The sequence below is a fragment of the Ranitomeya imitator genome, chromosome 1, assembly GCF_032444005.1.
Source record: "Ranitomeya imitator isolate aRanImi1 chromosome 1, aRanImi1.pri, whole genome shotgun sequence".
Classification (NCBI taxonomy): domain Eukaryota; kingdom Metazoa; phylum Chordata; class Amphibia; order Anura; family Dendrobatidae; genus Ranitomeya; species Ranitomeya imitator.
The window spans coordinates 606,476,223-606,764,580 of record NC_091282.1 but is presented as its reverse complement, the minus strand read 5'-3'; the positions used below and the strand labels follow the sequence as shown (position 1 = coordinate 606,764,580).

At 46.5% G+C, this 288,358-nt stretch overlaps 1 protein-coding gene across 1 annotated transcript; it reads left to right on the top strand.

Moving 5' to 3' along the window:
- The first annotated feature begins 155,069 nt into the window (after positions 1 to 155,069).
- EFNA3 (ephrin A3) lies at positions 155,070 to 277,539 on the top strand. Its single transcript, XM_069769059.1, has 5 exons — positions 155,070 to 155,214; positions 272,413 to 272,702; positions 274,175 to 274,240; positions 274,327 to 274,404; positions 276,050 to 277,539. The coding sequence occupies exons 1-5, from the start codon at positions 155,120 to 155,122 to the stop codon at positions 276,169 to 276,171; spliced, it is 651 nt and encodes a 216-aa protein (XP_069625160.1). The 5' UTR covers positions 155,070 to 155,119; the 3' UTR covers positions 276,172 to 277,539.
- The last annotated feature ends 10,819 nt before the right edge of the window (positions 277,540 to 288,358 follow it).

Here is a 288,358-nt window from a genome sequence, read left to right as displayed (position 1 = left end):
TATCAGTAATCCAATGGCTGGTCTCATGGCTGCATGGGAAAGACTAGAGAAAAACTTTGGCAGTCCAGAAGCCATAGAGGATGCACTGTTCAAGCGATTACAGAATTTTCCAAAGATATCAAGCAAAGACAGTTCAAAGTTCCTAGAGCTCAGTGACTTGCTGTTAGAGCTCCAGCTGGCCAAGGCAGACACCCACCTACCTGGCCTCAGCTACCTGGACACTGCTCGTGGAGTAAATCCCATTATCTCCAAGCTACCGTACAACGTACAAGAAAAGTGGACTACACTAGGGTCAAAATACAAGAAAGACCATCAAGTATCATTTCCTCCATTCTCCTACTTCTGTGAGTTTATAAAAGACGTGGCAGAGCGTAAGAACGACCCAAGCTTTTCCTACGAAGAATCCAGTGGCCCAGCTTCACCTCCTTCTAAGTACGTCAGCGCACGCTCGAATGACAGAAACCGCAGGGGTCCAGTGTCAGTGAAGAAGACGGATATTCTTCCCTTACCAACATCAGCCCCAGGCAACAGTAACAAGGGTGAAAAGATAGAGAACCCAAATCGTGAATGTCCCATCCACAAGAAGCCACATCCCTTAAAAAAGTGCATCGGCTTCAGGAAGAAACCGCTCCAAGAACGTAAGGAGCTTCTAAAGAAGTTCGGGGTATGCTACAGATGTTGTGCTTCTACTGAACACCTTGCTAAAGACTGTAAAACTACAATTAAGTGCATGGAGTGTGACAGTGAGGACCACGTACAAGCACTCCACCCATTCCGTCCTGACTCTACACTTACTCCTTCCCCCACCATGAGCCATGGCGGGGAGGACGCAGCTCAAACTGCAAGCCATACCACAATATCTTCTTCATGCACAGAAGTCTGCGGAGAAGACCTCTGGGACAAGTCCTGTGCGAAGATTTGCCTGGTGAACGTGTATCCCAACGGTCACCCAGAGAAAGCCGTGAAGGTGTATGTCCTCCTGGATGATCAGAGTAACCGATCACTTGCAAGGTCAGAACTCTTTGATATGTTTAACTTAAAGGGAAATGCTTACCCTTACACCTTAGGTACCTGCAGTGGTGTTACAGAGGTTTCTGGGAGAAGGGCCAGTGGTCTTACAGCGACATCTCTCGAGAACACCATCGAGATACCGTTACCTACACTGGTCGAGTGCAACCAGATTCCATCCAATCGAGAAGAGATCCCAACGCCAGAGGCTGCTCTTAATCATCAACATCTCAAGAGGATAGCAAACAAGATACCAGCCCTCAATAACAATGCAGATATCCTGATTCTGCTGGGCAGAGACATTCTCCGGCTGCACAAGGTACGCCAGCAAATTAACGGACCACACGATGCACCATTTGCCCAACGCTTAGATCTAGGCTGGGTAATCGTAGGCAACGTTTGCATACACAAGATGAAGAGACCTAACAACATCTCCTCTTACAAAACACACATCTTGTCAAATGGTCGCAGCACCCATTTCCAACCATGCCCACATCACTACTGGGTGAAAGAGAAAGTGAGCAACACCAACTGGCAACAGGAATCCTTCAACAACATGAACACGCACCAGCCCTGGGATGAAAACCTCGGGTCATCAGTGTTCGACTCTACAAGTAGTGACAACAAGTTGGCACCCACAAGGGAAGATAAAGAATTCATAAAGGTTATGAATAAAGAATTTGCTCAAGATGACTCCAACAGTTGGGTAGCTCCTTTACCCTTTCGTTTCCCAAGAGTGAGGTTGCCGAACAACCTGCAGCAAGCAACTGCAAGGTTCTCATCCTTAAAGCGTACCCTAAAGAGGAAACCAGAGATGGAGAAGCACTTCATTGACTTTATGCAGAACATCTTTGACAGAGATCATGCTGAACCTGCGCCACCACTGAGGGAGGGAGAAGAATGTTGGTATCTTCCATCCTTTGGTGTCTATCACCCTCGCAAACCTAATCAGATCAGAGTCGTGTTTGACTCCAGCGCTCAGTTTGAAGGCCTCTCTCTCAATAACCTGCTCCTAACTGGGCCCAACCTGAACAATAGCCTCCTTGGAGTATTGATCCACTTCAGACAAGAACCTGTCGCCATAATGGCCGACATTCAGCAGATGTTTCATTGCTTCATCGTGAAAGAAGACAACAGAAATTATCTTAGGTTCCTATGGCACAAAGACAACAATGTCAACAATCCGGTCATAGACTACCGGATGAAGGTCCATGTCTTCGGGAATAGTCCCTCACCTGCTGTGGTGATCTATGGTCTGAGACGGACAGCCCAGGAAGGTGAGAGAGAGTACGGATCCGATGCTCGGCAATTTGTAGAGAAGAACTTCTACGTGGACGATGGGCTCAAGTCCTTACCCACAAGTGAAGATGCTATTGACCTACTCTCCAGGACACAGGAAATGCTATCCACATCAAACCTCAGACTCCACAAGATTATCTCTAACAGTCAAGAGGTAATGAACGCGTTTCCATCTGAGGACCATGCCACAAACCTAAAAGACCTCGACTTGGGTTCTGATGTTCCTCCAACACAGCGCAGCCTTGGTCTACTGTGGGATATCAAGCGGGACACCTTCACCTTCCAAGTGTCACCCTATGACAAACCCTTTACAAAACGAGGAGTCCTATCTGTCATAAATAGCATCTATGATCCTCTCGGGTTTGTAGCACCCGTCACTATTCAAGGCAAGATACTGTTAAGACAGCTTACGGCCGAGAACACGGATTGGGACACCCCGCTTCCAACTCAGAAACAGCAAAGGTGGGAAGCATGGAAGAAGTCTCTGGAGTTCTTACAGCAACTCCAAGTTCCACGTTGTTATTCTCCAAGACCACCTATGACTGCAATCAGAAGAGAAGTCCATATTTTCTCTGATGCATCTACTGAAGCCATAGCCGCAGTAGCTTATCTGATGACCTTAGGAGCCAATAAGGTGCATTGTGGTTTCATCCTGGGTAAGACCAAATTAACTCCAAAGCCTGCACACTCTGTACCCAGACTCGAGCTTTGTGCTGCGGTATTGGCAGTAGAAATTGCTGAAGTTGTACGAGACGAAATGGACATTACAATTGATTCCTTTACCTTCTACACTGACAGCAGGGTGGTACTCGGGTTCATACACAACCAATCGAAGCAGTTCTATACATATGTGAGCAACAGAGTAGAGCGTATCAGAAGTTTTTCTACCCCTGAGCAGTGACATCACATGAACTGAACATGCTCCTGGACGTTGCTCACGGCGGGGAGCATTCCTCCTCGTCTCCCAGTTTTATTGAATATTGACATTTTCCATTGGATTGAACTGTTAACATTCCCATTGGATTCTGGGTTGGTGGAAGAGTTGGCATGTTTGTGGCTTCCCCAATCTGAAGATGGGTTTAATATATTTGGACTTATCTTTCGGTTTGATCTACGGGTCGACAACAACGAGTTTGGACTTTAAAATCTTTGATGTTTATTATTGCATGCATGTTTTCTTTCCTCTTGTTTTTTTATAGGTTCGAACGAATTCAAAGAATTACGGATATCGTGAAATCCAAGGATTTCAGACGGGGAGTGTCATGTCTCACGACTTAGGAAATCATTCAATGTTTGCATTGCTTGTGTTCGATCCATCTTTCTAGGCAGAAGTTTGCCTTTCCCTGTATTTTGTCCCAACTCTCTCACTGTAGTCTTGTGATGTATGTTTGTTCACGCCCTTATTCTCCATTTTGTCATCATTCCTCCATCTGTATGCATCCTACTACATGTCCTCTGTTGAATATTCTTTTTTACCTGCTACTTTCATCATAATACAAGAATTTCAGTTAAAGCAACCCTCTTTTCCTGGAGTCTTCTTACATGAGATCGTGGCTGAGTTAAGCTGTCTGATTAATCGGTATGAACGTGAGTACAGGTGAATATGGAAGCGCCTAAAAAGAAAGGTCTATCCAGACACCACTACGTTCTACATATCCATGAGTCAGAATATTCCCCATTTATCGTGTATCTCCTCCATACCGGTTAGTACTTAGTCTCAAGTAGTCTCTGCCCATCCGGTGTTTCTTCTGATCTGGTTGCCTCAGTAGCACCATCTCTTTTCTGTCCTGTGACCCATCTTTGGTCCTATCTTCAGTCGTCCCTTTGGCTCCGGCAATTGCGGCTTCACCCTCCTTGGGCCTGTCCAAAACACTCCCTATACAGGGGGTGGCTCCACCTGGTCCGCTCGCCTTCGGGGGCTCTGAAGTCGTGACCCAGAGGGTCCACTTCTCAGGTCCTAATAGTATGCAAAGGCCATGGATCCCGCTGCGGCCGCTCAGAAGGAACTAGTTTTCCTGCGGGAGAATCAGAGTTGGATGATGTCCTTCATGAAATCCATGGACTCCCGACTTTCTGCCCTCCAGACCTCTGACCCGGGGAATGCCTCCCAGTTGGCCAGTTTGCAACAAGAGCTGGTACAGCAGCGGGACACCCAGTCCCATATTATGGGTTATATGGCATCTGTTGATACCCGACTTCTTTCTTTGCAGACTGCGGTGTCTGTTCCTGCACCTACTCCCGCTCCTCATCCCTCTCCCCGTTTGGCTAAACCTCCCTGTTTCAAAGGAGATCCCAAACTATTCCGGGGATTTCTAAATCGGTGCCGTCTTCATTTTGAGCTCCTTCCCCTGCTATACCCTACAGATCGGGCCAAAATAGCCTTTATTATTTCTCATCTGGAGGGTGATGCGTTAGCATGGGTTAACCCTCTCTGGGAGCGGGATGATCCTATGGTCAATCAGTTGACTCCATTTTTGGAGACGTTTCGTCGAGTGTTCGATGAACCAGGTCGCTTGGTTTCCACCACTGAGGCCCTGTTTAATTTACAGCAGGGGTCTCTAACTGTAGGGCAATATGCAATTCAGTTTCGGACTTTATCTTCTGACTTGGGTTGGAATAATGAGGTGTTGGTCGGGGCTTTCTGGCGGGGACTATCCAGTCGTATCAAGGATGAATTAGCTGGTCGGGATACTCCAACTATTTTGAAGGATTTGATTGCCCTAACAACGTGAATAGATCTTCGCTTTCAGGAGCGAGCTCGGGAGACAAAATTTCCTCGTTCTTCCATGACTTCCCGCAGGCCTCCCAGTCCACGTCCCAGGGTCTCTGCTTCAGTTCCTGCTCCTGAGCCGATGCAAGTTGATCGTGTTAAAGTCTCCGAACAACGTCGCAAGGAAAGGCACACCCAGGGTCTCTGTTTTTACTGTGGAAGTCCCTCACATCTCATCCGAACCTGCCCAGATCAGGCCGGAAAACTCCTCCGCCTAGGTCAGGTAAGTGAGGCCTCCCTAGGTGCATGTGAAACCTCTCAACCCCTCACTCTGCCCATTTTGTTGCATATTCATGATAAATGTTTCTCTCTTGAGGCTTATCTGGATTCGGGTGCAACGGGAAATTTTATTAGGTTAGAGGAGGTAATTAAATTCTCAGTCCCTGTTAGGTCTTTAGAGAATCCTCTTCTTCTCGCTTCCGTCGACGGGAGACCCCTGCAAGAAACCATAACTCAAGTCACGCACTTGGTAGAGCTTCAATTATGGGCTCTTCATAGGGAGAAAATTTCGTTTTTTGTTTTAGCCAATATCTCTCATCCTTTTCTCCTCGGCCTTCCGTGGTTGCGACTCCACGAACCTTTCTTAGATTGGCATAAGGGCAACATTCTTCATTGGGGAGATTCCTGTTGGTCTCGTTGTCTGCTGCCGGTGCGACCTGTTGGTGTTCCTTGTCCCTCTCCCATTCCCTCCGGGTTGCCTTCTGCTTATTCTTCTTTTTCGGATGTTTTTGACAAAAAGGAGGCAGAGTCTCTTCCGCCAACCCGACCCTACGACTGTCCTATAGACCTCGTTCCTGGTACCACGTCTCCTAGGGGAAGAATCTATCCTCTCTCGCCTGCAGAAGCACAAGCAATGTCGGACTATGTTCAGGAGAACCTTGCTAGAGGCTTTATTCGGAAATCTTCTTCTCCAGCTGGGGCAGGTTTCCTTTTTGTGAAAAAGAAGGATGGTACAAGACGTGGAAAGCCCCTTTTATCTCGTGGATAGGAAGGAAAAATCTGTTAAAAGGTTATATACTTCCCAAGTTCAGCTATGTTTCAAGAATGCTCCCAATAGCCGTCCCCAATGCTTTCTTCTCCAGGGTCCGTTCAATCTCTGGGAAATACATTTGGAGAGACTCCAGGCCTAGACTCAACTATACGACACTATCACTCCCCAAATCCAGGGGGGGCATGGGAGCTCCAGATCCTCAGAAATACCACACTGCGGTGACACTATCTCTAATAATCGACTGGTGGAGGGGTAACTCTCGTAAGCTTTGGTCGCAAATCGCAGATACCTCAATCCCAGTACCTATATACACTATACTCCATGCCCCTAAGGAGTTCATTCACGATCTAAAAATCCCAAATGCTATTTCCAAGAACTTATTACGGACGGGGTCAAAATACTCCCATCTGCTGATGCCCCTACAGTCTCCCTTAGTCAGAGTGATGGACCGGCCGGAACTCTACCTTGATCACACCACAACCACAGTCATTGACCCCCTACACAAGATCAGTGACAACCTAGAGTGTTTAATGACAGATGGTACTCTCCCTCCATTGATTGAGTTACAAACAAAATTTCCTCAATATCATCTAAACTTTCTCCACTACAATAAACTTAAAATTGCAATAAAATCTTATCTCAGTGAAGGTCTCTTCCATAGGGAACTAAAACTTTTTGAGAAACTTCTAGTCCTACATAAACCACCGAAAGGAGTTCTGACTAAACTCTATCAGGAAATTTTAATCAATTCATCCCCTGTCAAATGAGCCTTCATTTCTAACTGGGAGAAAGACTTGGGCATTGAACTATAAGACTGGGAGGTTTACCAAATATATAAAAACTCACATGGCCCATCGAGTTTTATTAGAGTACAAGAAAACTCATACAAAATCATCACCAGATGGTATACTACCCCGATCTTATCTCACCTATGGTATCCTAATGCTACATCAACCTGCTGAAGATGCTCCAATGATACAGGGACATTCCTACACATGTGGTGGTCTTGTGACAAAATCCAAGCCTTTTGGAAGGAGGTACTGAAACACATAACAAAAGTCTGTAAATTATTACAGCCTCCGTCATTGACACTCATCTTCCTAAACTGGGCGGGTAATAACTCAAAATATAAAAATAAGTCTCTATTATTGTTCTTGATAGCGGCGGCTAAACTTCTAATCCCTTCCACTGGCTCGCTCAAAGTTGCACGAGCCTCTCGGATTGGGTTCATAAGGTAGACCAACTTTATTACATTGAGGAAATCACAGCATACACCTATTTTTCGCAAGATAGATTCCATGTAACATGGGCCCCCTGGAAATCTTTCAGAGTTAGTGACGAGTATCTTGCCATCATAAATGATTAAGGATACTCTTGGATTTGCGAGTAGTCATAACAATTAACTATTTATCTAAATAAAAGCATCTCGATAGGTCTCCTGTATATAACCACTCATTTTACAATATGCCGGACAGAAATCTCCTCTGAGAGGAGAGAATCTCCTACCCCTCTATCGCTACATCCCTCACTCTTTTCTATTTTTCCTTCTATCCTATCTTAATCCTATATTAATACAGGCTAACTATGTCTGACTGATCTATTTCCTTCTCGACCAATGACAATCATACAGTGTACCTTGATACTGGTCGACTTCTTTCATAAGCAATAATTTTAGCACATTAAATACGTTAACAATCAGTCTTATTGTTGTAATTAATCAGAAATCAGGTCGAGATTTCACCAACTATTATGCCTGATATCCCTTCTGTATGTATTTTGTTTTGCTATGTCCTTATGTCTTAAACTCAATAAAAAGATGTTTAAAATATAAAAAAGAAGGATGGTACCCTTCGCCCGTGTATTGATTATGGATTAAATAACATCACTGTGAAGAACAAATATCCTTTACCTCTTATCTCTGAACTTTTCGACCGTCTGAGAGGAGCACAAATTTTTACCAAGCTTGATCTTCGAGGAGCCTACAACTTGGTTCGTATCCGTGCGGGAGACGAGTGGAAGACCGCATTCAACACTCGGGACGGTCACTACGATTATTTGGTAATGCCTTTTTGGCTTTGTAATGCTCCTGCGGTGTTCCAAGAGTTCGTCAATGACATCTTTCGAGACTGCCTCTATACCAGTGTTCTAGTCTACTTGGATGACATCCTTGTCTTCTCTCCCGATCTATCCACCCATTGATGAGACCTTCGCCGAGTCATACTTCGTCTAAGGGAGAATCATCTCTTCGCAAAGATTAAAAAATGTGTCTTTGAACAGTCTTCTGTGCCTTTCCTGGGTTATATCGTTTCCGAGGATGGCCTAAAGATGGATCCTGAAAAGGTGTCCGCCATTTTGAATTGGCCCCATCTATCAGGAGTAAAAGCTATACAGCGATTGCTTGGCTTTGCCAACTACTACAATTTATTCCCCACTTCTCCTCTTTGTCTAAACCAATCTCCGCTCTGGTCCGCAAGGGGGTCGATCCTAATCTTTGGCTTCCGGAGGCGGAAACAGCCTTCCAAACCCTGAAGCGAGAATTTGCTTCTGCACCCATGCTTCATCGACCGGATACCAATAGGCCATTTATTCTTGAAGTGGATGCGTCTTCTATCGGAGCCGGAGCTGCACTTTTACAGAGGTCTAACTCGGGTCGGTTAGTCTCCTGTGCTTTTTTCCAAAGCATTTTCTCCTCCTGAGCGTAATTATTCCATCGGTGACAAAGAATTGTTAGCCGTTAAATTGGCCTTGGAGGAGTGACGGTATCTTCTTGAAGGGGCTGTTCATCCTTTCGTAATTTTTACGGATCACAAGAATCTAGCCTATGTCCAGTCTGCCCAAAGGCTGAATCCTCGATAAGCTAGATGGTCCTTGTTCTTCGGACATTTCGACTTCGAATTACATTTCCGACCTGGAAATAAGAACATCAAAGCTGACGCCCTATCTCGGTGTTTTCAACCGTTGGATGAAGAGGAGAGACCTACGCATATTCTTGATCCAGCTAAGATTGTTTCCTTGGCTCCTCTAGATATGATCTCTCCTCCTCTGGGAAAAACCTTCGTATCAAATCGTGACAAGTTGAAGGTCTTACGTTGGGGTCATTCCTCCCAGTTTGCTGGACATGTTGGAGGTAAGAAGACTCTTTCCTTGATTTCTCGTCATTATTGGTGGCCTTCTCTTCGGCAAGATGTGCTGGATTTCGTTGCTTCCTGTTCCTCGTGTGCTCAGAATAAGGTTCCTTGACAGCTTCCTTCAGGTTCTCTGCTTCCACTTCCTGTGCCATCTGTTCCCTGGAGTCATATTGCCATGGACTTTGTCACCGACTTACCAAAGTCTTCTAATTGCACTGCAATCTGTGTGGTGGTAGACAGATTTTCCAAGATGGCCCACTTCATCTCTGCCTGGTCTACCATCTGCTCCTGACCTAGCGAAGATCTTTTTACTTCAAGTTTTTCGACTCCAGGGATTCCCTCAGCATATCGTGTCCGACCGAGGAGTCCAGTTTACCTCCCGTTTTTGGAGAGCCCTTTGTGGTCTTATGAAGGTATCGCTAGATTTTTCTTCTGCTTACCATCCCCAGTCCAACGGTCAGGTGGAGCGTGTAAATCAAATCCTTATATATTATCTTCGTCATTTTACCAGTGCTCACCATGATGACTGGGTGTCTCTCCTTCCCTGGGCAGAATTCGCCTACAATAACCACACTAGCGAATCTTCATCTAAGTCTCCTTTGTTTATTGTTTTTGGGCAACATTCCGGCATTCCTCTCCCTGTTCTCCCCACCTCAGGTGTACAGGCGGCGGATTCCTTGTCCCAGGAGTTTTCCAAGATTTGGCAGGAGACTAAGGAGGCGCTAGAAAAGGCTAGTAGCAGAATGAAAAGGTTTGCTGACAAAAGGCATTTGGATGTCCCTCCTTATCGACCTGGCGATAAGGTCTGGCTTTCCTCTCGCTACATCAGACTCAAGATTCCCTCTCAGAAGTTAGGTCCTCGTTACACCGGTCCCTTTGAGGTTTCCAGTTGAATTAATAACGTTGCGTACAAACTGAAGTTGCCCGCTTCCCTTCGCATCCCTAATGCTTTCCATGTATCACTCCTCAAACCCGCAATTTTTAATCATTTTCATTCTGTTTCATCACGTTCTCACCAACATATTTCTTCCGATGCCTCTTTTGAAGTTAAGAATATTCTCGCTAAGAAATCTGTCAGGGGCAGGACGTTTTATTTGATTGATTGGAAAGGGTTTGGACCCGAGGAAAGGTCTTGGGAGCCTCTGGAGAATATCAATGCTCCTCTAGTCTTGAAGAGGTTCCTTTCCAGTTCTAAAGGGAGGGGGGGTAAGAGAGGGTGTACTGTTACTCTGCCTAATACTCACCTTTCTGGCCGGCGCGCTCCCAACGCTCCTCCTCGTTCCTCACCGTCTGGATTCCCTGGTGCTCGTCCCTTCGGCGGTCCGCGCATGCGCAGACATGCCCCTCTCACCGCTGGGGCTTCTGGGAGGTCGTGACCCATTGGCTCCGCCCCCAATATGGCGGCGCCCATCGGGTATTTCTCTCCTGCATCCATCCAGGTAAGACGCTTTTGCGTCTATTGTGTTTGTCGGCTTCTAGCCGGCGTCCCTTTAGCTTCTTTGGCTCCACTATCATTTACCCTGTCTAGGCTCGTGTCTCATTCTCGTCTTCTGCCTTCCCTGCCAGTCCTGTGTTCCTGTCGTCTCATCCAGTCCAGTGTTCCTGCCGTCTCATCCAGTCCTGTGTTCCTGCCATCTTGCCAGTCCAGTGTTCCTGCCGTCTCATCCAGTCCAGTGTTCCTGCCGTCTCATCCAGTCCTGTGTTCCTGCCGTCCCCGCCAGTCCAGTGTGCCAGTCGTTCCTGCCATCTCATCCAGTCCTGTGTTCCTGCCGTCTCATCCAGTCCTGTGTTCCTGCCATCTCACTCAGTCCTGTGTTCCTGATGTTCCCCATTTATCGTGTATCTTCTCCATACCGGTTAGTACTTAGTCTCTAGTAGTCTCTGCCCATCCGGTGTTTCTTCTGTTCTGGTTGCCTCAGTAGCTCCATCTCTTTTCTGTCCTGTGACCCATCTTTGGTCCTATCTTCAGTCGTCCCTTTGGCTCCAGCATTTGCGGCTTCACCCTCCTTGGGCCTGTCCCAAACACTCCCTGTACAGGGGTGGTTCCACCTGGTCCACTCGCCTTCTGGGGCTCTGAAGCCGTGACCCAGAGGGTCCACTTCTCAGGTCCTAACAAAGAGGCGATAAGAGGGGAGTAGAGAAGAAGATCTTGTGAGGATCGGAGGTTGCGTGCAGGAAAGTACCAGGAGACGAGGTCACAGATGTATGGAGGAGACAGGTTGTGGATGGCTTTGTATGTCATGGTTAGGCTTTTGTACTGGAGTCTCTGGGTAATGGGGAGCCAGTGAAGGGATTGACAGAGGGGAGAGGCCGGGGAATAGCGGGGGGACAGGTGGATTAGTCGGGCAGCAGAGTTTAGAATAGATTGGAGGGGTGCGAGAGTGTTAGAGGGGAGGCCACAGAGCAGGAGGTTACAGTAGTCGAGGCGGGAGATGATGAGGGCATGGACTAGGGTTTTTGCAGATTCTTGGTTGAGGAATGTACGGATCCGTGAAATATTTTTGAGTTGAAGGTGGCAGGAAGTGGAAAGGGCTTGGATATGCGGTTTGAAGGAGAGATCAGTGTCAAGGATTACCCCGAGACAGCGAGCTTGTGGGCCTGGGGATAGTGGGCAGCCATTTACTGTAATGGATATCCATTCTCTCTGTGTGCACACCCTCAGTCCCTGCCTCACTGCCTGTGCTGCACTGTGCACAGACATCCCTTCACTGGATCCGGTAATCACCCCTCGCAGTAGCATACCGTAAAGTTCATGATGGGCCCCATAAGATACTCCATACAAAAATATGCCCCATTGAATGCTGCACAAAGGTTAATAATGGCCCCATAAGATACTCCATATTAAAATATGCCCCATATAATGCTGCATAAAAGCTTAATGATGGCCCCATAAGATGCTCCATAGAATAATATGCCCCATATAATACTCCATAAAAGTTGATGGCTGACCCCGGAACTTAAAAACAAAAACTTGCTGACGTGCCGCCCCCTGCTGTGTCCTGGCGCCCTAGGCACATGCCCTCAAGTGCCTAGTGGCAAATACGGCCCTGAAACCACTTACAATCCTTTCATGGATTATTCTTGAACCTCACATCTGATGCGACAACCCAGTCTGTGTGAACTTACTGTCATACAACTCTTCAAAAGGGTAACTTTACACATCAAATCCTATCCAAAGTCCACAGTAAAATCTCCCCAGAAATCCTTCTGACTTGGGGACAGGTTGAGTTGTTGATCATTTCTGGTGGATTTAGAATAGGATAATCATCTTTTGCTGAGATAATGCCCGCCGCCTCTGTATCTTCTGCAGCCATGTCTCCTAATATGTGTCCGCACAACACGTCTTCCTCAATGTGACAAGTCAGCGGCCAATCTTCGTCAGATTAAAGCAAACAGGTCACAGACAGGACTGGAGATTTAAGGTCAGCCAAAAAGTTGTGGCTGCAACATTTACTTTAAAACATGGCTGATATACATCCAGAAGAAGAAACCGTAGAGCCGTCAGCCATGAAGGAAGCATGAATTCCAGTGTCGGGGAGATGGAGCAAGAAATCCTACAATGCAAAATTCAACATGAAAAACAAAATGTAATCACAGCAGCGGTAAGAAAAAATGGATATAACCATGGCGTCATCAGCTGGCGGCAAGTCATGGCCCTTTGCCGCAGCTACAAGGCTGTCACACACTTCATATCGGACTTCTAGAGTGACAGCAGACCCTTCACTCTGCTAGTTTTCGTCAAGAAACTGAACAGAAGTGAAGTGTGAACCTTTCAGACAACTCAGGTCAATGCGAAAAAAGAAGAGAAAGCCTTCAATTTCCATCTGTGCAAGGAAAGCAGAAAAGTGTCACCGGATTCGCACCTTTTCTCCATATTGGGGGGATGACATGGAGCAGAACTTCTGACACATGACCACGTCTCACATTAGACCCCATGTACTCATATCTGTAAATGTGGCACCGTCTGGACTTTTTATGACTGCTCTTTGTTTTCCTCATCCTGCATCTAAATGTTTAATTACCATGAAACTCTTGTCTGTCTCCTGTTTTTTTTCTTACCATCCATTAATAATACGACTAATCTCCGACATGAACTTTTCGGTTAATGACAGAGTGTTAGCAAGTTGCTTAGTGACATGAGACAATGCCAGGACCATTATGTCAGATTAAGATGATCCGTTTCGTAGATCATATTTTCTCTGTTCTCCGAGTCCTGCCTGGGAAAGTGCCGAGAAAGTGCTGCGAAGGCGGAACAGGAAACATAGTCTCCAAATGTGAATTGTGCTCTAATAATGACAACCCCCAAACACGTCACGAACGATCTGACATCAATGATTGTCAATCAAACCTAAAAACAAGAAATCATCCTCAAGCAAGCCAAAACCTGACCCAATAGGTGTGTGGAGTGCTCACTGTTGCAGCCCAGAAATTTATGGGTGTTGAAACTGATTCTGGGGAATTTCAGGATAAACACAGGTTGTGCATTAATAGGTTTACACAAGGTCATAAAACAAAAGGTCCCTCTTATTTTATTTGCTCTGCCAATCCATTATCGAGAAGTCACCAAACAAATGTCTGCCATCACTCATCAAACCTGAGAAATTTGTCCGTGCAGATTGGATCATCTCGTGAACGGTGCGAAGAGCAGACGACAGGTCCAAAGCCAAAGTCGGCGCAGCTGAAATACGCACCTCCGAATTTTTATTGCTCCATCATGAGCAGACTGGAAAACACTCTCCTAAATAAAGCAGGCGATGTTTCGGAATGGAACCTGAAAGCAGATAAAGCCAGCACAATCTGCCGCCGCATTCTCATTCACACACGTGTCCACATTTTACTTTTCATTTCCAATCCCTGGAATATGTGAATGAGCCAGAAACAAATATTGTGGGGTGAGAATATATTCAATTTGCTCACTAATCCCTTCCTTTTCTCAAGTTGCAGTATAAAATGCTGAAGGGCGAGAAACAAACCCAGAACAAGAAATTGCTACCAGGAACTACACAAGCCCCACATTACCAGTATTGGCCATGATTTATAGCTAAAATCGGAGTAAAAGTGGCCAAACAAAATGGGGCACCTGAAGCTCTCATTTGGCGAGTGCTTCTCCGATCACGTCATTTCTCAGGCACAGTATGTGTATCTTCTCGGTCTTTCCCACTGATGGAACATTAAAGGGACACTGTCACCTGAATTTGGAGGGAACAATCTTCAGCCATGGAGGCGGGGTTTTTGGGTGTTTGATTCACCCTTTCCTTACCCGCTGGCTGCATGCTGGCTGCAATATTGGATTGAAGTTCATTCTCTGTCCTCCGTAGTACATGCCTGCACAAGGCAATCTTGGGTTGTGCAGGCATGTACTATGGAGGACAGAGAATGAACTTCAATCCAATATTGCAGTCAGCATGCAGCCAGCGGGTAAGGAAAGGGTGAATCAAACACCCAAAAACCCCGCCTCCATGGCTGAAGATTGTTCCCTCCAAATTCAGGTGACAGTGTCCCTTTAATCTGGTGTCTTTCTACCTTACCATTTATTGCCGTTTTCTGCCCTCTACATTAGTTCTGGCAGATGTAGGCCGGCACATAGCGCTTGCTTCTAATTCTTGTAAACACGTGAAGATTTAATAAATCCAGATACAAGTCTATATGATACAAGTCCTACCATCTGCAGTGTGTGAGCCGGGCAGTATGGCTCCCAACAGCTTTACTGGTTAGAGGACCTGCTTCTGAAGATACACAGGATGTGAGCTGCAGATGATATCTAGCACTTCATTCCTCCGGAGGGAGCCGAAATTGTTTTCTAGACTTTGCATACATGAAGAAAATTGAGAATTGGAAAACAGAAAAGCAAATATTCACACAAAGGATTGTGGAAATGAAGGACAAGGAATGCTTCATTGATTGCAAATATGGGTTCTGAAGGAGCTTTTGTGCAGTGAAGACCCCTCTAATTTGCAGGGCCCCTCCTAATGTCAGGCCATTAAGAGACCATTAGGAAGCTGCAGGCTAGGGCCTTATCTTATTACTTTAATGCTCTCCACTGCAAGCCATAAATCTGGGACACATTTCCTGATTCCCTCACAGTCCTGACTCCAGGTCCACTTTACTCCCTGCTGTAAGTCATGATCCACAGACAGTTAAAGAGAATCTGTCCCCCCTCCCTCCTCCCGGGAAGTGAATGACCTATGGGCATACAGGTAATAGAAATATTACACCAGTTCTAACTGTATGCCTCATATTAATGGTTTTGTTGTGGAGAAGTGTTATATTCTTTCTTTATGTTAATGATTTCTTCCAGGCTTCGGGGCACGCGGTGCCGTAAGAAATCCCTGCCCCCTGTCTTCATTACAATACTACCCCCCTCCCATGAGCATCAGTTATGGCCCCGGAATCCCATGCCTGCGCCCTGCACTCCCTCAGGAATACATACCTCATAATCCCTTATGTGGGTGCTGCAATCAGGGATCTTCTGCGCAGGCGTCGGCGAGTCACTGTGACCTCCGGTGTGTGCGCCGATAAGGTGCTCTCCTTACTTCATCCCTGCATAGTCATCGCTAGGAACCATGTGTACATGGCACTGACTATGAAGGTCACTGGAATGGAAGTGACCGGTGCCTGCGCAGAAGATCCCTGAATGCAGTGCCCACAAATGGGAGGATGAGATATGTATTCCTGGGGAAGTGCAGGGCGCAGGATTCCAGGGCAATAAATGATGTTAATGGGAGGTGGTAAGTATTACAATGAACACGGGGAGCAGGGATTTCTCACAGCACTGCATGCCCCCGGGGCCTGGAATAAATCATTAAGAAAAAGAAAGAATATAACATTTCTCAGCAACAAGATGATTAATATGAGGCAGACAGGTAGGATCGGTGTAACATTTCTATCACTTGTATGCCCATATTAATAGGTCATACACATCCCAGGGGACAGAATGTAACAAGACCATTAACATGAGGCAAACATTTAGGACCGTTGTAACATTTCTATTACCTGTATGCCCATATACTGTATGGTTATATATGTCTCGGGGGGGACAGAATGTAACAAGACCATTAACATGAGGCAGACAGGTAGGACTGGTGTAACATTTCTATCACCTGTATGACCACATTAATAGGTCATACACGTCCCCGGGGACAGAATATAACAAGACCATTAATATGAGGCAGTCAGGTAGGACTAGTGTAACATTTCTATCACCTGTATACCCATATTAATAGTCCAGAGTAGAGAAGCAGCTTCCACAATGTGATGGCTCATCTTCAGGTTGTGCTTAGTTCAAGGTGGCCACTTGGATTTTTTCTCTCTTCGTCCTGACAGCACGTCATATAGTAACATTACGATGTTCTCAGTGTCGGGCTCAGCGGCTGCTCGACCTGGTATTATTCCCGAAGGCCGTTTAAATCATTGCTTCTCATTCTACATTGTCTCTCGGTTTGTCGTAAATTACTATGGAGAGAAGTATATCCAATTTATGGAATAAATGCAGCAGCTGCAGAGACGTCAGCGAACAAGGAACATGTTTAAGAAAACCAGTGAACAGCACTAAAGGACTAATCATGAACAGTACACGGGGCGCCGCTGATCAGTCCGATGCTACATGTGCATCTAAAACAGCAAAACATTGCATGTGCCAGCGATTTCCCATCAGTTATGACATCTCCTGATACATCCATGTGTTGATCCTGCCATCCCTCCATGTGTTATATATCTTCTGCAAATAAAGCCCACAGAGCTTTGTCACATTTGGTAGAATTAACTTGCTCAGAACCTCATTGGTGTTTTTACATCCACAGAGGCAGAAGCCCCACTGCATAGTTGCCAGGCTTTCATCAATCCACATTTCTTCATATGTTCTTCAGGTGAGTTTCCTCCTGCCGTTCACTCACTTGCTGCTAGGCCTGAGCTTGGGATCAGATATTCTGGATAATATAGACTTTAGTAGAGCCGTGAAGAAACAGTTATGTATGCAATGTAACTGTCAGCAGGATTGAACCAACTCTCAGGCATTCCTTATAAATGCAATGCTCCAATATCAATCAAGATCATGGTGTCACCAGGCCAGCGCCTGTTTGTCTTCCCCTGTTATCTCAGCTGCTCCTAAGGGCTGTGGTTTGACTGGGAAATAATATGTCTTCTTCTGGGCAGGTGGGTTACTCATTTAACCCTCTAATGGCAAAACACATCTATTGTCAAACACACTTCATAGTTTGGTGTCTGCAGCAGTCCTCCGCCTCAGTAGCGTAGCTATCGGGGAGGGCAGAGGGGGCCCCGCGCTCTGAGGGGGCCCACCCAGAGCTATGCACTGTAACTGTATCGGCGTGCACATCACGCCGATGCAGTTACATTCTGCGGCAGAGCAGGGAGAATCGATCTCTCTGCTCTGCCACCCAGCTGCAATGGGGCCCCTGAGCAGGCGGTGGGGGCCCAGTGCCAGCAGTGGGCCCCGCCCATCATCGCAGGTTCAACTGTATTGGTATCTAGCCGATACAGCTCACCACAATGATGAGAGAAGGAGCGTTATGCTCCCTCTCCCATCATCCCCCTGTCGGCGTCTGTCGTTACCGACACTGGCAGTGGGCGCTATGACGTCACTACTCAGAGCCTGTGGTCCGGAGATATGTGGGTGCTCAGAGCAGCGGAGAAACCAGGAGGAAGAGAGGTATTTATTTTTTCTATGAGGCTGCATTATACTATATAGGCTGCCTATGGTTGTGCATTACACTATAGATGCTGCCTATGGGGGTGCATTATGCTATAGAGGCTGCCTATGGGGGTGCATTACACTATAGAGGCTGCTTATGGGGCTGCATTACACTATAAAGGCTGCATATGGGGGTGCATTACACTATAGAGGCTGCCTATGAAGGTGCATTACACTATAGAGTCTGCCTATGGGGGTGCATTATGCCATAGCTATAGAGGCTGCCTATGTCGGTGCATTACACTATAGAGTCTGCCTATGGGGGTGCATTACACTATAATAGCTGCCTATGGGGGTTCATTACACTATAGAGGCTGCCTATGTTGTACATTATACTATATGGAGGCCTATGGGGTTGCATTACACTATAGAGACTGCCTATGGGGGTGCATTATAATATATGGAGACCTATGGGCCTGCATTACACTATAGAGGCTGCCTATGGGGGCACATTATACCAGGGGTGTCAAACTGCATTCCTCGAGGGCCGCAAACCGTGCATGTCTTCAAGATTTCCTTAGCATTGCACAAGGTGCTCGAATCATTCTCTGTGCATGTGATTAAATTATCACCTGTGCAATACAAGGAAATCCGGAAAACATGACCTGTTTGCAGCCCTTGAGGAATGCAGTTTGACACCCCTGCATTATACTATAGAGTGTGCCTATGGGGAGTGCATTATACAATATAGAGTCTGCCTTTGAGGAATGCATTATACAATATAGAGTGTGCCTATGAGGAGTGCATTATACAATATAGAGTCTGCCTTTGAGGAATGCATTATACAATATAGAATCTGCCTATAGGGAGTGCATTAAACTATATAGAGGCCTATGGGAAATGCATTATACAATACAGAGTCTGCCTATAGGGAGTGCATTATACTATATAGAGTCTGCCTATGGCGAGTGCATTATACTATATAGAGGACTATGGGGAATGCATTATACAATATAGAGTCTGCCAATGGGGAGTGCATGATACTATATAGAGTCTGCATTTGGGGAGTGCATTATACTATGTGGAGTCCTATGGGGAGACCATTATACTATATGGAGACCTATGGGGAGTGCATTATACTATATTGAGGACTATCTGGTGTATTATGCTATATGGAGGCTATCTAGGGGGCCATCATACAGTGTTGAGATTATAGTAAAGGGCCATCATATAGTGTTGGAGCCATTAAATAGTTTGGGGGATGTTAAGGGGTCAATATATATATATAGTGAAGGAGCATTAGAGCATTATACTGTGTACAGGGGAGATGTACAGGGAGGAGACTCGGGACATTAATAAATATGTAAAGTGGGCACTTATTGTTATAGTAACTCAGGTTACTGTGACTGTCAAAGGGGCACACAGGGCATTATTACTTTTTAGGGGACAAAATGTGGGCACTGTTTTCTAGGGCACTTGCACCCGGCATTACTGTATTCTAGAGAGTTGCTTTAGAATTTAGAGGGCACAGAGAGCCACATAGCAGGTGCAGTAATAGGGTCACATACGGCAGCAGAGGCTCATTTTTGGGGTATCAGCAGGATGAGGAGTTTGTGCAGGTTGGGAATAGTCCTATTGGGGACAGTGCTGAAAATGTGAGAAGTGAAATGTGTCTTTGTTGTATTCTCTGCAGACGAGTCCCGGCTGGAAGAAGTTGTCATGTCTGTCTGGGCCAGATGGAAAAGACGGAAAAAGTTAACGACTCCATCAGAAAGAACATCAGCGGTAAGTCATCTGTAACTGTGCTGTGATCTCTTACATGTTCTGTAGGACTGGTATCTACCACTGACCATATGGCTGTAATATCAGGCTGGTCTTTATATAGAGATTATTTTCAGGAACAGCGCGGTCATCTGCTGAGGCTCTCCTCCTCTATTAGGGTGCATCACCCAGTTGTAATCAAGGTTACCTGGTTAGGGGCCAACTGAGAAGTTTCGCCCCCCTGAACCAAAACCCTAGCTACACCTCTGCTCCACCTGACATTAATGTAGACAGATCACATTCCTCCCACAGCAAAAATTAAATTCCCTTTCATCCCTGGGATTGTGTAAGCGGAGAAGTGTGGGGCCTTGTGGAGCTTCAGCATCTGCACCTAATGAGTCAATGTGCTGGTCAGCAGGTTCCTTAGCACACATCAATGGCTTGTACTCAGATGATCATCTTCTTTGCACTGGTCTCTATGTTGTAGCAGACAGTAGATCCACACTGCCCACCATCATTGTATACAAGGAAGAAAATGCCACCATTTTCTGAAATTATTTTCCTCTCTGCACCACAATCTTATCACCTTTCTCTCCTTTGCGCAGCGCTGTAAATTTATGATGTCATGGATGGAATGCAACAATGGCCGACTTTAGTATGGTATACTTGAGTGACATGGTATGTGATTGAGGCCTGCTCACACACAATCTATCATCCCGTGTAACGCAGATTGTTTCCTTTTACACGGTGAGACCCGCTCTTATGGCCCCTTTGTTATCCGCTGCAATTTGTCGTCTAATCCAGGGGTCCCCAACTCCAGTCCTCAAGGCCCACCAACATGTCATGTTTTCAGGATTTCCTTAGTCTTGCCCAGGTAATAATTGCATCACCTGTGCAATGCAAAGGAAATCCTGAAAACATGACCTGTTGGTGGGCCTTGAGGACTGGAGTTGGGGACCCCTGGTCTAATCCATCCGATTTCTAGCCATCTAGTGTGCAGAATCTGGTTGCTCCATTTCCATAGGCTATCAGCCACACGACAACAAAAAAAGCCAGCGAGTCGTGTCACACTTGAATGGTATGTGTTTCCAGTCACTGGTCTGTAAATGACAATAACGCCCAATTAGTGACGGACACTTCTCCAGCCCTGACGGTCCAGATTTCCGAGGTGCTGCTGGGCCGACCTGCTCTATATTTTTTTCCTTTCTATTTGACTGTATGGTGTTCGTAGATTCTCCTACAATGGAGCACAATTCCCGGACCATGAACGGATCTTATATTACACAGCTCTCCTCCTAGCGAGCTCACACAGTGTTATTAGAGTAAGTATGTGGATCTCCGTCGGGCTCGCTCTTTCCTAGGTTTCTGGACGCTTCTCTTATTCTGGATGTGTAATTTGCAGGATTGTCTCTGGTTCCTGACCTTTCTGTCCCATTATGAGTCAGTAGACAAAACTCTTTGAGTCACCTGTAATGTATAATATTCCATCTCAGCGTGAGAGCGATTCTCATCAGCATATAAATAGCCGCTGTCTTAATCGTGTTTTCTCCTGAAAGATGCACGCTCCACTCAGACGCTCTGCTTTATTCCTGTAATGTGCATTTCAAGCCTCCTTAAGTCTGCCGTCAGGGTTTTCCATGCCTTTATATCACCGGTCTTACAACATTCTATCTAGATTCATCGCTCGCACTAGCAAAATGCTCCCTCCTGGTATGAGCATCTGCATCATATACATTGTGTGAAATCAGATTGTACAAGAAAGCCAGGAGACAGAGAGAATTACCAATTATCTTTATTAATTTAAAAAGCGATCCTTTGCTATGTTAAATTTAGCATTCTTCTGGTTGGTGGTTTCATTTTTCCACTTTATCAGTTGAAAGAATTGGACTTTTAGTAATAATCAGAATGTAAATATGCCTGGGCTGATCCCAAGGAAACATCTGTCTGTCACACTAGAGACACAATGGTGTAAATCTTGGAAGTATACTATCAGAGAGTAGTCACAGGGAAGGAAAATCAGATGTTTGTCCAACTTTTCCAACATATGCAAATTGCCTCTTCAGAGAAAAAGAGGACTTGAACTCTATAGCGCCACCTGTTGGAAGTAGCGATCCTACAAGTCACAATCAACCCTTTAACGAGTTATGCAATATGACTTAGGATAAAAGCCAAATCAGTATCTCAATTCACAGACACGGTGTTTCGGGCTGTTGGCCATTGTCAGTGTGAAGCATGATGTTACTTCCAACAGGTGGCGCTATAGAGTTCAAGTCCTCTTTTTCTCTGAAGAGGCAATTTGCATATTAAATTTCCCAGAGGAGCATTGCATGGCGAATAAGCCTCCTTACCTTGACAAGCCAGAGATGGTATGTCACTCTCCACAAGGAGAAACCTTACCCCTTACACCTCAGTCCAGAGCCTCTCATCTAGCCAAATCAGTTCTCATGCTTCTCACTGACGAGGGCCAACAGCCGGAAACACCGTGTCTGTGAATTGAGATACTGATTTGGCTTTTATCCTGTGATATTGCAAGACTCGTTAAAGGGTTGATTGTGAGTTGTAGGATCGCTACTTCCAACAGGTGGCGCTATAGAATTCAAGTCCTTTTTTTCTCTGAAGAGGCAATTTGCATATTACATTTCCCTGAGGAGCATTGCATTGCGAATAAGCCTCCCTACCTTGACAAGCCAGAGCTGGTATGTCACTCTCCACAAGGAGAAACCTTTCCAACTTCAATCACTTTTGAGAAGGCTTGTCTTTTCTCAAGTTACACACACACACACACACACACACACACGACACTGGACAACTTTTACTTGATAGTATGATCATTTATGTGATAATTGGCCTTAAGGCCTCAGGCACTCAGCTGTTCTACCGTGTGTGACATAATGGATGAGGCACATAGAAGAACACCGCGGACATCATAACCATCCTCACACAACACAGTATTCACAGGCAACTTCTTTCCCCAAGTAATTGATGAAAATGTCACCTAAACCTCTACACATGTCACCAGTGTATGTAGTAGGAGTACTCCCGATGGATGTGGAGCGCCCCAAGACGCAGGGCCGCTGGGTACTCGGTACCGGTCCTCTCTGTCTCGGTCCTGGGGTTGTCACGGTGGCTAGACCCGGTCCGTGACCCTGCTAAGGGGCGTCCAATGAAAGGTGATGAAAGTCTATCAAGGGTTCGTGACGCCACCTGTGGTGTTCGGTCAGGGTGACCGACGCTGCTTGGGGTCCACTGGGGTGGTGTTATAGCAGCTAGATGGTATACCTTCCCACAGGTGAAGTGCTTCCCCAGGGCTTCCCAGTAGTGTAGGTGGTGATGATGTGAGGAGCGGTTAATAACGAGGACACAGGGATGCAGTCTCTTTACCTTTTTACTGAAGACTTCAGGATCCGCAATCCAGAGCACTGCTAATAGGGCTGGCTGAGACCGGCCGGTCCGAAGGCACATCCAGAGTTCCCTTTGCAGGTGGAAATCAGTGCCTACCATCTAGCGCCTGTGTGTTGTAGTCCTTCCCTGCTGAGCACCACGGGATAGTCCTCACAACTTTCGTATTCGTTCGTTCTCTCTCTCTCTCCATCCCCCAGTTTATCTGGCTAGGATGCACCCATTTGACGGGAAGGCCTGGAGTTATTCTGGGACCCTAGAGACACCCCTCTCCCACAATTGCCCCCTATGTCTGCTTAGGTGATTTAAGGTAGACAGCCAACCTATAATCAACTGTCCTGCCGCTGTTTGAAGTAATGCTTGAAGTCTGTTACCTCCTCGGCGTTTCGGCCACCGGCTACGCGCCTCAGTAGGATGTTGCCGATCTCGGGGCACGACTCCTACTGGTTCTATCTCCTTTGTGCTGCGATCTCGTTTCTCACTTCTCCACAAAATACTTCGCTTTGTGTCCTTCCTTAGGATGCCGCCGCAAGGTAGTACAAGTGCGGCTCCGTAACGATCTGTCCTTTCTGCTAGGTACCTGCCAGGAACCCACCCCTGACAGGTTCTCCCTGGAGCTCTCCCAGGCTGCTTTCTGTCCTAACTTCCTATCCAACCCCCAGTTTAAGGAGTGGCCTAATACATAGTGCCTTTTGTTCCCCCTGGTGGCCGGAGTGTGAAGTGTAATGTGTGACTGTGATACCTGGTCAGGTGAACTCCTTTAGTGCAATCAGACAGAACATCACTCCCCTTAGTGGCAGAGCGACATTACTGCAACGACCAGGACTCTGGGACGCTGCAGATGCCTCCATTTACTGTGTGTTTTGTTTTTTTTTACAAAGATTCAATTATTGAGATTCAACACCCCATCAACAGATGTCACACAGCTTTACAAAATTACAGCTTTGCAAAAGTATTCACCCCAGACCTTGATGGATGCACCTGATACCTCAGCAGGTCAGTTGGGGCAAGTTTTCCACCCTGGGATAATGTCTTCCATCTCCTCAGTTTGGTAGGATGACGATTACAACCACAGAATCTTCCTGGCTTGGTGTGTCATTTGGTGATTTTGAGAAAGGCCCCCAGTTCTTCATTGCTGGTGTCACGGCTCACAGGTATTAATGCTGTGGGGAGAGCTGCACACAGCAACAAAGGAGCTGAGCTAAACGCTGGGCTACTAACCTGGTAACCAACAGGACCTTAGACATGTGACAGAGTGGGAGGAGGTCGGAGGTCAGTGTGCTGAGCCAGACGCCAGGGAACAGAGAAGGGATAAACACTAGAGAGTTACCAAACAAGCAAAGATTGGAGCCAGGAGATAACGATGTACCAAAAGGGAGAGACAGGGGATAGTCAGAAGCAAAGCCAGAGGTCAGAAACCCAGAAGAACAAACAGAGAAACGCACGGAGAGCAAGATAAACACAATGGAAACTGGGCACACACTCCAGGGGTCAAGCACACAGACTAAAGCAGAACAAATAGCTGACAGAGAAACCCAGCTAGGAGTGAGTATAAATACCCCTCCCATCTTGAAAGAGAGGCCAACAACATTAACCCTGAGAGAACAGGACATTGACCATGTCCTTACCATGACAGCTGGGGTCTCTACATGTCCTATATGTTAATATTAATGTTATATATGTTAATAATAATATACTGAAATATTGTACACACTTCTGTAAAAACAAAAGGGTGACACCACTATGGCAACAAACCAGTCATATTAACTGAGGAAGGAATGTGTGGGCACCGACCAGCAGGGCAGTGGTGTGAACCATCACACTATGCCACGTTATACTCACACACAATACAACCATCCTCCACAGAGAATCATCGACTGACAGGAAGGAGACGATAGCCTCAGTCATTTCTCACACAGCTGAGGTAAAATGTGACACCACTACGGCAACAAACCAGATATATTGCCTATGACTGAGGAGGAAAGGTGCGGGCACCGACCAGCAGGACAGTGGTGTGAACCATCACACTACGCCATGTTATACTCACACACAATACGACCACCCTCCACAGAGAATCATCGACTGACAGAAAGGAGACGATAGCCTCAGTCATTTCTCACACAGCTGAGGTAAAATTTGACACCACTACGGCAACAAACCAGGTATATTGCCTATGACTGAGGAGGGAAGGTGCAGGCACCGACCAGCAGGACAGTGGTGTGAGCCATCATACTACACCATGTTATACTCACACACAATATGACCACACTCCGCAGAGAATTTTTGACTGACAAGAAAGAGACAATAGCCTCAGTCATTTCTCACACAGCTGTGGTAAAATGAAAGCTCAGCTCAGAATCAGTTGCTTTGTCAATGAAACCCGCATTTTGGTTGGTTGTTGTCAGAAACAGACAGTTTTGCTGTCAGATATTATCTTGTACTAAATACATGCAGGGGCTCAGTATTGGGGATCACACTCGGAGTAAGGTACACTCGTCTCACGAGATCTCGATCTGCCCATGCGCTGCCTCAGGCGACCACCGCAATGAAAACCATGGAAAGTGCGGAGGCTCAGGGCTGTTACTGCCGAACACCCCCTCCTGCCAGTCTGGTACCCACAGCATTGCCACACTCCTGCCGCAATCTTCCTGCAGCAGCGACCCTGGGACCTCGCTACACCGCAGCCAGTAAGCTATATTAGGACTATAAAATGCATCCCACCCCAAAAAATTTTGGGGGAAAAAGTGCGTCTTATAATCTGAAAAATACCGTACCTACTGTATACACAGGCAAGCAAAAGGGTAACAATGTTTTGACCTTCTGACTCTCAGGCTCCGTATCTCACCATCCACTACTGTTGATCGTGAGACCACCATCATTTTGTAAACAATCATCTCGGCTATCTCATACAGAAATGTGGCTTGCAGCTATTTAGCATGTGATTCATAAAATTATTACCCTTTTGCTCGTCAGTGTATACGAGGCACATATTTATTTAACTCACTTATATAGCGCTAATAATTCCACATCACTTTACAGTCATTATCATCACTGCCCCCATTGGGACTCACAATCTACATTCCTTATCAGTATGTCTTTGGAGTGTGGGAGAAAACCGGAGGAAACCCACACAAACACAGGGAGGACTTACAAACACTATGCAGTTTTTAGGCTTCTGTGTATGAAAGCTATACATGAGGTATATATCTTATGTATGAGGTATACATGGTATACAGGGTCGGACTGGCCTGGAGGGGTATCTGGGAAATCCCCAGTGGGCCCATGCAGTGGATCAGGGAGATGGCGGTGGGAAGAAGAAAAAAAAGTCTGCGTTTTTTAGGGGCACGGGACTTTTCAAAGCGCAGGCAAAGTATGTGCAGGGGCGTGCGCACACAGTGTTCATTACCTAAACCACCGCCTCGCACGTCCCGACCAACACTGACGAGTGTGCGCTTGTCGTCACCTGTGTCTGACGTCAGTGTCAGGCGCCGCATGTGATAGCGCACACATACAGCCTCCGGCCTCTTCTAGGTCGGGGCCCATTTTAGTACGAGCTCGCTGGACCTGTAAACAAGTATGCTGCCCGCTGCTTGGAGCGCAGACAGGTAAGAGGAAATTTTTTCTCTGATCGCTCAGTGCTTGCAACCTGGGCAAGGGAGCAGGATGGATATATGAGGGGCCAGGATGGATATATGGTGGAGATCAGGATGGATATATGGGTGGCCAGGATGAATATATGGGCGTGGAGGCAGGATTGATACATGGGGGAGGCGAGGATGGATATATGAGGGGCCAGAAAGGATATATGGGGGGCAGGATGGATATATGGGGAAGGTGGGAAGGCCAGGATGGATATATGGGGGGCCAGGATGGATATATGGGCGTGGGGGCAGGATGGATTTATGGGGGGCCAGGATGAATATAAGGGGGAGCCAGACTGGGTATATGATGGAGGCAGGCTGCATATTTGGGGGGCAAGGATGGATATATGGGGGAGCCAGGATCGATATATGAGGGAGCCAGGATGGATATATGGGGGCCAGGATGGATTAATGGGGGGGACAGGATGTATATATGGGGAGCCATGATGGATATATTGGGGAGCCAGGATGGATATATGGGGAGCCGGGACGGATATACGGGGGGCCAGGATGGATATGTGATGGAGCCAGGATGGATACATGGGAGGCAGCAGGATGGAATAATGGGGGGGCAGGATGGATATATGGGGGAGCCAAGATGGATCACTGGAAGGGTTACGGTCCAGAGGAAAGGAAGTGGGTCTCGGCATCAGAGGTGAATGCACTCAGGCTGATTAGTTCATTTCACATCTCTTATCCGGAGAAAGCTGGTCCTGAGTGTCTGGAGGCCACTCATAGAAGGCTTGTGGTGGGGGGGGGGTACTCTCACAGGTATGTCAGAAGCTGCAGACAGTGGCACTGCATCCGAATGCAGAAGTTCTCTGCGTTTGGCCTTGAAGACGCCCTCTTAACCCTTCTGACTCTTTAACCCAGTGGCAACCTTTCTCCAGCTCTAATTGACACAACTGAACCTGGGTGTTTATACACTCCCGGCCTGCTGCTGGGAATCGCCAGTGATATTTTCATTTCCGCATGTTGAGGCTTGGAGCTATAGCAGTCGGCTATTTTCCTCTTTGGTGTTGCTGGAGAATGTCTGTGTTACATCTCTGAGTCTACTCAAGATAAGTGTTCCCCTTGTTTGTCTATCCCAGCTGTCTTTAGTGGTAGTGGGAATTGACTAGTGCTTATCCAGTCCTTCCCTAAGCAGGGCTTATTGCCAGGGTCAGGCAGGGATTAGGTTCCTGCTCGGCGATAGGTGCAGAACTTACAGTGGGTACAGAAAGTATTCAGACCCCTTTAAAGTTTTCACTCTTTGTTTCATTGCAGCCATTTGGTAAATTCAAAAAAGTTCATTTTTTCTCATTAATGTACAGTCTGCACCCCATCTTGACTGAAAAAAACAGAAATGTAGAAATTTTTGGTAATTTATTAAAATACAAAAACTGAAATATCACATATATATGAGGTATACACAGTATATTTGATGCATATATATGAGGTATACTCTATATATGAGGCATAAACTGTATATATGAAATATATCTGAGGCATACACTGCATATGAGGTATATATGTGGTATACACTGTATATATGATTTATACATAGTTTATATGATGTATTTATGAGACATACACTGAATATATGAAGTATACACTGTGCATATGAGGTATACATGAAGTATATATAAGGCATGCACTGTATATATGATGTATATATTAGGCATACACTCTATATACAGTATGAGGTATACGCTATTTATATGATGTATATATGAGGCATACACTGTATATATGAGGTATCTATGAGGCTTACAATATATACAGTTGTGCTCAAAAGTTTACATGCCCCAGGCAGAATTGTTGCTTTCTTGGGCTTTTCAGAGATTATGAATGATAGCACCAAAACGTTTTCTCCACTCATGGTTAGTGGTTGGATGAAGCCATTTATTGTCAAACTACTGTGTTTTCTCTTTTTAAATCATATTTACAACCCAAAACATCCAAATGACCCTGATCAAAAATTTACATACCTGTTGTGAATTCTGTGGCTGAATTCACTCCTGTGGTCACAAGTGGTACTGCAGCTTCTGAGCTTCCTCCCTCAGGTGTTCTGGTGAGCTCGTTAACTGCTTCATTACTTAACTCCGCCTGATGCTGCTATCCTTGCTCCTTGTCAATGTTTCAGTGTTGGATCTGAGCTTCTCCTGATTGTTCCTGTGACCTGCTGCTCTGTATAGCTAAGTGCTTTTTGCTTTTTTGTTGCTTTTTTTCTGTCCAGCTTGTCTTTTGTTTTGCTGGAAGCTCTGAGACGCAAAGGGTGTACCGCCGTGCCGTTAGTTCGGCACGGTGGGTTTTTTTTTGCCCCCTTTGCGTGGTTTTGCTTTAGGGTTTTTTGTAGACTGCAAAGTTCGCTTTACTGTCCTCGCTCTGTCCTAGAATATCGGGCCCCACTTTGCTGAATCTATTTCATCCCTACGTTTTGTCTTTTCATCTTACTCACAGTCATTATATGTGGGGGGCTGCCTTTTCCTTTGGGGAATTTCTCTGGGGCAAGTCAGGCCTATTTTTCTATCTTCAGGCTAGCTAGTTTCTTAGGCTGTGCCGAGTTGCCTAGGTAGTTGTTAGGCGCAATCCACAGCCGCTTTCAGTTGTGTTTAGGATAGGATCAGGTGTGCAGTCTACAGAGTTTCCACGTCTCAGAGCTCGTTCTTGTATTTTTGGGTATTTGTCAGATCACTGTGTGCGCTCTGATCGCTAAGCACACTGTGTTTCTGGATTGCCTTCATAACACCTGTCATTAGCAAACATAACAGTACAAGGAGCCAAACTAATGATTCTCAATAGAGAGAAAGAAAAAGTTCTGACATCATTTTTTTTTTTTTTCTGCTCTGTGTTCACTTTTTTTTTTCCCCTAGACATTTGGGTGATTCTGGACACAGGTGTGGACATGGATATTCAGGGTCTGTGCTCTTCAATGGATAATCTCGTTATAAATGTACAAAAAATTCAAGATACTATTGATCAGAAATCTATGTTAGAACCAAGAATTCCTATTCCTGATTTGTTTTTTGGAGATAGAACTAAGTTTCTAAGTTTCAAAAATAATTGTAAGCTATTTCTGGCCTTGAAACCTCATTCTTCTGGTAATCCTATTTAACAGGTTTTGATTATTATTTCTTTTTTGTGCGGCGACCCTCAAGACTGGGCATTTTCTCTTGCGCCAGGAGACCCTGCATTGAGTAGTGTCGATGCGTTTTTCCTGGCGCTCGGATTGCTGTACGATGAGCCTAATTCAGTGGATCAGGCTGAGAAAAATTTGCTGGCTTTGTGCCAGGGTCAGGAGGATATAGAAGTATATTGTCAGAAATTTAGGAAATGGTCAGTACTCACTCAGTGGAATGAATCTGCGCTGGCAGCTTTGTTCAGAAAGGGTCTCTCTGAGGCTCTTAAGGATGTCATGGTGGGATTTCCTATGCCTGCTGGTTTGAATGAGTCTTTGTCTTTGGCCATTCAGATCGGTCGACGCTTGCGCGAGCGTAAATCTGTGCACCATTTGGCGGTACTGCCTGAGGTTAAACCTGAGCCTATGCAGTGCGATAGGACTATGACTAGAGTTGAACGGCAGGAATACAGACGTCTGAATGGTCTGTGTTTCTACTGTGGTGATTCCACTCATGCTATTTCTGATTGTCTTAAGCGCACTAAGCGGTCCGCTAGGTCTGCCGTCATTGGTACTGTACAGTCCAAATTCCTTCTGTCCATTACCTTGATATGCTCTTTGTCGTCGTTTTCTGTCATGGCGTTTGTGGATTCGGGCGCTGCCCTGAATCTGATGGATTTGGATTATGCTAAACGTTGTGGGTTTTTCTTGGAGCCTTTGCGGTGTCCTATTCCATTGAGAGGAATTGATGCTACACCTTTGGCCAAGAATAAACCTCAATACTGGGCCCAGCTGACCATGTGCATGGCTCCTGCACATCAGGAAGTTATTCGCTTTCTGGTGTTGCATAATCTGCATGATGTGGTCGTGTTGGGGTTGCCATGGCTACAAACCCATAATCCAGTATTGGATTGGAATTCCATGTCGGTATCCAGCTGGGGTTGTCAGGGGGTACATGGTGATGTTCCATTTTTGTCGATTTCGTCATCCACCCCTTCTGAGGTCCAAGAGTTCTTGTCTGATTATCAGGATGTATTTGAAGAGCCCAAGTCCGATGCTCTACCTCCGCATAGGGATTGTGATTGTGCTATCAATTTGATTCCTGGTAGTAAATTCCCTAAAGGTCGATTATTTAATTTATCCGTGCCCGAACACGCCGCTATGCGCAGTTATGTGAGGAATCCCTGGAGAAGGGACATATTCGCCCATCGTCATCACCACTGGGAACAGGGTTCTTCTTTGTAGCCAAGAAGGATGGTTCGCTGAGACCGTGTATTGATTACCGCCTTCTTAATAAGATCACTGTTAAATTTCAGTATCCCTTGCCATTGTTATCTGACTTGTTTGCTCGGATTAAGGGGGCTAGTTGGTTCACTAAGATAGATCTTCGTGGTGCGTATAATCTGGTGAGAATCAGGCAAGGAGATGAATGGAAAACTGCATTCAATACGCCCGAGGGTCATTTTGAGTATCTAGTGATGCCGTTCGGACTTGCCAATGCTCCATCTGTGTTTCAGTCTTTTATGCATGACATCTTCCGTGAGTATCTGGATAAATTCCTGATTGTTTACTTGGATGACATTTTGATCTTCTCAGATGATTGGGAGTCTCATGTGAAGCAGGTCAGAATGGTTTTTCAGGTCCTGCGTGCTAACTCTTTGTTTGTGAAGGGATCAAAGTGTCTCTTCGGTGTGCAGAAAGTTTCATTTTTGGGGTTCATCTTTACCCCTTCTACTATCGAGATGGATCCAGTTAAGGTCCAAGCCATCCAGGATTGGATTCAGCCGACATCTCTGAAAAGTCTGCAAAAGTTCCTGGGCTTTGCTAATTTTTATCGTCGCTTCATCTGTAATTTTTCTAGCATTGCCAAACCATTGACCGATTTGACCAAGAAGGGTGCTGATTTGGTTAATTGGTCTTCTGCTGCTGTGGAAGCTTTTCAGGAGTTGAAGCGTCGTTATTGTTCTGCCCCTGTGTTGTGTCAGCCAGATGTTTCTCTTCCGTTCCAGGTCGAGGTTGATGCTTCTGAGATTGGAGCAGGGGCGGTTTTGTCACAGAGAGGTTCTGATTGCTCAGTGATGAAACCATGTGCTTTCTTTTCCAGGAAGTTTTCGCCCGCTGAGCGTAATTATGATGTGGGCAATCGAGAGTTGCTGGCCATGAAGTGGGCATTCGAGGAGTGGCGTCATTGGCTTGAAGGAGCTAAGCATCGCGTGGTGGTATTGACTGATCATAAGAACTTGACTTATCTCGAGTCTGCCAAGCGCTTGAATCCTAGACAGGCCCGTTGGTCGTTATTTTTTGCCCGCTTCGACTTTGTGATTTCGTACCTTCCGGGCTCTAAAAATGTGAAGGCGGATGCTCTGTCTAGGAGTTTTGTGCCCGACTCTCCGGGTTTATCTGAGCCAGCGGGTATCCTCAAGGAAGGAGTCATTGTGTCTGCCATCTCCCCTGATTTTCGGCGGGTGCTGCAAAAAATTTCAGGCGAATAAACCTGATCGTTGTCCAGCAGAGAAACTGTTCGTCCCTGATAGGTGGACTAATAAACTTATCTATGAACTTCATTGTTCGGTGTTGGCTGGTCATCCTGGAATCTTTGGTACCAGAGAGTTAGTGGCTAGATCCTTCTGGTGGCCATCTCTGTCACGGGATGTACGTACTTTTGTGCAGTCCTGTGGGATTTGTGCTAGGGCTAAGCCCTGCTGTTCTCGTGCCAGTGGGTTGCTTTTGCCCTTGCCGGTCCCAAAGAGGCCTTGGACACATATTTCGATGGATTTCATTTCTGACCTTCCCGTTTCTCAAAAGATGTCAGTCATTTGGGTGGTCTGTGATCGCTTTTCTAAAATGGTCCATCTGGTGCCCTTGGCTAAATTGCCTTCCTCCTCTGATTTGGTACCTTTGTTCTTTCAGCATGTGGTTCGGTTGCATGGCATTCCTGAGAATATTGTTTCTGACAGAGGTTCCCAGTTTGTTTCAAGGTTTTGGCGAGCCTTTTGTGGTAGGATGGGCATTGACCTATCCTTTTCCTCGGCTTTCCATCCTCAGACTAATGGCCAGACCGAACGAACCAATCAGACCTTGGAAACATATCTGAGATGTTTTGTTTCTGCAGACCAGGATGATTGGGTGTCCTTTTTGCCGTTGGCTGAGTTCGCCCTTAATAATCGGGCCAGCTCGGCTACCTTGGTTTCTCCATTTTTTTGCAATTCTGGGTTCCATCCTCGTTTCTCTTCAGGACAGGTTGAGTCTTCGGACTGTCCTGGTGTGGATTCTGTGGTGGATAGGTTGCAGCAGATCTGGACTCAGGTAGTGGACAATTTGATCTTGTCCCAGGAGAAAGCTCAACTTTTCGCTAATCGCAGACGCCGTGTGGGTCCCCGACTTCGTGTTGGGGATCTGGTTTGGTTATCTTCTCGTCATATTCCTATGAAGGTTTCCTCTCCTAAATTTAAACCTCATTTTATTGGTCCGTATAGGATTTCTGAGGTTCTCAATCCTGTGTCTTTTCGTTTGACCCTCCCAGACTCCTTTTCCATACATAATGTATGCCATAGGTCGTTGTTGCGGAGATACGTGGCACCTATGGTTCCATCTGTTGAGCCTCCTGCCCCGGTTTTGGTGGAGGGGGAATTGGAGTATATTGTGGAGAAGATTTTGGATTCTCGTGTTTCTAGACGGAAACTCCAGTATCTGGTTAAATGGAAGGGTTATGCTCAGGAAGATAATTCCTGGGTTTTTGCCTCTGATGTTCATGCTTCCGATCTTGTTCGTGCCTTTCATGCGGCTCATCCTGGTCGGCCTGGGGGCTCTGGTGAGGGTTTGGTGACCCCTCCTCAAGGGGGGGGTACTGTTGTGAATTCTGTGGCTGAATTCACTCCTGTGGTCACAAGTGGTACTGCAGCTTCTGAGCTTCCTCCATCAGGTGTTCTGGTGAGCTCGTTAACTGCTTCATTACTTAACTCCGCCTGATGCTGCTATCCTTGCTCCTTGTCAATGTTTCAGTGTTGGATCTGAGCTTCTCCTGATTGTTCCTGTGACCTGCTGCTCTGTATAGCTAAGTGCTTTTTGCTTTTTTGTTGCTTTTTTTCTGTCCAGCTTGTCTTTTGTTTTGCTGGAAGCTCTGAGACGCAAAGGGTGTACCGCCGTGCCGTTAGTTCGGCACGGTGGGGTTTTTTTTGCCCCCTTTGCGTGGTTTTGCTTTAGGGTTTTTTGTAGACTGCAAAGTTCGCTTTACTGTCCTCGCTCTGTCCTAGAATATCGGGCCCCACTTTGCTGAATCTATTTCATCCCTACGTTTTGTCTTTTCATCTTACTCACAGTCATTATATGTGGGGGGCTGCCTTTTCCTTTGGGGAATTTCTCTGGGGCAAGTCAGGCCTATTTTTCTATCTTCAGGCTAGCTAGTTTCTTAGGCTGTGCCGAGTTGCCTAGGTAGTTGTTAGGCGCAATCCACAGCCGCTTTTAGTTGTGTTTAGGATAGGATCAGGTGTGCAGTCTACAGAGTTTCCACGTCTCAGAGCTCGTTCTTGTATTTTTGGGTATTTGTCAGATCACTGTGTGCGCTCTGATCGCTAAGCACACTGTGTTTCTGGATTGCCTTCATAACACCTGTCATTAGCAAACATAACACATACCCTGGTGATTCTGGCCTCATAACATGCAAAAAGTTGACACAAATGGGTTTGAACAGATATTGAATGGATACTTAAGGCAACATCCTCACCTATGACCTGTTTGCTTGTAATCAGTGCGTGTGCATAAAAGCTGAGGGAGTTTCTGGGATCCAGACAGCCTCTTGCATCTTTCATCCAACCACTGACATTTCTGGATTGTGAGTAATGGGGAAAGCAAAAGAACTGTCAATGGATCTACGGGAAAAGGTAGTTGAACAGAAAAGGGATGCAAAAAGATATCCAAGGAATTGATAATGCCAGTCAGCAGCGTTCAAACTGCGATTAACAAATGGAAAATCAGGGTCTCTATAAAAACAAAACCATGGTCAGGTAGACCAACAAAAGTTTTATCCACAACTGCCAGGAAAATAGTTTGGGACGCAAATAAAAACCCACAAATAACATCAGCTGAAATACTGGACTCTCTGAAAACTAGTGGTGTGGCTGTTTCAAGATGCACAATAAGGAGGCACTTGAAGAAAAATGGGCTGCATGGTCGAGTCACCAGAAGAAAGCCATAACTGCGCAAATGCCACAAAGTATCTCACCTACAATACACAAAACAGCACAGAGACAAGCCTCAAAACTTCTGGAATGAGGTAATTTGGAGTGACGAGTAGTGATGGGTGAGCACTAAAATGCTCATTTGCTCGTTGCTCGCGTCGAGCAAATTGGAATGCTCAGGTGCTCGACCCGAGAAACGAGCCCAATGTATTGTATGTCTATGGGAAACTCGAGGATTTTTCCGGTGGCCCCCCCGGCAGTCTGCAGACGGACTAGAAATTGTGGAAATCGATGGTAACAGTGCTCAGATGACATGGGAACAGCATGGGGAAGACCCCTGGAAGCATTTCTTACTCCCAGGTCACTGCTGTGAACAATGTTGTCAGAGTCTTACGCCACTTTTACAGACTCACAATAAAACATACAAAAAAGTAACCAAAATGGATTTTCCTGGGAAATATGTTATGGAACCTCCTTTCCAGGGTAATGACTTGTATATAAGTCAAAATAAATAACCAAAAACAAAAACGTTCCTCCACACCTTGGGCTATGTTCACACGTAGCATTTTTGAACCTTAGCATTGCTTTCAACCAAGACAAATTCATTCACTGGGAAATGTAATTTTAACATTTTACAACCTTATTTGGCCATGTGGTGTGTGACACATCATCAGACACATCCTGTTTCATTTATGAAGGAGGGACTCCGAATGTCACAAAGGCTATTTTTTATAGGTCAATTAGGCAACCTTTACTATTCTTAAAGGGCCAGCAGTTGACCCTCACTATTCTTAGAGATCCATCAGCCGGCTATGCTTTGTTGTTCCCATTATTAACCCCTTCATGACCCAGCCTATTTTGACCTTAAAGGGAACCTGTCACCTGAATTTGGCGGGACTGGTTTTGGGTCATATGGGCGGGGTTTTCGGGTGTTTGATTCACCCTTTCCTTACCCGCTGGCTGCATGCTGGCTGCAATATTGGATTGAAGTTCATTCTCTGTCCTCTGTAGTACACACCTGCGCAAAGTAATCTTACCTTGCGCAGGCATGTACTACGGAGGACATAGAATGAACTTCAATCCAATATTTCGGCCAGCATGCAGCCAGCGGGTAAAGAAAGGGTGAATCAAACACCTGAAAACTCCGCCCATATGACCCAAAACCAGTCCCGCCAAATTAAGGTGACAGGTTCCCTTTAAAGACCTTGCCGTTTTTTGCAATTCTGACCAGTGTCCCTTTATGAGGTAATAACTCAGGAACGCTTCAACGGATCCTAGCGGTTCTGAGATTGTTTTTTCATGACATATTGGGCTTCATGTTAGTGGTAAATTTAGGTCAATAAATTCTGCGTTTATTTGTGATAAAAATGGAAATTTGGCGAAAATTTTGAAAATTTCGCAATTTTCACATTTTGAATTTTTATTCTGTTAAACCAGAGAGTTATGTGACACAAAATAGTTAATAAATAACATTTCCCACATGTATACTTTACATCAGCACAATTTTGGTAACAAAATTTTTTTTTGCTAGGAAGTTATAAGGGTTAAAATTTGACCAGCGATTTCTCATTTTTACAACGAAATTTACAAAACCATTTTTTTTAGGGACCACCTCACATTTGAAGTCAGTTTGAGGGGTCTATATGGCTGAAAATACCCAAAAGTGACACCATTCTAAAAACTGCACCCCTCAAGGTACTCAAAACCACATTCAAGAAGTTTATTAACCCTTCAGGTGCTTCACAGCAGCAGAAGCAACATGGAAGGAAAAAATGAACATTTAACTTTTTAGTCACAAAAATTATCTTTTAGCAACAATTTTTTTATTTTCCCAATGGTAAAAGGAGAAACTGAACCACGAAAGTTGTTGTCCAATTTGTCCTGAGTACGCTGATACCTCATATGTGGGGGTAAACCACTGTTTGGGTGCACGGCAGGGCTTGGAAGGGAAGGAGCGCCATTTGACTTTTTGAATGAAAAATTGGCTCCACTCTTTAGCGGACACCATGTCACGTTTGGAGAGCCCCCGTGTGCCTAAAAATTGGAGCTCCCCCACAAGTGACCCCATTTTGGAAACTAGACGCCCCAAGGAACTTATCTAGATGCATAGTGGGCACTTTGAATCCCCAGGTGCTTCACAAATTGATCCGTAAAAATGAAAAAGTACTTTTTTTCACAAAAAAATTCTTTTAGCCTCAATTTTTTCATTTTCACATGGGCAACAGGATAAAATGGATCCTAAAATTTGTTGGGCAATTTCTCCTGAGTACACCAATACCTCACATGTGGGGGTAAACCACTGTTTGGGCACATGGTAAGGCTCGGAAGTGAAGGAGCGCCATTTGACTTTTTGAATGAAAAATTATCTCCATCGTTAGCGGACACCATGTCGCGTTTGGAGAGACCCTGTGTGCCTAAACATTGGCGCTCCCCCACAAGTGACCCCATTTTGGAAACTAGACCCCCCAAGGAACTTATCTAGATGCCTAGTGAGCACTTTAAACCCTAAGGTGCTTCACAAATTGATCTGTAAAAATGAAAAAGTACTTTTTTTTCACAAAAAAATATTTTCGCCTCAATTTTTTCATTTTCACATGGGCAATAGGATAAAATGGATCATAAAATTTGTTGGGCAATTTCTCCCGAGTACGCCGATACCTCATATGTGGGGGTAAACCACTGTTTGGGCACTCGGCAGGGCTCGGAAGGGAAGGCGCGCCATTTGACTTTTTGAATGGAAAATTAGCTCCAATTGTTAGCGGACACCATGTCGCGTTTGGAGAGCCCCTGTGTGCCTAAACATTGGAGCTCCCCCACAAGTGACCCCATTTTGGAAACTAGACCCCCCAAGGAACTTATCTAGATGCATATTGAGCACTTTAAACCCCCAGGTGCTTCACAGAAGTTTATAACGCAGAGCCATGAAAATAAAAAATAATTTTTCTTTCCTCAAAAATGATTTTTTTAGCCTGGAATTTCCTATTTTGCCAAGGATAATAAGAGAAATTGGACCCCAAATGTTGTTGTCCAGTTTGTCCTGAGTACGCTGATACCCCATATGTGGGGGTAAACCACTGTTTGGGCGCACTGCAGGGCTCGGAAGGGAAGGCACGCCATTTGGCTTTTTAAATGGAAAATTAGCTCCAATCATTAGCGGACACCATGTCACGTTTGGAGAGCCCCTGTGTGCCTAAACATTGGAGATCCCCCAGAAATGACCCCATTTTGGAAACTAGACCCCCAAAGGAGCTAATCTAGATGTGTGGTGAGGACTTTGAACCCCCAAGTGCTTCACAGAAGGTTATAACGCAGAGCCATGAAAAAAAAAAAATTATTTTCTCAAAAATGATCTTTTAGCCTGCAATTTTTTATTTTCCCAAGGGTAACAGGAGAAATTTGACCCCAAAAGTTGTTGTCCAGTTTCTCCTGAGTACGCTGATACCCCATATGTGGGAGTAAACCACTGTTTGGGCACATGTCGGGGCTCGGAAGTGAAGTAGTGACGTTTTGAAATGCAGACTTTGATGGAATGCTCTGTGGGCGTCACGTTGCGTTTGCAGAGCCCCTGATGTGGCTTAACAGTAGAAACCCCCCACAAGTGACCCCATTTTGGAAACTAGACCCTGAAAGGAACTTATCTAGATGTGTGTTGAGCACTTTGAACCCCCAAGTGCTTCAGAGAAGTTTATAAAGCAGAGCCGTGAAAATAATAAATACGTTTTCTTTCCTCAAAAATAATTATTTAGCCCAGAATTTTTTAATTTTCCCAAGGGTAACAGGAGAAATTTGACCCCAATATTTGTTGTCCAGTTTCTCCTGAGTACGGTGATACCCCATATGTGGGGGTAAACTACTGTTTGGGCACATGCCGGGGCTCGGAATTGAAGTAGTGACGTTTTGAAATGCAGACTTTGATGGACTGCTCTGTGGGCGTCACATTGCGTTTGCAGAGCCCCTGGTGTGCCTAAACAGTAGAAACCCCCCACAAGTGACCCCATTTTAGAAACTAGACCCCCCAAGGAACTTATCTAGATATGTGGTGAGCACTTTGAACCCCCAAGTGCTTCACAGACGTTTACAACGCAGAGCCGTGAAAATAAAAAATCATTTTTCTTTCCTCAAAAATGATGTTTTAGCAAGCATTTTTTTATTTTCACAAGGGTAACAGGAGAAATTGGACCCCAGTAATTGTTGCGCAGTTTATCCTGAGTATGATGGTACCCCATATGTGGGGGTAAACCACTGTTTGGGCACACGTCGGGGCTCGGAAGTGAGGGAGCACCATTTGACTTTTTGAATACGAGATTGGCTGGAATCAATGGTGGCGCCATGTTGCGTTTGGAGACATCTGATGTGCCTAAACAGTGGTAACCCCTCAATTCTATCTCCAACACTAACCCCAACACACCCCTAACCCTAATCCCAACTGTAGCCATAACCCTAATTACACCCCTAACCACAACCCTAATTCCAACCCTAACCCTAAGGCTATGTGCCCACGTTGCAGATTCGTGTGAGATTTTTCAGCATCATTTTTGAAAAATCCGCGGGTAAAAGGCACTGCGTTTTACCTGCGGATTTACCGCGGATTTCCAGTGTTTTTTTGTGCGGATTTCACCTCTGGATTCCTATTGAGGAACAGGTGTAAAACGCTGCCGAATCCGCACAAAGAATTGACATGCTGCGGAAAATACAACGCAGCGTTTCCGCGCGGTATTTTCCGCACCATGGGCACAGCGGATTTGGTTTTCCATAGGTTTACATGGTACTGTAAACTTGATGGAACACTGCTGCGAATCCGCAGCGGTCAATCCGCTGCGGATCCGCAGCCAAATTCGCACCGTGTGCACATAGGCTAATTCTAAAGGTATGTGCACACGCTGCGGAAAACGCTGCGGATCCGCAGCAGTTTCCCATGAGTTTACAGTTCAATGTAAACCTATGGGAAACAAAAATCGCTGTACACATGCTGCAGAAAAACTGCACGGAAACGCAGCGGTTTACATTCCGCAGCATGTCACTTCTTTCTGCGGATTCCGCAGCGGTTTTACAACTGCTCCAATAGAAAATCGCAGTTGTAAAACTGCAGTGAAATGCTCAGAAAAACCGCGGTAAATCCGCCATAAATCCGCAGCGGTTTAGCACTGCGGATTTATCAAATCAAAATCCGCAGAGGACCAGAATACGTGTGCACATACCGAAACCGTAACCCTAACCCTAGCCCTAACCCTAGCCCTAACCCTAGCCCTAACCCTAACCCTACCCCTAACCCTACCCCTAACCCTAGCCCTAACCCTATTCTAACATTAGTGGGAAAAAAAAAATTCTTTATTTTTTTATTGTCCCTACCTATGGGGGTGACAAAGGGGGGGGGGGTCAGATTCGGCGGGCGCACTGAGCATGCGCCCACCATTTTGGAAGATGGCGGCGCCCAGGGAGAAGACGGACGGACCCCAGCAGGATCGGTAAGTATGATGGGGTGGGGGGGAGCACGGGGGGGATCGGAGCATGGGGGGGTGGATCGAAGCACGGGAGGGGTGGAACGGAGCACGGGGGGTGGACCGGAGCACGGGGGGTGGAACGGAGCACGGGGGGTTGGAACGGAGCACAGGGGGGGTGGATCGGAGTGCGGGGGGGTGATTGGAGCACGGGGAGGGTGATTGGAGCACGGGGGGAGCGGACAAGAGCACGGGGGGAGCGGAGCACAGGACGGAGGGGAGCCGGAGCAGTGTACCGGACAGATCGGGGGGCTGGGGGGGCAATCAGTGGGGTGGGGTGGGGGCACATTAGTGTTTCCAGCCATGGCCGATGATATTGCAGCATCGGCCATGGCTGGATTGTAATATTTCACCAGTTATAATAGGTGAAATATTACAAATCGCTCTGATTGGCAGTTTCACTTTCAACAGCCAATCAGAGCGATCGTAGCCACGGGGGGTCAAGCCACCCCCCCTGGGCTGTACTACCACTCCCCCTGCCCCTGCAGATCGGGTGAAATGGGAGTTAACCCTTTCACCCGATCTGCAGGGACGCAATCTTTCCATGACGCCACATAGGCGTCATGGGTCGGATTGGCACCGACTTTCATGACGCCTACGTGGCGTCATGGGTCGGGAAGGGGTTAAACAGTGGGTCTCCTGTAATTTGTATGCAGTGAGTGGCAGGGCTGTCAAAAATTAGGATGCACTCCAATACCCCTTTGACAAAACGTACAGGAGGGCCTTAGGAAAAAATGTTCCCATTATTAGGAAGTGGGTCTCCCATAGTGTTTGCCTATGCAATGAGTGGCAGGGCTGCCTTTAAAGAGACCTACAGGAGGGCCTCCTGAAAACTAATGTTCCCATTATTAGTAATTGCGTCTCCCATAGTGTTTTCCTATGCTGTGAATGCAAGGGCTGCCAAAAATTTGGAGGCACTCCAATGCCCCTTGGAAGAGACGTGGAGGAGGGCCTCATAAAAAAAAAGTTCCTGTTAGAAAGGAGCTGGTATTCTATACTTGTAATGCCCATGCACTAAGTGTATGGGCTGACAAACATTTACCACTGGGGGTATACATGAACACACTATCTAACAAATTGTTTTTGTAGGCATCATAAGCACCCTTTAAAAAAATGATGTGGGTGTTGCATCATGGACCAGAGTCACCCTGTCAGCATTTTCAGTTGACAGGCGGATGCGCTTATCAGTTATAATTCCACCAGCTGCACTAAAAACCCACTCTGACAAAACGCTAGTGGCAGGGCAGGACAGGACCTCCAAGGCATAGAGAGCCAGTTCATGCCACGTGTCCAGGTTGGATACCCAATAATTATAAGACACGGAATCACGGAGGACGTTGGTATGGTTAGCAAGGTACTCCCTCAACATCTTCCCAAACTTTGCACTCCTTGTGAGAGTACCCCACGCCTCAGGGCCTGTGCGATGGGAGGGTCTGAGAAAACTCTGCCAGAACTTTCACAGTGTTCCCCTGCCTAGATTGGAGTTGTGTCTCTCTCGCCTGTACTCCTTGGTTGTCCAACGAACTGTGACCTCTGCCACCAATGTTTTCAGATGGGAATTTTTTTAATAATTCCACAAGAAGGGCCCTCTGGTACTGCCCCATTTTAGTAGACCTGTCTGCCTTGGGAATAAGAGATAGAAAGTTCTCCTTGTAGCGTGTAGCGAGAAGTGTCAACAACCAGTAATATCTGTCACCCAAAATTTTGAGAACACGAGGGTCATGGGAAAGGCAGTGTAACATAAATTTAGCCATGTGTGCCAGACTGTTAACAGGCAAGACTTCCGTGTCTTCACCAAGAGGACAACTGACCATGCTCTCCTCCTCCTCCTCCCTATCCTTAGGCCATCCACGCTTAACGGTATGACAGTTGTGCAGGTAGTACTGTCTATAGTGCATGAAACTACCTCCTGTTCTTCCTCCTCCTTTTCCTCATTGTCACCCAATCCACATTGAGGTGAGATGAGGCTGGGCTGTGTGTAATCACCCTGTATGGTTCCTTGCTCCAGCTCATTGTGCTCTCCCTGCAATGCATCCTCTTTGATTGTGAGCAGAGAGGGTTTCAGAACCCAGAGAGGCGGGATGGTGACGCTACTTATGGCGTCATCGCCGCTCACCGTCTTGGTGGAGTCAAGATGGGACGGGGGAGCCATGCATACAAGGATGGGAGGGGGGGAGCTGAGCCATGCATACAAGATAGGACCGGAAGAGCCATGCATACAACAGGGGGAGCCACACAGAGCAGGACAGGACGGGGGGAACCACACGTACCGAGATAGGAATGAGGGGACAATACATACCTGGCTTATACTTGAATCAATAAGCTTACCCAGTTTTCCATGGCAAAATTAGGTGCCTCGGCTTATACTCGAGTATATAAGGTAACTATTTTTACCAGCAAACTGGTGTCAATAACATTGCTAAGACACTGCAACAAAATAAAGAGAGGCCAGAAATGGCAGAATTTTGAATGCAATTTTTACCTCTGATCCGTGTGACAGACAAACCACAGTTGTAAATAGCTGGCCTGTAAAAACATTATTCCGGCCCAGAACTGGCATGGGCCCTCTTGCTATTTGCACTGCAGTCTGCCGCATACACTGCCTGCCTGCCTAGCACTGATATCTGTGCAGCTTTATTAGTCCAGAAGAACTGTTAGTTGAGATGGATATGTGTATTATATATGGTATACCCACACTAAGTAAGAACCAGGCAAATCTCTCCCTGTCTCAGCAGCAACTATCTCTACACTGCCTGATTCCAGAGCAGACTGTGATGAGCATGACGGTGCCAGGTCTGATATAGACCTGATGACACTGTGCGGCCAGCCAATCACTGTAATGCCACAACCAGCATGGCTGCGGCATTGCAGTGTGTGGCAGACAATCCCTGCATGTTCATTGGCTCTCTAAAGAGCGCCAAACAACAGGGCAGGGACCCGAGCTCCTGCCGAGCAACCCCGAAAATACTCGGCGAGCTCTGAGCATCTCAAGCAGTGAGATGGTCGGGCGAGTACTGAGTAGTGGCATGCTCGCTCATCACTAGTGATGAGACCAAAATTGAACTTTTTGGCCACAACCATAAATGTTACATTTGGAGAGAGGTCAACAAGGCCTATGATGAAAGGAACACCATTCCTACTGTAAAGCACGGAGGTGGATCGCTGATGTTTTGGGGATGTGTGAGCTACAAAGGCACAGGAAACTTGGTCAAAGTTGGAAGATGAATGCAGCATGTTATCAGCAAATACTGCTGGGTATAGGACGTACTTGGACGTTCCAACATGACAACGATTCAAAACACAAGGCCAAGTCGACCTGTTATTGGCTATAATTGAGTTTTGCTGTTATTGTGGTGTTATAAAAAGTGGCAGCAGCATCTGTGTCATGAAGGGAGGCTATGTCTGTAAGAGGAAGAAGGGACTCAGAGAGTAAAGTTACTGTCACACTGAACGATATCGTTGACGATATCGTTGCTTTTTGTGACATAGCAACGATATCGTTAACTAAATCGTTATGTGTGACAGCGACCAACGATCAGGCCCCTGCTGGGAGATCGTTGGTCGCTGGGGAAAGTCCAGCACTTTATTTTGTCGCTGGATCTCCCGCTGACATTGCTGAATCGGCGTGTGTGACGCCGATTCAGCAATGTCGTCACTGGTAACCAGAGTAAACATAGGGTTACTAAGCGCAGGGCCGCGCTTAGTAACCCGATGTTTACCCTGGTTACCATTGTAAATGTAAAAAAACAAACACTACATACTTACATTCCCGGTGTCTGGTCAGGTCCCTTGCCTTCAGCTTCCTGCACTGACTGGTGAGCGCCGGCCAGCCGTAAAGCAAAGAACAGCGGTGACGTCACCGCTGTACTTTACGGCCGGCGCTCAGTCAGTGCTGGAAGCTGAAGGCGAGGGACATGACCAGACACCGGGAATGTAAGTATGTAGTGTTTGTTTTTTTACAATTACAACTGTAACCAGGGTAAACATCAGGTTACTAAGCGCGGCCCTGCGCTTAGTAACCCGATGTTTACCCTGGTTACCAGGGGACCGGCATCATTGGTCGCTGGAGAGCTGTCTGTGTGACAGCTCTCCAACGACCAAACAGCGATGCTGCAGCGATCGACATCGTTGTCGGTATCGCTGTAGCATCGCTTAGTGTAAGTTGAGATGTTAATTGTAAGTTGAGATGTTTGAGATTTCTGCAAGGGTGAATGAGTTTGTGGAGTGGGGGTTGCACACTAGGTGAGGAGAGGGAAGAGAATGTCAGTAGGTTGTGGTCAGACAGGGGGAGGGGTGTGTTAATGAGATTAGTAAGGGAGCAGAGGCAGGCGAAGATGAGGTCCAGCGTGTGGCCATCTTTGTGAGTGACCTCAGAGGACAATTATATATGAGGTATATATGAGGTATACACTGTATGTATGAGGCATATACTGTATATATCAGGTATATTTGAGGTATACACTGTATATATAAGGTATATATGAGGTATACACTATACATGAGGTATATATGAGGTACACAGTGTATATGAGGTATATACAGTATGAGGCATATACTGTATATATGAGGTATATATGAGGTATACACTGGGTACGGAAAGTATTCAGACCACTTTAAATTTTCCACTCTGTTTCATTGCAGCCATTTGGTAAATTCAAAAAAGTTATTTTTTTTCTCATTAATGTACACTCTGCACCCCATCTTGACTGAGAAAAACAGAAATGTAGTAATTTTTTGCAAATTTATTAAAAAAGAAAAACTGAAATATCACGTCATAAGTATGCAGACACTTTGCTCAGTATTGAGCAGAAGCACACTTTTAAGCTAGTACAGCCATGAGTCTTCTTGGGAATGATGAAACAAGTTTTTCACACCTGGATTTGGGATCCTCTGCCATTCTTCCTTGCAGGTCCTTTCCAGTTTCGGGAGGTTGGATGGTGAACGTTGGTGGACAGCCATTTTCAGGTCTCTCCAGAGATGCTCATTTGGGTTTAGGACAGGGCTCTGGGTTGACCAGTCAAGAATAGTCACAGAGTTGTTCTGAAGCCACTCCTTTGTTATTTTAGCTGTGTGCTTAGGGTCATTATCTTGTTGTAAGGTGAACCTTCGGCCAGGTCTGAGGTCCAGAGCACTCTGGAAGAGGTTTTCATCCAGGATATCTCTGTACTAGGCCGCATTCATGTTTCTTTCAATGACAACCAGTCGTCCTGTCCCTGAAGCTGAAAAACACCCCCAATAGCATTTTTGCCACATTTTTCAACCAGAAGATTGAGAACATCAGAGGCAGTTTTAGTGAACAACCCCCAAAGCCCTTCCTCCCAACTACCCAGCCCTTTACCTCCAAAACCACCTTCTCCACCATTACAGAAGATCAACTCTCCACTCTACTCTCAAGATCGCATCTCACCACCTGTGCACTTGACCCGATCCCATCCCACTTCATCCCAAACCTCGCCACAGTCTTTATCCCAAACCTAACCCATCTCTTCAGCCTATTACTAACAATTGTTTTCCCCTCAAGCTTTAAACATGCCTCAATCACACCTATCCTCAAAAAGCCTTCTCTTGACTCATCCTCTGTATCTAGCTATCGCCCAATATCACTTAATAATAATAATAATAATAATTTTATTTATATAGCGCCAACATATTCCGCAGCGCTTTACAAATTATAGAGGGGACTTGTACAGACAATAGACATTACAGCATAACAGAAATCACAGTTCAAAATAGATACCAAGAGGAATGAGGGCCCTGATCGCAAGCTTACCAACTATGAGGAAAAGGGGAGACACGAGAGGTGGATGGTAACAATTGCTTTAGTTAGTCAGACCAGCCATAGTGTAAGGCTCAGGTGTTCATGTAAAGCTGCATGAACCAGTTAACTGCCTAAGTATGTAGCAGTATAGACAAAGAGGGCTATTAACTGCATAAAGTGTATGAGAACATGATGTGAGGAACCCAATTATGTTGTTTTTTTTTTTTAATGGGCCACACAGGGATAGTTAGGTTAATGCGTTGAGGCGGTAGGCCAATCTGAACAAATGAGTTTTTAGGGCACGCTTAAAACTGTGGGGATTGGGGATTAATCGTATTAATCTAGGTAGTGCATTCCAAAGAATCGGCGCAGCACGTGGAGACGGGAGTGGGAGGTTCTGATTATTGAGGATGCTAACCTGAGGTCATTAGCGGAGCGGAGGGCACGGGTAGGGTGGTAGACTGAGACCAGAGAGGATATGTAGGGTGGTGCTGAGCCATGGAGTACTTTGTGGATGAGGGTAGTAGTTTTGTACTGGATTCTTGAGTGGATGGGTAACCAGTGTAATGACTGGCACAAGGTAGAGGCATCGGTGTAACGGTTGGTGAGGAATATGATCCTGGCTGCAGCATTCAGGACAGATTGGAGCGGGGAGAGTTTGGTAAGTGGGAGGCCGATTAGTAGAGAGTCACAATAGTCCAGACGAGAATGAATAAGTGAAACAGTAAGAGTTTTTGCAGAGTCGAAAGTAAGAAAAGGGCGAATTCTAGAAATGTTTTTGAGATGCAGATAAGAAGAGGGGCCAGTGATCGGATGTGGGGGGGGGGGGGTGAATGAAAGCTCGGAATCAAGTATGACCCCAAGGCAGCCGGCATGTTGCTTTGGAGTAATGGTGGAACCGCACACGGAGATGGCAATGTCAGGCTAAGGTAGGTTAATAGAGGGAGAAAACACGAGGAGTTCAGTTTTTGGCTGCCTTTAAAGAGACCTACAGGAGGGCCTCCTGAAAACTAATGTTCCCATTATTAGTAATTGCGTCTCCCATAGTGTTTTCCTATGCTGTGAATGCAAGGGCTGCCAAAAATTTGGAGGCACTCCAATGCCCCTTGGAAGAGACGTGGAGGAGGGCCTCATAAAAAAAAAGTTCCTGTTAGAAAGGAGCTGGTATTCTATACTTGTAATGCCCATGCACTAAGTGTATGGGCTGACAAACATTTACCACTGGGGGTATACATGAACACACTATCTAACAAATTGTTTTTGTAGGCATCATAAGCACCCTTTAAAAAAATGATGTGGGTGTTGCATCATGGACCAGAGTCACCCTGTCAGCATTTTCAGTTGACAGGCGGATGCGCTTATCAGTTATAATTCCACCAGCTGCACTAAAAACCCACTCTGACAAAACGCTAGTGGCAGGGCAGGACAGGACCTCCAAGGCATAGAGAGCCAGTTCATGCCACGTGTCCAGGTTGGATACCCAATAATTATAAGACACGGAATCACGGAGGACGTTGGTATGGTTAGCAAGGTACTCCCTCAACATCTTCCCAAACTTTGCACTCCTTGTGAGAGTACCCCACGCCTCAGGGCCTGTGCGATGGGAGGGTCTGAGAAAACTCTGCCAGAACTTTCACAGTGTTCCCCTGCCTAGATTGGAGTTGTGTCTCTCTCGCCTGTACTCCTTGGTTGTCCAACGAACTGTGACCTCTGCCACCAATGTTTTCAGATGGGAATTTTTTTAATAATTCCACAAGAAGGGCCCTCTGGTACTGCCCCATTTTAGTAGACCTGTCTGCCTTGGGAATAAGAGATAGAAAGTTCTCCTTGTAGCGTGTAGCGAGAAGTGTCAACAACCAGTAATATCTGTCACCCAAAATTTTGAGAACACGAGGGTCATGGGAAAGGCAGTGTAACATAAATTTAGCCATGTGTGCCAGACTGTTAACAGGCAAGACTTCCGTGTCTTCACCAAGAGGACAACTGACCATGCTCTCCTCCTCCTCCTCCCTATCCTTAGGCCATCCACGCTTAACGGTATGACAGTTGTGCAGGTAGTACTGTCTATAGTGCATGAAACTACCTCCTGTTCTTCCTCCTCCTTTTCCTCATTGTCACCCAATCCACATTGAGGTGAGATGAGGCTGGGCTGTGTGTAATCACCCTGTATGGTTCCTTGCTCCAGCTCATTGTGCTCTCCCTGCAATGCATCCTCTTTGATTGTGAGCAGAGAGGGTTTCAGAACCCAGAGAGGCGGGATGGTGACGCTACTTATGGCGTCATCGCCGCTCACCGTCTTGGTGGAGTCAAGATGGGACGGGGGAGCCATGCATACAAGGATGGGAGGGGGGGAGCTGAGCCATGCATACAAGATAGGACCGGAAGAGCCATGCATACAACAGGGGGAGCCACACAGAGCAGGACAGGACGGGGGGAACCACACGTACCGAGATAGGAATGAGGGGACAATACATACCTGGCTTATACTTGAATCAATAAGCTTACCCAGTTTTCCATGGCAAAATTAGGTGCCTCGGCTTATACTCGAGTATATAAGGTAACTATTTTTACCAGCAAACTGGTGTCAATAACATTGCTAAGACACTGCAACAAAATAAAGAGAGGCCAGAAATGGCAGAATTTTGAATGCAATTTTTATCTCTGATCCGTGTGACAGACAAACCACAGTTGTAAATAGCTGGCCTGTAAAAACATTATTCCGGCCCAGAACTGGCATGGGCCCTCTTGCTATTTGCACTGCAGTCTGCCGCATACACTGCCTGCCTGCCTAGCACTGATATCTGTGCAGCTTTATTAGTCCAGAAGAACTGTTAGTTGAGATGGATATGTGTATTATATATGGTATACCCACACTAAGTAAGAACCAGGCAAATCTCTCCCTGTCTCAGCAGCAACTATCTCTACACTGCCTGATTCCAGAGCAGACTGTGATGAGCATGACGGTGCCAGGTCTGATATAGACCTGATGACACTGTGCGGCCAGCCAATCACTGTAATGCCACAACCAGCATGGCTGCGGCATTGCAGTGTGTGGCAGACAATCCCTGCATGTTCATTGGCTCTCTAAAGAGCGCCAAACAACAGGGCAGGGACCCGAGCTCCTGCCGAGCAACCCCGAAAATACTCGGCGAGCTCTGAGCATCTCAAGCAGTGAGATGGTCGGGCGAGTACTGAGTAGTGGCATGCTCGCTCATCACTAGTGATGAGACCAAAATTGAACTTTTTGGCCACAACCATAAATGTTACATTTGGAGAGAGGTCAACAAGGCCTATGATGAAAGGAACACCATTCCTACTGTAAAGCACGGAGGTGGATCGCTGATGTTTTGGGGATGTGTGAGCTACAAAGGCACAGGAAACTTGGTCAAAGTTGGAAGATGAATGCAGCATGTTATCAGCAAATACTGCTGGGTATAGGACGTACTTGGACGTTCCAACATGACAACGATTCAAAACACAAGGCCAAGTCGACCTGTTATTGGCTATAGCAGAACAAAGTGAAGGTTCTGGAGTATCATTGAGCCACTCTGGGGAGATCTCAAGCACGCAGTTCATGCTAGACAGCTCAGGAATTTACAGGAACTGGAGACTTTTTGCCAAGAAGAGTGGGCAGCTTTACCGTCTGAGAAAATAACCTCATCCACAACTACCACTAAAGACCTCAAGCTTTCATTGATGTTAGAGAGGGGCAATATATGATATTAAGAAATGGGGTATGTAAACTTTTGATCAGGGTCATTTGGATGTTTTGGGTTGTCATTATGATTTAAAAAGAGAAAACACAGAAGTCAATAAATGACTTTACCCAACCACTAACCATGAGTAGAGAAAAAGTTTTGGTGTTATAAAATTGTCTGAAAAAAGGCCATGTATATGAGGTATATATGAGGTACATATGAGGCATACACTTTATATATGAGGTATATACTGTTAATATGAGGTACACACTGTGCATTTGAGGTATATATGTGGCATACACTGTATATATGAGGTATACACTGTGCATATGAGGTATATATGAGGCATGCACTGTATATATGAAGTATACATTGTATTTATGAGGCATACATGAAGAATACACTATATATGAGGTATAGATGAGACATAAAATGTATATATGAGATATATGAGGCATACACTGTACATATGAGGTATATATGAGGCATACACTGTATATATGAGGTATATATGAGGTATACACTGTATATATGAGGCATACACTATATATATGAGTCATACACCCTATATATTATTATTATATTATTATAATTATACATTTTTATAGCGCCATTTAATCCATGGCGCCTTACATGTGAATATGGGGCAAATATAGACAAATACATTAAACATGAGCAAAAAACAAGGCACACAGGTACATAAGGTGCGAGGACCCTGCCCACGAGGGCTCACAGTCTGCAAGGGATGGGTGAGGATACACTAGGAGAGGGTAGAGCAGGTTGTGCGGCGGTTCAGTAGGTTGAGGATCACTGCAGGTTGTAGGCTTGTCGGAAGAGGTGAGTCTTCAGGTTCTTTTTGAAGGTTTCTATGGTAGGCGAGAGTCTGATGTGTTGGGGTAGAGAGTTCCAGAGTATGGGGGAAGCACGGGAGAAGTCTTGAATGCGGATGTGGGAAGAAGAGATGAGAGGGGAATAGAGAAGGAGGTCTTAAGAGGATCGGAGGTTGCGTGTAGGTAGGTACCGGGAGACCATGTCACAGATGTATGGAGGAGATAGGTTGTGGATGGCTTTGTATGTCATTGTGAGGGTTTTGAACTGGAGTCTCTGGGCGATAGGAAGCCAGTGAAGGACTTGGCATAGGGGAGAGGCTGGGGAATAGCGGGGAATCAGGTAGGTTAGTCAGGCAGCAGAGTGTAGGAAGGATTGGAGGGGTGCCAGAATGCTAGAGGGGAGTAGGAGGTTGCAATAGTCAAGGCGGGAGATGATAAGGGCACGCAATAGTGTTTTTGTGGTGTCGCAGTTAAGGACTGCGCGGATCCGGGAAATATTTTTGAGTTTGAGACGGAAGGAGGAGGCAAGGGCTTGGATATGTGGCTTGAAAGAGAGGGTAGAGTCGAGGATCACCCCGAGGCACCGGGCGTGTCTGACTGGGGAAAGTGAGCAGCCATTGACATTGATGGATAGGTCTGGAGGAGGGGTAGAGTGAGATGGGGAAAGATGATGAATTCTGTTTGGTTCATGTTCAGTTGTAGAAAGCGAGCAGAAAGGAAGGCTGAAATAGCAGACAAACAGTGCGGGATTTTGGTAAGTAAGGAGGTGAGGTAAGGTCCGGATAGGTAGATCTGCGTGTCATTGGCGTAGAGATGGTACTGCATACCGTAAGATTCTATGAGCTGTCCAAGGCCAAAGGTGTAGATGGAGAAAAGTAGGGGTCCTAGAACAGAGCCTTGAGGAACACTGACTGACAAGGGGCAAAGTGAGGAGGTGGTATTGGGGAGGGAGATACTGAATGTTCTGGCTGTCAGATATGACAAGATCCAGGATAGGGCCAAGTCTGTGATGCCAAGAGATGAGAGGATCTGTAGCAGAAGGGACTGGTCCACAGTATTGAAGGCAGAAGACAGGTCCAGGAGAAGGAGGACAGAGTAGTGTCGCTTGCTACTGGCAGATAGTAGGTCATTGATGACTTTAGTTAGGGCAGTTTCAGTTGAGTGATGGGAAAGGAAGCCAGATTGTAACCGATAAAAGAGGGAGTAGGAGGAAACGTGGGAGCACAGTTCAAGATGGACGAGTTGCTCCAGTAATTTGGAAGCATAAGGGAGACGAGATATCGGGCGATAGCTAGACACAGAGGATGGGATTGAGGGAGGGCTTTTTGAGGATGGGTGTGATCTTCACATGCTTGAAGGATGAGGGGAAGACACCTGTTGTGAGTGAGAGGTTGAAGAGGTGTATTAGGGTTGGGATGAAGACCGTGGAAAGGTTAGGGATGAGGTGGGATGGGAGCAGGTCGAGCGTGCAGGTGGTGAGGTGTGATCTTGACAGGAGGGTGGAGAGCTGATCTGTCATGGTGGAGAAGCTGGTTTTGGAGGAGCAAGGTTGAGCAGCTAAGAAGGGCAGTGGGCGCTGTGGGCCAAAGCTTTCTCTGATCGTATCGATCTTCTGCTTAAAGAAAGAGGCAAAGTCTTCAGCAGAAATGAGAGGGGAGGGAGGGGGTGCAGGGGGACGGAGTAGAGAATTGAAGGTGTTGAAAAGCTGTATAGGGTTGTGAGACAGGGAGGATATGAGAGATGAGAAGTAAGTTTGTTTTGTGGCAGTGAGCTTGGACTTGAAGATTGCGAGGGACTACTTGTATGCAGTGAAGTGGTCAGCAGAGCCGGATCACTTCCATCTCCGCTCAGCGATCCTGGAAGCCGGTCTCAGTTCTTTGGTCAGGGCTGCCTGTTGAGTGTACGAGTTTTGCTATGCATGAGCGGGGTGGCTGAATTGAGTTTTGCTGTTATTGTGGTGTTATAAAAAGTGGCAGCAGCGTCTGTGTCATGAAGGGAGGCTATGTCTGTAAGAGGAAGAAGGGACTCAGAGAGTAAAGTTACTGTCACACTGAACGATATCGTTGACGATATCGTTGCTTTTTGTGACATAGCAACGATATCGTTAACTAAATCGTTATGTGTGACAGCGACCAACGATCAGGCCCCTGCTGGGAGATCGTTGGTCGCTGGGGAAAGTCCAGCACTTTATTTTGTCGCTGGATCTCCCGCTGACATTGCTGAATCGGCGTGTGTGACGCCGATTCAGCAATGTCGTCACTGGTAACCAGAGTAAACATAGGGTTACTAAGCGCAGGGCCGCGCTTAGTAACCCGATGTTTACCCTGGTTACCATTGTAAATGTAAAAAAACAAACACTACATACTTACATTCCCGGTGTCTGGTCAGGTCCCTTGCCTTCAGCTTCCTGCACTGACTGGTGAGCGCCGGCCAGCCGTAAAGCAAAGAACAGCGGTGACGTCACCGCTGTACTTTACGGCCGGCGCTCAGTCAGTGCTGGAAGCTGAAGGCGAGGGACATGACCAGACACCGGGAATGTAAGTATGTAGTGTTTGTTTTTTTACAATTACAACGGTAACCAGGGTAAACATCAGGTTACTAAGCGCGGCCCTGCGCTTAGTAACCCGATGTTTACCCTGGTTACCAGGGGACCGGCATCATTGGTCGCTGGAGAGCTGTCTGTGTGACAGCTCTCCAACGACCAAACAGCGATGCTGCAGCGATCGACATCGTTGTCGGTATCGCTGTAGCATCGCTTAGTGTAAGTTGAGATGTTAATTGTAAGTTGAGATGTTTGAGATTTCTGCAAGGGTGAATGAGTTTGTGGAGTGGGGGTTGCACACTAGGTGAGGAGAGGGGAGAGAATGTCAGTAGGTTGTGGTCAGACAGGGGGAGGGGTGTGTTAATGAGATTAGTAAGGGAGCAGAGGCAGGCGAAGATGAGGTCCAGCGTGTGGCCATCTTTGTGAGTGACCTCAGAGGACAATTATATATGAGGTATATATGAGGTATACACTGTATGTATGAGGCATATACTGTATATATCAGGTATATTTGAGGTATACACTGTATATATAAGGTATATATGAGGTATACACTATACATGAGGTATATATGAGGTACACAGTGTATATGAGGTATATACAGTATGAGGCATATACTGTATATATGAGGTATATATGAGGTATACACTGGGTACGGAAAGTATTCAGACCACTTTAAATTTTCCACTCTGTTTCATTGCAGCCATTTGGTAAATTCAAAAAAGTTATTTTTTTTCTCATTAATGTACACTCTGCACCCCATCTTGACTGAGAAAAACAGAAATGTAGTAATTTTTTGCAAATTTATTAAAAAAGAAAAACTGAAATATCACGTCATAAGTATGCAGACACTTTGCTCAGTATTGAGCAGAAGCACACTTTTAAGCTAGTACAGCCATGAGTCTTCTTGGGAATGATGAAACAAGTTTTTCACACCTGGATTTGGGATCCTCTGCCATTCTTCCTTGCAGGTCCTTTCCAGTTTCGGGAGGTTGGATGGTGAACGTTGGTGGACAGCCATTTTCAGGTCTCTCCAGAGATGCTCATTTGGGTTTAGGACAGGGCTCTGGGTTGACCAGTCAAGAATAGTCACAGAGTTGTTCTGAAGCCACTCCTTTGTTATTTTAGCTGTGTGCTTAGGGTCATTATCTTGTTGTAAGGTGAACCTTCGGCCAGGTCTGAGGTCCAGAGCACTCTGGAAGAGGTTTTCATCCAGGATATCTCTGTACTAGGCCGCATTCATGTTTCTTTCAATGACAACCAGTCGTCCTGTCCCTGAAGCTGAAAAACACCCCCAATAGCATTTTTGCCACATTTTTCAACCAGAAGATTGAGAACATCAGAGGCAGTTTTAGTGAACAACCCCCAAAGCCCTTCCTCCCAACTACCCAGCCCTTTACCTCCAAAACCACCTTCTCCACCATTACAGAAGATCAACTCTCCACTCTACTCTCAAGATCGCATCTCACCACCTGTGCACTTGACCCGATCCCATCCCACTTCATCCCAAACCTCGCCACAGTCTTTATCCCAAACCTAACCCATCTCTTCAGCCTATTACTAACAATTGTTTTCCCCTCAAGCTTTAAACATGCCTCAATCACACCTATCCTCAAAAAGCCTTCTCTTGACTCATCCTCTGTATCTAGCTATCGCCCAATATCACTTAATAATAATAATAATAATAATTTTATTTATATAGCGCCAACATATTCCGCAGCGCTTTACAAATTATAGAGGGGACTTGTACAGACAATAGACATTACAGCATAACAGAAATCACAGTTCAAAATAGATACCAAGAGGAATGAGGGCCCTGATCGCAAGCTTACCAACTATGAGGAAAAGGGGAGACACGAGAGGTGGATGGTAACAATTGCTTTAGTTAGTCAGACCAGCCATAGTGTAAGGCTCAGGTGTTCATGTAAAGCTGCATGAACCAGTTAACTGCCTAAGTATGTAGCAGTATAGACAAAGAGGGCTATTAACTGCATAAAGTGTATGAGAACATGATGTGAGGAACCCAATTATGTTGTTTTTTTTTTTTAATGGGCCACACAGGGATAGTTAGGTTAATGCGTTGAGGCGGTAGGCCAATCTGAACAAATGAGTTTTTAGGGCACGCTTAAAACTGTGGGGATTGGGGATTAATCGTATTAATCTAGGTAGTGCATTCCAAAGAATCGGCGCAGCACGTGGAGACAGGAGTGGGAGGTTCTGATTATTGAGGATGCTAACCTGAGGTCATTAGCGGAGCGGAGGGCACGGGTAGGGTGGTAGACTGAGACCAGAGAGGCTATGTAGGGTGGTGCTGAGCCATGGAGTACTTTGTGGATGAGGGTAGTAGTTTTGTACTGGATTCTTGAGTGGATGGGTAACCAGTGTAATGACTGGCACAAGGTAGAGGCATCGGTGTAACGGTTGGTCAGGAATATGATCCTGGCTGCAGCATTCAGGACAGATTGGAGCGGGGAGAGTTTGGTAAGTGGGAGGCCGATTAGTAGAGAGTCACAATAGTCCAGACGAGAATGAATAAGTGAAACAGTAAGAGTTTTTGCAGAGTCGAAAGTAAGAAAAGGGCGAATTCTAGAAATGTTTTTGAGATGCAGATAAGAAGAGGGGCCAGTGATCGGATGTGGGGGGGGGGGGGGGGGGGGGCGGTGAATGAAAGCTCGGAATCAAGTATGACCCCAAGGCAGCCGGCATGTTGCTTTGGAGTAATGGTGGAACCGCACACGGAGATGGCAATGTCAGGCAAAGGTAGGTTAATAGAGGGAGAAAACACGAGGAGTTCAGTTTTTGACAGGTTCAGTTTTAGATAGAGGGAGGACATGATGTTAGAGACAGCAGTAAGACAATCACTGGTGTTTACTAAAAAGGTCGGCGAGATAACAGGAGAAGAAGTGTATAATTGGGTGTCATGTTGTGAATTCTGTGGTCAAGCTCCCTCCTGTGGTCATGAGTGGTACTTCGGCTGGTTCTGTCTATGAGCTTCCTCTGGTGGATGTGAGTGGGGCTGCGGCTTCTGAGTTTCCTTTCTCAGGTGACGAGGTTAAGTCGTTAGGTGCTGCTCTATTTAACTCCACCTAGTTCTTTGTTCCTGGCCTCCAGTCAATGTTCCAGTATTGGTCTTGCTTTCTCCTGGATCTTTCTTGTGGCCTGTCTGCCCTGCATAAGCTAAGTTTTGCTTGTGTTACTTTTTGTTTGCTATATTTTCTGTCCAGCTTGCTATATTGGGTTTACTTGCTTGCTGGAAGCTCTGAGACGCAGATGGAGCACCTCCGTACCGTTAGTCGGTGCGGAGGGTCTTTTTGCCCCCTCTGCGTGGTTGTTTGTAGGTTTTTGTGCTTACCGCAAAGCTATCTTTCCTATCCTCGGTCTATTCAGTAAGTCGGGCCTCACTTTGCTAAAATCTATTTCATCTCTGTGTTTGTATTTTCATCTTAACTCACAGGTATTATATGTGGGGGGCTGCCTTTTCCTTTGGGGAATTTCTCTGAGGCAAGGTAGGCTGATTTTTCTATCTTCAGGGTTAGCTAGTTTCTCAGGCTGTGCCGAGGCGCCTAGGTTTTGGTCAGGAGCGCTCCACGGCTACCTTTAGTGTGGTATAATAGGATTAGGGATTGCGGTCAGCAGAGTTCCCACGTCTCAGAGCTCGTCCTATGTTAGTAACTATCAGGTCACTTTGTGTGCTCTTAACCACTAGGTCCATTGTGGTTCTGAATCACCTGTTCATAACAGTACTGGAGGCCCAAAGTACTAATGCTTCTCAATAGAGGGAAAAGAGAAGTCCTGAGACCATTTTTTTTTCTCTGTACTGTGTTTTGTCTTTCTTTTCCCCTAGACATTTGGGTGGTTCAGGACACAGGTGTAGTGATGGACATTAAAGATCTGTCTTCTTGTATGGATCATCTCACTGCAAGAGTACAAAATATTCAAGACTTTGTGGTTCAGAATTCTATGTTAGAACCAAGAATTCCTATTCCTGATTCGTTTTCTGGAGATAGAGCTAAGTTTCTGAGCTTTAAGAATAATTGTAAACTGTTTCTGGCTTTGAAACCCCGCTCCTCTGGTGACCCAGTTCAACAAGTTAAGATCATTATTTCTTTATTACGTGGCGACCCTCAAGACTGGGCATTTTCCCTTGCGCCAGGAGATCCTGCATTATGTAATATTGATGCGTTTTTTCTGGCGCTCGGATTGCTGTATGATGAACCTAATTCAGTGGATCAGGCAGAGAAAAATTTGCTGGCTCTGTGTCAGGGTCAGGATGAGGTAGAGATATATTGTCAGAAGTTTAGGAAGTGGTCTGTGCTCACTCAATGGAATGAATGTGCGCTGGCAGCAATTTTCAGAAAAGGTCTCTCTGAAGCCCTTAAGGATGTCATGGTGGGATTTCCTATGCCTGCTGGTCTGAATGAGTCTATGTCTTTGGCCATTCAGATCGGTCGACGCTTGCGTGAGCGTAAAACTGTGCACCATTTGGCGGTATTATCTGAGCATGGACCTGAGCCTATGCAGTACGATAGGACTTTGACCAGAGCTGAACGGCAAGAACACAGACGTCAGAATGGGCTGTGTTTTTACTGTGGTGATTCCACTCATGCTATCTCCGATTGTCCTAAGCGCACTAAGCGGTTCGCTAGGTCTGCCACCATTGGTACAGTACAGTCGAAAATTCTTTTGTCCGTTACTTTGATCTGCTCTTTGTCATCCTATTCTGTCATGGCATTTGTGGATTCAGGCGCTGCCCTGAATTTGATGGACTTGGAGTATGCTAGGCGCTTTGGGTTTTTCTTGGAGCCCTTGCAGTATCCTATTCCATTGAGAGGAATTGATGCTACGCCTTTGGCCAAGAATAAGCCTCAGTACTGGACCCAGCTGACCATGTGCATGGCTCCTGCGCATCAGGAGGATATTCGCTTTTTGGTGTTGCATAATCTGCATGATGTGGTCGTGTTGGGGTTGCCATGGCTACAAGTCCATAACCCAGTATTGGATTGGAAATCAATGTCTGTGTCCAGCTGGGGTTGTCAGGGGGTACATGGTGATGTTCCATTTCTGTCTATTTCATTATCCACACCTTCTGAGGTCCCAGAGTTCTTGTCGGATTACCGGGATGTATTTGATGAGCCCAAGTCCAGTGCCCTACCTCCGCATAGGGATTGTGATTGTGCTATCGATTTGATTCCTGGTAGTAAGTTTCCTAAAGGTCGACTGTTTTATTTGTCTGTGCCTGAGCACGCAGCTATGCGGAGTTACATAAAGGAATCCTTGGAGAAAGGTCATATTCGCCCGTCGTCGTCGCCATTGGGAGCAGGGTTCTTTTTTGTGGCCAAGAAGGATGGTTCGTTGAGACCTTGTATTGATTACCGCCTTCTAAATAAAATCACGGTCAAATTTCAGTACCCCTTGCCGCTGCTGTCTGATTTGTTTGCTCGGATTAAGGGGGCTAGTTGGTTCACCAAGATAGATCTTCGTGGTGCGTATAATCTTGTGCATATTAAGCAGGGCGATGAATGGAAAACAGCATTTAATACGCCCGAGGGCCATTTTGAGTACCTGGTTATGCCATTCGGGCTTTCTAATGCTCCATCAGTGTTTCAGTCCTTTATGCATGACATCTTCCGAGAGTACCTGGATAAATTCCTGATTGTATACTTGGATGATATTTTGCTCTTCTCGGATGATTGGGAGTCTCACGTGAGGCAGGTCAGAATGGTGTTCCAGGTCCTGCGTGCGAATTCTTTGTTTGTGAAGGGGTCAAAGTGTCTCTTTGGTGTTCAGAAGGTTTCATTTTTGGGTTTCATTTTTTCCCCTTCTACTATCGAGATGGACCCTGTTAAAGTTCAGGCCATTTATGATTGGACTCAGCCGACATCTCTGAAGAGTCTGCAAAAGTTCCTGGGCTTTGCTAATTTTTATCGTCGCTTCATCAATAATTTTTCTAGTATTGCTATACCGTTGACCGATTTAACCAAGAAGGGTGCTGATGTGGTCAATTGGTCTTCTGCTGCTGTGGAAGCTTTTCAAGAGTTGAAGCGTCGTTTTTCTTCTGCCCCTGTGTTGTGCCAACCAGATGTTTCGCTCCCGTTCCAGGTCGAGGTTGATGCTTCTGAGATTGGAGCAGGGGCTGTTTTGTCACAAAGAAGTTCTGATGGTTCGGTGATGAAAAACACCAGTGATTGTCTTACCGCTGTCTCTAACATCATGTCCTCCCTCTATCTGAAACTAAACCTGTCAAAAACTGAACTCCTCGTGTTCTCTCCCTCTACTAACCTACCTTTGCCTGACATTGCCATCTCCGTGTGCGGTTCCACCATTACTCCAAAGCAACATGCCCGCTGCCTTGGGGTCATCCTTGATTCTGACCTTTCATTCACCCCCCACATCCGATCACTGGCTCGCTCTTCTTACCTGCATCTCAAAAACATTTCTAGAATTCGCCCTTTTCTTACTTTCGACTCTGCAAAAACTCTTACTGTTTCACTTATTCATTCTCGTCTGGACTATTGTAACTCTCTACTAATCGGCCTCCCTCTTACCAAACTTTCCCCGCTCCAATCTGTCCTGAATGCTGCTGCCAGGATCATATTCCTCACCAACCGTTACACCGATGCCTCTACCTTGTGCCAGTCATTACACTGGCTACCCATCCACTCCAGAATCCAGTACAAAACTACTACCCTCATCCACAAAGCACTCCATGGCTCAGCACCACCTTACATCTCCTCTCTGGTCTCAGTCTACCACCCTACCCGTGCCCTCCGCTCCGCTAATGACCTCAGGTTAGCATCCTCAATAATAAGAACCTCCCACTCCCGTCTCCAAGACTTTACACATGCTGCGCCGATTCTTTGGAATGCACTACCTAGGTTAATACGATTAATCCCCAATCCCCACAGTTTTAAGCGTACCCTAAAAACTCATTTGTTCAGACTGGCCTACCGCCTCAATGCATTAACCTAACGATCCCTGTGTGGCCTATAAAAAAAAATAAAAATCAGGTTCCTCGCATTATGTTCTCATTCATTTTATGCAGTTAATAGCCCTCTGTGTTGTTACTGCTACATACTTAGGCAATTAACTGGTTCATGCAGCTTTACATGAACACCCGAGCCTTACACTATGGCCGGTCCGAATAACTAAAGCAATTGTTACCATCCACCTCTCGTGTCTCCCCTTTTCCTCATAGTTTGTAAGCTTGCGAGCAGGGCCCTCATTCCTCCTGGTATCTGTTTTGAACTGTATTTCTGTTATGCTGTAATGTCTATTGTCTGTACAAGTCCCCTCTATAATTTGTAAAGCGCTGCGGAATATGTTGGCGCTATATAAATAAAAATTATTATTATTATTATTATATTCTTTTCCAGGAAGTTTTCGCCTGCTGAGCGTAATTATGATGTTGGCAATCGAGAGTTGCTGGCCATGAAGTGGGCATTCGAGGAGTGGTGTCATTGGCTTGAAGGAGCTAAGCATCGCGTGGTGGTCTTGACTGATCACAAGAACTTGACTTATCTCGAGTCTGCCAAACGGTTGAATCCTAGACAGGCTCGTTGGTCGCTGTTTTTCTCCCGTTTTGACTTTGTGGTTTCGTACCTTCCGGGCTCTAAAAATGTGAAGGCGGAAGCCCTGTCTAGGAGTTTTGTGCCCGACTCTCCGGGTTTGTCTGAGCCGGCGGGTATTCTCAAAGAGGGGGTAATTTTGTCTGCCATCTCCCTTGATTTGCGGCGGGTGCTGCAAAAATTTCAGGCTAATAGACCTGACCGTTGCCCAGCGGAGAAACTGTTTGTCCCAGATAAATGGACGAGTAGAGTTATCTCTGAGGTTCATTGTTCGGTGTTGGCTGGTCATCCTGGAATCTTTGGTACCAGAGATTTGGTGGCTAGATCCTTTTGGTGGCCGTCTCTGTCACGGGATGTGCGTTCGTTTGTGCAGTCCTGTGGGATTTGTGCTCGTGCTAAGCCCTGCTGTTCTCGTGCCAGTGGGTTGCTTTTGCCCTTGCCAGTCCCGAAGAGGCCATGGACACATATCTCTATGGATTTTATTTCGGATCTCCCCGTCTCTCAAAAAATGTCGGTCATTTGGGTTGTTTGTGATCGCTTCTCTAAGATGGTCCATTTGGTACCCTTGTCTAAATTGCCTTCCTCCTCTGATTTGGTGCCATTGTTCTTCCAGCTCGTGGTTCGTTTACATGGCATTCCGGAGAACATCGTTTCTGACAGAGGTTCCCAGTTTGTTTCGAGGTTTTGGCGAGCCTTTTGTGCTAGGATGGGCATTGATTTGTCTTTTTCCTCGGCTTTCCATCCTCAGACAAATGGCCAGACTGAACGAACCAATCAGACCTTGGAAACATATCTGAGATGTTTTGTTTCTGCCAATCAGGATGATTGGGTGTCCTTTTTGCCTTTGGCTGAGTTCGCCCTTAATAATCGGGCCAGCTCGGCTACTTTGGTTTCGCCGTTTTTCTGCAATTCTGGTTTCCATCCTCGTTTCTCTTCAGGACAGGTTGAGTCTTCTGACTGTCCTGGTGTGGATACTGTGGTGGATAGGTTGCAGCAGATTTGGGCTCATGTGGTGGACAATTTGACATTGTCTCAGGAGAAGGCTCAACGCTAACCGCAGGCGCTGTGTGGGTCCCCGACTTCGTGTTGGGGATTTGGTTTGGTTGTCATCTCGTTATATTCCTATGAAAGTTTCCTCTCCTAAGTTTAAGCCTTGTTTCATTGGTCCGTATAGGATTTCTGAGGTTCTTAATCCTGTGTCTTTTCATTTGACCCTTCCAGCTTCTTTTTCCATCCATAACATATTCCATAGGTCATTGTTGCGGAGATACGTGGCACCTGTGGTTCCATCCGTTGATCCTCCTGCCCCGGTTTTGGTTGAGGGGGAGTTGGAGTATATAGTGGAGAAGATTTTGGATTCTCGTATTTTAAGACGGAAACTCCAGTACCTGGTTAAGTGGAAGGGTTATGGTCAGGAAGATAATTCCTGGGTCTTTGCCTCTGATGTTCATGCTGCCGATCTGGTTCGTGCCTCTCATTTGGCTCTTCCTGGTCGGCCTGGGGGCTCTGGTGAGGGTTCGGTGACCCCTCCTCAAAGGGGGGTACTGTTGTGAATTCTGTGGTCAAGCTCCCTCCTGTGGTCATGAGTGGTACTTCGGCTGGTTCTGTCTATGAGCTTCCTCTGGTGGATGTGAGTGGGGCTGCGGCTTCTGAGTTTCCTTCCTCAGGTGACGAGGTTAAGTCGTTAGGTGCTGCTCTATTTAACTCCACCTAGTTCTTTGTTCCTGGCCTCCAGTCAATGTTCCAGTATTGGTCTTGCTTTCTCCTGGATCTTTCTTGTGGCCTGTCTGCCCTGCATAAGCTAAGTTTTGCTTGTGTTACTTTTTGTTTGCTATATTTTCTGTCCAGCTTGCTATATTGGTTTTACTAGCTTGCTGGAAGCTCTGAGACGCAGAGGGAGCACCTCCGTACCGTTAGTCGGTGCGGAGGGTCTTTTTGCCCCCTCTGCGTGGTTGTTTGTAGGTTTTTGTGCTGACCGCAAAGCTATCTTTCCTATCCTCGGTCTATTCAGTAATTCGGGCCTCACTTTGCTAAAATCTATTTCTTCTCTGTGTTTGTATTTTCATCTTAACTCAGTCATTATATGTGGGGGGCTGCCTTTTCCTTTGGGGAATTTCTCTGAGGCAAGGTAGGCTGATTTTTCTATCTTCAGGGTTAGCTAGTTTCTCAGGCTGTGCCGAGGCGCCTAGGTTTTGGTCAGGAGCGCTCCACGGCTACCTTTAGTGTGGTATGATAGGATTAGGGATTGCGGTCAGCAGAGTTCCCACGTCTCAGAGCTCGTCCTATGTTAGTAACTATCAGGTCACTTTGTGTGCTCTTAACCCCTTTCTGACATGGGACGTACTATCCCGTCGAGGTGGGGTGGGCCCCCATGACTACGGACGGGATAGTACGTCCAGCGCGATCGGCGGCGCTCACGGGGGGAGCGCCGCCGATCGCGGCCGGGTGTCAGCTGTTTATCGCAGCTGACATCCGGCACTATGTGCCAGGAGCGGTCACGGACCGCCCCCGGCACATTAACCCCTGGCACACCGCGATCAAAGATGATCGCGATGTGCCGGCGGTATAGGGAAGCTTCCCGCAGGGAGGGGGCTCCCTGCGGGCTTCCCTGAGCCCCCCGCAGCAACGCGATGTGATCGCGTTGCTGCGAGGGTCTCACCTCCCTCCCTGCTTCCTCCAGCCCAGGATCCAAGATGGCCGCGGATCCGGGTCCTGCAGGGAGGGAGGTGGCTTCACAGAGCCTGCTCAGAGCAGGCACTGTGAAGCCTGCAGTGCTGCATGTCAGATCAGTGATCTGACAGAGTGCTGTGCACACTGTCAGATCACTGATCTGTGATGTCCCCCCCTGGGACAATGTAAAAAAGTAAAAAAAAAAAATTCAAAATGTGTAAAAAAAAATAAAAAAAAATATTCCTAAATAATGAATAAAATTTTTTTTATATATTATTCCCCTAAATACATTTCTTTATCTAAATTAAAAAAAAAACAATAAAAGTACACATATTTAGTATCGCCGCGTCCGTAACGGCCCGACCTATAAAACTGGCCCACTAGTTAACCCCTTCAGTAAACACCGTAAGAAAAAAAAAAAAAAAAACGAGGCAAAAAACAATGCTTTATTATCATACCGCCGAACAAAAAGTATGATAACACGCAATCAAAAAGACAGATATAAATAACCATGATACCGCTAAAAGCGTCATCTTGTCCCGCAAAAAAGCAAGCCTCCACACAGCATCATCAGCAAAAAAAAAAAAAGTTATAGTCCTGAGAATAAAGCGATGCAAAAATAATTATTTTTTCTATAAAATAGTTTTTATCGTATAAAAGCGCCAAAATATAAAAAAATGATATAAATGAGGTGTCGCTGTAATCGTACTGACCCGAAGAATAAAACTGCTTTATCAATTTTACCAAACGCGGAACGGTATAAACGCCTCCCCCAAAAGAAATTCATGAATAGCTGGTTTTTGGTCATTCTGCCTCGCAAAAATCGGAATAAAAAGCGATCAAAAAATGTAACGTGCCCGAAAATGTTAGCAATAAAAACGTCAACTCGTCCCGCAAAAAACACGACCTCACATGACTCTGTGAACCAAAATATGGAAAAATTATAGCTCTCAAAATGTTGTAACGCAAAAAATATTTTTTGCAATAAAAAGCGTCTTTCAGTGTGTGACGGCTGCCAATCATAAAAATCCGCTAAAAAACCCGCTATAAAAGTAAATCAAACCCCCCTTCATCACCCCCTTAGTTAGGGAAAAATTAAAAAAATGTATTTATTTCCATTTTTCCATTAGGGCTAGGGTTAGGGCTAGGGCTAGAGTTAGGGCTAGGGTTAGGGTTTGGGCTAGGGTTAGGGCTAGGGTTAGGGCTAGGGTTAGGGCTAGGGTTAGGGTTAGGGTTAGGGCTAGGGTTAGGGCTAGGGTTAGGGATAGGGTTAGGGCTATGGTTAGGGCTAGGGTTAAGGCTACAGTTAGGGTTGGGGCTAAAGTTAGGGTTAGGGCTATGGTTAGGGCTAGGGTTAGGGCTACAGTTTGGGTTGGGGCTAAAGTTAGGGTTGGGGCTAGGGTTAAGGCTACAGTTAGGGTTGGGGCTAAAGTTACAGTTAGGGTTTAGATTACATTTACAGTTGGGAATAGGGTTGGGATTAGGGTTAGGTGTTTGTCAGGGTTAGAGGTGTGGTTAGGGTTACTGTTGGGATTAGGGTTAGGGGTGTGTTTGGATTAGGGTTTCAGTTATAATTGGGGGGTTTCCACTGTTTAGGCACATCAGGGGCTCTCCAAACGCGACATGGCGTCCGATCTCAATTCCAGCCAATTCTGCGTTGAAAAAGTAAAACAGTGCTCCTTCCCTTCCGAGCTCTCCCGTGTGCCCAAACAGGGGTTTACCCCAACATATGGGGTATCAGCGTACTCAGGACAAATAGGACAACTTTTGGGGTCCAATTTCTCCTGTTACCCTTGGGAAAATACAAAACTGGGGGCTAAAAAATAATTTTTGTGGGAAAAAAAAATATTTTTTATTTTCACGGCTCTGCGTTATAAACTGTAGTGAAACACTTGGAGGTTCAAAGTTCTCACAACACATCTAGATAAGTTCCATGGGGGTCTAGTTTCCAATATGGGGTCACTTGTGGGGGATTTCTACTGTTTAGGTACATTAGGGGTTCTGCAAACGCAATGTGACGCCTGCAGACCATTCCATCTAAGTCTGCATTCCAAATGGCACTCCTTCCCTTCCGAGCCCTCCCATGCGCCCAAACAGTGGTTTCCCCCCAACATATGGGGTATCAGCGTACTCAGGACAAATTGGACAACAACTTTTGGGGTCAAATTTCTCCTTTTACCCTCGGGAAAATACAAAACTGGGGGCTAAAAAATAATTTTTGGGGGAAAGATTTTTTTTTCAATTTTCACGGCTCTGCGTTACAAACTGTAGTGAAACACTTGGGGGTTCAAAGCTCTTACAACACATCTAGATGAGTTCCTTAGGGGGTCTAGTTTCCAAAATGGTGTCACTTGTGGGGGGTTTCTACTGTTTCGGTACATTAGAGGCTCTGCAAATGCAATGTGACACCTGCAGACCATTCCATCTAAGCCTGCATTCCAAATGGAGCACCTTCCCTTCCGAGCCTTCCCATGCGCCCAAACAGTGGTTCCCCCCCACATATGGGGTATCAGCGCACTCAGAACAAATTGGACAACAAATTTTGGGGTCCAATTTCTCCTGTTACCCTTGGGAAAATACAAAACTGGGGGCTAAAAAATAATTTTTGTGGGAAAAAATGTTTGTTTTATTTTTACGGCTCTCCATTATAAACTTCTGTGAAGCCCTTGGTGGGTCAAAGTGCTCAACACATATGTAGATAAGTTCCTTAGGGGGTCTACTTTCCAAAATGGTGTCACTTGTGGGGGGTTTCTACTGTTTAGGTACATTAGGGGCTCTGCAAACGCAATGTGACACCTGCAGACCATTCCATCTAAGTCTGCATTCAAATGGCACTCCTTCCCTTCCGAACCCTCCCATGCGCCCAAACAGTGGTTCTCCCCACATATGGTGTATCATCGCACTCAGGACAAATTGGGCAACAAATTTTGGGGTCCACTTTCTCCTGTTACCCTCGGGAAAATACAAAACTGGGGGCTAAAAAAATAATTTTTGTGGGAAAAATTTTTTGTTTTATTTTTACAGCTCTGCATTATAAACTTCTGTGAAGCACTTGGTGGGTCAAAGTGCTCACCACACATCTAGATAAGTTCCTTAGGGGGTCTACTTTCCAAAATGGTGTCACTTGTGGGGGGTTTCAATGTTTAGGCACATCGGGGGCTCTCCAAACGCAACATGGCGTCCCATCTCAATTCCTGTCAATTTTGCATTGAAAAGTCAAACGGCGCTCCTTCCCTTCCGAGCTCTCCCATCCGCCCAAACAGTGGTTTACCCCCACATATGGGGTATCAGCGTACTCAGGACAAATTGTATAACAAGTTTTGGGGTCCAATTTCTTCTCTTACCCTTGGGAAAATAAAAAATTGGGGGCGGAAAGTTAATTTTTGTGAAAAAATATGATTTTTTTATTTTTACGGTTCTACATTATAAACTTCTGTGAAGCACTTGGTGGGTCAAAGTGCTCACCACACATCTAGATAAGTTCCTTAAGGGGTCTACTTTACAAAATGGTGTCACTTGTGGGGGGTTTCAATGTTTAGGCACATCAGGGGCTCTCCAAACGAAACATGGCGTCCCATCTCAATTCCAGTCAATTTTGCATTGAAAAGTCAAATGGGGCTCCTTCGCTTCCAAGCTCTGCCATGTGCCCAAACAGTGGTTTACCCCCACATGTGGGGTATTGTCGTGCTCAGGACAAATTGTACAACAATGTTTGGGGTCTATTTTCTCCTGTTACCCTTGGTAAAATTAAACAAATTGGAGCTGAATTAAATTTTTTGTGAAAAAAAGTTAAATGTTTATTTTTATTTAAACATTCAAAAAATTCCTGTGAAGCACCAGAAGGGTTAATAAACTTCTTGAATATGGTTTTGAGCACCTTGAGGGGTGTAGATTTTAGAATGGTGTCACACTTGGGTATTTTCTATCATATAGACCCCTCAAAATGACTTCAAATGAGATGTGGTCCCTAAAATAAAATGGTGTTGTAGAAATGAGAAATTGCTGGTCAACTTTTAACCCTTATAACTCCCTAACAAAAAAAAATTTTGGTTCCAAAATTGTGCTGATGTAAAGTAGACATGTGGGAAATGTTACTTATTGAGTATTTTGTGTGACATATCTCTGTGATTTAATTGCATAAAAATTCAAAGTTGGAAAATTGCGAAATTTTCATAATTTTCGCCAAATTTCCGTTTTTTTCACAAATAAACGCAGGTACTATCAAAGAATTTTTACCATTGTCATGAAGTACAATATGTCACGAGAAAACAATGTCAGAATTACTCGGATCCGTTGAAGCGTTCCAGAGTTATAACCTCACAAAGGGACAGTGGTCAGAATTGTAAAAATTGGCCCGGTCATTAACGTGCAAACCACCCTTGGGGGTAAAGGGGTTAACCACTAGGTCCATTGTGGTTCTGAATCACCTGTTCATAACAGTGTAATCAGCATAGAGATGGTACTGGAAATCAAATCTACTGATTGTTTGTCCAATAGGGGCAGAATACAAAGAGAAGAGGAGGGGGCCTAGGACTGATCCTTGAGGAACCCCAACAGTAAGGGGAAGGTGAGAGGAGGAGGAACCAGCAAAAGATACAGTGAAGGAGCAGAGAGATAGGAGGAGAACCAGGAGAGAAAGGTGTCCTTGAGGCCGATGGAGCGGAGCATAGTGAGGAGGAGCTGTCGAATGCTGCAGAGAATTCCAGATTATTAGCACGGAGTAGTGACCATTAGATTTAGCTGTTAGTATGTCATTAGAGACTTTAGTGAGGGCAGTTTCAGTAGAGTGTAAAGAGCGGAAGCCATATTGAAGAGGGTCTAGAAGAGAGTTATCTGAGAGATAGCGGGTAAGACGGGAGTGGACTAGGCGCTCGAGGAGTTTAGAGATGAAGGGAAGATTAGAGACAGGTCTACAATTAGCGGCACAGTTTTGATCGAGGGACGGTTTTTTAAAGTAATGTATGTATGATGGCATGCTTAAATGAGGATGGAAAAATACCGGAAGTGAGAGAAAGGTTGTATATTTTTGTTAGGTGAGAGGTGACAGCCGGGGAGAGGGACTGGAGGAGATGTGACGGAATGGGGTCAATGATGCAAGTGGTTGGGTGAGAAGATGCAAGGAGCCTGATTACTTCTTCTTCTGTAACTGGTTCAAAGTCAGAGAGTGAACTAGATGCAGTGGGGGAGGGAGGACAGTGCATGGTATGAATGGATTGGGAGATGATTTCCTGTCAAATGTGGTCAATTTTTTCTTTGAAGTAATTGGCCAGATCGTCAGCGCGGAGATCTGTGGTTGAGGCCTGCACTCTTGGGTTGAGTAGGGACCGGAAAGTGTCAAAGAGACGTTTAGGGTTATTGGACAGCGAGGTGATGAGGGTGTTGAAATAGGTTTGTTTGGAGAGGTGAAGGGCAGAGTTGTATGTTTTTAGCATGAACTTATAATGGATGAAATCTTCTCCCCTATGCCTCAAAACTACTGGAACAACACATCTATCTTGAACTGTCCTCCCATCTATCTTTCTGCTCCCTTTTCGACAGCTTACAATCAGGCTTCCGGTCACACCACTCCACTGAAACTGCCTTAACCCCTTCATGACCCAGCCTATTTTGACCTTAAAGACATTGCCGTTTTTTGCAATTCTGACCAGTGTCCCTTTATGAGGTAATAACTCAGGAACGCTTCAACGGATCCTAGCGGTTCTGAGATTGTTTTTTCGTGACATATTGGGCTTCATGTTAGTGGTAAATTTAGGTCAATAAATTCTGCGTTTATTTGTGATAAAAATGGAAATTTGGCGAAAATTTGGAAAATTTCGCAATTTTCACATTTTGAATTTTTATTCTGTTAAACCAGAGAGTTATGTGACACAAAATAGTTAATAAATAACATTTCCCACATGTATACTTTACATGAGCACAATTTTGGAAACAAAATTTTTTTTTGCTAGGAAGTTATAAGGGTTAAAATTTGACCAGTGATTTTTCATTTTTACAACAAAATTTACAAAACCATTTTTTTTAGGGACCACCTCACATTTGAAGTCAGTTTGAGGGGTCTATATGGCTGAAAATACCCAAAAGTGACACCATTCTAAAAAATGCACCCTTCAAGGTACTCAAAACCACATTCAAGAAGTTTATTAACCCTTCAGGTACTTCACAGCATCAGAAGCAACATGGAAGGAAAAAATGAACATTTAACTTTTTAGTCACAAAAATTATCTTTTAGCAACAATTTTTTTTATTTTCCCAATGGTAAAAGGAGAAACTGAATCACGAAAGTTTTTGTCCAATTTGTCCTGAGTACGCTGATACCTCACATGTGGGGGTAAACCACTGTTTGGGCACATGGTAAGGCTTGGAAGGGAAGGAGCGCCATTTGACTTTTTGAATGAAAAATTGGCTCCACTCTTTAGCGGACACCAAGTCACGTTTGGAGAGCCCCCGTGTGCCTAAAAATTGGAGCTCCCCCACAAGTGACCCCATTTTGGAAACTAGACGCCCCAAGGAACTTATCTAGATGCATAGTGAGCACTTTGAACCCCCAGGTGCTTCACAAATAGATCCGTAAAAATGAAAAAGTACTTTTTTTTCACCAAAAAATTTTTTTGCCTCAATTTTTTCATTTTCACATGGGCAACAGGATAAAATGGATCCTAAACTTTGTTGGGCAATTTCTCCTGAGTACACCGATACCTCACATGTGGGGGTAAACCACTGTTTGGGCACATGGTAAGGCTCGGAAGGGAAGGAGCGCCATTTGACTTTTTGAATGAAAAATTATCTCCATCGTTAGCGGACACCATGTCGCGTTTGGAGAGCCCCTGTATGCCTAAACATTGGAGCTCCCCCACAAGTGACCCCATTTTGGAAACTAGACCCCACAAGGAACTTATCTAGATTCCTAGTGAGCACTTTAAACCCCCAGTTGCTTCACAGAAGTTTATAACGCAGAGCCTCAAAAATGATTTTTTTGCCTGGAATTTCCTATTTTGCCAAGGGTAATAGGAGAAATTGGACCCCAAATGTTGTTGTCCAGTTTGTCCTGAGTACGCTGATACCCCATATGTGGGGGTAAACCACTGTTTGGGCGCACGGCAGGGCTCGGAAGGGAAGGCATGCCATTTGGCTTTTTAAATGGAAAATTAGCTCCAATCATTAGCGGACACCATGTCACGTTTGGAGAGCCCCTGTGTGCCTAAACATTGGAGATCCCCCACAAATGACCCCATTTTGGAAACTAGACCCCCAAAGGAACTAATCTAGATGGGTGGTGAGGACTTTGAACCCCTAAGTGCTTCACAGAAGTTTATAACGCAGAGCCATGAAAATAAAAATAAAAAATTATTTTCTCAAAAATGATCTTTTAGCCTGCAATTTTTTATTTTCCCAAGGGTAACAGGAGAAATTTGACCCCAAAAGTTGTTGTCCAGTTTCTCCTGAGTACGCTGATACCCCATATGTGGGGGTAAACTACTGTTTGGGCACATGTCGGGGCTCGGAAGTGTAGTAGTGACGTTTTGAAAGGCAGACTTTGGTGGAATGCTCTGCGGGCGTCACGTTGCGTTTGCAGAGCCCCTGATGTGGCTAAACAGTAGAAACCCCCCACAAGTGACCCCATTTTGGAAACTAGACCCTGAAAGGAACTTATCTAGATGTGTGGTGAGCACTTTGAACCCCCAAGTGCATCACAGAAGTTTACAAATGCAGAGCCGTGAAAATAATAAATACGTTTTCTTTCCTCAAAAATAATTATTTAGCCCAGAATTTTTTATTTTCCCAAGGGTTACAGGAGAATTTGGACCCCAAAAGTTGTTGTCCAGTTTCTTCTGAGTACGCTGATACCCCATATGTGGGGGTAAACCACTGTTTGGGCACACGTCGGGGCTCAGAAGGGAAGTAGTGACTTTTGAAATGCAGACTTTGATGGAATGGTCTGCGGGCATCACGTTGCGTTTGCAGAGCCCCTGGTGTGCCTAAACAGTAGAAACCCCCCACAAGTGACCCCATTTTAGAAACTAGACCCCCCAAGGAACTTATCTAGATATGTGGTGAGCACTTTGAACCCCCAAGTGCTTCACAGACGTTTACAACGCAGAGCCGTGAAAATAAAAAATCATTTTTCTTTCCTCAAAAATGATGTTTTAGCAAGCATTTTTTTATTTTCACAAGGGTAACAGGAGAAATTGGACCCCAGTAATTGTTGCGCAGTTTATCCTGAGTATGCTGGTACCCCATATGTGGGGGTAAACCACTGTTTGGGCGCACGTCGGGGCTCGGAAGTGAGGGAGCACCGTTTGACTTTTTGGATAGAAGATTGGCTGGAATCAATGGTGGCGCCATGTTGCGTTTGGAGACCCCTGATGTGCCTAAATAGTGGAAACCCCTCAATTCTACCTCCAACGCTAACCCCAACACACCCCTAACCCTAATCCCAACTGTAGCCATAACCCTAATCACAACCCTAACCACAACCCTAATTCCAACCCTAACCCTAAGGCTATGTGCCCACGTTGCGGATTCGTGTGAGATTTTTCAGCATCATTTTTGAAAAATCCGCGGGTAAAAGGCACTGCGTTTTACCTGCAGATTTACCGCGGATTGCCAGTGTTTTTTGTGCGGATTTCATCTGTGGATTCCTATTGAGGAACAGGTGTAAAATGCTGCGGAATCTGCACAAAGAATTGACATGCTGCGGAAAATATAACGCAGCATTTCTGCGCGGTATTTTCCGCACCATGGGCACAGCGGATTTGGTTTTCCATAGGTTTACATGGTACTGTAAACCTGATGGAACACTGCTGCGAATCCGCAGCGGCCAATCTGCTGCGGATCCGCAGCCAAATCCGCACCGTGTGCACATAGCCTAATTCTAAAGGTATGTGCACACGCTGCGGAAAACGCTGCGGATCCGCAGCAGTTTCCCATGAGTTTACAGTTTAATGTAAACCTATGGGAAACAAAAATCGCTGTACACATGCTGCAGAAAAACTGCACGGAAACGCAGCGGTTTACATTCCGCAGCATGTCATTTCTTTCTGCGGATTCCGCAGCGGTTTTACAACTGCTCCAATAGAAAATCGCAGTTGTAAAACCGCAGTGAAATGCGCAGAAAAAACGCGGTAAATCCGCCATAAATCCGCAGCGGTTTAGCACTGCGGATTTATCAAATCCGCAGCGGAAAAATCCGTAGAGGAACAGAATACGTGTGCACATACCGAAACCCTAACCCTAACCCTAGCCCTAGCCCTAACCCTAGCCCTAACCCTAACCCTATTCTTACCTTAGTGGAAAAAAAAATTATTTATTTTTTTATTGTCCCTACCTATGGGGGTGACAAAGAAGGGGGGGGGGTCATTTATTATTTTTTTTATTTTGATCACTGTGATAGATTATATCTCAGTGATCAAAATGCACTTTTGAACGAATCTGCCGGCCGGCAGATTCGGCGGGCGCACTGCGCATGTGCCCGCCATTTTGGAAGATGGCGGCGCCCAGGGAGAAGACAGACGGACCCCGGCAGGATCGGTAAGTATGATGGGGTGGAGGGGAGCACTGGGGGGGATCGGAGCATGGGGGGGAGGATCGGAGTGCGGGGGGTGGATCGGAGCATGGGGGGTGGAACAGAGCATGGGGGGGTGGATCGGAGCACGGGGGGGTGGACCGGAGCACGGGGGGTGGATCTGAGTGCAGGGGGGTTGGATCGGAGCACGGGGGGGTGATTGGAGCATGGGGGGAGCGGACAAGAGCACAGGGGGAGCAGAGCACAGGACGGAGCGGTGCATAGGACTGATTGGAGGACTGGGGGTCGATCGGTGGGGTGGGGGCACATTAGTGTTTCCAGCCATGGCCGATGATATTGCAGCATCGGCCATGGCTGGATTGCAATATTTCACCAGTTTTAATAGGTGAAATATTACAAATCGCTCTGATTGGCAGTTTCACTTTCAACAGCCAATCAGAGCGATCGTAGCTACGGGGGGGTGAAGCCACCCCCCCTGGGCTAAACTACCACTCCCCCTGTCCCTGCAGATTGGGTGAAATGGGAGTTAACCCTTTCACCCGATCTGCAGGGACGCGATCTTTCCATGACGCCACATAGGCATCATAGGTCGGATTGGCATCGACTTTCATGACGCCTACGTGGCGTCATGGGTCGAGAAGGGGTTAACTAAGGTCACCAATGACCTATTAACCATCAAGAGCAAGAGACAATACTCTATCCTCCTCCTCCCGGACCTGTCCTCTGCCTTTGACACAGTGGACCATTCCCTGTTGCTGTGGACCCTCTCATCCCTTGGCATCACAGACTTGGCCCTATCCTGGATCTTGTCATACCTAACTGACCGGACATTCAGCATCTCCCACTCACACACCACTTCCTCACCTCACCTATCTGTTGGAGTCCCTCAAGGTTGAGTTCTAGGGCCCCTGCTCTTCTCCATCTACACCTTTGGCCTGGGACAGCTCATAGAATCTCACGATTTTCAGTATCATCTCTATGCTGACGACACACAGATTTACATCTCTGGACCAGATATCACCACCCTACTAACCAGAATCCCTCAATGTCTGTCTGCTATTTCATCTTTCTTCGCTAGATTTCTAAAACTTAACATGGACAAAACAGAATTCATCTTCTTTCCCCCATCTCACGCGACCCCCCCAATGAACCTATCCATTACAGTAAACGGCTGCCCACTCTCCCCAGTCCCACAAGCTCGCTCTCTTGGGGTAATCCTTGACACTGACCTCTTCTTCAAACCACATATCCAAGCCCTTTCCACTTCCTGACACCTTCAACTCAAAAATATTTCACGGATCCGTACATTCCTAAACCAAGAATCTGCGAAAACCCTAGTACATGCCCTCATCATCTCCCGCCTCGACAACTGTAACCTCCTGCTCTGTGGCCTCCCCTCTAACACTCTCGCACCCCTCCAATCTATTCTAAACTCTGCTGCCCGACTAATCCACCTGTCCCTCCGCTATTCCCCAGCCTCTCCCCTCTGTCAATCCCTTCAATGGCTCCCCAGTACAAAAGCCTAACCATGACATACAAAGCCATCCACAACCTGTCTCCTCCATACATCTGTGACCTCGTCTCCCAGTACTTTCCTGCACGCAACCTCCGATCCTCACAAGATCTCCTACTCTACTCCCCTCTTCTCTCCTCTTCCCACAATCGTATACAAGATTTCTCTCGCGTATCACCCCTACTCTGGAACCCTCTACCACAACACATCAGACTCTCGCCTACCATCGAAACCTTCAAAAAGAACCTGAAGACCCACCTCTTCTGACAAGCCTACAACCTGCAGTAACCACCGATCGACCAAACCGCTGCATGACCAGCTCTATCATCGCCTACTGTATCCTCACTCATCCCTTGTAGATTGTGAGCCTTCGCGGGCAGGGTCCTCACTCCTCCTGTACCAGTTATGACTTGTATTGTTTAAGATTATTGTACTTGTTTTTATTATATATACCCCTCCTCACATGTAAAGCGCCATGGAATAAATGGTGCTATAACAATAAATAATAATAATAATAATATATGAGGCATACACTGTACATATGAGGTATACAATGTATATATGAGGTATACAATGTATATATGAGTGCATACCTGTAGAATGTAAGCCCGCAAGGGTAGGGTCCTCGCCCCTCTGTATCAGTCCGTCATTGTTAGTTTGTTTACTGTATGTGATATCTGTAACTTGTATGTAACCCCTTCTCATGTACAGCACCATGGAATCAATGGTGCTATATAAATAAATAATAATAATAATACATATTAATCCAATTGACCTAAGCCAAACATAACTTGGTCACATTCCGTAAAGATACCTCAAAACTCAATACCATAAAAAACTTATGGCACAAGGAATGTAAAATCTGACAAATTTTATTAATCAACAATAAACAAATATCATAAATACCTAGGTACCTCAAACCACAACTAGAGGCCACTAAGAGTAAGACACAAATCACATTAGATGCCTATGCATGTATACAACAGGCAAAAAATACAATGTGGTATATCATACACATAATCCTCCCAGTACCGCACCTAATTGGAGCCACTGGCAAAGCCTAAGTGACAGAAAAGCTAAGGGAAAATACCTATGTGCTTGATTCACTACCTGGATGGTGCCTTAGCGTCCATATAACAAGCATTGTAACGGTATATTACCTGTGATGTGCCCACAGGGTGGTGGGTCGCGTACTAGGACGTGGGCACATAATAATTATCAACGCCGACGTCGCTACAACGACTCCCAAAAGTGCAGGACAAGGTATGCCACCACCAAATTCGATTAACGGGTCCGAAGCTAACCCAAAACAGTAGCGTAATTCCCTTCAGAAGACTTAGGGTATGTTTTAGAGCAGGAGAACGAAGCTTGTATTTTAAATTTTTTACTCCATAAAGATCAGGCAGTGTTTATAAAAAAAATATCAGACAAAGTATGTATGTACAAAGCAATTATAAAATAACATGGATTAAAGAAGAAAGATAAAACTCACATGTGCTCAGATCATCTCAGGCAAAACAATGGTGGTAGGTGGAGCCAAATATCCCAATTCATGAGAAGGTCTGGCAGTAACAACAACTCCTCAGGCAAGACTCAATGCTGGGTGAAGTGCAGAAACTTATAACTGCAGCCTTGTGACATCACTAAAGGGGTTGAGTTAACCTGGACCCTCCCCTCTCCTCAGACATACAGATTTCAACAGCAATTCTTATAATTCTCATATCTTCGCTCGAGAATCTGGCAGAGTCATAACACACACCTCATCCATCTTGTATTAAAATTAGCTTTCTATTGGTACCAAATTCATCCTAGTTGTTCCACACGGTTCTGGAGAAATCTGCACTTTGTACCTGTTGTGTTTAGCTGCTCGCACTTACAGTGTTGGACAGATCTACTGATGGAAATTAGCAATAGATACTTATTATTTTTCTAGCCCAAATCCGTGGCCCAATATCTTACTAAAATAGAACAAAGAACCTCATGTCTTGAGAGGGATATCAGACCAGTTTCAGCTGGAGAGAGATTTGTGCAGCTACAAGCGCAATAAACATTCCTGGCTTGGGGAAAGGGCAGAGCATAGAGAAGAATAGCTTCACACACACACACAGAAGCAAATAGAGAAGGGGGGTCAGAGCCCACATCGTGCATGAACATAGAAAATGAAAAATCCTACTCCATTTTATACATTATCGTGACTAGGGTTGAGCGAAACGGGTCGGTTATTTTCATAAGTCGCCGACTTTTGGCAAAGTCAGGTTTCATGAAACCCGACCCGATCCCTGTGTGGGGTCGGCCATGCGGTACGCGACTTTCGCGCCAAAAGCGCCATTTCTCAGCCAATGAAGGTGAACGCAGAGTGTGGGCAGCGTGATGACATAGGTCTCAGTCCCCACCATCTTAGAGAAGGGCATTGCAGTGATTGGCTTGCTTTCTGCGGCGTCACAGGGGCTATAAAGGGGCGTTCCCCCCGACCGCCATCTTACTGCTGCTGATCTGAGCATAGGGAGAGGTTGCTGCCGCTTCGTCAGAAGCAGGGATAGCGTTAGGCAGGGTACATTAACCCCCAAACCGCTTATGCTGTAGCAATTTCCACTGTCCAACACCACCTTTTCTTAGCAGGGACAGTGGAGGCTAGATTTTTTTTTTCCTCAGCGCTGTAGCTCATTGGGCTGCCCTAGAAGGCTCCCTGATAGCTGCATTGCTGTTTGTACACCGCTGTGCAAACCAACTGCTTTTTTCAAAGCACAAATCCTGTTGCTCCTTCCTCTCTGCACAGCTATCTTGTTTGTTTGCCCACACTTTTGACTTTTTTGTGCAGCAGTCCACTCCTTGTTATTGCTGCCTGCCATACTTTGCTGAGATTACTGCAGGGAGATAGTAATTTGAAGACACAAAAGAGAATAGTAAAACCAAAAACACTCAGTTTGAAAAAAATTTTTTTGCAGTAATCCGCAAGTGCTAGTAAAAGATGTAAATAACAGGGTATTTGGTTGATACGTTTTTTGCAAAAAATGTATACTAAGCTGCTCTACCAATCTTCACGGTATACCCATATCAGAGCAGTCCTAACTAATGTATGCAATCCCTATCTGATGTATTTAAAAACCTGATCATCTGTATATTACCTGTGTGAACAGGGTTCAGAGAGGAAAAATCCATGTGTGCATACAGGGTAGAACAGCTTTTGTGCAGATAGTCCAAGAGGAGTGGTGGAACTCCCCAGTCTTGTAGACACAAGAGAACAATTATGGAAACAGGAACACATGGGCTACTTGCACAGTGAACAAGTCTGTAAGAACATGTTCACACACCACCAAGAAACCTGAAGACACAAAAGAGAATAGTAAAACCAAAAACACTCAGTTTGAAAAATTTTTTTTTCAAATAGAGTGTTTTTGGTTTTACTATTCTCTTTTGTGTCTTCAGGTTTCTTGGTGGTGTGTGAACATGTTCTTACAGACTTGTTCACTGTGCAAGTAGCCCATGTGTTCCTGTTTCCATAATTGTTCTCTTGTGTCTACAAGACTGGGGAGTTCCACCACTCCTCTTGGACTATCTGCACAAAAGCTGTTCTACCCTGTATGCACACATGGATTTTTCCTCTCTGAACCCTGTTCACACAGGTAATATACAGATGATCAGGTTTTTAAATACATCAGATAGGGATTGCATACATTAGTTAGGACTGCTCTGATATGGGTATACCGTGAAGATTGGTAGAGCAGCTTAGTATACATTTTTTGCAAAAAACGTATCAACCAAATACCCTGTTATTTACATCTTTTACTAGCTCTTGCGGATTACTGCAAAAAATTTTTTTTCAAACTGAGTGTTTTTGGTTTTACTATTCTCTTTTGTGTCTTCAGGTTTCTTGGTGGTGTGTGAACATGTTCTTACAGACTTGTTCACTGTGCAAGTAGCCCATGTGTTCCTGTTTCCACAGGGAGATAGTAATTGTAGGACAGTCCCTTTTTTTTTTTTTTTGTTTCGTTATATCTCTTCAAACCACTTTCTGCCACAGAAAATATACTCTAATACAGTGGCCCAGATTTATTCACTAGTCTCTCCGAAGGAAAAAAAAAAAAAAAGGGTGCAGATTAAAATTGGCAAATCTGTATCAGTGGCAGTCCTGTGTGTGGCATCTGTGTCTCATTTTCTGGCAGAGAAAACAGTCTAACAGTGGGCCTGATTTCTTGCCAATTCTCCCATAAATAAAAAAAAAATAGTGGGAGATTAAGATTGGCAATTTTGCCTCAGTGCCAGTACTGTGTGTGGCATCTGTCTCTAATTTTGTGCCACATTAAACCTAGTGTGTAATACTGGGCCAGATTTCTTTTAAATTCTCCCTGACAAAAAAAAAAATAGTGGGAGATTAAGATTGGCATTTCTGCTTCAGTGCCAGTCCTGTGTGTGCCACCTGTCTCAAATTTTGTGCCACATTAAACCTAGTGTGTAATACTAGGCCAGATTTCTTTTAACCCCTTTCTGACATTAGACATACTATCCCGTCGAGGTGGGGTGGGCCCCTATGACCAGCGACGGGATAGTACGTCGCGGTGATCGCATTAAAATTCCGACGCCATCTTACCTTGGGGAAGATGGCCTCGGCATCCTGGGGTATGGCGTCCCCTCCCCCGCCTCCCGATCGCTGTGATTGGCTGTTCAATTCTGAACAGCCAATCACAGCCTTTCTCATTGTTTCAGCCAATCAGCTTGGCTGAAACAGTGAGGTCCCAGGCTAGGATCGAGTACCGATGTACTCGATCCTGGGGCCGGTGCCTGGCAACCCAGGCACCGGCCAAAACTCCCCCGGATTTGCGCGATCAACGATCACATCGATCGCGCCAATCGCAGGGCACAGCGGCGGTGTTACCGCGCTGTGCCCTGCCTGAAAATACCTGATCCGGAGCCTTCCTCAGCTGCCCTGTGGCTCCGGATCCTGCAGCTGTGATTGGCACGATCGATGTGATCGACGATCGCGCCAATCAGGAACAGACCCGCCGGATTGGCGCGATCGACGATCACATTGATCGCGCTGATCGCAGGGCATAGCGGCGGTGTTACCGCGCTGTGCCCTGCTTGGAAATCTATGTGCTGGGCCCTGCCTCATCTTCCTGCCGGGTCATTCCATGTCAAGTGAACCAATGATTTTTACCACTATATTTTTAATTCTTTTGAGATTTTGTTATTTGGTAATAGTGTGTCAGAGAATGCAAAATGTGAAAAAAAAAAATTTCTAGATTTTTTTTTTATTTTGTATTGATTTTCAAAGTTCGGAAAAAGTGCGAATTTCGGTGTTGCCTGCCTTTACATTTCTCCCCATAACTCAGGCTAAAAAAAAGATAGAGCAACAAAATAAACACTATTCTACTCAGAACTGTACAGGCTTTCACCAGATATGTCACAAGAGTATCTTTGATAATATTTTACCTATGCGAACGCAAGCGCAAAACTTTAAAACGCATTTCAGAAAAAAACGTTTAATTTAAAAATGTCAAAAACTGCACATGTGCCTGCTGTGCTCCTAGCCATATCTGTACCAAAATACAAGCTGGGATCATGATGGGATCATATTTTAAAAAATAAAACTATTACAGTGTCAATTCGAAAATCTCACATTCAGATCTGTTCAGCCTGTGGTCTAACAGTGTGGGGTCTGTATTTACCAAATAATCCATGATTTTTAGATATTACGGTATTATTTTATTATGTTACAGCTTAGAAGCAGGAGAGGACAGAGGAGAAAGCTTTGTTGGGGCTGAGAATGACCAGGGGTAGATGGTGACTGCAGAGCAGATGACAGGCAGCAGCTCCAGCCTCCAGAGGCCGTATTCACACCAAATCTTATCATCCAGGAAACTCCTCAAATGGAGGGAGAAAAATATTCTTATCATCCAGTTCATGTATTGTACAAACCAGGACTACGAAGAGGAGAAGGAGAGTTTGTGAAAACCTGGGTTACAGGAAGCAGAACCCATCACAGGGACTCAGCATTACCGCACTGTCATCCCATGTAGTGACACAAATAAAAACAAGGGTTTTTTCATTCAGCAAAGACAGTGACGTCCATGACGTGGTAGAAGGCGGCACAAGATCGGCAATGGATGACAACTGGTGATGTGACCTGTGAATATGATCAGCGCTGGTGGCGGCTACTAGACTCTCCAAAGATTGTGAAAATGAAGAAATAGAAGTGACTTTTTGCACCTTCTGGTCCAGCGCCGTCCTTTGTGTATCAAAGAAAACCAGACATTGTAAAAGTTAACAAAAATCCGATATAACTCAAGTGGAGCCGAGCACCATGACTGGCCGTACATACTGACACAAAAGGAAATGGCCATTGCTAGTAAACGCATATGACAAGATGACATTTCACCCACTAGAAGGGACACATTGATGATAGAAGGCCAGTGTAAAAACCTACTATTAATTGTTTGATTAGTTCATATTTTATAAAATGAGGATTTAACTACTGTACTATTATTAAACACTTCATAAATGACATGTTTAGTGATATAATAGAAAAAACATTGTTCCATGTATAAATAGGTGGTAAAAATATTGGTTCTTTTAATCTTATTTTTAACATATAATTAGGATCAGACTGTATTTATAAATCACTTGAGGATGTGATCACCTTTTTTCTTTTGGCTTGTTCAATGAATTTAGGTTGAACATGCTGAGCAAGTTGTGTTATGATGAATAAGATGTATTTATTCTGGCACTTCGGTATTTGCTTTTTTGTGTTTCTTTATTGTTACATATAAATGTTGAATTCAATAAGTTGTAATTTGAAAAGAAAAAGGTAAGAAACTCACACAAACAAATCAGATGATGCAAGGCTTAAAAAAAAAAAATACAAATTTGACAGGTCCCAAGTTGAATCCCTGTACAAATATAAACAAGAACACAAGTAATACACATGCATGTTTTCACAATTTTAAAACATACGTTTTTTTCACAATTGCGCATCAAAATTTTGAATTTGATTTCTCCAAAACAAAATATCAAGAAACATAGTCTTGTGACAAATGAAAGCCGGTACCGTTCTGAGAAAAATGATGCCTCTCCCACCTATTTATCTTAATTCTAGCCCGAGATATGATAAAAAATGTAAAGCCATACCAGGCCAAAATCCGCACTTTTTCAAAACTTTAAAAATCTGTAAAAAATTAACTGATGAAGAAAAAAATTCTAAACTTTTAATTTGTAATTAACTAAAGTTGTACTTCATAAAAACAAAAAATAAATAAAATCTAAAGACGTCAGGTAAAAAAAAAAATCATATTTGGATCACTTGATATGGAATGACCCCCCGCCACCTCCTGCAGCTCTGCCAATCAGAGCACAGCAGCGCTGTGACCTGCCTATGATCGGAGCTGTGAGCTCCGATCATAGGCTGGTGCCTAGCAACACCGGCGTCACCAGGGCATCCTCTGATTGGTGGGATCGATGTGATCATTCGATCCCACCAATGACAGGTCACAGCAGCACTTGGTGAGGATTCCTGCAGAGCGGTCACGCTGACAGATTCCCTCCTGTGCTGAGACTTGTGGTGCCACAGTAGCCTGTGACACCACAATTCTTGCTAAAGAAAAAAGAAAGAAGATAGAAGAAAGAAGACAGAAGAAAGAAGAGAGACTACAACCGTAAGTGTTCATCCCCGATCCCGGCCCGATCTTACTTCACCCCCCCTTCCTCTTCCCCCCCCCCTTCCCCCTCAACCCCCACTTTGCGCCGCATCTGTCCGTGCCCAATTTTAGCAGCCGCCGAGCGTTGATTGGTGACGCAGTTCACCGATCAACACTCGTGCTCGCTTTTCTTTTTCTCCCCCCTTAGCGCCGCCAAGCGTTGATTGGTGACGCAGTTCACCGATCAACACTCGTGCTTGCTTTTCTTTTTCTCCCCCCTTAGTGCCGCCGAGCGATGATTGGTGACGCAGTTCACCGATCAACACTCGTGCTCGCTTTTCTTTTTCACCCCCCTTAGCGCCGCCAAGCGTTGATTGGTGACGCAGTTCCACCGATCAACACTCGTGCTCGCTTTTCTTTCCCACATCCCCTTTTGCGCACCCAACCGCTGCGTCCAAACCCGTGCCTTTCATTTCTTTTTTTTTTTTACACATCCCCGTCCGCGCACCCAGCCGCTGCGTCCAAACCCGTGCCTTTCATTTTTTTTTTTTTTCCACATCCCCGTCCGCGCACCCAGCTGCTGCATCTGAACCCGTGCCTTTCATTTCTTTTTTTTTTTTTTACACATCCCCGTCTGTGCACCCAGCCGCTGCGTCTGAACCCGTGCCTTTCATTTCTTTTTTTTTTTCACATCCCCGTCCGCGCACCCAGCCGCTGCGTCCGAACCCGTGCCTTTCATTTCTTTTTTTTACACATCCCCGTCCGCGCACCCAGCCGCTGCATCCAAACCCGTGCCTTTCATTTCTTTTTTTTTTTTACACATCCCCGTCCGCGCACCCAGCCACTGCATCTGAACCCGTGCCTTTCATTTTTTTTTACACATCCCCGTCCGCGCACCCAGCCGCTGCGTCCAAACCCGTGCCTTTCATTTCTTTTTTTTTTTTACACATCCCCGTCCGCGCACCCAGCCGCTGCGTCCAAACCCGTGCCTTTCATTTCTTTTTTTTTTTCACACATCCCCGTCCGCGCACCCAGCCGCTGCATCTGAACCCGTGCCTTTCATTTCTTTTTTTTTACACATCCCCGTCCGCGCACCCAGCCGCTGCGTCTGAACCCGTGCCTTTCATTTCTTTTTTTTGCACATCCCGTCCGCGCACCCAGCAGCTGCGTCTGAACCCGTGCCTTTCATTTCTTTTTTTCTTTTTTACACATCCTCGTCCGCGCACCCAGCCGCTGCGTCTGAACCCATGCCTTTCATTTCTTTTTTTTTTACACATCCCCGTTCACACACCCAGCAGCCGCCGAACTTTGATAAGTGACGCAGTTCACTTATCAGAGCTAGGGCCTGCTGTTTTAGAATTTTCCTTTCACAGGTATTTTTTTTTCCCTATTTGCTTTTTTTTCCTTTAGCTTTTTCCTTTCAGAATAGTTTGCACCAAACACTATCCCCCCCACACGTACACAGTTACCAATAAATATTACACCCAAGCACCATACTCACAAAAAAAATGTCCCGTTCGTCCCAGCAGCGCTATTCATTGGAGGAGGCATATGCTTTCCTTGCCTCCGAGACTGATAGCGAGGGAGAGGATCCCACATTCCTTTATTCTTCATCCTCTTCCTCCTCCTCATCTTCCTCCTCGGGTCCTGCGGAACCGCCACGCAGACGCCCCAGGAGAGAAGATCAGGCAGCGCCCACTCCTGAAGATGAACCAGCGCGACCCTCTTCGGACCCCATATGGAACTCGCCCACCCCGAAAATGACGAGCCACTGATTCCTGATTTTGTGGCAGAATCAGGAATCAAGTTTGACACCAGCGGCCTCACAGAAATAGACTTTTTCAAAGACTTTTTCTCTGAGGCTTTCGTTAACCTCATGGTGGAGCAAACTAATTTGTATCAGTCCAAGAAGAAATGAAAATGCGGCACTCACCCCAAAATAGCTGTGCAGATCGTGAACGTCGTCCGTTGCTCCTTTACCGCACCCTCATGGTTTACCTGATGTCCTGACGGATGAATATTTCAGTTACTCTCCAATGTTTGCATCTCGGCTTTGGGAAAATGGCCGCCGCGATCTCTAATGCGCACGCGCGGCATCCCGCGGCCATTTTCCTGAAGCCCCGTGCAGCAGAGCACTCGATCTGCGCATGCGCGGCCCCAGGAAGATGGCCGCCCCCACCGACGAAAGGGATGACAGCGCAGATCGCGCGCTGCTTGTTCACGTGCCCACAGTGGATTAGTCACTTCAACAGGCGCACACCAATACGCCACCAACGTAAAGCTGAGGAAGAACCAGCGCTGTGAACACGCCCTCCCGACCTGACCAGCCTGATTGACAGGCGAAAACGGCGACTTTGGTAAGTTATTTCTCAGCATAGGTGGGGAATCGGGGTACACTACATACACTATAGTAACACACAGCGCAGGCCCTATTTAACAGTATTTATATCTCAATCTCAAAAAACGGGGTGACAGGTTCCCTTTAAGGCCCTGATATTTGGCACGAGGGAAGGAGAGGGCCCCAGTACTTCCGGAACTGAGGGTGCTCGTATCATACCAGGTCAGCATTTTCCGGGGGTGGTCCCGCCAACTGATAGAAAAAGTAAGCCGCAAAAAAGGTGCCGAGTGTGCTACAAAAGAGGAGTATGCAAGGACACCGTCTATCAATGCGACACCTGCCCCGACAAACCTGGCCTGTGTATGAAGGACTGCTTCAAATTGTACCACACCTCCATGCACTACTAATTTACTTAACAGGAACCAGTAGATTAGTTCCAAAGAGGGGGCACATCTAAGTAAGTTCCTTGGGGGTCTAGGTTCCAAAATGATGTCACTTGTGGTTTTTTTACTGTTTAGGCACATCAGGGGCTCTGCAAACGGAACATGATGCCCTCAGAACTAGTCCATCAAAGTCTGCATTCCAAATCGTCACTGCTTCCCTTCTGAGTCCCGAAGTGCCCAAACAGTTTTTTCCCACATATGGGGTACCAGCGTACTCAGAACAAATTGGACAGCAACTTTTGGGGTCCAATTTCTCCTGATACCCTTGGGAAAATAAAAAATTGGGGGCTGAAAGATCATTTTTGTGGGGAAAAAAATAGAATTTTTTATTTTCACGCCGGGCATCATAGACTTTAGTGAAGCACTTGGAAGTTCAAAATTCTCACGACACACTTAGATAAGTTCATTAGGGGGTCAAGTTTCCAAAATGGGGTCACTTGTGGGGAGTTTCTACTGTTTAGGCACATCAGGGGCTCACCAAATGGCACATGATGCCCGCAGACAATTCCATCAAAGTCTGCATTCCAAAACGTCACTACTTCCCTTCCGAGCCCCGAAGTGTGCCCAAACAGTAGTTTTCTCCCACATATGGGGTACCAGCATACTCAGGACAAATTGGACAACAACTTTTGGGGTCCAATTTCTCCTGTTGCCCTTGGGAAAATAAAAAATTGGGGGTTGAAAGATCATTTTTGTGGGGAAAAAAATAGAATTTTTTATTTTCACGCCGGGCATCATAGACTTTAGTGAAGCACTTGGAGGTTCAAAATTCTCACAACACACCTAGATAAGTTCCTTAGGGGGTCAAGTTTCCAAAATGGGGTCACTTGTGGGGAGTTTCTACTGTTTAGGCACATCCAGGGGTCACCAAATGGCACATGATGCCCGCAGACAATTCCATCAAAGTCTGCATTCCAAAACGTCACTACTTCCCTTCTGAGCCCCGAAGTGTGCCCAAACAGTAGTTTTCTCCCACATATGGGGTACCAGCGTACTCAGGACAAATTGGACAACAACTTTTGGGGTTCAATTTCTCCTTTTACCTTTGAGAAAATAAAAAATTGGGGACTAAACGATCATGTTTGTGGAAAAAATAGGATTTTTTATTTTCACGCCCAGGCGCTATAAACTTTCGTGAAGCACTTGGGGGATAAAAGTGCTCACCACACACCTAGCTAAGTTCCTTAGGGGGTCTAGTTTCCAAAATGGGGTCACTTGTGGGGGGTTTCCACTGTTTAGGCACATCAGGGGCTCTCCAAACGCAACATGGAGTCCGATCTCAATTCCAGCCAATTTTAGCTTGAAAATGTCAAATGGCACTCCTTTCCTTCTGAGCCCTGCCATGCGCCCAAACAGTGGTTCCACCCCACATATAGGGTATCAGCGTACTCAGGACAAATTGGACAATAACTTTTGGGGTCCAATTTCTCCTTTTACCTTTGAGAAAATAAAAAATTGGGGACTCAACAATCATGTTTGTGGAAAAAATAGGATTTTTTATTTTCATGCCCGGGCGTTATAAACTTTCGTGAAGCACTTGGGGGATAAAAGTGCTCACCACACACCTAGATAAGTTCCTTAGGGGGTCTAGTTTCCACAATGGGGTCACTTGTGGGGGGTTTCCACTGTTTAGGCACATCAGGGGCTCTCCAAACGCGACATGGCGTCCGATCTAAATTCCAGCCAATTTTAGCTTTAAAATGTCAAACGGCGCTCCTTTCCTTCTGAGCCCTGCCATGCGCCCAAACAGTGGTTCCCCCTCACATATGGGGTATCAGCGTACTCAGGACAAATTGGACAACTTTTGAGGTCCAATTTCTCCTTTTACCTTTGAGAAAATAAAAAATTGGGGACTAAACCATCATGTTTGTGGAAAAAATAGGATTTTTTATTTTCACGCCCGGGCGTTATAAATTTTCGTGAAGCACTGGGGGGATAAAAGTGCTCACCACACACCTAGAGAAGCTCCTTAGGGGGTCTAGTTTCCAAAATGGGGTCACTTGTGGGGGGTTTCCACTGTTTAGGCACATCAGGGGCTCTCCAAACGCGACATGGCGTCCGATCTCAATTCCAGCCAATTTTAGCTTGAAAATGTCAAACGGCGCTCCTTTCCTTCTGAGCCCTGCCATGCGCCCAAACAGTGGTTCCCCCCCACATATGGGGTATCAGCGTATTCAGGACAAATTGCACAACAACTTTTGCGGTCCAATTTCTCCTTTTACCTTTGAGAAAATAAAAAATTGGGGACTAAACCATCATGTTTGTGGAAAAAATAGGATTTTTTATTTTCACGCCCAGGCGCTATAAACTTTCGTGAAGCACTTGGGGGATAAAAGTGCTCACCACACACCTAGCTAAGTTCCTTAGGGGGTCTAGTTTCCAAAATGGGGTCACTTGTGGGGGGTTTCCACTGTTTAGGCACATCAGGGGCTCTCCAAACGCAACATGGAGTCCGATCTCAATTCCAGCCAATTTTAGCTTGAAAATGTCAAACGGCACTCCTTTCCTTCTGAGCCCTGCCATGCGCCCAAACAGTGGTTCCACCCCACATATAGGGTATCAGCGTACTCAGGACAAATTGGACAATAACTTTTGGGGTCCAATTTCTCCTTTTACCTTTGAGAAAATAAAAAATTGGGGACTAAACAATCATGTTTGTGGAAAAAATAGGATTTTTTATTTTCATGCCCGGGCGTTATAAACTTTCGTGAAGCACTTGGGGGATAAAAGTGCTCACCACACACCTAGATAAGTTCCTTAGGGGGTCTAGTTTCCACAATGGGGTCACTTGTGTGGGGTTTCCACTGTTTAGGCACATCAGGGGCTCTCCAAACGCGACATGGCGTCCGATCTAAATTCCAGCCAATTTTAGCTTTAAAATGTCAAACGGCGCTCCTTTCCTTCTGAGCCCTGCCATGCGCCCAAACAGTGGTTCCCCCTCACATATGGGGTATCAGCGTACTCAGGACAAATTGGACAACTTTTGAGGTCCAATTTCTCCTTTTACCTTTGAGAAAATAAAAAATTGGGGACTAAACCATCATGTTTGTGGAAAAAATAGGATTTTTTATTTTCACGCCCGGGCGTTATAAATTTTCGTGAAGCACTGGGGGGATAAAAGTGCTCACCACACACCTAGAGAAGCTCCTTAGGGGGTCGAATTTCCAAAATGGGGTCACTTGTGGGGGGTTTCCACTGTTTAGGCACATCAGGGGCTCTCCAAACGCGACATGGCGTCCGATCTCAATTCCAGCCAATTTTAGCTTGAAAATGTCAAACGGCACTCCTTTCCTTCTGAGCCCTGCCATGCGCCCAAACAGTGGTTCCCCCCCACATATGGGGTATCAGCGTATTCAGGACAAATTGCACAACAACTTTTGCGGTCCAATTTCTCCTTTTACCTTTGAGAAAATAAAAAATTGGGGACTAAACCATCATGTTTGTGGAAAAAATAGGATTTTTTATTTTCACGCCCAGGCGCTATAAACTTTCGTGAAGCACTTGGGGGATAAAAGTGCTCACCACACACCTAGCTAAGTTCCTTAGGGGGTCTAGTTTCCAAAATGGGGTCACTTGTGGGGGGTTTCCACTGTTTAGGCACATCAGGGGCTCTCCAAACGCAACATGGAGTCCGATCTCAATTCCAGCCAATTTTAGCTTGAAAATGTCAAACGGCACTCCTTTCCTTCTGAGCCCTGCCATGCGCCCAAACAGTGGTTCCACCCCACATATAGGGTATCAGCGTACTCAGGACAAATTGGACAATAACTTTTGGGGTCCAATTTCTCCTTTTACCTTTGAGAAAATAAAAAATTGGGGACTAAACAATCATGTTTGTGGAAAAAATAGGATTTTTTATTTTCATGCCCGGGCGTTATAAACTTTCGTGAAGCACTTGGGGGATAAAAGTGCTCACCACACACCTAGATAAGTTCCTTAGGGGGTCTAGTTTCCACAATGGGGTCACTTGTGGGGGGTTTCCACTGTTTAGGCACATCAGGGGCTCTCCAAACGCGACATGGCGTCCGATCTAAATTCCAGCCAATTTTAGCTTTAAAATGTCAAACGGCGCTCATTTCCTTCTGAGCCCTGCCATGCGCCCAAACAGTAGTTCCCCCCCACATATGGGGTATCAGCGTACTCAGGACAAATTGGACAACTTTTGAGGTCCAATTTCTCCTTTTACCTTTGAGAAAATAAAAAATTGGGGACTAAACCATCATGTTTGTGGAAAAAATAGGATTTTTTATTTTCACGCCCGGGCGTTATAAATTTTCGTGAAGCACTGGGGGGATAAAAGTGCTCACCACACACCTAGAGAAGCTCCTTAGGGGGTCTAGTTTCCAAAATGGGGTCACTTGTGGGGGGTTTCCACTGTTTAGGCACATCAGGGGCTCTCCAAACGCGACATGGCGTCCGATCTCAATTCCAGCCAATTTTAGCTTGAAAATGTCAAACGGCGCTCCTTTCCTTCTGAGCCCTGCCATGCGCCCAAACAGTGGTTCCCCCCCACATATGGGGTATCAGCGTATTCAGGACAAATTGCACAACAACTTTTGGGGTCCAATTTCTCCTTTTACCTTTGAGAAAATAAAAAATTGGGGACTAAACAATCATGTTTGTGGAAAAAATAGGATTTTTTATTTTCATGCCCGGGCGTTATAAACTTTCGTGAAGCACTTGGGGGATAAAAGTGCTCACCACACACCTAGATAAGTTCCTTAGGGGGTCTAGTTTCCACAATGGGGTCACTTGTGGGGGGTTTCCACTGTTTAGGCACATCAGGGGCTCTCCAAACGCGACATGGCGTCCGATCTAAATTCCAGCCAATTTTAGCTTTAAAATGTCAAACGGCGTTCCTTTCCTTCTGAGCCCTGCCATGCGCCCAAACAGTGGTTCCCCCTCACATATGGGGTATCAGCGTACTCAGGACAAATTGGACAACTTTTGAGGTCCAATTTCTCCTTTTACCTTTGAGAAAATAAAAAATTGGGGACTAAACCATCATGTTTGTGGAAAAAATAGGATTTTTTATTTTCACGCCCGGGCGTTATAAATTTTCGTGAAGCACTGGGGGGATAAAAGTGCTCACCACACACCTAGAGAAGCTCCTTAGGGGGTCTAGTTTCCAAAATGGGGTCACTTGTGGGGGGTTTCCACTGTTTAGGCACATCAGGGGCTCTCCAAACGCGACATGGCGTCCGATCTCAATTCCAGCCAATTTTAGCTTGAAAATGTCAAACGGCGCTCCTTTCCTTCTGAGCCCTGCCATGCGCCCAAACAGTGGTTCCCCCCCACATATGGGGTATCAGCATATTCAGTACAAATTGCACAACAACTTTTGAGGTCCAATTTCTCCTTTTACCTTTGAGAAAATAAAAAATTGGGGACTAAACCATCATGTTTGTGGAAAAAATAGGATTTTTTATTTTCACGCCCGGGCGTTATAAACTTTCGTGAAGCACTTGGGGGATAAAAGTGCTCACCACACACCTAGATAAGTTCCTTAGGGGGTCTAGTTTCCAAAATGGGGTCACTTGTGGGGGGTTTCCACTGTTTAGGCACATCAGGGGCTCTCCAAACGCGACATGGCGTCCGATCTCAATTCCAGCCAATTTTAGCTTGAAAATGTCAAACGGCGCTCCTTTCCTTCTGAGCCCTGCCATGCGCCCAAAAAGTGGTTCCCCCTCACATGTGGGGTATCAGCGTACTCAGGACAAATTGGTCAACAACTTTTGAGGTCCATTTTCTCTTTTTACCCTTGGGAAATTAAAAAATTATTGCTGAAAGAACATTTTTGTGACTAAAAAGTAAAATATTAATTTTTTCCTTCCATGTTGCTTCTGCTGCTGTGAAACACCTGAAGGGTTAATAAACTTCTTGAATGTGGTTTTGAGCACCTTGAGGGGTGCAGTTTTTAGAATGGTGTCACTTTTGGGTATGTTCTGCCATATAGGCCCCTCAAAATGACTTCAAATGTGAGGTGGTCCCTAAAAAAAATGGTTGTGTAAATTTTGTTGTAAAAATGAGAAATTGCTGGTCAAATTTTAACCCTTGTAACTTCCTAGAAAAAAAAAATTTTGTTTCCAAAATTGTGCTGATGTAAAGTACACATGTGGGAAATGTTATTTATTAACTATATTGTATCACTTAACTCTCTGGTTTAACAGAATAAAAATTCAAACTTGGAAAATTGCGAAATTTTCAAAATTGTCGCCAAATTTCTGTTTTTTTCACAAATAAACGCAAGTTATATCAAAGAAATTTTACCACTATCATGAAGTGCAATATGTTACAAGAAAACAATCTCAGAATCGTTAAGATCCGTTGAAGCATTTCGGAGTTATAACTTTATAAAGAGACAGTGGTCAGAAATGTAAAAATTGGCCCGGTCATTAACGTGCAAACCACTCTTGGGGGTAAATGGGTTAAATTCTCCCTGAAAAAAAAAAATTGTGGGAGATTAAGATTGGCATTTCTGCTTCAGTGCCAGTCCTGTGTGTGCCACCTGTCTCAAATTTCGTGCCACATTAAACCTAGTATGTAATACTGGGCCAGATTTCTTTTAAATTCTCCCTGAAAAAAAAAATAGTGGGAGATTAAGATTGGCATTTCTGCTTCGGTGCCAGTCCTGTGTGTGCCACCTGTCTCAAATTTTGTGCCACATTAAACCTAGTGTGTAATACTGGGCCAGATTTCTTTTAAATTCTCCCTGAAAAAAAAAATAGTGGGAGATTAAGATTGGCATTTCTGCTTCAGTGCCACTCCTGTGTGTGCCACCTGTCTCAAATTTTGTGCCACATAAAACCTAGTGTGTAATACTGGGCCAGATTTCTTTTAAATTCTCCCTGAAAAAATAAAAATAGTGGGAGATTAAGATTGGCATTTCTGCTTCAGTGCCAGTCCTGTGTGTGCCACCTGTCTCAAATTTTGTGCCACATTAAACCTAGTGTGTAATAATGGGCCAGATTTCTTTTAAATTCTCCCTGAAAAAATAAAAATAGTGGGAGATAAAGATTGGCATTTCTGCTTCAGTGCCACTCCTGTGTGTGCCATCTGTCTCAAATTTTGTGCCACATTAAAACTAGTGTGTAATACTGGGCCAGATTTCTTTTCAATTCTCCCTGTAAAAAAATAATGGGAGATTAAGATTGGCATTTCTGCTTCAGTGCCACTCCTGTGTGTGCCACCTGTCTCAAATTTTGTGCCACATTAAACCTAGTGTGTAATACTGGGTCAGATTTCTTTTAAATTCTCCCTGAAAAAAATAAAAATAGTGGGAGATTAAGATTGGCATTTCTGCTTCAGTGCCACTCCTGTGTGTGCCACCTGTCTCAAATTTTATGCCACATTAAACCTAGTGTGTAATACTGGGCCAGATTCCTTTTAAATTCTCCCTGAAAAAAAGATAGTGGGAGATTAAGATTGGCATTTCTGCTTCAGTGCCACTCCTGTGTGTGCCACCTGTCTCAAATTTTGTGCCACATTAAACCTAGTGTGTAATACTGGGCCAGATTTCTTTTAAATTCTCCCTGAAAAAATAAAAATAGTGGGAGATTAAGATTGGCATTTCTGCTTCAGTGCCAGTCCTGTGTGTGCCACCTGTCTCAAATTTTGTGCCACATTAAACCTAGTGTGTAATACTGGGCCAGATTTCTTTTAAATTCTCCCTGAAAAAATAAAAATAGTGGGAGATTAAGATTGGCAATTCTGCCTCATTGCCAGTGCTGTGTGTGCCACCTGTCTCAAATTTTGTGCCACATTAAACCTAGTGTGTAATACTGGGCCAGATTTCTTTTAAATTCTCCCTGTAAAAAAAAAATTGTGGGAGATTAAGATTGGCATTTCTGCTTCAGTGCCAGTCCTGTGTGTGCCATCTGTCTCAAATTTTGTGCGAAATTAAACTTAGTGTGTAATACTGGGCCAGATTTCTTTTAAATTCTCCCTGAAAAAAAAAATAGTGGGAGATTAAGATTGGCATTTCTGCTTCAGTGCCACTCCTGTGTGTGCTACCTGTCCCAAATTTTGTGCCACATTAAACCTAGTGTGTAATGCTGGGCCAGATTTCTTTTCAATTCTCCCTGAAAAAAAAATAATGGGAGATTAAGATTGGCATTTTATTCAGTGCCACTCCTGTGTGTTCCACCTGTCTCAAATTTTGTGCCACATTAAACCTAGTGTGTAATACTGGGCCAGATTTCTTTTAAATTCTCCCTGAAAAAAAAAATAGTGAGAGATTAAGATTGGCATTTCTGCTTCAGTGCCAGTCCTGTGTGTGCCACCTTTTCAAAAACCTGACCTGCACATCCAAACATAGACTGAGTGTGAACAGGTGCTGAACCCAGAGTCGCCAACTCGTATATAGCTCTCATTTTTCATATTTCTAGTGCAGTAATGCAGTTCAAATATCGTGTTTTCAAGTTTGCATGTTTTGGCGCTGCAGTGTGCTGCCCTATTTACTTAACTATATACGAGTTGGCGACTCTGGGTTCAGCACCTGTTCACACTCAGTCTATGTTTGGATGTGCAGGTCAGGTTTTTGAAATGTATTCTCTAGCCTTCTGATCGTGCACTCCCCGCCTCCTAGCTTCAGGTGTTTTAATTATAGTAGGTCCAATACCCCTCCACAGAGAGAGAGAATTTGAGTCCAAGAAGAGGTTTCACATGTACCCATTCAGATGGAGACGTTTATTCTCAGCGAGGTAGGTCACGCGTAGGACCTCGTATAAGAGAGATGCCGTAAAGTGGCTACGAGGTACACATAAAATTGGCCATTTTTATGCGCTAAAAGCTCTCATTTTTCATATTTCTAGTGCAGTAATGCAGTTCAAATTTCGTGTTTTCAAGTTTGCATGTTTTGGCGCTGCAGTGTGCTGCCCTATTTACTTAACTATATATGAGTTGGCGACTCTGGGTTCAGCACCTGTTTACACTCAGTCTATGTTTGGATGTGCAGGTCAGGTTTTTGAAATGTATTCTCTAGCCTTCTGATCGTGCACTCCCCGCCTCCTAGCTTCAGGTGTTTTAATTATAGTAGGTCCAATACCCCTCCACAGAGAGAGAGAATTTGAGTCCAAGAAGAGGTTTCACATGTACCCATTCAGATGGAGACGTTTATTCTCAGCGAGGTAGGTCAAGCGTAGGACCTCGTATAAGAGAGATGCCGTAAAGTGGCTACGAGGTACACATAAAATTGGCCATTTTTATGCGCTAAAAGCTCTCGTTTTTCATATTTCTAGTGCAGTAATGCAGTTCAAATTTCGTGTTTTCAAGTTTGCATGTTTTGGCGCTGCAGTGTGCTGCCCTATTTACTTAACTATATACGAGTTGGCGACTCTGGGTTCAGCACCTGTTCACACTCAGTCTATGTTTGGATGTGCAGGTCAGGTTTTTGAAATGTATTCTCTAGCCTTCTGATCGTGCACACCCCGCCTCCTAGCTTCAGGTGTTTTAATTATAGTAGGTCCAATACCCCTCCACAGAGAGAGAGAATTTGAGTCCAAGAAGAGGTTTCACATGTACCCATTCAGATGGAGACGTTTATTCTCAGCGAGGTAGGTCAAGCGTAGGACCTCGTATAAGAGAGATGCCGTAAAGTGGCTACGAGGTACACATAAAATTGGCCATTTTTATGCGCTAAAAGCTCTCATTTTTCATATTTCTAGTGCAGTAATGCAGTTCAAATTTCGTGTTTTCAAGTTTGCATGTTTTGGCCCTGCAGTGTGCTGCCCTATTTACTTAACTATATACGAGTTGGCGACTCTGGGTTCAGCACCTGTTCACACTCAGTCTATGTTTGGATGTGCAGGTCAGGTTTTTGAAATGTATTCTCTAGCCTTCTGATCGTGCACTCCCCGCCTCCTAGCTTCAGGTGTTTTAATTATAGTAGGTCCAATACCCCTCCACAGAGAGAGAGAATTTGAGTCCAAGAAGAGGTTTCACATGTACCCATTCAGATGGAGACGTTTATTCTCAGCGAGGTAGGTCAAGCGTAGGACCTCGTATAAGAGAGATGCCGTAAAGTGGCTATGAGGTACACATAAAATTGGCCATTTTTATGCGCTAAAAACTCTCATTTTCCATATTTCTAGTGCAGTAATGCAGTTCAAATTTCGTGTTTTCAAGTTTGCATGTTTTGGCGCTGCAGTGTGCTGCCCTATTTACTTAACTGTGTGTGCCACCTGTCTCAAATTTCGTGCCACATTAAACCTAGTATGTAATACTGGGCCAGATTTCTTTTAAATTCTCCCTGGAAAAAAAAATGTGGGAGATTAAGATTGGCATTTCTACTTCAGTGCCACTCCTGTGTGTGCCACCTGTCTCAAATTTTGTGCCACATTAAACCTACTGTGTAATACTGGGCCAGATTTCTTTTAAATTCTCCCTGAAAAAATAAAAATAGTGGGAGATTAAGATTGGCATTTCTGCTTCAGTGCCAGTCCTGTGTGTGCCACCTGTCTCAAGTTTTGTGCCACATTAAACCTAGTGTGTAATACTGGGCCAGATTTCTTTTAAATTCTCCCTGAAAAAATGAAAATAGTGGGAGATTAAGATTGGCAATTCTGCCTCATTGCCAGTGCTGTGTGTGCCACCTGTCTCAAATTTTGTGCCACATTAAACCTAGTGTGTAATACTGGGCCAGATTTCTTTTGAATTCTCTCTGAAAAAATAAAAATAGTGGGAGATTAAGATTGGCATTTCTGCTTCAGTGCCAGTCCTGTGTGTGCCACCTGTCTCAAATTTTGTGCCACATTAAACCTAGTGTGTAATACTGGGCTAGATTTCTTTTGAATTCTCCCTGAAAAAAAATAGTGGGAGATTAAGATTGGCATTTCTGCTTCAGTGCCACTCCTGTGTGTGCCACCTGTATCAAATTTTGTGCCACATTAAACCCAGTGTGTAATACTGAGCCACATTTCTTTTAAATTCTCCAAGAAAAAATAAAAATAGTGGGAGATTAAGATTGGCAATTCTGCCTCATTGCCAGTGCTGTGTGTGCCACCTGTCTCAAGTTTTGTGCCACATTAAACCTAGTGTGTAATACTGGGCCAGATTTCTTTTAAATTCTCCCTATAAAAAAAAATAGTGGGAGATTAAGATTGGCAATTCTGCCTCATTGCCAGTGCTGTGTGTGGCATCTGTCTCTAATTTTGTGCCACAGAACATATACTGTATAAGAGTGGGCCACATTTCTTCAATATTCTCCCAGAAAAAATAAAAAGGGGGAGATTTTTATTGGTAGTGTCTGCATCAGCGTCAGTCCTGTTAGTGGCATATCTGTCTGACACTGAAGCTGTGTACTGTTATACATTGGGCCTGATTTTCCCTGCAGTCTCACCCACCTATAAAGGGATATATAAATCCAACAGACGTTTGAGTGCACCTTGTAACTGGTTTTACAGTAACAAATACCATTAGTTTGGTTATGTTTTTCAAACAATGAGGAAGTCAGGTGGAAGAGGTCGTGGCCGTGGGCGGTCATTGCCAGCTGGTAATGATGGTAGTGGTGGTGGAGCATCAGGTGGTCGTGGGAAAAGCAATATAGCACCTAAGTCTCGAGTTGTTGAGCCAGGTTCGTCGTCTGGCTACACAAGGCCTCGAACGCTCCCTTTTCTGGGAGTAGGAAAACCGCTTTTAAAGCCGGAGCAGCAAGAACAAGTTTTGGCTTTCCTTGCTGACTCAGCCTCTAGCTCTTTTGCCTCCTCTTCTGAAACTGCTAAATGTAAAAGCAGCGCGTCGTTAGTGTATGTTCACGGTCAGGGACAAGTCGTTTCCTTGTCTTCTTCACCAACAACAACAGAGAAGGATGCGTCAGGTGACACAACGGGTTACTCCATGGAGCTCTTTACACATACCATTCCTGGGTTAGAAAGTGAAACAGTTAACAGGCCATGTCCATTACAAGTTGAATCGGCCAGCCACAGCCAGATTACTATGCTGTTCCTTTGACTCAGACCAGAACATTGCCCTCCCAGTGTACTGATCCAGAATCAGACCCTGATGCGACTATGGTGCCCCGTCACGAACGCTATACCACCGGCTTACACGGTGACACAGACGAAGTTGCACACGAGATAGAAGAGGAGGTCATAGATGACCCAGTTGTTGACCCCGATTGGCAGCCATTGGGGGAACAGGGTGCAGGCGGCAGTAGCTCTGAAGCGGAGGAGGAGGAACCGCAGAAGGCATCAACATCGCAACAGGTTCCATCTGCCAGGCCCATATCTGGCCAAAAACGCGTGGCAAAACCAAAACCAATTGTAGGACACCGTGGACATCCGGTTAAAAAAGGTCAGTCTGCAATGCCTAAAAAGGTATCCGATAGTAGAAAGAGTGCAGTCTGACATTTTTTTAAACAACATCCAAATGATCAGCGCAAAGTCATCTGTCAAAAATGTTCAACTACCTTAAGCAGAGGTCAGAATCTTAAAAGTCTAAATACAAGTTGCATGCGTAGACATTTAACCACCATGCATTTGCAAGCCTGGACTAACTACCAAACGCCCCTTAAGGTTGTAGCACCCTCGGCCAATGAAGCTAGTCAGCAACGCTACATCCCTTCCCTCACTGTAAGCCCACCATTTCCTGCACCACCTGCAGTAAATGTGCAGGTTTCGTCGCAAGGCCAAAGCAGTCAGGGAATCACCAGTTTCGTAGTAGGAAACACTGCATGTAGGGCACCAGCAAGAATACCATCTCCAACCCTCTCTCAGTCTGCCATGTCCACCGGCACCCCCGCTAGTTCCACGATCTGCAGCTCTCCAGTCCAGCTCACCCTACATGAGACTCTCGTTAGGAAAAGGAAGTACTCATCCTCGCATCCGTGTACACAGGGTTTGAACGCCCACATTGCTAGACTAATCTCATTAGAGATGATGCCCTACCGGTTAGTTGAAAGCGAAGCTTTCAAAGCCCTGATGGACTACGCTGAACCACGCTACGAGCTACCCAGTCGACACTTCTTTTCGAGAAAAGCCATCCCAGCCCTCCACCAGTGTTATGATCCGGTGACCTTGGAGCAGCATGAAAACTTTCACTTGAGTAGGTGGTAACTATACTGACCACAAATCCTGATCTTAACACCGCAACTAGAAGTAGCCGTGGGGTGTACCTAACAAACCCTAGACACCTCGTCACAGTCGGAGGACTAGATACCCCTATAGATGGAAATAGGAATACTACCTTGCCTCAGAGCAGAACCCCAAAGGATAGGCAGCCCCCCACAAATATTGGCTGTGAGTAGGAGAGGAAAGACAAACACAGGCAGAAAACAGGATTTAGCACAAGAGGCCGCTCTAGCTAAAATAGGAAAGGATAGAACAGAGTCCTGTGCGGTCAGTATTAAAACCCTTCCAAAAATATCCACAGCAGATTATACAAAAAATACCTCCATCTAACTAAAGACGTGGAACGTATATCTGCAACTCCAGAGACTCCAACACTCAGAGCAGGAATACAATCAAAAAACAAGCACACAGCTTGTGTGCCATAGAAAAAGAAACAGACACTTATCTTTGCTGACTTGGCAGCTAAGCAGGAGAAGCCGGACAGAGATCCAACACTTCCCAAGAAACATTGACAACTGGCAAGGACTAATGAGTCCTGCAAACCTAAATACCCCAGTCAGAATTGCAATCAGCAGATACACCTGTCCAGGACTGCAGGCCAGGGACAACTGCATTACCACCTACAACCACCGGAGCGAGCCCAAAAGCAGAATTCACAACAGTACCCTCCCCTTGAGGAGGGGTCACCGAACCCTCACCAGGGCCCCCAGGCCGATCAGGATGAGCCAGATGAAAGGCACGAACCAAATCAGCGGCATGGACTTCCGCCTCGAAAAACAGGAATCCAAAATCTTCTCAACAACATATTCCAACTCCCCATCAACCAACACAGGGGCCGGTGTTATGATCCGGTGACCTTGGAGCTGCATGAGAACTTTCATTGGAGAAGGTGGCCACTATACTGACCGCAATCCTGAACTTAACACCGCAACTAGAAGTAGCCGTGGAGTGTACCTAACACACCTAGACACCTCGTCACAGCCGGAGGACTAAATACCCCTAAAGATGGAATTTGGAATACTATCTTGCCTCAGAGAAAATCCCCAAAGGATAGACAGACCCCCACAAATATTGGCGGTGAGTCAGAGAGGAAAAAACATACACAGGCAGAAAAACAGGATTTAGCACAGGAGGCCACTCTAGCTAGATAGGACAGGATAGGACAGAGTTCTGTGCGGTCAGTATTTAAACCCTTCAAAACATCCACAGCAGAATATACAAAAAACTTCCTACATCTAACTAAGGCTACGTTCAGACTAGCGTTGTGCTAGTGTGCGTCGGGTTAGCGTCGGGCGACGCAGCGGCGACGCACGCGTCATGCGCCCCTATGTTTAACATGGGGGACGCATGCGTTTTTGTTTGTTGCGTTTTGCGAACCATGCGTCTTTTTTGCCGCAAGCGTCGGACCAAGAAAACGCGTTTTTCGGCAAAAAACGACGCACGCGTCGCAAAACGCAGCGTTTTTGCGTGCGTTGTGCGTTGCGTCGCCGACGCAGCGGCGCACAACGCTAGTCTGAACGTAGCCTAAAAGATGTAGGAGCGAAAATCTGCAACTCCAGTGAATCCTACAATCAAAGCAGGAATAAAACTGAAACAAGCACACAGCAGTGTGCCACAGATACAAAAACCAAACACTTATCTTTGCTGAATTTGGCAGCAAGCAGGAGAAGCCAGAAAGTGATCCAACACTTCACAAGGAACATTGACAACTGGCAAGGGCTAAAGGATCCTGCACACCTAAATATGCCAGTCAGAATTGTAATCATCCGATACACCTGGCCAGGACTGCGAGTCAGAAGCAACTGCATTCCCACCTACAACCACTGGAGGGAACCCAAGAGCAGAATTCACAACAGTACCCCCTCCTTGAGGAGGGGTCACCGAACCCTCACCAGGGCCCCCAGGACGATCAGGATGAGTCAGATGAAAGGCACGGACCAAATCAGCAGCATGGACATCAGAAGCAAAAACCCAAGAATTATCCTCCTGGCCATAACCCTTCCATTTGACCAGGTACTGAAGCTTCCGCCTCAAAAAACGGGAATCCAAAATCTTCTCAACAACATATTCCAACTCCCCATCAACCAACACAGGGGCCGGAGGATCAACAGAAGGAACAACGGGCTCCACATATTTCCGCAACAAAGATCTATGGAAGACATTATGGATAGCAAAAGAGGCCTGAAGCGCCAGTCGAAAAGACACCGGATTAATAATCTCAGAAATCCTATAAGGACCAATAAACCGAGGCTTAAACTTAGGAGAAGAAACCTTCATAGGAACATGATGGGAAGACAACCAGACCAGATCCCCAACCCGAAGCCGGGAACCAACACACCGATGACGATTAGCAAAACGTTGAGCCTCCTCTTGAGACAACACCAACTTGTCCACCACATGAGCCCAAATCTGTTGCAACCTGTCCACCACAGAATCCACACCAGGACAGTCAGAAGGCTCAACCTGCCCAGAAGAAAAACGAGGATGAAAACCAAAATTACAAAAGAAAGGCGAAACCAAGGTAGCAGAACTAGCCCGATTATTAAGGGCAAATTCGGCCAATGGCAAGAAGGCCACACAATCATCCTGATCAGCAGACACAAAGCATCTCAAACAAGTCTCCAAGGTCTGATTAGTTCGCTCGGTCTGGCCATTTGTCTGAGGATGAAATGCAGAAGAAAAAGACAAATCAATGCCCAGCCTAGCACAAAAGGCCCGCCAAAACCTAGAAACAAACTGGGAACCTCTGTCGGACACAATATTCTCCGGAATACCATGCAAACGAACCACATGCTGAAAGAACAACGTAATAAAACCAGAAGAGGAAGGCAATTTAGTTAAGGGCACCAAATAAACCATCTTAGAGAAGCGGTCACAAACAACCCAGATAACAGACATCTTCTGGGAGACCGGAAGATTAGAAATAAAATCCATCAAAATATGCGTCCAGGGACTCTCAGGGACTGGCAATGGCAAAAGCAACCCACTAGCACGGGAACAACAAGGCTTGGCCCGCGCACAAGTCCCACAGGACTGCACAAAAGAACGCACATCACGTGACAATGAAGGCCACCAAAAGGACCTACCAACCAAATCTCTGGTACCAAAAATCCCAGGATGACCAACCAACACGGAACAGTGAACCTCAGAAATCACTCTACTAGTCCATCTGTCAGGAACAAACAATTTCCCCACAGGACAGTGGTCAGGTTTGTCAGCCTGAAATTCCTGAAGAACCCGTCATAAATCAGGGGAAATGGCAGAAAGGACCACCCCCTCTTTCAGAATACCGACCGGCTCTAAGAACTCAGGAGAATCAGGCAAAAAACTCCTAGAGAGGGCATCAGCCTTAATATTCTTAGAACCCGGAAGGTACGAGACCACAAAATCAAAACGGGAAAAAAACAAGGACCATTGAGCCTGTCTAGGATTCAGCCGTTTGGCAGACTCGAGGTAAATCAAATTCTTATGATCTGTCAAGACCACAATACGGTGCTTAGCTCCCTCAAGCCAATGTTGCCACTCCTCAAACGCCCACTTCATAGCCAACAACTCCCGATTGCCGACATCATAATTGCGTTCAGCAGGCGAAAACTTACGGGAAAAGAAGGCACACGGTTTCATTAAGGAACCAACAGGATCCCTGTGAGACAAAACGGCCCCTGCCCCAATCTCAGAAGCATCAACCTCAACCTGAAACGGAAGAGAAACATCCGGTTGGCGCAACACTGGAGCAGAAGTAAATCGACGTTTAAGCTCCTGAAAGGCAGAGACAGCCGCAGAGGACCAATTCGCCACATCAGAGCCTTTCTTCGTCAAATCGGTCAAGGGTTTAACCACGCTGGAAAAATTAGCAATGAAACGGCGATAAGAATGTGCAAAACCCAAAAATTTCTGAAGGCTCTTCACGGATGTGGGCTGAATCAAATCATGAATGGCCTGAACCTTAACCGGATCCATCTCTATAGACGAAGGAGAAAAAATTAAGCCCAAAAAAGAGACTTTCTGCACCCCATAGAGACACTTAGACCCTTTCACAAACAAGGCATTGTCACGAAGGATCTGAAATACCATCCTGACCTGTTGCACATGAGACTCCCAATCATCGGAAAAAATCAAAATATCGTCCAAATATACAATCAAGAATTTATCAAGATAAGTCCGAAAGATATCATGCATGAAGGACTGAAAAACAGATGGAGCATTAGAGAGTCCGAATGGCATCACAAGGTATTCAAAATGGCCTTCTGGCGTGTTAAACGCAGATTTCCATTCATCACCCTGCTTAATACAAACAAGATTATATGCCCCTCGAAGGTCAATCTTGGTAAACCCTCTAGCTCCCTTAATCCTAGCAAACAAATCGGAAAGCAGAGGTAAAGGGTATTGAAACTTGACCGTGATTTTATTCAAGAGGCGATAATCTATACAGGGTCTCAAGGAACCATCTTTTTTAGCAACAAAAAAGAACCCTGCTCCCAACGGTGAAGAAGATGGCCGTATATGCCCTTTCTCCAAAGACACCTTAATATAGCTCCGCATGGCGGTATGTTCAGGCACAGATAGATTAAAAAGTCGACCCTTAGGAAACTTACAGCCTGGAATCAAGTCAATAGCACAATCGCAGTCCCTGTGCGGTGGAAGGAAACTGGACTTGGGCTCATCGAATACATCCTGAAAATCAGACAAAAACTCTGGAATTTCAGAAGGTGAAGAAGAGGAGATTGACATCAAAGGAACATCATTATGAACCCCCTGACAACCCCAACTAGTCACAGACATGGAATTCCAGTCCAACACAGGATTATGTACCTGAACCATGGAAAACCCAGCACGATAACATCATGCAAGTTATGCAACACCAGAAATCGACAATCTTCCTGATGGGCTGGCGCCATGCGCATGGTCACCTGTGTCCAAAACTGGGGCTTATTTTTAGCCAAGGGTGTAGCATCAATGCCCCTTAAAGGAATAGGGTTCTGCAAAGGCTGCAAGGGAAAACCACAACGCTTGGCAAACTCAAAATCCATTAAATTCAAGGCGGCGCCTGAATCCACAAACGCCATGACAGAAAATGATGACAATGAGCAGATCAAGCAGGGCCGGCGTCAGCACCCGGCACAGCGGGCAAATGCCGGGGCCCTGGGGAGAGGGGGGGGCCCACTCATGCTGTCATAGATACAGCTGGGAGAGCAGAGCAGGAGATAACATGCTCTCTCCGCCCACAAAGTCACTGCTGGCTGCGTTCTCTTAACCCCTATGTACCAGCTCTGACACAAGCATCTTCTCACTCAGTCAGTGCAGCCAGGCAGCCACACATAGGGGTTAACAGAAGGCAGCCAGTGTGACATTGTGGGCGGAGAGAGCACATTCTCTGCTCTCCCCCCTGGGTGGCTGCAGACAGTGCTGAAGTTTATCAGGCAGATTCCGGAGGAGCTCTGTCCTACTAGTGCCTGAGTGACTGCAAAGGTATCCAGCAGTGGTTGCAGTTGTGGCTCAGTCTGCTGCTGTCTCCGCTGCCTAAAAATGTGGGTGATGTCTGGAGGAGCAGCTGGTGGGGTGCAGCCTGTAGCCGCCCAGCTCACCCAGAATACATGCATGCTGCACCAAACCTGCACCAGTGGGGTAGGAATAAGCTTAACCCCTTCCCATCTGTGTGAAGGTTATTGCTAAACCTTAAAGATAACAATCCGACCCGCATAAATGGGGTTAACCAGATGCCAGGAGGAAGGGGAGCTGCTGCCATGGGTGGGCTGTACGTTGGGGCCCCGTGGCCCCAGGCTGGTGACTGGTGGGACTCTGCCCAGTGCTGGCATGTGGGTGATTTCTGCTCCGGAGTCTCAGCTTCTCTCCTCCAGGTCACACTGTGCAGTCACAGCAACATTGGTTGTGTCTGTCCAGGTCCCAGCAGCTGCCACTGCTCCCACCACGGACATGGCATCACTTAACCCTTCCCCTGCAGCCACCGGCAACAAATCCACATTATTCCTTGATTAAATCAGGTTCCAACCCAATAGAGGAGCAGACATTTCCTGCTGCCATTAGGGTCCGGGAGGGGGTGACATTGGCTGCCCTGCTACTCTGTAGTGGGGGGTGACAAGTGTAACATGGGGTAACGATGACAGAGAAATGCACAGGATAATAGTGAGAGCGACAGAGGGCAGTGTATGGTATGGAGCAGTCAGGGGGTGGGCTGCAGGATCCCCCATACTGTACATGACTACTCAGGACAGGGAGGCGTTTAATGAGCTTCTAATGACAGGGCACTAATTGGGTCATTAGGGTTTGTGGAAAGGATTCAGCATCAGGTCCCTCATTAATGCCCGAGCCGCCTGTTACTTTGTAGCACAGATCTGTTGGGGGCCGCAAAACCAAACAACGTTGTTTATGTAGAAAAGTCTTTGTTTCATAGAAAAACTCAAAACAGAAAAGCACCTCTCCTGTATATATACACTGCACAGCACCTTTCCTCCTGTATATATACACTGCAGAATTTACAATAGCTGTCACTCATGTAAGAAGTGAAATCTGGCATTGTACTATACATTTCTCTGCCGTATCTGTGCATCATAAATCGGGGTATGTGTTAAAGGGGGGGGCCCACTGAGACTCTTTTGCCCGGGGCCCTCGACAACCTGGAGCCGGCCCTGAGATCAAGGACACAGATAACAGAAATTTAGGTTGTACAGTACTGATGGTAATTGAACTGGCGATCCTCTTTGTCCGCTTAGGGCAGACAGAAATGACATGAGAAGCGTCGCCACAATAATAAAACAACCTATTTTGACGTCTGAAACCTTGTCATTCCGTTCTAGACAGATTTCTATCACATTGCATAGGCTCAGAAATTTGCTCTGAGGATAACGCCACAGCGCGCACAGTTCTGCGCTCCCGCAGGCGTCTGTCAATCTGAATGGCCAGAGACATAGAATCACTCAGACCGGAAGGCGTGGGAAACCCCACCATAACATCTTTAACGGATTCAGAAAACCCCCTTCTGAAAATTGCCACCAAAGCATCATTATTCCATTTAGTCAACACAGACCATTTTCTGAATTTCTGACAATACAATTCTGCCACCTCTTGACCCTGAGATAGGGCCAACAAGGTCTTCTCTGCTTGATCCACAGAATTAGGTTCATCATATAATAATCCTAAAGCCTGAAAAAAGGAGTCTACATTAAGCAAAGCCGGATTCCCAGATTCCAGGGAAAACGCCCAATCCTGCGGGTCGCCACGCAGCAGGGAGATGACGATTTTTACCTGCTGAATGGAATCACCGGAGGATCGAGGTCTCAAAGCAAAAACAGTTTACAGTTGTTTTTAAAACTCAAAAATTTGGACCTGTCACCAAAAAACAAATCAGGAGTAGGAATCTTCGGTTCTAAAACAGGAGTCTGAACAATATAATCAGAAATACCCTGTACCCTAGCAGCAAGCTGGTCTACACGAGAAGCTAATTCCTGAACATACATGCTAGCACTAGGCTCCTCAGCCACCCAGAGATAAAGAGGGAAGAGAAGATAAAGCAGAGTGAAGATAAAAAATGGCTCAACACCTTTCTTCCCTTCATCTGAGATGCATTTAACTCATTATGGGCCAGTTGTACTGTTATGATCCGGTGACCTTGGAGCAGCATGAAAACTTTCACTGGAGTAGGTGGTAACTATACTGACCGCAAATCCTGATCTTAACACCGCAACTAGAAGTAGCCGTGGGGTGTACCTAACAAACCCTAGACACCTCGTCACAGCCGGAGGACTAGATACCCCTATAGATGGAAATAGGAATACTACCTTGCCTCAGAGCAGAACCCTAAAGGATAGGCAGCCCCCCACAAATATTGGCTGTGAGTAGGAGAGGAAAGACAAACACAGGCAGAAAACAGGATTTAGCACAAGAGGCCACTCTAGCTAAAATAGGAAAGGATAGAACAGAGTCCTGCGGTCAGTATTAAAACCCTTCCAAAAATATCCACAGCAGATTACACAAAAAATTCCTCCATCTAACTAAAGACGTGGAACGTATATCTGCAACTCCAGAGACTCCAACACTCAAAGCAGGAATACAATAAAAAAACAAGCACATAGCTTGTGTGCCATAGAAAAAGAAACAGACACTTATCTTTGCTGAATTGGCAGCTAAGCAGGAGAAGCCAGACAGAGATCCAACACTTCCCAAGAAACATTGACAACTGGCAAGGACTAATGAGTCCTGCAAACCTAAATACCCCAGTCAGAATTGCAATCAGCAGATACACCTGTCCAGGACTGCAGGCCAGGGACAACTGCATTACCACTTACAACCACCGGAGGGAGCCCAAAAGCAGAATTCACAACACACCAGCATGTAAAAGACCGCATCGTCCATGCACTCAGGCAATCTGTGAGTACAAAGGTGCACCTGACAACAGATGCATGGACCAGTAGGTATGGCCAGGTACGTTACGTGTCCATCACGGCACACTGGGTTAATGTGGTGGATGCAGAGTCCACAGGGGACAGCAATATTGGGACAGTTCTGCCTAGCCCACGGTCTAGGAAACAGTTGGCTGTAGGCGTTCACCCACCCTCCTCCTCATCCTCCTGCAGAAGCGAGAGCTCGTCCACAGACCACAGTCGCACGAGCACTCCATCCGCAGCTGCCACTGTTGCACACGAGGTGTCCCATTATGGGACAGCTAGTGGCAAGCGTCAGCAGGCTGTATTGGCAATGAAGTGTTTGGGCGACAACAGACACACCGCGGAAGGTCTGTCCGAGTTCTTGCAGCAAGAAACTCAGTCATGGCTGGGCATTGTACATCTTGAGGCAAGCAAGGTAGTGAGTGATAACGGAAGGAATTTTATGGCTGCCATAGCCCTTTCCCAACTGAAACACATTCCTTGTCTGGCTCACACCTTAAACCTGGTGGTGCAGTGCTTCTTGAGAAGTTATCCGGGGTTACCTGACCTGCTCCTCAAAGTGCGCAGACTTTGCACGCATATCCGCCGTTCGCCCTTACACTCCAGCCGTATGCAGAACCATCAGCGGTCTTTGAACCTTCCCCAGCATCGCCTAATCAACGACGTTGCAACAAGGTGGAACTCCACACTGCACATGCTTCAGAGACTGTGCGAACAGAGGCGTGCTGTTATGTATTTGTGGGAGGATACACATACACGGGCAGGCAGTTGGATGGCAGACATGGAGTTGCCAGGTGTGCAGTGGTCGAAGGTACAAGACCTGTGTCAAGTCCTTCAGTGTTTTGAGGAATGCACACGGCTGGTTAGTGCAGACAACGCCATAATAAGCATAAGCATCCCCCTAATGCGTCTGCTGATGCACAGTTTGATGCACATAAAGGAGCAGGCGTCTGCAGCCGAGGAAGAGGATAGCCTTGATAACAGTCAGCCATTGTCTGGTCAGGGCAATCTACAGGACGAGGTAGCGGGGGAAGAGGATGAGGACGAGGAGGATGATGGGGATGAGTATTTTTTGAATGAGGAAGCTTCTTCGGGGCCAATAGAAACTGGTGGCGTTGCAAGGCCGGGTTCAGGTTTTTTGAGGGAGACAAGTGACGTAGATTTGCCTGAAACTGCCCCTCAACCCAGCACAACCGCAGATTTGACAACTGGAACTTTGGCCCACATGGCGGATTATGCCTTACGTATCCTCAAAAGGGACCCACGCATTATTAAAATGATGACCGATGACGATTACTGGTTGGCCTGCCTCCTTGATCCTCGCTATAAAGGCAAATTGCAAAATATCATGCCACATGACATGAGAACCTCGAACAAATATTAGCAACCAAACAAGCAACTCTTGTAGACCGTTTGATTCAGGCATTCCCAGCACACAGCGCCGGTGATGGTTCTCACACGAGCTGCAGGGGGCAACAGGGCAGAGGTGTTAGAGTTGCACAAATCAGAAGTGGCGTTGGACAGAGGGGTTTTCTGACCAGGTTGTGGAGTGATTTTGCAATGACCGCAGACAGGACAGGTACTGCAGCATCAATTCAAAGTGACAGGAGACAACATTTGTCCAGTATGGTTACTAACTATTTTTCATCCCTTATCGATGTTCTCCCTCAACCGTCATTCCCATTTGATTACTGGGCATCCAAAATAGACACCTGGCCTGAATTTGCAGAATATGCATTGTAGGAACTTGCTTGTTCTGGTTCAATATTGACCGAAAAAAGGATTCGTCTAGCTACCCAAAATGTTGATGATCTAACCTTCATTAAAATTAACCACTCATGGATTTCAAATTATTTTGCCCCACCTTTCCCGGCTGACACCTAGCTTTCCTATAAAAAGGTCTCGCTTGTGGACTGGTCTTACTGACTGTTCCAATCTCTTAATTTGCAGCAACTGTTTGTCCAGCATACGACATGTTTACACCTCCCTAAATGGGCTAACTCCCCCCACGGGGCCGTGATCTCGCCACTTGGCGCAAGCACCCGTGAGAGTGCCGTTTGTCTGAAGAGGTGGGTGTGCCCGTTTTTGGTCGACGGCACTGCCACTGGGTCCCTCATAGTACAATAAAGTGTCTCTGGCGGTGGTGGCGCGCAACCAACATCAGACACACCGTTGTAACATGAGGGGCCTTGGGCCAGTACTGCTGGGCACGAGAGAGTGCCCCCCACCCCCCAGTTCAAACACTGTTCTACCATTTGCAAAATTATCTCTCACAGCTCCACCAATGTTTAGTCTATGCGCTGACATCCTTCAATGCCTGGCACTGACAATACCAATTTGTTGACATGTATGATGCTAGTTAAAATAGTCAGGGTCAGTGTCCTATATTGACACCAGTAAATACGTAGCGCCAAATTACTATGTCTGAAACTCAGCAGAGGAGCCCACCCCTGTACCTAAGTATGCCACCCTTTTGTTTTTTGGTTTTGTTGTTTTGCGAGACATTAACATCTATTTATTTTTTGGGAGTACTAACTGTGTCAGACACTCCTTCCAATCATCCTCCGCTGACCACACCAATGCTGCCTGTGTACCCCTGCAAGATAATTCAAACTACATTGAGCCTAATTTTTTTTACTTTAGGCCTACTAAGTCTGTCTGCGGTCCCTCCTTCCATTTGTCCTCCGCTGAGCACACCAATGCCGACCGTGTACCCATGTAACTTTTTTCATCCTGCAGTGAGCCTACTTTGTGGTGTAAGGCCTACTAGCAGTGTCTGTCTGCGCCACTTAATACAGCTGTCCTCTAAAAAAAAAAAAAGGCCTATTTTTCAGCTTGTTAGAATTATAAAACTGCATTGGGGCCACAAGTTTCGTTGTGGTCTACAAACTGAGTCTTCCGCTCCAAGGTGTTCTCTCTGTTGCCTCTCCCTCGCTTCTATCTTGAAGCTCTTGTTAAGTAGTTGTTGAAACAACACTGCATTAGGCCTACAAGTTGGGTCTGGGTTGTAGAGACGGTGTCTGCTGCTCCAAGGTGTTCTCCTGGTTGCCTTTCCTGAGCTTCATTCTTCAGGCTCTTGTTAAATAGTTTTTTAATCAAACAATTGCAGTGGGGCTACTAGTTTGGTTGGGGCCTACTAACAGTGTCTGCCGCTCCAAGGTGTTCTCCTGGTTGCCTTTCCTAAGCTTCAATCTTCAGGCTCTTGTTAAATAGTTTTTTAATCAAACAACTGCAGTGGGGCTACTAGTTTGGTTGGGGCCTACTAACAGTGTCTGCCGCTCCAAGGTGTTCTCCTGGTTGCCTTTTCTGAGCTTCAATCTTCAGGCTATTGTTAAATAGTTTTTTAATCAAACAACTGCAGTGGGGCTACTAGTTTGGTTGGGGCCTACTAACAGTGTCTGCCGCTCCAAGGTGTTCTCCTGGTTGCCTTTACTGAGCTTCTATCTTCAGGCTCTTGTTAAATAGTTTTTTAATCAAACAACTGCAGTGGGGCTACTAGTTTGGTTGGGGCCTACTAACAGTGTCTGCCGCTCCAAGGTGTTCTCCTGGTTGCCTTTCCTGAGCTTCAATCTTCAGGCTCTTGTTAAATAGTTTTTTAATCAAACAACTGCAGTGGGGCTACTAGTTTGGTTGGGGCCTACTAACAGTGTCTGCCGCTTCAAGGTGTTCTCCTGGTTGCCTTTCCTGAGCTTCTATCTTCAGGCTCTTGTTAAATAGTTTTTTAATCAAACAACTGCAGTGGGGCTACTAGTTTGGTTGGGGCCTGCTAACAGTGTCTGCCGCTCCAAGGTGTTCTCCTGGTTGCCTCTCCCTAGCTTCTATCTTCAAGCTCTCGTTAAGTAGTTGTTGAAACAACACTGCATTAGGCCTACAAGTTGGGTCTGGGTTCTACAAACGGTGTCTTCCGCTCCAAGGTGTTCTCCAGGTTGCCTTTCCCTAGCTTCTATCTTCAGGCTCTCGTTAAATTGTTTTTAATATAACACTGCATTTGGCCCACTTGTTTTGTTGGCCCTACTAACGGTGCCGCCTGTTTACTTCTGTTACCAATTTTGAACTGCATTTAGCCTACTTACTGATTTGAGCCTACTCACTGTGTCAGCCTCTCATTACAGTTGTACTCCACTGAACAAAGCAATGCCCCCTGGTTAGTCCTGTTACCAATTTTGAACTGCATTTAGCCCACTTTATTCTTTGGGCCTATATCTGCGTTTCCTCCTCATCCTGCCCATTGCCCAGCCAGTGATAGATGAGTCTGCTGGTACATTGACCCATAACGCAACATTCCCCATGCACGCTACACAGCAAGATTGTGACCCTGCTGAAAGTCAGGTTCCCCTTCCCGCTTACCATACCACCTTACACGGGGACAAAGAGGAAGGTGCAGATGAAAGTGCAGGTTCCTTCATCAGGTGGGGGGAGGAATACTCGTTGGCGACGTCACTGGCACAGGGCCCCTCATAGTATGCAAAAGTGTCGCTGCTGGTGGGAGGCGCCCCCGCCGTGCAAACACACCGCCGTACTTTGAGGGGCCCTGTGCCAGTGCCAACGAGTGGGCCCCCCTGCTTGCTCAGGATCACAGCACTGGCAAAGTTGAAATACTTACCTCTCCCTGCTCCACTGCCGTGACGTGGTCCAGATTTCCTGGGCCCACTAAATACTTGAACCAGCCCTACCCCCCACAACTTTAGCCAAATGACACCCAATTTCCAATGCCTTACTATTATTATAAGGTAAATTAAGATTGACAAGCTTCACTAACAAGAATAGATGTTTTTGCAATTAAAATGGGCACTGTAGGTGTTTTCCTGGCCTCCACTCACTGCCGACTATGCTCCCCCATTGACTTGCATTGGGTTTCGTGTTTCGGTCGATCCCCGACTTTTCGCGATAATCTGCCGATTCTACTCGACTCGACTTTTGAGATAGTCGGGTTTCGCTAAACCCGACTCGACCCTAAAAAACTAAAAGTCGCTCAATCCTAATCGTGACACCTCCCCCTTTTGGTCTGCGCTACGGAGACAGAACCCCTCGGTATGCCTACATGCGCACCTCAGGTTCTCCCTGGCGGGACAATCCATCTGCATTGCCATGATCTCTGCCTGTTTTGTTTTCAATGGTGAAGTCAAACTGCTGAAGGGCAAGGCTCCAGTGTAGCAACATTCCATTGGTTCCATGGCGTTTAGCCAGTGCAGAGGGTTGTGGTCGGTCACCACAGTGAAGGTCTAAACGCACAAGTAGGGCTGCAAGCGCTGCAGGGCCCAGTCAATGGCCAGGCACTCCTTCTTGATGGTGGAGTAGGCTACTTCCCTCCGCAGACGTTTCTGGCTCAGGTACAACACGGGGTGCTCTTGGTCCTCCGAGTCAACCTGGCTGAGCACACCACCGAGGCCAAACTCACTGGTGTTGGTCTGCACCAAGAACGGTCAACTGCTGTCATCTGCTTTCAACACAGGGGCGTTGCACAGTGCTGTTTTCAACGCCTGGAAGGCCCCCTCACAGCCATCGGTCCAGTTAAAGATGTGGGGTAGCTTCTTCCTGGTGAGGTCCGTCAAGGGTTTTGCCAGGCTACAATAGTGCTGTGCGAAGTGCCTAAAGTACCCTGTGGTGCCCAGGAAGGACATCACCTGTTTCTTGGCCCTGGGGGTGGGCCAGTTCACGATCACTCCCACTTTCTCAGGCTCCGGCTTTAGGGTGTCCCCGCTTACCTGGTGCCCCAGGTGGAGGACTAGTCAGTCCGGCTCGGTGAATTCGCCTGAGCACCTCCTCAAGATGCTGCAGGTGTTCATCCCAGGCGGAACTGAAGATGGCAATGTCATCCAAGTACGCTACCGTGTACTCCTCCAGTCCCTGAAGCAGGAGGTTGACCATCTTCTGGAAAGTGGCAGGGGCATTCTTCATGCCGAAGGGCATGACCGTGGACTCGTACAGTCCGAAGGGAGTGATAAAGGCATACTTCTCCTGCGCCTCGGGGCTCAGGGGAATCTGCCAGTATCCTCGACTCAGATCCATTATGGTCAGGTAGTTTGTGCCAGCTAACCTCTCAAGCAGCTCCTCGATGCGCGGCATTGGGTGCACGTCAGAGGCTGTGATGGCATTGAGCCCTCTGTAGTCCACGCAAAATCAGGTGGTCAGATCCTTCTTTGGCACGAGAACTACAGGTGAGGCCCACGCACTCTTTGACCGTCGAATCACCCCCAGCTGTATAATCTCATTGATCTCCTGGCGCATAACCTGCTGCACCTGGTTGGAGATTCGATAGGGTGTTCGCTGTAGTGGGGCATGATTCCCGGTGTCTAGGGTTGAGCGAAACGGGTCGAACATTTTCAAAAGTCGCCGACTTTTGGCTAAGTCGGGGTTTCATGAAACCCGATCCGACCCCTGTGCGGGGTCGGCCATGCGGTACGCGACTTTCGCGCCAAAGTCGCGTTTCAATGACGCGAAAAGCGCCATTTCTCAGCCAATGAAGGTAAACGCAGAGTGTGGGCAGCGTGATGACATAGGTCCTGGTCCCCACCATCTTAGAGAAGGGCATTGCAGTGATTGGCTTGCTGTCTGCAACGTCACAGGGGCTATAAAGAGGCGTTCCCGCCGACCGCCATCTTACTGCTGCTGATCTGAGCTTAGGGAGAGGTTGCTGCCGCTTTGTCAGAAGCAGGGATAGCGTTAGGCAGGGTCCATTAACCACAAAACCGCTTGTGCTGCAGCGATTTGCACTGTCCAACACCACCCTCGGTGTGCAGGGACAGTGGAAGTTTTTTTTTTTTTTTTTTCCCCTCAGCGCTGTAGCTCATTGGGCTGCCCTAGAAGGCTCCCTGATAGCTGCATTGCTGTGTGTACGCCGCTGTGCAAACCAACTGCTTTTTTCAAAGCACAAATCCTCTTGTTCCTTCCTTTCTGCACAGCTATCTTTTTTGTTTGTCCACACTTTTTATTTCATTTGTGCATCAGTCCACTCCTTATTGCTGCCTGCCATACCTGGCTGAGATTACTGCAGGCAGGGAGATAGTAGCTGCCTGCCATACCTGGCTGAGATTACTGCAGGCAGGGAGATAGTAATTGTAGGACATTCCCTGTTTTTTTTTTTTTTTTTTTTTTTGGTGGGAGATTAAGATTGGCAATTTGGCATTTCTGCTAGAGTGCCATCCCTGTGTGTGCCATCTCTCTCACATAGTGGGCCATAGAAAGCCTTTTCATTTTTCTGTATTTTTTTTTGTGGGGTGTATAAATTCTCCCTGATAAAAATACAGTGGGAGATTAATATTGGCCTTTGGGCTTGTGTGCCAGTCCTGAGTGTGCCATCTCTCTCACAAATAGTGGGCCATAGAAAGCCTATTTTATTTTTTTTTGGGTTTTATAAATTCTCCCTGAAAAAAAGGGAGATTAATATTGGCCTCTGGGCTTCTGTGCCAGTCCTGAGCGTGCCATCTGTGCCAGTCCTGAGCGTCCCATCTCTCTCACAAATAGTGGGCCATAGAAAGCCTATTTAATTTTTTTTTTGGTTTTATAAATTTTCCCTGAAAAAAGGGAGATTAATATTGGCCTCTGGGCTTGTGTGCCAGTTGTGAGCGTGCCATCTGTGCCAGTCCTGAGCGTGCCATCTCTCTCACAAATAGTGGGCCATAGAAAGCCTATTTAATTTTTTTTTTGGTTTTATAAATTTTCCCTGAAAAAAGGGAGATTAATATTGGCCTCTGGGCTTGTATGCCAGTTGTGAGCGTGCCATCTGTGCCAGTCCTGAGCGTGCCATCTCTCTCACAAATAGTGGGCCATAGAAAGCCTATTTAATTTTTTTTTTGGTTTTATAAATTTTCCCTGAAAAAAGGGAGATTAATATTGGCCTCTGGGCTTGTGTGCCAGTTGTGAGCGTGCCATCTGTGCCAGTCCTGAGCGTGCCATCTCTCTCACAAATAGTGGGCCATAGAAAGCCTATTTAAATATTTTTTTGGTTTTATAAATTCTCCCAGAAAAAAAGGGAGATTAATATTGGCCTCTGGGCTTGTGTGCCAGTTGTGAGCGTGCCATCTGTGCCAGTCCTGAGCGTGCCATCTCTCTCACAAATAGTGGGCCATAGAAAGCCTATTTAATTTTTTTTTTGGTTTTATAAATTTTCCCTGAAAAAAGGGAGATTAATATTGGCCTCTGGGCTTGTGTGCCAGTTGTGAGCGTGCCATCTGTGCCAGTCCTGAGCGTGCCATCTCTCTCACAAATAGTGGGCCATAGAAAGCCTATTTAAATATTTTTTTGGTTTTATAAATTCTCCCAGAAAAAAAGGGAGATTAATATTGGCCTCTGGGCTTCTGTGCCAGTCCTGAGCGTGCCATCTGTGCCAGTCCTGAGCGTCCCATCTCTCTCACAAATAGTGGGCCATAGAAAGCCTATTTAATTTTTTTTTTGTTTTTATAAATTTTCCCTGAAAAAAGGGAGATTAATATTGGCCTCTGGGCTTGTGTGCCAGTTGTGAGCGTGCCATCTGTGCCAGTCCTGAGCGTGCCATCTCTCTCACAAATAGTGGGCCATAGAAAGCCTATTTAATTTTTTTTTTGGTTTTATAAATTTTCCCTGAAAAAAGGGAGATTAATATTGGCCTCTGGGCTTGTGTGCCAGTTGTGAGCGTGCCATCTGTGCCAGTCCTGAGCGTGCCATCTCTCTCACAAATAGTGGGCCATAGAAAGCCTATTTAAATATTTTTTTGGTTTTATAAATTCTCCCAGAAAAAAAGGGAGATTAATATTGGCCTCTGGGCTTCTGTGCCAGTCCTGAGCGTGCCATCTGTGCCAGTCCTGAGCGTCCCATCTCTCTCACAAATAGTGGGCCATAGAAAGCCTATTTTTTTTTTGGGGGGGGTTTTAGAAATTCTCCCTGGAAAAAAAAAGGGAGATTAATATTGCCCTTTGGGCTTGTGTGCCAGTACTAAGCGTTCCATCTCTCTCTCTCTCTCTTAGTCAGTGGGCCATAGAACGCCTATTTTTGGTTTTATTTGTTTTCTAAATTCTCCCTGAAAAAATCATTTTATTTTATTTGGTTTCTAAATTCTTCCTGATAAAATCATATTTTTTTTATTATTTTTTTTTCTAAAGTCTCCCTGAAAAAAAAAAAAAAAAAAAAAAAACAGTGGGAGATTAATATTGGCCTTTCTGCTTGTGTGCCAGTCTTGACTCCTGGGTGTGCCATCTCTCTCTCTCTCTCTCTCTCTCTCTCTCCAATTGTGGTCCATAGAAAGCCTATATTTTTTTTCCTTGATTTGGGTTCCAAAATCTACCAGAGAAAATAACTCCATCAATCATTGGTAGAAAAATATTGGCCTCTGGGCTTGTGTGCCACTCCTGATTCCTGTGTGCGTCATCTCTCAGTCAGTGGGCCATAGAACGCCTATTTTTGGTTTTATTTGTTTTCTAAATTCTCCCTGAAAAAATCATTTTATTTTATTTGGTTTCTAAATTCTTCCTGATAAAATCATATTTTTTTTTTTTTTTTTTTTTCTAAAGTCTCCCTGAAAAAAAAACAAAAAAAAAAAAAACAGTGGGAGATTAATATTGGCCTTTCTGCTTGTGTGCCAGTCTTGACTCCTGGGTGTGCCATCTCTCTCTCTCTCTCTCTCTCTCTCTCTCTCCAATTGTGGTCCATAGAAAGCCTATATTTTTTTTCCTTGATTTGGGTTCCAAAATCTACCAGAGAAAATAACTCCATCAATCATTGGTAGAAAAATATTGGCCTCTGGGCTTGTGTGCCACTCCTGATTCCTGTGTGCGTCATCTCTCAGTCAGTGGGCCATAGAACGCATATTTTTGGTTTTATTTGTTTTCTAAATTCTCCCTGAAAAAATCATTTTATTTTATTTGGTTTCTAAATTCTTCCTGATAAAATCATATTTTTTTTATTTTTTTTTTTTCTAAAGTCTCCCTGAAAAAAAAAAAAAAAAAAAAAAAAACAGTGGGAGATTAATATTGGCCTTTCTGCTTGTGTGCCAGTCTTGACTCCTGGGTGTGCCATCTCTCTCTCTCTCTCTCTCTCTCTCTCTCTCTCCAATTGTGGTCCATAGAAAGCCTATATTTTTTTTCCTTGATTTGGGTTCCAAAATCTACCAGAGAAAATAACTCCATCAATCATTGGTAGAAAAATATTGGCCTCTGGGCTTGTGTGCCACTCCTGATTCCTGTGTGCGTCATCTCTCACTCAGTGGCCCATAGAAAGCATATAGTTTGTTACATTTGTTTTCTAAATTCTCCCTGCAAAAATCAATTTTTTTTTTTTGGGGGGGTTTCTAAAGTGTTCCTGAAAAAAATAAAAATAAAAAACAAATAATAGTGTGACATTAATATTAACATTTGTGCTTCAGTGACAGTCCTGCGTGTGGGGCATCTCTCTAATTTGCAGCCACCAAAAAAAGAGTGTGTAACATTGTGCCTGATTTTCGCGGTGGTCTCACCAACCTGTAAAGGGGTAGCTAAATCATACTGAAGTTATAGCTCACCGTGTAAGTTGTGTGACTGCAACAAATAACGTTAGTTTGGTTACGTTTTTAAAACAATGAGGAAGTCTAGTGGAAGAGGTCGTGGCCGGGGGCGTTCATTGTCAGCTGGTAATGAGGGTAGTGGTAGTGGTGGAGCATCAGGTGGTCGTGGGGAAAAAAATATTGCACCTAAGTCTGGAGCTGTGGAGCCAGGTTCGTCGTCCGGCTACACAAGGCCTCGAACGCTCCCTTTTCTGGGATTAGGAAAACCGCTTTTAAAGCCGGAGCAGCAAGAGCAAGTTTTGGCTTATCTTGCTGACTCAGCCTCTAGCTCTTTTGCCTCCTCTCGTGAAACTGGTAAAAGTAAAAGCAGCGCGTCGTTAGTGGATGTTCACGGTCAGGGACAAGTCACTTCCTTGTCCTCTTCAGCAAAAACAACAACAGAGAAGAATGCAGCAGGCGACACAACGGGTTACTCCATGGAGCTCTTTACACATACCGTCCCTGGCTTAGAAAGTGAAGCAGTTAACAGTCCATGCCCATTACAAATTGAATCTGACATGGAGTGCACTGACGCACAGCCACAGCCAGACTACTATGCTGGTCCTTTGACTCAGACCACAACATTGCCCTCGCAGGGTGCTGATCAAGAATCAGACCCTGATGAGACTATGTTGCCCCATCACGAACGCTATACCACCGAACAACACGGTGACACAGACGAAGTTGCGCAGGAGGTACAAGAAGAGTTATTAGATGACCCAGTTCTTGACCCCGATTGGCAGCCATTGGGGGAACAGGGTGCAGGCGGCAGCAGTTCTGAAGCAGAGGAGGAGGAGGGGCCGCAGCAGGCATCAACATCGCCACAGGTTCCATCTGCCGGGCCCGTATCTTGCCCAAAACGCGTGGCAAAGCCAAAACCTGGTGGAGGACAGCGTGGCCATCCGGTTAAAGCTCAGTCTGCAATGCCTGAAAAGGTATCCGATGCTAGAAAGAGTGCAGTCTGGCATTTTTTTAAACAACATCCAATTGATCAGCGCAAAGTCATCTGTCAAAAATGTTCTACTTCCTTAAGCAGAGGTCAGAATCTGAAAAGTCTCAATACTAGTTGCATGCATAGACATTTAACCACCATGCATTTGAAAGCTTGGACTAACTACCAAACGTCCCTTAAGGTTGTTGCACCCTCGGCCAATGAAGCTAGTCATCAACGCAACATCCCTTCCGGCAGTGTAGGACCACCATTTAGCGCACCACCTGCTGTATCTGTGCAGGTATCTTTGCCAGGCCAAAGCAGTCAGGGTCAGGGAATCACCAGTTTCGTAGTAGGAAACACTGCATCTAGGGCACCGGCGGCAACAATACCATCTCCCACCGTCTCTCAGTCTGCCATGTCCACCGGCACCCCCGCTAGTTCCACGATTTCCATCTCTCCAGTCCAGCTCACCCTACATGAGACTATGGTTAGAAAAAGGAAGTACTTAGCCTCGCATCCGCGTACACAGGGTTTGAACGCCCACATAGCTAGACTAATCTCGTTAGAGATGATGCCCTACCGGTTAGTTGAAAGCGAAGCTTTCAAAGACCTGATGGACTACGCTGTACCACGCTACGAGCTACCCAGTCGACACTTTTTTTCCAGAAAAGCCATCCCAGCCCTCCACCAGCATGTTAAAGAGCGCATCGTCCATGCACTCAGGCAATCTGTGAGCACAAAGGTGCACCTGACAACAGATGCATGGACCAGTAGGCATGGCCAGGGACGTTACGTGTCCATCACGGCACACTGGGTAAATGTGGTGGATTCAGGGTCCACAGGGGACAGCAAGTTTGGGACAGTTCTGCCTAGCCCACGGTCTAGTAAACAGTTGTCTGTAGCCGTTCGCACCCCCTCCTCCTCCTCCTCCTGCAGAAGCAAGAGCTCGTCCACAGACCGCAGTCGCACAAACACTCCATCCGCACCTGCCACTGTTGCACACCAGGTCTCCCATTATGGGGCAGCTACTGGCATACGTCAGCAGGCTGTATTGGCTATGAAGTGTTTGGGCGACAATAGACACACCGCGGAAGTTCTGTCCGAGTTCTTGCAGCAAGAAACGCAGTCGTGGCTGGGCACTGTAGATCTTGAGGCAGGCAAGGTAGTGAGTGATAACGGAAGGAATTTCATGGCTGCCATCTCCCTTTCCCAACTGAAACACATTCCTTGCCTGGCTCACACCTTAAACCTGGTGGTGCAGTGCTTCCTGAAAAGTTATCCGGGGTTATCCGACCTGCTCCTCAAAGTGCGTGGACTTTGCGCACATATCCGCCGTTCGCCTGTACACTCCAGCCGTATGCAGACCTATCAGCGTTCTTTGAACCGTCCCCAGCATCGCCTAATCATAGACGTTGCAACAAGGTGGAACTCAACACTGCACATGCTTCAGAGACTGTGCGAACAGAGGCGGGCTGTTATGTTTTTGTGGGAGGATACACATACACGGGCAGGCAGTAGGATGGCAGACATGGAGTTGTCAGGTGTGCAGTGGTCGAAGATTCAAGACATGTGTCAAGTCCTTCAGTGTTTTGAGGAATGCACACGGCTGGTTAGTGCAGACAACGCCATAATAAGCATGAGCATCCCCCTAATGCGTCTGCTGATGCAAAGTTTGACGCACATAAAGGATCAGGCGTCTGCACCAGAGGAAGAGGAAAGCCTTGATGACAGTCAGCGATTGTCTGGTCAGGGCAGTGTACATGACGAGGTACCGGGCGAAGAGGAGGTGGAGGATGAGGAGGATGATGGGGATGAGTATATTTTTAATGAGGAAGCTTTCCCGGGGGCACGGGAAATTGGTGGCGTGGCAAGGCCGGGTTCTGGTTTTTTGAGGGACACAAGTGACGTAGATTTGCCTGCAACTGCCCCTCAACCAAGCACAACCGCAGATTTGACAATGGGAACTTTGGCCCACATGGCGGATTATGCCTTGCGTATCCTCAAAAGGGACACACGCATTACAAAAATGATGAACGATGACGATTACTGGTTGGCCTGCCTCCTTGATCCTCGCTATAAAGGCAAATTGCAAAATATTATGCCACATGAGAACTTGGAACTAATATTAGCAACAAAACAATCAACTCTTGTTGACCGTTTGCTTCTGGCATTCCCTGCACACAGCGCCCGTGATGGTTCTCACACGAGCTCCAGGGGCCAGCAGACCAGAGGTGTTAGAGGGGCAGAAATCAGAAGTGGCGTTGGCCAGAGGGGTTTTCTGACCAGGTTGTGGAGTGATTTTTCTATGACCGCAGACAGGACAGGTACTGCAGCATCAATTCAAAGTGACAGGAGACAACATTTGTCCAGTATGGTTACAAACTATTTTTCATCCCTTATCGACGTTCTCCCTCAACCGTCATTCCCATTTGATTACTGGGCATCCAAATTAGACACCTGGCCAGAATTGGCAGAATATGCATTGCAGGAGCTTGCTTGCCCGGCAGCTAGTGTCCTATCAGAAAGAGTATTCAGTGCTGCAGGTTCAATACTAACAGAAAAAAGGACTCGTCTGGCTACCCAAAATGTAGATGATCTAACCTTCATTAAAATGAACCACAACTGGATTTCAAAATCTTTTGCCCCACCCTGCCCGGCTGACACCTAGCTTTCCTATGAAAAGGTCTTGCCTGTGGACTATTCTGAATGACTTTTCCAATCTCGTAATTTTCTTCACCTGATTGTCCAGCATACGACATGTTTCCACCTCACGAAATGGCCAAACTCCCCACACGGGGTCGTGCTATCGCCACTTTGCGCTTGGACCCTTGAGAGTGCTGTTTGTCTGAAGAGGTGGGTGTGGCCGCTTTTGGTCGACGGCACTGCCACTGGGTCCCTCATAGTACAATAAAGTGTCTCTGGCGGTGGTGGTGCGCACCCAACGTCAGACTCACCGTTGTAATATGAGGGGCCCTGTGCCTGTACCGCCGGCCACAAGCCAGTTCCCCCCCCCCAGCTCAAACAGTGCTCTACCACTAGCAAAATTATCTCTCACAGCTTCACCAATGTGTAGTCTAGGCGCTGACATCCTTCAATGCCTGGCACTGACAATACCATTGTTTTGACATTTTTGTTATGTTAGGCCTTCGAAGCCTGTCTGCGGTCACTCCTTCCACTAGACTTCCACTGACCAGACCACTGCTGCCCGTGTACCCCTGGAACCAATTTAAAATTGCCTACAGCCATGTGTTAATATTTTAGGCCTTCGATGCCTGTCTGTGGTCACTCCTTCCACTAGGCCTCCACTGACCACACCACTGCTGCCCGTGTACCCCTGGAACCAATTTAAATTGCCTACAGCCATGTGTGATTATTTTAGGCCTTCGATGCCTCTCTGCGGTCACTCCTTCCACTAGGCCTCCACTGACCACACCACTGCTGCCCGTGTAACCCTGGAACCAATTTAAAATTGCCTACAGCCAGCCCAATTTTTTTATTTTAGGCCTTCGATGCCTGTCTGCGGTCCATTCTTTCAACTACTACTACACTGACCAGGGCACTGCTGCCCAAGTACCCCTGGAACCAATTTAAAATTGCCTACAGCCATGTGTTAATATTTTAGGCCTTCGATGCCTGTCTGTGGTCACTCCTTCCACTAGGCCTCCACTGACCACACCACTGCTGCCCGTGTACCCCTGGAACCAATTTAAAATTGCCTACAGCCATGTGTGATTATTTTAGGCCTTCGATGCCTGTCTGCGGTCACTCCTTCCACTAGGCCTCCACTGACCACACCACTGCTGCCCGTGTAACCCTGGAACCAATTTAAAATTGCCTACAGCCATGTGTTATTATTTTAGGCCTTCGATGCCTGTCTGCGGTCACTCCTTCCACTAGGCCTCCACTGACCACACCACTGCTGCCCGTGTACCCCTGGAACCAATTTAAAATTGCCTACAGCCAGCCCAATTTTTTTATTTTAGGCCTTCGATGCCTGTCTGCGGTCCATTCTTTCAACTACTACTACACTGACCAGGGCACTGCTGCCCAAGTACCCCTGGAACCAATTTAAAATTGCCTACAGCCATGTGTTAATATTTTAGGCCTTCGATGCCTGTCTGTGGTCACTCCTTCCACTAGGCCTCCACTGACCACACCACTGCTGCCCGTGTACCCCTGGAACCAATTTAAAATTGCCTACAGCCATGTGTGATTATTTTAGGCCTTCGATGCCTGTCTGCGGTCACTCCTTCCACTAGGCCTCCACTGACCACACCACTGCTGCCCGTGTAACCCTGGAACCAATTTAAAATTGCCTACAGCCATGTGTTATTATTTTAGGCCTTCGATGCCTGTCTGCGGTCACTCCTTCCACTAGGCCTCCACTGACCACACCACTGCTGCCCGTGTACCCCTGGAACCAATTTAAAATTGCCTACAGCCAGCCCAATTTTTTTATTTTAGGCCTTCGATGCCTGTCTGCGGTCCATTCTTTCAACTACTACTACACTGACCAGGGCACTGCTGCCCAAGTACCCCTGGAACCAATTTAAAATTGCCTACAGCCATGTGTTAATATTTTAGGCCTTCGATGCCTGTCTGTGGTCACTCCTTCCACTAGGCCTCCACTGACCACACCACTGCTGCCCGTGTACCCCTGGAACCAATTTAAAATTGCCTACAGCCATGTGTGATTATTTTAGGCCTTCGATGCCTGTCTGCGGTCACTCCTTCCACTAGGCCTCCACTGACCACACCACTGCTGCCCGTGTACCCCTGGAACCAATTTAAAATTGCCTACAGCCAGCCCAATTTTTTTATTTTAGGCCTTCGATGCCTGTCTGCGGTCCATTCTTTCAACTACTACTACACTGACCAGGGCACTGCTGCCCGTGTACCCCTGGAACCAATTTAAAATTGCCTACAGCCATGTGTGATTATTTTAGGCCTTCGATGCCTGTCTGCGGTCACTCCTTCCACTAGGCCTCCACTGACCACACCACTGCTGCCCGTGTACCCCTGGAACCAATTTAAAATTGCCTACAGCCAGCCCAATTTTTTTATTTTAGGCCTTCGATGCCTGTCTGCGGTCCATTCTTTCAACTACTACTACACTGACCAGGGCACTGCTGCCCAAGTACCCCTGGAACCAATTTAAAATTGCCTACAGCCATGTGTTAATATTTTAGGCCTTCGATGCCTGTCTGTGGTCACTCCTTCCACTAGGCCTCCACTGACCACACCACTGCTGCCCGTGTACCCCTGGAACCAATTTAAAATTGCCTACAGCCATGTGTGATTATTTTAGGCCTTCGATGCCTGTCTGCGGTCACTCCTTCCACTAGGCCTCCACTGACCACACCACTGCTGCCCGTGTAACCCTGGAACCAATTTAAAATTGCCTACAGCCATGTGTTATTATTTTAGGCCTTCGATGCCTGTCTGCGGTCACTCCTTCCACTAGGCCTCCACTGACCACACCACTGCTGCCCGTGTACCCCTGGAACCAATTTAAAATTGCCTACAGCCAGCCCAATTTTTTTATTTTAGGCCTTCGATGCCTGTCTGCGGTCCATTCTTTCAACTACTACTACACTGACCAGGGCACTGCTGCCCAAGTACCCCTGGAACCAATTTAAAATTGCCTACAGCCATGTGTTAATATTTTAGGCCTTCGATGCCTGTCTGTGGTCACTCCTTCCACTAGGCCTCCACTGACCACACCACTGCTGCCCGTGTACCCCTGGAACCAATTTAAAATTGCCTACAGCCATGTGTGATTATTTTAGGCCTTCGATGCCTGTCTGCGGTCACTCCTTCCACTAGGCCTCCACTGACCTGTCTACTGCGGCCCGTGTACCCCTTGAACCAACCTAATAAAATATTTAAAAAATTAATTTGATTATAAAAAATAAGATCGTGTTGAGATCTCAAATGCAGACATTTTAACAATCAAAACAAACACACAACAAATATCTGGAACTGTACTACAAAGGTCCAACAGCTACAATTTCTTTCTCCTGCAAGAAGTTAACTGAAAGTTTTTTGGAGTTGTTAACACAGATATGGCATCCACCGAGTGTTGTCCTGTCGCGTCTCCTTTAAATTATTTCCAATAAGATGTTAAACTATTAATTTAATAAAATCAATAATTAAAAAAATAATTGAGTAAGTCAAAAGCACATTGCAAATAAACATTAATTACAAATCAAGAAGCATGGCGCGTCCGAGGGTGAGTAGATACCGAATAAGAATATAATCACCCTCGGGCGCGCAATGCTTATTTACAACAGCCTTCCTTCCTAAGAATCAGCCCTTCCGTGGTGTAGAGAGAGGTTGTTGTTACACTCCAAGGTGTTCCCCAGGTTGCCTTTCCTGAGCTTCGATCTTCCGGCTCTCGTTTAGTAGCTGTTGGAAACTACGCTGCATTAGGCCTACTAATTGTGTATGGGTGAAACAGTGGCGCATCTGCGGTCCCTCCTTCCACTAGGCCTCCACTGACCTGTCTACTGCGGCCCGTGTACCCCTTGAACCAACCTAATAAAATATTTAAAAAATTAATTTGATTATAAAAAATAAGATCGTGTTGAGATCTCAAATGCAGACATTTTAACAATCAAAACAAACACACAACAAATATCTGGAACTGTACTACAAAGGTCCAACAGCTACAATTTCTTTCTCCTGCAAGAAGTTAACTGAAAGTTTTTTGGAGTTGTTAACACAGATATGGCATCCACCGAGTGTTGTCCTGTCGCGTCTCCTTTAAATTATTTCCAATAAGATGTTAAACTATTAATTTAATAAAATCAATAATTAAAAAAATAATTGAGTAAGTCAAAAGCACATTGCAAATAAACATTAATTACAAATCAAGAAGCATGGCGCGTCCGAGGGTGAGTAGATACCGAATAAGAATATAATCACCCTCGGACGCGCAATGCTTATTTACAACAGCCTTCCTTCCTAAGAATCAGCCCTTCCGTGGTGTAGAGAGAGGTTGTTGTTACACTCCAAGGTGTTCCCCAGGTTGCCTTTCCTGAGCTTCGATCTTCATGCTCTCGTTTAGTAGGTGTCGGAAAGTAGGCTGCATTAGGCCTAAAAAATGGGGAATGGGGTGGAGAGAGATGGTGTGTTACACTCCAAGGTGTTCTCCAGGTTTCCTCGCCATTGCTTCGATCTTCCGACTCTCGTTTAGTAGTTGTAGAAAACTACACTGCATTAGGCCTACAAAATGGGTATCGGGTGGAGAGAGATGGTGTGTTACACTCCAAGGTGTTCCCCAGGTTTCCTTGCCATTGCTTCGGTCTTCCGACTCTCGTTTAGTAGTTGTAGAAAAGTACACAGCATTAGGCCTACAAAATGGGTATGGGGTGGAGAGAGATGGTGTGTTACACTCCAAGGTGTTCCCCAGGTTGCCTTTCCTGAGCTTCTATCTTCAGGCTCTCATTAAATTGTGGTTAAATGGAACAACTGCATTTGGCGTACTAGTTGGTTTGGGGCCTACTATCGGTGTCTGCCACTCCTTGCTGTTCTCCTGGTTTCCTGTCCTGAAATTCCATTTTCAGCCTCTCGTTAAGTAGTTGTTAATGTTAGACTGCATTTGGCCTACTAGTTGGGTTGGGGCCTACTATCGGTGTCTGCCACTCCTTGCTGTTCTCCTCCACTGAACAAAGCTGTGCCGCCTGTTTACTACGGTTGCCAATTTTGAACTGCATTTCGACTACTTACTGATTTGGCCCTACTCTCTGTGTCAGCCTCTCATTCCAGTTGTCCTCCACTGCAATGCCCCCTGGTTATTCCTGTGTTACCAATTTTGAACTGCATTTAGCCCACTTTATTCTTTGGGCCTATATCTGTGTTTCCACTTCATCGTGCCCATTGCCCAGCCAGTGATAGATGAGTCTGCTGGTACATTGACCCATAACGCAACATTCCCCGTGCACGCTACACAACAACATTGTGACCCTGCTGAAAGTCAGGTTGCTCTTCCCGCATACCATACCACCTTACACGGGGACAAAGAGGAAGGTGCAGATGAAAGTGCAGGTTCCTTCATCAGGTGGGGGGAGGAATACTAGTTGGCGACGTCACTGGCACAGGGCCTCTCATAGTACGCAAAAGTGTTGCTGCCGGTGGGAGGCGCCCCCGCCGTGCAAACACACCGCTGTACTTTGAGGGGCCCTGTGCCAGTGCCAATGCCAACGAGTGGGCCCCCCCTGCTTGCTCAGGATCACAGCACTTGCAAAGTTGAAATACTTACCTCTCCCTGCTCCACTGCCGTGACGTGGTCCAGATTTACTGGGCCCACTAATTACTTGAACCAGCCCTACCCCCCACAACTTTAGCCAAATGACCCCCAATTTCAAATGCCTTCCAATTATTTTAAGGTAAATTACGCTTGACAAGCTTCATTAAGAAGAATGGATGGTTTTGACATTAAAATGGGCACTCTAGGTGTTTTCCTGGCCCCCACTCACTGCCGACTATGCTGCCCCATTGACTTGCATTGGGTTTCGTGTTTCGGTCGATCCCGACTTTACGTCATAATCGGCCGATTTCACTCGACCCGACTTTGGACATAGTCGGGTTTCGCAAAACCCGGCTCGACTCTAAAAAGGTCAAGGTCGCTCAACTCTACCGGTGTCCACCTCGTGGACTGCTAACTCAGGCCTTCCAGGTCGGTTGGAGATCACGGCCCGGAAGGATTCCAGCGTGGTTCGCAACTGCAACCGCTGGGGTTCGGTTAGTGAGGCGCTTATCTCCACGTCCTCAATGGACCCACCGACCTTGGCTTGGGCAAGCATGTCCAGGAGGGTGTCTTCCTCCCCATCTTCGGACAGGCTGCAGGCCGGTAGGACGAAAGGTTGACGTTCGTGATGAGCCTTCATCATGTTGACGTGAAAGGCCTTTCGCCTACCCCGTGCATGGTCAAGCGTGACCACGTAGGTGATCAGGTTGAGCTGTTGGTGGATGACGTACGGGCCTTCCCAGGCTGCCTGAAGCTTATCCTTTGGTACGGGGACCAGCACCCACACCTTTAGACCCATGTGGTAGGTCCGCTCCTGGGAGTTCTGGTCGCACCAGTGCTTCTGGTCAGCTGGAGCCTGCGTCATGTTGTCATGCACCAACTGTGTCAAGGTCTGCATCTTGTCACGGAAGTGCATGACATAATCCATTATGGACACTTCAGAAGGGTTCGGCTCCTCTTCCCAGGATTCTCTTACCAACCCAAGGGGTCCCCGGACTCGCCTGCCGTACAGGAGCTCGAAGGGTGAGAACCCGGTCGAGGCCTGCGGAACCTCTCGGTAAGCGAATAGCAGGTGTGGGAGGCACTGCTCCCATTCGCGCCCTTGGGTCTCAACCAGCATGCATAGCATCTATTTGAGGGTACCATTGAAGTGCTCACACAAGCCATTGGTCTGTGGGTGATGCGCACTCGATACCAGATGCTTCACCTGCATTCTCTTACAGAGAGCCTCCATTAGGAGAGACGTGAATTGGGTTCTTTAATCGGTAAGCATCTCCCTAGGAAATCCTACACGTGAAAAGATAGCCAACAGGGCATACGCCAGCCTATCTGCCCTAGTTGATGACAGAGCTACTGCCTCTGGGTACCGGGTAGCGTAGTCTACCACCATAAGGATGTATTGCTTTCCAGAGCTGCTGGGGACTGCCAGCGGGTCCACAATGTCCACCACAATCCTCTGGAAAGGCTCTTCTATCACTGGCAAAGGGATCAGGGGAGCCTTAAGAGCAGGCCCCGCCTTCCCCACTCTTTGACAGGTGACACAGGAGCAGCAGTAGTTTGACACATCTGTCCCCATCTTAGGCCAATAGAAGTGTTGAGACAGCCGGGCCTTTCTTTTGCTGATCCCCAAGTGTCCAGCTAGCGGGATCTCATGGGCAATCCGTAACAACTCACCCCGGAATTGCTGCGGGACGACCAGCTGTCTTTCCCTCAACCACTCCTTTTGCAATTTCCCGGGTACGGTCTCCTGGTACAACCTTCCTCGTTCCCAGAACACCCTCTCCTTATCAGTCACGGAGGTGGGCGTCTCGGCGAGTTGTCTCAAACTCTCTAGGCTCGCATCTTTGTGCAGAGTGGCCCATACTCCTGGCTAGGGGAAGCCGGAAGTGACGTCAGGGTCCCTTCCTTACGGGAACCCTCTGGGACCTGCTCTGGTTCAGTCACAAAGATGACTGAGGAGGGTCTGGAAGGCAGACAGTTATCTGAGTTCCGGGCACTCTGACTGCGGGTGACAGCAGCTACGTAGGCTGTCTCCCCGGGGATTTTCACAGACCCATCAGCCGGATCTGCTATGGGCTCTACCTCCCCATCCACCCCCAACACATCAGGGGCAGTGCTACTTATGGGCCATTTACCTTCCTCAGTGGCACTCGTCAATTTCATGGCATCACTTTCCTCACGGTTCCCATACATCTCCCCATTTCCTGTAGCACCGACACTTGCCCCTGTTAGGGGTTCCTCAGCCATCTCACTCCGCAGAACAAAGGGGCTGAGCATTCCTGTACCTATGGACACATCAACTTTTGTATAAAAATGGTTATCAGGTTCAGTTAGCACATTTACAACATTTTCATCAACAATCCTAGGGAAAGAATTATTATCAAATGCATCATTACTGGATAAAGCATGGTCAGGTAACACATGCGATTTCCCATTATCATCATCATCATCATCAGGGTTAACGTTACCCTTATTAGCAGATTGGGGAGGGGTGTCAGGAACGTAGTATGCAACCATCCTCCCCAAATCAGTCCCAAACAAAACATCAGTGGGCAAATAATCAGACAGCCCCACTTCCTTCACCCCGCTCCCGGCACCCCAATCAATATAAACCGGGGCCACTGGCAAGGGACAGCTGATGCCCCCAATCCCGGTGACAGTTAGAGTTTTCCCCAGAATGATCTCTTCAGGGGCCGCCAGTTCGGGTTGGATGAGGGTCCGTTCAGCCCCGGTGTCCTTGAGGCCTGTAGCGACATGGCCTCCCACGGTGACGTGCTGTACGTTGTCACACACCCTCCAGGCCACCCCACCCACCAAAAAAACTGCTGTGATAGGCCCTGGGGCCGTGGCTGGGGGGTTCTTCTGCTTGTCTGGACAGTGGGGACTGATATGGCCAGTCCGCTTGCAGAAGAAACACTGGCGAGGGTCGGTGGTAGGTCTGGTGTTGTTGGCCACGGAGACAGGACCTCTGGTGTGTTGGCTGGCCGTGGTACTGGCATTGGTTGCAGGTTTACCCCCTCTCCAGCTGGTGGTGACTGGCTTCCGCACTTCCGATCTACGGTTGGCCTCATAGGCATCGGCAATCTGCGCTGCTTTCATCACATCTTTGGGTTCTCTGTCCATCACGAACTGTCGCACCTCAGCTGGGCAAAGATGTAAGAACTGGTCTTTGATCATCAAATCTCCCAGCTGCTCAAAGGTGGTCACTGACAGTCCTTGAATCCACTGGTTCAAGTGGGTCCCGAGTCCATGCACCGCATCTCCGTAGCTGTCGTGTGGGCCACGTTGGATGTTCCGGACCTTTCTACGGTAAACCTCGGGTGTAAGCTGGTACTTTTTTATTAGGGCCTGTTGATGGCCTCATAGTCACCATCTTGTTCTTGAGGGAGGGCAGCAAACGCCTTCAGAGCTTTGCCTCTCAGCCTTGGGGTCAGGTATCGTGCCCATTGGTCCCCAGGCTGCTGGTACTGTCTGCACACCTTCTCAAAGGCCCGAAGAAAAGTGTCCAAGTCCCCGTCCTTTTCCATCACAGGAAAGTGCTCTGGTCAGGGCTTCGGTATCTGAGCGCTGTTGGGCTCACGGCTCCGGGTGGTAGAGGGTATCCCCCTCGCCAGACCATCTCAAGTTCGTGGACTCGTTGGGCTTGGCACTCAGCTCTCTCAGCCTCCCGCTCAGCTCTCTACGCCACTTGGAATTGCAGGACCAGCTGCAGACGTCTCTCTGTGTCGTCCGTGGAGCATTGTTGCAGAGCCAGTTGCAGGCGGAGGTCCGCGCTCCCTTGGTTGCAAGTAGGGCCGGCATTCAGTGGTTGAACCTCTGCGGCACCACCATTTTCACGGGTACCAGCATCTGCGGCTACTAGGCTCTGAGAGCCGTCTGGAGCGGCTTTTCATTGTACGAGAGCTGCGACCAGTTGGTCTTTGGTTTTGCCTGCAAAGTCAATCTGCTGTGACATGCAGAAGGCCATAAGAGTGTCCTTGGACTGCTTCTTATAAAAGGTTTCTCCCAGCACAACTATGGTTGCCAAATAAAAGATAGGATAGAAAAACAAAGAGAAGGGAAGGGGATAACTACTAGTACACACAATTGTCTCATGACTAATAAACACTGAGTTCATTCTCCAAACTTATTTGCGCAGAGTCCTTGCAAGAACTTTGCAAGTTTTTAGTGAGAGGAATGATTGCTCAAACCAGATCACTAATGCTCTATGATCCCACCGCGCTGCCACCAATATGTCACGATTCACACCGTGACTGTCAACAGTACGTCACGATCAGGGTGACCTTTGGCCAGCCCACTTATATCACATGTGCAGGGGGCTTATCTTAGTTATCCCTCCACTGCTCCCATGTGAAAACACAAACAAGGATATTGACCTCTCAATTTACCGCAGGGGCTTATTTTAGCCCACTGCTCTGCAATATAACACTAATTGCAGGGATTTATGTATATCCTGCTTTACAGTTCCTCTTGAAAACTTTTTTAATGTATAAATATATGAGGGGACAGTACAAAGACTTTTCTCATGATCTTTTTAATCATAGACCTGAGACAGGGACAAGGGGGCATCCTCTACGTCTGGAGGAAAGAAGGTTTAGACATAATAACAGACGCGGGTTCTTTACTGTAAGAGCAGTGAGACTATGGAACTCTATGCCGTATGATGTTGTAATGAGTGATTCATTACTTAAATTTAAGAGGGGATTGAATACCTTTCTTGAAAAGTATAATGTTGCAGGGTATATATACTAAATTCCTTGATAGGGCATTGATCCAGGGAACTAATCTGATTGCCGTATGTTGAGTCGAGAAGGAATTTTTTTCCCCAAAGTGGAGCTTACTATTTGCCACATACCATCCTCTGGATCAACATGTTAGGGCATGTTAGGTTAGGCTACGGGTTGAACTAGATGGACTTAAAGTCTTCCTTCAACCTTAACAACTATGTTATTATGTTATGTTAGTAACTTGCAGCTCTCTGGCACCCCCCTTACCATCAGGTCAGATTAGGTACTGCCCCTAAGGTAATTAGTCGCCCGAAAGACTGCCTGCTCTGTACTGGCTATTTGGCACGGTGCAGCGAGGGCGATACAACTACTCCCACTCAGGCAAGAACAATAATCGCTACAACGACTTCCAAAAGCGCAGGGCAAGGTATGCCGCCACCAGCTTTGATTAACGGGTCTGAAGCTAACCCAAAACAGTAGCGTAATTCCCTTCAGAAGACTTAGGGTATGTTTTAGAGCAGGAGAACGAAGCTAGTAGTTTAAATATTTCACTCCATAAAGATCAGGCAGTGTTTATAAAAAGGTATATAAAGATGTGACAATATGAGACAAAGTATGTATGTACAAAGCAATTATAAAATAACATGGATTAAAGAAGAAAGATAAAATTCACATGTGTTCAGATCATTTCAGGCAAAACAATTGTGATAGGCGGAGCCAAATATCCCAATTCATGAGAAGGTCTGGCAGTAACAGCTCCTCAGGCAAGACTCAATGCTGGGTGAAGTGAAGAAACTTATAACTGCAGTCTTGTGACATCACTAAAGGGGTTGAGTAAACCTGGACCCTCCCCTCTCCTCAGACATACAGATTTCAACAGTAATTCTTATAATTCTCATATCTTCGCTTGAGAATCTGGCAGAGTCATAACACACACCTCATCCATCTTGTATTAAAATTAGCTTTCTATTGGTACCAAATTCATCCTAGTTGTTCCACACGGTTCTGGAAAAATCTGCACTTTGTACCTGTTGTGTTTAGCTGCTCGCGCTTACAGTGTTGGACAGATCTACCGATGGAAGTTAGCAATAGATACTTATTATTTTTCTAGCCCAAATCGGTGGCCCAATATCTTACTATAATAGAACAAAGAACCTCATGTCTTGAGAGGGATATCAGACCAGTTTCAGCTGGAGGGAGATTTGTGCAGCTACAAGTGCAATAAACATTCCTGTCTTGGAGAAGGGCAGAGCATAGAGAAGAATAGCTTCACACACACACAAAGAAGCAAAGAGAGAAGGGGGGTCAGAGCCCACATCGTGCATGATAACAGGGAAAATGAAAAATCCTACTCCATTTTATACATTATCGTGACAATATGAAGTATACACTGTATAAAAGAGGTATATATGAAGCATACACTGTACATATGAGGTATATATGAGGTATACACTGTATATATGAGGTATATATGAGGTATACACTGTATATATGAGGTATATACAGTCATGGCCAAAAGTATTCACACCCCTGCAATTCTGTCAGATAATATTCAGTTTCTTCCTGAAAATGATTGCAAACACAAATTATTTGGTATTATTATCTTCATTTAATTTGTCTTAAATGAAAAAAAACACAAAAAGAATTGTCCTAAGGCCAAATTGGATATAATTTCACACCAAGCATAAAAAAGGGGGTGGACAAAGGTATTGGCACCCTTTGAAAAATCATGTGATGCTTCTCTAATTTGTGTAATTAACAGCACCTGTAAAAAATGGGATCAATATTAACCCCTATCTGACCTCGGACGGGATAGTACGTCCGAGGTCAGATCCCCTGCTTTGATGCAGGGCTCCGCGGTGAGCCCGCATCAAAGCCAGGACATGTCAGCTGTTTTGAACAGCTGACATGTGCCCGTAATAGGCGCGGGCAGAATCGTGATCTGCCCGCACCTATAAACTAGTTAAATGCCGCTGTCAAACGCAGACAGCGGCATTTAACTACCGCTTCCGGCCGGGCGGCCGGAAATGACGTCATCGCCGACCCACGTCACATGATTGGGGGTCGGCGATGCGTCTCCATTGTAAGGAAGCAGCTAAACACAAAGCAGCTAAGCAGCTAAACACAAATTGTGAGGAAGCATGAGCAACCTCAAGGCTACAGGTCCATCTCCAAAGACCTGAATGTTCCTGTGTCTACGTGTGCAGTGTCATCAAGAAGTTTACAGCCCATGTCACTGTGGCTAACCTCCCTAGATGTGGACGGAAAAGAAAAATTGACAAGAGATTTCAATGCAAGATTGTGCGGATGTTGGATAAAGAACCTCGACTAACATCCAAACAAGTTCAAACTGCCGTGCAGTCCGAGGGTACAACAGTGTCAACCCGTACTATCCGTTGGCGTCTGAATGAAAAGGAACTGTATGGTAGGAGACCCAGGAAGACCCAACTTCTTACCCCGAGACATAAAAAAGCCAGGCTGGAGTTTGCCAAAACTTACCTGAAAAAGCCTAAAATATTTTGGAAGAATGTTCTCTGGTCAGATGAGACAAAAGTAGAGCTTTTTAGGCAAAGGCAGCAACATAGTTTACAGGAGAAAAAAAGAGGCATTCAAAGAAAAGAACACGGTCCCTACAGTCAAACATGGCAGAGGTTACCTGATGTTTTGGGGTTGCTTTGCTGCCTCTGGCACTGGACTGCTTGACCGTGTGCATGGCATTATGAAGTCTGATGACTACCAACAAATTTTGCAGCATAATGTAGGGCCCAGTGTGAGAAAGCTGGGTCTCCCTCAGAGGTCATGGGTCTTCCAGCAGGACAATGACCCAAAACACACTTCAAAAAGCACTAGAAAATGGTTTGAGAGAAAGCACTGGAGACTTCTAAGGTGGCCAGCAATGAGTCCAGACCTGAATCCCATAGGACACCTGCGGAGAGATCTAAAAATGGCAGTTTGGAGAAGGCACCCTTCAAATATCAGGGACCTGGAGCAGTTTGCCAAAGAAGAATGGTCTAAAATTCCAGCAGAGCATTGTAAGAAACTCATTGATGGTTACCGGAAGCGGTTGGTCGCAGTTATTTTGGCTAAAGGTTGTGCAACCAAGTATTAGACTGAGGGTGCCAATACTTTTGTCTTGCCCATTTTTGGAGTTTTGTGTGAAATGATCAATGTTTTGCTTTTTGCTTCATTCTCTTTTGTGCTTTTTCATTTAAGACAAATTAAATGAAGATAATAATACCAAAGAATTTGTGATTGCAATCATTTTCAGGAAGAAACTGAGTATTATCTGACAGAATTGCAGGGGTGTGAATACTTTTGGCCATGACTGTATGAGGCATATACTGTACATGAGGTATACCTGTATATATGAGGTATATATTAGGTATACACTGTATATATAAAGCATACTGTACATATGAGGTATACCTGCATATAAGAGGTATATAAGAGGTATACACTCTGTATATATGAGGTATATATTAAGTATACTCTGTATATATGAAGCATATACTGTATATATAAGGCATACACTGTACATATGAGGTATACTCTGTATACAGTGGGGCAAAAAAGTATTTAGTCAGTCAGCAATAGTGCAAGTTTCACCACTTAAAAAGATGAGAGGCGTCTGTAATTTACATCATAGGTAGACCACAACTATGGGAGACAAACTGAGAAAAAAAATCCAGAAAATCACATTGTCTGTTTTTTTAACATTTTATTTGCATATTATGGTGGAAAATAAGTATTTGGTCAGAAACAAACAATCAAGATTTCTGGCTCTCACAGACCTGTAACTTCTTCTTTAAGAGTCTCCTCTTTCCTCCACTCATTACCTGTAGTAATGGCACCTGTTTAAACTTGTTATCAATATAAAAAGACACCTGTGCACACCCTCAAACAGTCTGACTCCAAACTCCACTATGGTGAAGACCAAAGAGCTGTCAAAGGACACCAGAAACAAAATTGTAGCCCTGCGCCAGGCTGGGAAGACTGAATCTGCAATAGCCAACCAGCTTGGAGTGAAGAAATCAACAGTGGGAGCAATAATTAGAAAATGGAAGACATACAAGACCACTGATAATCTCCCTCGATCTGGGGCTCCACGCAAAATCCCACCCCGTGGGGTCAGAATGATCACAAGAACGGTGAGCAAAAATCCCAGAACCACGCGGGGGGACCTAGTGAATGAACTGCAGAGAGCTGGGACCAATGTAACAAGGCCTACCATAAGTAACACACTACGCCACCATGGACTCAGATCCTGCAGTGCCAGACGTGTCCCACTGCTTAAGCCAATACATGTCCGGGCCCGTCTGAAGTTTGCTAGAGAGCATTTGGATGATCCAGAGGAGTTTTGGGAGAATGTCCTATGGTCTGATGAAACCAAACTGGAACTGTTTGGTAGAAACACAACTTGTCGTGTTTGGAGGAAAAAGAATACTGAGTTGCATCCATCAAACACCATACCTACTGTAAAGCATGGTGGTGGAAACATCATGCTTTGGGGCTGTTTCTCTGCAAAGGGGCCAGGACGACTGATCCGGGTACATGAAAGAATGAATGGGGCCATGTATCGTGAGATTTTGAGTGCAAACCTCCTTCCATCAGCAAGGGCATTGAAGATGAAACGTGGCTGGGTCTTTCAACATGACAATGATCCAAAGCACACCGCCAGGGCAATGAAGGAGTGGCTTCGTAAGAAGCATTTCAAGGTCCTGGAGTGGCCTAGCCAGTCTCCAGATCTCAACCCTATAGAAAACCTTTGGAGGGAGTTGAAAGTCCGTGTTGCCAAGCAAAAAGCCAAAAACATCACTGCTCTAGAGGAGAGCTGTATGGAGGAATGGGCCAACATACCAACAACAGAGTGTGGCAACCTTGTGAAGACTTACAGAAAACGTTTGACCTCTGTCATTGCCAACAAAGGATATATTACAAAGTATTGAGATGAAATTTTGTTTCTGACCAAATACTTATTTTCCACCATAATATGCAAATAAAATGTTAAAAAAACAGACAATGTGATTTTCTGGATTTTTTTTTCTCAGTTTGTCTCCCATAGTTGAGGTCTACCTATGATGTAAATTACAGACGCCTCTCATCTTTTTAAGTGGTGGAACTTGCACTATTGCTGACTGACTAAATACTTTTTTGCCCCACTGTATATGAGAACCAAAATTGATACACAATACACAGTGCGTCATGAAAAATACACCTGTGCCCATATGGGGAATTAGTATATTACAAAATCCCATGCCACAATTCAGATAGACCCTACATAGAAAATACTGCACAAAATGGGATCAATATTAACCCCTATCTGACCTCGGACGGGATAGTACGTCCGAGGTCAGATCCCCTGCTTTGATGCAGGGCTCCGCGGTGAGCCCGCATCAAAGCCAGGACATGTCAGCTGTTTTGAACAGCTGACATGTGCCCGTAATAGGCGCGGGCAGAATCGCGATCTGCCCGCACCTATAAACTAGTTAAATGCCGCTGTCAAACGCAGACAGCGGCATTTAACTACCGCTTCCGGCCGGGCGGCCGGAAATGACGTCATCGCCGACCCACGTCACATGATCGGAGGTCGGTGATGCGTCAGGATGGTAACCATAGAGGTCCTAGAGACCTCTATGGTTACTGATGACCGGTGGCTGTGAGCGCCACCCTGTGGGCGGCGCTCACAGCACACCTCCATTTCTGCTACATAGCAGCGATCAGCAGATCGCTGCTATGTAGCAGAGGCGATCGAGTTGTGCCTGCTTCTAGCCTCCCATGGAGGCTATTGAAGCATGGCAAAAGTAAAAAAAAAAGTTGAAAAAAATGTTAAAAAAATAAAAAAAATATAAAAGTTTAAATCACCCCCCTTTCGCCCCAATCAAAATAAATCAATAAAAAAAATATAAAATCTACGCATATTTGGTATCGCCGCGCTCAGAATCGCCCGATCTATCAACTAAAAAAAAGCATTAACCTGATCGCTAAACAGCGTAGCGGGAAAAAAATTAAAAATGCCAGAATTACGTTTTTTTGGTCACCGCGACATTGCATTAAAATGTAATAACGGGCGATCAAAAGAACGTATCTGCACCAACATGCTATCATTAAAAACGTCATCTCGGCACACAAAAAATAAGCCCTCAACCGACCCCAGATCACGAAAAATGGAGACGCTACGGGTATCGGAAAATGGCGCAATTTTTTTTTTATTTTTTTATCAAAGTTTGGAATTTTTTTTCACCACTTAGATAAAAAATAACCTAGTCATGTTAGGTGTCTATGAACTCGTAGTGACCTGGAGAATCATAATGTCAGGTCAATTTTAGCATTTAGTGAACCTAGCAAAAATGCCAAACAAAAAACAAGTGTGGGATTGCACTTTTTTTGCAATTTCACCGCACTTGGAATTTTTTTCCCGTTTTCTAGTACACGACATGCTAAAACCAATGATGTTATTCAAAAGTACAACTCGTCCCGCAAAAAATAAGCCCTCACATGGCCAAATTGACGGAAAAATAAAAAAGTTATGGCTCTGGGAAGGAGGGGAGTGAAAAACGAACACGGAAAAACGAAAAATCCCAAGGTCATGAAGGGGTTAAACAAATTATTTTATTAAACAAATCAATTATAAAATGGTACCTAACAAAGAAGGGGATACTCTGAAAGGTGACAACTACACTGGGGCCGCAGGTCAGAGGCTGTAAACATGCAAAAACTGGTACTAATGTCCACAATAGAAAGTAACAAGTGTGAATAGTGAGTTCATATACATTTGAACAGATTACACTGCGGCGCCGAAACGCGCCACCACCCCTACGCGCGTTTCGGCGTGCGTGCCTTCTCCCTTATACATGAGGTATACAGTACAGACCAAAAGTTTGGATACACCTCATTTAAAGATTTTTCTGTATTTTCATGACTATGAAAATTGTACATTTACACTGAAGGCATCAAAACTATGAATTAACACATGTGGAATTATCTACTTAGCAAAAAGGTGTGAAACAACTAAAATTATGTCTTATATTCTAGGTTCTTCAAAATAGCCACCTTTTGCTTTGATGATTGCTTTGCACACTCTTGGCATTCTCTTGATGAGCTTCAAGAGGTAGTCACCGGGAATGGTTTTCACTTCACAGGTGTGTCCTGTCAGGTTTAATATGTGGGATTTCTTGTCTTATAAATGGTGTTGGGACCATCAGTTGTGTTGTGCAGAAGTCTGGCGGATACACAGCTGATAATCCTACTGAATAGACTGTTAGGTGCTTTTTTCTTGCTATAATACAAATTCTAAGTAAAGAAAAATGAGTGGCCATCATTACTTTAAGAAATTAAGGTCAGTTAGTCCGAAAAATTGGGAAAAGTTTGAAAGTGTCCCCAAGTGCAGTGGCAAAAACCATCAAGCGCACAAATAAACTGGCTCACATGAGGACCGCCCCAGGAAAGGAAGACCAAGATTCACCTCTGCTTCTGAGGATAAGTTTATCTGAGTCACCACCCTCAGAAATCTCAGGTTAACAGCAGCTCAGATTAGAGACCAGGTCAATGCCGCACAGAGTTCGAGCAGCAGACACATCTCTACAACAACTGTTAAGAGGAGACTTTGTGCAGCAGGCCTTCATGGTAAAATAGCTGCTAGGAAACCACTGCTAAGGACAGGCAACAAGAAGAAGAAGAAGACAAGGAATGGACATTAGACCAGTGGAAATCTGGGCTTTGGTCTGATGAGTCCAAATTTGAGATCTTTGGTTCCAACCACCGTATCTTTGTGCGACGCAGAAAAGGTGAACGGATGGACTCTATATGCCTGGTTCCCACGGTGAAGCATGGAGGAGGAGGTGTGATGGTGTGGGGGTGCTTTGCTGGTGACACTGTTGGGGATTTATTCAAAATTGAAGGCATACTGAACCAGCATGGCTACCAAATCATCTTGCAGCGGCATGCTATTCCATCCGGTTTACGTTTAGTTGGACCATCATTTATTTTTCAACAGGACAATGACCCCAAACACACCTCCAGGCTGTGTAAGGGCTATTTGACCAAGAAGGAGAGTGATGAGGGCCTATGCCAGATGACCTGGCTTCCACAGACACCAGACGTAAACCCAATCGAGATGGTTTGGGGTGAGCTGGACCGCAGAGCGAAGGCAAAAGGGCCAACAAGTGCTAAGCATCTCTGGGAACTCCTTCGAGATTGTTGGAAGACCATTTCCAGTGACTACCTCTTGAAGCTCATCAAGAGAATGCCAAGAGTGTGCAAAGCAGTAATCAAAGCAAAAGGTGGCTACTTTGAAGAACCTAAAATATCTATATATATAATCGTCTATGGGGCACTTCCGTGTGTCTGACTGTTTGTCTGTCTGTCACGGAAATCCCGCGACGCCGCTTGCAACCAATCAGCGACGGGCACAGTCCGGCCTCGAATTCGCCCCTTCCTACTCTCTGTCAGTGCCCCCTCCAGTCAGCGCTCACACAGGATTAATGGCTGCGTTACACCGCGATATGCCGGGGTGTAACACAGTCCGTTAACGCTGCTATTAACCCTGTGTGACCAACTTTTTACTATTGATGCTGCCTATGCAGCATCAATAGTAAAAAGATCTAATGTTAAAAAATATAAAAAAATAAAAAATCATTATATACTTACCTTCCGGCACCTTTCCCGCTCCTCGCGACGCACCGGGCCATGCATTGCGGTCTCGCGAGATGATGACGTAGCGATCTCGCGAGACCGCTAAGTCATCATCTCGCGAGACCGCAATGCATTTTGGGATTGGAGCGTCGCAAGGAGCATCGCTAAACGCCTTGCCTTGATCCGGGGGCCGCTGGAAGGTGAGTATATAACTTTTTTTTATTTTAATTCTTTTTTTTAACAGGGATATAGTGCCCACATTGGGATATACTACGTGGCTGGGCAATATACTACGTGGCTGTGTTATATACTGCGTGAGCTGTGCTATATACAACGTGAGCTGTGCTATATACTATGTAGCTGTGCAATATATTACGTGGCTGGACAATATACTACGTGGCTGTGTTATATACTGCGTGAGCTGTGCTATATACTACGTGAGCTGTGCTATATACTACGTGGCTGTGTTATATACTATGTAGGCTGTGCTATATACTATGTAGCTGTGCAATATACATGGCTAGGCAATATACTACATGGCTGTGCTATATACTACGTGACTGTGTGATATACTACGTGGGCTGTGTTATATACTATGTGGCCTGTGTTATATACTACGTGGCCTGTGTTATATACTACGTGGGCTGTGCTATATACTGTGTGGGCTGTGTTATACACTGTGTGGGCTGTGCTATATACTACGTAGGCTGTTATACACTGCGTGGGCTGTGTTATATACTATGTGGGCTGTGCTATATACTACGTGGGCTGTGTTATACACTGCGTGGGCTGTGCTATATACTACGTGGGCTGTATTATATACTACGTGGCTGTGCTATATGCTATGTGGGCTGTGTTATATACTACGTGGCCTGTGCTATATGCTACTTGGCTGGGCTAAATGCTACGTGGGCTGTGTTATATGCTATGTGGGCTGTGTTATATGCTACTTGGCTGTGGTATATTTCTCTGCTGCCTCTGTGCATCATGAATCGTGGTATGTGGAGGGGGCCCACTGAGACTCTTTCGCCCGGGGCCCTCAAAAACTTGGAGCCGGCCCTGGCTTCACTGATTGGTCACACCCGGCCGCGAACAATCAGCGAAAGGCGCAGTCCGGCCGCGAATTGGCGCGGAATTTGAACCATGCTTCGCTAATTGGTCGCGCCTGGCCGGCCGAATCCTGTGTAAAAATTGCATTATTTTGAAAACTTCATAAATAAACTACATACATACTCTAGAATACCCGATGCGTTAGAATCGGGCCACCATCTAGTAAGACATAATTTCAGTTGTTTCACACTTTTTTTTAAGTATATAATTCCACATGTGTTAATTCATAGTTTTGATGCCTTCAGTGTGAATGTACAATTTTCATAGTCATGAAAATACAGAAAAATCTTTAAATGAGAAGGTGTGTCCAAACTTTTGGTCTGTTCTGTATATTGTATACATGAGGTATATACAGATACGGACTGGGGCTGAAATTCAGTCCTGGCATTGGAAATCACACAGGCCCATGTTGTCCCCGCACCATGAACTAGATGGGATATCTACTATATAATTGTCTAAGGGTCACTTCCGTCTGTCTGTCTGTCACGGATATTCATTGGTCGCGGCCTCTGTCTGTCCTGGAAATCCAAGTCGCTGATTGGTCGCGGCAAAACAGCCACAACCAATCAGCGACGGGCACAGACCGGAAGAAAATGGCAGCTCCATACTCCCGGCAGTCAGTGTCCCTGGCGCCCGCTCCATACTCCCCGCTCCATACTCCCCGCAGTCAGTGTCCCCGGCGCCCGCTCCATACTCCCCACTCCATACTCCCCGCGGCGCAGTCAGTGTCCCCGGCGCCCGCTCCATACTCCCCGCTCCATACTCCCCGCGACGCAGTGTCCCCGGCGCCCGCTCCATACTCCCCGCAGTCAGTGTGTCCGGCGCCTGCTCTATACTCCCCGTGGCGCAGTCAGTGTCCCCGGCGCCCGCTCCATACTCCCCGCTCCATACTCCCCGCGGCGCAGTCAGTGTCCCCGGCGCCCGCTCCATACTCCCCGCTCCATACTCCCCGCAGTCAGCGCCCGCTCCATACTCCCCTCCGGTCACCGCTCACACAGGGTTAATGCCAGCGGTAATGGACCGCGTTATGCTGTAAGTAACTCACTCCATTACCGCTGCTATTAACCCTGTGTGACTAAGTTTTTACTATTGATGCTGCCTGATCGTATCGTATCGCCTATGCAGCATCAATAGTAAAAAGATGTAATGTTAAAAATGATAATAAAAAAAAAACCTGCTATACTCACCTTCCGTCGTCGGACGATGCGCTCGCGCCGGCCGCCATCTTCAGAGATGCATTGTGAACTTACCCAGAAGACTTAGCGGTCTCACGAGACCGCTAAGTCATCTGGGTAATTTCGCAAAGCATCCTGGGAACGGAAGATGGCAGCCGCATCGCACAGCTTCGCTGGATCCCAGGGGTGAGTATATAACTATTTTTCATTTTAATTATATTTTTTAACAGGGATATGGTGCACACACTGCTAAATACTGCGTGGGCAGTGTTATATACCTATGTGACTGGGCAATATACTACGTGACTGGGCAATATACTACGTCGATGGGCAATATACTACGTCGCTGGGCAATATACTACGTGACTGGCCAATATACTACGTGACTGGGTAATATACTACGTGACTGGGCAGTATACTCCGTCGCTGGGCAATATACTACCTCGATGGGCAATATACTACGTGACTGGGCAATATACTACGTGACTGGGCAATATACTACGTGACTGGGCAATATACTAAGTGACTGGGCAATATACTATGTGACTGGCCAATATTCTACGTGACTGGGCAATATACGTAACTGTGCAATATACTACGTTGCTGGGCAATATACTACGTGACTGGGCAATATACTACGTGACTGGGCAAAATACTACGTGACTGGGCAATATACTACGTGGCTCTGTGCTGAATACTACGTCCCTGGGCAATATACTACGTCGCTGGGCAATATACTACGTGACTGGGCAATATACTACGTGGCTCTGTGCTGAATACTACGTCGCTGGGCAATATACTACGAGGCTGGGCAATATACTATGGGGTTGGGCAATATACTACGTAACTGGGAAATATTCTACGTGACTGGGCAATATACTACGTGACTGAGCAATATACTACGTGACTGGGCAATATACTACGTGGCTGTGCAATATACTAAGTGACTGGGCAATATACTACGTGGATGGGCAATATACTACGTGGCTGGGCAATATACTACGTGGCTAGGGAATATACTACGTGGCTGGGCAATATACTACGTGACTGGGCAATATACTACGTGGTTGTGCAATATACTATGTGACTGGGCAATATACTACATGGCTGGGCAATATACTACGTGGCTGGGCAATATACTACGTGGCTGGGCAATATACTACGTGGACATGCATATTCTAGAATACCCGATGCGTTAGAATCGGGCCACCATCTAGTATTACTAATATTACCCTGGATGGAGGAAAGGAACATTTACTACAAGAACAATACTTCTAATAATACCCATGGCCTGCTGGGGTAAGTCACTCAGTCAGCAACTTTGTGCTCCATCACAACTCTTAAAGGGAACCTGTCACCTGAATTTGGCGGGACCGGTTTTTCATCATATGGGTGGAGTTTTCAGGTGTTTGATTCACCCTTTCCTTACCCACTGGCTGCATGCTTGGCCGCAATATTGGATTGATATCAATCTTGCCTTGCGCAGGCGTGTACTACGGAAGACAGAGAATGAACTTCAATCCAATATTGCGGCCAGCATGCAGCCAGCGGGTAAGGAAAGGGTGAATCAAACACCTGAAAACTCCGCCCATATGACCAAAAACCGGTCCCGCCAAATTCAGGTGACAGGTTCCCTTTAACAGTATGGGTGTCTTGAGAACATCGATTCTGTTAGCAACGTAGCAGACAAGGCAGCCCACGACCAGACAGGCCCTTCTGGCATTTGCCAGAATTGCCAGTCCGGCCCTGGGTATATATGAGGTATACACCAGGGGTGTCAAACTGCATTCCTCGAGGGCTGCAAACAGGTCATGTTTTCAAGATTTCCTTGTACTGCACAGGTGATAATTTAATCACCAAATCATTATTTGTGTAGGTGATTAAATTATCACCTCTGCAGTACAAGGAAATCCTGAAAACATGACCTGTTTGCAGCCCTCGAGGAATGCAGTTTGACACCCCTGGTATACACTGTATACATGAGGTATATATGAGATATACACTATATATATGAGGTATATATGAGGTATACACTGTATACATGAGGTATATATGAGATATACACTGTGTATATGAGGTATACAATGCCTACAAGTAGTATTCAACCCCCTGCAGATTTAGCAGGTTTAATAAGATGCAAATAAGTTAGAGCCTTCAAACTTCAAACAAGAGCAGGATTTATTAACAGATGCATAAATCTTACAAACCAAAAAGTTTTGTTGTTCAGTTAAATTTTTATAAATTTTAAACATAAAAGTGTGGGTCAATTATTATTCAACTCCTAGGTTAAATATTTTGTGGAATAACCTTTGTTTGCAATTACAGCTAATAATCGTCTTTTATAAGACCTGATCAGGCCGGCACAGGTCTCTGGAGTTATCTTGGCCCACTCCTCCATGCAGATCTTCTCCAAGTTATCTAGGTTCTTTGGGTGTCTCATGTGGACTTTAATCTTGAGCTCCTTCCACAAGTTTTCAATTGGGTTAAGGTCAGGAGACTGACTAGGCCACTGCAACACCTTGATTTTTTGCCTCTTGAACCAGGCCTTGGTTTTCTTGTCTGTGTGCTTTGGGTCGTTGTCTTGTTGGAAGATGAAATGACGACCCATCTTAAGATCCTTGATGGAGGAGCGGAGGTTCTTGGCCAAAATCTCCAGGTAGGCCGTGCTATCCATCTTCCCATGGATGCGGACCAGATGGCCAGGCCCCTTGGCTGAGAAACAGCCCCACAGCATGATGCTGCCACCACCATGCTTGACTGTAGGGATGGTATTCTTGGGGACATATGCAGTGCCATCCAGTCTCCAAACGTCACGTGTGTGGTTGGCACCAAAGATCTCGATCTTGGTCTCATCAGACCAGAGAACCTTGAACCAGTCAGTCTCAGAGTCCTCCAAGTGATCGTGAGCAAACTGTAGACGAGCCTTGACATGACGCTTTGAAAGTAAAGGTACCTTACGGGCTCGTCTGGAACTCCATTGCGGTGGAGTACGTTACTTATGGTATTGACTGAAACCAATGTCCCCACTGCCATGAGATCTTCCCGGAGCTCCTTCCTTGTTGTCCTTGGGTTAGCCTTGACTATTCGGACAAGCCTGGCCTCGGCACAGGAGGAAACTTTCAAAGGCTGTCCAGGCCGTGGAAGGCTAACAGTAGTTCCATAAGCCTTCCACTTCCGGATGATACTCCCAACAGTGGAGACAGGTAGGCCCAACTCCTTGGAAAGGGTTTTGTACCCCTTGCCAGCCTTGTGACCCTCCAAGATCTTGTCTCTGATGGCCTTGGAATGCTCCTTTGTCTTTCCCATGTTGACCATGTATGAGTGCTGTTCACAAGTTTGGGGAGGGTCTTAAATAGTCAGAAAAGGCTGGAAAAAGAGATAATTAATCCAAACATGTGAAGCTCATTGTTCTTTGTGCCTGAACTACTTCTTAATACTTTAGGGGAACCAAACAGAATTCTGGTGGGTTGAGGGGTTGAATAATAAATGACCCTCTGAAAAGACTTTTCACAATTTAAAAAAAAAATTAAACAAAGAAATAACATTCTTTTTTTGCTGCAGTGCATTTCACACTTCCAGGCTGATCTACAGTCCAAATGTCACAATGCCAAGTTAATTCCAAATGTGTAAACCTGCTAAATCTGCAGGGGGTTGAATACTACTTGTAGGCATTGTATATGAGGTATACACCGTATACATGAGGTATATATGAGCTATACACTGTATATATGAGGTATACACTGTATACATGAGGTATATATGAGCTATACACTGTATATATAAGGTATACACTGTATACATGAGGTATATACAGTGGGGCAAAAAAGTATTTAGTCAGTCAGCAATAGTGCAAGTTCCACCACTTAAAAAGATGAGAGGCGTCTGTAATTTACATCATAGGTAGACCTCAACTATGGGAGACAAACTGAGAAAAAAAATCCAGAAAATCACATTGTCTGTTTTTTTAACATTTTATTTGCATATTATGGTGGAAAATAAGTATTTGGTCAGAAACAAAATTTAATCTCAATACTTTGTAATATATCCTTTGTTGGCAATGACAGAGGTCAAACGTTTTCTGTAAGTCTTCACAAGGTTGCCACACACTGTTGTTGGTATGTTGGCCCATTCCTCCTTGCAGATCTCCTCTAGAGCAGTGATGTTTTTGGCTTTTCGCTTGGCAACACGGACTTTCAACTCCCTCCAAAGGTTTTCTATAGGGTTGAGATCTGGAGACTGGCTAGGCCACTCCAGGACCTTGAAATGCTTCTTACGAAGCCACTCCTTCGTTGCCCTGGCGGTGTGCTTTGGATCATTGTCATGTTGAAAGACCCAGCCACGTTTTATCTTCAATGCCCTTGCTGATGGAAGGAGGTTTGCACTCAAAATCTCACGATACATGGCCCCATTCATTCTTTCATGTACCCGGATCAGTCGTCCTGGCCCATTTGCAGAGAAACAGCCCCAAAGCATGATGTTTCCACCACCATGCTTTACAGTAGGTATGGTGTTTGATGGATGCAACTCAGTATTCTTTTTCCTCCAAACACGACAAGTTGTGTTTCTACCAAACAGTTCCAGTTTGGTTTCATCAGACCATAGGACATTCTCCCAAAACTCCTCTGGATCATCCAAATGCTCTCTAGCAAACTTCAGACGGGCCCGGACATGTACTGGCTTAAGCAGTGGGACACGTCTGGCACTGCAGGATCTGAGTCCATGGTGGCGTAGTGTGTTACTTATGGTAGGCCTTGTTACATTGGTCCCAGCTCTCTGCAGTTCATTCACTAGGTCCCCCCACGTGGTTCTGGGATTTTTGCTCACCGTTCTTGTGATCATTCTGACCCCACGGGGTGGGATTTTGCATGGAGCCCCAGATCGAGGGAGATTATCAGTGGTCTTGTATGTCTTCCATTTTCTAATTATTGCTCCCACTGTTGATTTCTTCACTCCAAGCTGGTTGGCTATTGCAGATTCAGTCTTCCCAGCCTGGTGCAGGGCTACAATTTTGTTTCTGGTGTCCTTTGACAGCTCTTTGGTCTTCACCATAGTGGAGTTTGGAGTCAGACTGTTTGAGGGTGTGCACAGGTGTCTTTTTATACTGATAACAAGTTTAAACAGGTGCCATTACTACAGGTAATGAGTGGAGGAAAGAGGATACTCTTAAAGAAGAAGTTACAGGTCTGTGAGAGCCAGAAATCTTGATTGTTTGTTTCTGACCAAATACTTATTTTCCACCATAATATGCCAAAAAAATGATAAAAAAACAGACAATGTGATTTTTTGGATTTTTTTTTCTCAGTTTGTCTCCCATAATTGAGGTCTACCTATGATGTAAATTACAGACGCCTCTCATCTTTTTAAGTGGTGGAACTTGCACTATTGCTGACTGACTAAATACTTTTTTGCCCCACTGTATGAGATATACACTGTATATATGAGGTATACACTATATACATGAGGTATATATGAGCTATACACTGTATATATGAGGTATATATGAGGTATACACTGTATACATGAGGTATATATGAGCTATACACTGTATATATGAGATATATATGAGGTATACACTGTATACATGAGGTATATATGAGCTATACACTGTATATATGAGGTATACACTGTATACATGAGGTATGAGATATACACTGTATATATGAGGTATATATGAGGTATACGCTGTGCATGAGGTATATATGAGATATACACTGTATATATGAGGTATATATGAGGTATACGCTGTATACATGAGGTATAAATGAGGTATACACTGTATATATGAGGTATATATGAGATATACACTGTATATATGAGGTATACACTGTATATATGAGGTATATATGAGATATACACTGTATACATGAGGTATACACTGTATATATGAGGTATATATGAGATATACACTGTATACATGAGGTATATATGAGATATACTGTATATATGAGGTATATATGATGTATACACTGTATACATGAGGTATATATGAGGTATACACTGTATATATGAGGTATATATGAGGTATACACTGTATACATGAGGTATATATGAGGTATACACAGTATATATGAGGTAATTATATCTGAGGTATACGCTGTATACATGAGGTATAAATGAGGTATACACTGTATATATGAGGTATATATGAGATATGCACTGTATATATGAGGTATATATGAGATATACACTGTATATATGAGGTATACACTGTATATATGAGGTATATATGAGATATACACTGTATACATGAGGTATATATATGAGATATACTGTATATATGAGGTATATATGAGATATACACTGTATATATGAGGTATATATGAGTTATACACTGTATACATGAGGTATATGAGGTATACACTGTATATATGAGGTAATTATATATGAGGTATACACTGTATACATGAGGTATATATGAGATATACAGTGTATATATGAGGTATATATGAGGTATACACTGTATACATGAGGTATATGAGGTATACACTGTATATATGAGGTAATTATATATGAGGTATACACTGTATACATGAGGTATATATGAGATATACACTGTATATATGAGGTATATATGAGATATACACTGTATCTATGAGGTATATATGAGATATACACTGTATACAGTGGGGCAAAAAAGTATTTAGTCAGTCAGCAATAGTGCAAGTTCCACCACTTAAAAAGATGAGAGGCGTCTGTAATTTACATCATAGGTAGACCTCAACTATGGGAGACAAACTGAGAAAAAAAAATCCAGAAAATCACATTGTCTGTTTTTTTAACAATTTATTTGCATATTATGGTGGAAAATAAGTATTTGGCCAGAAACAAAATTTCATCTCAATACTTTGTAATATATCCTTTGTTGGCAATGACAGAGGTCAAACGTTTTCTGTAAGTCTTCACAAGGTTGCCACACACTGTTGTTGGTACGTTGGCCCATTCCTCCATGCAGATCTCCTCTAGAGCAGTGATGTTTTTGGCTTTTCGCTTGGCAACACGGACTTTCAACTCCCTCCAAAGGTTTTCTATAGGGTTGAGATCTGGAGACTGGCTAGGCCACTCCAGGACCTTGAAATGCTTCTTACGAAGCAACTCCTTCGTTGCCCTGGCGGTGTGCTTTGGATCATTGTCATGTTGAAAGACCCAGCCACATTTCATCTTCAATGCCCTTGCTGATGGAAGGAGGTTTGCACTCAAAATCTCACGATACATGGCCCCATTCATTCTTTCATGTACCCAGATCAGTCGTCCTGGCCCCTTTGCAGAGAAACAGCCCCAAAGCATGATGTTTCCACCACCATGCTTTACAGTAGGTATGGTGTTTGATGGATGCAACTCAGTATTCTTTTTCCTCCAAACACGACAAGTTGTGTTTCTACCAAACAGTTCCAGTTTGGTTTCATCAGACCATAGGACATTCTCCTATGGATCATCCAAATGCTCTCTAGCAAACTTCAGACGGGCCCGGACATGTACTGGCTTAAGCAGTGGGACACGTCTGGCACTGCAGGATCTGAGTCCATGGTGGCGTAGTGTGTTACTTATGGTAGGCCTTGTTACATTGGTCCCAGCTCTCTGCAGTTCATTCACTAGGTCCCCCCACGTGGTTCTGGGATTTTTGCTCACCGTTCTTGTGATCATTCTGACCCCACGGGGTGGGATTTTGCATGGAGCCCCAGATCGAGGGAGATTATCAGTGGTCTTGTATGTCTTCCATTTTCTAATTATTGCTCCCACTGTTGATTTCTTCACTCCAAGCTGGTTGGCTATTGCAGATTCAGTCTTCCCAGCCTGGTGCAGGGCTACAATTTTGTTTCTGGTGTCCTTTGACAGCTCTTTGGTCTTCACCATAGTGGAGTTTGGAGTCAGACTGTTTGAGGGTGTGCACAGGTGTCTTTTTATACTGATAACAAGTTTAAACAGGTGCCATTACTACAGGTAATGAGTGGAGGAAAGAGGAGACTCTTAAAGAAGAAGTTACAGGTTTGTGAGAGCCAGAAATCTTGATTGTTTGTTTCTGACCAAATACTTATTTTCCACCATAATATGCAAATAAATTGTTAAAAAAACAGACAATGTGATTTTCTGGATTTTTTTTTCTCAGTTTGTCTCCCATAGTTGTGGTCTAACTATGATGTAAATTACAGACGCCTCTCATCTTTTTAAGTGGTGGAACTTGCACTATTGCTGACTGACTAAATACTTTTTTGCCCCACTGTATATGAGGTATACACTGTATACATGAGGTATATATGAGCTATACACTGTATATATGAGGTATACACTGTATACATGAGGTATGAGATATACACTGTATATATGAGGTATATATGAGGTATACGCTGTGCATGAGGTATATATGAGATATACACTGTATATATGAGGTATATATGAGGTATATGCTGTATACATGAGGTATAAATGAGGTATACACTGTATATATGAGGTATATATGAGATATACACTGTATATATGAGGTATACACTGTATATATGAGGTATATATGAGATATACACTGTATACATGAGGTATACACTGTATATATGAGGTATATATGAGATATACTGTATATATGAGGTATATATGAGGTATACACTGTATACATGAGGTATATATGAGGTATACACTGTATATATGAGGTATATATGAGGTATACACTGTATACATGAGGTATATATGAGGTATACACAGTATATATGAGGTAATTATATATGAGGTATACGCTGTATACATGAGGTATAAATGAGGTATACACTGTATATATGAGGTATATATGAGATATACACTGTATATATGAGGTATATATGAGATATACACTGTATATATGAGGTATACACTGTATATATGAGGTATATATGAGATATACACTGTATACATGAGGTATATATGAGATATACACTGTATATATGAGGTATATATGAGATATACACTGTATACATGAGGTATACACTGTATATATGAGGTATATATGAGATATACTGTATATATGAGGTATATATGAGGTATACACTGTATACATGAGGTATAAATGAGGTATACACTGTATATATCAGGTATATATGAGATATACACTGTATATATGAGGTATATATGAGATATACACTGCATATATGAGGTATACACTGTATATATGAGGTATATATGAGATATACACTGTATACATGAGGTATATATGAGATATACTGTATATATGAGGTATATATGAGATATACACTGTATATATGAGGTATATATGAGATATACACTGTATATATGAGGCATATATGAGTTATACACTGTATACATGAGGTATATGAGGTATACACTGTATATATGAGGTAATTATATATGAGGTATACACTGTATACATGAGGTATATATGAGATATACACTGTATATATGAGGTATACACTGTATATATGAGGTAATTATATATGAGGTATACACTGTATACATGAGGTATATATGAGATATACACTGTATATATGAGGTATATATGAGGTCTACACTGTATACATGAGGTATATGAGGTATACACTGTATATATGAGGTAATTATATATGAGGTATACACTGTATACATGAGGTATATATGAGATATACCCTGTATATATGAGGTATATATGAGATATACACTGTATATATGAGGTATATATGAGATATACACTGTATATATGAGATATACACTGTATATATGAGGTATACACTGTATACATGAGGTATATATGAGCTATACACTGTATATATGAGGTATACACTGTATACATGAGGTATATATGAGATATACACTGTATATATGAGGTATACACTGTATACATGAGGTATATATGAGATATACACTGTATATATGAGGTATATATGAGATATACACTGTATACATGAGGTATATATGAGATATACACTGTATATATGAGGTATACACTGTATACATGAGGTATATATGAGATATACACTGTATATATGAGGTATACACTGTATACATGAGGTATATATGAGATATACACTGTATATATGAGGTATATATGAGTTATACACTGTATACATGAGGTATATGAGGTATACACTGTATATATGAGGTAATTATATATGAGGTATACACTGTATACATGAGGTATATATGAGATATACACTGTATATATGAGGTATACACTGTATATATGAGGTAATTATATATGAGGTATACACTGTATACATGAGGTATATATGAGATATACACTGTATATATGAGGTATATATGAGGTCTACACTGTATACATGAGGTATATGAGGTATACACTGTATATATGAGGTAATTATATATGAGGTATACACTGTATACATGAGGTATATATGAGATATACCCTGTATATATGAGGTATATATGAGATACACACTGTATACATGAGGTATATATGAGATATACACTGTACATATGAGGTATACACTGTATACATGAGGTATATATGAGATATACACTGTATATATGAGGTATATATGAGATATACACTGTATACATGAGGTATATATGAGATATACACTGTATATATGAGGTATACACTGTATACATGAGGTATATATGAGATATACACTGTATATATGAGGTATACACTGTATACATGAGGTATATATGAGATATACACTGTATATATGAGGTATACACTGTATACATGAGGTATATATGAGATATACACTGTATATATGAGGTATACACTGTATACATGAGGTATATATGAGATATACACTGTATATATGAGGTATATATGAGATATACACTGTATATATGAGGTATATATGAGATATACACTGTATATATGAGGTATACACTGTATATATGAGATATACACTGTATACATGAGGTATATATGAGATATACTGTATACATGAGGTATATATGAGGTATACACAGTATATATGAGGTAATTATATATGAGGTATACGCTGTATACATGAGGTATAAATGAGGTATACACTGTATATATGAGGTATATATGAGACATACACTGTATATATGAGGTATATTTGAGGTATACACTGTATATATGAGGTATACACTGTACATATGAGGTATATATGAGATATACACTGTATACATGAGGTATATATGAGGAATACACTGTATATATGAGGTAATTATATATGAGGTATACACTATATACATGAGGTATATATGAGATATACACTATATATATGAGGTATATATGAGATATACACTGTATATATGAGATATACTGTATATATGAGGAATATGAGGTATACACTGTATACATGAGGTATATATGAGATATACACTATATATATGAGGTATATATGAGATATACACTGTATACATGAGGTATATATGAGATATACACTGTATATATGAGATATACACTGTATACATGAGGTATATATGAGATATACACTGTATACATGAGGTATATATGAGATATACACTGTATATATGAGGTATATATGAGATATACACTGTATATATGAGGTATATATGAGATATACACTGTATATATGAGATATACACTGTATACATGAGGTATATATGAGATATACACTGTATATATGAGATATACACTGTATACATGAGGTATATATGAGATATACACTGTATACATGAGGTATATATGAGATATACACTGTATACATGAGGTATATATGAGATATACACTGTATATATGAGATATACACTGTATACATGAGGTATATATGAGGTATACACTGTATATATGAGGTATATATGAGATATACAGTGTATATATGAGATATACACTGTATACATGAGGTATATATGAGATATACACTGTATATATGAGATATACACTGTATACATGAGGTATATATGAGATATACACTGTATACATGAGGTATATATGAGATATACACTGTATATATGAGATATACACTGTATACATGAGGTATATATGAGATATACACTGTATATATGAGGTATATATGAGATATACACTGTATATATGAGATATACACTGTATACATGAGGTATATATGAGATATACACTGTATACATGAGGTATATATGAGATATACACTGTATATATGAGATATACACTGTATACATGAGGTATATATGAGATATACACTGTATACATGAGGTATATATGAGATATACACTGTATATATGAGATATACACTGTATACATGAGGTATATATGAGATATACACTGTATACATGAGGTATATATGAGATATACACTGTATATATGAGGTATATATGAGATATACACTGTATATATGAGGTATATATGAGATATACACTGTATATATGAGAAATACACTGTATACATGAGGTATATATGAGATATACACTGTATATATGAGATATACACTGTATACATGAGGTATATATGAGATATACACTGTATACATGAGGTATATATGAGATATACACTGTATATATGAGATATACACTGTATACATGAGGTATATATGAGGTATACACTGTATACATGAGGTATATATGAGATATACACTGTATACATGAGGTATATATGAGGTATACACTGTATACATGAGGTATATATGAGGTATACACTGTATACATGAGGTATATATGAGATATACACTGTATACATGAGGTATATATGAGATATACACTGTATATATGAGGTATATATGAGATATACACTGTATATATGAGAAATACACTGTATACATGAGGTATATATGAGATATACACTGTATATATGAGGTATATATGAGATATACACTGTATATATGAGGTATATATGAGATATACACTGTATATATGAGAAATACACTGTATACATGAGGTATATATGAGATATACACTGTATATATGAGATATACACTGTATACATGAGGTATATATGAGATATACACTGTATACATGAGGTATATATGAGATATACACTGTATATATGAGATATACACTGTATACATGAGGTATATATGAGGTATACACTGTATACATGAGGTATATATGAGATATACACTGTATACATGAGGTATATATGAGATATACACTGTATACATGAGGTATATATGAGATATACACTGTATACATGAGGTATATATGAGATATACACTGTATATATGAGATATACACTGTATACATGAGGTATATATGAGGTATACACTGTATACATGAGGTATATATGAGATATACACTGTATACATGAGGTATATATGAGGTATACACTGTATACATGAGGTATATATGAGGTATACACTGTATACATGAGGTATATATGAGATATACACTGTATACATGAGGTATATATGAGATATACACTGTATACACCACTCTCGCTCCGCCGCTATCGCCTTTTCGTCGTGTGATGGGGAAATGCAATTCCAGTCCTTGCGCGCTGCCGCCTGAGAGGCGTGTCTCCGCGATGTGGGCGGGTCGCGGCGGTGGCGAGCAGCGCGTCCCCGCGCCGGAGGTGGCAGTGCGCTGCTTGGTGCGGCTCTAGGATGGCTCTGATCTCTTTGCTGCTTCCTCTGCTCTCTCTGCTCCCCGGGACCGGAGCCAACCGGCACGCCGTGCACTGGAACAGCTCCAACTACCAGTGAGTGTGGAACGGGGCTGCCTGCACCCGAGTGGTCTGTATGGGGGGATAGTGCTATCGTGCAGCGTTATATGGGGGATAGTGCTACTGGGCAGCGTTATATGGGGGGATAGTGCTACTGTGCAGCGTTATATGGGGGGATAGTGCTACTGTGCAGCGTTATATGGGGGGATAGTGCTCCTGTGCAGCGTTATATGGGGGGATAGTGCTACTGTGCAGCGTTATATGGGGGATAGTGCTACTGTGCAGCGTTATATGGGGGATAGTGCTACTGTGCAGCGTTATATGGGGGGATAGTGCTACTGTGCAGCGTTATATGGGGGGATAGTGCTACTGTGCAGCGTTATATGGGGGATAGTGCTACTGTGCAGCGTTATATGGGGGATAGTGCTACTGTGCAGCGTTATATGGGGGATAGTGCTACTGTGCAGCGTTATATGGGGGGATAGTGCTACTGTGCAGCGTTATATGGGGGGATAGTGCTACTGTGCAGCGTTATATGGGGGGATAGTGCTACTGTGCAGGGTTATATGGGGGATAGTGCTACTGTGCAGCGTTTTATGGGGGATAGTGCTACTGTGCAGCGTTATATGAGGGGATAGTGCTATTGTGCAGCGTTATATGGGGGGATAGTGCTACTGTGCAGCGTTATATGGGGGATAGTGCTACTGTGCAGCGTTATATGGGGGATAGTGCTACTGTGCAGCGTTATATGGGGGATAGTGCTACTGTGCAGCGTTATATGGGGGGATAGTGCTACTGTGCAGCGTTATATGGGGGGATAGTGCTACTGTGCAGCGTTATATGGGGGGATAGTGCTACTGTGCAGGGTTATATGGGGGATAGTGCTACTGTGCAGCGTTTTATGGGGGATAGTGCTACTGTGCAGCGTTATATGAGGGGATAGTGCTATTGTGCAGCGTTATATGGGGGGATAGTGCTACTGTGCAGCGTTATATGGGGGATAGTGCTACTGTGCAGCGTTATATGGGGGATAGTGCTACTGTGCAGCGTTATATGGGGGATAGTGCTACTGTGCAGCGTTATATGGGGGGATAGTGCTACTGTGCAGCGTTATATGGGGGGATAGTGCTACTGTGCAGCGTTATATGGGGGGATAGTGCTACTGTGCAGCGTTATATGGGGGGATAGTGCTATTGTGCAGCGTTATATGGGGGGATAGTGCTACTGTGCAGCGTTATATGGGGGGATAGTGCTACTGTGCAGCGTTATATGGGGGGATAGTGCTACTGTGCAGCGTTATATGGGGGGATAGTGCTACTGTGCAGCGTTATATGGGGGGATAGTGCTATCGTGCAGCGTTATATGGGGGATAGTGCTACTGTGCAGCGTTATATGGGGGATAGTGCTACTGTGCAGCGTTATATGGGGGGATAGTGCTACTGTGCAGCGTTATATGGGGGATAGTGCTACTGTGCAGCGTTATATGGGGGATAGTGCTACTGTGCAGCGTTATATGGGGGGATAGTGCTACTGTGCAGCGTTATATGGGGGGATAGTGCTACTGTGCAGCGTTATATTGGGGGATAGTGCTACTGTGCAGCGTTATATGGGGGGATAGTGCTACTGTGCAGCGTTATATGGGGGATAGTGCTACTGTGCAGCGTTATATGGGGGGATAGTGCTACTGTGCAGCGTTATATGGGGGGGATAGTGCTACTGTGCAACGTTATATGGGGGATAGTGCTACTGTGCAGCGTTATATGGGGGGATAGTGCTACTGTGCAGCGTTATATGGGGGATAGTGCTACTGTGCAGCGTTATATGGGGGATAGTGCTACTGTGCAGCGTTATATGGGGGGATAGTGCTACTGTGCAGCGTTATATGGGGGGATAGTGCTACTGTGCAGCGTTATATGGGAGGATAGTGCTACTGTGCAGCGTTATATGAGGGGATAGTGCTACTGTGCAGCGTTATATGGGGGGATAGTGCTACTGTGCAGCGTTATATGGGGGGATAGTGCTACTGTGCAGCGTTATATGGGGGGATAGTGCTACTGTGCAGCGTTATATGGGGGGATAGTGCTACTGTGCAGCGTTATATGGGGGTTAGTGCTACTGTGCAGCGTTATATGGGGGGATAGTGCTACTGTGCAGCGTTATATGGGGGATAGTGCTACTGTGCAGCGTTATATGGGGGGATAGTGCTACTGTGCAGCGTTATATGGGGGGATAGTGCTACTGTGCAGCGTTATATGGGGGTTGTTATCCCGCTGGGTGCAGTATGGGGGTTGTTATCCCGCTGGCTGCAGTATGGGGGGTTGTTATCCCGCTGGGGGTTATATGGAAGTAATTATACAGCTAGGGAGTTATACTGCAGGAGTTTATTATACCACTGGGGGGGGGGTTACATGGGGGTTATCCTGCTGGGGGTTATTATACTGCTCGGGGTCATTATACCGTGGGTATAATATGGGGGTTATCTCGCTAGGGATTATATGGGGGGCAGTAAGGACAGCAGAGCTGATGACGGCCCCCGTGACCGAACATATGGGGGCAGGCAATGATTGCAGTTGCCGCGTCTGCTGTCAGCCTGGTCCTGTGAGCTGACTCTCTCCCCATTCTGCAGTTGTGCTTCGCACGGCTCCTCGTCGTGTAGTGACACGTACTGCTGTGAGTGCACGCTCGGCTCTGCTGTTCTCGGTGCAGATTGCTGTGGATGCTGCCTCCGGCGCAGGGCATTGTGTAGGACTATAAGGGTATGTTTCCACGTTCATGAAACGCTGTTTTTTTGACGCTGCATTGAGCCGCAGCGTCAAAACGCAGCATCCAGATGTTACAGCATAGTGGAGGGGATTTCATGAAATCCTGTCTCAACTATGCATTAAAAGACGCATGCAGCAGACCCGCGAAAACGCACATGCGGCGCGTCTTTTAAGAACGCAGCATGTCCTTACATTGCAGAAAAAACGCAAGGACAACGCAGGTGACCTGCCAGTGACCTCCGGTGCAGATTTGGTCAGGATTTTACCTGCATAAAATCCTGACCAAATCCTGATGCAATCCTGAACGTGGACACATACCCTTAGTTCCATAGTATCGGCGGCTGGGTGTGTGGTCAGTCATGTAGCAGTCAGTGGTAGGTGGCCTGCGGACCCCTGGCATCGCGCCCAGGTTACACCGCACATCTGAGGGGGCTTGTAGTGTGCGTTTCCCTGGTGGTATCAGGAAATATCCCTGATAAGTGAAGTGACAGGTCAGCGCCCCCGTAATTAATGAGGTACCAGGATGTAATGTGGGGCAGCGGCTCTCGGAGCAGATTTACACTTTGTTGCTGCATCCATCATCCCGATCTGCTGTGTGATGTCTCGGAGGTGACATTCACCGAGGCCTCAGCCCCCCATACACACACACACACGGCTCAGCACATCCCAGGATCTGCTTCATCACAACCTACAGTTTAGGAAATGGTCATGCTGCTCTAGGTCTGTGTGCCGGGATCCCTAGAGCTGACACTATCGGTGTACTGAAGGGCCTGTCTTCCGGGGCCCCTGGAACCGACATGATCAAGGTGCTTTAGGGCCTGTGTGCTGGGATCCCCGGATCTGACATATCGGGGTACTACAGGGCCTGTGTGTCGGGCCCCCGCTTGGGGTTCAGTCACTTGTAGGGACAGTGATGTGTCGCCCACTCGACTCTGCTGCAGTTATGGGTTGTGTCTCAGCAAGGCCATCTGGAACCCAACATGGTGGTGGTTGCAGCATGGCCCCAGTTTTATCTGGTGTGCATTCATTACTGACTTGAACTCTGGACACGCCACCGCAATGGAGTTGGATGAGCATGTGCATGCGTTGGCACTGGCAGCATGTCGTTGGTTACACACCCAATCCATTGCGATTCTACCATGATGGAGTCTTTTGTGCTGGTAGCGACTGCTGTTATTTCTCTTGTAAATTCTTTACTCACGTATCGTCAGGAAATGTCACCACATTGGAATCTGTTGTACAGGTGATGATTGGTGGTTATATCATCTGTATGTTATTTTCAGGCGCATCCTCTGGAGATGCCAGTATGATGGAATCTGTTGTGGTGACGACTGCTGGTTATGTCTTTTGTGTTTCTTTACATTTATAACCTCTGGAGATGCCTGGTGACAACTGCTGCTCATATCGCCCTTATGTTATTGTCACATGTATCCTTAAAATATGCCACCATGACTGAGTGTGTTGTGGTGACAATTGATGGTTATATCTCCTGTAGGTTCCTGACCTGCGTATCCTCTGGAGATGCCACCATGATGGAATCTGTAGTGGTAATGGCTGCTCGTTACATCTCTTGTATGTTATTGATATACTTATCCTCTTGAGATGCCTCCACAATGGAGTCTGTTGTGCCGACTGCAGGTTATATCTCGTGTGTTTCTGACCTGCGTATCCTCTGGAGATGCCACCATGATTGAGTCAGATATGACTGGATGTGGTGCTGGTGGGACTGTGCTGATTTATAGCTGGTGCCCGTTCATTACACTTGTAGAAGCCGCCATGATGGGTGCTGAGTTGCACTCTTCTAGCTCGGTGAGCAGGTAACTGGGGAGAATGGGGCTCTCTGGCTGTCGAGTTTCTATTTAACGTCTTCTTCCCGAGCTGCTGAATTTGTGGTGTGAGTGTGGAGAAGGTGATGATCATGCACACAATGATACATAATATATGGACACAAGGTGCATCGTAGACTAACACCATGAAATATGTATGCACAGAGGGCAGCAGCTGAAGCACGTGGTGTCTGCCGTATTCATACGTCCTTCTCCTCTGCTCCCACATTTGAGGGTGATGGGTGCAATCTCTGGTGCCTCAGAGCGGACGGCTGCTTGTGTTGCCAAGATTTACCGGATGCTAGGAGATAATTGCCTGGTTTGGGGAGTAGATAGGGTAAACAGCGTTCATGGTCGGGGGAGGAATGAGCGCTGCCTGCCAGTGTAAAACACACAAAATAATGTTGGGTCGATGTGTAAATGTCTCGCGGCTTCCTCATCACGTTCAGTACCGGTTCTCATATTGATTCTGTTTTGTCCCAAAACCTGGGATTTGTGTGAAGTGACACATGATCCCGAGTGGTGGGATGTGATTGTGTACAGCGTGTAGCTGGCGCGGCGGAGATACGATGTCATGGTGTACAGCATATAAAGCGTGACAGGCTAGGACGGCATGGTGTACAGCATGTAGCTAGTGTGGTGGAGGTAGGACGGCATGGTGTACAATATGTAGCTGCTGAGGAGGAGGTAGGACGGCATGGTGTACAATATGTAGCTGCTGAGGAGGAGGTAGGACGGCATGGTGTACAATATGTAGCTGCTGAGGAGGAGGTAGGACGGCATGGTGTACAATATGTAGCTGCTGAGGAGGAGGTAGGACGGCATGGTGTATAGTATGTAGCTGCTGAGGAGGTAGGACGGCATGGTGTATAGTATGTAGCTGCTGAGGAGGAGGTAGGACGGAATGGTGTACAATATGTAGCTGCTGAGGAGGAGGTAGGACGGCATGGTGTATAGTATGTAGCTGCTGAGGAGGAGGTAGGACGTCATGGTGTATAGTATGTAGCTGATGAGGAGGAGGTAGGACGGCATGGTGTATAGTATGTAGCTGCTGAGGAGGAGGTAGGATGGCATGGTGTACAATATGTAGCTGCTGAGGAGGAGGTAGGACGGCATGGTGTATAGTATGTAGCTGCTGAGGAGGAGGTAGGACGGCATGGTGTACAATATGTAGCTGCTGAGGAGGAGGTAGGACGGCATGGTGTACAATATGTAGCTGCTGAGGAGGAGGTAGGACGGCATGGTGTACAATATGTAGCTGCTGAGGTGGAGGTAGGACGGCATGGTGTATAGTATGTAGCTGCTGAGGAGGTAGGACGGCATGGTGTATAGTATGTAGCTGCTGAGGAGGAGGTAGGACGGAATGGTGTACAATATGTAGCTGCTGAGGAGGAGGTAGGACGGCATGGTGTATAGTATGTAGCTGCTGAGGAGGAGGTAGGACGTCATGGTGTATAGTATGTAGCTGATGAGGAGGAGGTAGGACGGCATGGTGTATAGTATGTAGCTGCTGAGGAGGAGGTAGGATGGCATGGTGTACAATATGTAGCTGCTGAGGAGGAGGTAGGACGGCATGGTGTATAGTATGTAGCTGCTGAGGAGGAGGTAGGACGGCATGGTGTATTTTATGTAGCTGTTGAGGAGGTGGTAGGACGGCATGGTGTATAGCATGTAGCTGGTGTGGTGGAGGTAGGACGGCATGGTGTATAGCATGTAGCTGCTGAGGAGGAGATAGGATGGCATGGTGTACAATATGTAGCTGTTGAGGAGGTAGGACGGCATGATGTATAGCATGTAGCTGCTGAGGATGAGGTAGGACAGCATGGTGTATAGCAGTGTTCCCCCAACTCCAGTCCTCAAGAGCCACCAACAGGTCATGTTTTCAGTATTTCCTTAGTATTGCACAGGTGATAATTGCATCACCTGGACAGGCAAGCATTCAATCACCTGTGCAATACTAAGGAATTCCTGAAAACATGACCTGTTGGTGCCTCTTGAGGACCGGAGTTGGGGAGCACTGGTGTATAGCATGTAGCTGCTGAGGAGGAGGTAGGACTGCATGGTGTATAGCATGTAGCTGTTATGGTGGAGGTAGGACGGCATGGTGTGCACGTAGCTGGTATGGTGGAGGTAGAACTGCATGGTGTACAATATGTAGCTGTTGAGGAGGTAGGACGGCATGATGTATAGCATGTAGCTGCTGAGGAGGAGGTAGGACAACATGGTGTATAGCTTGTAGCTTCTGAGCAGGAGGTAGGACGGCATGGTTTATAGTATGTAGCTGCTGAGGAGGAGGTAGGACGTCATGGTGTATAGTATGTAGCTGCTGAGGAGGAGGTAGGACGTCATGGTGTATAGTATGTAGCTGATGAGGAGGAGGTAGGACGGCATGGTGTATAGTATGTAGCTGCTGAGGAGGAGGTAGGATGGCATGGTGTACAATATGTAGCTGCTGAGGAGGAGGTAGGACGGCATGGTGTATAGTATGTAGCTGCTGAGGAGGAGGTAGGACGGCATGGTGTACAATATGTAGCTGCTGAGGAGGAGGTAGGATGGCATGGTGTACAATATGTAGCTGCTGAGGAGGAGGTAGGACGGCATGGTGTACAATATGTAGCTGCTGAGGAGGAGGTAGGACGGCATGGTGTATAGTATGTAGCTGCTGAGGAGGTAGGACGGCATGGTGTATAGTATGTAGCTGCTGAGGAGGAGGTAGGACGGAATGGTGTACAATATGTAGCTGCTGAGGAGGAGGTAGGACGGCATGGTGTATAGTATGTAGCTGATGAGGAGGAGGTAGGACGGCATGGTGTATAGTATGTAGCTGCTGAGGAGGAGGTAGGATGGCATGGTGTACAATATGTAGCTGCTGAGGAGGAGGTAGGACGGCATGGTGTATAGTATGTAGCTGCTGAGGAGGAGGTAGGACGGCATGGTGTATTTTATGTAGCTGTTGAGGAGGTGGTAGGACGGCATGGTGTATAGCATGTAGCTGGTGTGGTGGAGGTAGGACGGCATGGTGTATAGCATGTAGCTGCTGAGGAGGAGATAGGATGGCATGGTGTACAATATGTAGCTGTTGAGGAGGTAGGACGGCATGATGTATAGCATGTAGCTGCTGAGGATGAGGTAGGACAGCATGGTGTATAGCAGTGTTCCCCCAACTCCAGTCCTCAAGAGCCACCAACAGGTCATGTTTTCAGTATTTCCTTAGTATTGCACAGGTGATAATTGCATCACCTGGACAGGCAAGCATTCAATCACCTGTGCAATACTAAGGAATTCCTGAAAACATGACCTGTTGGTGCCTCTTGAGGACCGGAGTTGGGGAGCACTGGTGTATAGCATGTAGCTGCTGAGGAGGAGGTAGGACTGCATGGTGTATAGCATGTAGCTGTTATGGTGGAGGTAGGACGGCATGGTGTGCACGTAGCTGGTATGGTGGAGGTAGAACTGCATGGTGTACAATATGTAGCTGTTGAGGAGGTAGGACGGCATGATGTATAGCATGTAGCTGCTGAGGAGGAGGTAGGACAACATGGTGTATAGCTTGTAGCTTCTGAGCAGGAGGTAGGACGGCATGGTTTATATAGCATGTAGCTGCTGAGGAGGAGGTAGGACAACATGGTGTATAGCTTGTAGCTTCTGAGCAGGAGGTAGGACGGTATGGTGTATAGCATGTAGCCAGTGTAGTGGAGATAGTCCATCTTGCCTCTGTTAGTGGTGATACCTGCTGGGACATTCTGGCACTTTGTATGGCAGCATCTCCCCAGGGTCCGCTCAGGTTGCTGTTGCTGCAGCGAATGCTTGCACATAATCACTTAAGGTACTGTCACACTAGACGATATCGCTAGCGATCCGTGACGTTGCAGCGTCCTCGCTAGCGATATCGTCCAGTGTGACAGGCAGCAGCGATCAGGCCCCTGCTGGGAGATCGCTGGTCGGGGAAGAAAGTCCAGAACTTTATTTCGTCGCTGGACTCCCCGTAGACATCGCTGAATCGGCGTGTGTGACACCGATTCAGCGATGTCTTTGCTGGTAACCAGGGTAAACATCGGGTAACTAAGTGCAGGGCCGCGCTTAGTAACCCGATGTTTACCCTGGTTACCATCCTAAAAGTAAAAAAACAAACACTACATACCTACAGCCGTCTGTCCTCCAGCGCTGTGCTCTGCTCTCCTCCTGCTCTGGCTGTGAGCGTCGGTCAGCCGGAAAGCAGAGCGGTGAGACGTCTCTGCTTTCTGGCTGCCCGGCGCTCACAGCCAGACCAGAGAAGCAGAGCGCCGAGGACAGACAGCGGTAGGTAAGTATGTAGTGTTTGTTTTTTTTTACTTTTTGGATGGTAACCAGGGTAAACATCGGGTTACTAAGCGCGGCCCTGCGCTTAGTTACCCGATGTTTACCCTGGTTACCGGGGACCTCGGGATAGTTGGTCGCTGGAGAGCGGTCTGTGTGACAGCTCTCCAGCGACCAAACAGCGACGCTGCAGCGATCCGGATCGTTGTCGGTATCGCTGCAGCGTCGCTATGTGTGACGGTACCTTTACTGCAGCACTGACCAAACTCTAAAGGCCCCTTCACATTTAGCGACGCTGCAGCGATACCGACAACGATCCGGATCGCTGCAGCGTCGCTGTTTGGTCGCTGGAGAGCTGTCACACAGACCGCTCTCCAGCGACCAACGATGCCGGTAACCAGGGTAAACATCGGGTAACTAAGCGCAGGGCCGCGCTTAGTAACCCGATGTTTACCCTGGTTACCATGCTAAAAGTAAAAAAAAAACAAACACTACATACTTACCTACCGCTGTCTGTCCTCCAGCGCTGCGCTCTGCTTCTCTGCTCTCCTCTTGTACTGTCTGGGAGCCGGAAAGCAGAGCGGTGACGTCACCGCTCTGCTTTCCGGCTCACAGCCAGTACAGGAGGAGTGCAGAGCGCAGCGCTGGAGGACAGACAGCGGTAGGTAAGTATGTAGTGTTTTTTTTTTTTTTTTACTTTTAGCATGGTAACCAGGGTAAACATCGGGTTACTAAGCGCGGCCCTGCGCTTAGTTACCCGATGTTTACCCTGGTTACCAGTGAAGACATCGCTGGATCGGTGTCACACACGCCGATCCAGCGATGTCTCCAGGGAGTCCAGCGACGAAATAAAGTTCTGGACTTCATTCAGCGACCAACGATCTCCCAGCAGGGGCCTGATCGTTGGTCGCTGTCACACATAACGATTTCATTAACGATATCGTTGCTACGTCACAAATGGCAACGATATCGTTAACAATATCGTTATGTGTGAAGGTACCTTAAGGGTATGTGCACACGTTGTGGATTCTCTGCGGATCCGCAGCGTTTTTGAGGTGCAGAAACGCTGCAGATCCCCAATTGGTTTACAGTACAATGTAAATCAATGAGAAAAAAAAATGCTGTGCACACTTTGCGGAAAATCCGCTGCGGAAACGCTGCGGTTTAAAAGAAGTAGCATGTCGCTTCTTTTTTGTGAATGTGCAGCGTTTTTGTACCCATTCCATTATAGAAAACCGCAGGGGTAAAAACCGCAGCAAATCCGCAAGAAGACCGCAGCAAAAACGCACAAAAAACGCTGCGGAACCGCACAAAAAAACGCTACAGAACCGCAGGTGCGTTTTCTGCCAGGAGAGCCAGAATCCGCACCAGAAATTCCTAAGCCTAATCCGCAATGTGTGCACATAGCCTTAAGGTACCGTCACACTAGACGATATCGCTAGCGATCCGTGACGTTGCAGCGTCCTCGCTAGCGATATCGTCCAGTGTGACAGGCAGCAGCGATCAGGCCCCTGCTGTGATGTCGCTGGTCGGGGAAGAAAGTCCAGAACTTTATTTCGTCACTGGACTCCCCGTAGACATCGCTGAATCGGCGTGTGTGACACCGATTCAGTGATGTCTTTGCTGGTAACCAGGGTAAACATCGGGTAACTAAGCGCAGGGCCGCGCTTAGTAACCCGATGTTTACCCTGGTTACCATCCTAAAAGTAAAAAAACCAAACAGTACATACTTACCTACAGCCGTCTGTCCTCCAGCGCTGTGCTCTGCTCTCCTCCTGCTCTGGCTGTGAGCGTCGGTCAGCCGGAAAGCAGAGCGGTGACGTCACCGCTCTGCTTTCTGGCTGCCCGGCGCTCACAGCCAGACCAGAGAAGCAGAGCGCCGAGGACAGACAGCGGTAGGTAAGTATGTAGCGTTTGTTTTTTTACTTTTTAGGATGGTAACCAGGGTAAACATCGGGTTACTAAGCGCGGCCCTGCGCTTAGTTACCCGATGTTTACCCTGGTTACCGGGGACCTCGGGATCGTTGGTCGCTGGAGAGCTGTCTGTGTGACAGCTCTCCAGCGACCAAACAGCGACGCTGCAGCGATCCGGATCGTTGTCGGTATCGCTGCAGCGTCGCTATGTGTGACGGTACCTTTATACTCCTGGGAGGCTCGTTATTCTAATGGTACTTGCAGTCCCCGGTGTGTCCACACGGAGTGCTGTCTTGTGGTGGTCTGTTACATTGGCTAACAACGCTCTTGACCAGGTGAGTGCCACGTCTGGTGAACGGTGGTGCTGGCTGTTCAGAGGTTACTTGCAATGTCGCTATGCTGGATAAGTTGCAATCAGCTATTGCCAAATTAGCATAACCTGCATGATTTTGCATATTTGATCGAGCACTTGGATCGTGAATGGCTGCAGCCGTCCTGTCGGATGAAGCGCACTCACAGGTGCCACACCGGTAGTAATGTCATTGTGGGGCGCCGGCTGGACCCCAGTGTGCCTAATGTATCTGATAGTATTGTGCAGCTTGTGCTGATAACCGGCCTCCTCAGAAGTGGTCACAACCCTCGGAGCATAATAGTGACACACATTTACATGACCTGATGGGGTGCAAATATGTTTACGACCGCTTGTTTCTTGATTTTCAGACACTGTGAATAGGCTGCCAATCACCCAAATCGCTCGTTTGTAGGGTGAAATGATTTTCAAGCTTAAAAATGATAGTTCTTGCCAGCACATCAATCTGTGTAATCTAGACACGTGCTGCTGAGCACAACCCATCAGTAATTGTCCTGCGCTCATCAGATGTGCGGTCAGCGTTGTACTCAGGGGATTAAAGAGGCGATCATCCTCGGTAGCCTGTTAGAGGTGGTTGTTCCTGGATGACCAGTGTGATCACATCCTTATATGTTCCCTCCATGTAATTTTCCTTTGTGCCATTGCATGGATTTCTACAGCACATCTATTGGACTGTCAGATTTAATTATACCTTGACCATGTAACAAGGCCGTCCAGGAGCGTGGGAACATGTGAGGGGGCTGCGCCACATCCGTCAAGGGTAGCGACCACCTGGGATGATTGCGGAGCAGGAGCCGGAGTTCTGCTGAAGAGCGCCTGCTCCATCTGACAAAATGCTGCACTCGTTTAGTGGCTGGAACATCACTAATTAATGAGCAGATATGAAAGTCAGATGATGCCTTCCAGCCATGTTATCAAAGTGAACGTTCAGATCGCCCTCACCTGGGGTCAGTCCTAATAAATGCTGTCCAGAGATGCTATGCTGCCTCCATCCCTAATTACATGTTGAGGAGTGAGGCCAATTGTTCAGGAGAGGCGATCTTATCGGCTCCTGGTGGAAAGTAATTAGAGAGCAGTGGCCTCGCAGGGACTCATGGCCTCTACATCCTCTGTCCTTTGTGATTGTTCTGTATGAGATGAGTGACCTCCCCTGGGGGCTCAGGGCATTCCTTTGTCGCCAGCCCAGCCGGCTGCTTTTTGGGAGCTCCTGAGATGGCAGTGCATGTGTGCACAGCCCCTAGTCCGGCCGACCCACCTGTACATCCACTGATACAAGTGTGCCCAAGTCCTATGTGGGATGAGGAAAGGCAGCATGGCATCGTCGGCCCTTAAATGCGTTCACACCAAGAGTGGTGTCCAGGCCGATGTGAAGCGATGTGTAGACCTGTCCCCCACCCCAGCCCGGGATGTACCCCGCGCTGCCCTAGTGTTGGTGTTGCTTTCTCCTTCATGGCATCTCTCAGCCTCCCGGATAAATACGAGCGCTGTTTTCCCAGCAGCATCTGCTGTTTCCCGGTCTCCCATCCATCTCGCTGCCTGTGATCTAGTTCTGCGGCTCTTCTATATAATTGTGTCACTGGGGACGGGGTGAAGCGGGAGATAAGAGGCTCGGTTAAACAGTGAAGTGCCACCTGGACCCCCAAGGGAAGGTGCTCAGCTATGGATGGACACGTGTGCGCACCGCGGAGCTCACGGCTCACACTGCTGACAGGTCCGACGATAATCCTACAAGGGTCATTATAGAATGAAATGTGGAGAAAAGGGAGTGTATAGATAAAAAGATACTTTATTAATAGGTATACAAAAGTAAATAATATAGACAAAAAAAACGCAGGGTAAAGTGCACAAGGATAATGCTGAAGGATCACCGATGCTGGACACCTGCCAACAGGAAACAGAGAGCGCTTATCTAAGGCTAGGGTCACACTGGCGACTTAAACGGACGAGTGCGATGCGATTAAAAATCGAATTGCACTCTGACCAATGTTATAAGCTATGGGGCAGCTCCCAGCAGCCGACTTTTTGTCGGCCGTTTTCCTCAGTCCGAGACAATCGCAGCATCCGAGTGTCATTAGCATATCGGATGCAATACGCCAGTGTGACGCCGGCCTTATAAGATTAATAGTAGCAGTAATTGTGACCAAATAGTCCAAAAATAGTATCAATAGATACAGATAAATAGCGCTTACCAGTATATAAGTTGGAGGGTTCGCAGCGCCGCACAGGACCCCAAAAAGAACCTCAACGTACATTTAGCTTTTTTGTATAGATACTTTCTCAAGGGTCATTATAGAGGTGGCCATTACAGCCACTCCCAGCGAGTGGAGCGTCTTGTCCTCCTGCCCCCCTCTGTATTACACTGAGATGTGAAGCGGTGGGCACCTGCACCCCGGTTCTGGTATCTAGGTGACTGACCGTGAGGGTAGACTTCGTCACATGGTGGTTCAGCGTTGAGCTTTCTTCTGTAGATCTGGTCTTATTTTCTCCACGTGACGTTTCCTGGCTTGCACTGTATCTGTAATTTATTTTTTTTTCCTGGGGTCATAATGAGAGAGACAGGAGGGCTCATTATCAGCAGTGCTGCAGATCTGCAAGGTGTCCAGTGACTAGAGGAGGACCCTTATATTTGGAGTCCACAGTTAACCCTTTGCCGTGCATCGTCCAGGTTGTGCTTAGCTTTGCCACTACGGTGCAGTTCTTTCTGATGAAATGGTTCTCTGCTGCAATGAGGAATCAGATATTTTGTGCGTGGGATTGGTGAGGAAGGAACCAGGCCCTAATGATGGCAGCGTGCGTATACTGTTAACTCTTCTGGGCCTGTGATTCATGGCAGTCGCGTTGTGAGGAGACACTGGACCACTTGGCGTCATGCTCGGTGGCTTGGCTTGCCCTAGGTACCATCGTCCTTTCTCCTGGGCTGCTATGAATGTGGTACTAAGCCGACCTATTGCCCTGATCACCGCTTTGTCTGGGCCCTGTTCACACGCACATTCCTGCTGCCCGAGGGATCTCAAGGGTGGGAACATTGCTCAGCTCACTGAGCGCCTCACCGAAAGGGGCCTGGGATAAATGACTCCGCATGGGGCGCATTAATGCAGGATGCTGTCTCTCAATAGATGCAAAGTTGGGGTCTGTGCATGTGTTGAAGGACAGGGAACCCCTATTCAGCCCGGTTAAACAAGCTGAAAGTGATCTACTTGCCGCTGTAGAGGGCAGAATGAGGTGAGACCCCCCTCCCCCGGCTGCTTGGCTTCAATGAGCTCATTGAGTGTAGTGATCTGTTATTGATCCCCTCAGCTTCTCATCATGAGGGTCTGCAGCCGTTGGGGCCTTTAATAACGGAATTCTCTACATGGGCCTCATGGCTCCCTATGGATTATGTACCTGAGGAGTTGTTGTGTAGTACGCATAACTGAGCCACGGAGCTCCACTATCATGGCCACAATTGGCCTATATGGATGCAAGTGATAATTTCTCTTCTCAATTCTAAATACTAGTTGGCCCGTGCGAAATTTTCACACATTGGTTGTCGTGGGCGCAGGCAATTTCAGGAAAATCAAGCTGGTCAAATGTAAATGTTTGTAATGAGATGATGAACACAGAGAGGTATGTGTTGCACTGATATATATATATATATATATATATCTCCACAGCAGCACATGTACATGAATCGGCCATGTGAAAACACAAACAAATATACATTTCACAAAAATATTTTTTCATAAAACTTTTTTCAAAAACATTTTTTTCATAAAACTTACAGTTAAAATAAAGATTCTTAGCGCATAAATTGGCCAATTCATGTGTGCCCATCAACCACGGCAAGGTGATCTCCCCCTGATGGGTCCTACTCTACTGTAAATGCCACCTTGAGATCACCTTGCCGTGGTTGATGGGCATACATGAATTGGCCAATTTATGCGCTAAGAATCTCCATTTTAACTGTAAGTTTTATGAAAAAAATGTTTTTGAAAAAAGTTTTATGAAAAAATATTTTTGTGAAATGTAGATCTGTTTGTGTTTTCACATGGCCGATTCATGTACATGTGCTGCTGTGGTCTTTTTTTATCTGTGTGTTGCAGTTTGCAGCTTGCACGTGTTCACATTGGAAGTGCTGATTTGTTTATATATATATATATATATATATATATATATATATATATATATATATATATATATATATATATATATATATAATAATATATAATATATAATGTTTTCGCGAATATTTGAGACATGGATCTATTATATGTCCATTTTGCAAGCCGGCGAGAAAATCTCACCATTCAGATGTCACACGGATGCTTTCATGCGAGAAAATCGCATCCTCGCTCTGCACACGGATGACATACAGATCACTGCTCAGGGAACATTTCTGCGATTTTCGTCGGTGTAAAACGGACCTATTATTTATACGTTGTGCGTGACTCCAGACTAAAGGAGATCCCCCAACATTAAATATGGTATTTTACAAACTGTTCAGAAGGGGTCTGATTGTCAGGACCTTGCAAAAGAATAGGGACAGCAGCATTTTTTCCCCTCCACAGCAGCACTGCCATCTACCTGCGGTAGTTTTTGCAAGGTTGTTTCCACTAATCTCTCCCATCGGGAAACAATGTACAGTCTGAGTTAGGTCAACGCTGCAGTTTTTTACTTGGAACCAGAGGTGACTCCAGGTCACCAATAAGCTGCAACCTTAGAAGGATGATACACTTTGCAATGACTGTCCAATAACATGAAAAATCTGATGGTTCAGAACCTGTCCTGTCCCTTTTAGGTTGCATTCATTTACATCTTCAGTTTTAAAGCTGAAGTCTTAAACAGGTAAAGTTGTACTTTAATTCTACTTCTACATATGTAGCAAATATTTTATATGGCAAGCTGGAGCCCCCAAGGCAAATGTTAAGATTTTTTTCAGCCTTATGGTATTGTCCTTTGGGGAACTGTGGTGCCACCTGCAGGTCATTTTTCCTTACTGCAATTTTATGAAAATTAATGTTTAAAATGTATTTTGTGATCACATCATGGATGTGTGGTTTGTTTGGCTATTTTCTTGCTGAAGGGGGCAAGTTTACCTTTCAAGTGGTGTATAATTTGTGCGTGTGGTGCAGTATGGACGGAGATACAGAGTAATCACCGAAAAAGAGTGTTTTGAAATAATATAGAAGGATTTTTCTTCTGGTGTAATGAGATCAGCGCCCTAACCTCCGACACATCTCTGCCGGGACGGGCCTGCGCTCATCTTTATTAGAACAAACACTTTGATTAAATTCCACGTTGTCCGAAATCTCAGTGCAGTTGACGGGGATTGGTACAATGTCCTGTCTATGTCCAGCTTTACTGCTGGCTGTGCCCAACTGAGGACATGTCCCACCTTAGTACTTATTTGTATCTTATCAGAATAGTTGATGTGGTATAGAGTATTGTCACTGGACGAGGAGCGGTGTCAGCTGTGTGAGGGTATGTGCACACATCAGGATTTCTTGCAGAAATTTTCCTTACAAAAAACGAACATTTTTCATGCGTTTTTGACGCATTTTTGGTGCGTTTTTTGTGCGTTTTTTCCCAAATGCATAGAATAGCGGGAAAAACGCAGAAAATCAGCAAAATTAATGAACATGCTGTTTTTTTTACCGCGATGCGTTTTTTTCACGGAAAAAAAAACGCATCATGTGCGCAAAACATGCAAAATGCATTCTAAATGATAGGATGCATAATGTATGCGTTTTTAATGAGTTTTTATAGCGTTTTTAGCACGAAAAAACACAAAAAAAAGCGAAAAAAACTGAACGTGTGCACATAGCCTACTTCTGGAGCTGATCTAGTTGTGCTTGGATTTGTCCACATTGGAATTAATGTGTGTGGAAGAATGATCAGCTCAGGGTGCTAGTCCCGCTTGTGTGTTTACTGCAGATTAGATAGAGAAACTGCTCCCCTTTCTCCTAGTAAAGGTTATTGAACCTGATATGTAAGAATTATCTACTTCTCTGGGATGCAGGACCTGCTTTTGTTCATCCTGAAAGGATTATGTACTCCCTGGGATGGAGATCCTGCTCTGGTTCCTCTGGTAAAGATTATCTTCTTTTGGGCATGAAGAACCTGCTTAGTAAGTATTATCTACTCTTTGGGAAGGACAACTTGATCTGCTTCCTTCTGCAAGGAATATGGACTCCTTCGGGATTGAGATACTACTCTGGTTCCTCCCTTACGGATTATCTATTGCTCAGGATGGAGAATATGCTTTCTAAAGATTTTCTACTCCTGAGGATGGAGAACTGCTCTGTTTCATCCAATAAGAATTATCTGCACCTCAGGATGGAGATCTTCCTCTGCTTTTTCTTGTAAGGATTATCTACTCTTCAGCATGGAGAGCCTTCACAATAAGGATTATCTACTCATTGGGCTGGATAACCTGCTCTAGTTCCTCTTGAAAGCATTATCTACTCCCTAGGATGGAGAACCTGCTCTAGTTCCTCCTGTAAGGTCCATGTACTCTTTGGGATGGCGATTCTGCTCTTGCTCCTTTTGTAAGGATTTATCTACTCCTGGGGATGGAGAACCTTTGGTTCCTTCTGTAAGGATTATCTATGCCTCAGGAAGAAGGACTTGCTCTGTTTTATTCAGTCGCCATGACAGCACAACGAGAGAGGGGATCCGCCCTTCAGGGACAGGAAACCTACAGACATAAAAAGGGCGGTACCTCTCTCCCACGTCAGTTTGGTTTCCTGTCCCTGACAGCGGAACCTCTTGCAGACAGGCCCTGACAAGAGGGTCGAAGTAAGAAAACTCCCCACTCCTGGCGGCCCGGTACAGGTAGCGGGGGTCCCCTACCTCGGCCCGTCCAGGGGGCAGGAAGCACCACACGGCAGGGGCACTGCGCGGTGTAGGTGACAGCAGGAGGAAGCAGCCTCTGGCATAGGCTAGCTTCTCGGACGTCCGCAGCGCATACCTATGTAGAGGTGCTTGGCTACTCGCCCGGGGGTCACGCTGGTCCGGGCGGGGATGCGGCATTGGTCCGGGGGGTCTGCTGGCGTCCTGGTCCGCGTGTCGGCTTGGCGCCGCCGCCGCGTCCTGAAGGGGGCGTGTCCGGATGACGCGGCGAGCGGCGCGGCCGGATGACGCGGCTGGGCATGCGCAGTAGCGTCATCTCTGGCTAATGGCGGCGCCCAGCTGCGGGAACGGTCTGGGCTTCAGGGAGGGGTAGCGCAGCACAGCGGCAGACGGTCTAATGACCACCTGGGATTCCCTGCTGGCCCCCATCCGGGGGCGGTACCTTGGGGGTATTTAATGCGGCAAGCTGGTCAGAGTTCCTCACCCATTCCATAATGGAGTCGCCAGAAGGAACTACCAGCCAGCAGCAGCAGGAGCCGCCGCAGCAGCAGTCAGATAAGCCTCGTAGAAGCTCCCAGCGTCGGTCTAGTGGCAGTAGCCGCGCTGGTGGAGCTAAGGAGGCACGGATCTCTATACCAAAGTCCTCAGGCCGTAAGGATTTGCCGGCTACGAAGGACCCCCCATCTACGGTACCACTCATTACTGGACGGGGTAAGTGAGCTTCGTGAAAGTCCACTTAGTGATGATTGTGTTCCCCTTGTCTTTTTTCCTCTATCAGGGGAGGAAAAGTTTGTCCAAAGCCAAACATAGGCAGTGTGCCGAATGTGCAGAGCCGCTTCCAGATGGGCATTTGAGGAAGTTATGTAAAATATGTGTTCAACGTTTATTGGAGGAGGAGGCGCCTGATCTAACCTCTACGATAAGAGAGATGGTGAGACAGGAAATTAAAGGTGCCGAGAGATCCAAGTCTCGGGGAGCAGAAGCTAAAAGGTCATCCCCTTTATCTGAGGTAGATTCGGACTCGGGTGAGCTAAGCTCAGGGTCTCTTCCGTCTACTTCCTCCTCTGAGGATCAGGAGTCTGCTCGAGCCTGTTTGTCCCTAGAGAGGGTTAACCATCTGGTCAAAGCAGTTAACAGCACAATGGGGATAGAAGATACCCAGTCGGAATGTTCCATTCAGGATGTTATGTTCAGGGGTATTGAGCGAAAATCCCGAAGAGCCTTTCCAGTGATTGACAAGATCAAATCGTTAATCTCAAAAGAATAAAAAAAAAACCAGAAAGGAAGGGGTCGCTTCCGCCAGCCTTTAAAAGACGGTATCCCTTTGAAGAAGCGGCTTCGTCCTCATGGGATAAAGTCCCGAAGCTGGATGCAGCAGTCGCTAAGGCATGCAAAAAGTCGTCTCTCCCCTTCGACGACTTGGGGAATTTGAAAGACCCGTTAGATAGGAAAGCCGACATCTTCCTTAAAGGAGCTTGGGAGACTTCAGCGGGGTCCTTGAGGCCAGCCATAGCAGCCACTTGTACCGCTCGATCCTTGATGGTATGGTTGGGCCACCTCGAAGATCAGCTCAGAGATAAAGTCCCTAGGTCGGAAATATTGTCCTCTATGCCCACAATCCAGGATGCCGCAGCCTTCCTTTCAGATGCTTCAGCAGATTCAGTCAGGTTGGCCGCCAGGTCCTCGGCATTATCCAATGCAGCCAGGAGAGCACTATGGATAAAATGCTGGCCAGGGGACTTACAAGCTAGAACAAAATTATGTAGCATTCCTTGTGAAGGAGCTCACTTGTTCGGACCAGTCCTAGACGAGCTATTGGAAAAAGCAGGGGATAGTAAGAAACGCTTTCCCTTCCTAGGAAGACCCTTCTACAGACGGGACTATAATAGAGGATGGTCCAACCGCAGAAGACCATATAGAGACTCCAACAGAGAATCTACTAGATATGACAACAGCAGAAGGAGGGGTAGAGGATTTATGTTTAATCCTTCACGAGAGGTCAAGAAACCACAATGACTAGCGGACCAGGTGGGGGGTAGGCTTTCGGCCTTCTACCCAGCCTGGGTGCGGATTACAAACAATCCATGGATTCTAGGCATTGTGGAGAAAGGCCTAACCTTAGACTTCCACCATACTCCTCGGGACAAATTTATGTTAACACCTGTTCGTTCCTCCTCTACAGAGCAGTTGGCGCTGGAGTCTGAGGTCCGGGAGCTCCAACAGAAGAATGTTCTAGTCAAAGTCCCTGCAGGCGAGGAAGGTAGGGGGTTTTATTCCCCTCTGTTCCTGGTCAAAAAACCCGATGGTTCATATCGCACCATTATTAATTTAAAAGGCCTGAATAATTTTCTGTTCATACCCTCCTTCAAAATGGAGTCGGTCAAGACAGCAATAAAATTACTCTTTCACCACTGTTTTATGGTTGTCTTAGATCTCAAAGACGCCTATTACCATGTACCAATTCATATTGATCATCAGAGATTTCTTAGGGTGGCGGTTTCACTAGCTGGCACAGTAGAACACTTTCAATATCAGGCACTTCCGTTCGGAGTCGCAGTTGCACCCAGGGTGTTCACAAAAATCATGGTGGAGGTTATGGCGCACTTGCATGAACAGGATATATTAATAGTCCCGTACCTGGATGATTTGCTAATTGTGGGTCATTCTGAGTCGCATTGCACAGACCAACTACAGAAAGTCATGGATGCGTTACACAAATTGGGCTGGATGATCAATATAAAAAAATCGCGCCTTCAGCCCCTAAAAATACAGGAATTCCTAGGATATGTTATTGACTCTAGTCAGCAGGAATGTCGCCTGCCGGACGCAAAAGTTGCTAAGATTAAGCAGTTGGTCACAAGGGCAATAAATAATCCCTTAGTATCAGTCAGGAGTGCGATGTCAATCTTGGGTTCTCTTACATCCTGCATCCCGGCAGTTCTCTGGGCACAGTTCCACACAAGGGCTTTACAGTGGGACGTGTTACACAATTCCCGTCGTCTAAATGCTCACCTCGACAGTAAATTCACACTTTCTACGGAGACTGTACATTCGCTGGGTTGGTGGACTCGCACTTCGAATCTGCACAGGGGGGTCCCTTGGATAAATCACGTATCTAGGGTGTTGACTACGGACGCTAGCCCCAAAGGGTGGGGGGCTCACTTAGGGGAGGATTGGGTTCAGGGACTATGGTCTCAGTCTGAACAGGACTCTTCCTCCAACTTGAAAGAACTGTTGGCAGTAAAACATGCCTTAAATAGATTCCTTGTACCCCTACAGGGTCGACACGTCAGGCTTTTGTCAGACAATCGGGTAACTGTGGCCTACATTAATCGTCAAGGTGGCACGCGATCCAGTACATTGATGGAGGTCGCAAATCCTATCTTTCAGGTGGCCGAAGTACATCTTCTCTCCCTGACGGCGCTTCATATAAAAGGAAGCATCAACACCAAAGCCGACTAAGCCGCAACATGCTCAGACAGGGGGAGTGGTCGTTAAATCCAGCCATTTTCAGTCAGATCATCCAGTTATGGGGTTGTCCGGAGATAGACCTTTTTGCCAACAGAGAGAACAAGAAATTACTCCAATTCTGTTCCCTAAATCCAAAAGACAACCCATACGGTGTGGACGCTCTGCTGATATCTTGGCACTTCAGGCTCGCGTATGCCTTTCCCCCTCTAAATCTGATTCCCCTAGTCCTGAGGAAGATTCGGGAGGACAAGGCCCGGGTAATCTTGATAGCTCCATTTTGGCCCAAGAGGGCTTGGTTTCCTTGGCTGAGGAAGATGTCTGTCTGCCAACCATGGGTTCTTCCAGAGCTACCAGATCTGCTCTCCCAGGGACCAATCCTCCATCCTCAAGTAGCCAACTTACACCTAGCGGCATGGAACTTGAGAGGTCCTTACTGAGGGGGAAAGGATTCTCTCGGAATCTGGTTAATACTCTCCTTAAAAGTAGGAAACCATCTACAACAGGCATTTATGTGAGAGTATGGAGAAAATTTTTATCCTTTTCTGGGGCTCAAATTGACCAAGAACCATGTATTAACCAGATTCTTGAATTTTTACAAAAAGGCCTGGAAATGGGCTTGGCCACAAGTACTCTTAGAGTTCAGGTGTCAGCGCTGGGAGCATTATATAATCTTAATTTAGCCAGTAATCACTGGATTTCTAGATTCTTTAAAGCAGTCACCAGGTCTAGACCAATTATTAAACAAAGGTTAGTCCCATGGGACCTAAATTTGGTACTCTCAGCCCTGACGATAGCCCCATTCGAGCCCATTGATACTATTCCTCTGAAGATCCTGTCAATCAAAACAGCCCTGTTAGTTGCTCTCACATCTGCTAGAAGGGTTAGTGATCTGCAGGCACTCTCCAGACATCCCCCATACATGCAGGTTAGGGAGGATAGGGTCATATTGAAACCCGATCCCCTATATCTGCCTAAAGTTGCGTCTAAATTTCACAGGGTTCAGGAGGTAGTCCTACCCTCCTTTTGCTCCAACCCTACTAACGATAAAGAACGTAAATTCCATTGCTTAGATGTGAGGAGATGCCTCCTTAAATATATTACAGTTTCAAATTCCTGGAAAAAAGATAACTCTTTATTTGTAGCCTATCAGGGGGTAAGGAAAGGTCTTAGAGTATCTAAAAACACTCTAGCCAGATGGATTAGGGAGGCGATCTCTCTCGCTTATACCGCAGGTGGCAACGAAGTTCCAGATGGTATAAAGGCACACTCCACGCGGGCCATGGCATCTTCCTGGGCGGAGAGGTCAGAAGTGTCAATCGAAGACATATGTAAGGCGGCCACATGGTCTTCCCCTTCTACCTTTCTTAGACATTACAGATTAGATCTGGGTAGTTCCTCAGACCTTACGTTTGGGAGAAGAGTGCTAGAAGCTATTATCCCCCCCTAAATCTTTCGTCTCTGAAAGTCTCTCGTTGTGCTGTCATGGCGACTGAATAAATACGTACGCTACTCACCTGGTAGCAGTGTTTTTTCAGGAGCCATGACAGCACCCTTAGATTCCCTACCCTATATTTTTGGATGATGCAACACCCTGTTAATCTTGAGTTAAAGTTTATGTTCACTTGCATAATAAAAAGTATTCATGTATATACTGCATCTGTGTTATTAACCAAGGTGGTCCTCTCATGCTCTGGAAACAAAACTGACGTGGGAGAGAGGTACCGCCCTTTTTATGTCTGTAGGTTTCCTGTCCCTGAAGGGCGGATCCCCTCTCTCGTTGTGCTGTCATGGCTCCTGAAAAAACACTGCTACCAGGTGAGTAGCGTACGTATTTTTCCTGTAAGGGTTGGAGAACCTGCTCTGGTTCCTCCTGTAAAAGTTATCTACTCCCCGGTATGGAGAACCTGCTTTTGTTCTTCCTGTAATCGTTCCCTACTTCTTAGGATAGAGAACCTGCATTGGTTACTCCTGTAAGGGTTATCTACTCCTTAGGAGGAATAACCTACTTTGGTTCCTCCTATAAGGATTATCTACTCTTTGGGATAGAAATCATGCTCATGCTCCTCCAGTAGTAAGGGTTATCTTCTCGTCGGGATGGGGAACCTGCTCTGGTTCCTCCAGTAAGGGTTACTTATTCTTCAAGATAGAGGACCTGCTCTGTAAGGATTATCTACTCTTTGGGATGGAGACTTGCTTCTATGTCTTCATCATGTGGCGGTCTTTTTGTGGTCCTCATCCGTGTTGCAGGTAGGTGACATTGTGAGTTCTGGTCATTGCTCTCCGGCACTGGATGAGCTGGGAGCTGCAGGTTGTGAGGATGGTAATTTGTTCCAGCCTGTGAACATTCAGTGTAAAATCAGGAGACGTTAATCCTCCATCCTGTCAAGGGGCAATGAAAGAAGAGGGCCCTTTAAGTAAGTCACTTTACTCACTTCAATCCCATCTTTGCTGCATGAAAGGAAGATGAGGGAGACAGAGAGCCCCTTCTCTGCTGGCGGAGTGATCAGTCAGAGGGGTGAATGTGTCTGTCACGGGCTCCATTGTTCGGCCCCGCTGCTTTCAGGAGCAGATCTTCTCTTATTATGATTTTATTTTAAACCACGACACATGAAGAGTTCTGCTGAGATGGGTGCATTGAGCGGCTGCGCCAACCCCGGAATGCCAGGCTTCTCAACACAAAGCCCAACGCTTTATCTTCTGATGTTTTGTGTCTCCACAATACTGGGAGCTGGGAACCTCTCCCACCTGTACTGCTCTCCCCACGGCAAGGTGTGTCCTGATTGAGGTGGTTCAGAGGCGAATCCAATCTCTGGTGGTCATCGCTGCTCTCATCGCCACATCTCCTCCGTCAATCATCGATACTTGGCTCACACTCCACAGCAGCATTCGCAATTCTGCCGGCCTCAATGTCTGACCCCTTAAAGGGAATCTGTCATCCCATTTTTGGCCTGTAAGCTGCGGCCACCGCCATCAGGGGCTTATCTACAGCATTCTATAATGCTGCAGATAAGCCCCCGATGTATCCTGAAAGATAAGAAAAACGAGTTATATTTCACTCACCTGGGGTTCCCGCTGCGGTCTGGTCCGATGGGCGTTGCGGTCCGGGGCCTCCCATCTTCTTCATACGATGACGTCCTCTTCTTTGCTTCCTGCCACAGCTCCTGCGCAGGCGTACTTTGTCTGCCCTATTGAGGGCAGAGCAAAGTACTGCAGTGCACAGGTGCCGGGCCTCTCTGACCTTTTCCGGGGCCTGCGCACTGCAGTACTTTGCTACTGGTCACCGCAACCCTGGAAATGATGTAACGGCAGAATAGTGACCGCAGACCTCGGGGAGAAGACACAATGTAACAGCAGAATAGTGACTGCAGCTCTGGAGGATAGGATGTACAGCAGAATAGACAGTGCAGTTCTGGAAGTGACAACAGAATAATGACAGCAGCTCTGCAGGTGATTGGAGGAGAAGACACAGTAACAGCAGAATAGTGACTGCAGCTCTGGAGGATAAGACAGGATATAACAGCATAATAATGAGTGCAGCCCTGGAGGTGACAACAGAATAGTGACCGCAGCTCTGGAGGAGGAGACACAATATGACAGCAGAATACTGACTGCAGCTCCGGAGGATAAGACAGGATGTAACAGCAGAATAGTGACCGCAGCTCTGGAAGTAATGTAACGGCAGACTAGTGACCGCAGCTCTGGAAGTAATGTAACGGCAGACTAGTGACCGCAGCTCTGGAAGTAATGTAACGGCAGAATAGTGACCGCAGCTCTGGAAGTAATGTAACGGCAGACTAGTGACCGCATCTCTGGAAGTAATGTAACTGCAGAATACTGGTAGTAATGTAACAGCAGACTAGTGACCGCAGCTCTGGTAGTAATGTAACAGCAGACTAGTGACCGCAGCTCTGGTAGTAATGTAACGGCAGACTAGTGACCGCAGCTCTGGTAGTAATGTAACAGCAGACTAGTGACCGCAGCTCTGGAGATGAGTGGAGGATAAGACATGATGTAACAGCAGAATAGTGACTGCAGTTCTGGAGGTGACTGAAGGATAACACATACCGTAATTTGACAGCAGAATAGTGACTGCAGCTCTGGAGGATAATACATAACAGCAGAATAGTGACTGCAGTTCTGGAGGTGACTGAAGGATAACACATAATGTGACAGCAGAATAGTGACTGCAGCTCTGGAGGTGACTGGAGGATAAGACATAATGTGAGAGCAGAATCGTGACTGGAGGATAAGACCTAATGTGACTCATGACTGCAGCTCTGTAGGTGACTCGAGGATAAGAGCTAATGTGATAGCAGAATACTGACTGCAGCTCTGGAGTTGACTGGAGGATAAGACACGATGTAACAGCAGAATATTGAATGCAGCTCTGGGGGATAAGGGTATGTTCCCACGGTCAGTAAAAGGGTTTGATGCTTAGTACATCCGCAGTGTACAGCCACAGCGTCCAACCCGCATCATCCAGATGTTACAGCATAGTGGATGGGATTTCAAGAAATATCTCCACTATGCGTGCTCCGACATCTGTGGCTTCCCTGCGGAGACGGACATGCAGCGCGTCTCTCCAGACCGCAGCATGTCAATTTATCTTGCGGAGACGCTCAGTCTCTGCAAGATAAATCTCACCAGTGCAAATATATAGGATGCGGTGATTCCGCATGGTTCAATGAACACATGCAGAATCACCGGCGTTCAAAAGCAGGCAGCCCTATGAACGCAACGAACATGTGCTACATGCAAAGTGCTGCCGATTACTGACCGTGGGGACGAAGCCTAAGACATGATGTAACAGCAGAATAGTGACTGCAGCTCTGGATGTGACTGGAGTGCAGGACTTTATGTAACAGCAGATTAGTGAGTGCAGCTCTGAGCATGGTGCATGCTGGATGGTTGATGAGCCCATCATCCTCCTCAGCAGAAGGTGAGAGGCCTCCAGGATGTTGAGTACCAATCTGTTCTCTGGATTAGTACCCCGGGTTTGTCCTGCGTTCCCCTGCAGGGAGCTGATCGGGGGGCCTCTGTGCCAGGCCGACTCTTGGTACAGTTTTTGGCTTAGTTGGAGAATCGGGGCTGGTTTGTTGGTTCTGGGAGCCACTCAACAACTGGATCTATTTAAATTCAACTTAGAGCACAATTCCCGCTGTTGAGATAAGTCTTGGAGGTCTTCGAGGTCAATCTCCAAGGCTTTAACCTAATTAAAGCTTCAGACTCTGCTCAAGTTGTTTTTCTACACATTTGCTGTGGGAGGTAAACATTTTTCTTGTATCTTACTGCCTTCTTTGATTCTTTTTCACCAGGAGGGGAAAGCTGTGAGGGTACAGTCGGTGCCCCCCCCCCCCCCCCCCCCCGCACTGTGCAGATGTCTATCAGCGTGTGTGGGTTGGTCGAATCTTTGAGGCTTGTAGATTATTTTATCAATCGTACAGCTGAAGATCTAGAGTCCAGAGGTTCATTCCTCCTCCATCCCATGTACTGATCATCAAGGAAAAGCTGACGTCTCCTGACGAGACGGAGTCTCCAGGGGTCACTCTCCTTAGGGGGCTGCTGCGGGCACCTATCTCTTTGGGTTGGTTTGGTCTCTTGAGGTCTTATAAACAAAAAAACACTTAAAAACAAATCATATTGGTTCCTAAAGTTTGTAGGATCTTGGCTGACCGTGAGGGTGTCCTCACATGGCAGCTGGGTTATTGGGGGTGGGTGTTGGGAGGTTTTGGAACACACTACTTTCCACGCTCCTGACACAACTAATTATTTGTATCTGGACTTCGTTGCCTCTTGTGTTCCTTCAGTTAACTGAGAATACAAGAAACCCCAGCGCTGCTAATATTGTGCGTGCCTCGTTTTTCTTCGAGGCATTTAAATGGAGGCATATGTCAGAAGAGATTGTGCTGGGAATTGTCAGAGCAAATCCAGTCTCTGTGTGAAACAGCTGTGGTCATTGTCACACATCTTTATGCCAGGAAATTTTCTGTAATCGCATGTGGAGAACGGGTTCTAAGAGGGCAGCATCTGCGCTGTTGCTTGTGGGTCATCTTCCCTGAGCCTTCAGAAAAAACCTTGCTGTTCCGCATTCCCCACTATTGGGTCATTGATTTATTTTCCCTTCTAATGAGCAAGCACAAACATGGTCCTAAAACACCACATAGTGTCTGTAATAATCCCAGATCACCCCAAATGCTCCCTCTACGCTGGCTAGTTGTTACTCGACACTTGCCTATAAATTGCCTAGATGGTTGGGAAGACGTGCCCGCATTCTCCACCATCTGTTCCATCCTGCTGACAGGTAGAAAGATTTCATGCTCAAGCCACCAAGCATTCCATGTATGTATCGATTCATCACCTGACACCTTTAGATTGTTGCATGAGGGCAAACGGTTGTCTTCTCAGCTGCATTATTACTTAACACCCTTTCTGATTTTCTTTTTTTGCTGACATACAATGAGATCCTCGTTATCTGTAATTATATATTCTGGATTACAAATGAAGATTCCTGCAACGTCCCACCTTCTGTGTGAAATTTGAGGCTTTTAACATCTGCTTATGGCACCTTGCGGTATTAACACACCAATTGTGACCTCACCATAATTTTGAAATGTGTGGACTCGTCATGTCCCATGTGCCCAAGTAAAAGTTCTGGATTTCGAGTTGGATCATCAGTCTCGGAAACGTTGGCTGAAATCAAGAACCTCTTGGAATAGAACTGACATATTTGCTACTATGGTAACTGTGTTTCCTGTGAGATTATTCCGCTCCTCGCATGTGTACACAGACCACACGTAAACTGAGAGACCCACCATGCTCCATGGTTTGGTTGTTACGTGTGGTGCGGAGTTGCCTCTCTCTTGTTCAGAGGCTTTTGCCCCACTGTGTTACGTACCTTCTGGTTTCTCCTTTTCTGTGGGGCCTTCACAGTAACTGTCGTGTTTATGGCTAATTCGCACAAATGTTATGTTAGCCATTTTTTCCTTACTCTTGGTTAGGATGACGAGAGCCAGTCTACCCAGAACTTTAATGAACAGAGCAGAAATATGGCTTTTTTTTATTTTATGACTGTGTGATTTGGTCCTTATTGATGTTTTCCCATTGAGTTTCTCTCCTGTTGTGGGGTGGGCAGTGTGTTGAAATCACATGTGGAGGTATCTGGCTCCCGGGGCTTCAGTTTTAGGATTGATTTCACCATCCCAGCTCCTCTTCCGTTCTCCTGCGTAGCGCAGCCAGTGTTTCGTGGTGTCTGAATATCATTGGGGCCACTAATTGAGTAAGAGGATGTAGATTGATTGTTTAATTAAAACCCAATTTAGAATACCATCGATCTCGTTAGCAGATCCCCAATGGTTGGGCTCTTAAACAGATTACAACTGGCCAGAAAAATGTCAGCAATGTGAGCGCAACAACTTTCTCTGTCCGAGTGTCAGCCCATCTGTTACTGGTCAGGATGGGGAGCAGACTTATTAAACCTGAGCCTAAAAGTTGCCATACAGATGAGATCAACCCACTGCTTTTTGCAATGCAACTGACATAGGCTGCTAACCTAGGCTTCACACGTTTGTGTATGGTCTGAAGTTACCCAGACTGACCAATACCTAGAAGCAGACATATATGAGGCTGTTCCCTTGGGTCAGGAGACTTGTGGTCTATCTGGAAATGTCACTCTGCACGTGGCTGTGAATCTCTGAACCTGTGAATCCAGCCTTACATGTACAGGGGCCACCTGACTCTTCCACCAACTGATAAGGTGAAGGAAACGGAGTGGGCATGATGACATTTTTGTTCTCCAGGAGAAAAGCCCCTACAGTTGTCTGGCAGACACTCACTACCCTCTCCACTGTTGCAAATCTGGATACACAGCTGAAGCAAGCATGCGGTTATGTTTGATTATGGCTATGTAGGTGCTGTATGGGCAGATTTACGGTGATCCAACTATGTTATGTGTATGGTGGCCTTCCAACTCTACTGATGGCAGGTGTCAGGGGCCTGAAGGGTCAGTATGCCACCAAATGTCTTTGGGAGGGGCCTGACAGCAGCCTAAAGACCTACAGTTAGGGCCAGAAATATTTGGACAGTGACACAATTTTCGCGAGTTGGGCTCTGCATGCCACCACATTGGATTTGAAATGAAACCTCTACAACAGAATTCAAGTGCAGATTGTAACGTTTAATTTGAAGGGTTGAACAAAAATATCTGATAGAAAATGTAGGAATTGTACACATTTCTTTACAAACACTCCACATTTTAGGAGGTCAAAAGTAATTGGACAAATAAACATAACCCAAACAAAATATTTTTATTTTCAATATTTTGTTGCAAAGCCTTTGGAGGCAATCACTGCCTTAAGTCTGGAACCCATGGACATCACTAAACGCTGGGTTTCCTCCTTCTTAATGCTTTGCCAGGCCTTTACAGCCGCAGCCTTCAGGTCTTGCTTGTTTGTGGGTCTTTCCGTCTTAAGTCTGGATTTGAGCAAGTGAAATGCATGCTCAATTGGGTTTAGATCTGGAGATTGACTTGGCCATTGCAGAATGTTCCACTTTTTGGCACTCATGAACTCCTGGGTAGCTTTGGCTGTATGCTTGGGGTCATTGTCCATCTGTACTATGAAGCGCCGTCCAATCAACTTTGCAGCATTTGGCTGAATCTGGGCTGAAAGTATATCCCGGTACACTTCAGAATTCATCCGGCTACTCTTGTCTGCTCTTATGTCATCAATAAACACAAGTGACCCAGTGCCATTGAAAGCCATGCATGCCCATGCCATCACGTTGCCTCCACCATGTTTTACAGAGGATGTGGTGTGCCTTGGATCATGTGCCGTTCCCTTTCTTCTCCAAACTTTTTTCTTCCCATCATTCTGGTACAGGTTGATCTTTGTCTCATCTGTCCATAGAATACTTTTCCAGAACTGAGCTGGCTTCTTGAGGTGTTTTTCTGCAAATTTAACTCTGGCCTGTCTATTTTTGTTATTGATGAATGGTTTGCATCTAGATGTGAACCCTTTGTATTTACTGTCATGGAGTCTTCTCTTTACTGTTGACTTAGAGACAGATACACCTACTTCACTGAGAGTGTTCTGGACTTCAGTTGATGTTGTGAACGGGTTCTTCTTCACCAAATTAAGTATGCGGCGATCATCTACCACTGTTGTCATCCGTGGACGCCCAGGCCTTTTTGAGTTCCCAAGCTCACCAGTCAATTCCTTTTTTCTCAGAATGTACCCAACTGTTGATTTTGCTACTCCAAGCATGTCTGCTATCTCTCTGATGGATTTTTTCTTTTTTTTCAGCCTCAGGATGTTCTGCTTCACCTCAATTGAGAGTTCCTTTGACCGCATGTTGTCTGCTCACAGCAACAGCTTCCAAATGCAAAACCACACACCTGGAATCCACCCCTGACCTTTTAACTACTTCATTGATTACAGGTTAACGAGGGAGACGCCTTCAGAGTTAATTGCAGCCCTTAGAGTCCATTGTCCAATTACTTTTGGTCCCTTGAAAAAGAGGACGCTATGCATTACAGAGCTATGATTCCTAAACCCTTTCTCCGATTTGGATGTGGAAACTATCATATTGCAGCTGGGAGTGTGCACTTTCAGCCCATACTATATATATAATTGTATTTCTGAACATGTTTTTGTAAACAGCTAAAATAACAAAACTTGTGTCACTGTCCAAATATTTCTGGCCCTAACTGTATATAAACATTAAACTGAAGGTGGACAATCCTGCCGGTTATAATGGTTGATACATCTTCTATGGTGGAATGAGACTTACTGGTGGGTGTGACTGGCGACATCATCCGTATAATTTTGACAGTCACATCCTCTCTCATAGGAATTGTATTGCCATTTGGTCCGTGTGACCTCCGTGCTTTGTGCCATCACCTCAAGTGGATACAGATTCTTGCATTCTCCTAGAAGCTACAGGTGATAATTTTTGGATTTTCTACCTTTGATCTGGTTGCTGAGCCCTCAGGTGTCCCACCATCCCTAGGATTCTTCTCCCGTGTCGGGTGACCTTCATTAAGAGTATGTTGGTCCTGGGGCAGTTGTAGATGTGCAGTGGGCCCCATGTGTGTCTGTGCTGCTGGCTGAGTCTTCGGGGTCGGTGGAGGCTCTGGTATAGTTCTCTGTTTTTTTTTGTCACTAAGGTGTTACATGGCAGAGACTGTCCTACATAACCAGTCATCCGCATGACGTGAACTGTCTTCGCCGCTTAAAGGAGCCATCTAGTCAGGATGGCCATTCGTGTGAGCATCCCTGTATGGGTGCGGAGCGCTGCTTATCCAGATTACTACTGTACATTCAGTCATGGGTCGCGCCATATAACGGGCGCTGCTCCTACAACTAGCTCGCTAGTCGTGCCATCTCGTTACAGGCATCACCCAATGCCGTGATGTACACGCTACACAGATGACATATGAGCGTTAGTCTGTATCTAATCTCTTAGATGCCCTCTGTGCACTATATGGCACAGAATGCTGTTGGTGAGGAGTGCTTGGCTGTGCCCAGCGTACATGAGTGTTGGCATCAGTCCCTCCTCTCGGCTGAGTGCTGTGCGCAGCCATGCAATAAATATCACTGATACGTAGATCCGGGAGAGCTCGTTGCTAATTTAGGACTCTGCCGTTCTCTGGAGCGGCTCGGATACAGCAGCCGTGCTTTGTTGCTTTAAACCTTTCTGACAGCAGAGGATTGGGGGAGGGGGAGCAGACTGATTGATATGGGTCTAATGGGCTGGTGCTGGCTGGCGCACGTGTGCCCAGCCCGCTGACTGCGCACTGTGCCGAACAGGCTGCTGGTGTAGACGGGACAGCTGCCCTTAAATGGCACCGCTACCGCCTTCCTGCTGGTGGGGCCGTCATAGTTATCCTCTACCAGCACCCGAGGGCCCTCGGGTGCTGGCAGCGGCCTGGTGTACGATGAATGACGCCTGTGCCAGGGTCACACCGAGTGATGGGGAGCAGGTACCAGGCTGGATAATAACAAGGTGCGGTCCTGGGGAAGTGCACCGACGCTGCGATGCCTCTGCTCCCCGACGCTGCGATGCCTCTGCTCCCCGACGCTGCGATGCCTCTGCTCCCCGACGCTGCGATGCCTCTGCTCCCCGACGCTGCGATGCCTCTGCTCCCCGACGCTGCGATGCCTCTGCTCCCCGACGCTGCGATGCCTCTGCTCCCCGACGCTGCGATGCCTCTGCTCCCCGACGCTGCGATGCCTCTGCTCCCCGACGCTGCGATGCCTCTGCTCCCCGACGCTGCGATGCCTCTGCTCCCCGACGCTGCGATGCCTCTGCTCCCCGACGCTGCGATGCCTCTGCTCCCCGACGCTGCGATGCCTCTGCTCCCGACGCTGCGATGCCTCTGCTCCCCGACGCTGCGATGCCTCTGCTCCCCGACGCTGCGATGCCTCTGCTCCCCGACGCTGCGATGCCTCTGCTCCCCGACGCTGCGATGCCTCTGCTCCCCGACGCTGCGATGCCTCTGCTCCCCGACGCTGCGATGCCTCTGCTCCCCGACGCTGCGATGCCTCTGCTCCCCGACGCTGCGATGCCTCTGCTCCCCGACGCTGCGATGCCTCTGCTCCCCGACGCTGCGATGCCTCTGCTCCCCGACGCTGCGATGCCTCTGCTCCCCGACGCTGCGATGCCTCTGCTCCCCGACGCTGCGATGCCTCTGCTCCCCGACGCTGCGATGCCTCTGCTCCCCGACGCTGCGATGCCTCTGCTCCCGACGCTGCGATGCCTCTGCTCCCCGACGCTGCGATGCCTCTGCTCCCCGACGCTGCGATGCCTCTGCTCCCCGACGCTGCGATGCCTCTGCTCCCCGACGCTGCGATGCCTCTGCTCCCCGACGCTGCGATGCCTCTGCTCCCCGACGCTGCGATGCCTCTGCTCCCCGACGCTGCGATGCCTCTGCTCCCCGACGCTGCGATGCCTCTGCTCCCCGACGCTGCGATGCCTCTGCTCCCCGACGCTGCGATGCCTCTGCTCCCCGACGCTGCGATGCCTCTGCTCCCCGACGCTGCGATGCCTCTGCTCCCCGACGCTGCGATGCCTCTGCTCCCCGACGCTGCGATGCCTCTGCTCCCCGACGCTGCGATGCCTCTGCTCCCCGACGCTGCGATGCCTCTGCTCCCCGACGCTGCGATGCCTCTGCTCCCCGACGCTGCGATGCCTCTGCTCCCCGACGCTGCGATGCCTCTGCTCCCCGACGCTGCGATGCCTCTGCTCCCCGACGCTGCGATGCCTCTGCTCCCCGACGCTGCGATGCCTCTGCTCCCCGACGCTGCGATGCCTCTGCTCCCCGACGCTGCGATGCCTCTGCTCCCCGACGCTGCGATGCCTCTGCTCCCCGACGCTGCGATGCCTCTGCTCCCCGACGCTGCGATGCCTCTGCTCCCCGACGCTGCGATGCCTCTGCTCCCCGACGCTGCGATGCCTCTGCTCCCCGACGCTGCGATGCCTCTGCTCCCCGACGCTGCGATGCCTCTGCTCCCCGACGCTGCGATGCCTCTGCTCCCCGACGCTGCGATGCCTCTGCTCCCCGACGCTGCGATGCCTCTGCTCCCCGACGCTGCGATGCCTCTGCTCCCCGACGCTGCGATGCCTCTGCTCCCCGACGCTGCGATGCCTCTGCTCCCCGACGCTGCGATGCCTCTGCTCCCCGACGCTGCGATGCCTCTGCTCCCCGACGCTGCGATGCCTCTGCTCCCCGACGCTGCGATGCCTCTGCTCCCCGACGCTGCGATGCCTCTGCTCCCCGACGCTGCGATGCCTCTGCTCCCCGACGCTGCGATGCCTCTGCTCCCCGACGCTGCGATGCCTCTGCTCCCCGACGCTGCGATGCCTCTGCTCCCCGACGCTGCGATGCCTCTGCTCCCCGACGCTGCGATGCCTCTGCTCCCCGACGCTGCGATGCCTCTGCTCCCCGACGCTGCGATGCCTCTGCTCCCCGACGCTGCGATGCCTCTGCTCCCCGACGCTGCGATGCCTCTGCTCCCCGACGCTGCGATGCCTCTGCTCCCCGACGCTGCGATGCCTCTGCTCCCCGACGCTGCGATGCCTCTGCTCCCCGACGCTGCGATGCCTCTGCTCCCCGACGCTGCGATGCCTCTGCTCCCCGACGCTGCGATGCCTCTGCTCCCCGACGCTGCGATGCCTCTGCTCCCCGACGCTGCGATGCCTCTGCTCCCCGACGCTGCGATGCCTCTGCTCCCCGACGCTGCGATGCCTCTGCTCCCCGACGCTGCGATGCCTCTGCTCCCGACGCTGCGATGCCTCTGCTCCCCGACGCTGCGATGCCTCTGCTCCCCGACGCTGCGATGCCTCTGCTCCCCGACGCTGCGATGCCTCTGCTCCCCGACGCTGCGATGCCTCTGCTCCCCGACGCTGCGATGCCTCTGCTCCCCGACGCTGCGATGCCTCTGCTCCCCGACGCTGCGATGCCTCTGCTCCCCGACGCTGCGATGCCTCTGCTCCCCGACGCTGCGATGCCTCTGCTCCCCGACGCTGCGATGCCTCTGCTCCCCGACGCTGCGATGCCTCTGCTCCCCGACGCTGCGATGCCTCTGCTCCCCGACGCTGCGATGCCTCTGCTCCCCGACGCTGCGATGCCTCTGCTCCCCGACGCTGCGATGCCTCTGCTCCCGACGCTGCGATGCCTCTGCTCCCCGACGCTGCGATGCCTCTGCTCCCCGACGCTGCGATGCCTCTGCTCCCCGACGCTGCGATGCCTCTGCTCCCCGACGCTGCGATGCCTCTGCTCCCCGACGCTGCGATGCCTCTGCTCCCCGACGCTGCGATGCCTCTGCTCCCCGACGCTGCGATGCCTCTGCTCCCCGACGCTGCGATGCCTCTGCTCCCCGACGCTGCGATGCCTCTGCTCCCCGACGCTGCGATGCCTCTGCTCCCCGACGCTGCGATGCCTCTGCTCCCCGACGCTGCGATGCCTCTGCTCCCCGACGCTGCGATGCCTCTGCTCCCCGACGCTGCGATGCCTCTGCTCCCCGACGCTGCGATGCCTCTGCTCCCCGACGCTGCGATGCCTCTGCTCCCCGACGCTGCGATGCCTCTGCTCCCCGACGCTGCGATGCCTCTGCTCCCCGACGCTGCGATGCCTCTGCTCCCCGACGCTGCGATGCCTCTGCTCCCCGACGCTGCGATGCCTCTGCTCCCCGACGCTGCGATGCCTCTGCTCCCCGACGCTGCGATGCCTCTGCTCCCCGACGCTGCGATGCCTCTGCTCCCCGACGCTGCGATGCCTCTGCTCCCCGACGCTGCGATGCCTCTGCTCCCCGACGCTGCGATGCCTCTGCTCCCCGACGCTGCGATGCCTCTGCTCCCCGACGCTGCGATGCCTCTGCTCCCCGACGCTGCGATGCCTCTGCTCCCCGACGCTGCGATGCCTCTGCTCCCCGACGCTGCGATGCCTCTGCTCCCCGACGCTGCGATGCCTCTGCTCCCCGACGCTGCGATGCCTCTGCTCCCCGACGCTGCGATGCCTCTGCTCCCCGACGCTGCGATGCCTCTGCTCCCCGACGCTGCGATGCCTCTGCTCCCCGACGCTGCGATGCCTCTGCTCCCCGACGCTGCGATGCCTCTGCTCCCCGACGCTGCGATGCCTCTGCTCCCCGACGCTGCGATGCCTCTGCTCCCCGACGCTGCGATGCCTCTGCTCCCCGACGCTGCGATGCCTCTGCTCCCCGCTTCTGGTAGCAGATAAATCAAAGTGAAGGAATCTTAATGGATTCTGAGTCTGATCAGCAGCGGTAAATTAGAGGAAGACCAGCCCGGTGCAGCTTGGTAAACACATTATTTATCTCGTGATCCCTCGCCTTGTGATGAAATCTCCCTCTTCGTCAATAATGTTCACAGTGGTGTCATTGCTTACACTGGGTGTCCAACACCATGACTCCTCGTAACTGATGTGCCTCTAACCCGTTGGGGGGATGAAGGGGAGCCAGGTGGCATGCCTCTAACCTGGGGGGAAGGGAAGCCAAGTGGTGGGCCTCTAACCTGGGCAGAGGGGACAGCCAATCGGTGGGCCTCTAACTAGAGGAGGGGACAGCCAAGCGGTGAGCCTCTAGCTTGAGGGGAGGGGACAGCCAAGCAGTGGGCCTCTAACCCAGGGGAGGGGGGTAGCCAGAATGATGGCGGGCCTCTAATCTCAGGGGGTGGGGTCTCCATGTTCTCTATATGTTATCCCTCTTGACGGCCCTCCGGTCTCATGACGTGCCATTGCTTACACTTGGCACCCAGCACTGTGACTCCTCATAACTGTCGTGCCATTAACTCGCCGGGGAGGAGCCAAGTGGCAGGCCTCTAGCCCGGGGGAAGAGGAAAGCCAAGCGGTGGGCCTCAAACCCAGGGGTGGGGTGAGCCAGATTGGCGGCGGGCCTCTAACCTGAGGAGGGGGGTTCTCTATCTGTTGTCCCTATTGATGGCCTTCCGGTCTCATGGATCACTGTGCTTTCGTCTGCCCCTCCCCTCGCCAGCTTTCCCTCCCCTCGCCAGCTTTCCCTCCCCTCACGCCATAGATAATTTTTTGTTATTCCTTTTTTTTCACCCATATTGGTAAATTTATATAATGTTTTTTAGTCTTTGGGGCATAATAGTATTTTTTTTTTATAAATAATTTTATTGTGTGCACATCAAAGGCCGGCACTTAAAAGGTGGATGGCTCTCTGCTGGGGCGCCGGGCTCGGCACCTTGACTCGTGGCTTTGATGTTTGTGAATAATGTAGAAATGAATCCCTGATGAATAATTCATAGCCACAAACCAGAAATGGAATATTTTAACCCAGATTTTTGCCAGGGCCTGTAATAAGGTGCCGGCAATGTGTTTAAACCTTTGGGAATTGTCCTGGTGGTGCAAGAAGACACCTCCTCTATGTATGATGCCATGCGGAGTGAGCATGGCACCCAGCCTTGTCTGCAGAGCTTACTCTTTCTCCTTCTGTCCCCAAGGATGGTGTGAACTTCTCCCTAATAAAACCCTCCTCGTCTGGCGTTGGATCCCTACTCCCTCCAAATTACTTTGAATTGCAGATCTGTGCCAGCTTCTAAATGACCTCATAAAGCTGATTTATGGGATGTTGGTGTCAGGAATCGCTGCTTTCATTACCAGGACGCCATTTATCTCCTCGTCCTGCTGCTTTCTTCCTTCCGCCTCATAAACTGCACCTCCCCAAGCAAAGACGGCGGCATCCTGGACCTGTTCTCAAAAGCTTCTTCGCCATTGCTGGCCTGATCATCGGGATCGGGTCCCGACATCGGGGATGTTGCCGTGCTCTATAACATCTTCTCTGAACGTCCGGGAGTTCTCTTCTATTATGTTCGAATCTCTGCAGCTGTTAGACAGCCTCCACATATGGGGATTGTCTGTCTGTTAGGGAATCTCCACATGTGTTCAGTCTAACAGACACATACCATGCAGCCTCGGGGACTCGAACATAATATACGAGCACTCCCAGATACTCTGAGAAAGTGTTATGAGAGCACGTTCGCTCATCACTAGTAGATAATCATGTCCTCTCTGTGGTGGCCTGCCAACTTGACCTTTGCTCTCGCTGTTTGTCACTGAGGGGGTGAGTCCTAATAACAGCTGGACACAGCCGGCTATTGAAGCAGATATTCGGGTTCCTCTTCTCTGAATAGTGAGAGTTTTTGTTGGGAGTGTTGGGCAGTGTATAGGCGCCTGCCCACAGATGATGGTCGAGGGCGTGTGCTCTGCTCAGGTTCACAGGAGAGTGACATGTTGGCGAGGTCTCCAGGCAGAACGCTGTACATGGCATCGGTGCATTTGAATTGCCAATATGGGCAGATCCCCTCTGCTCCTAATCGATCCAATTTTGCTCAGCCGAATCGATGGTGACTGACATGAGCTCTCTGCTCAGGCTGTGGAGTCCTCCATGCATATTTTATATTGGGGGGCAGCATGCTCTGTAAGTGTTCACCCCTGGCCTCCGGGCTGGCCGCTGATTTAGACTTTCACGATCTTATCATTTCATACCGTTATCACAGTCTTCTGAATGAGACCCTTTTGTATATATCATGAGCTCGCCCCTAGTGATTCCGGGTAACGAGGCTGAGGTGGGATGATTGCTGATCTGGTTGTGTCCGTGTCCTGCTCCCCTTGAAATTTTCTGTATCAGGAGGAGATGTCTCTCTAATCCCTGAGACTGTCACCTCATTTATTTGCTTTCCGCTCACATTACGCAGCTCAAATTCTTTTTCATCTGATTGAGCTGAGCTACGACATTGTGATGATTGCCCCTCAGCATGCGAAGGGCAGCATGAACCCTACTGACAGTCTCCCTGCCTCTTGTAGATAAGTGCTATCAATGGTTCACGATTTGTCACATCTCATATGTTGGATCTTGTAGAGAAGGTATATGGATGATTCTTGTTCTGCGGTTCTAGATGATTGTGGATCTCTTCTAATACTGGAGCTTGTGGATAAGCAATAGGAGTTAACAATCCATCTGTGGTTCCAGATCACAACTGATCTCATCTGGTGATGTGGCTGGTAGAGAATTTATAGGAATCTTTAACATTTCAGCTTCAGTTCTAGATAATTACTTATCTCCAAAGCTGGAGCTTGTAGTGATCTAGAGGTACCGTAACACTAAGCGACGCTGCAGCGATACCGACAACGATCCGGAACGCTGTTTGGTCGCTGGAGAGCTGTCACACAGTCACTGTCAGCTGTCACCAACGATGCCGGTAACCAGGGTAAACATCGGGTTACTAAGCGCAGGGCCGCGCTTAGTAACCCGATGTTTACCCTGGTTACCATCGTTAAAGTAAAAAAAAACAACCACTACATACCTACCGCTGTCTGTCCCTCAGCGCTCTGCTTCTCTGCCCTGTGTAAGCACAGCAGCCGTAAAGCAGAGCGGGGACAGACAGCAGTAGGTAAGTATGTAGTGGTTGTTTTTTTTACTTTAACGATGGTAACCAGGGTAAACATCGGGTTACTAAGCACGGCCCTGCGCTTAGTAACCCGATGTTTACCCTGGTTACCAGCGAAGACATCGCTGAATCGGCGTCACACACGCCGATTCAGCGATGTCAGCGGGAGAGCCAGCGACGAAACAAAGTGCTGGCCTTTCTGCCCCGACCAGCGATATCACAGCAGGGGTGTGACTGTACCTTAGAACTGTAGACATTGTGAACGATCCCTACAACTTCTCTGCAAGCTGCAGCATCACAGGACAAGAGCCGTTGGAGGAATCAGTCATGTTCCATATGATCTCCTCTGTTACCAGAACTTGTAGAAAACTCATAGAAGTCGTTAACAATCTATCTGCAGTTCCAGATTTTCCTCTGATCTCTTATTTTGACAGAGATTGTAGAGACAAAGTAGAAATCGTTCACACACTGCCTATGGTTCTAGATCATCACATTTTTTTTCTGATTCCTTACTTGATTATAAACGTTTCCTATTATCTGTCTACATCTCTTCAAGCTCCAGCATCAGAGCTTTAGCCTCAGGAATCTGTGATGATCCATCTGATCTCCTCTGTTACCGGAACTGTAGGTAAGTTGAAGGAATCCTTCACATTGGATCTGGTCTCCTCTGCTATCGGAACTTTATGCCTTAGCTCGTAGAGAAGTAGGAATCTGTCACATTATGTTGGCACTAGATGGTGGCCCGATTGTAACGCATCGGGTATTCTAGAATATGCATGTCCACGTAGTATATTGCCCAGCGACGTAGTATATTGCCCAGTTACATAGTATATTGCCCAGCGACGTAGTATATTGCCCAGTTACGTAGTATATTGCCCAGCGACGTAGTATATTGCCCAGTTACGTAGTATATTGCCCAGCCACGTAGTATATTGCCCAGCCACGTAGTATATTGCCCAGCCTCGTAGTATATTGCCCAGCCTCGTAGTATATTGCCCAGTTACGTAGTATATTGTCCAGTCACGTAGTATATTGCCCAGCCACGTAGTATATTGCCCAGTTACGTAGTATATTGCCCAGTGCTGTACAGTACAGACCTAAAGTTTGGACACACCTTCTCATTTAAAGAATTTTCTGTATTTTCATGACTATGAAAATTGTACATTCACACTGAAGGCATCAAAACTAGGAATTAAGACATGTGGAATTATATACTTAACAAAGTGTGAAACAACTGAAATTATGTCTTATATTCTAGGTTCTTCAAAGTAGCCCCCTTTTGCTTTGATGACTGCTTTGCACACTCTTGGCATTCTTTTGATAAGCTTCAAGAGGTAGTCAACATAATTTCAGTTGTTTCACACTTTTTTAAGTATATAATTCCATATGTGTTAATTCATAGTTTTGATGCCTTCAGTGTGAACGTACAATTTTCATAGTCATGAGAATACAGAAAAATCTTTAAATGAGAAGGTGTCCAAACTTTTGGTCTGTACTGTAGTATACAGCACAGAGCCACGTAGTATATTGCACAGCGACGTAGTATACAGCACAGAGGCTTGTAGTATATTGGCCAGTCACGTAGTATATTGCCCAGTGACGTAGTATGCAGCACAGAGCCACGTAGTATATTGCACAGTGAAGTAGTATACAGCACAGAGCCATGTAGTATATCGCCCAGCTATGTAGTATATTGCCCAGCCACGTTTGTCACAGGCCCCTTGTAGTCCACGGTAGCTTCCGGTCCCAGGGTTGGTATGAGCGCAGATCTTTCTAGCGCAGGGCCTGTGATGACATCGCGGTCACGTGACGTCATGGCAGGTCCTTCTCCCATACCATCTTTGCCACCGGAACCTGCAACGGAAGATGGTGGCCGGCGCGAGCGACTACGGAGGGTGAGTATAGCAGGTTTTTTTTTTTCAAATTATTATTTTTAACATTACATTTTTTACTATTGATGCCGCATAGGCAGCATCAATAGTAAAAAGTTGGGGACACACAGGGTTAATAGCGGCGGTAAAGGAGTGCGTTACCCGCGGCATAACTTGGTCCGTTACCGCCGGCATTAAACCTGTGTTAGCGGTGACCGGAGGGGAGTATGCGGGCGACAGGCACTGACTGCGGGGAGTAAGGAGCGGCCATTTTCTTCTGGACTGTGCTCGTCGCTGATTGGTCGCGGCAGCCATGACAGGCAGCTGGCGAGACCAATCAGCGAATGAATAACCGTGACAGAAGGACAGACAGAAAGACGGAAGTGACCCATAGACAATTATATAGTAGATTTATATATTAATGATCTCCTCTGATGCTGGAGATATAGAGGTCAGTAATGATATAGAACTCTAGACCATGCCAACGATTCTTACATCTTCTCTACTGGCTCCAGCATCCGAAAAGTCAGAGGAATCGGTGGTGTTCCATCTTATCTACTAGTTACCAGAACTAGTAGATAAGTCGTAGGAATCGTTCACATTCCGTCTGCGGCTTCAGATGAGCATTGATGTCCTCAGATACCAGAGCTTGTAGAAAAGTCATAGAAGTTGTTAATCTATCTACGTTTCTAGATTATCACTGATCTTATGCCAGAGCTTGTAGAGACAAAGTAGAAATAGTTCACATACTGCTTGCGTATCTGGTCAATCACTGATCTTTTCTGATGCCGTAGATGGTAGGCAAGCAGTTCACTTTTCCACTGCAGTTCTAGATCATCACTGATTTCCTGGAGCTGATAGGTCGCCACCACTCGATAGTCTGTTTGGGATGTTTGACATGCAATCGGATCCCTTGTTGTGGTAATGGTCCGATGTAAGATCACAACCTGTGGTGTTGCCTTACTTGACACCCTCCCGCCATGGTGACACATGAGCGTCGGGATGTCCCACTAGACCTGCCGTCCTCTGTTAGTCGTTGACGACTCACTGAAATCTACACTGGTTTATTTAGCATTGAACTGTCTTTTAATTCTCGACTCAAACACAAGAAGGGAGCCTCTGCGCCCGCATGAAAGATAGGTTAATAATTAATTAAGCGGGACCGCAGGGTCACAGGCTCCAGCGATGATCAGACGCGGCGATTCAGTCTCACTCCCGATTAGGAGGCCTGGGATTGTCTGCGGAGTGGATATGAAGGGATTGAAGCTCTTAATCAATGATGGCCGCTCCCGGAAGGCTGCCCTTTACAGCATTAAGGAAATAAAAAGGGATTTACTTTTAACAGGGCGAGAAATCCTCTTTCTATGCTCTGCGTTCTCGTACAGACTCATTAGTATGTGGAGAACCATAAGACTTAGCTCCTGTTAATTCTCTGCTAAGCGAGGTTCCTGGCGTGTAACTGAAACCATTCAGTCCTGCGGATTTCACTGAAAGTTGCTCCCTGTGTGGGATGACAAAGAGCACGAGCTGTAACTGAGCGCACCACACTACAGAAGCCAAAAAGCATGGCGTAACGGAGGAAATCGGTCACATAGAGGAGCTCAGACCCAAACTTTCCACAGCTTGGAGTGGCTGATAACTGGGAGCAATAGGGGTGCCTTAGGTGTGTGTACCTTTTTAAGGCTTGTATGGCCTGGGCACCCAAAAGGTAATGTTTCCTCAGTGTACAGTTATGTATGAGGTTTGTAGGGCCTGGCCTCCTGGGCCTCGCTCCTTAGCTGCTTCATGTTTATCAATCGCAGGACTTCTGTGCTTGTGGTCCAGTCCCTTGGGGGAGAAGGTGGTTGTACTTCTGGTCACATCTGCTCCTCGCAACTCCCGAGTGAGGCTCTTGTTGTTCGGAGTCTTCTCGGGAGGATACTTTGCTCCAATGCTCAGCGTCTCTCTCTCCAGAGGTCTTGTGCACGGTAATAACCCATTTCCCTGTCAACATAAACGTTCATGAGCGTATGTCATCCATCACGTCCTCAGCGCAATTCTCATTTCCTTCTGTGAATACTTTGCTTGTCTTTTGCTCATAAAGATCTTTTCAAGGTTCGGTGCCTTTTTAGGATGCCCCTCATGGAGAAGTGATAAGTATGTGTATGGCCAACAGGGTCATCATCCACCGCAACTCTGGTCATTCTCCTGGGGAGATAAAACCTCCACCTGTTGGACCCTGGGTTGGCAGCAGATCTTAGGCAGGACAGGGTACCTAAGCTTTCCCAAAGGGTGAATCATGGATACCTGACTCTGGCACAACTTCTGGCCTGGAAAGTTGGGAGAGGTGTAAGGAGGCCGGTCTCTTGTTTGAGTGGCTTTTTATAGACCGTTCCCTCTACACTGGTGATGGCCCTTCAGATTATTATTATTATTATTATTATACATTTTTATAGCGCCATTTATTCCATGGCGCTTTACATGTGAATACGGGGCAAATATAGACAATTACATTAAACATGAGCAGATAACCAGGCACACGAGTACATAAGGAGGGAGGACCCTGCCCGCGAGGGCTCACAGTCTGCAGGGGGTGGGTGAGGATACACTAGGAGAGGGAAGAGCTGGCTGTGCGGCTGTTCAGTAGGTTGAGGATCACTGCAGGCTGTAGGCTTGTCGGAAGAGATGAGTCTTCAGGTTCTTTTTGAAGGTTTCTATGGTAGGCGCAAGTCTGATGTGTTGGGGTAGAGAGTTCCAGAGTATGGGGGAAGCACGGGAGAAGTCTTGGATGCGGTTATGGGAAGAAGAGATGAGAGGGGAGTAGAGAAGGAGGTCTTGGGAGGATCGGAGGTCGCGTGTAGGTAGGTACCGGGAGACCATGTCACAGATGTATGGAGGAGACAGGTTGTGGATGGCTTTGTATGTCAGTGTGAGGGTTTTGAACTGGAGTCTCTGGGCGATAGGAAGCCAGTGAAGGGCTTGACACAGGGGAGAGGCTGGGGAATAGCGGGGGGACAGGTGGATTAGTCGGGCAGCAGAGTGTAGGATGGATTGGAGTGGTGCCAGAGTGCTAGAGGGGAGTCCAGAGAGTAGGAGGTTGCAGTAGTCGAGGCGGGAGATAAGGGCATGCACTAGCGTTTTTGCAGTGTTGCGGTCAAGGAAAGCACGGATCCGGGAAATATTTTTGAGTTTGAGACGACAGGAGGAGGCAAGGGCTTGGATATGTGGCTTGAAAGAGAGGGCAGAGTCGAGGATCACCCCGAGGCACCGGGCGTGTGGGACTGGGGATAGTGAGCAGCCATTGACATTGATGGATAGATGTGGTGGAGGGGTAGAGTGAGATGGGGGAAAGATGATGAATTCTGTTTTGTCCATGTTCAGTTGTAGAAAGCGAGCAGAAAAGAAGGCTGAAATGGCAGACAGACAGTGCGGGATTTTGGTAAGCAAGGAGGAGAGGTCAGGTCCGGAGAGGTAGATCTGCGTGTCGTCGGCGTAGAGATGGTACTGCATACCGTGGGATTCTATGAGCTGTCCCAGGCCGAAAGTGTAGATGGAGAAGAGTAGGGGTCCTAGAACAGAGCCTTGAGGAACACCGACTGACAAGGGGCGAAGTGAGGAGGTGGTGTGGGGGAGGGAGACACTGAATGTTCAGTCTGTCAGATATGACGAGATCCAGGAAAGGGCCAAGTCTGTGATGCCAAGGGATGAGAGGATTTGTAGCAAAAGGGAGTGGTCAACAGTGTCAAAGGCAGAAGACAAGTCCAGGAGAAGGAGGACAGAATAGTGTCGCTTGCTCCTGGCAGTTAGTAGGTCATTGGTGACTTTAGTTAGGGCAGTTTCAGTTGAGTGATGGGAACGGAAGCCTGATTGTAACCGATCAAAGAGGGAGCAGGAGGAGAAGTGGGAGGACAGTTCAAGATGGACGTGTTGCTCCAGCAATTTGGAGGCATAAGGGAGAAGAGATATTGGGCGATAGCTAGACACAGAGGATGGGTCGAGGGAGGGCTTTTTGAGGATGGGTGTGATTTTGGCATGCTTGAAGGATGAGGGAAAGACACCTGTTGTGAGTGAGAGGTTGAAGAGGTGCGTTAGGGTTGGGATGAAGACCGTGGAAAGGTTAGGGATGAGGTGGGATGGGAGCGGGTCAAGCGTGCAGGTGGTGAGGTGTGATCTTGACAGGAGGGTGGAGAGCTGATCTTCTGTCATGGTGGAAAAGCTGGTTTTGGAGGAGCAGGGTTGAGCAGCTAAGAGGGGCAGTGGGCGCTGTGGGCCAAAGCTTTCTCTGATCGTATTGATCTTCTGTTTAAAGAAAGAGGCAAAGTCATCAGCAGAAATGAGGGGGGAGGGAGGAGGTGCGGGGGGACGGAGTAGAGAATTGAAAGTGTTGAAAAGCTGTTTAGGGTTGTGAGACAGGGAGGATATGAGGGATGAGAAGTAAGTTTGTTTTGCGGCAGTGAGCCCAGACTTGAAGCTGGCGAGGGACTGCTTGTATGCAGTGAAGTGGTCGGCAGAGTGGGATCGCTTCCATCTCCGCTCAGCAATCCTGGAAGCCCGTCTCAATTCTTTGGTCAGGCTGGTCAGCCAGGGCTGCCTGTTAATTGTACGAGTTTTACTATGCATGAGTGGGGCGGCCGAATCGAGTGTTGTTGTTATTGTGGTGTTATAAAAAGTGGCAGAAGCATCTGTGTCATGAAGGGAAGCTATGTCTGTGAGAGGGAGAAGGGACTCAGAGAGTGATTGTAAGTTGAGATGTTTGAGATTTCTGCGAGGGTGAGTGAGTTTGTGGAGTGGGGGTTGCACACTAGGAGAGGAGAGGGACGAGAATGTCAGTAGGTTGTGGTCAGACAGGGGGAGGGGTGTGTTAGTGAGATTAGTAAGGGAGCAGAGGCGGGTGAAGATGAGGTCCAGCGTGTGGCCATCTTTGTGAGTGGCCTCAGAGGACCATTGAGTGAGGCCAAAGGAGGCAGTCAGTGATAAAAGTTTAGAGGTAGCTGAGGTGAAAGTGTCAATGGGGACATTGAAATCACCCATGATGATAGTGGGGATGTCAACAGAGAGGAAATGAAGTAGCCAGGTGGTGAAGTGGTCGAGAAAGGTGGAGATGGCTAGTTCTGGGGGGCGGTAGATGACAGCCAGCTGGAGGTTGGAGGGGGAATAGATGCGGACAAAGTGCACCTCAAACGAGGGAAGAGTAGCGGAGGGTGGTAGCGGGATTGGAGTGAAGGAGCAGGTGTCGGACAGGAGCAAGCCAACTCCTCCACCGCGTTTGTTGCTGGGGCGAGGGGTGTGAGAGAGGTGGAATCCGCCATAGGAGAGCGCAGCTGGAGAGGCCGAGTCAGAGGGGGTGAGCCAGGTTTCAGTGAGGCCGAGGAAGGAGAGTTTGTTGGTGATGAAGAGGTCATGGATAAATGTCAGTTTGTTGCAGATGGAGCATGCGTTCCATAGTGCTCCAAGTAGGGGGAGCTGGGGAGTGGGGGCTGGATGAATGGGTATGAGGTTGTTGTGGTTGGGAAAACATGCGGAGGATCGTGGCAGGGGGTTAGAAACGAGTGTGGGGATGAATTGAGGAGGGCCGGGATTTGGGGATATGTCACCAGCAATGAGGAGTAACAGACAGATCATTAGAAGGTGGGAGCAGGATAGGACATGATGCGGCCGTGTGTGTCTGGAGAAAAAGGATTGTATGTGGAGGAACAGTTCTGAGGAGAAGGTGAGATGGCTGGGGAGTATGGAGGAAGAAATGACTAGTTCCTTACTAGGAGGAGGGATTGCAGGAGATTGTAAGAAGGAAAGTAGTATGGGGGTGAAAGATATTTGTAGACCGCTATTAAGTCTCCGCTTAGCATTCTTTTTTGCAAGCTAAACATTCCCAGATCCTTTATCCGTTCCTTGTATGACATAGTTTGCAATCCGCACACAATCATGTTAGCTCTTCCCTGAATTTGCTACAGTGTGATACACTGGAGACTGTTGTTCCCTAATGCCCCTGTGATTCCTTTCTTCTCTACCTCCATTCCTGACTCTATGAAGGCTTTTACGTGTGCGCTGCAGACCTTTGTGAGCGCCTTACTAGGCCATGGGGCTGTGACTGGAAAATAGTAGCTTCCATCTTTCACATAAAGCCCTGCACTGGGTCTGAGTTGCTCTTAAATTAAGAGGCTGCTTCTATGGTCCCCTGCTCCTCTCCAGGCAAGATACCAATGTGAAGCTTGAATTGCCGTAAAACTTTATTCCTAGGGAATTTCTTGGATGGCTGAAAGAGGAAGCAGCTCCTGTCGTTCCTGTCACCCTTTACTGACCAGAATTGTGGCCAGTGCCCGCACCCTGAACGGCATTTGCAGGAGGTCTCGTCCCTCATCTCACCCACAGTGGTTGGTAATGGCCATGGCTGTATTGAAAGGATGGGATGCAGCTGCGCTCCCTAACTCTACCTTAAGAAAGGAGCTGGATGCATTGTCCCTCCGCTCAGTGACCTCTGTCAGGTTTGTAGTTTGTGCAGATTTCTGGTATCTTTCTCTAGAGACCATTTTGCATGAATAAATGCACATCTGGCTCATAAAACCTTGTGAAGGGCCCCTGTAAGGTGCTGGTGAGTACACAGCACATCCTTCTCCTGGGACTGTAAGGTAGAAACCTCCTGAATATATTGAATATTTTATCGTAATTGTGCAGACATCCATCAGCCACAAATGCTCCTCCAGCACCTTTACACACTGTCCATAGAATGCGAGGTCTAGATCTCCAGGAGAAGATGGGTTGGAGGGGTGTGTAGCGACCGTGGCTCGGAGGTGACTGCTCTGGGATTATTGATGTCATTAGGGCGATGTTCCAGCCGATGGATCTGGTGATGCAGTAAATCTGGAGGACTCTGATGATACTGAGTGCGGTATTGATCTCAGTGGAAGGAATACATTTACATGTTTATACTTCTTGATGAACGGCCGGCATGTTTGAAGATTACTGGATTTGGAGCTACATCCTCCGTAGTGGAGGGAATGCTCAGTCCGGGCGAGCTGAAGGTTTGGGACGACCCAATAGACTTAGACATTTTCTCTTTACTCCTCCTTTTTGTTGCGAGTTACAGCTCGGCTTAGTCATCTCACATCAAGCCAAAATATACACTATTAAGAAATTCTGTCTACAGTTTGACGCAAAATATTGTCCTCCAAAAACTAGGTGCAGAAACATTAATAAGCATGAGCCACTGCATTTTGCTCCAACTGGCGAGCTGGTCTCCATCGTGCTGCAGACACGCTCATGAATATATTTGGTCTCGGACCACATCCAGGTTCCTACGGCATCTTCACGTGAAAAGGAAGCATCTTCATTTTCCACGCTGGGGATCTTGTGCCTTTGTTTCTCCCAGCAACATTTCATTGAGTCACTGAAGGATTCCTCCCTCGAGGATTGTGTGTGTCTCTCTTGGACACCTGATGGGGAGGCTCTCAGAAATCTAACTGACAAATCTGAGCGGCTTCGCATCAGTTTTGACAACAAATCGATGCCAACAGGAAAGTGAGTGTGAATTAAAAATTGAAGGTTCTTGCAGTTCTTCTTTTGGGGTCCCTGCACCCTGAGACTGTATCTACTGGGCAGAAAGCTTGTACAGTTGATGATTGGTTGATTTTCTTCCATCACCATCTGAAATATTTCACGATGCAGAACAAAGCCTTATGCAAAAAATATGGTCTCAGAGTCAGCAGACTGAAAGCAGTCATGTGCTACCTAGAGCTTGTGTGTGGGGATGAAATGAAAACTACTTGATAAAAGGTCCATGTCCTCTCCTGGCATGTTTGTGCAGATCATGTATGAGTCGTCCATGTCACCACAGAAATGATGGAAGGTGCGTGTCCTCTCCTAGTGCCTCTGTGCCTCCGCAGACATAATGGAAAGTGTGTGTCCTCTTGTGCCTCCATATCACCATAAATGATAGAAGGTGCCCTTCCTCTCCTGGTGTCTCCGTATCACTACAGACATAACGGAAGGTGCGCTTCCTCTCCTGGTGCCTTCGTGTCACCACAGACCTGATGGAAGGTGCACTTCCTCTCCTGGTGCTTTTGTGTCACCACAGACTTGATGGAACTTGTGCTTCCTCTCCTGGTGCCTCCCTGTCACCACAGAAATGATGGAAGTTACACTTCCTCTCCTGGTGCTTCCGTGTCACTACAGACATGATGGAAGGTTCGGGATCTGTGGGAGCGCATGTAGCGCGAAACAGCTGTCATCCCTGGACCATCATGTTCTCCCTGTCCATGTCCTAATAAAGACTTTTACAGCAACGGGCTTGGTGAGTGCTAACTACTTTTTTTTTTTTTCTTCTTTTTTGGATGTCATACACTCTTTTGGTTATGCACCCCTAGTGCCCATGCAATTGAGTAGGAGGTAAAGGTGCTGGTACAGCATTCTACAGCACGCAGATAGGTGATCGCGTAGGCAGCAGTGTGGGTATACTTTTTTCTTCTCAGTGGACAAAGCGCTTCCTCTTGTGCTTGCATGTCACCACAGACTTGATAGAAGGTGCGCTTCCTATCCTGGTGCCTCCATGCCACCACAGACCTGATGGAAGGTGCATGTCCTCTCCTGGCGCCTCTGTTAATAGACATGATGAAAAGTGCGCGTCCTCTCTTGGAGCCTCAGTGTCACCACGTGTGATGGACGGTGCGCTTCCTCTTGTGCCTCCGTATCGCCACAGATGTGATAGAAGGTGCCCTTCCTCTCCTGGTGCCTCCGTGTCACCACAGACCTGATGGAAGGTGCGCGTCCTCTCCTGGTGCCTCTGTGGACTCCACGTCTGAGGTTCCTGCACCCTAACATTCTATGATTAAGATTACATCCCCACGCAATTGTTATTGCAAAATCCACCAGAAATGCAAAATCCACCAGAAATATTAAAATACCAGGGAATATTTCCACGGACATCCCTAATACACTAAGTATAGTACGTCACTGATAATGGTCCAACGTGACCGAAACGTTTAAGCGTACTACAATAAATCATCACACCACTAAGTTGAGTGCAAGGTTTTATTATATTATCCGTTTCACTACAGACATGATAGAAAGTGCAAAAGACAGAAAACTGACTGGCACATCCAGACTAGTGTGAATAGGTGCATACCAGGAGGAGCTACCTCCATATACAATATCCAAAAAAAGGTTGCACACTCTCATGCTAAAGCATGTCAATTTTGAATATGTGAAATTTTAATAGCAATATGGCTTTGGAGAATATATAAAAAAAAAAATGAGACGCTTAGCATAAAATTTGGCCAAATATTATGTGCCCATCAACCAACATCAAGGTGGTCTCAGTCTGATGGGTCCCTGGCCTGTGTGAATACCTCTCTAAGGACTAGTGATGAGCGAATATACTCGTTACTCGAGATTTCCTGAGCACGCTCGGTGTCCTCCGAGTATTTTTTAGTGCTCGGAGATTTAGTTTTTATTGCCGCAGCTAAATTATTTACATCTGTTAGCCAGCTTGATTACATGTGGGGATTCCCTAGCAACCAGGCAACCCCCACATGTACTTACGCTGGCTAACAGATGTAAATCATTCAGATGCGGCAATAAAAACTAAATTTCTGAGCACTTAAAAATACTCGGAGGACACCGAGCATGCTCGGGAAATCTCGAGTAACGAGTATATTCGCTCATCACTACTAAGGACCCATCAGACTGAGACCATCTTGACGTTGGTTGATGGGCACATAATATTTGGCCAAATTTTATGCTAAGTGTCTCCTATTTTATCCTAATTCTCCAAAGCCATATTGCTATTCAAATTTCACATATTCCAAATTGACATGCTTTAGCATGATAGAGTGCAACCCTTTTTGTATATATGATAGAAAGTGCATCCTCTTGTGCCTCCGTGTCACTACAGACATGATGGAAGGTGCACGTCCTCTCCTCCTGGTGCCTCCGTGTTACCACAGACCTGATGGAAGGTGCGCGTCCTCTCCGGGTGCCTCTGTCTTATCACAGATCTGATAGAAGGTACGCTTCCTCTCACCACAGACCTGATGGAAGGTGCAAGTCCTCTTCTGGGGCCTTCATGTCAACACAGACCTGATGGAAGGTGCACTTCCTCTGCTGGTGCCTCTGTGTCACCACAGACATGATTTAACCCCTTTCTGACCTCAGACGGGATAGTACTTCCGAGGTCAGATACACTGCTTTGATGCGGGCTCTGGCAGTGAACCTGATCGCTAAACGGCGTAGCGAGAAAAAAATTCAAAACTAACATTAACCCCTTCCCAACCTGTGACGCCACGTAGGCGTCATGAAAGTCTGTGCCAATCCGACCTGTCACTCCTATGTGGCGTCATGGAGGGATCACGTCCCTGCAGATCAGGTGAAAAGGTTAACTCCAATTTCACCCGATCTGCAGGGACAGGGGGAGTGGTACTTCAGCCCCCCCCCTTCTTTGGCTACGATCGCTCTGATTGGCTGTTGAAAGTGAAACCCATCACCGTGATCAAAATAAAAAATAGTAAACGAAACCCCCCCACCCTTTATCACCCCCACAAGTAGGGACAATAATAATATAAAGAAAATATATATATATATATTTTTTTTCCACTGGGGTTAGGGCTACGGTTAGAATTAGGGTTAGAACTAGGGTTAGGGTTAGAATTAGGCTATGTGCACGCAGTGTGGATTTGGCTGTGGATTGGCCGCTGCGGATTCCTAGCAGTTTTCCATCAGGTTTACAGTACCATGTAAACCTATGGAAAACCAAATCCGCTGTGCCCATGGTGCAGAAAATACCGTGCGGAAACGCTGTGTTGTATTTTCCGCAGCATGTCAATTCTTTGTGCGTATTCCACAGCGTTTTACACCTGTTCCTCAATAGGAATCCACAGGTGAAATCCGCGCAAAAAACACTGGAAATCCGCGGTAAAGTGCAGTGCCTTTTACCTGTGGATTTTTCAAAAATGGTGCGGAAAAATCTCAAACAATCCGCAACGTGGGCACATAGCCTTAGGATTAGGGCTGGAATTAGTTATTATTCTTATTATTATTATAGCGCCATTTATTCCATGGCGCTTTACACTTACATGTGAGGAGGGGTATACATAATAAAAACAGGTACAATAATCTTGAACAATACACGTCACAACTGGTACAGGAGGAGAGAGGACCCTGCCCGCGAGGGCTCACAATCTACAATAGGGTTGGAATTAGTGCTAGGGTTGGAAATAGGGTTAAGATTAGGCTTGTAGTTGGGGTTAGTGTTGGGGTTAGGGGTGTGTTGGGGTTAGGGTTGTGGTAAGGGGTGTGTTGGGGTTAGGGTTGTGGTAAGGGGTGTGTTGGGGTTAGGGTTGTGATTTAGGGTTATGGCTACAGTTGGGATTAGGGTTAGGGGTGTGTTGGGGTTAGTGTTGAAGTTAGAATTGAGGGGTTTCCACTGTTTAGGTACATCAGGGGCCTGCAAGCGCAACATGGCGCCACCATTGATTCCAGCCAATCTTGCGTTCAAAAAGTCAAATGGTGCTCCCTCACTTCCGAGCCGCGACGTGTGCCCAAACAGTGGTTTATCCCCACATATTGGGTACCAGCATACTCGGGACAAACTGGGCAACAATTATTGGGGTCCAATTTCTCCTTTTACCCTTGCGAAAATAAAAAGTTGCTTGCTAAAACATAATTTTTGAGGAATGAAAAATTATTTTTATTTTCACAGCTCTGCGTTATAAACTTCTGTGAAGCACTTGGGGGTTCAAAGTGCTCACCACACATCTAGATAAGTTCCTTGAGGGGTCTAGTTTCGAAAATGGGGTCACATGTGGGGGGTTTCTACTGTTTAGGCACATCAGGGGCTCTGCAAATGCAGCGTGACGCCCGCAGACTGTTCCATCAAAGTCTACATTTCAAACCGTCACTACTTCCATTCCGAGCCCCGACATGTGCCCAAACAGTGGTTTACCCCCATATATGGGGTATCAGCGTACTCAGGACAAACTGGACAACAACTTTTGGGGTCCAATTTCTCCTGTTACTCATGTGAAAAAAAAAATTGGGGGCTAAAAAATAATTTTTGAGGAAAGAAAAATGATTTTTTATTTTCACGGCTCTGCGTTATAAACTTCTGTGAAGCACTTGGGGGTTTAAAGTGGTCACCGCACATCTAGATTAGTTCCATGGGAGCTCTAGTTCCCAAAATGGGGTCACATGTGGAGGAGCTCCAATGTTTAGGCACACAGGGGCTCTCCAAACACGACATGGTGTCCGCTAACGATTGGAGCTAATTTTTCATTCAAAAAGTAAAATGGCGCTCCTTCCATTCCGAGCCCTGCCGTGTGCCCAAACAGTGGTTTACCCCCACATGTGAGGTATCAGTGTACTCAGGAGAAATTGCCCAACACATTTTAGGATCCATTTTATCCTGTTGCCCATGTGAAAATAAAAAAATTGAGGCTAAAAAAAATTTTTTGTGAAAAAAAAGTACTTTTTCATTTTTATGGATCAATTTGTGAGGCACCTGGGGGTTCAAAGTGCATCTAGATAAGCTCCTTGTGGGGTCTAGTTTCCAAAATGGGGTCACATGTGGGGGAGCTCCAATGTTTAGGCACACAGGGGCTCTCCTATCGCGACATGGTGTCCGCTAAAGATTGTAGCCAATTTTTCATTGAAAAAGTCAAATGGTGCTCCCTCCCTTCCGAGCCCTGTCGTGCGCCCAAACAGTGGTTCCCCCCACATATGGGGTATCTGCGTACTCAGGACAAATTGTACAATAACTTTTGGGGTCCATTCTTTTTTTACCCTTGGGAAAATAAAAAAATTGTTACTAAGGCTACGTTCACATTTGTGCTCTGCCGGGCTGCGTCGAACGCAGCCGCGGCGACGCATGCGCCTTGCGCCCCTATATTTAACATGGGGGCGCATGGTCATTCGTTTGCATGCGTTTTGCGATGCATGCGTCTTTTTTGCCGCAAGCGTTAGGGCGCAGAGGACGCAGCAAGATGCATCCAAAATCCGGCAAAAAAAGGACGCATGCGTCGCAAAACTATGCGTTTTGCATGCGTTCTTGTTTGCGATGCGTCGCCGACGCAGCCCCGCACAACGCAAGTGTGAACGTAGCCTAAAAGATCATTTTGTGACTAAAAAGTTAAATGTTCATTTTTGTCCTTCTATTTTGCTTCTGCTGCTGTGAAGCATCTGAAGGGTTAATAAACTTCTTGAATGTGGTTTTGAGCACCTTGAGGGGTGCAGTTTTTAGAATGGTGTCACTTTTGGGTATTTTCAGCCATATAGACCCCTCAAACTAATTTCAAATGTGAGGTGGTGCCTAAAAAAAATGGTTTTGTAAATTTTGTTGTAAAAATGAGAAATCGCTGGTCACATTTTAACCCTTATGGCCATGTTCACACAGTGCGCTTTTTTTCTGCGGAACCGCAGCGTTTTTGCCGCTGCGGTTCCGCAGCTGTTTTCCATGCAGGGTACAGTACAATGTACCCTATGGAAAACAGGAACCACTGTGCACACGATCCTGAAATTCAGAAAAAAAGCCGCGCTGAACAGCTGCGGGAAAAAAGTAGTACCATGTCACTTCTTTTTTCGGAGCCGCAGCGGTTCTGCACCCATAGACCTCCATTGTGAGGTCAAACCCGCAGTAAAACCCGCAGATCAAAAATATATCTGCGAGTTTTATTGCGGTTTGTGGTGCCGAACCGCTGCAGCAGGAAGTGCGGGGAAGCGGGCGGAAGTGCGTGGGCGGAGTGTGGCTGCCCCGATCCCACCCCCCCATGCTCCGATGCCCTCCCCCCGTGCTCCGATGCCCCCCCCGTGCTCCGATGCCCCCCCCCCCCCCCGTGCTCTAATCTCCCCCCCTTATACTTACCGGGACTCCCGGTGTCCGTCCGGCCGTCTTCTCCCTGGGCACCGCCATCTTGCAAAATGGCGGGCGCATGCGCAGTGCGCCCGCCGAATCGGCCGGCAGATTCGTTCCAAAGTGCATTTTGATCACTGAGATATGATCAAAATAAGAAAAATAGTAAATGACACCCCACCCCCCCCTTCCTTTGTCACCCCCATAGGTAGGGACAATAAAAAAAATTAAGAATTTTTTTTTTTATTTTCCACTAAGGTTAGAATAGGGTTAGGGGTAGGGTTAGGGTATTTTCAGCCATTTTAACCCTAAAAAACTTCCTAGAAAACACACAGACTCTGCATAGAAAACTGCATCAAAAAATGCATCAAAAAACGCACCAAAAAAGCACCAAAAAAAAGGACCTGCGTTTTCTGCAAAGAGCTGCGGTTTTTAGTCCTGAAAAAAAGGATGGAAATCAGGAACGTGTGAACATACCCTATAACTTCCTAGCAAAAAAAATTTTGTTTCCAAAATTGTGCTGATGTAAAGTAGACATGTGGGCAATGTTATTTATTAACTATTTTGTGTCACATAACTCTCTCGTTTAACAGAACCGCTACGATCCGTTGAAGCATTCCTGAGTTATTACCTCATAAAGGGACACTGGTCAGAATTGCAAAAAACGTCCTGGTCATTAAGATCAAAATAGGCTGGGTCATGAAGGGGTTAAAATTAACATTTAAAATGGCGTAACGGGCGATCAAAAGAACATATCTGCACCAAAATAGTATCATTAAAAACGTCAGCTCGGCACGCAAAAAAATAAGCCCTCACCTGACCCCAGATCACAAAAAATGGAGACGCTACAGGTATCGGAAAATGGCGCAATTTTTTTTTCTAGAAACGTTTGGAATTCTTTTTACCACTTAGATAAAAAAAGAACCTAGACATGTTTGGTGTCTATGGACTCGTAATGACCTGGAGAATCATAATGGCAGGTCAGTTTTAGCATTTGGTGAACCTAGCAAAAAAACAATTGTGGGATTTGCATTTTTTTTTTTGCAATTTCACCCCGCTTGGAATTTTTTCCCGTTTTCTAGTGCATGACATGCTAAAAACAATGATGTCGTTCAAAAGTACAACTCGTCCCGCAAAAATAAGCCCTCACGTGGCCATAGTGACGGAAAAATAAAAAAGTTATGACTCTGGGAAGGAGGGGAGCAAAAAAACGAAAATACCCCAGGTCATGAAGGGGTTAAAGGGAACCTGTCACCTCGTTTTTTTTCAGATTGAGGTAAAAATACTGTTAAGTAAAGCCTGCGCTGTGCGTTACAATAGTGTATGTAGTGTACCCTGATTCCCCACCTATCCTGCGAAATACATTACCAAAGTCGCCGTTTTCGCCTGTCAATCAGGCTGGTCAGGTCAGGTGGGCGTGGTGACATCGCTGTTTCTTCCCCAGCTTTCCGTTGGTGGCGTAGTGGTGTGCACATGTCCAAGTGCCGAATCGACTGCGCGCACGTGAAGAAACAGCACGCGATCTGCGCTATTACCCTTGTCATCGGTGGGGGCGGCCATCTTCCTGGGGCCGCGCGTGCGCAGATGGAGTGCTCTGCTGCACGGGGCTTCAGGAAAATGGCCGCGGGATGCCGCGCGTGCGCAGATGGAGATCGCGGCGGCCATTTTCCTGAAACCGAGATGCAAACTCGGCTTTGGGAAAATGGCCGCCGCGATCTCCATCTGCGCACGCGCGGCATCCCGCGGCCATTTTCCTGAAGCCCCGTGCAGCAGAGCACTCCATCTGCGCACGCGCGGCCCCAGGAAGATGGCCGCCCCCACCGATGACAAGGGTAATAGCGCAGATCGCGTGCTGTTTCTTCACGTGCGCGCAGTCGATTCGGCACTTGGACATGTGCACACCACTACGCCACCAACGGAAAGCTGGGGAAGAAACAGCGATGTCACCACGCCCACCTGACCTGACCAGCCTGATTGACAGGCGAAAACGGCGACTTTGGTAATGTATTTCGCAGGATAGGTGGGGAATCGGGGTACAGTACATACACTATTGTAACGCACAGCGCAGGCCCTATTTAACAGTATTTTTATCTCAATCTGAAAAAAGGAGGTGACAGGTTCCCTTTAAGGTGCACGTCCTCTCCTGGGGCCTCTGTGTCACTACAGACATGATGAAAGATGGCAGCTCAGTGGATAGCACAGCAGCCTTGCAGCGCAGGAGTCCTGAGTTCAAATCCCTTCAAGGACAACATCTGCAAGAGTTTGTATGTTCTCCCCGTCTTTGCGTATGTTTCCTCCGGGCACCCCGGTTTCCTCCCACACTTCAAGGACATAGTGATAGGGAATTTAGATTGTGAGCCCCTTCGGGGACAATGATGATAATGTGTGCAAAATGTAAAGTGCTGCGGAATAGGTTAGCACTTTATAAATAATACAGATTATTATTAGAAGGTGTGCGTCCTCTCCTGATGCCTACGTGTCACCCCAGACCTGATGGAAGGTGCACGTCCTTTCCTGATGCCTCCATGCCACCACAGACCTGATGGAAGGTGCGTGTCCTCTCCTGGTGCCTACGTGTCACCCCAGACCTGATAGAAGGTGGACGTCCTTTCCTGATGCCTCCATGCCACCACAGACCTGATGGAAGGTGCGCGTCCTCTCCTGGTGCCTCCGTGTCACTACAGACATGATGGAAGGTACACATCATCTCTTGGAACGTCCCATCAGTGGCACATCCTCTCCTGGAACACCCGGGCAGCTTGCCTCAGAGTCTTCCATGTCACTATGGACATGATGGAAGAGGAGTGACCTCTCCTTGCACGTTCTCTCCAGGAGCATCCGGGCAGCTCACATCCAGGTGCTGTGTAATTATAGAAAGAACAACCTTTGAAAATGCAGATTCTGCTCGGTGCATTGGGGAGCTCGTGCCCACTGTCCCTGATGACTTTACCGCCGAGTGAGAAGTTCATGAAGGTCGTACAGGAGATTGGGATAGTCTTATCTGTAACGTTTCTGGAAATGGTTCAGCTGAGGTCAAGGATCTATTTAGTACGTGTTCTTGATTGATTTTTGCATCTGTAGGTTATCCTGGTTCTTGTACTTTTATCCCTTGAGGACAGGAGAAGAGGGAGCAGCTTAAATATTTGGAGTCCTGTGGACACCATCAATATCCCTGCTATGTGGAGGGCCTTCTGTCGCTGCACTCATTGCCTTATTCTTGATTGCTGCCCTACATTTGTCGCCTTCATGCTTCAGCCTTGACCATTTATGATCGCCTGCCTTTGGCCCGTTTCATTATGACTGGCATTTTGTGTGACGCAAGATGCGTGAAATCCAAAGACGGCTGACTGAGCGACCCTGGACTGGCGAAAGGGAGCCATCTGGTTCCTGCGGCCAGGATCGATTTATATATGGCTTGTTTCTTCTCCTTCTCGCATGGTTCTTTTCATACTTTTAACCTCTGCTGGTAAGGTCTTATGGGGTGGGCACACTGAGATTCATGTAGCCCACCTTGTTGTCCTCTGTGCCCACGGCCTGGTGACTGCTGCATGAAGGATATTGTGGGGGTCATGGATGTGGAAAAATTCCAAAAAACACAACGTGAAGAGCAAACTCTACAAAACCTTGTCAGATGACAAATTCACTCGCAGGGTGCAGCAGGCCCCTGATAATAAATGCTAAAGCAGCACAGGTGCAAACTACTGATGAGAGCAACCACCCACTCGCCCAAACATTAGAAGGGTTGGCTGCCTAGTAGCAAAAATGCACACAGGTAAGGCTATGTGCACACGATGCAGATTTAGTGCAGATCTGCAGCGTTTTTTTCTGCAGCAGAAACACTGCAGATCAGCACTGTGATTTACAGTACAATGTAAATCAATGTGAAAAAAAAAAAAAGCTGTGCACATGGTGCAGAAAAATCCGGGCAGAAACGCTGCAGATTTCAAAGAAGTGCATGTCACTTCTTTTGTGCAGTTCTGCAGCGTTTCTGCACCCCTCCATTAATAGAAATCCACAGTGGTAAAAACTGCAGAAAATCCGCACAAAATCTGCATCAATTCTGCACAAAAAACGCACTAAAACCGCATAAAAAGCGCAGCAAATCCGCAGTTGCGGATTCTGCCAGGAGATGCGGATTTTGTGCAGAAAATTCTGCACCTCTTTTCCTACGTGTGCACATAGCCTAAGGCTTGCATAAGACACTATTCACACAGATGTGATGCACAGCATCTGGACAACCTATTGATCACACCCATAGTATTAGCAGGCGGGCGGTCCAGCACTAATATATATGTGTGTGTATGTATATATGTGTGTCTGTGTGTGTGTGTGTGTATATATATATATATATATATATATATATATATATATATATATATATATATAATTATATATACACACACACACACACACCAACATAAAGGGATCCTGCTGCACCCTGCAAAAAGATGATAAAAAGTAAAAAAAAGGATGAACAATTAACCCCTTCCTGACCTGTGACACAGCGTATGCGTCATGAAAGTCGGTGCCAATCCGACCTGTGACGCATATGCTGTGTCACAGAATGATCGCGTCCCTGCAGATCGGGTGAAAGGGTTAACTCCCATTTCACCCGATCTGCAGGGACAGGGGGAGTGGTAGTACAGCCCAGGGGGGGTGGCTTCACCCCCCCCGTGCTCCGATCCACCCCCCTGTGCTCCCCCCCACCCCATCATACTTACCGAGCCTCCCGTGGTCCATCCGTCTTCTTTCCTGGGCACCGCCATCTTCCAAAATGGCGGGCGCATGCGCAGTGCGCCCGCCGAATCTGCTGGCCGACAGATTCGTTTCAAGTGCATTTTGATCACTGTGACCTATCACAGTGATCAAAATAAAAAAAATACTAAATGACCCCCACCCTTTGTCACCCCCCCATAGGTAGGGACAATAATAAAATAAAGACATTTTTTTTTCTTCTACTAAGGTTGGGTTAAGAACTAGGGTTAGGGTTAAGGTTAGGGTTAAGGTTAGGGTTAGGGTTTCGGTATGCGCACACGTATTCTGGTCCTCTGCGGATTTTTCCGCAGCGGATTTGATAAATCCGCAGTGCTAAACCGCTGCGGATTTATCGCGGATTTACCGCGTTTTTTCTGCGCATTTCGCTGCGGTTTTACACAGGGTGGATTTGATTTAAATCTAACTGATTTAAATCACGATTTAAATCACGATTTAAATCACTAGTCAGTAAGGCTTGATTTAAATCAGTGATTTAAATCAAAGTTTCTACCTAACTGAATTTGACTCCGCAGAGGTCCCAGCCTCTTCTTCACGGCAAAAAATGTTACAACATGAACAGAGTTGAGAAAAAGACCTTAATCCTATTGTTCTACAAACCTATGAATACAGAATCAACCCCTTCAGATGACTCATCTTCATCACCGCACTTCTCATGATGTTGCCTCATTTGCGCCACCAGGCCTTGCATCTCTTTGTTGCATCGTTTGCATTTTGCACGCATGCCTGCCTTACCGATAGGCGAAGGAGCTTCATTAAAATATTCCCAAATTGGGTCTCTTTTACGGCCTGCTGCCATTATAAGGAAAGAATGTAATAAACCTCAGATCGTACACACAAACCGTTCCAGACTTGTCTGTCTGTGGCTATGCTGCAGTATTGTGCTCAAAGTTTCACTTTCATTTTCTTGTCTGCTTGCCCTTCCTCCTCCTCACACTTAGATTCACATTCTTCTTGTGTTGTGCAGATCTATTCCACTCCAAACAATCAGAAACATATTGTCTAACTTCTTGGACTTGGCACTGAAGGGGTTGATTCTGTATTCATAGGTTTGTAGAACAATAGGATTAAGGTCTTTTTCTCAACTCTGTTCATGTTGTAACATTTTTGCCGTGAAGAAGAGGCTGGGACCTCTGCGGAGTCAAATTCAGTTTTGAGAACTGCGTAAGTAAAGCGAGCGTCTGTGATTATATAGGAGAGAAACTGCCCACTAATCCTACAGAAACCTCTGGAAGAGCATGGCATTGTGAATGTTACACATATACAGCCTTTATTCTACTGAGTTAAACAACTCAGCTTTATCTCATGATGGAAGAACCTTTGGATGGTAAAATATTTTCCTCAAAAAGCAGTTTATTGAAAAAAATCCGATTAAAAAAAAAAAATCCGATTTAAATCAAAAAAATCCGATTTAAATAAAAAAAATCCGATTTTTTTTATTTTTTTATTTTTAAAAAAACATTGATTTTTATCCACCCTGGTTTTACAACTGCAGTTTACTATTGGAGCAGTTGTAAAACCGCTGCGGAATCCGCAGAAAGTGACATGCTGCGGAATGTAAACCCCTGCGTTTCCGTGCAGTTTTTCCGCAGCATGTGTACAGCGATTTTCCTATAGGTTTACATTGAACTGTAAACTCATGGGAAACTGCTGCGGATCCGGATATCCGGATTAGGCACATAGCCTTAGGGTTAGGGTTGGAATTAGGGTTGTGATTAGGGTTATGGCTACAGTTGGGATTAGGGTTAGGGGTGTGTTGGGGTTAGTGTTGGATGTAGAATTGAGGGGTTTCCACTGTTTAGGCACATCAGGGGTCTCCAAACGCAACGTGACGCCCGCAGACCATTCCATCAAAGTCTGCATTTCAAAAGTCACTACTTCCCTTCTGAGCCCCGACGTGTGCCCAAACAGTGGTGGTATCGGCGTACTCAGGAGAAACTGGACAACAACTTTTGGGGTCCAATTTCTCCTGTAACCCTTGGGAAAATAAAAAATTCTGGGCTAAAAAATTAATTTTGAGGAAAGAAAACGTATTTATTATTTTCACGGCTCTGCGTTATAAACTTCTGTGAAGCACTTGGGGGTTCAAAGTGCTCACCACACATCTAGATTAGTTCCTTTGGGGGTCTAGTTTCCAAAATGGGGTCATTTGTGGGGGATCTGCAATGTTTAGGCACACAGGGGCTCTCCAAACGTGACATGGTGTCCGCTAATGATTGGAGCTAATTTTCCATTTAAAAAGTCAAATGGCGCGCCTCCCCTTCCGAGCCCTGCCGTGTGCCCAAACAGTGGTTTACCCCCACATATGAGGTATCGGCGTACTCGGGAGAAATTGCCCAACAAATTTTCGCATCCATTTTATCCTATTGCCCATGTGAAAATGAAAAAATTGAGGCAAAAATAATTTTTTTGTGAAAAAAAAAGTACTTTTTTATTTTTACAGATCAATTTGTGAAGCACCTGAGGGTTTAAAGTGCTCACTAGGCATCTAGATAAGTTCCTTGGGGGGTCCAGTTTCCAAAATGGGGTCACTTGTGGGGGAGCTCCAATGTTTAGGCACACAGGGGCTCTCCAAACGCGACACGGTGTCCGCTAACGATGGAGATAATTTTTCATTCAAAAAGTCAAATGGCGCTCCTTCCCTTCCGAGCCTTACCATGTGCCCAAACAGTGGTTTACCCCCACATGTGAGGTATCGGTGTACTCAGGAGAAATTGCCCAACAAATTTTAGGAACCATTTTATCATGTTGCCCATTTGAAAATGAAAAAATTGAGGCTAAAAAAATTTTTTTGTGAAAAAAAAGTACTTTTTCATTTTTACGGATCAATTTGTGAAGCACCTGAGAGTTTAAAGTGCTCACTGTGCATCTAGATAAGTTCCTTGGGGCGTCTAGTTTCCAAAATGGGGTCACTTGTGGGGGAGCTCCAATTTTTAAGCACACGGGGGCTCTCCAAATGTGTCCGCTAAAAAGTGGAGCCAATTTTTCATTCAAAAAGTCAAATGGCGCTCCTTCCCTTCCAAGCCCTGACGTGCGCCCAAACAGTGGTTTACCCCCACATATGAGGTATCAGCGTACTCAGGACAAATTGGACAACAACTTTCATGGTTCAGTTTCTCCTTTTACCATTGGGAAAATAAAAAAATTATTGCTAAAAGATCATTTTTGTGACTAAAAAGTTAAATGTTCATTTTTTCCTTCCATGTTGCTTCTGCTGCTGTGCAGCACCTGAAGGGTTAATAAACTTCTTGAATGTGGTTTTGTGCACCTTGAGGGGTGCAGGTTTTAGAATGGTGTCACTTTTGGGTATTTTCAGCCATATACACCCCTCAAACTGACTTCAAATGTGAGGTGGTCCCTAAAAAAAATGGTTTTGTAAATTTCGTTGTAAAAATGAGAAATCGCTGGTCAAATTTTAACCCTTATAACTTCCTAGCAAAAAAAATGTTGTTTCCAAAATTGTGCTGATGTAAAGTAGACATGTGTGAAATGTTATTTATTAACTATTTTGTGTCACGTAACTCTCTGATTTAACAGAATAAAAATTAAAAATGTGAAAATTGCGAAATTTTCAAAATTTTCGCCAAATTTCTGTTTTTATCACAAATAAACGCATAATTTATTGACCTAAATTTACTACTAACATGAAGCACAATATGTCACGAAAAAACAATCACAGAACCGCTAGGATCCGTTGAAGCGTTCCTGAGTTATTACCTCATAAAGGGACACTGGTCAGAATTGCAAAAAACGGCCAGGTCATTAAGGTCAAAATAGGCTGGGTCATGAAGGGGTTAAATGTATATAATACATTAGATGAGGTATTAGTTACAATTTTGACCAAAATGGATAAGCTCGCAACCCACTTGCGAGTCCTACTCTAATCTCAAAAACAGCTAAGGCTAGTTTCACATTTGAGTTTGAATCCGCAGCGTTTAATCCGCATTCGCAAGTGCAGGAAAAAACGCATAGAAACCCATACAAACTCAGCGTTTTTTAGACGCATGCGGGAACGCATGCGGTTAATAAAACGCCGCGTTTTCACGCTTTACCATGCGGTTTTTGGGCTCATGGTGGAAAATTTTACAGGAGAAAAATCTAGATAACCATACACCGCCAATGGGACTACACAGGGTGTGTATTATGGGATATATATAGACCCTAGGACTGCTGAAATCTTAACGGTGTGCTACTGTATCCTGTGTCATGATGGATCTTCGCATGGAGAGCTTTTATTTCAACCTGGATTTAAGCATCAAGCTGTTTCTTGCCTGTGCGTTTGCTTGGTAGCAACACAGAAATCGCGAAAGATGGAGAAGGACACGGCGTAGGCGTTTTTGGCGACACCCCATTATCGAACTATGTGAGAGCCGTGGAGCATATCACACGCTGTATGACGAGCTTAATACCAACCCGGAGAAATTCCCGGAATATACCAATATGTCACAAGACACTTTTTGGGATTTGCTTGGTCGTGTCCAAGGAGCCATCCAGAGAGAGGACACCCAGCTCCGTAGAGCGATTCCACCAGAGGAACGTCTGCTGGTTATATTAAGGTACGTAACCATTCTAAACAAATGCCGGTCCTAATTTTGGTTGGCCTGACATGTATTCTTTGTATTTTCCTTTGTCTTTCGCAGAACAACACAAAAATAGAACTGATTGTAATTGTATTACAGATTTCTGGCAACTGGAGAGAGTTTATCATCCCTCCACTTCCAATACCGGCTTGGAATTTCCACCCTGTCCGGAATAGTTGCGGACACCTGCCGGACTTTGTGGAAGGTTCTCCGGGAATATACCCTTACCCACCGCGGACATGTGGATTGAAATTGATGAAAATTTCAGGAGTGTGTGTGATTTCCTCAACTGTTTGGGAGCGGTGGATGGAAAGCACATCTGCATTATCAAACGAGCCAGAACAGGATTGGAGTACTTAAACTATTAAAAAATATTTTTCTGTTGTGCTCGTGGCAATAGCAGATGCGGACTGTCGCTTCATCGCCGTGGACATTGGAGCTTTTGGCCGTGGCAACGATTCCCAGACTTTTAAGAACTCGGATATGGGCTGCCGTGTGTATGGCAAAAATTTTAATTTTCCCCTGCCACAACCTCTCCCCAACACTCAAGGTCCACCGATGCCATTTGATATGGTTGGGGATGAGGCCTTTCAGATGTGTGAAAACCTACTGAAGCCATTTTCCAGTCGGGACTTGAACCATACTAAAAGGATCTTTAACTACAGACTGACCAGGGCCCGAAGAACAGTAGTGTACCTTTTGGGATTCTAGTCTCAAAATGGCGTATTCTTGCAATAGACATTAATCTAAAAATGGAGACAGTCGATGAGGTGGTCAAAGCCTGTGTGGTCCCTCCACAATTACATAATGGCTAAGGAGCGACCCATCATTGAACTGGATGAACCAGTTGGAAACCCATTACCAGATTACCAGCATCACCCGCTGCGGTGAACTGCTGAAGTTGGCCACATGCGGGACTAATTTGCTGCCTTTTTTGATTCTGATATTGGACGTGTGGCATGGCAGGATAATGTTGTGTAAAATGTCCTGTTGGGTTTGGGTCTGTACCAGTTATGTTTTAAATGTTACTAATATTTGTTAATAAACTTTATTTTTTTGGTATCTTGACCATGTCTCCTATGTATTTCCTCTACAAACCACTTGGGTTGTTAGTGGTAAGGTTATTGGCGTCATTGCGCCCTGATTCTGTTCTGCAGTATCTATTGGACGCAGACTGAAGAGACGATGTCTGTTTAATACAAAGCAGAAGGAAGAGATTATGGATAAAATACAAGTATTTTTTAATTTTTTTGGCCCACCTCGTATCTCTATACTAAAGAAACACAAAACTGCAGTGTTGTACTTGCTAACTACTCAAGCTATGATGTGGGCAAAAAATAAAGTGTACGGCGCAGTTTTTTATTTGACGCATGGTGTGTGTTACAGGTGGCGAAATACACAATTAACCAAGCATTTTTTGGGGCAAAAAACATTATTATTTGTATAACAAAAAAAAAAATTAACTGCGCCTGCTTGGGGTAGAGTGCTGGAAACGGGGGTATGTAGCTGTGAAGCTTGACTCACTGTGGACGACGCAGGAGTGGCAGGAGAAGGGGCAATTAAATTACTGGGGTCTGGCAGATCGGGGATGGGGCTCGACGCATGAGAGGGCTGAGACACACTGGAAGACAAACCTGACATAAGACACATTGGGAGGTGAGGGGGGAGGAATAGAAATATTCCATTGTTTTTTTTCCCCCTTTTTTGAATCTGCACTGCAGTCTGGTGAGCCTTGTCGGGCTCATTTCTTTCGGCCTGGTCATAGTGGCCATACTGTCACTGTCTTTGTCCCACTGCTGCTGCTGCATGGTTGCTGTAGGAGTTTTGGAAAGCCATGCCAGGGTCCTTCTGCATCGTGGTGGCGGAGCGGAAGGCCATGCCAGGGTCCTGCTGCTGCATGGTGGTGCCGGTGGGGGAGGTCCAAGCAGGAGCAACAGTTGTCATGGTGGGTGGAGGTGGGCTGTCCTAAAGCACTCGGCATGGTGGTGGTGCTGTAGTGGTGTCCGGTAGTGCTTGGAATGGAGGTGGCCGTGCAGTGGTATGCAGCAGAGGTCGGCATTGAGGTCAAGCGTGACAGTGTAGGCACAGGTGGATATGCCGCCACTGTCTGCTGAAAATACCGACTCTGCTGCATAGTCTGCACGTAAGCAGCATTGCAGGCGTGCATGACACTAAGCTGGAGATCAGGAGTAAGGCCGGTTTCACATTAGCGTTTCCCTGATCTGCGGCGGGCTGCAGACTTCCTCCGTGAAGCCCCGCCCTCGGCCGCACCTCCGCCGCTAGCTACGCCTACTTCTGCATGCGGCCTGCGTACCTATCTTTAACATTAGGTACGCAAGTCATGTGGCGTCTTTTTGACGATGCGGCCACCAGCGTAGACGCAGCCTGTAGCATTTTTTCCCCGCATCGTCAAAACGACGCATGCGGCAGCATCCGCATACAGCCGCACGACCTGTGTACCTAATGTTAAAGATAGGTACGCAGGCCGCATGCAGAAGTAGGCTGAGCTAGTGGCGGAGGGCGGGGCTTCACGGAGGAAGTCCGCAGCCCGCCGCAGATCAGGTAAACGCTAGTGTGAAACTAGCCTAATGTGTTCCGACATGCCCTGTTCTATTTGATTAAAAAAATGATGTGCTGGCTTCTGGAGGTTGGCTTTTACTTGGTCAAGGCTTTTGGTGACCTCCTGGATACGTGTTTTCATATGCCTAATTGCAGTATCCAGGCGTTCACCCAAAGCCTTGAGTCCATCGTGAAAACCGAGCTCAAGTGCAAAAACTCGGGCATGAGTGACCTGTCCGATGCCCGCTGCCGGGAGGAACCCCCAAAAAAAGGGCAGAGGAGTGGGAAAGGGGACCACCTGATGGATCAGCTTCTTGGTCTCCAGTTAGTGTGGCAGGCCCACTTGCTGCTGGATGGCTGGGACAGGTCCGTGGCTGTCTGATGAAGGACCGCTCCAGAACCTGGGTCAACAGTGCTGCTCCATGTGCTGTGAAAAAAAAAAAAATTAATACCAAACATCTACAAAATGACAACTTCTGTGGAATAAACATACAGCTTATGGCAATAATACAACACAACCTAATACACCGAAAAAATACTTACGTTCTCTGGGCAAGGACCGTTCTTAAAGATGCAAATGTCCACCCCCTCCCTTTATCACATTGTATGTTGTAGTAGTCTAGACGTGTTTTCCTGCGGTGCAACGCATGCGTTCACAAACGCAAGCAAATACATGTGCTTGCGGCCGCATGCGTTCACATAGACAGCAGTGCGTTTTTTGGCCGCATTCCATTCGCTAACAACCGCATACGTTTCTAGGCGGCAAATTGACGCCTCTAAAATTACTACATGTAGCGTTTACCGCGCCAAACCGCAGACGTCGTCAAACGCTGCAAAACGCAACCCATCACAGACACATGCGTCTCTAATGTTAGGTATAGGAATACACAACGCATGTGGATAATTGCAGAAGAAACACTGCGGACACAACCGCAAATGTGAAACCGGCCTAACGTAGAAAAATTCAAAAAAACACAACATGAAGAGCAAACTCTACAAAACCTTGTCAGATGACAAATGCACTCGCAGGGTGCAGCAGGCCCCTGATAATAAATGCTAGAGCAGCACAGGTGCAAGCTACTGATGAGAGCAACCACCCACTCTTCATGTTGTGGTTTTTTGGGGTCATGGATGTGTCTGGATAACTTGCTGTCTCTGCACTTACAATTAATTTTAGAGAACATGTAATGTTGATACCACACAGACCTGCTGTAATCCATTACCTGTGATGCACCACCACCACCACCGCCATCTTGCTGTATGTGAATAGATGAGCCCCGTTATACGTGCCACGTCTGCTAGCACAATGGAGACAAGGTGATTTGTGGAGGCTCGACTATTCGGCAGAGTTCCCAGCGTTTCTGGTCAGTGGCTGCTGCCGCCTGTATTACTATGGAGATTGTCACTTTCATGCATGGCTTCCTCCCGCAGATAGATGACCATCTCTGCGCCCCCCTTGTGCATTCAGCGGGACAATAGAAGGAAGAGAACAGATTGAGGCCAGTCTGTCACTTATATCATTGGGAAGCAGAACCCGCTAATGAGATCTCTCTGGGGTGGTTGTGACCGAACTTCTGCCGGGATGGGGCATCTGAGTGGCTCAGCCCTGCACATACTGGCATCAGTCTTTGTGGGGTCAATTTACTGAGAAAATGATCTGATGATCCTGGCTGGGTTGACACTGCTCTGTCCATTCAATATGCTCAAAAGACAATGTGCTCTGTGGGGGGGTCACCATGTCCTCGTTACCCAGCTGCAATTGAGAGGAGTAGCGAGCTCTACAGCAAATTTTGGTATGAGAGAAGCAGGGAGCACTACAACAAAGATGGGTATGAGAGGGGAGCAGGGAGCACTACAGCAAAGTTGAGTATGCAAGAGGATCAGGGAGCACGACCGCAAAGATGGGTATGTGAGAGGAGCAAGGAACATTAAAACAAAGATGGATATGAGAGGAGCAAGGCGCACTACATCAAGGATGGGTATGAGGAGCATGGAGTTCTACAGAAGAGATGGGTATGAGAAAGGAGCACGGAGCTGTACAGCAAAGATTGGTGTGAGCGAGAAGCATTACAGCAACTATAGGTATGAGAGAGGAGCAGATAGCTCTACAGCAAGTGTGGGTATGAGAGAGGAGCAGGGAGCGCTGCAACAAACATGGGTATGAGAGGAGCGAGCAGGGAGCACTACAGTGAAGATGGGTGTGAGAGGAGCAGGGAGCTCTACAGCAAAGACGGGTATGAGAGGAGCAGGGAGCTCTACAGCAAAGATGGGTATTAGAAAGGAGCACAGAGCTGTACAGAAAAGATTGGTGTGAGCAAGAAGCAGGTAGCACTACAGCAAATATGGGTATGAGAGGAGCAGGGAGCAATACAGCAAAGATGGATATTAGAAAGGAGCACGGAGCTGTACAGCAAAGATTAGTATGAGCAAGAAGCAGGTAGCACTACCTCAAATATGGGTATGAGAGAGAAACAGGGAGCACTACAGCAAAGAGGTATGAGAGGAGCAGGGAGCAATACAGCAAAGAGGTATGAGAGGAGCAGGGAGTGCTGTAGCAAACATGGGTATGAGAAAGGAGCACAGAACTTTACAGCAAAGATTAGTATGAGCGAGAAGCAGGTAGCACTACAGCAAATATGGGTATGAGAGAGGATGAGAGCATTACAGCAAAGATGGGTGTGAGAGAGGAGCAGTGAGCATTACAGCAAAGATGGGTATGAGAGGAGCAGGGAGCACTGTAGCAAAGATGGGTATGAGAGAGGAGCATGGAGCACAACAACAAAGATGGGTATGAGAGAGGAGCAGGGAGCTCTAAAGCAAAAATTGGTATGAGGAGCAGGGAGCATTGCAACAAAAATGTGTACAGTCATGGCCAAAAGTTTTGAGAATGACACCAAAATTATATTTTCACATGATCTGCTGCCCTCTGGTTTTTATTAGTGTTTGATGTTTATTTATTCAGTCGCCATGACAGCACAACGAGAGAGGGGATCCGCCCTTCAGGGACAGGAAACCTCAGACATAAAAAGGGCGGCACCTCACTCCCCCGTCAGTTGGTTTCCTGTCCCTGACAGCGGAACCTCTTCAGACAGACCTCAGGAAGAAGGTTGAAGAAAAGAAGAATCCCACTCCTGACAGGCCGATACAGGTAGCGGGGGTCCCCTGCCTCGGTCTGGTCAGGAGGTTGGTAGCACCACACGGCAGGGGGACTGTTGGTGTAGGTGGCAGCAGGAGGAAGCAACCCAAGGGAGGTGGGTTAGCTTCTTAGGTGTCCGCATACCTGGTAAGTAGGCCGTGCACCATGTCTGTGGGGCCTCTAGGGTCTGTCCACCGCTGCCGCTGTGGTCCGCTTTGGCCGGGGAGCGCTGCCGTCCCTGTCGGCGTGTCTGTCCTCAGCGCCGCAGCCGTGACCGGAAGGGGCGTGTCCGGATGACGCGGCGAGCGGCGCGGGGTAGTGACGCGGCCGCGCATGCGCGGTAGCGCTTTCTTCCCTGGCTAATGGCGGCGCCCAGGGACGGAGGGAGGATTATGGCCACAGGGGGTCCGGCGGTCAGCATGGGGGCGCGGCTCACAGTGGACGGAGCCTATCGGTGTAATACCGATTAGCGGCACCTGGAGGAAGCCCTGCTGACCCCCATCCGGGGGTAGTACCTAGGGGGATGTATTTAAGAGCTGCACAGACGCCTCTACTTGTTCCTGTCCTCGTTTCCTACATGGAGTCACCGGAGGGAACTCCGCAGCTGTGCGGTGAACAGCAGCAACCATTGGAGCAGCCACAGACAGGAAAATCTCTGAGAAGCTCCCAGCGGCGTTCTAGTGGCAGTAGTCGCGCTGGTGGAGCTAAAGCTGCTCAGAAATCTACCAAATCCTCAGGCCGTAAAGATTCTCCGGCTAGAGAGGACCCCCCGATTACGGTACCATTCGTTGCAGGGATGGGTAAGTGAGCTACGTGAAAGTACGCTTTTTTTGATTGCTGTCCCTCCTTGTATTCCCTCTCTCCTTATCCAGGGGAGAAAAAGTACTTCCAAAACCAAGCATAGGGAGTGTGCCGTATGTACAGAGCCACTTCCAGATGGGCATAAAAAGAAGCTGTGCAGACCCTGTATACAGCGCTTAATCGAGGAGGAGGCCCCTGACCTGACATCTACCCTTAGGGACATGGTTAAACAGGAGGTCAGGGATTCCTTAAAATCCAGTTCTCACAGGACAAGGTCCCTAAAGAGGAAAGAGATCTCATCCCCAGGTTCAGACGTGGAGTCAGAGGGTGTGAGCTCGGATTCTCATCCTTCATCTTCATCTTCAGAGGACGTAGAATCTAGTCGAGCATGCCTGTCACTAGACAGGATTAATCACCTAGTGAAAGCTGTCAACAACACTATGGGGATTGAAGAGACCCAGTCAGAATGCTCCATCCAGGACATTATGTTTAAGGGCATAGACCGTAAGTCCCGAAGGGTTTTTCCTGTAGTGGAAAAGATCAAATCACTGATTACGAGAGAATGGAAGAAACCCGAAAGAAAGGGCTCACTGCCACCAGCATTTAAAAGAAGGTATCCGTTCGAGGAGGAGGCTTCAGCTTCTTGGGACAAGGTCCCGAAGTTAGATGCAGCGGTGGCCAAGGCGTGCAAAAAGTCTTCTCTTCCATTTGAGGATCTAGGTAGCCTAAAGGACCCGCTTGATAGAAAAGCTGATGTCTTCCTTAAAGGGGCTTGGGAGACTTCTGCGGGATCCTTGAGACCGGCAATTGCGGCCACTTGCACGGCTCGGTCCTTGATGGTGTGGCTAGGCCACCTGGAAGACCAACTCAAGGATAAAGTTCCTAGAAGTGAAATCCTATCATCTATGCCCATGATCCAAGACGCTGCAGCCTTCCTTTCAGATGCGTCAGCAGATTCAGTTAGGCTGGCCGCAAGATCCTCAGCCTTGTCCAACGCAGGCCGCAGAGCGCTTTGGATAAAATGCTGGCCAGGTGATTTACAGGCCAGGTCAAAACTATGTGGCATCCCCTGTGAAGGGGTTCATCTGTTTGGTCCGGTACTAGATGAGCTGCTTGAGAAGGCAGGTGATTCTAAGAAGCGGTTCCCTCTATTGAGAAAACCCTTTTATAGGCGTGATTACAGCAGAGGATGGTCTTATCGCCGAAGAGCTGATAGAGAACCAAATAGAGATTCGTCCAGATATTACAGCAGCAGAAGAAGAGGTAGGGGGTACATGTTTAACTCCCCTCGGGACTCTAAGAAAACTCAATGACTGGCGGTCCAGGTGGGCGGTAGGCTTTTGGCCTTCTACCCAGCCTGGCTCAGGATCACCAATAGTCCATGGATACTCAGTATCATTAAAGAGGGATTAAAGTTCCAGTTCCATCAGATCCCTCAGGACAAATTTAAACTAACTCCTATCCGTTCTTCTCCTGCAGAACAGTTGGCATTGGAGTCAGAAGTTCAAGATCTCCAACAAAAGGGAGTTCTTATTAGAGTACCCACGGAAGAGCGAGGTATGGGGTTTTATTCCCCTTTATTCCTGGTTAAGAAGCCAGATGGGTCATATCGTACCATCATCAATCTAAAAAGCTTGAATGAATTCTTGCTGATCCCATCCTTTAAAATGGAATCTGTGAAAACAGCAATAAAGCTTCTTTTTCACAATTGCTTCATGGTGGTCTTAGATCTGAAAGACGCCTATTACCATGTCCCGATACATGTAAATCATCAGCGCTTTCTCAGGGTGGCGGTTTCTCTTGCCGGCACAGTAGAGCACTTTCAATATCGGGCACTCCCCTTTGGTGTTGCGGTCGCACCACGGGTTTTCACCAAGATTATGGTAGAGGTTATGGCACACCTTCATGAGCAAAACATACTAGTAATTCCCTACCTGGATGATTTATTGATTGTTGGGCATTCAGAGTCACACTGTAAAGACCAGTTGGAGAAGGTGATGGCAGCATTACATAACTTAGGATGGATTATCAATCTTAAAAAATCGCGTCTTCAGCCCTTAACATCACAGCAGTTCTTGGGTCTTATTGTAGATTCAAGTCAGCAGGAATGTCGCCTGCCGGACTCAAAGGTTGATAGTATTCATCGTCTAGCCTCAAGAGCAATTAATAATCCCGTTATCTCCTTAAGAAGTGCAATGTCACTTTTGGGTTCCCTTACTTCTTGTTTTCCGGCGGTGCTGTGGGCACAGTTTCACTCCAGGTCTCTACAGTGGGATGTTCTGCATAATTTTCGTCGGCTGGGCGCTAACCTTGATAGAAAATTTTCTCTATCTACGGAGACCACTGATTCACTAATTTGGTGGACGCACATTCCGAATCTGCGTAGAGGGGTACCTTGGACAAATCAAATAACACGAGTAATAACTACTGATGCTAGCCCCACGGGTTGGGGGGCACACTGGGAAGATGATTGCATTCAGGGTCTGTGGTCCCAGTCTGAGCGGGACACGTCTTCCAATCTAAAGGAATTGTTGGCGGTAGAACGCGCCTTGAATGCATTCCTTGTACCTCTGCAGGGTAGACATGTTAGACTACTCTCTGACAACCAGGTGACCGTTGCTTATGTGAACCACCAAGGAGGTACACGGTCTAGGTCATTAATGAACGTTACAAATCGTATTTTTCAGATGGCCGAAAATCACCTACTCTCCCTTACGGCCCTTCATATAAAGGGAAAACTAAACACCATGGCCGATTATTTAAGCCGCAACGAGCTCAAACAAGGGGACTGGTCTCTAAAACCGGCTGTCTTCGATCAGATCGTACGGTTGTGGGGATGTCCAGAGATAGATCTGTTTGCCAGTCGAGGAAACAAGAAACTTCATCAATTCTGTTCCCTAGACCCAAGAGACAACCCGTACGCGATCGACGCTCTTCTGATCTCCTGGAACTTCAGTCTCGCCTATGCGTTTCCCCCTCTGAATCTAATTCCTTTAGTGCTGAGGAAGATTCGGGAAGACAAAGCCCGAGTTATATTAATAGCTCCATTCTGGCCCAGAAGGTCTTGGTTCCCATGGTTAAGAAGCATGTCCATTTCCCAACCATGGATTCTCCCAGAAATTCCAGACCTCCTCTCCCAGGGTCCAGTTTTGCATCCACGAGTAGCCAACTTACATCTGACAGCGTGGAACTTGAGAGGTCACTTCTGAAAAAGAAGGGATTCTCTCAGAACCTTGTAAATACGCTGCTTAAAAGTAGGAAAGCCTCCACGACTAGCATTTATGTTAGGATATGGAGGAAGTTCCTATCAAGCTCAGGAGCACAGATCGATCAGAAACCTGATATTGCTCAGATCCTAGAATTTCTACAGAAGGGCCTAGATTTAGGCTTAGCCACCAGCACCCTTAGAGTTCGGGTTTCAGCTCTAGGGGCACTATATAATTCCAACATAGCTAGTAATCACTGGATAACAAGGTTTTTCAAAGCGGTCACCAGATCCAGGCCGGTTATTAAACAGAGAATAGTTCCATGGGACCTAAATCTTGTGCTCTCGGCTCTAACAAAAGCTCCGTTCGAGCCTATTGACTCTCTCCCAATCAAGATCCTGTCGGTCAAAACAGCCCTCTTAGTTGCCCTCACATCGGCTAGAAGGGTTAGTGATCTACAGGCATTGTCCAGACAACGTCCATATATGCAATTTACGGAAGATAGAGTGGTGATGAGGCCTGACCCTCTTTATCTTCCAAAGGTTGCGTCAAAATTTCATAGATCTCAGGAGGTGGTCCTGCCTTCATTTTGTCCTAATCCCTCTAACGATAAGGAACAGAGATTTCATTGTTTAGACGTACGTAGGTGCCTTCTCAAATACATTTCAGTAACAGACACCTGGAAGAAAGATCACTCCTTATTTTTATCCTACCAGGGAGTTAGGAAGGGGCTTAGAGTATCAAAGAATACGCTAGCCAGATGGATTAGGGAGGCGATATCTCTTGCTTATACCGCAGGTGGCGTGGAAGTTCCAGAAGGAATAAAGGCTCACTCCACTCGTGCGGTAGCCACATCCTGGGCTGAGAGAGCAGAAGTGTCGATTGAAGACATCTGTAAGGCGGCCACATGGTCTTCTCCATCCACCTTTCTTAGACACTATAGGTTAGATCTAGGTGGCTCCTCCGACCTCACGTTTGGGAGAAGGGTGCTGGAGGCTATTATCCCTCCCTAGTCACTTTTCACTTCTCTGAAAGTCTCTCGTTGTGCTGTCATGGCGACTGAATAAATACGTACGCTACTCACCTGGTAGCAGTGTTTTTTCAGGAGCCATGACAGCACCCTTATATTCCCTACCCTCTTTGCTTTATGGGTTCAACACTTCCTTTAGTTAATTCCTAAGTTTATTCACTGGGTGAATTGTACCATATATTAATATTGTTTATGTGCTAATAACCTAGAAGGTCCTTTCATACTCTGTAAACCAACTGACGGGGGAGTGAGGTGCCGCCCTTTTTATGTCTGAGGTTTCCTGTCCCTGAAGGGCGGATCCCCTCTCTCGTTGTGCTGTCATGGCTCCTGAAAAAACACTGCTACCAGGTGAGTAGCGTACGTATATCACATACAGAAATATAATTGCAATCATATTATGAGTGCCAATAGGTTATATTGACAGTTAGAATGAGTTAATGCAGCAAGTCAATATTTGCATTGTTGACCCTTTTTCTTCAAGACCTCTGCAATTCTCCCTGGCATGTTATCAATCAACTTCTGGACCAAAACCTGACTGATAGCAGTCCATTCTTGCATAATCAATGCTTGCATTTTGCCAGAATTTGTTGGTTTTTGTTTGTCCACCCGTCTCTTGATGACTGACCACAAGTTCTCAATGGGATTAAGATCTGGGGAGTTTCCAGGCTATGGACCCAAAATCTCTATGTTTTGTTCCATGAGCCATTTAGTTATCACCTTTGCTTTATGGCAAGGTGCTCCATCATGCTGGAAAAGGCATTGTTGGGCGCCAAACTGCTCTTGGACGGTTGGGAAAAGTTGCTCTTGGAGGACATTCTGGTACCATTCTTTATTCATGGCTGTGTTTTTAGGCAAGACTGTGAGTGAGCCGATTCCCTTGGCTGAGAAGCAACTCCACACATGAATGGTTTCAGGATGCTTTACAGTTGGCATGAGACAAGACTGGTGGGAGCGCTCACCTCTTCTTCTCCGAATAAGCTGTTTTCCAGATGTCCCAAACAATCGAAAAGGGGATTCATCAGAGAAAATGACTTTGCCCCAGTCCTCAGCAGTCCACTCCCTGTACCTTTTGCAGAATATCAGTCGGTCCCTGATGTTTTTTCTGGAGAGAAGTGGCTTCTTTGCTGCCCTCCTTGAAACCAGGCCTTGCTCAAAGAGTCTCCGCATCACAGTGCGTGCAGAAGCACTCACACCAGCCTGCTGCCATTCCTGAGCAAGCTCGGCACTGCTGGTAGTCCAATCCCGCAGCTGAAACAGTTTTAAGATACGGTCCTGGCGCTTGCTGGTCTTTCTTGGGCGGCCTGGAGCCTTTTTGACAACAATGGAAGGTCTCTCCTTGAAGTTCTTGATGATGCGATAGATTGTTAACTGAGGTGCAATCTTTGTAGCTGCGATACTCTTCCATGTTAGGCCATTTTTGTGCAGTGCAATGATGGCTGCACGTGTTTCTTTAGAGATAACCATGGTTAACTGAAGAGAAACAATGATACCAAGCACCAGCCTCCTTTTAAAGTGTCCAGTGATGTCATTCTTACTTAATCATGACTGATTGATCGCCAGCCCTGTCCTCATCAACACCCACACCTGTGTTAATGGATCAATCACTAAAACAATGTTAGCTGCTCCTTTTAAGGCAGGACTGCAATGATGTTGAAATGTGTTTTGGGGGTTAAAGTTTATTTTCTGGGCAAATATTGACTTTGCAAGTACAGTAATTGCTGTTAAGCTGATCACTCTGACATTCAGGAGTATATGCAAATTGCCATTAGAAAAAATGAAGCAGTAGACTTTAGAAAAATTAATATTTGTCTCATTCTCAAAACTTTTGGCCATGACTGTATGAGAGGAACAGCTAGCTCTACAGCAAAGATGGGTATGAGAGAGGAGCATGGAGCACAGCAACAAAGATGGGTATGAGAGAGGAGCAGGGAGCTCTAAAGCAAAAATTGGTATGAGGAGCAATGAGCATTGCAACAAAAATGTGTATGAGAGGAACAGCGAGCTCTACAGCAAAGATGGGTATGAGAGAGGAGCATGGAGCACAGCAACAGAGATGGGTATGAGAGAAGAGCAGTTGGCTCTAAAGCAAAAATTGGTATGAGGAGCAGGGAGCATTGCAACAAAAATGTGTATGAGAGGAGCAGGGAGCTCTACAGCAAAGATGGGTATGAGAGAAGAGCAAGGAGCACTGCAGCAAACATGGGTATGAGAGAGGAGCAGGGAGCACTACAGCAAAGATGGGTATGAGAGAAGAGCAAGGAGCACTGCAGCAAACATGGGTATGAGAGAGGAGCAGGGAGCACTACAGCAAAGATGGGTATGAGAGGAGCAGGGAGCTCTATAGCAAAGATGGGTATGAGAGGAGCAGGGAGCTCTATAGCAAAGATGGGTATGAGAGGAGCAGGGAGCTGTATAGCAAAGATGGGCATGAGAGGAGCAGGGAGCACTACAGCAAAGATGGGTATGAGAGGAGCAGGGAGCTCTATAGCAAAGATGGGTATGAGAGGAGCAGGGAGCACTACAGCAAAGATGGGTATGAGAGGAGCAGGGAGCACTACAGCAAAGATGGGTATGAGAGGAGCAGGGAGCTCTATAGCAAAGATGGGTATAAGAGGAGCAGGGAGCACTACAGCAAAGATGGGTATGAGAGGAGCATCCAGTACTCGAACAAAAGTGAGTGTCAGCAGAGCGCTGAGTTGTAGAATAAAAATGTTAGGAGCAGGGAGCTTTATAATGCCGGCTGTGAGTTGTGGTGCACAGTACTGGGGATCATTTACTGAGTGTTACTCCCCTGGGGACACTGGCCATAGAGGTCACGCTTTTGCTGTAGGGATGAAGCAGTGGCCGTTGGGGGCATGCTTTTGCTGTAGGGATAAACAAAGATGTTCTCTGTAGTGCTAAAGCATGTCAACGTGAAATATATTGTAGATTGTGAGCCCTCGCGGGCAGGGTCCTCTCTCCTCCTGCACCAGTTGTGACCTGTATTGTTTTAAGATTATTGTACTTGTTTTTATTATGTATACCCCTCCTCACCTGTAAAGCGCCATGGAATAAATGGCGCTATAATAATAAATAATATTAATATATGAAATATGAATAGCAATACGGCTTTGGATACTAGGAAAAAAATGAGATTCTTAGCACATAATTTGGCCAATTCATGCATGCCCACCAACCAACTACAAGGTGGTCTCAAAAGTGATGGGTCCTAATGTGAATACTTCTCTATGACTGAAGTAGGGATGACCTTGACTGTAGGGGGTCACGCTTTTGCTGTGGAGAGGACACCAGCCATATGGGGGCATGCTTTTGCTCTGGGGGTAGGGGAGGGCATGCTGTGGCCGTAAGGGGCACGCTTTTGCTGTAGGGATGACACTGACTGTAGAGGGCATTCTTTTACTGTAGGGGGCATGCTTTTGCTGTAGAGATGACCCTGGCCGTATGGGGCACACTTTTGCTGTAGAGGGTTCACTTTGGCTGTAGGGGGCACACTGTGGCCGTTTCAGGCATTCTTTTTGCTATGGGCAAGAGCACTGGCCGTAGGGGACATGCTTTTACAGTAGGGATGACCATACCCGTAGTGAGCATGCTTTTGCTGTAGGGATGACTCTGGTCGTAGAGGGCATTCTCTGCTGCATGGATGATTCTGGTCGTAGGGGGCATGGTTTTGCTGGAGGTAGGACCCTGGCCGTAGGGAGCACGCTTTTGCTGTGGGAATCACGCTGGCCGTAAGGGACATGCTTTTGCTCTAGGGATGACTCTGGTCGTAGGGGGCATGCTTTTGCTGTAGTGATGACTCTGGTCATAGAGGGGGCATGCTTTTGTTGTAGGGGGGCACACTTCTGCTGTAGGGGAGCACACTGTGGCCATTGGGGGCATGCTTTTACTGTAGGGATGACCTGGCTTTAGTGGGCACGTTTTTGCTGTAGGGATGACACTGTGGCCGTAGGGGGCACGCTTTTGCTGTAGGGATGACTGGACGTAGGGGGCACGCTATGCTATAGGGATGACGCTAGCCGTAGGGGGCACACCGTGGGGATGATGCTGGTTGTAGGGGGCATGCTTTTGCTGTAGGGATGACGCTGTGGCTGTAGGGGGCATGTTTTTGCTGTAGGGATGACGCTGGCCATTGGGGCGCACACTGTGGCCGCAGGAGGCATGCTTTTGCTGTAGGGATGATTCTGGCTGTAGGGGGCGTACATTTGCTGTATGGGGTATGCTGCTGCTCTCGTTTCATGCTGGGCTCTGATTGTGTCCTCACACCTTTGAGCCTACTGGAGGCGCTCACTCAGCCGGAGTCCTTCGTAACCTGGGTGTTAGCAGGCCGTAGATAAGAGCCACCTCTGTGGCTTATATTTGCTGTGTGGGCTTTCTGATAGCGGCCTGCTCCTGATGCCTCTATAGCCGGGTCCCTCCTTTACATATTAATTTTTCGCTGTGTTGTCTGCTTATTCGGTGTTCCGGGACCTGGCGGTGGTGGCGCTGATTGTGATGCTGCTCACACCTGTCTCCGGTTCCACGTGACTTCCGATCGATGGCATCTGACACTTGGACAATAGTTTTTTCTGTAGAATAAATTCCCCTCATCTGCAGAAGCTGTTACATGCTGTTCTCCAAGCTGCTGCTATTAGTATGGCCCTCTTGAAGCCGGCAAAGACCTCTCACAGGTGATGTGTGACCTCCACGTAGTGGTATGTCACGGGCGGGAGGCGAGGAGGGATCTGTGCCAGCCTGGCCTCGCAGTGCTCAATCAGTGGTCCTTGGGGGTCAGTTTGTGTCCCTGATATGACGATAACGTCATCTGTGAAGGTCATGATGCGCTGGCCCAGCATCCGCGGACTCTCGTTTCTTGTCCTCCGATGGTGGGGAGGTACAGGCGCCGGGGGTCGGCAGTGTTGGGACCACTTCAGCTGATTTCCCCGTCCTGAGTGATTGCTTGGTGTGTCACTCACAGCTGCCGGGCTGATGTATCGTCCGTCTGATGTGCACTCAATTATTCATGACCGGAGCGCGGGAGACGCGCGGTGCTGTGCTGCCCAAAGCCTTGTTGTAACTAGGACACACATATTCGGCAGCCGGGCCCGAGGACTCTGCAAACCAAATTCCAACCCTCCTACATGTACATCTCTTCTGGTCCTGCTCACCCCCCTCCAGCCCTTTCTTGTATCCGCTGTCCACCCTGGTGCGTTGAGCACTGCAGAAGTGGGCCAAGTCCTGGAGACCTGGCTTGTGCAGACCCCCTGCCGCAATGTGGTTCTATTCTCCCTCCTCTCCCTGCCCCCATCCCTTTTCTCCTGCCGTGTACAGCTGTGTGCGCCTGCCGGCTTAAATTAGTCCCATTGAAAGAGTGCGCGGCAGAGAGACAGCGTGCGGGCTGCGGTGACTGTCAGCAGCCACAGTCTCAGCGGAATTGGTCACTAGGAAGAAAGGCAGAACCTTATCCTCTGCTCAGTCGCCACATTTGTGATGCGTAGCCACCGCTGGACCTTTGTGACCACTAACACCTCTAAATTTGAGGGCGGGCCTGGCTATGTCCGCTGTACCCCAAATTCTGAGCCATTGCCGGGTGCAATCGTACCCGGGCTAGCGCTGCCATAGAGATGTCGGCAATAGCCCAAGTACGCTCCCTGCTCCTTGTTTATGGCCACTGCCGGTAGTATAGCACAGAATCTGCTCCTTAGCTCGTGAGGTGGAGCTTCGGGGCTGGCATCCCTCTTAGGCCGGCGTCATACTTAACGTATTAAAAATCGGTTGGATTCTCTCGATCTAGAGTCGCACGAGTGTTCTCCCTATGGTCATCCGTGTGTAATCCGTTTACAATACGATTTCCTCACATCTATGTATCCGTATGACATCAGTATGCAATCCATATGCAATGTGACTTTACCATGAATGTCATGAACCGGGGTTGTTTGGTTGCCCCCAGTTCTTATCTGAAGGGGATTTATTTATATCCCACTTCCCAGTTACAGTTTGGAACTGGCACCCCCTTTTACCCTTAGGTCAGACAGGGAACTGCACCTAAGATAATAAGTCACCAGAAAGGTTGCCTGCTATGTATTGGCTATTGGGCACACTGCAGCGAGGGCGATATAACTACTCCCACTCAGGCGGAAAAAAAATAATTATCAACGCCGTCTGTCGCTGCCAGTTTTCCCAAAGGCGCAGGACACTTTCGCTGCCATCAGCTCCTATTTCTTAATTAATAACGGGTCAGGAACCATCACATTTAGTAGCGATATCAAATATATATATATATATATATATATATATATATATATATATATATATATATATATATATATATATATATATATATATATATACACTAACCCCAAATAGCAAAATTAAGAAAACACGGACACTCAGTGAAAAATCTTTTAATTGAAATAGACACAGACTCCTTTAATATCCTTAATTAAACCATACTTACTGTAGCAACCTAATTCCTGCAAAGCCCTCGATCTCCTGTAATAAAAGTAAAATAACAAACCTACAATATACCATACCTGTCCGTCATTGTGTCCCATGCAGTAATCCATATCTGGGGGATATACAGTTTTCAACCTGGACGGTGCCAAGATGCGACCGCCCCGGCTGAAAACCACTGGTGAATGAGCTGCTGAGAGCGGAGCTTCAGTGACTAGAGGTGACGTCACTGTAGCTGTGCTCCCTCACAACCTGAACTGCAGTGAACTCTGGACTGTGGAAAAATGACAGTGCATGGGACCGTTGGCGTCCTTCGTATCATTACACTCTAATCCTCTGCTTCTGATGTAGGGCAGATGCGGAACCCTAGAGCCGGCGTCCCTCATAGCGTAATACTGTGATCCTCTGCTGCAGATGTGGTGCTCTGGTGCCACCAGCATTCTTCATAGTGTAATACTCTGATTCTCTGCTGCTCACGTAGGGCTGATGTGGAGCTCCGGGGCCGCCAGCATCCCTTGTAGTGTAATATTCTGATTCTCTGCTGCTGCATAGGGCAGATGTGAACCTCCTGGGCCAGCCTCAGTTGTAGTGTAATACTCTGAACTTCTGCTCCTAATGTAAGGCAGATGTGGAACTCCAGGGCCGCCAATATCCTTGTAGTGCAATACTCTGCTACTTACATAGGGCAAATTTGAGGGGCCGGCGTCCCTCGTAGTGTAATACTCTGAGCCTCTGCTACTCCCGTAGGGCAGATGTGAGGGTCCAGTGTCCCCCGTAGTGTAATACTCTGATCCTCTGGTGATGTAGGACAGATGTGAGGATCCGGCATCCCTCTTAGTGTAATAGTCTGAACCTCTGGTGATTGTAGGGCAGATGTGGACCTCTGGGGCCGCCGGCGTCCTTCGTAGTGCAATACTCTGCTACTCACGTAGGGCAGATTTGAGGGTCCGATGTCCCTTATAGTGTAAACTCTGATCCTCTGCTGCTGACGTAGGGAAGATATGAAACTCCTGAGCCGCCAGCGTCTCTCGTAGTGTAATACTGTGATCTTCGACTGCTCACATAGGGCAGAGCTCTGAGGCCGTCTGCATCCCTCATAGTGTAATACATCCGACGTCCCTTAGGCCTCTTTTACACTTCCGTCTCCTGGCGTCAGTCACAATCCGTCGTCACAACGGATCCGTCAAAAATAGTGGAAAACGGAAGGCAATGGATCCTGTTTTTCGACGGATTCGTCTACCCGATCTGTCGAAAAATTGGATCTGTTGCATTCATCGCATCAGTTTTTTTTATCGGTTTCATCCGTTTTTTTTTTTTTTTTTTTGCGGATCCATTTTACATATCTCCAAATGGGACGCTCCCAAATGTGATTGGTTACTGGAAAATACTGGAAACATATATATTGTGTTTTAACACCCCATCTTTGAGAGGTTTTAGAGCAAGTGGCAGAAATGGAAGGAGTTCTAGCAAATATTGTGAGCAGTGATTGGCAGTGATTGTTCGGGAAAAGGAGGAAGCAAGACGGTGCATCCTTCGTCAGTGACGTCTCCGACGCCTTTGGATCCATCCGATCACTGCACAGCGATTGACCCGTGGGGTCTATTCTACGCTGTATATGGAATTGAGGCAAAACCCAGAGAAGGTCTTCAATTATGTACGCATGAGAGCTGAAAACTTTGATGTGTTGGTGGAATGGGTTGGAGAACTAATCAGGAGAAAGGACACGTATTTGCGCTTTTCCATATCACCGGTGGAGCGTCTGATGGTGACACCATCGGTAAGCCTTTTTTTTTGTTTCTCATTCATCAGACTTAAAGGAAACCTGTTACCCCAAAAATTGAGGTTGAGGTAAGCCCACCAGCATCAGGGGCTTATTCCAGATTGCTGTAGATAAGCCCCCAATATATCCTAAAAGATAAGAAAAAGAGGTTATATTACTGTATGCTCACCCAGGAGCGTTCCCGCTGCTGGTCCGGTCCGATGGGCGTAGCGGTCTGGTCCGGGGCCTCCTATCTTCATAGGATGACGTCCTCTTCTGGTCTTCAGGCTGCGGCTCCGGCGCAGGCGTACTTTGTCTGCCCTGTTGAGGGCAGAGCAAAGTAGTGCAGTGCGCAGGCACCGGGCCTCTCTGACCTTTCCCAGCGCTTGCGTACTGCAGTACTTTGCTCTTCCCTCAACAGGGCAGACAAAGTACGCCTGCGCCGGAGCCGCAGCGTGAAGACCAGAAGAGGACGTCATGGAATGAAGATGGGAGGCCCCGGACTGGACCGCTACGCCCATCGGATCGGACCACCCCCACAGGTGAGTATAATCTAACCTCTTTTTCTCATCTTTTAGGGCCCCTTCACATTAAGCGACGCTGCAGCGATACCGACAACGATCCGGATCGCTGCAGAGTCGCTGGAGAGCAGTCACACAGACCGCTCTCCAGCGACCAACGATGCCGGTAACCAGGGTAAACATCGGGTAACTAAGCGCAGGGCCGCGCTTAGTAACCCGATGTTTACCCTGGTTACCATCCTAAAGGTAAAAAAAACAAACAGTACATACTTACCTAACGCTGTCTGTCCTCGGCGCTCTGCTTCTCGGCACTCCTCCTGTACTGGCTGTGAGCACAGCGGCCGGAAAGCAGAACGGTGACGTCACCGCTCTGCTTTCCGGCTGACCGACGCTCACAGCCAGTACAGGAGGAGTGCAGAGCACAGCGCCGGGGACAGACAGCTGTAGGTAAGTATGTAGTGTTTGTTTTTTTTTACTTTTACGCTGGTAACCAGGGTAAACATCGGGTTACTAAGCGCGGCCCTGCGCTTAGTTACCCGATGTTTACCCTGGTTACCAGTGAAGACATCGCTGGATCGGTGTCACACGCCGATCCAGCGATGTCCACGGGAGATCCAGCAACGAAATAAAGTTCTGGACTTTGTTCAGCGACCAACGATGGCACAACAGGGGCCTGATCGTTGGTCGCTGTCACAGAACGATATCCTTAACGATATCGTTGCAACGTCACCAAAAGCAACGATATCGTTAACGATATCGTTATGTGTGAAGGTACCTTTAGGATACATCGGGGGCTTATCTACAGCATTACAGAATGCTGTAGATAAGCCCCTGATGCCGGTGGGCTTAGCTCACCATCGATTTTGGGAGTGACAAGTTCCCTTTAAAACTGTAATGTTGTTTCTGGTAGTTTGTAATAATTATTTTCTGTGTCTTTTTTTTTTTTTTTTTTTTTACAGATTCATTGCAACTAGTGAATCCCTTTCCTCCCTTAATTATCAATTTCGGCTGGGGATTTCTACAATATCAGGGATAGTAAAACAGACCTGCCGGGCATTGTGGGATTGTTTACAAGAAGAGTACATCCCTAATCCAACAACGGAGAGGTGGCTGGAGATTGCCGCTAATTTTGAACAGATTTGCAATTTTCCAAATTGCTTGGGTGCAGTAGATGGCAAGCATATAAGGATTGTTAAACCTGCAGGATCAGGTTCAGAATATTTCAATTATAAAAAATATTTTTCTATTGTGCTGATAGCCATAGCTAACGCCGAATGCAAATTCATAGCAGTGGATATTGGTGCCTATGGTCGCTCCAATGATTCACAGGTTTTTAAAATGTCTGCAATGGGGCGTTGTTTATTCGGAGACTCATATCATTTTCCATCTCCAAGACCACTCCCTGGAACCTCTGGCCCACCAATGCCATTCGTGTGTGTTGGTAATGAAGCCTTCCAACTTTCACCACACCTGCTCAAGCCATATGCAAGTGGATTAACACAAAGGAAAAGAGTATTTAATTATAGGTTAACACAAGCGCGATGAGTGGTGGAGTGTGCCTTCGGGATTTTAACTGCAAAATGGCGAGTTCTGTTGACCGCTATCAAACTGCAAACTGAGACTGTGGATGAGGTGGTGAAGGCTTGTGTGGTGCTGCACAATTTTGTCCTATCCAAGGAACAGGTTGCCATGGAGGAAAATGAGTCTGAAACCACCTTGCGTGACTATCAAAATATAACTTTTCGTAGCGCTGTTGCAGTTTCCAGAATGAGGGACAAATTTGCCGATTACTTTGTCACCTCAAGGAAGAGTTGAATGGCAGGATGACATGGTTTGATATGTTTGTGTTTTTATATAATGTATGTTTGGATTACCAAACTTATTGCTGAAGTCACACTTGTGATTATACCATGTTTTTTGTTTTACACCAAGTTTTATACCTTTCACTGAAGTTGTGTGTGTTTTTTTTTTGTCAACCTTTTTTTTTTACCTTTACAACTAGTGTTGTATGTTTTGTACATTTTTATACAAAGAGTTATATAAATACAAATGACAATAAATGCTTTTTGAAACCAAAAAAATAGTTTTATTTACAATGTTACAGATTGGTAATCTGTTGGATGGAGATAGTATCAGAGGGGCTGGCAGGTTGGACCACATCGATAGTGGGGGGAGGCGAGCGGGTTGGTGTTGATCAGAAGTGGAAGGGTGGGAGAAAACATGAGGTTTAGCAGGGACGATAGGTTGGGCAGGGGGTTGGTGTAGGTGAGAAATTATAATGTACAGTAAGCTGGGCCAGGGAAGGAAACCGTAGGGAAGGCATTTGGAACTGGGACGGATTTTGGAAACGGCAAGGGTTTGTGCACTGGGAAGGATTTTGGTACTGGAAAGGATTGGTAGGAGGGACAGTGGCTGGGGGGAGGTGGAGGGGCTTGGGAGGTGGCCTGCTCTAGATCAGCATGGCAGCCTTGCATTACATGCATCTGCTGGTCAGGAGTTAGATTTTCCATGCGCGTGAGTACTGCCTGAAAAAAAAATATTAGGTGACCTACTTGCATCTAAAAGCATCCTATCGAAACGACTGCTGAGTTGAAGGATGCATTTATTCAACATGTTGAACCCAGCAGTCATTTGTTCGGCCAAAAGCTTGATCGAGTTCTGGAAGGCTGCATTCAGATGCAAGAACTCTGGCGCTGCCGCCCAGAACCTACAGGTGTTCTAGAGGTGGCAGCATCAGAGGGGTGGAGTAAATGGAAAGCTAACTCGTCACCAGCAGCTTCATGTGACAAAGTCTGACATGATGCTCCAGCGCTGGTGGATGAGGCTGAGGGACCAGCAGTAAGGGAACGATCAGACAAAGGGTCAGAGGGGTGGGGTCTAGCGACGTGGCACCCGGTGGCGGACTACTGTGGGATCGCTCCAGAGGGGTCCAACGCAGTAGCAGGCTCCCGAGTGCTGCAGATTGTGCTGTGAAAGAAAAAAAAAATTAAAATTAATATATTGATATTACATAGCCCTGGCTGAAACCAAAAAATAAGGTTAGACAGGTAAACATTGTGACTTCATAAATGGGCTGTGGAATGTTTACCTTCTGCTAACCATCATCGACCGGAGGAACGACAGGGCCCTGCCGTACTTGTATTTGCTCCTGCGTTCTCCCGATCTCCCGGCCTGCATCTCCTTGTTGAACTCCCTCTTGAAGCGATCCCTGAGTGACCGCCACCGCTTCATTACCCTTTCACCTGTAAAGGGGAAATTTTTTTTGTTTACAACACATTCCGTCATGCAACCAAAATTACTGAAATGTGAATACTTACACGCTTGAGTCTGCTGCCGAGTTTCGAGGTCCTCCCAGTTGTCCACAACGATGAAGCATACTTGCTCGCAGAGCCGACAGGTGATAAATTGATCTGCATGGCTGCGGTGACCCAAGTTCCACAGCAGCTCCAGCTCACGTACCTCTTCGATGAGGCGGTCTACATCAAGACCCCCCTCCTCACCATCCGAGTCTGGAGCACGTTGTGAAGACTGTAAAAAAAATAATAATAATAAACAGAAATCCACATTTAATATATAAAAAAAGATAAAAATGTACTTACTGGAGGCTGACCGCAGCGGCAATCACAACGCCGACCCTGGGAGCTGCTGGGAGGACCTTGACAGCGTTGGCCAGAACATGCAGCATATGTTGGATGTAGGCATATGCTTTGTGTGTACTGTGATATATGATGATCTGTTTTTTATGTGTTGGGTGCACTGTGATGTCTGTAGGAACTGTTTCTGCAAAACTTACACTCTGCACTCCAGCTCCGGGCATTTCTCCACCCACCCGATCTCCTTCTGAGAGGCCCTCTGCTGCTTCAGCTTCCTGTGAAAACATAATTAATGCATATAGTGTTAACAAAAATTTTTTCAAGAACCAAAAGAAAAGATTTAATTTTTAAATTATCTCAATACGCTGAAGCTGTGAAGAGGACGGCTCCCAGAAGAAGACATAATGGCTGTTTTTTGGATCTGCAAGTATAAAGACAATTGGTAGCTACTATACAAATTATCTGCAAATATTTGTGTTCTTTAATAGTTACATCAGGAGTTCTGCTTGCTGGCCTGGTTGGTCCCTGTTGGCTTGTTGGTCCGGTTGCTCCCTAATGTTTGGCCTGGTACTGCAAGTATAAACACTATTATAAAATTATGTGTAGGCAGCTGAATTAGAACATAAAAAGTTGCTCCAGAGCTAGTAGGATTTAACCCCTTTCTGACATCGGACGTACTATCCCGTCGAGGTGGGGTGGGGCCCCTATGACCACGGACGGGATAGTACGTCCAGCGGCGCTCACGGGGGGAGCGCGGCCGGGTGTCAGCTGCCTATCGCAGCTGACATCCGGCACTATGTGCCAGGAGCGGTCAAGGACCGCCCCCGGCACATTAACCCCTGGCACACCGCGATCAAAGATGATCGCGATGTGCCGGCGGTGCAGGGAAGCATCGCGCAGGGAGGGGGCTCCCTGCGGGCTTCCCTGAGCCCCCCGCAGCAACGCGAAGTGAGCGCGTTGCTGTGAGGGTCTCCTAACCTCCCTCCCTGCTCCAGACCCGGATCCAAGATGGCAGCGGCATCCGGGTCCTGCAGGGAGGGAGGTGGCTTCACAGAGCCTGCTCAGAGCAGGCACTGTGAAGCCTGCAGTGCTGCATGTCAGATCGGTGATCTGACAGAGTGCTGTGCAAACTGTCAGATCACCGATCTGTGATGTCCCCCCCTGGGACAAAGTAAAAAAGTAAAAAAAAAAATTTCCAAATGTGTAAAAAAAAAAATAAAAAAAAATATTCCTAAATAATGAAAAAAAAAAATATATATTATTCCCATAAATACATTTCTTTAAATAAATAAAAAACAATAAAAGTACATATATTTAGTATCGCCGCGTCCGTAACGGCCCGACCTATAAAACTGGCCCACTAGTTAACCCCTTCAGTAAACACCGTAAGAAAAAGAGGCAAAAAACAACGCTTTATTATCATACCGCCGAACAAAAAGTGGAATAACACGCGATCAAAAAGACAGATATAAATAACCATGATACCGCTGAAAGCGTCATCTTGTCCCGCAAAAAACGAGCCGCCATACAGCATCATCAGCAAAAAAATAAAAGTTATAGTCCTGAGAATAAAGCGATGCAAAAATAATTATTTTTTCTATAAATTAGTTTTTATCGTATAAAAGCGCCAAAACATAAAAAAATGATATAAATGAGGTGTCGCTGTAATCGTACTGACCCGAAGAATAAAACTGCTTTATCAATTTTACCAAACGCGGAACGGTATAAACGCCTCCCCCAAAAGAAATTCATGAATAGCTGGTTTTTGGTCATTCTGCCTCACAAAAATCGGAATAAAAAGCGATCAAAATATGTCACGTGCCCGAAAATGTTACCAATAAAAACGTCAACTCGTCCCGCAAAAAACAAGACCTCACATGACTCTGTGGATCAAAATATGGAAAAATTATAGCTCTCAAAATGTGGTAATGCAAAAAATATTTTTTGCAATAAAAAGCGTCTTTCTGTGTGTGACGGCTGCCAATCATAAAAATCCGCTAAAAAACCCACTATAAAAGTAAATCAAACCCCCCTTCATCACCCCCTTAGTTAGGGAAAAATTAAAAAAAATGTATTTATTTCCATTTTCCCATTAGGGCTAGGGTTAGGATTAGGGTTAGGGCTAGGGTTAGGGTTAGGGCTACAGTTTGGGTTGGGGCTAAAGTTACAGTTAGGGTTTAGATTACATTTACAGTTGGGAATAGGGTTGGGATTAGGGTTAGGGGTGTGTCAGGGTTAGAGGTGTGGTTAGGGTTACTGTTGGGATTAGGGTTAGGGGTGTGTTTGGATTAGGGTTTCAGTTATAATTGGGGGGTTTCCACTGTTTAGGCACATCAGGGGCTCTCCAAACGCGACATGGCGTCTGATCTCAATTCCAGCCAATTCTGCGTTGAAAAAGTAAAACAGTGCTTCTTCCCTTCCGAGCTCTCCCATGTGCCCAAACAGGGGTTTACCCCAACATATGGGGTATCAGCGTACTCAGGACAAATAGGACAACTGTTGGGGTCCAATTTCTCCTGTTACCCTTGGGAAAATACAAAACTGGGGGCTAAAAAATAATTTTTGTGGGGAAAAAAAAAGATTTTTTATTTTTACGGCTCTGCATTATAAACTGTAGTGAAACACTTGGGGGTTCAAAGCTCTCACAACACATCTAGATGAGTTCCTTAGCGGGTCTAGTTTCCAAAATGGTGTCACTTGTGGGGGGTTTCTACTGTTTAGGTACATTAGGGGCTCTGCAAATGCAATGTGACACCTGCAGACCATTCCATCTAAGTCTGCATTCCAAATAAAGCTCCTTCCCTTCCGAGCCCTCCCATGCACCCAAACAGTGGTTCCCCCCCCCCCCCCACATATGGGGTATCAGCGCACTCAGGACAAATTGGACAACAAATTTTGGGGTCCAATTTCTCCTGTTACCCTCGGGAAAATACAAAACTGGGGGCTAAAAAATAATTTTTGTGGGAAAAAATTTTTGTTTTATTTTTACGGCTCTCCATTATAAACTTCTGTGAAGCCCTTGGTGGGTCAAAGCACTCACCACACATCTAGATAAGTTCCTTAGGGGGTCTACTTTCAAAAATGGTGTCACTTGTGAGGGGTTTCTACTATTTAGGTACATTAGGGGCTCTGCAAACGCAACATGGCGTCTCATCTCAGTTCCTGTCAATATTGCATTGAAAAGTCAAACGGCGCTCCTTCCTTTCCGAGCTCTCCCATCCGCTCAAACAGTGGTTTACCCCCACATATGGGGTATCAGCGTACTCAGGACAAATTGTACAACAACTTTTGGGGTCCAATTTCTTCTCTTACCCTTGGAAAAATAAAAAATTGGGGGCGAAAAGATAATTTTTGTGAAAAAATATGATTTTTTATTTTTACGGTTCTACATTATAAACTTCTGTGAAGCACTTGGTGGGTCAAAGTGCTCACCACACCTCTAGATAAGTTCCTTAGGGGGTCTAGTTTCCAAAATGGTGTCACTTGTGGGGGGTTTCAATGTTTAGGCACATCAGGGGCTCTCCAAACGAAACATGGCGTCCCATCTCAATTCCAGTCAATTTTGCATTGAAAAGTCAAATGGCGCTCCTTCGCTTCCGAGCTGTGCCATGCGCCCAAACAGTGGTTTACCCCCACATGTGGGGTATTGGCGTACTCAGGACAAATTGTACAACAATGTTTGGGGTCCATTTTCTCCTGTTACCCTTGGTAAAATAAAACAAATTGGAGCTGAATTAAATTTTTTGTGAAAAAAAAGTTAAATGTTCATTTTTATTTAAATATTAAAAAAATTCCTGTGAAGCACCAGAAGGGTTAATAAACTTCTTGAATGTGGTTTTGAGCACCTTGAGGGGTGTAGTTTTTAGAATGGTGTCACACTTGGGTATTTTCTATCATATAGACCCCTCAAAATGACTTCAAATGAGATGTGGTCCCTAAAAAAAAAATGGTGTTGTAGAAATGAGAAATTGCTGGTAAACTTTTCACCCTTATAACTCCCTAACAAAAAAAAATTTTGGTTCCAAAATTGTGCTGATGTAAAGTAGACATGTGGGAAATGTTACTTATTAAGTATTTTGTGTGACATATCTCTGTGATTTAATTGCATAAAAATTCAAAGTTGGAAAATTGCAAAATTTTCATAATTTTCGCCAAATTTCCGTTTTTTTCACAAATAAACGCAGGTACTATCAAAGAATTTTTACCATTGTCATGAAGTACAATATGTCACGAGAAAACAATGTCAGATTCACTGGGATCCGTTGAAGCGTTCCGGAGTTATAACCTCATAAAGGGACAGTGGTCAGAATTGTAAAAATTGGCCCGGTCAATAACGTGCAAACCACCCTTGGGGGTAAAGGGGTTAAAAACCTACCCCCTAAAATAATCCCCATAGGACCCACAACCCTTCCAAAAAAATGCTAAGTAATTTAATAGGTTTATAAACCACCCCTCTCAAATTGTATTTCTGAACAATGTGCAATCAGGCAAACCCCAAAAAACATAACAAAGGCACACAAGTCTGAGCTTGATATCCTCCTTCCATAATATGTGCAAGCTGGCAAACCCTTACCCCCCCCAAAAATAAAAAACCAAAAAAACAAAACAAAGCTAAACCTTGCAAACAATACCCTCCTTCAAAGTTTAAATGCCTAAACCCCAGTTGAAAATCTATTTATTATAATATCACATGCTATTTTAAAAAATCCGTTAAAAAAATTAAAATACTCAATTTCGGCTATCCATATTTTTATACACCTTTTATTTAACCCCTTCCCGACCCATGACGCCACGTAGGCGTCATGAAAGTCGGTGCCAATCCGACCCATGACGCCTATGTGGCGTCATGGAAAGATCGCGTCCCTGCAGGCCGGGTGAAAGGGTTAACTCCCATTTCACCCGATCTGCAGGGACAGGGGGAGTGGTAGTTTAGCCCAGGGGGGGTGGCTTCATCCCCTCGTGGCTACGATCGCTCTGATTGGCTGTTGAAAGTGAAGCTGCCAATCAGAGCGATTTGTAATATTTCACCCATTATAACGGGTGAAATATTACAATCCAGCCATGGCCGATGCTGCAATATCATCGGCCATGGCTGGAAATACTAGTGTGCCCCCACCCCACCGATCGCCCCCCCAGCCCCCCGATCTGGCCGGTACACTGCTTCGGCTCCCTTCTCTCCAGTGCTCCGCTCCCCCCCGGGCTCTTGTCCGCTCACCTCCGTGCTCCAATCACCCCCCCTGTGCTCAAATCACCCCCCCTGCACTCCGATCCACCCCCCCCCCCGTGCTCCGTTCCAGCCCCCCGTGCTCCGTTCCAGCCCCCCCGTGCTCCGTTCCACGCCTGCCGCGCTCCGATTCCCCCCCCCGTGCTCCGATCCCCCCCCACCCCATCATACTTACCGATCCTGCCGGGGTCCCGTCCGTCTTCTACCTGGGCGCCGCCATCTTCCAAAATGGCGGGCGCATGCGCAGTGCACCCGCCGAATCTGCCGGCCGGCAGATTCGTTCCAAAGTGCATTTTGATCACTGAGATAGATTATATCTCAGTGATCAAAATAAAAAAAATAATAAATGACCCCCCCCTTTGTCACCCCCATAGGTAGGGACAATAAAAAAATAAAGAAATTTTTTTTTTCCACTAATGTTAGAATAGGGTTAGGGGTAGGGTTAGGGGTAGGGTTAGGGTTTCGGTATGTGCACACGTATTCTGGTCCTCTGCGGATTTTTCCGCTGCGGATTTGATAAATCCGCAGTGCTAAACCGCTGCGGATTTATGGCGGATTTACCGCGGTTTTTCTGCACATTTCACTGCGGTTTTACAATTGCGATTTTCTATTGGAGCAGTTGTAAAACCGCTGCGGAATCCGCACAAAGAAGTGACATGCTGCGGAATGTAAACCACTGCGTTTCCGTGCAGTTTTTCCGCAGCATGTGTGCAGCGATTTTTGTTTCTCGTAGGTTTACATTGAACTGTAAGCTCATGGGAAACTGCTGCTTTTCCGCAGCATGTGCACATACCTTTAGAATTAGGCTATGTGCACACGGTGCGGATTTGGCTGCGGATTGGCCGCTGCGGATTCGCAGCAGTGTTCCATCAAGTTTACAGTACCATGTAAAGATATGAAAAACCAAATCCGCTGTGCCCATGGTGCGGAAAATACCGCGCGGAAACGCTGCGTTGTATTTTCCGCAGCATGTCAATTCTTTGTGCGGATTCCGCAGCGTTTTACACCTGTTCCTCAATAGGAATCCGCAGGTGAAATCCGCACAAAAAACACTGGAAATCCGCGGAAAATCCGCAGGTAAAACGCAGTGCCTTTTACCCGCGGATTTTTCAAAAATGGTGCGGAAATATCTCACACGAATCCGCAACGTGGGTACATAGCCTTAGGGTTAGGGTTGGAATTAGGGTTGTGATTAGGGTTGTGATTAGGGTTATGGCTACAGTTGGGATTAGAGTTAGGGGTGTGGGGGGGTTAGTGTTGGAGGTAGAATTGAGGGGTTACCACTGTTTAGGCACATCAGGGGTCTCCAAACGCAACATGGCGCCACCATTGATTCCAGCCAATCTCGTATTCAAAAAGTCAAATGGTGCTCCCTCACTTCCGAGCCCTGACGTGTGCCCAAACAGTGGTTTACCCCCACATATGGGGTACCAGCATACTCAGGATAAACTGCGCAACAATTACTGGGGTCCAATTTCTCCTGTTACCCTTGTGAATCTAAAAAAATGCTTGCTAAAACAAAATTTTTGAGGAAAGAAAAATGATTTTTTATTTTCACGGCTCTGCGTTGTAAACGTCTGTGAAGCACTTGGGGGTTCAAAGTGCTCACCACATATCTAGATAAGTTCCTTGGGGGTCTAGTTTCTAAAATGGGGTCACTTGTGGGGGGTTTCTACTGTTAAGCCACATCAGGGGCTCTGCAAACGCAACGTGACGCCCACAGAGCATTCCATCAAAGTCTGCATTTCAAAACGTCACTACTTCCCTTCTGAGCCCCGACGTGTGCCCAAACAGTGGTTTACCCCCACACATGGGGTATCAGCGTACTCAGGAGAAACTGGACAACAACTTTTGGGGTCCAATTTCTCCTGTAACCCTTGGGAAAATAAAAAATTCTGGGCTAAATAATTATTTTTGAGGAAAGAAAACGTATTTATTATTTTCACGGCTCTGCATTATAAACTTCTATGAAGCACTTGGGGGTTCAAAGTGCTCACCACACATCTAGATAAGTTCCTTTGGGGGTCTAGTTTCCAAAATGGGGTCACTTGTGGGGGGTTTCTACTGCTAAGCCACATCAGGTGCTCTGCAAACGCAACGTGACGCCCACAGAGCATTCCATCAAAGTCTGCATTTCAAAACGTCACTACTTCACTTCCGAGCCCCGGCATGTGCCCAAACACTGATTTACCCCCACATATGGGGTATCAGCGTACTCAGGAGAAACTGGACAACAACTTTTGGGGTCAAATTTCTCCTGTTACCCTTGGGAAAATAAAAAATTGCAGGCTAAAAGATCATTTTTGAGAAAATAATTTTTTTTTTTTATTTTCATGGCTCTGCGTTATAAACTTCTGTGAAGCACTTGGGGGTTCAAAGTCCTCACCACACATCTAGATTAGTTCCTTTGGGGGTCTAGTTTCCAAAATGGGGTCATTTCTGGGGGATCTCCAATGTTTAGGCACACAGGGGCTCTCCAAACGTGACATGGTGTCCGCTAATGATTGGAGCTAATTTTCCATTTAAAAAGCCAAATGGCGTGCCATCCCTTCCGAGCCCTGCCGTGCGCCCAAACAGTGGTTTACTCCCACATATGGGGTATCAGCCTACTCTGGACAAACTGGACAACAATATTTGGGGTCCAATTTCTCCTATTATCCTTGGCAAAATAGGAAATTCCAGGCTAAAAAATCAGTTTTGAGGAAAGAAAAATTATTTTTTATTTTCATGGCTCTGCGTTATAAACTTCTGTGAAGCACTTTGGGGGTTTAAAGTGCTCAATATGTATTTAGATAAGTTCCTTGGGGGGTCTAGTTTCCAAAATGGGGTCACTTGTGGGGGAGCTCCAATGTTTAGGCACACAGGGGCTCTCCAAACGCGACATGGTGTCCGCTAACAATTGGAGCTAATTTTCCATTCAAAAAGTCAAATGGCGCGCCTTCCCTTCCGAGCCCTGCCGAGTGCCCAAACAGTGGTTTACCCCCACATATGAGGTATCGGCGTACTCGGGAGAAATTGCCCAACAAATTTTATGATCCATTTTATCCTACTGCCCATGTGAAAATGAAAAAATTGAGGCGAAAAGAATTTTTTTGTGAAAAAAAAGTACTTTTTCATTTTTACAGATCAATTTGTGAAGCACCTGGGGGTTCAAAGTGCTCACTATGCATCTATATAAGTTCCTTGGGGCGTCTTGTTTCCAAAATGGGGTCACTTGTGGGGGAGCTCCAATTTTTAGGCACACGGGGGCTCTCCAAACGTGACATGGTGTCCGCTAAAGAGTGGAGCCAATTTTTGATTCAAAAAGTCAAATGGCGCTCCTTCCAAGCCCTGCCGTGTGCCCAAACAGTGGTTTACCCCCACATATGAGGTATCAGCGTACTCAGGACAAATTGGACAACAACTTTCGTGGTTCAGTTTCTCCTTTTACCATTGGGAAAATAAAAAAATTGTTGCTAAAAGATAATTTTTGTGACTAAAAAGTTAAATGTTCATTTTTTCCTTCCATGTTGCTTCTGCTGCTGTGAAGCACCTGAAGGGTTAATAAACTTCTTGAATGTGGTTTTGTGCACCTTGAGGGGTGCAGTTTTTAGAATGGTGTCACTTTTGGGTATTTTCAGCCATATAGACCCCTCAAACTGACTTCAAATGTGAGGTGGTCCCTAAAAAAAATGGTTTTGTAAATTTCGTTGTAAAAATGACAAATCGCTGGTCAAATTTTAACCCTTATAACTTCCTAACAAAAAAAAATTTTGTTTCCAAAATTGTGCTGATGTAAAGTAAACATGTGGGAAATGTTATTTATTAACTATTTTGTGTCACATATCTCTCTGGTTTAACAGAATAAAAATTCAAAATGTGAAAATTGCGAAATTTTATTTATTTATTGACCTAAATTTACCACTAACATGAAGCCCAATATGTCACGAAAAAACAATCTCAGAACCGCTAGGATCCGTTGAAGCGTTCCTGAGATATTACCTCATAAAGGGACACTGGTCAGAATTGCAAAAAACGGCAAGGTCTTTAAGGTCAAAATAGGCTGGGTCATGAAGGGGTTAAACAAATAGACCCTCAACCAACTCTGTATTGCATGTTGTGTGTCCCAGTTTTACATACACCACACTATAAAATTTACCTTTGTGAAATGATGATACATACAGTTTTAGGAGAAATTTTTTGTTTGTTTTTTTAACCTCATAAGTAGGAGCTACACTGCTCTTTATTTTAAATACAAGTACATTAAATGCAAATTTTGTACCAAAGGAAAAAAAGAATACACTCTCCACACACATGCCACACACAAACACACCGCCATCACACACACTCACACGCAACACACCACACAGACACACCGCAGAACTTTGTTTAAAATACATGTAAAGTTGTAAAGAAAAAAAAAAAAAGAAGCCTGGACACAGACACACAGCACACACCCACCGCATTTTACACACACATGCCACACACACCGCACTCGCATACACGCCACAATACTTTGTTGGAAATGCGTGACCGTAATAAAAAAAACTAAACAACCACGGCTGGACACACACACACACTCACGCTGGCTGGCTGGCAGTCCTCTGGCTGGCTTGTAGTCATCTGGATGGCAGACCTCTTGCTGGCTGGCTGGCAGGACGCTGGGTGGTAGTCCGCTGGCTGGTAGTCCTCTAGCTGGCAGGACGCTGGCTGGCCGGCCTCTGGCTGGCTGGCAGGAGGCTGGCTGGTAGTCCTCTGGCTTGCAGGCCTCTTGCTGGCTGGCTGGCAGGACGCTGGCTGGTAGTCCGCTGGCTGGTAGTCCTCTAGCTGGCAGGACGCTGGCTGGCCGGCCTCTGGCTGGCTGGCAGGAGGCTGGCTGGTAGTCCGCTGGCTGGCTGGCAGGACTGGCTGATAGTCCTCTGGCTGGCAGGACGCTGGCTGGTAGTCCTCTGGCTGGCAGGCCACTGGCTCGTATTCGGCTGGCTGGCAGTCTTCTTGCTGGCTTCTATGCTGGCACATTGAGGAATGAAGCCACATGGCAGGTCAATATAGATTTGGTGCTGTCTGGCCAATTGGCTACTAAATACAGATTTGGAGCATGCTCTGTTTAAAAAAAAAAACAAAAACGGAATCTGTCGCTGGATTCCGTGTTTTGACGGACAGCGAAGGATCCTGCTCCCATAGGCTTCCATTCTAGCCAATGACTGACGCCACTAGATCCATCGCTGTACGATTTTTCGATGCAGACAAAAAACGTTTTTGTACATTTTTTTTCCAGACGACGAATGCACAAATTCCGACGGATCCAGCGCACAACGGACGAAATTTGTGGCCATCTGTCGCAATCCATCACTAATACAAGTCTATGAGAAAGACGGATCCAGCGAGTAAATTTGCTGGATCCGTTTTTTTCACAAAAGGCCTCATTTAGATGGAAACAGAAAGACGAAAGTGTGAAAGAGGCCTTATAGTGTAAACTCTAATCCTCGGCTGATGACGTAGAGCAGATGCGGAGCTCCGGGGCCGCTAGCGTCTCTCATAGTGTAATGCTCTGATCCTCTTCTGCTGACGTAGGGCAGATGTGAAGCTCAGGGGCCACCAGCGTGCCTCGTTGTGTAATACTCTGATCCTCTCCTGCTGCCACATTCTGGAGCCAAGGACAAGAAGGACCACAGAGGTTTTCTTGTGGAAAAAAACATAGAAAATGTGATGAACATGGCCAACACTAAACCAAGATGTAAGACCCCTCAAAAGACAAGAGCATCCCCATCCATCTGCAGAAAGAAAAGCATCAATCTCCAGAGGACAGCAGGCTTCTTTACCATGAGACCTATAAATATCGATCACATGAGCTGGTTCTTTACTGTAAAAGCTGTTTCTATATGGAGCAGTCGACCTCAGGAGCTGCTTCTTTACTGTAAGAGCGGTGTCTATACTGAACAGCCGACCTCAGGATCTGGTTCTCTACTGTAATAGCAATGTATGAATGAAGCAGCAGATCTCAGTAGCTGGTTCTTTACTGTAAGGCTTCTTTCACACTAGCGTTAGCTGCAAACCGTCACAAAAACGTCTTTTTGCCAAAAAAACGGATGCGTCAAAAAAGTGCAAAATGTATGCAACGCATACAGCATTTCGACGGATCCGTCTGTTTGGGGATGTCTGACCAATTAGCTAAAAAAATCCTGTTTCTGAGCATGCTCAGTAGAAAAAAACGTATTGCAGCGCTGCATTGCGTCGTACGACGTGTCTCGACGCATCCGTTGCTCATAGACTTTCATTGTAGCCAAAGACGCATGCCGATGGATGCGCCGAGACACGTTTTTTTGTCGGAGCCAAAAAACGTTGCAATCTACGTTTTTCCAGACGACGTGTCGCCTAATTTCGACGCATCCGTCGAAAGACGTATACCGACGTATGCAAATCCGTCGCAATGCGTCGCCAATACAAGTCTATGGGGAAAAAACGCATCCAGCAAAATATTTTGCTGGATGCGTTTTTTCTGCAAAACGACGCATTTTAACGTATTGCAGTTAACGCTAGTGTGAAAGTAGCCTAAGAGTGTTTATATGGAACAGTTGACCTCAGGAGCTGCTTCATTACTGTAAGAGCGGTGTCTATACTGAACAGCCGACCTCAAGATCTGGTTCGCTTCTGTAAGAGCATTGCATGTGTGGAACAGCAGATCTCAGTAGTTGGTTCTTTACTGTAAGAGCTGTGTCTATACTAAACAGCCAACCTCAGAAGCTGCTTCTTTACTGTAAGAGCGGTGTTTATACGGAACAGTCGGCCTCAGGATCTGGTTCTCTACTGTAACAGCAATGTATCTATGGAACAGCAGAACTCAGTAGCTGGTTCTTTACCGTAAGAGCAGTGGTTGTACTGAACAGCTGACCATATGAAGATGGTGGTAGTAGTGTATTGCGTACAGGAGCACTGTGGTGGATGATGGTGTTGGTAGTAGTGCATTCAGTACAGGAGCACTGTGTTGGATGATGGTGGTAGTAGTGTATTGTGTACAGGAACACTGTTGGTAGTAGTGTATTGCATACAGGAGCACTGTGGTGGATGATGGTAGTAGCGTATTGTGTAGAGGAGCACTGTGGTGATAGTAGTGTATTACGTACAGGAGCACTTTGGTGGATGGTGGTAGTAGTGCATTCAGTACAGGAGCACTGTGTGGTGGATGATGGTGGTAGTGTATTACGTACAGGAGCACTGTGGTGGATGGTGGTGGTAGTGGTGTATTGCGTACAGGAGCACAGTGTGGTGGATAATGGTGGTAGTAGTGTATTGCGTACAAGAGCACTGTGGTGGATGATGGTGGTGGTGGTAGTTGTGTATTGCGTACAGGAGCACTGTGTGGTGGATAATGGTGATGGTAGTGTATTTTGGCCAGGTGTGCTGGATAATGGTGGTAGTAGTGTGCTGCAGATGCTCTTTTTGGCTTCCCTGTAGATTTTGCTCTGGTGACAGCTGACATCCGCTTCTTCTGCCTCCAGGGCTATCGCCTGCTCTGCTCCTCTGTGATAGTGACGGGCGCGATGCCGTTGTCTGTCTCTTCTGTGTGGGGTGCAGAGCTGCCTCTTAATTAGTATAAATGGGATCCACTCACTAAAAATATCTACTGCTGGTCAGGGAGCGGAGGCCTCTGACAGCTGGAGCTGGGAAATGCCGCCTGCCAGCGACATGCTTTCCTCCAGGCAAAACGGCACGTTCATCCTGACGCTGCGTGTACTGCTCTATTACCGTTTGTGGCCCGTGCCAGGGACATGACAGCGCCCCTACACCCCTGCCTGGCGTTGCGACCCCCGCTGCCGGCCCGGCGTAATCCTCAAACGTCTCTTCTTTTGTGTGGTCGCCGCTCTGTATAATACCGTTGCTCCGTGGCCTGGCACAGTCGGGGTGTGTGTTACAGGGAAGAATTGAGCGAATCTAGTTTGGTGCAGTAATATCGTATGCAAAACACACTTTATACAAGACGATTATGCACTACCAAAGAGTAAAACAAAATTGTGGCAGTATTGTAAAAAAATCTGAACATAAAAATTTCTGTCTATACATCTATAAAGCAGCATCCCATGAGATAAGCTTGTGACTGTACGGCTGCAAAATTACTCACCTCAGAAGGCCACGGGCTGCAAAAAGTGATCCCTGAAGCCCTAGGGCGGCAACAGAGTGAGGCCTGAAGCCGTACGGCTGACAGGGTAATCCTCAGTCTGCTGGACCGCCGCACAACCAGCGCTACCCTCTCCTAATGTATCCTCACCCATCCCCTGTAGACTGTGAGCCCTCGTAGGCAGGGTGCTCTCTCCTTCTGTACTTGTGTGTGCCTTGTTTTTGCTCATGTTTATTGCACTTGTCTATATTTACCCCTTTTCACATGTAAAGCGCCATGGAAAAAATGGCGCTATAAAAATGTATAATAGTAATAATAATAATAATAATAATGTAAAGACATAACACAGTAGCCGTCACTCCACAGTGCACAGCTGTAAGTCACATGTGCAACATATCACAGAAGCTGCCTGTCAGGAAATATGACGTAATGTCTTATTGTTCAATCGCACACTGAGCTCTGCTACATCCATTAGGGTTGCTGTTCTAAACACAAAGCACTTTGCAGACACACAGCTGCATGGCCTCTCACTCTGCCTGTGTAATTCTAAACTACTCATTCCCCCCCCCCCCCCCCTCAAGAATGTGAGCAGAACCCAACTCTTTGTCTGCAGCCATGTGCTCCATGTGTGTACGAGAAAGTTATTCAAGATGAAATAACTCGACCTCAAGAAGATATGTAGGTGTGAAAATTACAAGTTTGGGATGCGAGACGATAGCGCTACACACCAATGCTTTTTTGCTCAGCTCCTGGCAGCATCTGAGAAATGCATTACTGCCTATCTGAGTCACATAGCCAAGTCATGTTTGGACTAAAATGAACGCCAATGTCATGCTGAGAATAATGATAATTTTGTTGTCCGTCTACGAGCCTCACAGACTGAGTTAGGATGGCTATGAGCTATTAGAAGGTTTTCCATACCTTTCCAAGGGGGGCATATCCAGCCCCTCAGTGGTGTCATTAGCAGAGAGTATAAAATATGGACCTCATTTTAGGTGTAGCTTTTGCCCAGGAAGTGAGCTAACAGACACTCTGCATTCTGCTCTGATGCATTGGGACATATGCTCCTCTTCCCTGCCGCATGGCTTACCATGGAATGACATAAGACAAATGTAAGTTTACTTTCATCTTTAATCCCTTTTATTTTGTAATCGTTCTTGTACATACTATGATTGTCTCATTTTGGTAATATCTTTTTAAATACTTTTGTAAACACTGCCAAATCTTTTTTGGAGTAAAAGTTATATATAGTAGCTTTGTTTTCCTTGCTCTAAACGTATCCCAAGTCCTCTGACCTAAACCAGTGTTACTGACCCGCTATTAATCATAGTAATAGGAGCTGGTGGCAGCGAAGTGTTCTGAGATGGTTGGGCAAAACTGGCAGCGACAGACGGCATTTGATAATTATAATTGCTGCCTGAGTAGTAGTTATATCGCCCTCGCTGCAGTGTGCCCAATAACCAGTACATAGTAAAGCAGCCTTTCTGGCGACTTATTATCCTAGGTGCAGTTCCCTTACTGAAATGAGGGTAAGGGGGCCGCCAGAGAGCTGCAAGTTCCAAACCGGAACTGGGATATAAATAAATCCCTGAAGAAAGAACTGGGTGAACCAAACACCCCCAGGTCAGGACAACCGCCACACTGCACAGCTTACCTGTACGGCATAGCTGTGCGTCATAAGGGCAAAATATTACAGGAGCCACGCAGCACAGCTGAGAGTGACAAGTGCAACATATCACAGGAGCAGACACCATACCGCACAGATGTGAGTCATATGTACAACATATTACATAAGCCGCTACGCCACACTGCACAGTTGTGAGTCACATGTGCAACATAGGACATGAGCAGTTATGCAATACAGTACAGATGTGTCACATGTGCAATATATCACAGAAGCTGCTAAAACACACAGCTGTGAGTCACATGTACAACATATCACGAGCCACCACGCGCAATACAGCTGTGAGTTACATGTGCAACTTTATCACATAAGTCGCTACGCCACAAAGCTGTGAGTCACATGTACAACATATCACAGGAGCGACCACGCCACAACGCACAGCTGCGAGTCATATGTGCAACATATCAGGGGAGCCACACCGCACAGCTGTGAGTCACATGTACAACATATCACAGAAGCCACCACGCAGCTGTGAGTCATAAGTGCAACATATCACAGAAGTTGCTACGCCACAAAGCTGAGTCACATGTACAACATATCACAGGAGCCAACACGCCACAACCCACAGCTGTGTTACATGCAAAACATATCACAGAAGTCGCCACGCTATACCGCACAGCTGTATCACATGTGCAACATATCAGAGACATTGCCACATGACACCAATGTGTGTTACATGTACAACATATCACAGGAGCCGCCACTCCATACCACACAGCTATAACATGTGCAACATAACAGTAGCCACCACGCCACACTACACAGCTGTGTCACATGTGCAACATATCTCAGAAGTCGCCACACCGCACAGCTGTGAGTTAGGCTACTTTCACAGTAGCGTTAACTGCAATCCGTCACAATGCGTCGTTTTGCAGAAAAACGCATCCTGCAAAAGTGCTTGCAGGATGCGTTTTTTCCCCATAGACTTGTATTGACGACGCATTGCGACAGATTGCCACACGATGCGTCGTGCTTTGGCGGATCGTCGGGAGCAAAAAACGCTACATGTAACTTTTTTGCTCCTGACGGACCGCTTTTTCCGACCGCGCATGCGCGGCCGGAACTCCGCCCCCACCTCCCCGCACCTCACAATGGGGCAGCGGATGCCCCGGAGAAATGCATCCGCTGCCTCCGTTGTGCAGTGCGTTAAACGCTAGCATCGGAATCTCTGCCCGACGCATTGCGACGGGGAGATTCTGACGCTAGTGTGAAAGTAGCCTTACATGTACAACATAGTACAGAAGCCAATATGACACACAGCACAGCTGTCGGTCACATGTACAACATATGACAGGAGCAGGTGTGCTATATCGCAGTTTTGAGTCACATGGGCAATATATCACAGAAGCCACTATGCCACATTTCACAGCTGAGTCACATGTGCAACATATTATAGGAGGCGCCACGCCGCTCAGCTGAGTCATATGTACAACATATTACAAAAGCCGCTACGCTACACTGCATGGCTATAAATCACATGTGCAACATATGACAGGAGCAGATATGCCATACAGCACAGCTGTGTCACATGTGCTAAATATTACAGAAGCCAGCACGCCACACTGCACAGCTGTGAGTCACATTAGCAACATATCAAAAGAGCAGCCACACCGCACAGCTGTGAGTCACATGTACAACACATTACAGGAGTAACCATGCTACACCGCAGAGCTGTCAGTCACATAAAATGAGAATAATGGAGGTAGGGGAAAATATGTGTAAGTGGGTTAAGAGCTGGCTCAGGGATAGGAAACAGAGGGTGGTTATTAAAGGGAAGATGCCATCAAAAAAAATTGTTTTCAGAAATTGTAAAAATGTAAAGAATTAATGATTAAATTTTCTTAAAAAATATTATCATTTGTTTATAATTTAGTAAAATATGAAAAATAATTTGAAAAGTTTTGGAATTTCCACTTTTCAACACTAGGGGGAGCAGCTGCTGAAATTTCAGAAAAACCTAGTGTACAACTAGCTCACATTACAGCACTGCAGTAAATATGGGCGGAGTCTGCTGACCTGTGTGATGTCTCCTCCCCTTCTGGGTGTTTGCTAAGGGATTAGAGAGGATGATATTCAGGAACCCAGTGAGCAGCCATTTTGTTGGTGACTGCAGAGTATGGCTGCCGTCACACTATCAGTATTTGGTCAGTATTTTACTTCAGTATTTGTAGCCAAAACCAGGAGAGGAACAATTAGAGGAAAAGTATAATAGAAACATGTCACCACTTCTGCATTTATCACCCACTCCTGGTTTTGGCTTACAAATACTGAGGTAAAATACTGACCAAATACTGAGCGTGGACGGCAGCCTTAGGCTACTTTCACACTAGCGTTGTTGGCTGTACGTTGCAATGCGTCATTCAGGAGAAAAAACGCATCCTGCAAAGTTGTCTGCAGGATGCGTTTTTCCCCATAGACTAACATTACCGACGTATTGCGATGAATTGCCACACGTCACAACTGTCGTGCGACGGTTGCGTCATGTTTTGGTGGACCGCCGCCACAAAAAAAGTTACATGTAACGTTTGTGCGTCGAGTCCACCATTTTCAACCGCACATGCATGGCCGAAACTCCGCCCCCTCATGCCCAAACCTTACAATGGGGCAGCGGACGCGTCGTAAGACTGCTTGTGCTGCCCACATCGGACATTTCTTTCACAGCATACGTCGGTATGACGCACTGCGAAAGGCCCGTACCGACGCTAGTGTGACAGCAGCACAGAGTATTTCAGGAGAGCAGTGTGCTGGTCTATGGGGGCCCCCTGTTCGGTGTGCGGAGCAGCCAGGGATTGTACATAGAGCGCTGTCTTTTATACACATGGATGGACCGTCTGCTTGTTTGCTCCACAGAAATCCAGGAAACATTTCTGCGGATTGATGGCCTGGTCTGATCCAGACTTTGCATGCAGACCCCATTCCCCTCCTCAGATCCTGTCTTCTCCATCCTGTCCTGGCGATGTGTGAAAGCGAGGTGACAGGCGCAGTCTGGGATAACGCTGGGGGGAAATGTAGCCATATAGTAACGATAAAAATGAGACCCCTCTCTTCAGCTGCCTCACCAGCCCTGACTGCACCTAACTGGAGGTCCTGCTGCCCCTCTATTACCCCAGACCCGCGTGCAGGTGCTCAGCCAGAACCACCATAGAATGGGTCCGCTTTCTGAAGATAATACTGCCATAGTGTTCTCACTTAATACCGCCATAGAGATCACACATAATACTGCCAGTGTTCTCACATACCACCATATAGATCGCACATAATACTGCCATAGTGTTCTCACATAATACCGCCATATAGATCACACACAATACTATCAAATAGATCACACAATACTGTCATACAGTTCTCACATAATACCACCATATAGATCACACATAATACTGCCAGTGTTCTCACATACCGCCATATAGATAACACATAATACTGCCAGTGTTCTCACATAATACCGCCATATAGATCACACATAATACCGCCAGTGTTCTCACATACCGCCATATAGATCACACATAATACTGCCATAGTGTTCTCACATAATACCGCCATATAGATCACACATAATACCGCCAGTGTTCTCACATACCACCATATAGATCACACATAATACCGCCAGTGTTCTCACATACCACCATATAGATCACACATAATACTGCCAGTGTTCTCACATACCACCATATAGATCGCACATAATACTGCCATAGTGTTCTCACATAATACCGCCATATAGATCACACATAATGCTGCCAGTGTTCTCACATAATACCACCATATAGATCACACACAATTCCACCATATAATTCTCACAATACTGATCAAGCATAATACCACCATACAGATCACATAATACCGTCATATAGATCTCACATAATGCCATAATACAGCATGACGCTCGCAGCTCCTGTTACCGCACGCATTGAGTTGTGTGCGCAATGGGGAAAGATATGCAGGGGGGAGAGGAGTGCATAGAAGTGGATTAGATACACGGTTCACCAGACAGTATCACACAGGAGAGGATTAGATATACGGCTCAGCAGACACTATCACACAGGAGAGGATTAGATACACGGCTCAGCAGTCAGTATTCCACAGGATTAGATACACAGGTCAGCACAGGAGAGGATTAGATACATGGCTCAGCAGACACTATCACACAGGAGAGGATTAGATACACGGCTCAGCAGACACTATCACACAGGAGAGGATTAGATACACGGCTCACCAGACAGTATCACACAGGATAGTATTAGATACACGGCTCAGCAGACAGTATCACACAGGAGAGGATTAGATACACGGCTCAGCAGACACTATCACACAGGAGAGGATTAGATACACGGCTCAGCAGACACTATCACACAGGAGAGGATTAGATACACGGCTCAGCAGACACTATCACACAGGAGAGGATTAGATACACGGCTCAGCAGACAGTATCACACAGGAGAGGATTAGATACACGGCTCACCAGACAGTATCACACAGGAGAGGATTAGATACACGGCTCAGCAGACACTATCACACAGGAGAGGATTAGATACACGGCTCAGCAGTCAGTATTCCACAGGATTAGATACACAGGTCAGCACAGGAGAGGATTAGATACACGGCTCAGCAGACAGTATTACACAGGAGAGGATTAGATACACGGCTCAGCAGTCAGTATTCCACAGGATTAGATACACAGGTCAGCACAGGAGAGGATTAGATACACGGCTCAGCAGACAGTATTACACAGGAGAGGATTAGATACACGGCTCAGCACAGTATAGTGATAGATGCAGGGTCTGATGTCCTGTGAGGAGCTGCAGTGAGAGGTCAGAGCAGCACAGAGCCTCCCCCATCCCCCTCTGTTACCTCTCTGCAGCTCCTGATAAGAGAACATCAGACCGCAGCACTTCACCCTCTCTAGCGATTCTAGAGATTCAGCCACACACCAGGCAGCAGAGGACAGGGAACGGCCGCTGAGTGTGAGGGGAGACAGATGTAGCTGCTCCTCCAACAGCACGGCTCTACAGTGGAGCTCACAGGTACACTCCACTGTAGGCTGAAGCAAGATGGCGCCGACCTCCTGCCTCTGCTGTGATGTGGAGACCGCCCAGGGGGCGTGGCCACATCAGAGCAGAGAGCAGACAATGCTAGCTATGGGGTCGCCTCCCGACTACTGATCTCTATGTCCAGGGCAGCCGTATGTGAAGACTGTAAGTGTCGTGCAGCTACACTTACAGTCCTGCAAATGAAAATGGCGGCGCCCAGTGGCAGAAAAAAAATGAATAAAAAAAGAACAATAAATACTATGTACTTGAAAATAACTTATAAAAATAAGGAATTAAAGAGGTTTTTTTTTTTTTTACAATATTAAAACGCGGCACCTTCCCTTTAATGGAGCACACTCGGACTGGGTCGCGGTTAGCAGTGGGGTACCGCAGGGGTCAGTATTAGGCCCTCTTATTTTTAACATTTATTAATGACCTTGTAGGGGGCATTCAGAGTAGAATTTCAATATTTGCAGATGACACTAAACTCTGCAGGGTAATTAATACAGAGGAGGACAATTTTATATTACAGGATGATTTATGTAAACTACAAGCTTGGGCTGATAAATGGCAAATGAGCTTTAATGGGGATAAATGTAAGGTCATGCACTTGGGTAGAAGTAATAAGATGTATAATTATGTGCTTAATTCTAAAACTCTGGGCAAAACCGTCAATGAAAAAGACCTGGGAGTATGGGTGAATGACAAACTCATATTCAGTGGCCAGTGTCAGGCAGCTGCTACAAAGGCAAATAAAATAATGGGATGCATTAAAAGAGGCATAGATGCTCATGAGGAGAATATAATTTCACCTCTATACAAGTCACTAGTTCGACCACACTTAGAATACTGTGCACAGTTCTGGTCTTCGGTGTATAAGAAAGACATAGCTGAACTAGAGCGGGTGCAGAGAAGAGCGACCAAGGTTATTAGAGGGCTGGGGGGTCTGCAATACCAAGATAGGTTATTACACTTGGGGCTATTTAGTTTGGAAAAACGAAGGCTAAGCGTATGTGCACACGTCAGGATTTCTTGCAGAAATTTTCCTGACAAAAAACGGACATTTCTGCCAGAAATCCGCATGAGTTTTTACCGCGGTTTTCACGCGGTTTTGGTGCGTTTTTCCCAAATGCATAGAACAGCGGGAAAAACGCAGAAAATCCGCAAAATTAATGAACATGCTGCTTTTTTTTTTTTTTACCGCGATGCATTTTTTTTTGGCGGAAAAAAACGCATCATGTGCACAAAACATGCAGAATGCATGCTAAATGATAGGATGCATAATGTATGCGTTTTAATGGGTTTTTATAGCGTTTTTACCGCGAAAAAAACACGAAAAAACCTGAACGTGTGCACATAGCCTAAGGGGTGACCTTATTTTAATGTATAAATATATGAGGGGACAGTACAAAGACCTTTCTGATGATCTTTTTAATCATAGACCTGAGACAGGGACAATGGGGCATCCTCTAAGTCTGGAGGAAAGAAGGTTTAAGCATAATAACAGATGCGGATTCTTTACTGTAAGAGCAGTGAGACTATGGAACTCTCTGCTGTATGATGTTGTAATGAGTGATTCATTACTTAAATTTAAGAGGTGACTGAATGCCTTTCTTGAAAAGTATAATGTTACAGGGTATATATACTAGATTCCTTGATAGGGTGTTGATCCAGGGAACTAGTCTGATTGCCGTATGTGGAGTCGGGAAGGAATTTTTTTCCCCAATGTGGAGCTTACTCTTTGCCACATGGTTTTTTTTTTGCCTTGCTCTGGATCAACATGTTAGGGCATGTTAGGTTAGGCTATGGGTTGAACTAGATGGACTTAAAGTCTTCCTTCAACCTTAATAATATGTTACTATGTTACATGTTCAACAGATCACAGCAGCCGCCATGTCACACAGCTGTGAGTCACATGTGCAACATATCACAGGAGCCGCCACACAGCTGTGTCACATGTACAACATATCACAGGAGCCGCCACGCCACACCGCTGTGAGTGACATGTGCAACTTATCAAACGAGCCACACAGCACAGCTGTGACATGTGCAACATACCACAGAAGCCACCATACCACACTGCTGTGAGTCACACATGCAACACATCACAGAAGTCGCCACGCAGCTGTGAGTCACAAGTGCAACATATCACAGAAGCCACCACGCCACACAGCTACGAATCACATGTGCAAGTTATCACAGCAGCCACCACACAGCTGTGAGTCACATGTGCAACATATCACAGGAGCCGCCACGTCACACCGCTGAGTCACATGTGCAACATATCAAACGAGCCACACCGCACAGCTGTGAGTGACATGTGCAACATATAGGAGCCGCCATGCCATACCATACAGCTTTGAGTCACATGTGCAACATATCATAGGAGAGGCCACGCGAAACCGCACAGCTCAGTGTCACATGTGTAACAAATAACAGAAGCATCTACACCACACAGCTGTGAGTCACATGTGCCACATATCACAGGAGCTGCCATGCCAAACCGCACAGCTGTGAGTCACATGTGCCACATATCTCCTCCTGTACCAGTTATGACTTGTATTGTTTAAGATTATTGTACTTATTTTTATTATGTATACCCCTCCTTACATGTAAAGCGCCATGGAATAAATGGTGCTATAATAATAAATAATAATATCACAGAAGTCGTCACACCATACCACATCTGTCACATGTGCAACATATCACAGCAGCGGCTACGCCACACCGCTGTGTCCCATGTGCAACCCGAACAGTTTTGCACATGTGCAACAGAAGCCAGCACGCCATACCTGCACAGCTGTGTCACATGTGCAACATATCACAGAAGCCGCTACAACACACAACTGTAAGTGACATGTGCAGTGTATCACGAGCCACCACGCTACACCGCAGAGTCACATGTGCACCACATCACACGAAAGTGCTGTACTGCTGCAGTCAGTGACACATACATCCTTCCACACAAGCTGCACAGCACCCTAACATTTCCTGCTCCCCAAAAGAAAATAAATTAACATCTTTGTACCAGAAACACACTCATCTTATATTGACATAGTCTACTGAAAAGCCTATGATTGGCAGCCTCTGGTCACATGCGTCAGTCAATACCTTGCACGCATGGCTGAGCTGTAATTTGGTTTTTTTCTCTAATCTCTGCTCTCAAGGCTGAGAATTAATTAGGAAATATTGAGCTGGCCAAAAGCACTTAGCAATGTTCATGCTTCCCTGTAACACACACCCCGACTGTGCCAGGCCACGGAGCAACGGTATTATACAGAGCCGCGACCACACAAAAGAAGAGAAGTTTGAGGATTACTGCAGGCTGTAGGCTTGTCGAAAGAGGCGAGTCTTCAGGTTCTTTTTGTAGGTTTCTGTGGTAGGCGAGAGTCTGATGTGTTGGGATAGAGAGTTCCAGAGTATGGGGGAAGCACGGGAGAAGTCTTGTATGCGGTTGTGGGAAGAAGAGATAAGAGGGTAGTAGAGAAGAAGATCTTGAGAGTATCGGAGGTTGCGTTTAGGTAAGTACCGGGAGACGAGGTCACAGATGTATGGAGGAGACAGGTTGTGGATGGATTTGTATGTCATAGTTAAGGTTTTGAACTGGAGCCTTTTTTGGACAATAGGAAGCCAGTGAAGGGCTTGATATAGGGGAGAGCCTGAGGAATAGCGGGGAGACAGGTGGATAAGTCGGGCAGCAGAGTGTAGGATGGATTGAAGGGGAGGTCAGAGAGTAGAAGGTTGCAGTAGTCAAGACGGGAGATAAGGGTGTGCACTACTGTTTTTTTGGTTTTGTGGTCAAGGAATGAGCGGATCCAAAAAATATTTTTGAGCTTGAGACTGCAGGAGGAGGCAAGGGCTTGGATATGAGGCTTGAAAGAGAGGGCAGAGTCGGATCACCCCAAGACACTAAGAATGCGGGACTGGGGAAATTGAGCAGCCATTGACATTGATGGATAGGTTTGGTGGTGGGATAGAGAGAGAAGGGGGAAAGATGATGAATTCTGTTTTGTCCATTTTCAGTTTTAGAAAGCGAGTAGAAAAGAAGGCTGAAATAGCAGACAGACATAGTGGTATTTTGGTCAGTAAGGAGGTGAGGTCAGGTCCAGATAGGTAGATCTGCGTGTCATCGGAGAAGAGGTGATACTGCAAACCGTGGGATTCTATGAGCTGTCCCAGGTGACTCAAAGCTGTGCATTGTGGTGTGGCGACTTCTGTGATATGTTGCAGATATAACACAGCTGTGAGGTATGGCGTGGAGGCTCCTGTGATATGTTGTACATGTGACTCACAGCTATGCGGTGTGGCAGCTTTGGTTATATGTTGTATATGTGACTCAGCTGTGTGGCATAGCGGCTCCTGTGATAAGTTGCACATGTGACTCACAGTTGTCCGGTGTGGCATGGCGACTCCTGTGATATGTTGCTCATGTAACTCACAGCTGTGCGGTGTAGCTTCTCTGGTATGTTGCACATGTGACTCACAGTGATCTGGTGTGGCGACTTCTGTGATATGTTGTACAAGTGATTCACAGCTGCGTGGCATACTGGCTTCGGTGGTATGTTACACATGTGACTCACAGCTGTGCAATGTGGCGTTGCGGTGTCACGGTTCACGGGGAGGATACCTTTATCATCCCCACCGCTCACACCAATTTGTCATGAACCGGGGTTGTTTGGCCAGTTCTTTTCTGAAGGGGATTTATCTATATCCCACTTTCGGTTTGGAACTTGCAGCTCTCTGGCGCCCCCCTTATCCTCAAGTCAGACAGGGTACTGCACCTAGGATAATTAGTCGCCAGAAAGGCTGCCTTACTTTATACTGGCTAATGGGCACACTACAGCGAGGGCGATATAACTACTCCCACTCAGGCGGGAACAATAATTATCAATGCCGTCCGTCGCTACAAAGCCTCCCAAACGCTCAGGACAAATCTGCTGCCACCAGCTCCGATTTCTTAATTAATAACGGGTCCGGAGCCAACCCAGATTAGTAGCTTAATTCACTTCAGAGGACGTGACAGTTCGTTATAGAGCAAGGAGAAACAAAACTAGTAATTTTATATATTTTACTCCAAAAAGGTAGGCAGTGTTTACAGAAGTATAAAAAGATATTATGAAAGAAGACAAGTATCGTATGCACAGTACAATTACAAATAAAATGGGATTAAAGTTGAAAAACACAGTTCTTTCATATCATTTCATCTTATGGCTGACCATGTGCTGTGGGGGATGGGCACACATCTAAATGCATCGCAGATCTGTCTCGCAGCTAGACCCGGGACAAAAGACTAGGGAAGACTGATGTCTCACTCAGTTATCTCTGTGCCCAAAACCAAGGCACTCCCCCTTTGGTGACCTCACTGAGAGGCTGAATACTCCCCTTTCTTAGGGTTATGACAAACCATTTCTATGCATAACTCGCTGTATGAAGAAGAATGACTTAAGGATCATGATGCTCACCACATCAGGGGGGTTCGTTTAAGTATAAACGCAGCGTAGGTAAATGACCCCTTACAGAGAAACCAGTTGCTTGCATTTCGTTGGGTTTAGCTCCTAGCGATTACATTGAGTTATAGATCTCTCAGTGGACATCCGGAATATGTAACTTTTATCTTGCTATCACTGATCGGTGCCAATATACATAACATTTCAAGAACAAGAGAGTCCCATACGGTTTGAAATTTGCTGTACCAGTTATCCTGGTATCAGATGGGATGGGGGATAAGGGGTTTAGGGAGAGGACAAAGCCATAAAAATTCCTCAGTGGAGCTGGTCTCACATTACAACTATATAGCAGGGGGGGAGGGAGTTGCCTGCAGGCTAAGAGAGAAGAGCTTTCTAGGCAGAGTAAGGGGGGGGGGGGGGGGGTCGGGAAAGCCCGCAGCGTGTCTGAAAAGCCATGGACCTTTTCGGCACATACCCAAAACATGGCATATTCATATTATTGTGATAGGCGCCTTCTGTGATATGTTGCACATGTGACATTCATTCTCTGAATCCCTCCTCCCCCTCACAGGCATAAGTTCCATACACAATGCGGATGACGCTGCTGCTCTATATAACACCACAATAGCTGTAGCTTTGGAATCTGCTGCCCCACTTACACATACCAAAGCTCGCAAAATCAACAGACAGCCCTGGCACACCAGCCTGACCAAAGAACTGAGGCGAGCTTCCAGGGCTGCTGAACGCAGATGGAAAAGATCCCACTCTAACAAGCACTTCATTGCATTCAAACAGTCCCTCACTACTTTCAAGACCACACTCGCCACAGCTAAACAAACCTACTTCTCATCTCTCATATCCTCTCTCTCTCACAACCCTAAACAGTTATTCAACACCTTCAATTCTCTCATCCATCCCCCAGCACCTCCTCCCTCCCCACTTATCGCCGCTGAAGACTTTGCCTCATTTTTCAAGCAGAAGATTGATCGCATCAGAGACAGTTTTGGTCAACAACCCCCAGAGCCCTTCCTCCCGATTTCCCAGCCCTCCACCTCCAAAACCAACTTCTCCACCATTACAGAAGATCAACTCTCCACTCTACTCTCAAGATCGCATCTCACCACCTGTGCACTTGACCCGCTCCCATCCCACCTCATCCCAAACCTCACCACAATCTTCATCCCAACCCTAACCCATCTCTTCAACCTATCACTAACAACTGGTGTTTTCCCCTCAAGCTTTAAACATGCCTCCATCACACCTATCCTCAAAAAGCCCTCTCTTGACCCATCCTCTGTATCTAGCTATCGCCCTATATCACTTCTCCCCTATGCCTCCAAACTACTTGAACAACACATTTATCTTGAACTGTCCTCTCATCTCTCTTCTTGCTCCCTCTTTGACCGCCTACAATCTGGCTTCCGGTCACACCATTCCACCGAAACTGCCCTAACTAAAGTCACCAATGACCTCTTAACCGCCAAGAGCAAGCGACACTACTCTGTCCTCCTCCTCCTCGACCTGTCGGCTGCCTTTGACACAGTGGACCGTTCCCTATTATTACAAACCCTCTCATCCCTTGGCATCGCAGACTTGGCCCTATCCTGGATCTCATCATACCTAACAGACCGGACATTCAGCGTCTCCCACTCACACACCACCTCCTCACCTCGCCCTCTATCTGTCGGAGCCCCACAAGGTTCAGTCGTTGGGCCCTTGCTCTTCTCCATTTACACCTTTGGCCTGGGACAGCTCATAGAATCTCATGGCTTTCAGTATCACCTCTATGCTGACGACACACAGATCTACATCTCTGGACCAGATATCACCTCCCTTCTAACCAGAATCCCTCAATGTCTGTCCACTATTTCATCCTTCTTCTCCGCTAGATTTCTGAAACTTAACATGGACAAAACAGAATTCATCATCTTTCCCCCATCTCACGCGACCCCCCCAAAGAACCTATCCATTACAGTAAATGGCTGCCCACTCTCCCCAGTCCCACAAGCTCGCTGCCTCGGGGTAATCCTTGACGCTGATCTCTCCTTCAAACCACATATCCAAGCCCTTTCCACTTCCTGCCGACTTCAACTCAAAAATATTTCACGAATCCGTTCATTCCTCAACCATGAATCTGCAAAAACCCTAGTCCATGCCCTCATCATCTCTCGCCTTGACTACTGCAACCTCCTGCTCTGTGGCCTCCCCTCTAACACTCTCGCACCCCTCCAATCTATTCTAAACTCTGCTGCCCGACTAATCCACCTGTTCCCCTGCTATTCCCCGGCCTCTCCCCTCTGTCAATCTCTTCACTGGCTCCCCATTGCCCAGAGACTCCACTACAAAACCCTAACCATGACGTACAAAGCCATCCACAACCTGTCTCCTCCATACATCTGTAACCTCGTCTCCCGATACTTACCTACCCGCAACCTCCGATCCTCACAAGATCTCCTACTCTACTCCCCTCTTATCTCCTCTTCCCACAATCGTATACAAGATTTCTCTCGCGTATCACCCCTACTCTGGAACCCTCTACCACAACACATCAGACTCTCGCCTACCATCGAAACCTTCAAAAAGAACCTGAAGACCCACCTCTTCCGACAAGCCTACAACCTGCAGTAACCACCGATCGACCAAACCGCTGCATGACCATCTCTACCCTCACCTACTGTATTCTCACCCATCCCTTGTAGATTGTGAGCCTTTGCGGGCAGGGTCCTCATTCCTCCTGTACCAGTTATGACTTGTATTGTTTAAGATTATTGTACTTCTTTTTATGTATACCCCTCCTCACATGTAAAGCGCCATGGAATAAATGGCGCTATAACAATAAATAATAATAATAATGTGACTCACACCTGTGTGGTGTGTCGTGGCGGCTTCTATGATATGTTGCATATGTGACTGGCAGCTGTGTGTTTTAGCGGCTTCTGTGATATATTGCACATGTGGCTTACAACTTTGCTGTATGGTGTAGTGTTTTCTGTTATATGTTGCACATGTGACTAACAGCTGTTTGGTTTGGCATGGCGGCTTTTATAAGTTGCACAAGTGATTCACAGATGCGTGGCATACTGGCTTCTGTGGTATGTTGCATGCACATGTGACTCACAGCTGTGCAATGTGACGTAGCGGCTTCTGTGATAAGCTGCACATGTGACTCACAGCTGTGCGGTTTGGCATTGCAACTTCTGTGATATGTTGCACATGTGACTCACAGCTGTGCGGTATGGCGTGGCGGCTCCTGTGATATGTTGCACTTGTCACAGCTGTGTGGAGTTGCTCCTCTGACATGTTGCACATGTGACACAGCTGTGTGGCATGGTGGTTCCTGTGATTTTTTGCATGTGTAACACAGCTGTGTGGCGAGGCGGCTTCTGTGATATGTTGCACATTTCACTCACAGCAGTGTGGTGTGGTGTGGCGTGGCGGCTCCTGTGATATGTTGCACGTGAGTCATAGCTGTGCGATGTTTCATGGCGGATCCTGTGATAAGCTGCCCATGTGACTCACAGCTGTGCGGTGTGGCGCTGGCGTCTCCTGTAATATGTTGCCCATGTGACTCACAGCTGTTTGGCATGGTGGTGGTGGCTCCTGTGATATGTTGCCCATGTAACACACAGCTGTTTGGTATGGCGTGGCGAGTCTAGTGATATGTTGCACCTGTGTGTCACAGCTCTGCTGTGTGATGTGGGGGCTCCTATGATAAGCTGCACATGTGTCTCACAGCTGTGTGGCGCTGGTGGCTCCTGTGATATGTAGCCTATGTGACTCACAGCTGTGTGGTGTGGGGCTGACGGTTCCTGTAATATGTTGCCCATGTGACACAGCTGTGTGGTGTGGCATTGGTGGCTCCTGTGATATGTTGCCCATGTGTCTCACAGCTGTTTGGTATGGCGTGGCGGCTCTAGTGATATGTTGCACCTGTGTGTCACAGCTCTGCTGTGTGACGTGGCGGCTCCTATGATAAGCTGCACATGTGTCTCACAGCTGTGTGGTGTTGGTGGCTTCTGTGATATGTTACCCATGTGTCTCACAGCAGTGGTGTAGCGTCAGCTGCTCCTGTGATATGTTACCCATGTGTCTCACAGCAGTGGTGTAGCGTCAGCTGCTCCTGTGATATGTTACCCATGTGTCTCACAGCAGTGGTGTAGCGTCAGCTGCTCCTGTGATATGTTGCCCATGTGACTCACAGCTGTGTTATGGTGGCTACTGTGATATGTTGCCCATGTGACTTACAGCTGCGCGGTGTGTCTGATGTCTCTTTCTCTGTTTCTTCCAGTTTGCGTCGCAATGATTACACGGTTCATGTGAATGTGAACGACTACCTGGACATTTACTGCCCACATTATAACGATACAACGGCGGAGCACAGGATGGAGCAGTATACCCTGTTCATGGTGAATTACGACGGCTACCGCTTCTGTAACATCAGCCAGGGCTTCAAGCGCTGGGAGTGTAACCGGACGCACTCCCCACACAGCCCCATCAAGTTCTCCGAGAAGTTCCAGCGATACAGCGCCTTTTCCCTGGGGTACGAGTTCCACGCAGGGAGCAACTACTACTACATCTGTGAGTACTGGAAGAGAGATGTGTACATTCAGCGAGCGCCAGATTATAGATGTGCATGTTGTAAAAGTACCGGAGAGTAGATGTGTACAATTAGTGAGCGCCAGAACGTAGATGGGTACTTTCAGCAAGCATTGGAGGATAGCTGTACGTTCAGCTAGTGCCGGAGGGTAGGTTTCCTCCTGTAGATAGGTCTAATAGTCCGGGCCGCACTGTCCTGTAATCTGGAGATTTCCCCACGTAGATGGGTCTCATAGTCCTGTAATCCAGATATTTGCCCCTATAGATAGGTCTCATAGTCCGGGCTGCACTGCCCTGTAATCTGGAGATTTCCCTCTGTAGATAGGTCTCATAGTCTGTGCTGTGCTGCCATGTAATCCAAAGATTTCCCCCTGTAGACTGTTCTCATAGTCCCGGCTGCACTGTCCTGTAGTCTGGAGTTTTCCGCTTGTAGATAGGTCTCATAGTTCAGGCCACACTGCCCTGTAGTCCGGAGATTTCCCCCTGTAGATAGGTCTCCTAGTTGAGGCTGCACTGCCCTGTAATCCAGAGATTTCCCACCTGTAGATAGGTCTCCTAGTTGAGGCTGCACTGCCCTGTAATCCAGAGATTTCCCTCTATAGATCGGTTTTACATTCCGGGCTGCACGGTCATGTAATCCAGAGATTTCCCCTTATAGATCGGTCTTGCAGTCCGGGACGCACTGTCCTGTAATCCGGAGAGGTACACCTGTAGATAGGTCTCTTAGTCCAGGCCGCACTGTCCTGTAATCCAGAGATTTCCCCCCCTTTAGATAGGTCTAACAGTCCGGGCTACGCTGCCCTGTAGTCTGGAGATTTCCCCCTATAGATCGTGCAACAGTCCGGGCTGCGCTGCCCTGTAGTCCGGAGATTTTCCCCTATAGATCGGTCTAACAGTCCGGGCCACACTGTCCTGTAATCCAGAAATTTCCCCCTTTAGATAGATCTAACAGTCCGGGGCGCACTGCCCTGTAATCTGGCTGGAGCAGACATGGCGTTGCCTGTGTAATACGCAGAAAGGCTAGTGCAAAGCTCTCCCTAGTGGCCAGCTACTGGACTGCAGGTGTGACTGGTGCAGTGGATGGGACTCGCTGGGACAGAAGGTGTTACACTGGGGGCTTTGCATCCTGGGAGTGATCATTTCCATCCGTCTTATAAAACTGGTAAAATGTATACAACACTTCTAAAAAAAAAAATTATTATTAATTTGGATAAAACCCTTTTTCGCTGTCGTTTTCCTTCCTTCCTTATTTTGGAGGATATTGTCTTCCCTCCCCCATTCTGCCAGGTAAATGGCAGATGCCCTCACCCCAGGTCACGCAGAGATACACTGATCATAGTGTGGGGAGGCTCCTGCTGCAGTCGCCTGCCTTACAGGCAGTGTCACCTCAGGTACTAGACTCTCCAGCTTCTCCTCTTCCTTTGATTCTTTTTTTTTTTTTTTTATTTCCACAGCAACTCCAACCCACAACCACCGGCACACCTGCCTGAAGATGAAGGTGTCCGTGTGCTGTGCCACCAGTAAGTATTGGCTGCCCTGGAGCGGTAATCTGGACCATGGGGTGGTTGTCGCTGACGGGTGCTAATCCTGTTATTCTTCCCTGCAGCGGCCCACTCAGGAGAGAAGCACGCTCCCACGCTGCCTGACTTCACGATAGGACCAGACGTGAAGATTGAAGATCTAGGTGAGTCCGTGCCTCTCATAGTCCGCTGTTGCCCCCTGCTGGATGGCAATGTATTAGCTGTTTTTTGTTGAGCAATGTCTTTTTTCACTATGACTGTGTCCAGGTCGTATCCTACACTTGCCCGGGGCCGAAGATTTGTGGTCGATGATCTGCAGGGCAGCCTCGCTTGTTCTTTGACTTGTCTGTGATGGACAGTCACATTTATCGCCTATGATGGCCTGCGTGCACTCGTTCCTGGTGCCCTGGCTCGTCTTTTGTCTCGGTTTTGGGGATTGCAGCCATATGGCCTGTATGACTGGATTAGTGAATGGATCAAGAGAAATCTTTCTAGATATCTTGTAAAGGAAATCTGTAGAGTGTGGTGCCAATGGTGCTGAACATTCAGTGTCCATCCTCTCTCACCACCTCATAGTTTGAAGATTCTTTGCTCCCTCCACTCATCCCCTCCTGTCTCAGCCACCTCTCGCACTCTGACCCTAGACTTTCTCTTGGACTGCAGCGCCAGCTAGTCTCCACCCGCCTCTTGGGTTATGGCCCTTGCTCATCGCCTATCGCACTGTGGCCCCATCCTGTCCCCTGCTGCCTCAGTCGCTTCTCGTACTCTGGTCCAGTCTTTCTCTGTTCGCTTCTCGGACTGCAACTCGTCTCCTCCTCTCTCTCGGACTGTGGTCCCAGTCTGTCCCCTCCTGCCCCAGCCGTTTTTTCGTACTCTGGCTGCAGCCTGTCCTTTGGACTGCAGAATCTGCTCGTCTCCACCCGCCTCTCGGACTGTGTCCCCAGCCTGTCCCCCTCCTGCCTCGGCCATCTCTCGTACTATGGTCCCGGCCTGCTTCTGCCTGCGTCTCAGACTGCAGCTCGTCTCTTTCCGCCTCTGACTGTGGTCCCAGCCTGTCCCCTCCTGCCTCTCGGGCTCTGGCCCTATCCTGTCCCCCCTCCTGCTTCAACTGTCTCTTATACTATGGCCTCAGCCCATCTCTGCCCTCCTCTTGGACAGCAGCTAGTTTCTACCTGCCTCTGACTGTGGCCCCAGCCTGTCCCCTCCTGCCTCAGGCGTCTCTCATACTCTGTCCCCATCCTGTCTCTTGGACTACAGCTCCAGCTAGTCTCCAACCGACTCTCGGACTGTGGCCCCAGCCTGTCCCCCTCCTGCCTCACTGTCTCTTGTACTGTAGATCGTCTTTGCCCGCCTCTTGGATTGCAACTCGTCTCCACCCGCCTTTCAGACTGTGACCCCAGCCTGTCCCCTTCCTGCCTCAGCCTTCTCTCATACTATGGACCAGCCCCGTTTCTGCCCACCTCCTGGACTGCAGCTAGTCTCCACTCGCTTGATCCATCTGTTGTGCACTGGCTCTGGTCCGTCTCTGCCCGCCTCTTGGACTGCAGCTAGTCTATACCTGCCTCTGATTGCGGCCCCAGCCTGTCCCCCTCCTGCCTCAGCCGTGTCTCATACTATGGGCCTGTATCTGCCCATCCCACCCTCTCTTGGCCCATGTCGGTTGTCTATTGAGTTGTGCTCTTGTTTTCCATTTCCAATCGCAGATTCCATTCTGATGAGGTCGCTGTTGTTTACTCTTAAAAACGTCAGACCATCGCTTGTATTTTGGGTATAGGGCATTGCACAAACCTTTTCCCTCTTTTATTTCAGGTAACTTTAATCCCGAGATCCCCAAGTTGGAGAAAAGCATTAGCGGGACGAGCCCGAAGCGGGAACACTTACATTTGACTGTGGCCGTCTCTCTGCTCCTAATTACTCTCTTGGCATCTTAGTTTTCTTGTGTCAGGACTGAAGACCTCGGAGCTGTAAAACTAACGCTCACTCCACAGTCAGAACTCTGTATGGACTGCACAGGTTGGGTCACGGCTGAAGGGAGGAGCAGCATCCTTAGTCATAATTTTTTTTTTTTTTTAACTTTCCTTTACAAAGAATGAAACTTCAGGACTAAAATCACAACTCAGACTCCAGTGAAAACTACTGAGGTCGCGTGATCTCTTCAATAATATCAATGAGAAGACCGGGCCAAGGAGCTGCTGCCACGAGCTTGTGATCCACAGGAGCCTGCTTCGTCCTGGCCCCGATGTACACCTGGCAGCCATAACTATGGGCTGTTAATACTTTAGTGCCTATGCCCGCTTGGTTCCTGCGAGGACAGAATGCACGCTGAGTGCAGGACCTTGGGGTGACAACAGACCATCGTATTAGTCAGCCTTACCGTCCCAAGTTGGTTTCCTGCATTTCTTCTGGACATGTTGACCTGTGGTTCTTTTCAGTATCTCATCCCCTTGTGATCTCTTGCTCAGATTATCGCCAGCCTCATGGATTTATCAAGTGCATTGAGCACAGTAGCAGAAACCTTTACATACCAAATGTTCCTCTCTCCCACTTTCTAGTGCCATATTTTGTCCTCCTCCTCCCCACAGACCACCGACACATGATATATAACAAGCCAACTGATGCAATGGGCGATAAGACTGCAAAATACTGGAGGAGGTAGAAGTACCAGACCTGTAGTGATGGCCGCAGCTTCGTGTGACGCCCAGAATTGGGATTAGCTCCCAGTCTTTTGTGGGTTCAGGACTAGTGATATACCGTAATTGAACCAACATTCGTAGCAGAGCCTGAATGCAGCAGATGGAGTACCCTCATCTAGTCAGTCTACAATGGCCTATGAGTACCCCAAACTCTAAATCACACCTGTGTGATGGGAGGAAATTGCACTAAATTACCCCAGAACCCGAGGACATCCACTGCTTGATGGTTAATACCCCAGGAGTTCTCAATCTTGAGGAATTGGAGGGGGGGGGGGGGGGGGCAGGTGGGGAACCAGATCCTCTGTAATACAGCAGGACCCTGCTGTACAGAACTGTCAGGGGAGAGCAGCATGCAGGAGACAGAATGGCGTTGTATATACATGTCTATCTATATTGTATGTATGCAGTCTTCGCGATGATGTATACATTGTCCCTTCTGCCCGATCTGTAAATACAAGTGTTGTCTTCTATGAAGGCACATCTCCACCTATGCAATGCACAGACACTTTGAGAATAAATATCAGACTGACCTTTTTATGAACGGCATCGGCTGTGATTTTCATATAATGCTGTAAACCTAGAAATCAAATAAAAGAACAAACTTGACTTCTCACTTGTGCGTGCTGGGAATTGGGGGCAAGGTGCGAATCTGAACACATCCGTGGTCCTCTCACCTGGAAAACATGACACCGCCATGGTCACCGTACCTCGCCTGGAATATACGACACAGCCCAGTTTCCACCCCCCTCTTGCCTGGAAAATACGACAGATCCCAGTCCCCGTGTGTATATATATATATATATATATATATATATATATATATATATATATATATCACATCGATTATCCCTGTGCCCCTCTCACCTAGAAGATATGACTCCTCCATGATCCCGGTACCCCTCTCGCCTAGAAGATATGACTCCTCCATGATCCCGACACCCCTCTCGTTTACAATATACAACACATTGATGATCCCTTCGCCCCTCTCTCCTGGAATATTTATATACAACACGTCGATGATCCCGTGCCCTTGTCTAGAATATACAACACGTCGATGATCCCGTGCCCTTGTCTAGAATATACAACACGTCGATGATCCCGTGCCCTTGTCTAGAATATACAACACGTCGATGATCCCGTGCCCTTGTCTAGAATATACAACACGTCGATGATCCCGTGCCCTTGTCTAGAATATACAACACGTCGATGATCCCGTGCCCTTGTCTAGAATATACGACACGTCGATGATCCCGTGCCCTTGTCTAGAATATACGACACGTCGATGATCCCGTGCCCTTGTCTAGAATATACGACACGTCGATGATCCCGTGCCCTTGTCTAGAATATACGACACCTATGATCCCTGCACCCCTCTCGCCTAGAATATATACAGTGGGGAAAAAAGTATTTAGTCAGCCACCAACTGTGCAAGTTCTCCCACTTAAAAAGATGAGGTCTGTAACTGACATATGTAGACCACAACTATGAGAGTCAAAATTAGAAAACAAATCCAGAAAATCATCTTGTCTGATTTAGCAAGATTTATTTTTTCCATCATACATGACGGCACCAGGAGAGAGGGGATCCGCCCATCAAGGACAGGAAGCCTTCAAGATAAAAGGCGCGGCTCCTCTCTCCACATCAGTTGGTTTCCTGTCCTTGACGGGGAACCCTCAAGATGGAAGACGTCTGATGAAGATTGAAGAGGATGCCGGGGCCTGGGTCGGGTGGATTTGGGCAGGTGCTGGTCTGCTGCACCCGTCACCAGGTACCCGTAGTCGCCTCGGGGGTCAATGTGTACCATGCCCCCCCTGAGCGAAGCATGGCCACAGCCCGCGAGGCGAACGCCCGGGTGAAGATTCTCCACGGGGGCCGCAGGTGCGCTTTCCCCCCTGTCGAGTGAAAATCCTGCCTGTCCACGGGGGTCACCTTTTGGTGCCCCCCCTGTTGACCAAAGGTGGCCATGCAGCCCGTGAGGCACATCGGTGCCCGGGCGAGGTAAGCTCCTCGGAGGTATTGGGGCCCTCCCTGTCGAGCGTGAGGTGCAGGTCTCCCCCTCCCACCTTCCCCTCCCATTCCTTCCTGGGGTACCTGAGAAGAAGCATGGAGCAGTGCTGGCGATGAGGGGGACCGGGGACGCTGAGGATAAGTGCTGCTGCCTTCCTTCCGTGGCGTGGACAGCGTGGTGATGGTCAGCGCTGCAAGCCTCCCTCCAGCTGCGCCGAGTACCCGGATATGGAGGTACAGGGCACATTACACGGAGGTGGAACCTTTGTGAAGGGCTAAGGGGCAGGGGGACCACAAAAGGCGGCGCACACCGGAAGTGATGCGCGCCTGGAGCATCAATTCAGCAGCGCGAACCGGAAGTAAGGTCCGGGTGCGCGCGCAGTGCTCTGGCAGAGGCAGGATCAACCAGGTAAATGGTGGATATGAAAGCGCGCACCGGAAGTAAGGTCCGGGTGCGCGCGCAGTGCTCTGACAGAGGCAGGATCAACCAGGTAAATGGTGGATATTAAAGCGCGCACCGGATGTGGCTGCCAGGTGCGCGCTTGGACATATGTATATAGCGCAGGGTCGCGCTGACAGGCGCAGGATCAACCAGGTAGTTTATTGCTTCACGTGCACCGGAAGTGGTGCAGGCACGATCAGCCAGGTAATCAATCATGATTAATGAAGCGACCAATGATAGCAGGATCAACCAGGTGATTCATTAAAAAAAAAGAAAGTGAATCTATTTAAACAAGCCAGCTGCGCTGCCCTGTGTCACTAAACCAGGCCAGGTTGAAGGTGACTACTCTTGTTGCGTGTTGGTGTGTATAATGGAGAGTTTCTCACCAGAGCATTTGATGCCACAGCAAGAGGTGCAGGAGAGGCGGTCTCGCTCAAGCGAAAAGAGCCAGACCCGCCATGGCAGTAGCAGTAGCCGCTCGGACAGTATACGGACGGATCGGCATACCAAGGAGCGGTCCCTGGTCTCATTGGGAGACACGGAGAAAACCAGCCAACCTCCGGATCCGGTACCCGTACTTTGAAAACGTCCGAGTGGTGAGTGAACTACGAGAAAGTCCAGCATGCTAATGTCTGTTCTTTTCTCTTATCTCCTCTCTCCCCTCTTTTCTTACATACATTGCGGGGTGGAGTATAGGAGGTCCCCAAAAAGTATAAGGCGAAGACTAAAAATAGACAATGTCCCTTATGTAAAAAGGCTTTAATGTCATCTTGGGGTAAAAGACTGTATTAACCAGACTGTGGCGGAGGAAACACCCTCCTTTACGGACAGCCTAAGATCTCTGATTCAGTCCGAAGTCTCTAAGTCCGTAAGAGCATTACAGACAGCTGACACAGATGCCAGATCTAGGGACAGATCCAGCCCCTCTATAGCATCCCAAAGGGATTCCTCGGGGTCAGAACAGGATTCAGATACGGCCCGCTGTTCTGATAGTAGCTCAGAGGAAGAAGACACTTTTCCAGCAGAGGCTACAGATAAACTTATTAAAGCTGTTCGCTCTACCATGGGGCTGGTAGATGAGAAGGCCAAAAAGACAGCCCAAGAACTTATGTTCAGTGGCCTACAAAAGAAAAAATGGAGGTCATTCCCTGTTAAGGATCAAATACAAGAACTGATTAAAAGGGAATGGCAAAAGCCAGAAAAAAGGTCCCAAATAACTACCTCCCTAAAAAGAAGGTATCCATTTGAAGAGGAAGCGTCCTCATCTTGGGACAGAGCCCCAAAAATTGATGTGGCGGTCTCAAAAGTGGCCAGGAAGTCCTCCCTGCCGTTTGAGGACCTAGGTTCTCTAAAAGAACCTCTGGACAGGAAGGTGGACAGTTCCCTGAAGACAGCTTGGGAAGCCTCAGCAGGAGCACTAAAGTCAGCTATCGCGGCCACTTATGTCGCCAGATCTCTTAAAATCTGGATAGACAACCTGGAGGAACAGGTAGAGCAAAAAGTTCCCAGGGAAGCTATTCTAGAGTCACTACCAACCATGAGGGCAGCGACTATGTTTTTGGCTGAAGCATCAGCAGACTCTGCTAGGCTGGCAGCAAAATCAGCAGCGTTAGCCGTGCCGTATGGCTTAAATGCTGGCCAGGGGACACTCAGGCAAAAATGAAGCTTTGTTCTTTGCCTTGTGAGGGAAACTTCCTGTTCGGACCGGCATTAGACGAGGTATTGGAGAAAGCCGGTGATAATAATAAGAACTTTCCAAGACAGCCATTTCAGCCTTTTCGTCGCTCCTTTCGGAGAGGCCAAAAGTTCCGAAGGCAGCAATACAGAGACCGAGACAGGAGCAACCTGGACAAGCGACCCAGGGGAGGAAAGGGCTTCTATTTTGGCAAGTCCCCCAGAGACACCAAAAAACCCTCACAGTGACGGTCCTTCTCAGGTGGGAGGGAGGCTCTCTCACTTCCTTCCAGCCTGGGAGAGGATCTCATCCAGCATATGGATCCGGCAGATCGTAGGATCAGGCCTAAAGCTAAAATTCCACCACTGGCCTCCAAGAAGATATATGCAGACCCCGGTACAGTCCTCCCAAGAAAAACAAGACAGTCTGGAGGGGGAATTAACATCACTCCTAGACAAGCACGTCTTGGAAGAAGTTCCTATAGACGAAAGGAGGGAAGGATTTTATTCCCCTCTTTTTCTCATAAAAAAACCGGACAAGTCTTGGAGGACAATAATAAATTTAAAAGGCCTCAACAAATTTCTTGTAATACCATCGTTCAAGATGGAAACCATAAAATCAGCTGTGAAACTGCTCTATCCCCTGTTACATGTCCGTCCTCGACCTCAAGGACGCTTATTATCACGTCCCAATCAGACAACAAGATCGTCCGTTCCTCAGAGTGGCAGTTCAGATGGGGTCCCAGCTGCGTCACTTCCAGTACAGGGCTCTGCCCTTTGGGATAGCAACTGCCCCACGGGTATTTACGAAGCTGATTGCAGAGGTCACAGCACATCTCAGGGAAAAGGACACTCTAATAATTCCCTACTTGGACGACTTCCTGATAGTGGGGAAGAACTTTTCTCACTGTCAGGAGCAGGTCAGGATAGTGAGGAGTTCCCTGGACATTCACAGTCTCCATGATAATCACAACGGACGCCAGTCCATGGGGATGGGGAGCTCACTCAGACACACTATGGGTCCAAGACCCCTGGGCTCAAGAGGAGAAAGATCTATCCTCAAACGAGTGGGAGCTCCTAGCAATAGAAAGGGCGCTAGAGAGATTACTTCCACACTTGGCAGGGCATCATGTGAGAGTCCTATCGGACAACCGAACAGCGGTCGCATACGGGAACCACCAGGGAGGCACCCGCTCTCGGGCACTGATGCACATAACCACAATTCTCATGTCTCTAGCCGAAAGGCACTTCCTGTCATTATCGGCCCTGCATATCCGAGGTGTGGACAACATAAAGGCAGACTTTTTAAGCAGGAACCACTTGAGGCAAGGGGAATGGTCCCTAAAAAAGTCCGTTTTTCAATGGATAGTGCACATGTGGGGAAAACCCAGGGTGAACCTCTTTGCCTCAAAAGTCAACAAGAAAGTCCAAAAGTTCTGCTCCCTGAACCCAGCAGACAGGCCGTTGGCAGTAGACGCCTTCAGCATAGAATGGACGTCTGGACTCCTGTATGCCTTCCCACCGATATGTCTAATCCCTGCAGTTCTGAGGAAGATCAGGGAAGACAAGGCCAGAGTGATTATGATAGCTCCCTTCTGGCCGAAAAGACCGTGGTTTTACTGGCTGAGAGTGATGTCAGTGACGGACCCATGGGTTCTCCCGGAAGACCAGGATCTTCTAACTCAGGGTCCCTTCAACCACCCGCAGAACTCCGGGCTTTATTTGACAGCCTGGCATTTGAGCGGTCGTTACTAGAGAAAGAAGGGTTCTCAGCTGGGTTAATATCCACCTTGCTCAGCAGCAGAAAACCAGTAACGACCAAGATCTATGGGAGAATATGGAAGAAATTCCTGTCCAGCTCAGGGCCAATACAGGAAGGGGAGGCCCCGATAGTGGCAATACTGGAGTTCCTGCAGAAGGGCTTAGATCTGGGGTTAGCTGTTAGTACCCTCAAAGTACACATTTCAGCCTTAGCAGCCCTATTCAACTGTGACCTGGCAAGTAATAGGTGGGTGGTGAGGTTTATCCGAGCCTGTAGTAGAGCTGATTCTATTCCATCTCCTACTCCTCCACCATGGGATCTGAATTTAGTGTGAACAGCCCTGACAGAAAGCCCCTTTGAGCCGTTAAATACAACTTCTGATAAAATACTAACATTAAAAACAGCTTTGTTAGTGGCACTTACATCGGCCCGTAGGGTGGGGGATTTACACGCGTTGTCAGCTGACCCCCCCTTACACACAAATTATGGACGATAGGGTTGTATTAAAATTAGATCCGGCATATCTCCCCAAAGTGGTATCAAGATTCCATAGAGCTCAGGATATAACCCTACCCTCTTTTTGTCCCGATCCTAGTAACAAAAAAGAGGAGAGACTCCATTGCTTAGATGTTAGGAGATGTATCCTACAGTATCTAGAGGTGACTAAATCCTGGAGGAAGCAGAGGGCTTTATTTGTTTCGTTCCAGGGGTCAGGGAAGGGGCCTTAAAGCCTCAAAACAGACTATAGCTAGATGGGTGAGACAGGCCATTATTCTAGCATATAGTAGTGCAGGCAGGGTTGTTCCACAGGGTCTGAAAGCCCTCTCCACGAGGGCCATGGCGACGTCGTGGGCGGAGAGAGCAGATGCTACCATCGACCAAATCTGTAAGGCGGCCACTTGGTCCTCTCCGTCTACATTTTTTAAACATTATAGGCTAGACCTATCTGCTACCTCTGATCTCACATTTGGGAGAAGAGTGTTACAAGCAGTGATCCCTCCCTAAAGAGAATACAAATCTCTGTAACTCTCTCGTGGTGCCGTCATGTATGATGGAAAAACACGGGTATTACATACCTGGTACTGTGTTTTTTCATGAGATATGACGGCACCCTTATATTCCCACCCTTTTGATCATGTCATTAGTTGGGTGCATTATTAGCATTATTTGTATTATACACTCCCTGGGGTATCGGTGAATAGAACCGTATAGGATGTATTATTTATGTGTACACTAACCAGCGGAGTTCCTCTCGTACTCTGTAAAACAACTGATGTGGAGAGAGGAGCCGCCCCTTTTATCTTGAAGGTTTCCTGTCCTTGATGGGCGGATCCCCTCTCTCATGGTGCCGTCATGTCTCATGAAAAAACACATTACCAGGTATGTAATACCCGTGTTTTCAAATTATGGTGGAAAATAAGTATTCGGTCACCTAAAAACATGCAAGATTTCTGGCTCTCACAGACCTGAAACGTCTTTAAGAGGTTCCTCTGTCCTCCACTCATTGCCTGTAGTAATGGCATCTGTTTGAACTTATCAGTATAAAAGATACCTGTCCACAACCTCAAACAGTCACACTCCAAACTCCACTATGGTGAAGACCAAAGAGATGTCGAAGGATACCAGAAACAAAATTGTAGTCCTGCACCAGGCTGGGAAGACTGAATCTGTAATAGGCAAGCAGCTTGATGTGATGAAATCAACTGTGGGAGCAATAGTAAGAAAATGGAAGACATACAAGACCACTGATAATCTCTCTCGATCTGGGGCTCCATGCAAGATCTTACCCCGTGGGGGGTCAAAATGGTCACAAGAACGGTGAGCAAAAATACCAGAACCACTCGGGGTAGGGAGACCTAGTGAATGACCTGAATAGAGCTGGGACCACCGTAAAAAAGTCTACCATCCGTAACACACTGTGCTGCCAGGGACTCAGATCCTGCAGTGCCAGATGTGTCCCCCTGCTTAAGCCAGTGCATGTCTGGGTCCATCTGATGTTTGCTAGATAGCATTTGGATTATCCAGAAGAGTATTGGGAAAATGTCATATGGTCTGATGAAACCAAAGTAGAACTGTTTGGTAGAAGCAAAACTCCTCATGCTTGGAGGAGACTGGATGCAACTCAGCATTCTAAAAACACCATACCTACTGTGAAGCATGGAGGTGGCAACATCATGCTTTGGGGCTGTTTCTCTGCAAAGGGAACAGGACGACTGATCTGTGTACATGAAAGAATGAATGGGGCCATGTATCATGAGCTTTTGAGTGCAAACCTCCCTCCATCAGCAAGGGCATTGAAGATGAAACGTGGATGGGTCTTTCAGCATGATAATGATCCCAAGCAAACTGCCAGGGCAACAAAGGAGTGGCTTCGTAAGAAGCATATGAAGGTCCTGGAGTGGCCTAGCCAGTCTCCAGATCTCAACCCCATAGAAAAACTTTGGAGGGAGTTGAAAGTCCGTGTTGCCCAGCAACAGGCCCAAAACATCACTGTACTAAAGGAGATCTGCATGGAGGAATGGGCCAACATACCACCAACAGTGTGTGCCAACCTTATGAAGACTTACAGAAAATGTTTGACCTCTGTCATTGCCAACAAAGGATATATAACAAAATATTGAGATAAACTTTTGTTAATGACCAAATACTTATTTACCACCATAATTTGACAAATTAATCTTGCCAAATCGGACAAGGTGATCTTCTGGATTTGTTTTCTCAATTTTGACTCTCAGGGTATGTTTCCACGTTCAGGAAACGCTGTGTTTTTGACGCTGCATTGAGCCGCAGCGTCAAAAACGCAGCGTCCAGATGTTACAGCATAGTGGAGGGGATTTAATGAAATCCCATCTCCACTATACAGGAAAAAACGCAAGCAGTATAGCCGCAAAAACGCACATGCGGCGCGTCTTTTCAGAACGCAGCATGTCGTTACAATGAGCAAAACACGCAAGAACACTGCAGGTGACCTGCCAGTGACCTCAGGTGCAGATTTGGTCAGGATTTTACCTGCATAAAATCCTGACCAAATCCTGAAGCAAGCCTGAACGTGGACACATACCCTCATAGTTGTGGTCTACAATTACAGGCCTCTCATCTTTTTAAGTGAGAGAACTTGCACAATTGGTGGCTGACTAAATATTACCCCCACCCCCACTGTATATACAACACATCGATGATCTCCATGCCCCTCTCTCCAGGAATACATGACACATCCATGATTCCCGCTCACCTAGAATATACGACATGTCCACGGTCCCCGCGCCTCACTTGCCTGGAATATACAACAAATTGATCCACCACGCCCCTCTTGCCTTGAATATACAGGTGCTTCTCACAAAATTAGAATATCATGAAAAAATGAATTCATTTCAGTTCTTCAATACAAAAAGTCAAACTCATATAGTCATTTCATTTCACGTGTTTATTTCTGTTAATGTTGATGATTATGGCTTACAGCCAATGAAAACCCAAAAGTCATTATCTCAGTAAATTAGAATAATTAACAAAAAACACCTGCAAAGGCTTCCTAAGCATTTAAAAAGGTCCCTTAGTCTGTTCCAGGGGCTCCACAATCATGGGGAAGACTGCTGACTTGACAGATGTCTAGAAGGCAGTCATTGACACACTCCACAAGGAGGGTAAGTCACAAAAGGCCATTGCTAAAGAAGCTGGCTGTTCAGAGTGCTGTATCCAAGCATATTAATGGAAGGTTGAGTGGAAGGAAAAAGTGTGGTAGAAAACGGTGCACAAGCAACGGTGATAACCACAGCCTTGAAAGGATTAAGAAAAGGCCATTTGAAAATTTTGAGGAGATTTACAAGGAGTGGACTGCTGCTGAAGTCATTGCTTCAAGAGCCACTGCACACAGACTATATCCAGGACATTGGCTACAACTGTCGCATTCCTTGTGTCAAGCCATTCATGAGCAATAGACAACGCCAGAAGCATCTTACCTGGGACAAGGAGAAAAAGAATTGGACTGTTGCTCAGTGGTCCAAGGTGTTGATTTCAGATGAAAGTAAATGTTGCATTTCATTTTGAAATCAAAGTCCCAGAGTCTGAAGGAAGAGTGGAGAGAGGCCACAATCCAAGCTGCTAAAGGTCTAGTGTGAAGTTTCCACAATCAGTGATGGTTTGGGGAGCGAAGTCATCTGCTGGTGTAGGTCCACTGTGTTTTATCAATACCAAAGTCAGCGCAGCCGTCTACCAGGAAATTTTAGAGCACTGCATGCTTCCCTCTGCGATAAGCTTTTTGGAGATGGAAATTTCACTCTACAGCAGGACTTGGCTCCTGTCCACACTGCCAAAAGTACCAATACCTGATTTAAAAACAACAGTTTCACTGTGCTTGATTGGCAGCAAACTAGCCTGACCTTAACCCCATTGAGAATCTATGGGGTATTATAAAGAGGAAGATGACACCAGATCCAACAATGCAGGCGAGCTGAAGGGTGCTATCAAAGCAACCTGGGCTTCCATAACACCTCAGCAGTTCCACAGGCTGATCGCCTCCATGCCACACCGCATTGATGCAGTAATTGATGCAAAAGGAGCCCCGACCAAGTATTGAGTGCATTTATGGAATATACATTTCAGTAGGCCAACATTTCGGACTATAAAATCATTTTTCAAGCTGGTGTTATAAAGTATTCTAAATTACTGAGATAATGACTTTTGGGTTTTCATTGGCTGTAAGCCATGATCAACATTAACAGAAATAAACACTTAAAATAGATCACTCTGTAATGACTCTATACATAATGAGATTCACTTTTTGCATTGAAGAACTGAAATAAATTAACTTTTTGATATTCTAATTTTGTGAGAAGCACCTGTATATACAGTGGGTACAGAAAGTATTCAGACCCCTTTAAATTTTTCACTTTGTTTCACTGCAGCCTTTTGGTAAATTCAAAAGATTTTTTTTCTCATTCATTTACACCCTGCACCCCATCTTAACTGAAGAAAAAAAACAAATGTAGAATTTTTTGCAAATTTATTAAAAGAAAAACTGAAATCTCACATGGTCATAAGTATTCAGACCCTTTGCTCAGTACGGAGTAGAAGCACCCTTTTGAGCTAGTACAGCCATGCGTCGTCTTGGGAATGATGCAACAAGTTTTTCACACCTGGATTTGGAGATCCTCTGCCATTCTTACTTGCAGATCGTCTCCAGTTCCATAAGGTTGGATGGTGAACATTGGTGGACAGCCATTTTCAGGTCTCTCCAGAGATGCTCAATTGGTTTTAGTTCAGGGCTCTGGCTTGGCCAGTCAAGAATGGTCACAGTGTTGTTCTGTAGCCACTCCTTTGTTAGTTTAGCTGTGTGCTTAGGGTCATTGTCTGAAGGGGTTTTCATCCAGGATATCTCTGTACTTAGCCGCATTCATGTTTCCTTCATTGGCAACCAGTCGTCCTTTCCCTGCAGCTGAAAAACACCCCCATAGCATGATGCATGATGCTGCCACCACCATGTTTCACTGTTAGGATTGTATTAGGTAGGTGATGAGCAGTGTCTGGTTTTACCTCTTAGAATT

Bases quoted from the DNA above. Each gene is read 5' to 3' on its own strand.
- EFNA3 (XM_069769059.1), top strand. From the start codon at position 155,120: ATGGCTCTGATCTCTTTGCTGCTTCCTCTGCTCTCTCTGCTCCCCGGG. The intron at 272,703-274,174 runs GTGAGTACTGGA...TTATTTCCACAG, and splicing joins GAGCAACTACTACTACATCT to CAACTCCAACCCACAACCAC. The intron at 274,241-274,326 runs GTAAGTATTGGC...TCTTCCCTGCAG, and splicing joins GTCCGTGTGCTGTGCCACCA to CGGCCCACTCAGGAGAGAAG.